The sequence below is a fragment of the Vidua macroura genome, chromosome 3 (genome assembly GCF_024509145.1).
Source record: "Vidua macroura isolate BioBank_ID:100142 chromosome 3, ASM2450914v1, whole genome shotgun sequence".
Taxonomy (NCBI): Eukaryota; Metazoa; Chordata; class Aves; order Passeriformes; family Viduidae; genus Vidua; species Vidua macroura.
The window spans coordinates 48,987,355-49,266,372 of NC_071573.1; the positions used below are offsets into that span (position 1 = coordinate 48,987,355).

The 279,018-nt window shown below is 37.2% G+C and overlaps 2 protein-coding genes across 7 annotated transcripts; both read right to left on the reverse strand.

The window, feature by feature from the left end:
- Positions 1-102,873: 102,873 nt before the first annotated feature.
- SAMD5 (sterile alpha motif domain containing 5) lies at positions 102,874-103,546 on the reverse strand. The gene has a single exon (XM_053973286.1). The coding sequence runs from the start codon at positions 103,513-103,515 to the stop codon at positions 102,874-102,876; it is 642 nt and encodes a 213-aa protein (XP_053829261.1). The 5' UTR covers positions 103,516-103,546.
- Positions 103,547-138,754: 35,208 nt separating this feature from the next.
- Positions 138,755-242,737, reverse strand: STXBP5 (syntaxin binding protein 5). 6 transcript variants are annotated; one of them, XM_053972652.1, is made up of 29 exons: positions 242,448-242,737; positions 240,560-240,657; positions 214,131-214,212; positions 213,239-213,339; positions 201,827-201,961; positions 200,635-200,698; positions 198,165-198,248; positions 188,447-188,570; positions 187,342-187,420; positions 180,979-181,133; positions 179,877-179,949; positions 177,646-177,793; positions 177,333-177,400; positions 176,245-176,285; positions 175,161-175,381; positions 173,465-173,643; positions 172,171-172,296; positions 171,544-171,695; positions 170,081-170,164; positions 164,247-164,312; positions 160,728-160,787; positions 160,580-160,627; positions 153,742-153,792; positions 149,400-149,639; positions 147,661-148,018; positions 145,081-145,246; positions 144,248-144,359; positions 142,471-142,691; positions 138,755-141,799 (listed from the first exon to the last, which is right to left on the reverse strand). In XM_053972652.1, the coding sequence occupies exons 1-29, from the start codon at positions 242,598-242,600 to the stop codon at positions 141,758-141,760; spliced, it is 3,531 nt and encodes a 1,176-aa protein (XP_053828627.1). In that variant the 5' UTR covers positions 242,601-242,737; the 3' UTR covers positions 138,755-141,757. The 6 variants fall into 6 exon arrangements, with proteins under 6 accessions (XP_053828627.1, XP_053828623.1, XP_053828622.1 ...); XM_053972648.1 differs by lacking the exon at positions 170,081-170,164 and having other exon boundaries at positions 164,247-164,309; positions 242,448-242,736; XM_053972647.1 differs by lacking the exon at positions 170,081-170,164 and having other exon boundaries at positions 242,448-242,736.
- Positions 242,738-279,018: the final 36,281 nt, after the last annotated feature.

Sequence of the window (279,018 nt, forward strand, 5' to 3'; positions counted from 1 at the left end):
ATTTTTCCTGTGCCACAGAATGTTCCTGGGTGCTAAGCCTTAGTAGTCTCTATGACTAAATCACTAGAATATGCTTTTGGGCTGTGATGACCAATGTGTTCCCTAACAATTTCCTGCCACAGGTCAGGAGTTAGTACACACTGAAGACTGTTTCTAACAGGCAGTCTGCCTACAGCCATGCTGGCCCTACTTATGAGAACATGAAAAGAGTGTGAAAATGTATTATAGGTGTAGGGATATTCCATAACAGTTCTGGCATGTTTAATTTAGTAATGACAGTGTGTGTCAGTTATAGCAGATCCCAGAGGTTGATCTAAATACATTCAGAGCAAGCTATTAATAGACACTATGTTCAGCAAAAGATGTTGTAATTTTTTGAAGTACATGTTTAATTTTGAACAGCTGGTATGTCTAAATAGCTGCCATAAATGAAGACAAAAGATATGAACCATACTAAAGAAGCAAAATTTACCAAAAATTTGCTTAAAATTTCAAGTAAGTGCATTAGACTCTCTTTCTGGACTCAGTGAAGGTTTATTTCCAAATGTAATTAACACAGTGGGAAAACATCAGTTCAGGGTAAAGATCTTTGTTAATAGAAAGGAGATTCCTACAGCAGTGATCTTTCTATATGGTTGATGCCCAGCCTAAGAAAAAAGTTCATTGCATTTGTGTGGAATAAACTACTGTAACATTGTAATTGGTATGAACCCAAGGTCACTACTTTCTGAGCACTGAGTGAAAATAACTGGTATAAAAACAGAGATTCAAGTAGCGTGCTGCTACCAGATGTATACTGTCTGTGTTATTTTTACTTGTTTAGGATATAAAGGGAGTTTTGTTCTTCAGAAGAAAAGAGAAATGGCAACATTCCACCAAATGTGCTTATGTGCTGCACCTCAGGGGGCCAGTCAGTAACTTTATTTTGCTTTTGTTTTGTCTTTACATAAGGGTCTCCACATGCTTTACCAACATATCCATATGCCTTTTCTTTGTGCCTCCAAATAAAAAAAATGGGGTTTTCTTTTTCTAACTAACACAGATTTATCTGATGTGAAATGAAAAATTTAAAAAAAACCTGATCGGTTTTATTTTAATCTCTGGAAGCCCACAAATGGATAATCTTTTGCTACTGTTCTGAGTTCTCAGAAGTCAGTTCTATTACTTAGAGTGTAGCACATGATGTGTCTTAGAGAATTTGGGACAGAGCCCTCTAAATATTGTCTCCTCAATACATACAGCTAAATTCCTCTTCCAAGAATATTTATATATTTTGGAAAACCATGTTCATCAGAAAAAAAAAAGGTAAACAAGTTTGCTTGAATGTCTGTCTGTATTAATACTGTTTTTCTAAAACTTTTAAAGCAATGGACTTAAAGTTACTGGTAACTACTATATTAGCAGTTTATTACATTCAACTGTACATTTTCCAAACGATGTATCTGCTATGCATTTATTTTTTGCTTCAATTTTACTACTAAATAATAATATGGAACTGAATAATCACAAATTCTTTTCTTGCAAAGTCTCTGTTTACTACAGTGTCTTTCTTAAGTACATACAAATAAAACTAGTTTGGACGCAGAGGAGAAGGTGCCAAGTGTTTATCAAAACATATAAATAATTTTAGATTTTAGAATTTGATATGGAAAATAAAGATGTGATACTTGGGAGATAGACCTTATTGTATGGAATAACTTCTCATTGTATAATTGGGGTAACTGTTTTACACATATCTAAAGTCTGTTTTAATATATCTACTCCTGTTTTCCATCCTTTGTGTTCCTTTTCTTTTTCTTTTACAATCCCTATATAGATATAACTTTAGCTATCTTATTATCCAGTGACATTTTATGAGTTCATATATATATATATATGTATAGCCACTGAAAGATCTACATAATATGCAAAAAAAGGATTTCCTTACTCATAGGTGGTGAATGACTGCAGCTGGTCACACATACACTTAACAGCACTAACTCTTGGAGACAGAGAAGTTAAAACACAAATGGCTTTCCTCCTGCACGATAATAATAGCTTTTCTATTATAGAAGAGCCTTTATGCTACATAGCTCTGTTACAGTCTGCCTGTGTTTTGAATGTTTTCTTTTCCAAGGTTAAAACCCCTGCAAATTACAATTACTTTGCAAAAAAGTTCAAAATATATAAATATACAGAATATGACTTACTGTGACAGATAGATACTTATTTTATTCTGAACATTCAGGCATTCCCTTATGCATTTTCCCTTCCCATGTTGTCTTTTCCAAGATACATGCATGGAAAAAGATCCCACAAAGGCACTGCCACTGCGTAACAAGATCTTGTAAACTGAAATCTGGATTATGCAATCAGGCAGCAACATGGAGATAAGAAAAGAACAAGGGAGTTAATACTCAGAAATTTCACTCTGCAAGTTTTGAAGTAAAGAAATGGCCAACACAAGGGAGCATCTACAAAACTACATTATTTTTGCAATGAAAACACACAATGTATCTGCACAAATGCTTTACGCTCCATTTCCCGTTAAAACATAGTTGATGGATGCTGGCAAAGTATCTGCAACCACATCAAAATAAAAAACCGACCAAACATGTTCATAAGTCAATACAGCTCCGGCCCACCAGTGATTTTTGCAGTAATTGCCACTGGCTCCCAGGAAGGCTGTGATTTCCATCACAGTGATGAAACATAATCTCTCTTTCCTCCCTGTCTTAAAGGACATTTTCTGTTAGTCCTGTCCCATTGTCCACTTACTCCTGTAAAAAAAAAACAAACTAGGACGTTCTGGCCACCATGAGCAAGTGCAATGGGAAATCAACACTTGTGTCATTACAGCATTAACAGGGTTATCTTGCTTCTTACATTACTTTAAGGGTCATGTTTGTGGAATAATGCAAACTTTTCTACTTCTTAGAGCAGCAATCCATAAATATCCAAGACAGCCAGAGAGAACTGCAGCACATTTTACTACAAGAGCTCAGAAACAAGCAGTACTCTGCAGTAATAGGAGGAATTAAAAGCCTGTGTGAAAACCCATAGCAGAAGAGAGTGTATTTTATTCAAGTCTAACATTCGGCAAGCATGTTATTCAGATGGTAACAAAGTGAAGTTAAAATAAACATGGTTCATAAAGCTCAAGGCTAGGACAAGAATCACAAAAAAATACAGGGTGGCAGATCATAATTATTTCTTATGCAGTGACTCTGGTTAAAAGAATTTGAGCTTGGCTTTCCGTCTATTCCTTTATGGGCAACAAAATAATAGTATCTGTAAGTGCTATCTGACTGCTAATTGATTTTTGAAAGATTTTTTATAACCTTTTTTTTAAAATAACCTGCACAATTAGCCTGCAACAGAATATTTTTTGTCACAGACTTCATATCTTGCAAACAAGCAAAAATTTTTACAAATCTAGAGAACACAAACACTTCATAATTTTAAATACTCCTCTGACATTACAAAGAAGAAACAGTCTCTCAGACTTCAGAGAAGCTAAGAATGAGATACATATTGGTGAAAGGGACATCTTTTCCATAGGTGCTGCCTCATAATTAGATGTTTGCCCAAAGACAACCCTTTTGAAGTCATTTGGTTAGAAAACTCTCCTGATAAGAGCAGGCTGTGGCTTTGAATCCCAGTAGTCTATTAGGATGCTTCCAATAAATTCTCCTTAAGCCTTGATTCCTCACACTCAAAACAAAAAATCCCCTAAAAAGTTCATCTACCAGCAACAAGAAAAAACAACGTTTCAAATTACTATGCTGCTGTGATTTGTATCAGTTCTCTGTGCTTGGTTAGATCTTTGCTCCTCAGACAAGGGTGGTTCCGGCTGCATGTGGAAGACAACTGAAATATTTTGAACTTGACATGAGGTACTAAAATTATTTTGCTTGACTTTGAGTCAGACTTTCAGCCAGAGAGGCTACATTTCAGATGAACACAGCTTCTCTGGATCTCACTGACTTCAGAGACCTGAAATGAACTTTTTCCTGTCAGTAAAATTATTGTGACTTTGCTTTGAGCAGTTTTTAACCCAGTTCACAGTGAATTTAATTTTCTTTGTCTAAACTACTCCTGTATTTTTCACAGTAGACACAATTCTGCTCTGCACTGTTGACAGACTTCACACAGTGGAAAATTTATCTTGTGCCTTTGTCCTGTTGCATGGAAAACTGAAGGGAAAGATGTTGAATTTCCAGTTAGATTTTTCAATGTCCACTAACAAAGTGCATGGATATTATACAATACTGCAACAACAGTAGCCACATCTTTCCCTGTAACACCTTGTTTCTGCTTTCCACTTTGTGCAAGATGATAAATCAACTGATTCTCACCATCACGGATACTTACAACCTCAGACTAATTATCACTTCACTCTTTCCTCTATAACACAGCTGAGATGCTCCAATTCTACTGCTACCTCATTCTTAGCATCTCCAATACCCTGCTTGTGCTTCCTACAGACAAGTCTATTACTCAGACCCTTATTAACCCTTAAGAATAGATAAGTCCTGTTCCTTGACTTGTCAAATGACTCCTCTCATTCATGCAAAACACAGCTGCAATAGCCATCTTCCTCACCTGTCAAATTGATCATGTCAAATCACTCCCTCTTTGAAGCTTTCCATTTCTATCACATCAAATTTAAGATTATTGTCATCACAGTCAAAGCTTTAAATTGCCTGTCCCTGCACCCTTGTCTCCTTGGCCAGTTTTCCTTATACTCTGAGTTCCCTAGAGCAAAGAGCATCCTCCTTGAACACTTGTAAAATCATTAGTTGTATGACAGAGGTTATTACCACAAATAAATCACAAACAATAAAAAACCTCAGCAAACCTCATTTTTTATTTCACTGTTAACCTTGCAAGCTAATTCCTACAGCTCAGACACTAGTGAGATAAATTTCACTTTCCATTTGACATCTGAAAAATTTCTAAATTACTGGCCTCAAAACCTCTCTTCCCAGAGCACCAGATACAATTGCAGCATAGAGAAACTGAACAATGTGCAGAATGCACAGAAATGTTTTAAAAAACAAAATTGAGGACTAAAGAACCAACATAAATTCTCTCCAAGGGAGGCTTACACAACAGCAAACAATACTTTTGCTTCTAAATAAAATTCTATGAAGATTTTTATGACTCTATGCACAATATATCACACCATAAACAAACTGCTTTCTGACGTCACTCTGCAGAGTAGCCCTCTTTCTCAGGTGTCTCAGACTTGGAAGAAAATTACACAACTGCTTTCACTCTTTCATAAGATTATTCTGCATAGTAACTTAATGTGCTTTTTCATCTACTTTAATATAAAACTCATATGTAAGTAGTACATTTGTGTGGTGCTTGACTGACTGCAAGGAAAGACTTCAAAACCAGAAAAGCTGTGAACCTTGTTGCTCTATCTTCCCCATTTTTCATTTCCAGATTCTCAACAACTTGCTACAGATAATATGCAAAAAAACTCTTTTATGCATAGGCTTTCTTTTTCTTTTTCTTTTTATGCATAGGCTTTTTCAGATTCTTTCTTTACATCAAATGCATGCTATATTTTTTATCAATTCCTTGCTTGCTCATAGCAGATTTAAACACCCATGACAGCTCAGCACAAAAGGACAACTCAAGCTTTTAAGAATTCCAGGAAGTGCCACTGGAAAACCTCCTTAGGCAACCACACTGCCCTACAGCCTTCACATATTCTCTGTGACAGTAAAAGTACCTGTTGCTCTTACTACTACTCCCTCCTCTTCTTTTATTACTTAACCATTTCAGTCACACACTGAAATAACTCTTCAATATTTATAGTTCATGAAAAAAAAAATTAGCATCTGTTAAGTTCGGGCACAGCAGGTGAATTCAAATAGGAAAACATGCAATAAAAATTATTGTGTTTTTTTTTCTGCAGCAGCTCTATTTCCACAATCCTGCCACAAGTTCACAAAAAACTATAAAAAATGCATGATGACAGAAAATCTGGTAGATGTATCTGATTCCCAGATCTCTGCTACTACTGCCTTCTGTGCACCTTTGTCTCCTGATCTTGACTTTATTTCCTCCTCTGCTTATGATTCTGGGACATTATGAGCAAAGATCTGAAGTATACTGCTACTGTAGGAGGAGATCCCGGTGTTGCCAACTCTACTGCCGTTCCCCTGCTTTGATCCCAGTCATTTCAACTTCCCCTCATCTTCCTTTGCATCACATCAAGTACTTGCCTAATTTTGCACTGGGTAGACTCATTCCTCAGAAACAAAGCCTGAGCAGAGAAGCTAAAGAACTTCTGCTGAATTAGCAACCTAAACCTTTAAATTAAAAGTTAGGAGTCAAAGCTGTGGCAAAGGAGATGGGTAGAAGAACCATGTGGTTTAGGAGCAGACAGGAGGAGCAAGGGAGGACTTGTCTCTGCACCTCTCAATGAGCTCAGCTGTAACACATTAATTGCCTCTCTAGGCTGTGGCTCCACAGCAGGCAAAGCAGAACAGCTACTGTTTTCTTGGACCTGTGCTTCGCTGGCTGAGTGTGGTGAAATGCAGTGAAAACAACAACTGTCAAATGTGAGTAGGATATGCATGGCAAAGAAAGGGGCAGATTGTGACTGTGGAGACAACAGTGAGACCAACCTAAATTGCTGTTATGTGCTTGCAAGAGCTTCAGTTATTTTTCTGAGACAGGAACTTGTCTCATCTGCATTCATATGATACAACTTTAAACTCAGTAAGGCCATTAAGTGCAATCACACTGGAAAAAAAATAAAACAGATAAAATAAGATGTCAAATTGAACATGTCACTTTATGATGTTTGCTGAACTAGCCACATTCCTAGTAAGTGATAGCGTCAGATGCATCACAGATTTGGCTTAGAAAATACATCAGTATATTTAACAGATCTCATACAGATATTCAAAATGACAGAGTCCAGCATAAAATGCTTTCATTTTGGAAGATCAACGAGCATCAGGAAGACAGCTATAAATCCTTTACTTTTTGCTTCCAGTCTATTTTTCCTAAGACAGATAGAAGAAATGCATCAATTTAAATACCCTACACTAATGTAGCAATGCGTGGGACCTTGTTTAGAAAACTGATGCTCTTTCTGCAACAATTTTTAACCCTTTTTAAAGGCTCTTCAAAGCTTAAATAAAATCTGACAAGTTTTTCTTCCTACCATATGTAGAAGTAATGAATCTATCAAGTCTCTTGAGGCAGCCAGCAATTATCGCTGACATTGGATACAACACACTTGCATTTAGCCACACAAACATAATTTTAACTATGGGCCAGAATAATTAAAACTTTCGAAGCTACTATGAAGTAAGGACAGAACAGCTGGCAAAATGAAAACACGCTGCAAATAGATTTCAAAACTGCAATGTGCTGATTTTCTCCTGATTGCAGTTGTAGCACTTAAGGCTATCTATCAAAAGATGTTCAGTGAAGCAGTTTGGCCCATTCCACCACTGAAGAGTTTGTGCACCTGCAGACTCACTCACTAGCTCTTAAACAGGTTCAATTCTCTTTAGGTCTGGGGCACACCTTCTCTGAATATTTTGGTGCTGCTTTGAACTCACTCTTCTTCAGTCCTTACTCTGACTGCAGGTTCCCCTTGTTCCTAGTTTTGCCAATTCTGGCTAAAGAAGGGAATTATTTAATCCCCTCTGTACTCTACAGGGTTTGGAAATTCTAATTCAAACCATAATAATAAAGGTACTGGGATTGCCTACTTTTGTCTAATCTCAGTTTCCAGAATATGAAAATTTCCAGTATTCTAGGGCAGGCAGAACTTCTTGTTTTCTTGTTCTCCAGTCATCTTTGCACAGGGATGGTTAACAAGCTCTTAAATGCGCTGTCTCTCTGCCATGTAGAAAGGCTGAGAAGTGTCAGATATTATTAGTTATTCAATGATGTTTTCTCAGAAAATTCACTGTCCCTGCCAACAGGGCCAACTTTAAGACACAGCCCAAATTCAGGATCACTTTGCAATGGCTCTCGGGGACAAGCTGTCAAATGCTCCTCTCAGCAGGTAATACAACTGCAGTACAGTTTTGGCCAAAAGTTAGATTTGTTCCTGCAGTAATACAAGATGGAGACCCTAAAGTAAGACAGTGACAGTTTGACAGAGATGTATCTTACTGTCATCTTTGAAAACTGGCAGTTTCAGGCCAGTTATGAGTTACAGCTACACAGTGATTTCTGCTATGCAACCCCGTGAGAAGCTTCCTATCTTTTCCTTTTCATCTTCACCTATCAAGTCCTCAAGACTACATCACAGAAGAAACTCAGTCTGCTTTGTCCTCTTTCCTCTCAGAGCAGATGTTTACTACAGATAAGCAGCTATTTGTTTCCAGATGACTGCATAGGCTAGCCAGACCTGCTTTGTGAGTAGCTTACATGCTGTGTGTATAGGTCTGCAATTACCTGTGAGCAAACCAAAAGCTACACAAAACCTGCAGCTGCTGATGTGCCCAGTCATGCTCACATCACCTCCAGTGTGCTTCAGCCCAGGTACAAGCTGAGCACTAGGCCTCTTCCACAGCAGAATCCTTCCTGCAGTGAAGGACTATGCATACAGGACAGTAAATTCCATTTTTACTGTAGTGTTCTCATCTCCATATGGAAACACTGTGCCTTTGAATACACAGGGTCTGCTGTATAGGACTGATAGAGATCAGAAACTCTGTATTGAGACTGGAGGGGGTGGGGGTAGACCAAAAAACAAAAGAACAAAAAAACGCCAAAGACTAAATTCCACAGTGACTATTTGCACGAGACAGCATGTCTACACTACAGCAGAGAAAGAGAGCTCTATTTTAAATTATTTTAATTTCCTTCACCCACTCCCTATAAGTCATGAGCCTGAGACCCCTGAAGTCAAAGTTTCCTGGCACTGAAGATCAGGCCTGCTTGGGCTTTGCTCACTTCAGAAAATCCTTGTTGTCAGCACCATTGGAATTTTTCAGTATTGTTTGAAAAAAAGTTGCTTTTAGTCTCAGCTCTACAAGACAGACACCTTCCCGACCGTTCTACATTTACAATCATAAACCCACTGCATGTTTGAAATAGACACATATAACCTTACTAAGCTTTCAGAGTGGCTATGGTTAAAATTTATTTTGATCACCACTACAGCTTTCTATTGTTAGAGCATGATGAAAATTAACAGATTTTATGTATACTGTGAAGGTACATGTTAACTTTTGAGCCTGACACAGCAACTAGAGGGAGAAGCAGTACAGTAATTAACTATCTGGATGTTGTAGCACTAATAATTAGATACTGCAAAAGCTGATTTAGCTCCACAATAATTTTCACTGAGGTAGTTACTTCAAGCACTTCTTCAAGGGGTCTTTCTGTCATTCATACAAAAATAATCATGTTTTACTTCTTTTTTTTTTTCTCCAAACTGTCATAACATACTTAAAAATCTGGCACACAAAAGAATGAAGATCAAACTATGCTTCCTCTCGTTTTCTCTGCAATCAAAACAAATTCAATACTTGAAACATCAGGCCTATATGACTTGTGCACAATGTGTCCCAGCATAGCCATATTTAGTTAGTGAATGATTTCACATACTAGGACAAAGCAAAAGTTCAGTCACTGCTTCCACTCTTCCTCAAAGGTGATCCAAGTAAAACCCAAAAGTTTTAAAGAAATCTACATGTTTTCCACTGATAGAGAATAGGAAACAGATCTAAGAAAGCAAGACAGTTTCTCCAGAATAAAATTGTCAGGCTTCTAGCTCTTATATACCAAGCATACAAGATGTGTCATGTCCTCAAATTGTTGCGCTCGTAGCTGGCATTTTAGAATTAATCATGTGGGTGGATGGTTAAATGACAAATACTGTATATCTTTAGCCCTCAAGGAAGAGAGTACTTTAGATCTCCTTAATATGTCTTTTTTTCCTCCGTCTTTTAGGTAATAAATTTTTCCAGGAAAAGGTCAGGCCAGAGTGACAGAAAATCTGATTTGAAGGCTTTTAGGAGTCATGAAAGTAACATATCCTGCTATATTCAGCCAGGCTGGATTTGTGCAGAAACCTGCACAATGCAAAAACACAGGAGGATATGTGGTGGAGGGGAAATAAAAAATCCTAAACACCAAAACCAAACAAACAATAAAAAAAGAAAAAAAAAAAAAAAAGGGAAAAAAAAGCAAGAAACAAAGTCTCCACAAAGTAAGTTCTCCCAAAAACAAAACCAACAAGGGAAGGAAAGAGGTAATGATACTTGGTTTTGAATACAAAGCCTCCTATATCTACTCTAGCACAACTTTCTACCATTTCTCCATATAAAAATATCTACTACTTTAGATTATTTTAGAACAAGTTGGGGTAAATGCGTGTTCGAATGGCAGTGAACCTTTCAAAAATCATGAGAGCTCAACTGTGAGGTGACTTGCATCTCTTTTCTTAAAATATGTTGACCAGAAGATGTGAGCTAATGCAGAGGGAAGATGAGCACTAGCAGGTTTAAAGCTCATGATAATGCAGTGATCTAGCTCCAAGACAAGTACAATAAAGTTTCTTCGAAGACTTACTTCATTGCATTCTTTACCAAACAAGGAAATCTCCTCTAATCTGCTAGTAAAGGAAATGACAAGTGTGAACAAAAAAATGAACTGGTTACAGCTATTCAACCTTAGATTATATTATTCTGAACTGTTAATTAAACTCTTTTTATAGCTCTCTCCTGAGTCTGCCTGGGGCTATACCTTTAAATTACCTTTTAATGGGAAATTGATGTGAACAGCATGCAGCCACAAGACCAGGGAAATGTGTCCCCATTCTTAGGATGTCTGCTGTGCACATCAATGGACATGAGGGGTTCATGAAGAACTGCTACCTGTATTCTTGGCAGAGTGAGGAGACAGCCAATTAATTGGCTGTCAGAAAATGCATACAGCACTGTAACAGTTGGCTGGAAAAAAAGAAAGAGCATACAAATCAGAGAAAAGAACACAAGATAAGCAGGTCAACTATCATAAAAAGCATGGAAAGAAAAAATAGCTATTGGAAATAGACAAACACAACAGTGGCTCAAACTTTGAATTCACTGTATTTATACTGATGTAAGCTTGGCCAACTTGTTTATACAATGACATAAACCACACTATGATATATTCTGGACTATTTCCAAAAGCCTTATTTACATTTAGAAGATAACCCCTGGTAGCACATGTCAGATGAATGGTGTAAATGAGATTATTGATATGATAAACTGTTACAAAAGAAAACAGAGAAATAGCAATGGCTTTATGTTATAGTTTTAAGTTAGGAATGCAGGATAACACTAATGGGGTTATTGGGTTGTTTCATTATTATGTCTGTCTTGTTTTGCAGAAAATACAGGTCTGATGCAGCCTGTAGCTTTAGCATCTTAAAGCTCTTGTCAAACACAGGGTTTTCTGCTGGGTCTAGCCTGAGAAAATCCAGGCAAAATCAATGATATAAAATTCAAGGAATGAATTTATACTGGTAAAAAGGCAAACTGTGTCAAATAGGTATAAATAGAATGGAACAAAATCAACATAAATACTGCCCTCATGTTCCATCATAGAAAAATCAGCTTTCACAAATGTATTCAGGGTAAGTCTAACTTGGAATAAGAGGACTGGCAGAAAACATTTAGAATTCTACTATCTAAAGAAAGACAACTGTCACCATTTTCTAAGACTTAAAAGAAAAACTACATGGAAAAAATTACTAAATGACATAGAAATGGTCAAGGTGTTAATCGAACTTCAGCAGTGGTATAAATCAGAATAGCTATGATGGGACCTGAATTCGTAACAGAATTACAGGTCAGGTGTGTGCCCCACTGCTCAGGTATCCCTGAGACTGGGGAAGTGAAACTATAACAGCTCCAAGGAACAATTACTGAAACAGTATTTTTAAAAATATGTATTTAGCAACATTAAATTATTCTATCCTTACCTGATAAACTACTACATAGTATAAAAACCAAAAGCCAATGCATTATTACAGAGTTACAGGACAGACTTTGCGTTTTACTAATAAAACCAAATACATAGACATAAAAATCTTGTTAAAGTTTGAATCACATAGAAGTTGATGTTCAGAAAGAAGTAACTACATCAGTGCAGCACCATGCTGCGCACTTACATTCTTAGATATTTCCAAACAATCATCATAATTTTAACTAAGAAGCAAGAAGCTAATCATATTCCGCAAAGCAGAAACAGGCCTAAGATCACAAGGCTGAGCATTTTGGTTCTACAACAGTAATCCTTATAAAACAACATTAAGGATATATGACAATATCTACTTCATTAAATATTTCTTAAACAGCACCCATGTCTTTGGTTTGAATACACAAGGGCTGATCATGAGATTAGAAAAGCAGGTAATTCAGCATTTCATAACCAAAATCTTATCCTCTTTTCCTCCTTAAGTAGAGTCAGCAGGAGACGAAGTAATGATTTGCCATTCCAAGAGGTTATCAGCTAATTGATAGAGTCTTGTTGGGCAGAAGGAGCAAGGGGGGAATGGTAGGAATAGGTCATATCCTGCTGACTCAACACAGCTCAAAAAAAGCCCTATATTTGAAGGAGGAAGGCAAATACTCATGGTGGATAAATTCCTTCCTCTTTCCTCAAAGAAAAGGAATGTGATATTTGCATGCAAATAGCATCCTCATGAATGATCATTTCGATATATTTCCACTGTATTTCAGGATGTTGACATGTTACCTGATCTTTAAAATTCCTGAATATGACTGTTGAACCGTATTTGTCTCTCCTAACATTATACTGCAATTGCCAAGAAACTGCATTTCTCGAGAGAACCTCAGCAAAGATAATCAAGTAGCACATAATAAAAAGTTAGGGACTCATTTCCCCTCCTAAGAAAGATGTGTTCTTCTTGAGAAGGTCACGGACCACCCAAAAGTTCACAATAAAGTATGGACAATTAGCTAAGGTTTTAGTCTACCTAGTAATTTTGAAGCAGGTAGATGGAACATTTTACCACACAAAATCTACAATGCACAGCTGGAAACAAAAGAGTAGACAGCATTTAGACTGTCAAGTGCTTATAGGCATACAGAGGCATCGAACAGGATATAAACACCCCTTGTTGCAACTTAAATAATTTTAAATGGATCCTTTTCATGGAGGGGTTATTCAGAGTGGAGTCTAACTCTTAAACAACATGATTTTGCTGTTTAACTGCCATGCTCACTACTGCTGATAAAATGCCACCCACAAGGGGAAAAGAAATCTTTACAGCAGACAAAAAGCTTTGCCAGTGGCAACACTGAGAAAGTAACTTTAAATAGTGAGTTGTTGCAATTGAAACAAATTGGTGAATTATATATTTTATTTAAACTCAGTTCTAGTATCAGACTACTTTAAAATGTAATCAAGCACAGTTAATTACTATCAGTTGCTTGTTCTTACACTGTGTATAGGTGGCACATATTGAAAAAAAGATTGCTAAAACATATTCTCACTCCCTCTCTCTGGGAAAGAAAAAAAATACTCAAGGATCCAGAAGGAAAAGAGGCTGCTGCTGGCTACTGTTTCAAATTGTTCTGCATCACTCTTCCATTCAGCTGCATAAATGCAAGATACAGAATGAAAAATATTACTGATATTCCCAGTGCACCAAAGTAGAACACACAATTTACTTGTACACACTTTTCTTGGGTTTGAATGCTGATGTCCGCAGAGCCTTTACAATAATTTTTTCATTTGTTTTCTTTATGGAGAGAAAGACTGAAAGAAGGAAAATAAGGGAGAAGGGATGCACAGGCTACCTACAGAAATAATAGAAAACCCTTCAAACTGAAAGCCCACCACTTCAGACAGCTTTTAGTTAGGAAAAATACAAAGCACTATATTCATTCATCATCACACTCATAAAATATTTCTAAAAAAACCCTACCTATTCTCTTCCCTCAAATCCTCTCCTGTCATATCTACAAGAGCTTGATAATAGTGTAGGCAATGTATTATTGCAGAACTATTCATAACCTTGGATTTCACAGTTTAATATCAAATGTTGTTAGGAATACACCTTAATTCACACATATTTTTCCAGACATACTGTATCATATATATTACTCTACACATACTATTTCTAATAGAATTGATTTTTAAGCATGATTTACAGATAGACACACAACTGTAGAATGCATATTTTTAAAGATAGCATTTAAAAACTTTAGAACCCCCACAGTGCTGAAAGGCTGCCCTCAAAAAGGACTGTGTCAGGATGAAGGCAGTTACAGCCTAAGAAGCAAGGAGTGCATGCATCATTGGGCACCTCACATGGCACACAAATATACTCCATTCTTCCCTCTCCTCCTCCCAGATGCCAGCACAGATGCTCATAGTTGTACTCTCCTACTAAACAATGTGTTTGGATGTCTCAACAGTTCAGGCATTTCTTCTTTTTACACAATGATGTCATAAACTGGTTCACAACACTTACAACTTTAGTCTGATATCTTCAATAGCCATATTAAAAACACCAGCTAACAGAAATATCAAGAAGAGAACAATGACCTGAATTTGCAATTAGTGTCCAGGTACTTTTTAAATCCCTCAAGGTCCAATCAACCCTCATTTGGTTCAAAAATGCTCACAAGTAACAAAGTTTCCCAGGTGGTATTCAATTTAAGTAACAGTTTACTGACTTGATAGGCTACAAAGATCTTTAATTAAAAGAATATATTTAGATTAACTTTCTTTATCCACTTGTATTATCTGACTCTTTCTGCTACACACAAGGGGAAAGATGCGGGAAGCATGCCATACCAAAGGGTTTATCCTCATTTCATATTACCCTTTTTAAGATCGATACCTGAGGGACTTAAGCAACTGCATAATAAAACATGGCAGAAAGCCCAACAAAGCTATTGCCATTACAAGAAAATAGTCTTAGGCACTAGAGGGAGCATCTGCCTTTACAGTCACTGAACAAATGTTTCCATGTCCATATTCTGTATTACACAAAAAAATAATTTTGCACATTGTGTATAAGGTACAAGTCCTACCTTTTCCATGAAAGACAAACAAATAAAAGAAATATCAATGTTATAAAACCATCACTTTAAATAAATATGCCTTCTTGTCTATTTAACTTATTCAACACTAATTTTATTTTTTTTCCTAAATTTCAGACTCTGAAAGCAAACCTTTTCTGCAGAATTATCTAAATTGCCTAACAGCATTACAATACCATGGCTACACTGTTCAGGAAATGAAAGCAGTGATATTTTACTTTAAGGACACAGCTTCAGACTTCTGCAGACATATACATCTTGGCTAACTGCCTAGACTCCCCATGAGAGAAGGGCATTTCTGGGCTGTGATTCACCTGACCAACTTTAGGCAGCTGTCAGAGGATTAACGTGTGAATCATACTCCCGAGCACCACTTCTGTGGACAGCAAAAGTAGCTGAACTCACATGTGGATGTGTACACCCCAGATAATTATATCACAAGGTCCACACCCAAAAACATAGAGAGAATACACTAAGAAAAAACGTGTGGCAACATCAGTGATTGTAAACTTGGGGGGATGGGGTGGTGGGGGTTGGGAAATTGTACAGTGGATCACAGTGGCTGGTTACCTGGACTGTACTGGCAGCATGAACTTATTGTACATTTTCTAGTACTATAAAACTCTTAATTCTTGCTACATGTAACAGATTCAGTTAGGAAAGCAAAAATACAAAGAGCAGAAATCCCTTAATTAAGCCTGTAAAAAAAATAAGATTACATAAAAACACCTACCAAACTTGCATTCAGAACCATTTGAAACACTATTATGCTTTCATCCCCTTAGAGTGACTGGAAACAGAAAATATCTGCCACCCAGGGTTTTCCTTAATGCCTCAACCTTGCTGTGAATTCCCTTGCTTACTGGAAGGTTTACATACTCACTTCAAGATAGCCCTCAGCTCTCTGTCTGGACACTGCTGCTAAGAATCACAGCTTAGTTTACCATGGCAGTTTAGTAGCCATGGTTTTAATATCAGGCATTATGTTCCCAGACTTTGTGCCAAGCCCTGAAGCAGGAAATTCTATTTTCAAATCAGTACTGCTGCAGTCAAGGTTATGAAATTATATAATTTTAGCTTGTTGTGCAATTTCTAACTGTTGTCTACAATGATCAGCCACATAAGACAGGATTTAAGTTTTGGGAAGAAATATTAACTCTGCTTATGTCCTCTAAACAAAATACAGTGACCATGGTTTTCCAGCATTTTTTTTAGAAAGCTAGTTTCTTCTTCCCCTTGGCACAAAGGTCCTTGCTCATTGTGAATGCATCCTAAAAGGCAAAATTTCCACAGTTTCTTCAGTTATTCTTCCAAATTTATAAAGCCAAGTGATCTCCAAATAGGACTTTTACTGAAAAAGGTGAGACAAACAGCCTCCAAAGTTCAAAGGTGGGTTCACAAACCCACTAGTTTTTGACTCTAATAAAGCTGAATATAAATTATTGTACCAAAAGGATCTGAGCTCCTGTAAATTTCAGATCTCTTTGAAATTATTTCTCTTTGCACTTCAAACATTTCTGCAGTACTGTAGCAAAGCCTCCAGAAAACTAACATGAGCATTTATCTTTAAAGCGATAATAAAAATAATATAGAAAAATCACAAAAATAATACTTAGAACATAAATTATTGAAGATTCAGCCACTATAAAGGGTTTCAGAATATAAATATATATATATATATTTGGTACTGCAGTAATAAGGCAGCTGGAAATTCTGATTGGCATTGAGATTTGTTAGTCACAAAGACTGTGCTTGAACTGCAGGATACCTGACCTAAGCATGTATGGATGCAAGGAAAAAAATAAATTTAAAAGGGACAACATGATTAAAAGGAATTACTTGGTCTAGACTTGTCCTAACATGAAGCTGGGACATTACAAGACTAATAATTTAAAGATGAGCAGAGGTGATGAAATAGGCTTTCATCTTTTTCACTTTCTCCATTTACTCAGTGTGAGCTTTCACACAAACAAAATGCTCAGTTCCCTCATGTTAGGTACACAAAATATTCCTCCCTGTGCAAGAGAACAATCTGTTTTCAAATCATTATGTGAACTCAGATTCACTTGCCAGGAGATGTGTATTTTGAGCAACTAAGGGGCACAGAAATTAAAATCTTTGATTCCTGGGTATGTGGGAGACATACTGTTGGCCCCTGTGAGCCTTAAGGCAGAGGTGATACCACTACAAGGATGAAATAACTGTGGAATCAGATAACCCCGTTTTTTCCCCCTTGTGAAACAAAAGTTACTGTGGTCAGTAATACCATACTATGGAGGCAGAACATTTCAAGTCTAGGAAATTACGCCTTCCCAATTGCTATCCAGTTTAAAAAAGCAGGAACAATTCCTTCAGTAACAACTTTTTAAGGACTTGAATATTTTTTTTCTCTAAAATAGCTGAATTTTTAAAGAGCAGCTAAAAAGACATGTATGAAAAGTGATTGGTTCTGACCCACAAGCTTCATTCTGTTTAACTGGGACCACAGACATTAACAGCTGTATCCTGTGCTGGGTGAAGTAAAAAATACAGCAGACCACAATCAGTCTAGGACCATGAAGAAGCAAAAGTCCTGTTTATGTCTCCAAGACATTTTAAACAGTTTAAAGGATGATTAATAACTCACATCAGCTCCTTCCCCCAGTTACCAGGACAGTTTCATCCCCTAAAAGCACCACAGCAGTTTCTTTGGTCCACAGGCTTCCTCCCAAGGACAATGAATCGGTTATCATGTTGTGAGAGAGAAGGCTACAAATTACATACATCACTTCACTCCTCCTCCATTCCTTGTGCTTTGTGGAGTCCGGGGGGGAAAAGCCCCACTTTGGAGAAATTTAATTCCTTCTATGTTTCAAAAACAAAGCTTCAGCTATACAGGAAAGCTCTAATTGTTGCTGGTTTTAGTGGTTGGTTTTTTTTAACTTATCAGTGAAATCTACTAAGGCTGTGTCTCTTTAGAAGAAAGTTACAGATAGTTACATTTTTGTAAGCTCTGAAAATACATAGTAGAGCCCCCTAACCATTTTCAGAAGCAAGCCATAAATATGTATTACTACTTTATAAATATGTATTGTGTTACAGATGAAGAAAACAACTGAGTAGAAGACTTCATAATTGCTATGGTCCTTTTTTAAAAAATGAAAAAATCTCCATGTAATTCCACAGGGAACTACTTTACATATAAGTGTGGAAAGATAGTATAGCAAAATAGTTTCTAGTTCTTTGTATTTGAACATAGCATTTGCAGCATTCAGGCATTTTTGTCAGGTTGGGCTTTTATATATTTATTTATTTGTTTTGGTTTGTGTTCTGGGGTTTTTTTTAAGTTATTTTTAGTTTAAATTGAGGCAAAAGGAGTGCAGAATGAGCTGCTTGGTTTATTGGGAGAAGGACAGTAGATAGAGCAATTTTGTATTCATGCACATGGCAACAGTGCTCCTGCAAGTCCACAGCACCTCAATTATTGTTTTATTTTTTTTTTCTAAGGCTGGCAAATGCAATAGTACTCAGTTGTGATCACTTCCTGAAGCTATTGCTTTGAGTATGCCACCCACATATTCCATCTAACATTTTCTATTAGACTGAAAGAAGAGTAGACACATGACTATAATTTTATGCAAGTTCATCTTATCAAGCAAGCTAATCAGCTATTTGAAGCCTGGCTGTATGTTTTGAAATTCATAAATACAAGAAAATAGTTGGTTGAACTTTCCTTAAAAATATATGCAGGTTTTCAAATTTATTCTTCCCATCTAAAATGTTCCCAATTTAAGAAGATACCTACAGATCAGCCAGGAGCTGCATGTGCCTCAAACACTGGGCAGAGGCACTGCTGAAAGAATCTCCAGCTGTTCACCACTGAGCTGATGTGAGCTATTGGAAGTCACACACAGGTCCATTGGTTTGGGCTATGGAATCCTGGATGTTAAGTGAAAACACCAGCAACCTGAATCAACAGAGAGGAAAAAAAGACCTGAAGGCCAAGACTCGCCATCTAGAAAAATTAGTTTACTAATACTTTGCTTTAGTGGAGAATTAGAAGGCAGAAGAACAGATTGTGTAACTTTTAAAGTAAAATTCAACAGCGATAATATCTGTAAATGGCAATTATTTCTTATTTTAAAAATACAGGAATAAACAAGATTATAATGAAAGAAGGATGCTTATTACTGGGAATATCACCTGTACCTCAGTTCATCAATCAGACATTATCCAACTGTATATTTTTGTACGCAAAATAGTGCCTTATAGACACAGAAGATCTCTAAGCAATTATTACCATGTGTTGCAGGCTGCTTTACCAAAGGTGAGTGTAAAAAAGACTAAGAATCATAATATAAGCAAGGCATAAAGGTGAGGATTTGAACCACCTTCATGCTCAAGAACATGGCCTTCAGACTCTTTACTGTGTGTCTTTGATGTCATTTGTAAAAGTCATTATATCTCCATTCCCAGGGTTAAGCCCGAAGAATTTCCAACCCACAAGGCAATTTTTGAGCAAATGGGGTGCTGCAATTTGGAGAATCCAGCTCAAAGTGAGCTAGTGTACTCTAGAAAGAAAACTAAAAAAAGGCAGTAACTTCATCTGCAGAAGAAACTTGAGTTGTTCTAACATCCTTGTGCATATTCAGTCCACATAACTTTACAAATGAACAGTGAAAGAGGTCTCCAATACTTCATAACATCTATCATTCTTTCATTACTTTTTCCACTCAAAATTACTCCAGACTATGGGGCTCTTTAGAAAAGCATAAAAAACACCCGGTAGGCTACAGAGAAGGGTCACCACTAAGAACATTACAAAAAGTGACATGGTCACATGTAACTGTATCTTCCATGTAAAGCATCACCAGACTGATGCGTTACAGCAGGCAGTCAGGGTTAGAACCCTGTCTTTCTATGGAACCACCTACTCTCTTGTGGCAGAGGAAGGTTTGGGCAGTACATCTTCAATTTTCAGGAGAAAACCAGCACTGCCATCTGAATATAACATAACTCTACTGTTTAATATTCTGCAATTTAAATGAAAACAACAGCAGACTTTGCAATTCAGTAACCTGAGGTTCTAAATTAATGAACATGGGATGATGAGAGTGGAATATAAATTAAAGGGCCCAGCACTAGAATTCCCACAAATAAAGATCCAAGGATTTGAGAAACAATTTACAAAAACACCTGATAGTTTCGCTGCTATTTTCAGTAAGGACTGGATAATAGCACTAACACAGTGCTATTTTCTGGCACTGATGTAGATCTGTATTGAAACTAAGTGTCTTATTAAAAATGAAAAGACAATTTACTGGGAGTTTATGAGTAAGAAATTATTTTACACTTTCTAATCTCCCTCCCATCCAAACACCATAAATGTTTCATTGTTCTCCAGAGAGCATGTCTCTGGTGGAATATAAAGATGGTGCTTACAGCAGCATTTTGAGACAGTTAGTAGTTAATCATATGTAAAACTGTTAAAAACTAAGAGACCAAATAATTTTTAAACCTCCCTCATGCATCCTGTAATTGTGCCGTGGGAGTCTGACAGCCTGACAAATACAGGGTCAAAGTTTCCCAGAACACATAGTGTTTAGGTGACTGAGTAGGTAACAAAGTAATGACAGCATGATAATTACAAGGAAAAAAGGCTTAAGGAAAAGCCTTACAGGAAACACAGACATGTAAATATGTCCCTCAGCCAGGAAACATAACCAAGGGTTCTAAAATTCAAGTGTCAGGGCAGACTCACAGGACACAAGAAGGCAAGCACTGTATGTTGTATTTAACATACCTTCTTAGTATCATATTGAAATTGGATGCAAGATTTGTCTACAACATCTCATGAGATTTTTCCTGTTCATCTATCAGAACTGACTGCCGCTTCATTTCTTAATTCTTTGGACTCTCATTTGATTCTTCTTTTGGGCTGACATCATTGCCACTCAAACAGATGTAACATAGCCTGTAGCTCTTACATATTCAAATCCTAATTAGAAAATCAGAGTTGAAGGCAAGATGTTCTCTCACAGGAGCACATGTGCTATGGTGACCAGAGAACTTCTGTTAATCACCATTAAAGGATGACCTCCATGTTCTGAACAAAGTCTCTGGTTTTTGTCCCATGTGGAGTTCGTTATGAAGGGGTTTTACCTTATCTGTCTTTTAAGCAATGGCTTTAGGGACTTGACCATTCTTGGACTCAAGCCCTATCATCATATCATCAAAGTTTCTGCTCATCATATAATTAGCATTAAAATTGATGATCCTGCATTTCATTAAAAAAAACAAAACAACCCAAACACCCACCCCCAAAACAAACATCTGACAAAAACTGGACCACAAAAAAAAAAACAAAACCAAAACCCAAAGAAAACACAAAAAACCCCCCAAACAACCAAAAAAAAAAAAAAAATCAAAATTATCCCCAAACTCATCTTTGTACAAAAAGGGTAACAATTCCTAAAAGTTTTAGACTCTATGCTTATTTTTGCTGACAGAAGCCCAAGAGGCTGAGGTTTGTTGGTTTGCTTCAAGCACACCAGTTAGCAGTGCAGCTCCATTGGCTCAGTGTGAGCAACCTCTGACTCCTTGGCTGTCTGCTCCCCTCAAACATGAAAAGAATTGTATGACTTCAGCAATCAAAAGAGCCTTTGAAAGCCACACTGATTCTCCTACTACATGAGGCAATAAAACACAATTTTAGTCTCCTCCTGAAATCTCTTATATTTTGTGCACAATTTATTCCTAAGTTGTTTTTCTATGACTAACTTGTTGAAATGAAAATTCCAACATTTCAGTATGAGTTACCTATAAAGACTGTGAACTGCATTCACTGACTTGCCCAAGAAGGAACAAGGGACAAAAAAAAGCCTAAAATCAAAACTAATTCACTTGGGGAGTTGGAAGTCCTGTCAACATTACAATGTGAGGTTTTGCAGTTTAGTAGCATGGCTATATACATAAAGCCATACAAATACATTTTTCCTTCTTTCCATGTTTATAATATTTTTAATATGTCACAAATAAACCTAAAATTATTCTTCCTCGACATCAATATGCCTGATAATCTTTACAGAGTATCTGGCTATTTAGTGTGGAAACTCACTTTTCAACTTTCACAGCACTGAAAAAAACAGTTTACACATTTACTTTTCACATTTTGGGAACAAAAGGAAGGAAATTTTGTAATAATAATATTCAGAATATCACATTCAGAACTTTGGAAATTTAAAAGAGAACAGGTCAAAAATTTGACTGGATCACACAGAAGTGAAAAACATGTCTCTACTTACTGCTCAGCTGGCAAAGCCACTGTTTGTGTGAATGCCAAAGAAAATTAAATAATATTCATTTGGAAGCCATTCAGGGTTTCATTTCACATGATTATAATGAATTAAATGCAGACAAGATTCACAGCATCAAAGTACTCAATCAAAATAAAACAATGAGAAAACAGGCAAGAAAGCTTGATGATTTAAATATGAACAATTCTATCACAAAGCAAATAATTTTCAGTGACACAGCCAGGGGAAAATAGGTAAACATTACACACTTGGCCTTTTAGTTTTCTTGCACCTACTGTAGAATGAACGCCATTTGTTTGAAAATATATAATAGTACATTAAAAAGTGAAACAAACTTGATTGACAGAGAGGGACAGGGATTAAAAGCCCCAAGGTTTACTAGCCTAAAGGCAGCCATGACAAACTGCTACCAGTTGCCCAAAGCCTGCACAGCTACTCAAGCACACAATCCTCAAAATAGTAATATGTGGCTGAGGACAATCCCTGCTGTGCAGAGCTGAATTTCAAACTGGGCTCAAGAGAAGGGAAAACATCAACGCAATCACACACCAGTCACTCACATCTTACATTCATTATCAGGTTTTTCAAAGGAATCCCCAAGGCAGCTATATTTCACAGAATTGAAGGTTTAAAATAAAAGAAAAGGAAAAGAAAACCAAAGCAACCCCCTCTACTCAAAACTGTATTTATTCTATTTTCTAAATGGGCAATAAAACATATGAAATAAAATTACTCAAGTAGACTTCAAGACAAACATGTTTTTTGGAAAATGAAAAATAAATATTAAGAAAATACATAACAAGAATAACAGTGCTACCAGGCAATTGAATGCTATCCAATATATAAATTCTTAGCCAAATACTATATAATTATATCTTACTTTTCAGGAAAGCCTGCAAAGAAATTTTGTTTTGCTGTACAGCAAACATTGTCCTTTCCTCTGTGAAAATTCTATCACTGCATGTAAGTACCAAGTATCAGCAGTAGGATGTGATATGTTAATGTGTTATAATTTTGATTACTTCAGCAGAACTGATGTGTGAAGAAATTAAAGTCTGTGCATTAGACAGATTAATAGTCTAGGATGAATAAAAGACGCAATTAGAAAACTGTTTAAATTAAGAGAATCTGCAGAGAGGAGGGGACATTACATTCATATGAATGGCAATCTACTGATTTTTTGTGTGTTTTCTGGTGTCAGACTGAAATTTGCTTTATTAGGGTACTCTGAAAAGACTTGGAAAAAATTAATAAAGACTTCAGAAGGATTTATGTATATTTTACTGATCTAATGTGCTTCAAGAAAGCCAGCAGTCAAAAGTAAGGCAACGTTTAGTAGTTCATGCAGAGAGTAAGCAATCAAAACACACATGTCTTATTGATACGTTACACGTGCAGATGAGAATGTTAAGTACAGCCTGGGAGTTGTTGGTTGTATTTATGTTCGCTTTACTGCAAGACCTCCACAGTCTTCATCCAGTACTGCCCTAATGGGAACCCTTCTTTCACATTGCCCTTTAACTCTGGTGGGAAGTATTTAATAAAAACCCCCGAGATTAAACAGATCAGAACAGTTAGTGAGACTGACTGCAGCCAGCAATGTCATTGTCATTACACCATTCAATGAATTACGCATCATTCTCACAAAGGAAATGTGGCAACCAGCAAACCCTGTTTGTGTAGGGCACAGATGGGAAAGCTCCCTCCCTCTGCTAATTGTCTGGGAAGGAAAGTCATTAAGTAGTGTTTTTCACCTGTCACAGTCCAAGAGCAAACTCAGCAGCCCTCTCAGCTGCCCACTTGTAGGGGAAGGCATAGCTGATGCTGCACCAGGTTCTCCTCTGCTACTAAACAAATGCCCTGTTCCTCAACACAAAAGAGCAAAGGACCATCCCTCTAACAATTAAGCTCCAGTAGACTCCAGTGTCATATGCACCATTAAGTTCTAGCACCACCCCAAATAAATGTTATAATTCCTGATTTTCATAGGCAGTAAATGATGAATAATCTAGAGGATGAGTTCTGCATTTGTTAGGGCATTTTTTCATTGTGCTGACAGTGCTTTAAACGAGAAGGAATCTTTATAAAAAGACATTTTAATAAAAAAAATAAAGTTAATTATTTTCAAATTACTTTTACTTTTTCATAAACCAGGCCCATTATTATTTGCACTTACTAGAAAAAAAATTAAAATATAATACTGAGAGTTTTTTTTCTGCTTTGTGCTCTATTATACTGCTTAATTTAATAGCAGCATAATTTTGTAAAATTCAAAGAATCAAATATATATACAACATTAGTGTAAATCCATGACAGACCAGAAAATCTTTAACTTCTGTGTTACGCTAGTTTAAAACAGAACAGGATTTGGATTTTGGCATTTGCTAGAATTGTTAAAACAGTTCCTACACACTTGTACTATTTCATTTGGTCATGAAATTTGCCAGTGGACTCAGAGAAAAATTAATTACTACACCTAAAAAATCTTACACAATTGCAATGTTACATCCAAAAAGAGTAGATATTGAAACTCTCTAACAGAAGAATATACCACTGTAATTATGTCTACTCATATAGAGACAACAAAGGGAAAAGAAAAAAAAAAATCCCAGAGTTATACATCTCACAAAAAATAATACATGCAGTTACTTCAGAGTACAATAGCATTCAGCAAGAATGCACAGTTCTTACAGAAACATGAGTAGAGAAGGAATAGCAAAGAGTTTTAGAGAAGGGGTTTGTGCAAGCTCAGAAGCAGACAGCATGCCCCTCCCCAAAATACAGTCTTAAAGGAAGTTCACCAGTTTCCTGTCAAACAGCTCAGCAAAGTGGGAGAGTGGACATAAATCAAATCTATAATCAAAATTTCTCCCACTGCTGCTCTTCCCTGACCTCTCCCACCCCAAAGAAAACCTCACAAATGCTTATCTGTACTTCTATATATCATGGCTGGGCTCTCCTGCACACACACCTGTCCTTGTATTTTAAATGGTTTGCAGGAAGAACAGACTTTACTTCAAAGCAATGCTGCTTTCAAAGAGCTGCTCAGCTACCAGTCTATTTTAATTTATGATTTGCATGCCAACTCTAAACTACAGAAGAATTTTCTCTCACAATGACTGGCGATAAATAATGCAGAGCATAGACACAAACTGAAAAAAGAATTAAGGAGAATAGTCCCAAAATTAATCCTATTGATAGGAAAAGGGCCATGCGGCAGGTTTGTTAAAAGGACTGGTTCCAATACCTCAGCCACTTTTCTAATTTGGCATGTTTTTCAAGTGTTGCTCTCATTATCCTTTCATTGAGTCCTTACATAATACAACAAACTAAGAATTTGAGTAAGATTACTCACTTTCTGCCTTAGCCATAGATCAAGATCCAACTGTTGTAGAAAACAGAATGAAGAACAAATGTATATTTCTTTTTAGTAAAATATTATCCATAGGGAAGGAGAGGCGATGGCTTTGTAAAACCAGTAAAATAAAAAGCAAGAGCAATGCAGGTCAGCCCAACAGCCCTCTTTAAATTCTGTTTTCTATCAGCCTCATTGGCAGTTTAAAGAAGAAACACAATGGGGAGCAGTGAAGTAGCTCTGTAGATCTTCTTGCTGAACTCTAGCCAAGTATGGAAAGCTGCATGTGAGACTGTCACTGGTCAGTCTGATGCAAGGGAAAGATGTCCACAAGAGCAGGTTCACACCAGAACTACCCAGTGCAAAAGCAGGATGGTAACAAATGGTAAAGGATCACAAATGACAAACAAAGACAAGTTTCTGTATAGTAAAGAAGGAGCAAATGCACAGACTCGAAGAGCAGCACAGTCCATGCAATAGGTCATGAAGAGGACATATTATGCAGCAACTCAAAAGGAGGTAAGGCAAGCAAGCTTCCTCTGTAGAGGAAAAAGAATGATCAGTGATGAGAAGTGCCAGAATGAAATTGTCTGTCTTCATTTTTTTCTGCCAGCTCCAAGAGCTGCTGCTGAAGTAACAATTGGAAAACAAGTAAAATATGAAGAGAGACTCCCAAAAATGTAATTTTCAGACTCACAATTTACACTTTATTGTTTGCCTACAGGGTAGGCAAATTCAAGACCATGCTGCTTTTATTTTTCTTTAATTTCTTTCCATAAAACATGATGGTAGACAAATTTGTTGCATAGACTAAATTTGCCTATTTTTCTACTCTGTGTCCTCCTTTCACTGACAATTCTCCACATAAAACTATTGTGTAAGCTCTTTGGTTTCACTGGGTTCTGTAAAGATTGCCACAATGTTATAAAACATCCAAAAGAACACACACAATCCCCCAAATTGTGAAAAGTTACTTAGTCACTTCTATCCTATTTGAAATGTTTTGTTTGTTTCTTGCTTCAGATGGAACATCTCCATTATGTTCTCAGATATCAGACACGTCTCGTGAACACAACGCTGTCAAACTATAATGGACAAAGAATTTTTTTTTCCATAATGTGTTTTGCTTGTATGAAGAACTGAGCCAAGTATCTACTAAGTTATATCATTTCCTTCAGTGAAACTAATTTAAAAGGAAAATGAATCATGGGAAAGACAAAGACGATATCAGCTATTCTATATCCACCCTGTTCCTTCCTGTATCTGTGCCTGGAAAAACCAAGCAACATAATAACAAAAGAGTAAACTCTGACCTCCTACGATGCCATTGAAGTCCACAATGTTACAGCATGAATGAAGCTGGCGCAAGGTCAAAATTTAATTTTTACCAATGCCAAAGTCTACCCCAGCATATAAATGTTTTCCAATTACTTGACAACATGAAGATAACCTTTCTGTTAAAAGCACAGTACGCCATATCCATTTTAACTGGAATTGTGCAGGTAGGCAGGAGGCATACCATAGACTTTAAACTAAGTTAATGCTTCAGTAGAGTAACAGAATAAGTGCTCTAACAAGCTGCATGAAGGATTAGTAGGAACAGCAGCAATGTATTGCCACAACCAAACAAAATCCCATCTTGTTTGCTTCACTGAGAACACAAACTTTAAGATAGGAGGGACAATGAATAAGTAAATTTTTATCATAAGTTCTCGTGTCAGGTATATTCATGTATTCTCTTAGGAAGGTCATCCTTTAGGACAAAATTTCTATGCTTGATTTGTTCCCATGATTTCTGAGGGTAATCTGTCATTCTTGTAAAATTGCATATATATATATATATATATATATAAAAAAAAAAAAAAAAACACAAACCCAAATCCCCCAAAATAACAACAATCAAAAATCCCTCAAACAAAAAAAAACCCACAGCAAACACTGAAGCATAGAAGTACTCTATCAGCAATATAAGGATTAAAGGATTATACAGCTGCTTTTTTTCTCCCCAATTAAGTATCACAAAAGTAAAATTCTTTTTAATCTAAAATTTACCACCTACACCACATAAAGTCTACATTAATGGCTCTATGGCTCTGCAGGTTTTTTCCCTGCACCCTATCTCACTAAGTACATGCTGCCTCCAAAGTCAACGATTCTCCAAAATTCATGAGAATTCATAGATAGAGAGGGTACAAAAACTGTTGCAAAAAAAAAAAAAAAAAAAAAAAAAAAAAAGATAAGTACACATGCCTGAATCACAAGTTGTGCTGATAGACAAATGATGAGAGATGAAATTTATAAAGTTATTTTAGAATTACTGAAAGATTTTTTGAAGGGTGTTCTTGTGATGAGCAGCAATCAGACTACTTTTGGCTTGTTTGTTTCTTCTTACCTCAGTAAAGAGTACATGATTTCCCAGTGCCCCCTCCACTGCTAACACATTCTCTAGTGCAGCATATGGAAATAAAATCTGTTCCCATGTAGATTGAAACTCACCACTTCAATTTGGTTTCAGTAAAATTGCATGACACTTGACCTCAATACTATATAAAACTAAGTGCTCATTTGAAACATCTCTGAAAATCTTTTTCAAGTGCTACCATTATTTACTATATGCTCATAAGGTTGTACCAGGGTGTGCAGCATTACATCACTGAATTGCCTTCCCCAAGCAGTGCCATATGACAAACACCTTTCTCTTGGCTGAGCTGCAGCACCTGTGCCTACCACTGCTATCCACAGCTTAAATTCACACCATACATAGAAATTTCCATCCATTCACTCCATCTTTTAAAATTAGGCTTTTATATCCTTATTGTTGAAAATTGATTTAAGATTAAGATAGTCTAGGGATAAAGACTATTGTGGATGTCTACCAACCTTTGCCAAACTGGAAAAAAGTTTTAAACTAGCAAATAAAAAAAAAAAAAAAAACAGATGGATTAGCTACAATATAAAAACAAAAGACAAACTTGAAGACAATTACTGATTTCCAAAACATAGATGTATATTTCACAGCTTTAAAGAGGAAAAGATCTTTCATAACATAATAGGAGCAAACAGACCATTCACACAGTGCTCTTATGTATCCAAAGAGCACTTGAATCAATCACACTGTCCTTGGCAGCAGATGAGCCAAACAGAAGATGATAGTGTGTTGCACTGCGCACTGATGTCCTGACAATGCCTCACTGACTAGACATGTAAGCTTGTGCCTCAATTTCCCAGTCTTCAAAACGAAGGTCACTGGCAGTAACCTTACTGACGTGCTTATGATTTACTCAGGACAAGCACTGCCAATGCTGGGAGCCCGGTGGTGTAGCAAATAGTGCTATGTCACATGTTTTCAATTACACGAGCTTAACTACAAGGATTAAAATACAGCCTTGTGCAGGGCAGTCCTGCAAATAAACTGCTCTGGACCTTGTTATGTGCCTAAAATGGCATTTTTTTCTAAGTTTACAGTCAATTCAGGTCACAAGCAAATAGGATGCAGTTTCACAGCCTCAGAAACAGGCTAAGAGTGACACTGACTCAGTTTGAATTCTGTTCCTTGTGCCCCAGTAGAGTATAAAATGTACTATATTTGTATTGTTGAAATATACATTCTCTGATGTATTGCACTGAGTGACACAGAGCACAAACTCATGTGAAAATATGTGCTCCATTATCCAATTCCTTAGGTGGAGGACTTTCTTTTGTAGATCCAGTTTCTATTCTTGTTTTCCTACCCACAACTTGTGTGTCAGTCAGCTGTAAAAGGACTTCTCCATCCCCACAAAGCAATTCTTCTTTTCTCCAGGTTGCTTGCACTATCTTAGAAAACAAATCTGAGCCATGCACTGAGTTTGTAACAAGGGCTGTAGCACATCTCTTTGCTTAATATGATACCATAATATTTGGTTATTGTATTCCAAGCAAAGCACTGAATCTAAAGATCTTACATAAAAAGAGCAAGCAAACCTTGTATAAGGAAAACAGAAGAAATGCAAGAAATAAATACAAAACTGAGGCATAAACAGTAGTAGTTATGGTTTCAGATAGTTGTCAGAGACTACAAAATTTAAAAAAAGAATAAAAATGTGTTTTTAAATTTATTTAATAAATCTAATGTGGCAAAGTATACATTACATTGCCAATTAAAAAAGGCAACAGCTCAGACAAAATAACAGTAGAGTTTTTCCCTTCAAGTCTCTGATAAAACAATGTTTGAGCTACACCAGCTCGATTCCAAAGGATAGCTCTATGTGTCCAGAAATTTATCACTGGCAAAGACATAAAGAAATGAAGGCAGGCAGCCAACATCCACTGAAGGGAAATAATTAACAGTACCTAAAATTACTCCAAATATACACAGCAATATAGCCATAATTTTAGAAAAAAAAAAAAATGAGCAACTAATAAAGAAATGCATACAAACAGTTTCAGCTAGAAATCTTGCTCTTTACTTTTTACCCATATAATTTTTGCATACATGCACATGCAAAATAATGAATAGTACTGAAAATTCTTTGCTTTAAACTGTTCAGTAACATGCACTATCATCTTAATCATACCCTAGGTATGTTGGCAGCAGTGCAACAAGTGGGAGTCACAACTGAATTTTCTTCTGTAAAGACCAAATCAGCCTTTAAAGACTTAGAAAGGAAAAATTCCGAAGCAGCTTGTTATGTATGAAACTATTTGTTCTTCAACAGAAAACAGAACAAGTTTCCATTTATTTAGAAGCCACTAAGGAACAAAACTTATTAATTGTTTAGAGGCTTAAATTGAATCTAAAAACCTTCTTAAATATCACTTAATGGTAATTTTTGCTGCATTATGAGCAGTAAGTTCACTTTACTGCAATGAAACATATACATATGCTGAGGTGGTAACAAGAGTACATATATTTTATTGTCCCACACACATTGAAGCAGTTATATATTCTTCACAAGATTTTTTTTTTTCCAGAAGAACACACACAGAGCGTGTGTGAGTTCAGTACCTCTCTGAACTCCCTTCTATATCCTTGAACAACATTCCAGACTGCCAGAATGATGCATTTTTCATATATATTATACTTATATTTGTTAAATTTAGGGAGCCAGCATTATTTAACACTGCACAAAACATTATCATGTAGTATATTAGGCAAAAAAGACAATGTCTACCTCCTTGCAGGTGACTGAAAATCCCTAGCAAAGTTATATTCATTTTAGTCTAAAATAATCATCCAGAGAAATAATTTTGATCCACATGAGTCTTTAACCCTAATCAGCCTTACTGCTAAATTCTTTCTTATTGGACCAAACCACAACATTAAGAAGTATTTTCTACAGTATAATGCCCTGCTATGTAGAATTACTGCAATTAGCTCTAAACCCACAAAAGATCTCATTGACTTCAGTTCAGGCATAAGAATCTGCACTGCTTTGTATTGTTAAATACTCCACACCAACAGATGCAGAACATCACTGTAAGTTGCCATTGATCCAGGAGATACTCCCTCCAGTGTATTTCAGTATCATTATTATGCAAAAAAATCATGCAAAACCCCCAAATCCAATAAAGAATTTCAACAAGATTCTCATTTTGTTTTCAAATGGGGGGGGGGGGGGGGGTGGGAAGTGACAGATTTTGAAAAGGTGCCCTTTACAGACTTGCTTGGCTATTGATGATAGATCAAATAATGTCACTTTTCCTTCTTCTCCCTGCCCCCCAACCCCTAAAAAGGCGAGGAGGTGGTCTCTTAAAATATAGCTACTTATATCAGGCTATTGTTTCCTTTCCCTCCAAGACCACCCAGCTTTTCTAAACTGAATCTCTCAGCATGAGACATATTGGAGCACTACCACTGCTCTCTATGCAAAGACCTGCTATGCTGCACTGTTTACCATCCCTACGTAAACATACTGGCTGAATACAAACACATAAGAGACTGTAAAGGTTGGGGGGAAACAGTGAAATCTTAGGCATTTGAGGAGGGGAGAGCCATGACTAAAGTCCTCTTCAAAGCTCAGGAGATTGCTTAAAAACAGGCTTTTTTTTTTTTTTAGAGAATGTATACAAAGCCTTTACGTTCTTCACGCATATGGAGTTTTGAGGCTATATCTTTAAGATGGGAGTGTAATTAAAATTTTAAAAGAAATTGGAAATTATCACATAATAACTGAATTCCAAGTTCTAGCATTTCTGCATGAGAAAAAGAGAAACCAAGGAAGACTTAAGTTCCAGTTTCCCCTGGAGGTTGGGGCAGTACACTGGGCAATATAAAACACAGGTTCTAATTACGGCTTTCTTGCTATCTACCCCATTTTCAGATTATGATGCTTCAGTTTCCCACCCAGATACTGGCCTCTATTCCTACTGGTCCTTACTGTGCTTCAAACTCTACAAATGAGAGGCAGAAAGTATGAAAGGAACTATGCTATTATGAAAATGAAGCTGGGATACCACACAAGGGATAGACACTGCTTAGGGGCATGGTTTTTCTAGCTGGCTTTGGCCAGCTGGAAACACATTAAAATGAAAGGGACAAGGTATAAGCTTCTTTGAAGAAAGAAAAAAATCACAGCAGGGAGTTGCTCAACACTGGTGCCTGCCCAGACAGCTAGATTTAGGTGCCCTGAAACACATCTTAGGCAACAAAATAAAGCTAAATTATATACACACGACCACGTCAGGCATTTTGTCCTTGGCTCATCAAAGCACAACACTGGCACCAGTGTTGTTCCGTATTTCATCAGATTTAAAATAATCAGTTTTTACTGTCATCAGCTGTATATATTGTTGACCAGTCATGAACTTGCCACCCCACACTATGTAACTGGCACAGAAGGTATCCTATAAATCAGCAGCTGCTCAGCAGTGAAGTGGGGCAGGCAAAGAACCTCCTAAGACCATGATCAAGACAGGGCACTTCTTTCTGCTATGACATGTATCAAGGAACATCTAAAGACAAAGTTATGTTTGAACTAAGACATGTCATTATTAAATCTAATTAACTAGTATCAACACAGAGTTAGACTCCAAATCATATAAAAAGAAGTGTTCACTAGACTACTGTCAGTAATAATATTTTGACCCTATCTTGATGTGGGTTATATTTTAAGATATGCATTTTTTTAAAGCATGAAAAAAAACAGATGCAGAATTACTGCTCTGTTGCTACAGGAATTTAATATTACACTTTAACAAAATGCTTCAATTTAGATGTTGGGTTTGTAGTCTTAATTTTCCTTCTGGTTCCCTTAAATATCATAAGAGTTGGAATGTGCAGTTTGTCTTGGAAACAAGGTTACTGGTTCTTTGTTTCCATTACACACAGCATAAATATGATAATACAGAAAATAAGGTAGCTAGATTGGGGGTGGGGGTGTCAACATGTGGAGTTTTCTCAGAAGCACAGAGGGACAGGATGAGTGACACCAACACAGGCTGTAATACACAAAATTCCAATGAGGTATTAGGAAATAACTTTTCAAAATGAAATAGTCAAGCACTGAAATAAGGGGCTGGTCCAGTGGTTGAATGCTTATATTTGAAGAGATTTAAAACTCAGTTGGATGAGGCTCTGCGCAACCTGCTGTACTTCCTCTAGTTGCACTGGAGGGCTGGACTTAATTCTCCAGAGGTTCCTCCTGCTTGAATTACTCTGATTGTAAAGCACCTTGAAATTCCTTACCTTCCAAATGACCACTACGTGTAAGACATTTTAAATTACTACAGTTAACAACATGGTAGGTAGTATTGTCAGCATTTCCCTGGTAGGTGAATTCCTGCTTCTCAGGTAGGCAAATAGCCCATGCATCAGTGACCTGGGAGGCTGCCTTGAACATCTTAAGCTTGCTTGACAAAAATTAATTTCTTCTTTGCAGTCTTGGCATGCTTCCTTCTCCCTCCATCCCTATCCACAGCTGTGGCCTGTAACTAGTTTTGTGCCTGTAAAATAATCAGTGGCATTAATTCTTTGTGATAACTACATCACACTTTTCCCAAGCCGCCATTTTTATGAGGTTTGATGTTGCCTGCTTCTAACCTGGGCTTTGAAACTCTCCATGTGCAGACAAAAAAAACCCAAAAATTAATTGTGCTTCCATAATTGAAGTTCAGCTACCCAGAAGTCAGCAAATTAGCTACTCATTGGAATAGGGTGTTTGCAAAAAAGATGCTTCCAAATATATTAGTAAATAGCTAAAAAGGAAGGCAGTAGATAGACTTTCTACCCCTCTGATACCTACAGTGGATTATAGTAATACTCCAATAAAACCACATCCAAAATCTATACAAAATTTCAAAACAACAATATAGTTTCTGGGAGAGAAAATTCTCTGCTTTAAAACCAACATATCTTCACAGAAATCACCCCAACAGTAAAAGACTGAATTTCATAAACATTTATAAACATTGACAATTTTTGCATGCAAATGTTCCTGCCATTTTTTGCCAACCCTCTGTTTTCTCCTAACTTGGTAAGAAGGAAAGAAGAGCAATCTCACAGGCATCTGACACTGACAACTGCATTGGATTAGGCTTTGGACAGAGTAATAAATTATCAAGATTGGTATTATGCTGTATTTTCATCAGAAACTGAACTTTTAAAAACTTCAGGAACACAAGTATAACTACAATATCACAAATACCAAAATCCATTTCCATTAATAAGAAAACACAAAAGGAGTAAAACAGATAACAGGGAGACTTTTAAACTGTGAGAAAATGCCCAAGCAGCTGTCACATTTAAAACATTTTAAGGCTTGAGTATATACAAATCTATCCATATATTTATGACACTGACTTTGTCAACTGACAGAAGATTTTCATGTCATTCATAATGATTAATTCTAATGTCTAATAAATAGTCTTACTGTATTTTTCCTCACTTCATAACTTCCAATATGAAAAGCTTACTAAACACAATATTAACACTAGACTGAGACAAAAGGAGAGGGTTTTTGCCATAAAAATGTTATTTTCAAATTATGAATAAAATGACAAAAATCCAAATATGGCCTAAAGTCAAAAGTAACCCCAAAATCAATCAAAATGTTTAATTTAGATGGCTGCCTTTTTTTTTTTTCCACTTTAATGTTAATTATTATAGCTGTTGAAATAAATACTGAAGAGAATGATTTAATTTAATGTTAAATTAGGACATCACAACGATTTCAAAACTCCATCAGAAACATTTCAAACCTGGAAATTCCCAACCACTTCCTATTAAGATTGAAGCCAGTAAAATTCTGGTGTAGCTTGCTGCTTGGGCTGTTCTTTCTGTGCATGACATGAAGTATTTCTATTGTGGAACTGCAGTGAAGAGATAGCATTCCAAAGTCAACCATTTTAGAAATTGGAATGAACTGTGAGTATATTTTTAAACTATATTTACATAAATGAATTGTCTCTGAATCAGAAGACCCTAAATAAGGAATAAAAGAAAAACCAGAAACTGTCTACATGTAACTATGAGAAGTAACATTACAGCAATTTATGCTTTGATTTTTAATTCATTGCTTTTATTGGAACAAAAAGTATTTGAAAAATGAGTGAAAAGCTAATGAGCTTCTGTTTTATGTTCTGGGTAGTGAGTCAATCTCACACTCTAAATCATCCACAGGAATCACGAAATACAAAAAGGGATGCTGTAGATCTGTGTCTCAGCATTGAATTAATTATTTTGTCCCTGGATCAAGCACATTTAATATTCAGATGTGTTACAGCTGTTTTCAAAATATACAAAAAATTCTTTAGATGTACAGGACTTAAGAGTGTTTCTATGTTTTAAAGAAGGCTCTCTGGGAAAAGCAAAATCTTTGCCTTTTCACCTACTATGTTATATGTGAACATGCTTAACACATGTCCTGGTATAAACTTTCTGCAGATTGCAGATGAGGAAATGGCCTGGGTTAATATTAACCTTGAAATTTAAGTGTTTAGGTAGGCTGAAAATACTTATTTACAAAGGAATTTTATGGAATATTTTTGCCTTGAGCACAGAATACAACTTGATCTACATGCTACCTGGTATTTATCAGCTCCTGCACACCTGAACTACCTGCTGCCTAGATATCATTGCCAAATTTTGATTTACAGATCTGAGTACCTCTACACTGCACTCTAAAATCACAGGAAAAGGAGGTGCCTCAGTTTCAGAGATTAGCTACATGCCAGATGTCACACATAACCAAGAGGAACCAAAAATGCCAACAGGAGAGCCTACTGGTGGATCTTCAACCCCCCGTCCCCTGTCAGGGGAGCAGAAACAGCAATATTTCTGTTAAATCTGCTGGGCATGTAATCAAATTTAGATATATAAGCTTTATAAATCTAAAATGTTGCTTAATGTTTTCAAGTAAGTCTCATGTTTTTTGTGTGGAAAAAAAAGCAGTTTCAACTGAGGACTGTCCCTCAGTCCAGATGATTGTAATCTGCAAGGCAGGACCATTTCCTGAGTCTGGACTAACATATTCCCAGATGCAAGAGAAATAATCTTCCATCTTTCACATCCTCACTGAGGCCTTTAAACCAGACGTGGGAAGGCTTCCCCCTTCCTCATGTTTTGGGGTATTTTTTCCCCCCTTATCTTTGACTCCCATTGTAATTCTTCAGTGTGTCAAGTTGATAGAAACAATCATGTGGATGTGGCAGACACTTTAATGCCTAAAATCAGATCTCTCAGCTCGCAGAAAATTTTACTCATCAAAATCTGAGTACTAATTGACTTAAGACATGCTGTTAGACATACTTCGATAGCATTTCTTTCTCTACCAAGTTTTGGGCCCACTAGGGTATGGGTCTCAGTATGTCACTGAAACACATGAAAATGGAAATACAAGGAGTGAGGCAGCAGAAAGCAGTTTGTCAGTGAACACTCTACAAATGCGAATAGAGTGAAAGATGCTCTGCAATGTCCAAGGACAACGGGCATCTTCTGTCACACCATGTTCCAGAGCAGAATCTTTTACATATTTCAAGTGATCACAGTTATGTATGCTTCAGTGGTTCCCCAAACAGAAGTGCTTTCACTTGCAGCCTGACACAGTCCTCAAAGACTGGGAAAAGGAAGTCCAGGAATGCAAAACTTTCAGAAGTATTGCAACAGAACTGGGAGATCATTCACAGCCTAAATCTTTCTTAAAAGCCTCAGGTGATCATTAATATATTAGATGCTTTTACAGAATTCATCATGTCTCAGCTGTTAATTAACTAACAGATTTACTATAACTTGATCAAGCACAAACAACCAGCTTTTAAAGAAAATTCATGTTCTGGAGAAAACAGTGATCTTCATACTTGATTGATCTCTTACACTGGCTTTCACCTCCCTCATTTTCTTAATGAAGTTGTTATTTTGTAAGTATATTTTAGTGCTAATTGGAGTAGTTGAGAAATTAACTTTAGTTGTCTCAAGCTACTAGTAAAGAATTTCAGTCCCATCTAGTTTTATAGGAGAACAGGACCAGCATTGAAGGCTACAGGAATTTATTGCAACAGAAAAAAATTGCTGGGGTATTCACAGAGACTAACAAGTCATGGTCCTACTATTTTCCCAAAAAGTTATTCACTTATTAGAAACAAACCACCTATTTCATATTTCTGGAACTGGCAGTTGTTTTTTCGGTGGGTCATTTTATTTGTTTGTCTTCTCCTCCTAGGCCATGTTTTGGGGAGATCTTTCCCCTCCTTTAACTACAGCAAGGATGAAACAGGTAGCTTAAATTGCTGAATAGCAATTTCAACAGAATTGCTGTTCATGTAAATTACCTACCCCCTGTGGCATGTTTACTAACCAATCAAAATATTTTCATCAGACAAAGCACTGCAATAAGTTTAAATGAAAATAAGGACAACCACAACACAAGACACATAATAAGAGATTTGTGCACAGCATGGAAAGTATCTTATAAGTAAGAAAATTATGTTCATGTTTTAGAGTGCAGAATTTTCAGAACAATGTAGCGTACTTATCATTTGCTGCAGTACAGTTGTTTCCAACAACTTAATGAAAAAATTCCAATAATAAGTTGCTATTGGAATTGCTGGGAATAAAAAAAAATAATCTGCTTTTCAAAGCATTTGAAAAACCACACATATTCTGTGAGAGCAGATCTTTTATCACAGTATTGCTATAAAAAACACTTACTGAAATGTACATTGCAACCCAGCCAAAAAATTCCATCTAACTACTTCTGGGGTCCATTGCAAGTGCAGATGGAGTTTAACACAGCTCTCAAAAATTATGGAACAAGGCACACACACCAAAGCTGAACAGAAAGGAAGTGTAAATACCCTGTAAAATAACTTTACATCCCCTCAACAGACAGATGTTAAAGACCCTAGTTGCTAGCAGGCTCAGAAAGTATCTCTCTTGGTTTTCTTCTGTTTATTAAAGAAAGACCACACCCAGAACAGCACAATAAACTACAAATTTGGAAAATTATGTCTATCCCAAGCCAGGGTAGAGTCCCTCAGTTTGCTTTGTTCTGTGAACTGATAGTCCCAGCAATTTTCCCCTTTGGATTTGTTAATATTTTACATATGTATATGTATGTATATATGTGTGTGTGTACACATACACTTATATACCTATTTGGATATAAAAATGTAAAAAACCAGTACTGACATCTTGAATCAAGATACAATAAAATTTCATCCCTCTTCAAATCCAATTTTCTGATATGCTGGCATTTGGCAGCTCACTGGCTGCCACAGTGTTAACCAGTCTCTGTTCAGACTCGTCGCAATGCAGGATCCTCTAAAAGCATGCAGCTGAAGCTGATGATTGCCTACAGCAGCAAATTGCTGGAGGCAGGAAACAGTCTTGTGTCCCTGCTACCTGCTTCCCCATTCCTGCTTTCGAAGGAGTGAGATGGCTGATGGTGATGCTGAAGAAGAGGAGTGACTCCTCTGTACATCAGCGACTCCTGTCTGGGGCAGAAAAGAGCGAGACCCACCCTCCCTGGTAGCCAGTCTGCCCCAGCTCCCTTGTCTGTCCCTGCCTCTCTCAACAATACACTGACATACTGAGCTACCCAACCCAGGCTCAGCTTAAATCTATCCCCCTGTATCACATCTGTGCTATGGAAACAAGTACACCATGGAAGAGTGCATTGCCACAAGTCCTTGACAGGCAAGAAGCAGAAGACAGCTGGTCCAGCAGTTCCCAGCCACCTCCATTACTCATCCAGCTTGAATGCATGTTCATCCATCCAGAGAAGGCCAAATGTTTGAGATACATTAAGATAAAGAGGATGTCATGGAACTAGTGGGGACAATACAGAGGCAAAATACAGGAACGTGCCACTGTAAATATTGTGAATGGAAAGAGGGAAAGACCTTATACACAGGGAAATGTGCCATGATCTGTCATAGTCCATCAGGCAACCTGATCTGTACATTCTGATTAAAGAAAATGGGAGAAAAATGAAAGCATTAAATTGAAGAGACTACAATTTTAACTCTTTTTGCTTTTTTCAAACAAAAAAACCCCAGCGGGAACAAAAAAAAAAATCAGTAATTGCATAGAGAAGTTAGAATGAGTGTGACTTATCTTGCAATATATAAGGAGTTGTGCAATGAAACTGAAGGCAGAGAAAAAAACTGATCAGTATTGTTTTGAAGAATTAAAAAAAAAAAAAAATCAAAGTAAGAGCAAGGATATACCTAAAGTTTTGACAGCCGTAACTTGCACAGCTGTCAAGGATACTCAGATTTTGTGAAACCAACATAACATCTTGAAAAGTTATTAAAATCTTATGTTTTATGGGTTTAAACCTGCCTTTAAATATCTCTAATTAGAGTGAAAACAGTTGGAAGAAGAACTTATATGCCTACTGTGCCATTTTTACAACTTTAGTTATCGGATGCTGTCAAGTACACTGTCAGAGCCAGGACACCAGCCAAGGCAGCACTGGCAACTGGTATTCCCACAAACAAAGGGCTCATTCCTCATCACTGAGGCTTCCCATAGCCATCATTCTGCAAAGTCAGTGATTCTTAAATCGGGGTTAACAAACCAAAAGAAAAACTGGAAAAAAATACTGTGCTGCTGGAACTGGATTCACACACAACAGAAAGTTGGAAATTGCGAATCTGTATGCTGTACTTCATTAAGTACACTGAATTTTGGTTAAAAGTTTAAACATTAAATTATGGTATACAAAACATAGTAAGGACTTACTTTGGGGGAAAAAAAAAAAGCCCTTATGTTTTAAATTTATCCTCATTTTTTTCTTTTTTCCCAAACCAGGGAACATTTTAAAAAATTGCATATAACAACTTTGTCTTAAGTAACTATTATAGCATTAGGAGAGATGTAGCTATTCAGTTAAAAAAAGAGCTGTATGATCCAAAGTGAAAAATTAAGCCCAGTGTTGAACTGAAAAATTCTCCCTTGAAATGGTAAGAATAAAAAACCCAAAAGTAACTGATTCCTGACAGATCCTGAGATTATTTTTATTAGTATTTTGCATGGATACTAACAGCTACCTCAAGCTTTTTTAAAACACTGCACTCTGTTTTATCTACGATTACAGATGAAAGAAAAAATTTCAGTACAGAAAATTAATGAAAAATAAGCCTTGTCTTTTTGCGTTACCAGTGGTTTAAAATTTTTCCTGAATCTTGGCTGAAACCTCCCTACCTCCACAGAGACAGGTTAATTTGAGTCTGAATATCTTGAATCCTGACTAGCTAGTACAGATGGCAGCATGGCTTAGAGCCCAGGGTCGAGTTTAAACTCAGCTAGTGTTTGCCCATTTTGTAGCAAAACACTCAGAATCCTCCAGTACCCTTCCTGCAACCCATAAGAAATGCTAGCTTTAGAAAGGCTTCCCCATAAGGAAGCCTAGTTTTCCACACCTGGCTGGGATAACCTTAAGGCATCTCAGGCCTTGGGAACATAGTTACAGACACACTGTTCATCAACTAGTACAATAGCTACATTCGAAGAAAGAGATAAATTAAACATTAAGGTTACAAGCACAAACTTACAGTACCTGAAAATGTGTTTCCTTGTCTCTATCACTTTGGATGGTAGGGTCAGGATGTAGAGCTGATCAGATACAACTATTACACCCTAAATTAACATTCTACCCTAGTAAGAAACATTGGGAAGGCCACCAAAGAATCAACTTTCAGACATATTGAGGCCTCAGGTGAGATCAGCCATAGGAGCCCCACATCTCTGAAAACTGCAGTAGGTGGCCAGATTTACCTGCAGCCATAGAAATGGGCTGGCTGCTCATTCTGTAAGTGGGTATCACACACAGCCTTTTCCATCCCACATGGGCAAGATGGGGGAAGTTGAAGCAGTGCTGTGAAAGCAACAACACTTGTATAGAAAATTCATGCCTGCCTAGAGGCTTCAAAAATTGGTACCTACATTTCCATTAATGTCCAGTCTTCATCTGTGGAATTCTGTGAAGTGTCTGTAGTGTACAGCTTTATTAAAAAATAGAAGGTGTATTTAGTCAATATCTTTTCACTGTTTACTTTCTTTTTACTGACACTGCTTGGGACTGTACATGTTTCTATTTCAAGTTTTCCAGTGGCTCTTCTGAAGAGTAAACCCAGAAAAACCTGACCATTTGCAGCACTACACTGATTTTAAGAGAGGAATGACAACATATCAAGTGCAAACAGAAAAAGTAAAATCTAACAAAATCTCAACCACTTGTATTAATATGCTTATTAAAATAAAACACATACAGTAGCTTCTAGTTCTCATACCACTATTTACAAATGACTTTTAACCTTCCATTCCTATACCACATTTTAATCTCCAGTTAAGTACATCTTATAGCCTTCAATAAACTTGCCCTTCCACATGTCTGCTAGGCAGAGAAGTGCTATTCTCCCATGCTTCATAAATATAGTGCCTGGAAAATCATTATTAAAACCATTCCTGTGAATGCTCAGGTCCTAATTCATGACTTCTCTGGAAGGATTTAATCAAACCAAGATGTCCGATAATCAAGAAAGTTCTTCCAATAGGCAAGAGCAACAGATCTTTCACAACCCCTTAGATGATGTGCCAAGACAAGTTCCTTCCCCGTGTAATAGAAGCCACAGGAATCAGAGTTTCTGATCAAAGTCCAACACCTCAGCACTGCCAAAAGCTGACAAGCCTTTTTTCTCCTCTTTCCTGAAAGGAGCTCTGTAATCACACTGGATTTTAATAGGATAACTATCTCTTGGACTCAGACTGAACTCAGTTGTATTAAGCTATGATTAAATGATATGACAGTTGCTACATATAGCATTACTTCATATATTTATTTTTAAAGCATGTTGAGATTCTTATGCAATCTACTACTATAGTCCGGGTCAATGGGATTTTCTTAATACATAGAAATTTCCCTTTTGTCAGGGACATTGTATGAAGCTTGAAACAGAATACTCCAAAAAGAGCAAGTGACAGTTCTGCTCTATTTGCCAGTCCAGAGTATAGATACTGAATTTAACAAAGTTATTCTGTTTTGACCAGCATAACCATGAAGAGGCTTTAACTACCGGAAACAAGTTCTCCTGTACATTCTTTCATACTGTGGGGCACTGCTTTGAACTTTTTCACAGCCAGAGCACTTAGGAAACTCATGACTATGAGTTCCTTCATCAGGATTTAGGGACTGAAATAACAAACTGACCATGCAAAAAACTAGAGCAAGTCTGGCAAAGTATACCTGCTCATGTTTTGCATTGCAGCTTACAGACAGAGTGTTTTCAGCTCACTAGCGAGACACATTCCCATCAGTGGGAACATAACCTAAGGTCATGTGAAATCTTTAAAATTTGAAAGCATCATAAAACTGTTCTTGAGTAACAAAGAACCAGTATTAACAGGGTCTCTTGCAGCCAAAAGAAAGGAAACTTATAGATGATACTCTCTACAACAATTCACACTCAAACCAGAGCAGAGGGTGAGAAGGAGGAACATCAAGATCCATGCATGTGACTTTCCACAGCTGTGCTGATGCTTTGCTTCCTGCAGAGTGGAGGGACAACCACACACACAGACTAAGCAAATCACACCTTAACTGAGGGACTCATGTGGACAAGGGTCACTCCAGCCAGCCAACATCCTACATCAGTCATGTGTTTTGCTAAATAATTTCACACCACTGAGACCCTTCAAAAATCTAAGGATTGTTCTCATAGAAACTTTTAAAACTCCTTACCAGTTTTGGATGTTCAGTTGACTTTTAGATGTTATTCAGTTAGGGATACCAGAGGAAGTAGAAGTTCAGGAATAACATATAACAGTCTGGACTTCTGAGCTTCTTACCTCTTGTATTACTGATTTATAGTATACAGCCACAGCAATACCCCAGAACTGGTTTGTGCTTCATTTACCAGGAGAAAAGGCTAAACACTGACCAAAAAGATCTAATTGTCCTCGAGAGGAAGGACGGTTGCCATAACATGTAGCCTTAAGATGAAAAGTCAGGAGAACCTCAGGACACAGAGAACTGCTCTTTCCTGAGTTCCAGTTCTTCTGTTTGAGCTAAATCACTCAAACATGTGTGCCAATGACCTAATTCTGTTTTCTATAGATGTATTACTTATGCAAGAGAGACTATAACAACCTCTTCACAACAATTCCCAGTCAATTGCAGAGTTACATATTTAAAATATGTACAGTGCATAGTGAAATGTAATAGTGAGAAAACATGCAGAACCCAAATTAGCAGAGGGATTATAATCCAAGTTATACTGCCAGTAACATCTCAAGTCAGTTAAAACAAATCTATCAGATTGCATACTACACATTTATGGAAATTTTAGCATCTACAGAGAAATGAGTTAGCTTCCTGAGGCACCAATATTTTCAAATTTAAGGTGTTATGGAGGCATAAAAATATCATCAATAAATTATAACATAAACCTGTTATTTAGCATAATTTTTCTTTTAAATCTACCAGATGGGGAAAAAACCTATTTTCTCTCACAGTTCTCATCACTCAATAGTCACTTATTTTCCCACAATATTCTTCAACCAAATAGGATCTAACTACTTATAATAGTGGAATAATCACAGTTAATATTTTGAGAGCATTTTTATAGGAAACAATTTTCACTGTATGCTTGGACTTGTATCAAGAACAGTTCTTGTAAATCTAATGTTTTGTGATTATTAAGGTGCAAACTGCTGACATGAGGCCTTACAACTTGTTGTATTAGCTTAACTCTCAGCAAGGACTAAATCACTCAGAGGTGTACAACAGAGGTGTATTAACAGAGGTGTGGGTATAACATGCCATTATTTTGAATTTTAAGGTTGTAGCAGACCTGCTAAAACTATCATTACAAGCTAAACTAAAGAGAACCAGACTTTTTATGCCTGCCTATGCATGAATTGCTTCTTATGAGCAGGAACAATGGGAACATGCAACAGATTCCTCTGTATCTGGTGATATTTAGGTCTGTTTGAAGCAGTTCCAGTCAGCCTAAGGCTACCAGTGTGGTGCTGACCACACACAACCTCTCAGCAACTGTTGTATGAGAAAATGCTGTGGGCTTGTGCACAAGTGGAACCAGCTTTTTCCTACGCATTATTGGCCTGATACTCTTCCCAACCAAGCTTTTGATTTTTGCTGACTGATTTCAGTCAGAGATGAATTTTAATCCCCAAATACTCTCATTATTTTAAAAATCCTTAAGATAAAACACACAGTCATCCAAAGACAGAGAAATGAGTCTCCCTCTCTAAACAGAGAAATCTTATACTAACAGAAAACTTGGGGAAAAGAAAAAAAACAAGTCTCTGTAAATTACCACTTTGCAGTGAAAAAGCTAATGCGTATTGCAAAACTGAATGGATTTTACTTTACATATTATATCTAAAATGTATCTGTTCATATCCTGGCACAATCCAGCCAGACAAGAAACTGTTTACTGTCCTGCCAGCAGTTACTTTATAGTTTGCACTGGTAGCTTCCCTTTAGTTTGAGCACTAATTTAGCCGAAAAAGCCAGCAGACCAAACTCTTCTCCTGGTGAAGTGGTCTTTATTCACCCTCACCACCACCCACACACTCACTTCAAATGTTACTGCTTGGCCAGGGAACAGGAAACAAATTAGTTCCCTTTGCACTGCTTAAATGGAAGCAGATTATCCCGTATTATTGCCAAATGGGTGAAATTGAAGTCACAAGATGCAATCACGTGCTTGATAATGTTTGTACACATGATGATCACACTTTCTAGTAAGCTAATTAGGGTATTTTGGCACATAACACCCATAAATATCTTAGAACATATCTATGGTTAGATATTTCTAAGAGAAATTATGTGCTATGCAAAAAACTATTCAGCTAGAATAAATAGAGGAGATCGGAGGCTGTTCTTCAAGTTATTGCCTCTATGAAACAAAAAAAGTTAAAATGAAGAGCTAAAGTTTAGATTCTCCTTGCAACATACTTGTCTTGCAGCCAGACAAGAATCGTTTACCAACCTAGTGGACAATGTAATCCTGTAATCCCTGCGATGCAACCCAAAAACCCACGTGCCAACCAAAGTATGTGGCTAACTCAGAATGGAGGACTGCTTGTCATTCCACAAGACCAGACAGTATTAATGTCAGTGCTGGATCTTCCTAACTACTACTTTGTTGTAGTTTACTATAATAATGAAAAAGAAATGTGAAAATAAAGGCTTTTTACAATTCTCACATTAAGTGTTAAAACCCCAGAAACATTCATCATGTCTCAGAATTCAAGCTAACATTTTTTTATGGGGCTTCAAACAAGAAAACACACTGAGTACAGTAATGAACAATAAAATGGATAGAAACTGCCGATTTTATGCAAACAAGAAAAATTAAAATATGTACCACAGAATTAATTAAATGGAATTAAGACTGTTTTGCTGCAATTTTCTCCAATTTCATGACACAAACAGCAAAAGAAAGAAATAATTTTTTTCCTCCAATTTTAGAGATCAACATACCCTAAAGTATCTCCACATATTTAGGCAAAATTCTGCAAATGCCAAACCCTAAAACTTTGCTGTTTATCTCCTGCTGGAAGACATACAAATTATGGTGAGCAAGAAATGTTTACTGCTTCTCACATCACATACTTCTGAGATTAGATATGTGCATGTGTGTCTGTGTAGAAATAAATGTTCATGGTTGCAATTTTCTTTAAACCTTACTAAAGCAGCAGCAACACTGCACTCCATCTTTCCTCACACATCCATATGAAAAATTTCCAGAGATAGAGACAGGAGCTCATTAGCAAACTGAAGACAAGTAAGATGAAGCATCCTTAAATTATTATTTTCCCATTAATTGCTTTGACATTGCAAGATAAAAATCTGTGAAGAGACTGTCACAGCAAAGCAGTGTCTATAACACATTATGTAAAGATAATAAGCCTTTAGAGATCAGATTTTAGTCTGGTCCCTCAGGATGCCACCTATTTCAATTTGTCAAATAAAAATAGCTAAATAGCTAAGAAATTAAATCAGCATTAGTGTATGCTTAAATTGTTAAGCACTGAGAATTGTTATAGATGTATTGTCAACCATGTGTTTTGTATCTAGCTGAATTATCATCAGTTTATCTGATGGTAATTAAGAATTCTCATGTACATGTTGAAGAAATCAATTTGCATGTTACATAAGCCATAGTGCATTATGGCTTAATAAAGATAAAATCCACATACACCCATTTTTTCTTCCTAGACTGAATTATGCTTCTTTAAAAAGAAAATACTTTGTATCATGTACAGCTTTCTATCTTACATTAACAACATCATAATATGCCTGATTAAAATATCAAGGAGTGCTTATATTGTGCTCCCTAGGCATTCCAATTTCTTATTTCCTCTATCAAGCACAATCAATAATTCATTGCAAAAATATGTGCTTCGCATTTGTTTTCAGTAGTCATTCCATTGCCCTTTCACTAACATGAAGATGGCCATAATCCAGTCTTGACAAGTACCCATCATATTAATGCCTTTTTAATCAACAAGGATGGAACTCCTGTCAAGTTCTAAATAAATTATGTCTAAAGCACCTTCAATACACAAAAGCATCTTTCTCTCAATACATTTCAGTATAAATGGGTTTATTATGGAAATCTGAAATTAAAAAGCAGTGGGCAACAACATAAGAAAAAGTAAAAGAGAATACATAAGAGCAGGGGTTTTAGTAATATGTTGAAATACCAACATGATATGTTGAAATACCAGGGCTTTTTTTTGCTTTGGGTTAGTGGGGTCTTTTTCAGTTTGCTGGGCCTTTGATTTATATTCCAATCCCTGTCCTCCCCAGTACGATATATCCTCCCCAAAAAGATAGGAACTCTCAGGATTACTAGTTCTTTTTCCTCCCAGCACTGTCCCACTGCCACCAAAATGCTTCAGCCCAGTTCTTTCCCTCTTGCTTTGCACACTCCTGTCTGACAGCTTCTTACACAGCATTGCCTCAGGGCAGCACAGGGTTCACCAGGAGCACAGCAAAACAAGAGCTATGATTTCAGTTTCAATGCTAGTCCTTCACCTGGGAGCAGCAATTGCAGCCAAATGAATCCAGCTTTAATGACGTAGCTCCAGGCTAACGCCTGTTAAGTATTTCGGGGCAGGGGGGCATATGTGCCCAGACTGGTCAGCACTAGAACTAAAATACGCAGAAAAATGCTCACACACAAATTCAGAAAATTCAGAAAATCCTGAAATGAGAATTCACCAGTACTAACTTCAATCAAGTAAGTTTTCTCTCCCTTGACTTCCTCCAGGAGCAATGAATGAAGAGAGCAACTCAGCAGGAACCTAACTTTGATCCTTTGAATCAGTCCAGGAAAAACTTGTCTCCCATTAATTACAGAGAAGATTAACTTCATTCAAAATCTCCCCTTTGTCTCTATTCAGCCCATGCTAACAGACTTGAAAAGTTTGTAATTTGGCAAATGAATTATAGAAGAGATACCCCTGGCAAAAAGGCCACCTGCTTCTAAATTTCAAGGCAGTGCTCCAATTATTGATCTCAGTAGATAAAGCTAATTATTATTATTAGCTGCCGGAATTATTTTCAATGTAAAACATTTTTTTCTCCTCATCTTATTTCCAGAAACTGCACAATAGTTTAGTCCAAAAATTTAAAACCACAAATAATAAAAATTATAACAAAGTTATAATTGAATAAACACACACATGCATAAATCTTATGATCAGGTCCCATCAAAAATATTACACCTTGACTGCCGCAAGTCATTCCAGTGAGGTACAAAATGACCACACAACAGGGAAGAATCATACAGAGCAATCCATTCTCAGGGATCACTGTGAAGTGCTATTAAATGTTATCACCACTAAGCACATAGAATTTTTCTTAACCCAGACCCTTATCATCAAAAATAAAACTAAAATAATGTGAAGGCTGAAAGCTCTGCTAAATGCCCATTCTCAAAACTTCCAAAAAACCACATCTCTCCCCATAAAGACAGTGCCACCACAATGCCCTCAGATCTACCCCTCCTCCCTTCCCTCCTTGCCCCAAGAAAAGGAAACAGCCTTGCAGCAACATACATTAATTTAGCTGCATTTCACCAGATGCTTTTTAGGTATAAATTTATATCTTTGCTATTAGTACAAAATGAGACAATAAACATATTCAGAGCATATAAAATTGCAATTCAGTCCTTCATTTTAGCAGTATTCAAACATTTCATCAATGCATCTCACCTTTTACTGTTTTTCTAAGTGTATTAAATGACCATATTATAAAATTTTTATAACAAAAGTCTCTTAACATCTTAGGATCTTAAAAATACATTTTTAAAAAGCTGCCCGGACTATCAAGGCAAAGCAAGATAACTACTACACAACTGAAGGAAATCTAAAAAATATTTCTGATCCCTTTCCATATGCCACTCATTTCAATAAAGAGAAACAAAGACATTATACTTTTCTAATAATATGTGATGAAAAACTTCTTACTATTATCTGTGGCTGGGTTTTGGAAAAGTTCATGGGGAGCTGATAGTCATGTGGTAGCCTAAATGTTTTCAATTTTTTTTAAACCAATTAAAAGACTATTTATGTTAATACATCCATATTTACTGAAGGCTTCTAGGCATGTCCTTGAAATAAGCTTTTGAAAATCTGCCAGACAAATGAAATTGCATATCTTCACATTGTCTCGTCTGGGTCATGTTGGCTAAGCATCTCCTCACTAAAACTGGACTTCTCCCACTCAGGCTTTCTGATTACCATCCATAATTACCCCTTCCCTCCAAAAAGACTATAATTCTTTCTTACAAACAAGAAATAGAATATGTTTTGATATTTCACAGAGATCAGGAAAAAACCCTCTACAGAGTTCCTGCTTTCCCATATATTGCTTCTTTTTGTAATTGATCCTATTAGGTTCCATCTACCAAACTTAATAGCATTGGATGAACATATCTGAGAAGAGAATTCAGCAAAAAGTTGTTACAAAGTATGGCAGTGGGTCAATATTTAGATTTCTCTGCCAAGGGCAGTAGAGTGTTGAATATATAAACATACTGCTGGGCTTCAGGGTTGTTATATGCCAAGTTATTTTTTTCCCACATATGGGCCATAAACTTACTTCTGAAAGCAGAGGCAGCAATCATAGGCTTTAAAGCAGCTTATGCAAGTTAGCCACTGCATGCCCCATTGACTAGGCATTTCATTCCTCAGCTTTCCTTCACAGTCCCCTTGCATAATGGATGCCATACATATAAATTCACGTCCCCATACATCAGATTTCTATAGTTATTCAGCTGTCTCAGTGCCTAATTGGATTTTTAAAAGCACTGAGTAATTTAACATTTATTGATTTCAATGGAAGCATGCATTCATGTGATTACCTGAGTCTGTAAGTACACTAACATCTATAATTTAACTGGACTTACAATGAGATCACCTAATTGGATAGTCCAATTTTGTCATTGCTAGTGGTGTGACTTCCAAAGATGCTGAGTCTTTGCAAATCCAAGGGACTCAGAATTTTGTAGATGCTCAGCACTTCTGAAAAAGCAGACACTAAGCTTACCTGCCTTAATCAGAAGAAGAAGGCTACCTTTGATCAAGTATGCTTGACACAGCATGTTTATTTGAAGTGCTGAAGTGTCATGCACTGTATACTGAGAGAGTCTGCCTGAATAGGAGACTAAGGGGTCCTTCCACATTCATTCAGCACAGACCTAGCAGCATTCTAGCAGCTGTGTTTAGGTAGTCTGGAAGAACAAAAACTGATTCATATTTCAAAGATCCTTAGCACATACATCAAAAAATAGAAGGTCCAGACTGAATTGACTTCAAAAACCTGTTTTTGCCAAACATACTGTAGCCTCCATGCTGTCCTACACTTCGAAGAAATGGGACCAAAGACACACATCCATTTCTGTGAGACCCATTTTGGAATTTATTTATTTATGCCTGCTTGGAAATTTAGCTGGCATATCCCTGTTGCCCAGCTTGTTATCTGTATAGCTAGAATCTACTATACTGGAGACATCCTGATGGAGTAAAAGTATCTAAACACTACAAACAGCTAATGTCAAAGGAATGAACCAAAGGAAGGAAGTCAAAAATTCAAGCCCATACAGGAGTTTGTCAGGGAGATAAAGACTACTATTTCTTGAAATCATCTCACCTTTAAAACATGCTTTTAACCTATGCCCTTCAGGGAGCTCTCAACCCTAGCCAAAAATGGAGCTCAGTACAACAAATTATCTGTCCATCCAATGAACTATTTGTCCATCCTAGAAGGAAGTTTCTCATTAAGTTGTGGTAATAACAAAACTGTATTTCTTCAGCACTTAATGTGGAAATCTATAATATAGAAAACATTTAAACAAGATAGGGAAAAAGTTCTGTCTCATTCAAGTAGTCTTACTAGTGCTAGTGTAAGGTGCAGACTAACACAGCAGTGATAGTTATGTTGTGCTTTTTAAAAAAAAGATGAAAGAGATAGAAGTAACTATTATAAATGTAGCTTTGGTCAGGACACAAAAAGGGTCAAAATCAAGATATTAATAGAGCCAAGACCACTGCTTCCACTGCCAGAAAACAATTTCAAAAGTACAAAATACAAATAGTCTTGTAGATCAGCAGATCTTAATTCTGTCTCTGAAAAAATTCTAGATGCAGGTTTTGCACTGCACTGGTCCATGGATTTGAATCCATGAACACACCGAGATCTAGTTGGATAGCAGGATTCTCCAAATGCTTTTTATACTACAGACTATGCCTTAACATAGTCTTACATGCATCTTTCATAGGAGCTGACAACTTTTCACAAGTCTTATAACATCTTGTCAAGGTAAGTTACTTACGTACAAGAGCAACATTAACAATGTGATTTTGCCTTCATTTCAACGCAATTTTAAAATTGAAAATGAAGAGAACATGTACAATTAGTTAGCTCTCTAAGGATCAAATACTTGCCATATAATTACCAGATCATTAGTAACTTGTGAACCACAGAGTGAAAATCTTTATGACACAGTTGAAATTCAAGAAAATAAGTAGGTGAACAGTGAGTTTTGCTCATTTCACTGAACTAGTCAAAAAAATCTTAGCTCTGTTGCCTTAAATCTACAGTATATACAAGGGTTAATCTAATAGCAAGGGATATTTAGTAGTATTTTATAAGTAGGTAATGAATAGAGCTCGGAAGGTAGGGCAGCCGATTTAGAGGAAGAAGAGGAAATCAAGGAGGGGAGTGGGGACATGTGAGAAAGAAAAACGGTTTTCGCATTTCTGATTAGCCAGATTCTAAAGATTCTTTAGTCAAAGAAAAAATGTAAGATGCAACTACACAAAGCTCTCCACTCCTAAATCATATGTTAATGTCTATTTTCCAGATAGTCCTGTTTGCTTGGTTAGTCACATGCAGACAGCTATTGATACAGTGCAACTGTAGGTTTCTGCACAACATAGTCCAGACAATGAACACTTAACTGTTATCTTTAGCTCAGTCTTTAGCTAGAAACAGAATTATACCCCAGTCTTCAGTTCCCAGAACTCAGCTGGAAACCAAGCCAATGTAATCTCAAAGCTCCCTAAAATATCTGTGTGAACACTAAATAAAATGGGCAGAAGCTGAAGGATGAAGAATGAGGTGTTTCCTCCATAAAGCCAGTTTTGCTCAGGTCTGAATTCCTATAATGTTTAATTCAAAGCACTTGTTTCTTGTTGCCAGTAGTTTGTGTTGAGTTTGATGCCAGCTGGCAAAACCCAGCCTGTCACCTTAGTAAAACTACCTTCCCAAACAGCCCAAGCCCACAGCAAAATGTCAGTACGGACAAACGCCAATTGAGAACATATGCCCTCGGCTCCTCTGACACTGTCCTTTCACAGTATAGCACCTTCCTCAGCATGGATGCCTGGCACTGGGAAAAGCAGCCAACTCTGAATATGTTCCAATAATACAACAACACTGGCAGCTGGCAAGTTTTCAGAGTGTTGTGCACACCAACACAGAAATAGATGGGGTGTGGTTTGCATTCTAGGATTTAATTAAAATTAATACAATTTTCTTGAGGCTTAAATGCCTCCTCCTTACCTTCTTTTGTACCTGATAAATTAAAAGGGAGGAAATTCTAAGAGGAAGGAGGGAGAAGAAAAATAAAATAGATCCTTGTAGGTGAGGAAGACAATGTGCTTGCAAAAATGCAGCCATGGTAACTTAGCAATTACATCCCAGGCTGTTGTACGATTATTAGAACTGACGAGGTCACGCATACCTTGGCTTCTATAGAACAGAGAGGGAAGCATGAACATCAGTTTCAGTACTTTTAGATTACCACAATTTCATTACTGAATAAACTGATAATTGCTTCAGTCATGAAAGAAAAGATGCCAAATAACAAGTTTTAACACTCATCCTTGAAAAATCCACTTTTCCAAAAGAAGTTACAAACCAAGCAGACCAGCACAGCGCACACAATGAATCCTACATATCGCAGTATGCAGAGAAATGTTTTGGGTGTTTTTTTATTGCTCAAACCTGTGCACATAGTGTGTACACAAAACAGTTCTCATTCCTGTCTGAGAAATGGTCAGATTGAATCAGATAGGCTGACTTTGCCAGACTTGACCCAAATGACAGCACATTTTCAAGCTGCACTGCAAGGCAGCATGCCACAGATAAGTACACTGTGGTAAGATCATGACTTACTGCCACAAGGTAAGTAGGTTTTGAAATTGAAAGCAATTGAGCTATTTGCATGTTTGTACGGTAACATTCATTTCTGCAGGAGCTTTTTCTGGATCATTGGAAAGGAAGCATTTGAATACCATTCCCTTAGATTTTAATGACACTTTATGTCATTACATGTACATCAGGTAAAAAAAACCCAATAAAAATAGCTTTTTACTCAGAGGAAAAGATACAGCTTAAATAAATCAGGCTCTTGCTTCATATACAACTAAACAAACAAAAAATTCTAGTTCTTGGTTTGCAAAAAATCAACAGCTAATATTGCTGCTCAAGGGATAGTATCTCAGTAGACATCTGGAAAACCTACTGATTAATTAATAGATTCATTAATTAGACAGCTGTAGTGTTAGAAGAGAATTTAATTGTTTGGATTAATAACCCCACTAATTAGTCCTAAAGAAAATCATCATCTACCCATAGAGACGAGAAAACACTGACTTCCTAAATGCCCATCTGCATGATTAACTTCACATTTCCAGAATGTGTTAACTAAGTCCTGACAGACTTACAACTGTGCCTTATGAACATCCAGAGCAAATCTAAAGGCTATGAATTTTCTGGTATATAGCATACATACGTACACACACCACTGAAGACCAATGCTACTAACAATCATTTACCTATTTCTTGATTCTGAAGTATGGCCCTGACATGGGAATCTGAGAAAAACAATTATAAACATTAAGCCTGTGTGGGGGTACATAAACACTGAGGCAGCTTATGAATATTACTTAATTTTAAATCATCAAGGCATGCAAGTGACACACAACAGTGAAGAGGAGCCTATGCAAAATGATGACAGGGTTGTAGGTTTGTGAATAATCTTATTTGTCTTATCTCATCAAGATAGACATATCCCTTTCTAGAAAAGAAATGCTGAAATTATATGAGGCATTTCATATGAGCCATAACAATCTAAAATATGTGACAGCCAGCTTAGAGTTCTGTTTAATAATGAGCTAAAGACCTCATTGCAGAATGTTCTTGTCAAAAGAGTTGAATCTGACAGTATGTCTGTTTGATGTTAAATATGCTAAAATTCACATGCTGGTTTTCCTCCTTTGTGTCTGAGTTGCCAAATGTATAATGCAGGTAGTACATCAAGGAGTATCGTCAAAATAAATTAATGAATTTTGTGAAGCACAAAGGTGCTTTACTGTCATTCACCACAAAACCACACAGATAAATGGGTCATTTCTCACGGAATTTCATTTAATTAGCATAAAAACATATAGTAGAGATATAGAGAGGAAAAAACAGTTTGCACATCAAACATCCCACATGATAAAAAAGTTTGCAACCAGTTGGAAAATAATTAACTATGAAATAGTTACACATGAAAGGAGAGGACATAGGGTAAAGTAGTTAAAATTGCAAAGGAAGCCACAACTTGATCTTTTTTTCTCGTTCTGAGTACTTGCTTCTGTAGACATAAAATTCTCTTCCTGCCTTCATGAATTCTTTAGCTTTTTAGGTCTTTGCATGCTGTGGAGTTTTGGAAAATGAAGTTTATTGGCTATGTCAAAGACTGAAAGAAACCACACCACATCAAATTATAAAAGCTACTTAGTTACATAAAAATTCATGGAGTTCCTTATAGAATCTTAATGGGGATGAGATACCAAGCATGTTTTTAAAATTCTACAGCATCATTTTATGCACAGCTTCCTCTCAGTAAAATAAATCTTTTAATGAATGTGTGCCAGATTATTATAATAAACTACATGACATTAGGAAAGAAACCTATAGCTCAAGTGAAACCATGACTTAAATACATAGAAATCTTGTCATTGTTAGCTCTGGCCAGTGCTTATTTTGCCTGCAATGTAATGCTTGAATATTAAAATCAAAATCAATATTTCTTCTCACAAACACTTAGAAATTCTGCAGTTGTATCAGAAGTTTCAATTCTGTATCAGTTAAATCAGAAGTTCCTTAACAGAATATTGATCAAGTAAGTTTAGCCATTAACTTCCATCCTACCAAGTACCTGCACATTTGTGTGTACCATAAGCCCAGTGCTTCCAAAACACACTACTACTCACTCAAAATGCAATCTGCAGAGCAAGAACTGAGTAGAGAGTGGGAGAAGCACTTAGAGAAACCTTCAGAGACTGCTTGGGTAAGGATGGGGTAGAAAGATGATGTGGTTGACCACATCTGGGCACTAGGTACCCAAAGCTGTTCATGAGTCAAGGTAGAGGACAGGGAGAGGTCACTCATCAGTTACTGCCATGAGCAAAACAGACCTGCCTTGGGGAAATTAGTTTAATTTATTATCAATCAAGTCAGAGAATGACAATGAGAAATAAAACTCAATCTTGAAAACCCCTCCCTCCACACCTCTCTTTTCTTCACAGGGTTAGCTTCATTCCTGATTTCTCCACCTCCTTCCCATGAGCAGTGCACTGGGACAGTGAATTGGGATTGTGGTCAGTTCATCACACTCTGTTACTCCTTCCTCCTCACAGGGAGGATTCCTCACACTTTCCCTGCTCCAGCATGAGGTCACTCCCACAGAAGATAGTCCTCCATTAACTTCTCCCCTGTGAGTCCTTCCCACAGGCTGCAGTTCTTCACAAACTGGTCCTGTGTGGGTCCTTTCCATGGGGTGCAGTTCTTCAGGAACAGAAAGCTCCAGTGTGGGACACCACAGGGTTACAAATCTGGCCAGCAAACCAGCTCAAGTCTGGGTTCCACTCTCCACACACATTCATAGTTCCTGCCAGGAGCCTGCTCTACTGCAGACTTGCCACACTGTCACAGCCTCCTTTGGGCATCCCCTTGCTCTCCGCCATCACATCTCCCCAGAGCATATGCTAATAATCAACACACTAGAACATTTCTTGTCCCTTGTTGAACTGTAGCTGCAAAGTTTGTCTCTATAATAATACAATCAGGGCTAAAAATAGAGAAGGGGGAGGGAAAAAGAAAGTAAATAACTCCACAGTCTTAAGACAAAGACATCCATCCACTGTTCTACCAACCAATACATTTTCCCAAAAGAATTATTTGTTTTATGCAATTTTTATTTCTATTTGATACAGGATAAAGACACAGGTAGCAGAATAGAGATCCACAATACTGAGAACTTCCCCATTAAAATTGTCTATTTAATTTAGAAACTTCCACAATTCAAAGCACAACTACAACTAAGTGAAGAAGTCCTCTGAATAATCTGGAAAGAAGATAAATGATCAAAAAAATGAGATGAATCATGCACTGGGATGACGGGGAAAAAGACATTACTTCAGTCTCCTTTTATACCTCGTTTATAAAAAAAGCGTATTTTTTTAACTGACAGAAAAAACAAATGTGAATTTTAAGAAACAAATAGAAAACACAGCAAGACATGTTCAGCGCAATGTTGTGTGTGGGAAACCACCTTCCTGCCTTCTCTAAGTATATCAAAAGTTAACAAAACCACTCTAGAAAAAAAATTAACATTAAAGCCTATGGTAGAAAAATTTTTCAAGTAGATTTATTTCAGGGATAAAATCCACAAATTCCTATTACATGGTGTTAGGGAGAGACAGATATCTATTTAGATTGTGGTGACTGCAGTCAATAGGTGTATTTCATCACTGCTGCTGCCAAAACAGACAGTATAGAAATGTGTCTGACAAGTGTAAAGAGAACCCAAATGATTTATTATTTGCATTACATCAATAACTGAAGTGTCTGAAGGAAGATGAACCAAGTGGGATCAACTGGTTAAAAATAAATCATTGGCATTGCATTTCTAGAAATAACCTTTTTCCATAACTTATCAAGTGACTTTTTCATATTACTTTTTCTTCTGCATTGGAAACCCTTTCCTCTTGATGCCTATTTAAGAAAGTATCACATATAGTCAATGATTCATGTTTACCTGAGAAACATGAAAAGTACCCTAACATAAGAGTTACCAAATCTTACATTTAAATTGCAAACATCAACTAAAAGTAGATTATTTTCTGAACATGGAAGAGACTTACTGAACAGAAAAGTAGGTTAAAAAAAAAATATATTGAACCAAACTACTAAAATTAAGCAAAGAGCACAGGACTGGTCTTGATGGCCTAAGTAGCACCTCTAAGGTCCTTTCCCTTTGTTCTTCTTTGTCGTTCCCTGTCTTTTTTGGCATTTTGACATTTTAAAAAACAAATTACTCAAACTATGTAATTATTTAGGGTGGCATAGATTAAGACAATTAAGACTCTTTTTTCACCTCCTTCAATTGAGTATTAGGAGAGAAGACAACTTCTAGCTATGTTGAAGCGTAACTTCATTAAGCCTTTAGTAACTGGTCACCACCAGCAGATGACAGGTGATATGTCAGTCAGTAGATTAAAGGTAATGCCACAGGCCCTTGCTGCTATTACAAGAGTTTGGTAATGGCCTTAAAAATATACATACAAAATAAAAATGTTACTGCTACAGTTCCAGCTATTGGAATACCTCTTGCAGCTGAACTAATTATTATTAAAACACCCTCTCCTTAAATTGTTTGCATCATTATGCTGTATTGATGGCAGCAAAGTGCAATAAAACCCAATCCACCAATCCAACAAATATGTATTTGAGAGGCTAATTTTTATGGTAGATTAAGCAGAAAAAGGAAAGGAAGTTAACACAGGGGAAAACAATGGTCATATAAAATTAAACAATTAAGACACAAACCCATGTGGAAACACAAAATTGAAGACTGGAACGGGAAGAGAAAAAACTGGGACAATGGGATTTTATACCTGTGCTTGACCATAACAGAAGTCTCATGACACCAGTATATTTGAACGTGATTCTCAATTCTTTGTTTAGATAGTAGCAGTGGAAACAATAGAGTTTGGGGGGTTTTTGGTTGTTGTTTGGGATTTTTTCTTGTTTTGTTTTTAATATGTATGTCAGCCAAATAATTTAGAGTGTCAAAATAGAAATGTGAAAGTCAGCCTGCCTTTCTGTCAAGAACACACAGAATACGAGCATGTTGCCAACTTCTACAACACTGTTGAAAGTATTAACAGCACTTTTTCCCTCAAGGCGTATGGCTCAGAAACAACCCAATGAACTTCCATTTTTTAATAATGTGTTATTTGTGCTTAAAAAGCACAAAAGCAAAAATAACAGACAAAAGTTAACTGATGATAATACAGTGAATACACAGGTGTGGTGGTCTGGAACAGCTAATAATGGGCTATTGCACTCAGTAAAATCTGTGGATGGCGGTGCCCTAAAACTAAGTAGGAAGGAGCTGGAGTAATGAAGAATCACCATCAAGAGGAGAAGTATCACCAACATGAACACAGCCTCAAAGTCTCAAGTCTGTGCCCCTCATGTGATCAAAAAATCATGGCAGCTCCTCACCACATCCAGAAGAAGTGAGATTTACTGCAGAATGAAGGTGATGAGTGCAGTCAGTTTTGTGCAGGCCTCTGCAGCAAATACTCTTCATTATGCAGAACTGGGTTAAATTATGCCCACTGCTGGACCAGCACTCCTATTCCTGAAAATGCAACTGAGATTTTTGTGGAATGAACTTGTAAGAATTTCACAACCATTAAGAGCCATCTTAATGGCTTAAGACACACCTGCAGATGTGATACCTTTTTTCCCTTCCTTTTTATTAAAGGAACACGTCTGTACTCATGGGCTTGAAGAAGTCCCTGGCTCCCAAAGAGAGCAGAGAGAATGGAACTCGAACACCATCAAGAAGTCCTAAGAACAGTATCCTTTCTCCCTCATTCATCTCAGCCTCCTCATGGCATGAATTCTCTGGCTGTGCTCTGGGCAACAAGTGTGGCCCTGATAAAATGTAATACACATTTCCCTCTTTTCACTTCTTTATGGACACTGTATCCAAGATATTTAACATCTACTGCATGATTTTTGATAAATACAGTTTTGGAAAGAATGCTACTGCTCTGCAGCAGATATTATCTCAAAAATCCCATATCTTTACATGGGATCTTCTGTCAAGGTATTTCAATGCAAAACTTCACCACAAGCAAAACTGCACTATAAAAAAAATCCATTTACACCTCCACAGTGGACAGGGCTTATTTAATGTGCACATCAAGTATAATCACACTTTCACCACCCACTTTACATTCATAACACAAATGTTAAAACCTCTGATAAAAAGGAAAAATTATGATTCTTTAATGCTTTAATTTCTCATTTTCAAGGTGCATTGGCACTTATGTGTAAAAGCAGCTTTTTTCATGGTTTTGCAGCGTGGAATGGAGTATCTTATACTGGAGTATAAGTGTAATAAAAATACAATTTGTTTTGGATAAATCTCTACCATGTAAGAGACTACCTTTGTATATTTTCACCATGAATTATTTTAAAAACTCAAGCAAGCTAAAAACCCCAAAAGCACCGAAAAAGCCTGCCACCACAACAGGCTGACTTTCAGGAATTAAGCAGATATTCAAGTAAGAGTCCCAAATATACATTTAATTCTTGATTCTTTTTAATTGTCTCAAGTTACATGACTCTCGATAAATAAGTGTCAATAAAAAAGAAAACCCCTTGAAAGAAAACCCAATTTAAAAAGATCTGAAGAAACTACTGCCTTTAAATTTGATTGCTCTGGATTTATTTCTATTTAGCTGTAGACATTATTAAAGCCACTGGAGTCCTGTACTTCTTATGTGAGTTTCAGTCTCTATATCACATGCACATCAGCTTGCTTACTGCTGAAAGTACAACTAATAGGATTTATTGTACATGTGGAAAATAGCAACAAACATCTCCAAAAGCCTTGAATCAGCAAACCTATTTTTTTTCGGGAGCTACTAAACTATCAACAAGTAATAGAAGATATCTTTCTGAGTGTAATTCCAGCCATCAACATTTTCACAACTATGAATTTGGCAGAACATTTCTTTTCATTCAGGTACCAGATAACACGTGTAGATCTTTCACAATACTTGCACCAAAACATTATATTATTCCAATGTTGTGACACAGTATATTCATATCATAACGGATTAGTGTGTGTTGCCACCCTAGAGTACTCTCTCACCAAATTGCTGGTTTCCATTTGATGTCATCTCTCTGTTGGACATCACACTGTTTTGGGAATGGTAGACCAGGTTGGTCCCAGGTTCTGCTCCACTTCTCTCAGAGCTCTTTACTGTTTTCTAAACTCTTGCTTGTGGTGCTGTTCATGCAGTTCTCTACTGCCCACAGATCCTTCTCAAATTCCACATGCAAATAAACCTAGACCAAAAGAACCCCAACACCTCATACATTCTTACAGCTCCATGTTTCTGGGCTTTTTTTTTTTTTTTTTTGCTCCATTTTTTTCTCTCCCCTTCATTTTGTGCTTCTTAAGATTTTGAAAAGCATGAGGCAAACACAATTTTGTCAGGAATTTTTAAATCCTCTTAAAATCTAAATCTATTTCCTCCTCTTGCCCTGGCATTTCTTTTCCCCTAAAGTAGGGTGATGGCTGTATTTCATATTGGAGCATGCAGCAGGGAAAAGAATGGATTTACAGGAAACCATTCTATTTCAGTACTACAGATTGCCATTATATAACTTATTCTTAGGAGCAGTAACTCACAGATTAATATAGTAGATACGCATTCAATCTCAGGTAGAAGACAAGATGTAAATTTTAGTTCTGAAATACTGAAAAGACAAGGGTACTCTTTATGCCTCTGAGCCAATTTATGAGGACATGACAAAGTAGGTCCAAACCAGGAAGGATGACTGAAATCAAAGCTATGTGCCACTGAGTTAAGTGCTGCCAACAGTGGCTGTGAAAGTGTTCCTCCACCTCAGATTTCTGTGTAAACAACCAAAACCCTCTCTCAACTGAGCTGGCTCAAACATCTGATTGACAGTTTGCCGTCTTTAATGAACTGGAAAAATGTCTTCTGCCTCTGAAGATTTGGGCAAGTTCTGCTCTGAGAAATCATCAGCTGCTCTTTGCTCTCTCCTTTCAACAGTCCACTTTGAATAATTAAAAAGACAAATACTTGTTTTATATTTTGAAAGGTTTTCTTGCCTCTTAAGACATAGCACTTTATCTTCCCTGTTGCTTTGTGTCATTCAGACAGAAGATTCAGATATTTGGAAGCTACTAGGGCCTCATGACAAAAGCTTTTATTCCCAAATGAAACGGAGTCTTGCTTTTTCTTCTTAATGTGCGTTCGTATTAACAAGATGACATTTTTTCCACAAAACTGCATCTACAGAAGTAGATCACATCCACAGCACTAACACCTAACAAAGAATTGTGCAGACTCAGGACTGCTGAAGCAGATATCCACATTCTGTGTAAAAGACATTATGAGTTGCCCATCACCTAATTTTAACTCCAAGTTTTTAGGGTTTTTTCCTTGCTATGGTTACTACAACCAGGAAAGGCATTTTGATTTTAAAAAGAAAGACAGGAGAGTGATAGGAAAGCTGTTTCCTGAGCAAAGAACTGCTAGACAGGATGTGGAGGTTGCTACAATTCTTCCTTGCTGTGAAATTAAATTAGTCACAATGTAGAGCTGATTAACCACTGCAACTGGTACCACTTAAGCATGCAGCAAGAGTCTTAAGTTCATATCCCATTCTACCTTATGTAAAGTTGGTTTTAATTTTTCTTCTTCATCCTTCTTCCACTTCAGCATTTTTCTCCAGTCCAAACATTTCCAGATTAGTCTGCCTCATTTCCTCCTGGCAGCACATCTCTGCAGTAGCCCAAGTAAGGTTTTTCCTCCCAGGGCAGAATAATCTCCTTTTGACACTCCACTTGAAGATGAAGCACTTTACAAAGGAGCTTGCAACGAGCCCCTGAAATCCTTACAGATCATTTCATAGCTGCTAAATGAGAAGAAACTCTGTTTGTGATGAAGGTTTCTGAATCTTTGTCCTGACACTTGAATAATAAATAAAAACTTTCCGCTCTTAACAGCTGCAGCCTCAAAAAATCTATGAGTGGCTGAGCTCAGTGCACCTCAGGCCACACAATTCTAGATTTCCCCCTTCCAATAGTTTTCTTTCCTCTGGTGCATGAAACATCCATTCCCTCCAGAGGCACCCTCTGACATCTGTTGAAACATCTGCTTCATTTTCTATTCTGTATAATATCCATAAGAAAACACTCAAAAAACCCACAAAAAATTACTTGCATTTTTTACACTGAAAATATAATAAAAGCACACATCATTTGGAGAACTTTTAACAACTTGTTCTCATCTTGAGTAACATAGTAACAAGCTTTACAGGGAGAGAAGAGTACACTTAAACACCAGTATTCCCAGTGTATCCCATGACATTTACTTTTCTCTACCAGTTCCAAAGAAAACACGTACATATACGCTGCGCAACAGAAAGTGGAAAAAAACATATCTCATCATGAATCCACATTTGCAACACTGCCAAAGTAAACACAATCAAGGGTAACCTAACACTCATTTCATCATAGCCCAGCTTTCTTCTCTCACGTGTCCTTATCCCTTTAGCATACAAGGATAAGAATCTAAGGCTTTTTCAGCCAAGGTCTTTAGCTTTCTATGCTCTGTTTCTTCCCTAAAAACAAAGTCAAAACAATCAGTATGCTTATTACACATTTATAAATCACTTCAGAAGTGATTTGTCTTCACGATATTTTAGAAGTAATGCACTATTAAAAAATCATATATACAGTTTTAATTCATGAGTCATAAGCAAATTTTCACAATTAAAGGCCCATTGTTCTTGTTGTTTTAAAAACTATTTTGTAACAATTAATTTAGTACTTAGCAAAGATACTGTGTTTGCAGTTCTAAAACAACTATGACCCTATCTACAAATTCTGACGGAGGAAAAAATTCAACTTGCAACCTAGAGGTTAAAAGACTGTCATATTCCTGAAAATCCCTTGCTTCACCTGTGCATGTGAAAGGAAAAGGGGAACAATACAGCATGAAGAAGATTAAATACAGAAACAGCTTCTCAGCAAAACAAAGAAATGTTTTAAACATGGAAATATTAGGAACTACTCTTAAAAAAAAAAACATTGACCAAATGAAGTTTAGCACTGAAGAAAATAATGTCACCTGCACCTACACATATTCTTCAAAGAGAACAAGAGTGTAATTCTCCAAATTACACTCTTACCTTTATAGATCTGACAAATAACTACCAAAGTAAGCACAATCCATTAAAACACCACATACACTGCACTTGCATCACCTGAACACAGCTTCTTTTAGGACCATCACACCAGGAGGCATACTCCAAAGACTTTAGCTATCTGAGGCATTGCCATTCAAACCAATAAGAATTTCTAGGCACTGAACGGAACAACTTTGGTATAGATGTCCTGCCAAGCTTCCCAGAGCACAGCCTGCAGCACAAGCCATAGCCTGATTCTCCTTGAACATGAGTCCATGCAATCCAGAAAGTCTATACCTTTGCACTACCTCATCTAGGTCATGTTACTTCTCTAGACAGCATTTCAAACCCTGCCATAACATTACTGTGAGGAACATATGATTTGAAGCAAGTGGTGCAAGGTAGATTTAATGCTAATCAGTATTGCACTTACATTAAAAAAATAACTAACAAGAAAAGATTGTCTGCTGGGAAAACTCATCCCTTTAAAAACAGCCCAAAATACTTCTAGAATTCAAAAACTTAAGACACTCTTCTCCTGACGTCCTTTCTCCTGATTTTGAAAATAGGATATTTTGAGACAGCCCCAGGAAGAGCAAGTTACAGTCAGCATAAGAAAATTAGTCATAAGCATATAACTACACACTAATATGGCCTTGTAAGTGTACACACATGCTCTTTTTCTCCCCATCAAAATTCCCAATGAGATTCATTTGCAAGTGCCAGCTTTCTCCTCCAAAACAATATTTCCTACTATATCATATAGATTTTCAACTGAGAAGAAAACAAAGCGAGATTCAATTTTGATATTTTTCAAGTTCTGCTAGACAAATTTTGAAGAATAAAACCTGATGAACCATAACTTGTTTCTATTGTATCTACCCTTATATACAGTTTTTACTGTATATAAGGTAAAAACTGTTTTTACTGTATATACCCTTAAATAAATGCAGATATTAACCCTAAGAATGTCATGGCATTATCACACTAAATCATTTAAGACAGCTTTTCATTTTCTAAATCAACACTCTACTAAATCAACACTCTACCACTTAAATAAACTGGGGATTTTTTTCTTCTTCAAGAAAAATTCAGAACTATTACACAGCACAACGTGCAAAGCATCATAATATCATATATTACAAATAGGTTTTTCACCCCAAGGATGGTTGGGTACTGATGGTTGGTACAGGCTCCCCAAGTAAGTGCTTACAGCACCAGCCTGACAGAGTTCAAGAAGCATTTGGACAACACACAGGCACAGGGTGTGACTCTTGGGGATGGTGCCATGCAGGGCCAGGAATTAGACTTGATGAGTCTTGTGGGTCCCATCCAACTCAGGATATGCCATGATAATACACAAAATATTAATTATACTGCAAGCCTCCCTAGTAATTACTGTAAATAAATCTTTAAACCAACTTAGCAAGATTTCTGTAGTCTTTAACAAAGGCAGAGGCCAACTAATTCATTTTGACAAGTGGTAGATTGAAGACGAGCATTTTGAAATACTATGAGAAATAAAAGAACACAGGCTTGTATAAAGAGATGTATTTCAGAATGCTTTATACAGTAAAGGGCTGTCAAATGCACAGTTTCTCTCTTTAAATATCATCTATTTAATAGTTCTGTTAGTTTGATGCATTTGATTTTTTTGCAATCATTTACTTTTTTGCAATCATGTACAGATCTCAAGGGTCTCAGTTCTTGGCTATTTGTACACAACCCAAAAGAATTTTAAATTAAACTTCTGTTTTAAGCATATTGTTTTGATGTAAATGCATCTACGTATGTTACATTTGTTTAGTGCTGCAGAGTGACATGACATTCCATTTGCTTTCCTTTTTTATTGTATAAAAGGCCCTTTTTACCGAAGTTGTTGCCTTGATTTTAATGAAGTGTGCAGTTCAAAAAGCAGTAAAATACAGGGTTTGCAAAGACTTCCAAGTCACTGTACAACTAGATTTTTTCACTTGACATATTTTGTACGTGCACACAAGGGAGAAGCTTGAAGTAGAAAAGACTTTCTTATTCTTATCAGTTTAAGTAGACAAGATTCAGCCACTGCATTTAATATCATTCAGAATGACATTGTAGGCAACCACAGTTGCCATGTTCATATTCTGCTTTTTGAGATGGAATTAAATTCAACCACACAATTGTGTATATGATTTTCTATTAAATCTGCTCTTATTTTTAAAGAACTGCAATGAGTTTATTCAGAAGGTTACAGTGTTAAGAGACACCCACAAGAGTGTTTTTCAATATATTTGAAATATTACAGCCCAGTGGAAACATTGAGCAAAATGGTTGTACCCACTGAAGCAGACACAACTTGGTATCAATATTTATAAACCTAAATAAAATCTCCAGATAGCAAATAAGAAATTCCTTCTGGATGAAATGAGAGAAAAGATGCAATTAACGACATAATAAGTAGAGAAGCTAAAAAGGTAGGGTGAAATTATGGAAAAGGATACAGTATCCATATAAATTGATCAATGAGATACAGGTACAATCTGCAGTAACACAAGACAATCCAATTTAACTCTTCTTAATATACATCAGGAGCCTCAGAAAAAAACTATGTCAATTCTGCTACACAATTGGTTTAGAAGAGCTCCTGTCTTTCATGATAAACATCAAATGTTAGGATGGCTGAACCTCTAACACACAGAAGTTTCCTTTCATAGCAAAAGCACAAATATCTTCAGGAAGAAGAAACACTACAGATTTTTTTTTTTTCCAACTGTGTTTTTAAGTTCAGCATCATGCACTTTTTTTTTTATTTTCTTTTTTCCTACACTTTTAGGTTACTCAGTTTTTCTACCACGCTTCATAAGGGAGATGACAAAACAGAGGATGGTACAAGTGGCAAAGCAAAGCAGCATCTGCAACTCCCATGCAGAGCTATCCCCAAGGGCAGCCTGGGGGGACAGAACCCCCCCAGCCTACTGCCCATAGGTCTGTCTGCTCTGTGGTCAAGTTAATCTCAAAACTGGATAATCTGCCCTGGGTTAATCAAAAACAGACCTTAGCAAATCAAGACCTACAAATACAATTTTATTTTATGCAAAACTCAAGTAGAAAGATACAAGGATTTGGTGGGGGGGGAGGGGGTGGAGGGGAGGAGGAGGAACAAGGACAATAAGACTTTCAAGAACAGTCAATATTCAGTGTTTGAACTTTTCTTTCAGCAAACTAACATCTGAATAAAAGTAGTATTTTCTTCTCTAGACAGCCAAGACCCAGATTCTTAACTCCCCCTGAGATGGTTGTTTAATGAGTGTCATCTTTTACCTAAGATCGACAGACAGCATTACACTGCAAAACCAAAATGTTTTCACTACCATGGAAGTTTGTTTGGTTTTCATTGTTTTTTTTTTTTTGTTTCATTAAAACCACTGAAAATAATGCAGTTATTTGATTTTAATATAACAACTTCATGTATGTAGCCCAGTTCAGAAACAAAATTAGCTTCACAAAGTCAGAATTAAGACATTGATATCTTTTTCCCTAATGTTCGTGCCAGTTAAACATGCACCTTTAATTACAGAAAAGCACATTTCTTCCAAGCAAGGCTGAAAAATGGGCAATATTCATGTTTACAATTTGTTCAAGGCTTCTCCTTTATAATTAACCTTCTTATAGCAAGCAGATTAGATATTAGACACATAACAGCATGCTATTTTCCTTCTTTTTGAGTTGTATGAGGCTAGATCTTTAATTATCCCAGTGACCTAAGATTGTGTAAACCAGTGCAGTCTGAAAAACATTCTTCTTCTTTGAAATATTAACAAATTCTAGGAAGTAACATGACTTGTAAACCTCTTTAAAATTACAAAGATAACTACTAGTTCCAAGAGACTTAAACATTTTAAGAACTCTATTTTATGCTTACAGTTCATAAAACAAATTCTGCTCAACTAATACGATCAAGTGATTAGAAACTGGCATTTATAGAAGTAAGTAGTTTTAGAAACTGAATTTATAAATTTAATTGAAAAACTTGAATTTCATCTAGGCAGTAAAGTACATACCGTATCATTAATACAGAACAAGCAAGATTAATTGAGATTATTTAAAATAAGAGCATCCAGTACAGTAAAAGGATTTTCAGGAGGGAAGCAGAAGGGTGTGAAGATGTAAACTCAAGGTTTCTAACTTAAAAATCAATCACATCCTTACCACATGCATTTCAATAATACTAACTAGATAAACACAGGCACTGAGCATCATTCCTTGTGCTCAGTTTCAGATCATTTTGATTCAAGTCTCATCTCAGTAAGTAACATACACTCTCTACAATTTGTCAGGGAATGCTGCAACTTTCTGCAGATGTACTTTTTCATCTTGTTTGTTCTGTACGCTGGTAATGGGAAAGAGCATGGCATGTGAAACAGGTATTTGAATGAGATAAATGATTTCTAAGTGATTTTAATATTCTACTTCAACAACGAGCAGTTTGACTAGATAGCAAAATAAGTTCATATGTTCTTCAGCACATGGTAAAGTTTATTGAACATAGAGCTGTTTTCTCCCCTTATTTAATATACTCCCCATGGAGAACACTTCATTATTTTGCTTATTGCCTTCCAAAATTCTTATTTTTAGAACTTTCAGATGCAGCTCTGCAAGCTCTTCTCCCTCAATCTCTACCTCTTTCATTTGGAAGGCTGAAAAGTAGGTTTGTCTTCCATTTTCCAGGAGCACAGATTCTTCTGATTACTTAAAGTATTAATTTTTTTTTCTTTAATTTTGGGAGGTTTTTTAGTGTTAGATTTTGGTATTTTCTGGTTTTTGACCTACTGAGTCTTCTGGAACCACACAGAGTGAAGGAACCACAGATGCATATACATTTTACTAGAATATAGTAGGGAGCGATGGAAATAAAAGCCTGGAAATGCATCGTTTCACAATGACTTTTTGAACAAAATCGGAACTACATACATACATAGGACCCTGTCAAAGTAGGTAAAACTGCACCGTGTTGAATAAAATAAAATAAAATTCATAAACCACTACCAAGGCAGGGACTTGCAAAGCAGGATATCTGGCTAATCTCCTCCTTCCTAATTATAAGCATTAGGATGTCTGTAATATTCAAGTGTTATTGAGACTGACTGCAACTATAGCTCAAGTGAGAGAGTTTTATTCATCCTTTATTGAAAATTATCATTTTGGTTGAAAATAATTTGGTTTACTGTCAATTAGAATAATATTTAGTTTATTATAGGCTCAGCCGAATTTGTGGGAAATTGTTTTAGTTGGAAGACTGGGAATTAGTTTTTTACCCTCTTCATATGTCCCAGATGATCCCCTCACTGAACATGCAATCAGTAAGTCTATAAAGAGCAGATGTTAAAATACTCTTTCAGTTCACAATGGACTTAAGAGGCCACAATCAACTGTTTCTGCCTCTAGAACAACAGGCCTCAACTATATGTCTCTGGTTTACCTTTTCCAGTCAATCAAGTAATTTCCAGTCAAGCAGTAATTTAAACATCTGATAAACTGTATCTTTTTATTAATAAATACAAGGCCTCCCACATCCTTGATGGCACAAGGCTGCAGACCACTGCCACCAGCCTACACCTGCTTTGCCCACAAGCACATTTTACTTTCAGTGGTGGTGCAATAAAAATTTCAAAATACTTCAAAGTCAACATGCTATTCAACAGAGATAATGGCATCAAGTACTGTTCTACTACCACAATGGCTTTTAGTAAAAAGAAAGAAAGGAGAAAGTAACATTTATGCTGTCTGAAAAGACTAAACAAAATCCTTCAGAGATACATCTCCCTCAAAAGACCCAAATCAACAGGGAAATATTTTTAGAACATGATTTCAATAAAATAAAAGACCTCACACACTCTTATATAAGCACTCACATTGTTAAGCAAGCCGCACAATGACTTTTTCAGGGACTGGGCAGATTTCCTATTCTTAGAATATTTCACTGAATTATGCCATTAGCTCTAGTTCCTAGAGAATGTTAAACACTTTGAGCCATTAAAATGAATGCACAAATCAGTGACATGTATGACATTCAGTCCCAGAGATGGTTCCTTATTTTACCCTGTACATATTTGAAAGACTGTTTCACTTTTGAAATAATAAATGTTGTCATTTTTATAAAAGTAATGATACAAAATACAACCATAATAGATTTTTCCGGTCTTAAATTATGTTTAAAAGTTTATTTCCTTCCTAATGTTCCAGTGGAATGACTTTTTGGCAGAACTAGCTGGAAAGTAGAAAGCAGATTTAAATGCAGATCTTAACCCATTTATTTCTGATCTGAAATGAGTACTAATATTTGTAAAATTTTGAAGTCTTTTTCAAGCTTTAAGTTACTATAATTATCTTCTTTAAAATAATTACTTGACCTTATTTGCCTTTTGACATTTTTTTTCTCCTGAGAAATTATAGGAAGATTATTTGGGAAACTACTGAAAAGTCCAACTTTCCCTTTTTTTTTTTTTCCAACTGTTTAACTTATTTCTTCATAACTCTCAACAACCCTTTCCATTGGGAGAAATTCCTCCCAGACTACCTCTGCAGTGAACTATTCACTGCAGCCATTTAGTGTTTTGTCTTAACTATTACAGAAACAAGGATTAGAATTAAACACATACATTTATTAAACATCCATGTAGAACACTCTCCGTTCAATAACAAGCTGATAACTAAGGCATGCAGTTTTTGGCCCAAGACCGAAGTGGGGGAAAAAATTAACTAATTACACTCCTCAACAAAAGGGAAGATGCCTAAGCCGTGAATAAAAAAAAAAAAAAAACAAAGAAATATCAGTAAAGAACATGCAGGACATTAAACCAAGAAATACGCACCAGTAAAAAAAAGAAAAAAAAAAACAACTCAACACACAAAAAAATCCCCAAAATCATTGTCAAAACTTCCATTTTCTATAAGTAAGCATTGTCTGTCTTGTGGAATATGCAAAAACTACATAGCTAATATGAATAGCTATTTTATACCAAGTCCCATTCCAGAAAACACTTTCCATGGGACTAACACTTGAAACATTTGAACTTTAGACATGAGTGAATGGTACCTTCTCCTCTAGTGGAACAGCTCACTTGACTAAAAGTAAGTTAACATCATTAGACTTTATAGACACTGATTCTACAAAGCCAGTTAATTGCTCAGTGTATCAGTTTAATTAGTGCATTGCAGCTTTATCTATATCCTCCACTAGCTGGAGTCATTCCCAGTGCTGTGTTTCACTGTTAGTTGCTTACAAATTTCCAGAAGTCAATGCATCTCTTCTCCTAACCAACTGTTCTGTCTACGTTACGAAGGAGTAAATATTATAAATTGCAAAACCCCCTCATTTTATAGGCAATAATAGCTGAAATGAAGGCAAGCTTGTGCAATTTTGCATGGAAGTTCTGCAGCTTTTCTTGGGATCATTCAACACCAGGATCTCCAAGTGTAAGCATATATTTTGGTATTAATTAAAAATTAAGCAACAGCTCTACTGTACAGCTGCATCATACAAAGTTATCACTTGTTGAATTAGATGCTTGGCATTTGTAGAAGTAGAAACAGTATTGAAGAGAAAATAGAAGTAGAGATGATGAGCTTCCACAGAGTGACTATAAGAAAATATCAGGTCATTGTATGGCATGTAACTACGCAGGGTAAAGCAACTATCACCTTCTTTGCCTCAAAAGAATCTGGAGAGAAGGAAGTTCATTTCCCCCTATGTAGATTTAATTTGGACAATCTTGCTATTTCAGGAAGTTCAAAGTCCTTTCTGAATTGCACCTTCAAGGAAATTCATGAAATGGGTTATTGCCTTCATAGCCAGAGTAAATTCTCCACAGCTTAATTTGTTCTTTTTCATATGTTCCCACAACATGACTTACCAAGAGCATTGCAAACTCAGCAAGCGCATTCACACATGCTGCTGCTGAATTTCACTTTGCACTCCACTGTAAAACTCTGTTCTACTGTTTTAACTAATAATATACTTAGTACTCTACTGCTTGAGGATGGACAATACACACACATCTGAAACAAAGGAAAAATTTTGAGGGTAAAAGAGACGTAGTTTATTATGGTAAAATTGATTCTTGTCAGAATCTTATAGGTCTACAAATTAATGTATGTGTATGGATAAGTGTATGGACCAGTTTTCGTAATAAATAATTACTGAACACTTCTAGAGCAGCCATATGATTTGTACAGTAAGAGCTATACATTCTCTCTATAAATCCCTCCAATCATGTAGGGTCACATAACTATAAAGCTTGAGTCACTTAAATTGAAATAGTCAAATAAAAACAATAGTTCATGGCTAATGGCATCTGCATCTTCAAACAACATTTTTTCCCAGCTAGAGACACACAAACCAAAAGAAAAAACCTCCAGTACTCATTAATCTCAGCAATTACTTCACACATTTCATGAACGCTTCCTTAATGAATACTTTATGCTACAGTACTCCATATCCTTTTTCATTTCAAAGGATTTTGAAAGCCAGGCCTCTTCCACAATTTGATTTCCTGCATTTAGTCCTTCTGGAAAAGCCTTTCCAAAGGATCATTCCTACTACTTTCCTCCCTCAAAGAAGAAAAAATACTTAAATACAAGGCCTCTTTTTCTAGAGGAATAAACAAGTATCACAAATACCACTAATGATAATGATATTTGCTTCTACGTTGCACTCAACTAAAAGCAACTAACTTAGTGACGAATACTAAAAAACCTCTGCCATATCATATTTTTTACTAAAAGCCATCACAAAAATAGTGAGCAAGCACTGGAAAATGTATCTAAGTTACGTAAAATTACGTGCTGCATAATCATGGCATATTTATCCATGGCATTGTAATTAATAATCAGCTGTCAATATCCCGGAATGGCTTTCCAAACATGTTAAACATAGGATGCTTAAATATTTTTAACTTCTTTTGTTAACATGCATCTTTGAACAAGCAGAAATATTTTTCCAAAGCACTGCGTTATTATGAACGCCTGAATAGGATTAATAGGCTTTCTTGAAATACAAGAGACCACATGGATTTCATCTGCTATGTGGGAAGCCAGTGCTGCTCATGGGCTTCTCAGGTTTACATTACATTCATTATCCACAAGCACTGTTAGGTGTTGACAGTTCTAACTGCCTTCACTGGAACAACAAGCCCTGCAAAACTGAACACGCGCAGAATTTACGATTCACCGCCCATCTGCCAAGGCTGAGAGTCAGCCCTTCTGAAGCACATGTCACAGCAGGCACATCTCCCCCAACCTTTCTGGGGGAGGTGTGAGAAGGGGTGAGTCAGGGCCAGAACCAGGAGGGGAGCTGGGGAGAAGGCCCTCACCAGACCCTGTAAGCTTCAATTTCACCTAGCATCCTAGTCACCAACAAAAATCTTACTAAGAGGTTTACACATAGTTTAAATGGCACATAAGTCTGTGACTCAACCTGCTATGCCAGAGGAGTCCGCATACGTTGGAGTCAGCACAAGTTTGTAATATGATAAAGATTTCCAGGTCCAGAGGAGGAGCTCAAAGATGAAATAGAGGGCTGAAGCACTTCTCCTCTGAGGAAAAACAGAGTTGGAGTTGTTCAGCCAGAGAAGAGAAAGCTCCAGGGAAACCTTTTTGCAGCCCTTCAGTTCCTAAAGGGGGCCTACAAAAGAGCTGAAGAGGGACTTTTTATAAGGGCATGTAGTGACAAGACAAGGGGGAATGGCTCCAAACAGAGTAGGCTTAGATTGTATGTTAGGAAGAAATTCTTTACTATGAAGCTGGTGAGGCTCTGGAACAGGTTGTGCAGAGAAGCTGTGGATGCCCCATCCCTGAGATGCTCAAGGCCAGGTTATACAGGGCACTGAGGAATCTGGTCTAGTGGAAGGTGGCCATGCCCATGGCAGGGTGGGAGGCGGGGAGGGCGCAACTGGATGATCAAGGTTCCTTCCCACCCAAACCATTCTAGGATGCCACAAAGAGTACAGGAACACAGATGAAATTAGGAGATATTCTTTTGCCAGTGACATGAAGACATTTTGACAATCTCTTATGTTCCAAAACCCAGGATCACTTCTTGGTCTTACTATTAAAAGCAATCAACATTCTGAAGTATTCCTATTCTAGACTTTAACGATCACCTTTCCATAAGGAACATAAGTTTTGTCAATATTTCTAAGTTTTGTCTATATGTCTATGATGTCTATACATCATTTTATTTCAAAGCATACTCAGATACATTAAAAGCATATTTTTATCCAGTATTATTTGCATTATGCTAAAAAAAGAAGTCACACTTCAAATAATTATCTGATGGTGCCAGTATGTTAACCATGAGGCTGTTATTAATTGATTTTGTGTCCAACTAAATTGTGTAGTGCAACCACAAAATGCTAGATAGATTACACAGAGAATTTCACTCACACATCTTTTCAAACTACTGCTTACGCATTTTTTAGAAAAGAAAAATAGGTATTAAAATACTGAACTAAGAAAAATAAAGTAGAATAAGTGGAAAAAATAGATCAGTGTTTTAAATACAAATTTTAAAAAGACATTGTATTTTTCCATACCAAAATACAAACCACTGTGCAACCTTTAGTAGAAAAAATATTTGACAAAGAATAAACATTAAAGTATATACCAAACATCAGTATTCTATATGAAGTTGAAATTGAGAGACAAAAGTCAAATTACAACAAGTAATACTTTTCAACAGATACTGGTTGTTTATAGCACATATTGCATTTTTTGACTTTTAAAAAACCTGTAAGTGAAATATCAAAAAAATAAAGCCCTGATGTTCGCCCTGGAAGATAATGCTATAAAGTAGACTAAAAAAATGTTTTGGGAGGTATGGAACAAGACCTTCTTGGACTCAGTTTTCAATAGCAGAGGATAGAGAACATAAAGGCAGGAGATATGAACAAGAGAGGCCTGAGCTCTTGAACTCATCAAGGCAGAAGCTTATGCTTGGATTTGGAGACCTAGATGAACAGTACTCCATAAACATGAGCAGGAATAAAAGTCATTAGGTCAGTGAGGATTTTTGCACAAAGCAAACAGATAATTTGTTGCAGAGGAAAAATGTTTCAGTAGTTTAGACCACTCAGTTATCTATTCTGTTCCTAGCAGCAGCTGCAATGGGAAAGGGGTTTTAGAACAGGCATGTGAACAGACAGTTTCTGCCATTTTAAAAGTTCCAGATTTGCTGTGTCAGGAACAGTTTCTTTATCCGTTTTACACTCATGACCTACAAGTTTTCAGTCCACTGTAGTTGTCACATCACAAGCTTTGGTGAATAGCAAAACCACTCTGTCATGTTGTGATGTTTCCAAGTTGTATCTGGCACTTTCAAGGTCAGAAACAAGAAGGCCTGGTTTGGATTATTCTTCCACTTAATGTACTACTTAGCTTTAGTGCAGAACAATATATATCTGATGCCTTTTGCCAACTTGGTATTGAGAAGCTCCTCCCCAACATCACCACAGAATTTTAGCACTCAAAAAACCAAAAAGACCCCCATTAACAAACTCCCCCTGACCCCTCCCAAAAAAAAAGAGCTCAGCATCGATTAGGGATTTAATATGAAAAAAAAATAAGCAAGTTTCTGAATGTTACAAAGTATAGAAGGTTCACTAACACACAGGAGGGTCAGTCTCACACAGAATAATTAACTCAAGGATTACTGTATGGAAAACAGGCAAGTACAACACTTGAGAGTGAAAAGTCTGTTTATATCAAAACACTAGAGATCTGTATTGATATCAAACTGTAATTAACCATGAGTATCAGCAGGCCAATCCCACCCACAAGAAAAGCAGATGTAATACAGTAATGGATCAGCAAAGTATATATCATGGAAATATTCTATTTCAGCTATATTGAATCCAATATATGTATATGGGGCATTTATGATAAAGATAGAAAAAGTTTTAATCCCACTTTGGAATTTCTTCCTTTGATCTACACTGGAAACTAAAAATAGTTTATAACCTTAAAAAAAAACCCAAAACAACAAAACCTTATGGAAGAAAGGAAACTCACTTTAGGCAATAAACTAAATCTCCCTTTTTTACCCCTCACTCTTTTAAACCATACAGATTGATGCTGTCTTTGGAGTAAAGACAGGTTTGCCTGATTGAATTAAAAAATTATATTAGGATTGTAGATAATTAATATTAATGATACTTAAAATGTATAATAAAATATAACTTCACAGAGAGTTAGAATAATTGGTGTTTGCAAGGAGCCATGCATAGGCATGCTCTATATATAGCACTACCTACACACATGTATGATACTTGTTACTATTATCAGTAACTGCCATCTATTATTTCTGAGGAAAAATAACCTGTCTGCACAAGGAAGTATTTTTTTACCAAAAACAGGAGAGCAGCACAGGAATATTGTGGTTTATTTCCAGATCTTCAATTGATAATGAGCACATTCAGGTGATTTAATTTGCTATTATACATGAGTTTCATCACCTGTAAAATGGTACTTATTTCCATTGTAAAACACTTGAAATGTACTGATGAAGATCTCTACATAATCAAGTACTTTTATTTTTTAGTTCACTAAATAGGCATCTAGGTCAAGAAATTACAGAAACTAAGATTTAAGGAACAAAAAATCACCACATGCAATATTAAAAAGTATTTCCACAGCCTTGAGAGTATTACTGCTGAGAATACAGATAAAACCCAAAACCCTACTAAAATAATTGTTCCCCATTAGTAGAAAACAATTTTGATTGAAAGTGATTAATTTATTCCAAAAATCAGCTATAGCTTTCTTAGATACTAAAATCTCTCATACTTCAGTTTAAGCACATATTAATTTAGATTTGTACATCTTCTTCTTCTACAGAAATACGATTGCACTAGCTAGAAAATAAAAAAACTTTTTCCTATGAACTGCCCCGTTCTCAACTCCTATTAAAATCAAATTGCTGGCATATTAAACACTAACTTAAAATAATTGACACTGAGCAACAATGCTACTTAAAATAACAAACAGAAAAAGCCAACTAGCACAGAAGAAAGTGGTCAGTAATTACGATTTGCAGAATTACTGTGTTCTTATCTTTGGCGAGATAATACCAAGCCTTTGCTAAATATGACAAAACCATTTTTGTCAATTATATTATTATTTCATTTATGCTCAGGTTACTCTGCCACTGAAAATAATTCATATAACACTCCAAACTTTACATTTCCTTTGTCATTGAGAGTTTACAGGAACTGGGAGCTGCCAGCCAGCTCATCCAGCTGTCCAGCTGTCACTTCTACTCCTTCCTACCCAAAAGGGGAAAACAGGAAAATTCTTGTCTTGCTTCAGCAAGATACTCCAAGCAAAATACAAAATTATGTCACTTGGTACAATGGAAGCACCAGAAGACTAAGTGCAGACTATATTACCCCACTGTATGAAGCCATTAGGCTTCATACATTTGCAATCCGCCAAAAAGAAGATTCTCCCAACAAGACAAGGCTGCTGAACCAAGGACGGGAATTGCTAAGACAAAGGTCTCTGTTTCTCTTTTTCATCAGACCTTTAAAGACAGGCAAACAACCTGGAAAATCCAGTCCCAGTTCAGCTCTACCATTCACAAATTTTTTCTGTTTCATACTTCATCTTGCCCACTCAGATTACTAGCCCAAGAACTCCTCAACTCAGCAGCACAAGATTAACTGGTGTAAGGATAATTCTCACTAACAAATATCACAACACTCAGTACCAAACTAAATACTGTCAGTATCTAGCCTGACACCTCAACAGGTCATCGATCCTGTAGGCTAAGTGGGTGATACCCACTGTATCACCTCTGGGTGGTACAGAGGTATTAGATAATAAATTCAGATCTCCATTAGGTTGCAGATAAGTTTTTTGCCAGTAGTCTCCCAAATCACTTACTGTTGGCTGCACTTGGTATACCTAAATTATAGAGGATACTATAAATATCTAATATTTACTGCAATAAAACATTTGCCTACAATAATTATACATTGACTAATCTTGGAGTTTCAGGATTTTTTAAATTTATTTGGATTTTTTTTAAATGACACTTGGCTCCTTATATTGATCATTTGGTTCAAGGTCAGAACACCATGCATTTCCCCCCTAGCATTCTTTCATGAACAGCTTGGTCCACTTTAACCTCCAAATGCTCCTTCTACCATCCTTCAAAATTTCTTATCATTTGAGACCCCCTGCTTCTAGTTGAAAAGCTGATACATGATGTACAGAACAGTTTTGTGCTATCTGTGAAGTCCTGGAATCGAAGTAGTGTAAAGCTGATTAAAAATACATAAAAACCCACATTACACAAACAAACGCATATGAAGCATCCCATTCAATTGCAGTTGTGTATCTATTTTCTTGACTTCAGCTCCAGGAATTCAAACATAGTCCATCAATTGTTTAAAGATGGAACAGCTCAGTGTCTTTTAACTTACAGGTAAATGAAAATTTAAAACAAACAACCAAATAAACATGCCTACTTCAGTAAACCTTTCTAGTATCAGTTTTTAACACTCATGAAAGAATTTTCACTTTAAAATGTTTTGCTTTTTCACTTACATGGCAATGAGGAGTTCAACTAAGTCTGCTATTGTGAAGTTTTTTTGGTGTTTTTAGTATAGAATTAAACTGCATCTATTTATCTCTGTTACAACCCTTCTGCCATCTGTGACAGATCAAGATTTCTTGAATTCATCATCAGAAGATGACTCGTTTCATGTTACCCCTTTACACTGCTGTACATGCATTCCAATCATTGATATTTTACCTCTAAGAAAGAAATCCTTGGATTTCAAGAAGCAGAGGGAGACTAATGACAGAGCCCTCAGCTGGACTGCAGCTCCTTGACACCAATCAGGGATTACATTTCCTGACTTCCACTGCAGCAGGAAAGCACCAGCTGAGCAGTTCAGAGGAGATCTAAGTAGTTTAGAAAAAACCCTCAGAGCCAATCACAACTGCCTACTGGACACAGCAGTCGCAGAGAACTGGATTAGTATGCAAAGCAGGAGAAAGATGCAAGTTATTTATTAATTCAGTCACCTGGATGCCTTAATAAACTATTAGAGAAGAGGCAAAAGAGACAGAAAATGACAAATTATGTTAGGAAAAAATCTTCCCCTTCTACAACACCAACTAATTTGATAAACACAGCTATTCCAGTATCAGGGCTCTTAGACAATTGATGCAACTCTCTGCTGTCTTATCTCCACATAGACTTCTTTGAAGGCCAAAGAGACCCAGAACATAGCTCCTCTCCCAAGCACACCAACCCACACAGAAAGGGCAAGGGCTGGAAACAAGAGGCCCTGAGACCCCTGGCCAAACAGCCTCCTGAAGAAGAAAAGGCTGTCATCTTTTCTGGACAAATGGAAATCTTGAGAGGCACCATTCCTAGGTTGGGCTGAAACCCTTCCTAGCACATCAACAAGAAGAAGCATCTGCAATGAGGTTTCAAAACAGGTATTATGAAAAGGGAGATTCTCACTCCTGAAATGATCAAAGTAAGCAAGAGCGACATGCAGAGATTTTCTGCACATCACATACAGGAGACTGATGGTACCAAAAAAAAGCACAGTTAGCACTATAACCTGCAATACTGCTAAAAACTACAGTATGTGATCTCAGCATTTCAGTTCACATGCAGCAGTCAAGGTCTGCTCTGAGTTGTAAGAATATAACAAGAACAGTTCTATGTAAACTTTTTGTGATGCATTGTGAACACTACTGCAGTAGAGTCCTAGCTTTGAGCACATGAAGGAAGAAAGACAATGAGGGAAAAGTTTGCTCTTACTCATCACAGATTAAAAAGATATGGAAGCAATCAATTGTAACAAATCCTGATCATTAGGAGATTAGGCTTTCAGCAGAGGGATAACCCCACATGTATAAGCTGTCAGCAGACAGACAACCTGTCATGGAATGCCAAGACCCAAAATAAACTTGGGTCTTGGCATTCCACGATATGGCATTCCATGATATTCCATGAATACTGATATGCAAACCATAAGGGTATAAACAAACATGGAAAATGTAGATGGGCTTTAGAAGATCCCAGATACCTAAAGCAAGTCACTTTCTTATCTACCAGCATTTAGCTACTATTCAAACATTCAACAACAATAACTATCAGTTTAAATGACAGACCACTGCTCTATTTATTCCCCATAATATGAAACCAACTTTCACAAAAAGCCACCATATTTATACACACACGGTTTTGTACTTGGGCATAGGATAGCTATACTAACATATTCTTCCGTCACAGTCTTCTATGTGTTGTCTTTACTCTGCTACATTTCCTTCCTCGTTTCCAAAATGCAAAGAATAAACTTGTAATGACTCTCCTGCATGGCCTCCACCCCATCATATGCCTTACTTCCACCTCTCACATTCCTTATCTTGCAAGTATTACATCAAAACTTACTTTTTTCCCCCCCAAAGTCAAACTATCACTTCAATTTTCCAAAAAAGAGTATTACTATTTCCCTAGGGGGTAGAGACAAAACAAACCCTAAAACACAACACAATTTAAACAAGTCTGTACTTCAAATTACTCTATTTTACATTGATCACTTAAGCTCTTGTTTAAAAAACTATGACTGCTGTTTTTTGTGAAAAACCAAAACATTTTTTAAAAATCAAATCTCACATACTTAATAAAAATACTGCTTTCCTAAAATATTGTCATAACAAACGGAACTAGCTTTACTATCCAAGTAAGTATAACTGGTTTTAAAATTTAGAAAGGGAACACAGAAGATTCTGAAGCTCTGGGATTATAGTCAGAAGCAAAAAAAAAAAAAAAAACACAAAAAGAACATAAGACACAAACTCAAAAGAGCTCGTTTACCTACCAGTGACAACTAACAAAACAAATAAAACATAGCCACTTACAGCAATATACATTTGCCACAACAACAAACCCCAAAACATTTCTCTAGTCCTTGTAAGGCACAGTGTCCTGTTTGTACCACTCTGCTCCTTTATACTTGGAACAAGAGAATAATAAAGTTCTGGCCTGCCTTTCCCTCAGTTAATGTATTGCTTCTATCCACACTCATGAGATGTCCTTGGCAACTAATGATTTACCTCACCTGTTCCAGACACAAGCTGATTGTAATAAATTAATATGGCTTTCAACACTACTTCTCCCATCCATATAGCCCCTACTACACACTCATCATTAATCTACAGTGTTTTCTGAAACAAGAGCTGCTGGTGAAGGAAATGCTCACACAGTAAAACAATATTCCCATTTATTTAAAATGGGCACAATTTAGAATGAATATATTCAGTACAGAAGCTTAGCTTAGTCCTAGGACTGATCAGTCATAAGTGTCTGGATCCAACTAAGCACCCAAATGTACACCTTTTACAATTATATTTAGGCCAATCACTGAAATAAAGTGTCTGCTACATGCTGCTTCACAGACAAGTGATAGCACTATTGCTGTAGGAACCAATACACAAGGCATTAATAATGCAGACAATTACTGCGATCTCAATCACACTTGGAATTATGTAAGTCCATGCCAGCTGCTGCCATTTCACGTGTTCTCTTTAGTGCTCAATTTCCCTAATAATATTTTAGAATTTCTAAGTAATCAAAAGCATAAAACTATGCCTTATCTCCCTTTCACATCTTCACCATATAAGCCTCAGTATTTTGGTTGCTGGTGTAGGACGTTCAAACAGATCATTTGCAATGTATCAAGAGAGAAAACAGGAAAAAATGGCATGAGCTATCCTCTCTCAATCACATCATTACAAAAAATTAATATAAAGGTCTATTACAAAAGTCATTCAAGGACAAAGAAATTAAAATTCTGATTCAATAAGAAACAGAAGAAGGTATGGCTGTAATGCAGTTCTGTTATTATAGCCAAAATAATTATCCCAAAGCAAATAATGAAGTGGCTCACCTTTCTTAGACTCCATAAACCTACTTTGTGACACTATAATTTACCACACATCATGCCTTAAAATTTACAGTATCTACAACATAAATCGCTATTTGTTTTACTCGATATTGTTCATCTGCTACTACTTTTTTAGCATGAAAAAAACACACAAGACAAAACATACCAAATTCAACTCTGCACTGACTCTGCTAAAGTTCTGTGACATTGGTGGCAAACCCTGCCCCTCAAATTTTGTGAGCAGTCAAGCAAAAATCCCAACCCTATACACTGTTGCTATGCAGACAGACAGAATACAGCTACATCCCTACAGAAGCAACCTGACCTCGAAGAAAGCACCAGCCCCTTGGACAGCCCAAGAAAATCAGCGCACACTTCTATATGGTAATAGCAGCACATTGTTTGCCTGTATTGCACACAGATATGCTGTGAAAGGGCCTGGAAGCCTGAGACAGCCTCAGGCTGCAGGTGTAAGCACACTAACAGTGCAGGTGTGCTGCTCTCAGACGGAGAGAAGATGCTGCTTTACCATCAGCCAACTGACACTGCCCAGACATCCAAAACACAGATGAATGTGGCAGCTTCCACTGCTGGCAATCTCCAGTGTCCTGAGCGTCATTTGCAGGCACCTAAAAGTTTCCCATGTAACATATATGGAATTGATAATGTAAAAAGATGATAAAAGTGACTGGACCTTTTTTTGATAAGTTTCATTAAACAATCCTAACAAGTTACACTCCAATCTCATATGCAGTCACTGCAACACAGTTCAAACTCATGTTCTGTATTTGCCACAAGGAAAACTGTTCATATAAGGTTCATTTAAGTATTCATATGAGACAACTCTACATCCTAGAGTTGAGCAGACTCAAGGATCTCCTTTATACATACAGACTAAACCCACCTGTACCTTCAGTAATTTCCATATCATCTTTTACTACTTCCAAGATTAATCTTAAATGTAGTCAGTTCATCCCTGTCTACCCTAGTTTAGTCCAGGTACTTCAAATACTATTTTTGAGTCCAAAGGCTTACCCAGCAGTCTACCTCTACAGAACAATGAAGACTTAGCTAATTATGCTAATTAATTAAGCTAATTAGACAGCTTCAGCTAATGTATGTAAATGCAGCTGGTTTCAGAATATTTCATTTTAAAAGGCTAACATAATTCAGCATGACTTAAGGCTAACAGACACTTTTATAGTAAGTGTTAGAAAACAGCTGTAGTGGGTTGTTTTGCACAGGAAACTATTGCTGTCATACTCCCACAGAGAGAAATGCTCAGGGGACTCAACATTATTTAACAAATCGAAAAGACTAAGCTCAGCTCCAGGACAGTGAAAGTGTAACTTGTACATCTACCTAACATATGTGCCTTGCTGTCCAGAAAATTCCCAGCAGAATTTGAGTCAACACCCAAGTTGGAACTGTAATAATGCTGCTATTATCTAGTTAGCTTTAAGCCGAAACAATCTCACTTTCCCTTTGTACAAGCAGAGATCACGATTGTAAAAAAAGTCATGGGTCTGTTTCTGTCTTGCCTTTATAGACCACAAATTCCTTATTTAAGCTTTACAAGCTAAACCATCAAAACAGAATTAGCAGGATATAATACACTTTTTACATTATATTCTACTCCAAGAGGGATTGACTATGTAAAAGTATTTCAGGGTTAAATATGCATTAACATAATCTTTGATTTTGCTAACATAAAGATTAGCTACAGATTACTACTGCCCCATGAAGGTCTAAAGGCCTCAAATGTAATTTCTATTGCTAGACTGAGCTTCAAGTGATAGATTCATCTGAAATCTGGCTTACTGAAATGTAAAATGGACACTCACTTTTGCAAAGTATACCTCCTTCTCATCTTGCTGCATAAAAACACTAAGACCCTTTTAAAAATAATACTTGGTATAATATTAAAAATAATATTTGGTGGATAAGTATAAGGCTAGAGAAAATAAGCATCAAAAGAAACAGCCAAATTTAAACTCTGACCTACATTCACTTAGGGTAACTAGCAGGCCAACAGCCTGTGAAACTAAAACTAGAAACTGTCTATTTTGGAAGAAAACAAAGGTACTGAGATCTTTGCAAGAAAGAATTTAACATGACCATTGACAATTATGATTAAATAAAACTAAGAGCTGCAGTGTGCATACTATCAGTCTATCCCATTTTTTCTTGCTATTTATCTTATTTCCTTTTCATTAAGGAAATTCCTCTTTTCCCTACACAGAACTGAAGTGACATTTGACAAAGTAATTAAGGGAAGGATGATCATGATCAGCTGCCTTTGCCCTGTTACCAAACACAGTCAATACACAGTTCATGACTCCAGCAGATGTTTGTGCTTTACAGACTTATTGGAAACTTAAGGTCTTCAGTTTTTCTGTCCTTCCTGTATTACATGGAAAAGAGAATCTAAGCAGAGAAACCACTGAATTACTAGCAGCAAGTATTAACCCATCCAACACAATCTACTGTATTAATCATCAAAAAATAAACTGCCCAACATTTTTATCTCCACCAATACAGAGCTATTATGAAACAGGCAAGCTTTAATTCTCTTGACAAATGGCAAAAAAGCTTGTTTGAGCAAAGGACTCTGTTAGGGTCTTTGGCTACTCATCCATCACACACTATGCCTCCCAGTTAATACTTGGCTAAAATAATCCTGCTCACAAAACATGAATGTACAGTGCAGAGGACAGAGGGTCACATGGTATAGTGAGGCAGAGTCAAACTCTGACTGTAAAGAGGCATTTGTGAATTCCCGCATCACTTATGTCCTCGTCTCTGCCTCTACTCCACCTCCATATGCCACCCATCTTCACATGACCATGGACTTGCTCACATCACAGGATTTATCCAAATCAAAGCTAACCCCTTCTCAAAGGACACAAAGAGGAGTTTTCTGTGTGTGTCTGTGCTCAGAGAAGATGAAGGTAGTAAAAATTAAAATTAACTGCCTAATAAAAAGGTTGGGTTTGGGGCTTTATTTGTTTGTTTAAATTGCTTGCAAAATGAGGGCCTTATTCTAATATAGACTACTTCAGCTAATGCAGTGAAAATACGGTAGTTAAAATCTAATTTGGCAAAAGACATTTCTAGTCATGCAAGAATGCAATCTCACTGAGCAGCTATGAGTATGAAGTTACAGGATAAATTGTTACAGGAGTTACTAGGCAAACTCCTCCTCATCCTGACAATTTCTGGGCTTCAAACACTGGAGTTTTGGCTACACCCTAGACACCCATCGGGGCTTCACAAATATATCAGAGATCAGCAGCAGAAACTGGGGACGGATACCAGCTAGGGATTCGCAGATCCTCCAGTGAAGAAGCTGAGGAGGAGAAATGAACAGATGAGGTTTTACAGATCAGAGAGATTCTGCAGGGAGCCTGGCAGAATATAAATGGAACACTTCAGATGCTTAATTTTAACCAAAAAATATCCAACAATCTCTAAACAGAAATAGTCTATGGTGAAAAAAAGATTCAGGTTCAATTTTGCTTGGCATCTCTCCAGCTTGACTTTACAAATACTTAAGTCCTTAAGAAAAGGATAAAGATAAAATCTTGCTATTTTCAATTTCCAATGCACCCTGTCTCACACTATCATAACCACTAAACAAGGCGCCAGGCTGGAGAGAATCTGCCAGAGTGTGCAAAACCCAAAGCAACCAGTACTGAGGTGATCTCTGTTGCACTTCAAAACCCACTTTTTGATGAAGAACCTTAATATGGAAAATTTCTCACGACCATTCTTAAGAACATTTTACATCAGTGGTATAAATACAAATGTTAATTCAACAGTTGTATTAAGTACAATTCCAGAAAAAACACAAGCTAAAATAAAATACTACATTTATTCTTGCAATACTATTGGTCAAAAATAATAAAGGCCCTGCATGAGAGCATATAGAAACAAACCACTGTCATTCAAAATTTCAGAAACCTCTCTAGTTTTGAGTTTTTCATTCACTATTCCAAACTAACAGGTATATAATCAGTAACTACAGCAGTATGTTTTACATCGTGACTTGACTGCTAATGTACCTGATCACTATCTTATCTTAGTTTAAATCCAAGTTTAATAGGATAAGTGCTCTCTATGCTAACGCTCAAGAATAGTCTCAAGAAACATATTATCAAAACAGCTTTAACTCAGAGTTCCCAAAGCCCAACTCAGAATCTTAGAATGGTTTAGGTTGGAAAGAATCTTAAAGACCATCTTGTTCCAACCCCACTGACATGGACACATTTCCAGGTTTCTCCTAAACCAGGTTGCTCAGAGATCCCCATCTAACCTGCCTGGAACACTTCCTGGGATTAGGGATCCACCTATCTGGGCAATGGTTTACAGTGCCTCACCACCCTCACAGTAAAGAATTTATTCTTAATATCTCATCTTAACCTACTCACTTTGAGTTTGAAGCCATTCCCCCTGTCACTACATGCTCTTGTAAATAGTCTCTCTTCATTTTAATTGTAGGGTCCATTCAAATAATACTACTTAAGCGTAGTTGTCTCTTCTTGAGTTTTGATGCATGAAGGTCATCACAAAAAAATATACAGAAAACTGAGAAAATGGACAGAAAGAGGAAGTGTGAGCAAAACTCTATATATTTATTCTATTCAAAAGGCATTCTAAAATAATTTGCAAGTAAATTAGACCTTCCTTTCTGTATTATTTTTAAGTGCTCAGAACTTCAGTATATTAGCTACCTTTCCAATAATTCATATATACCTAGATATGCATTTAAGGTATTATGGGAAGGGGTGAAGAAAACAACCTGCTTTACATGCCAAACAGAAAGGCGGCTGGCAGCTAACCTTAAATTCTTAGACCATAATAAACAAAGAGGAAAAAACTCATATGCATATGTATGTGACTCTGGCTACTGCAGTCCATCTAAGTCATTTTAGCTGTAGTTAATTTCCAGCAACAAAAGGAGATACAAAGGGCTACATGTGTATTCTTTAATATACAAGATTATAACTAATATAAAGTCTTTTTTAAATTTACTGTTATCATCTATTAAAAATAACTAATTTTACAGCTTTCTAATGTGTAGCTCTTAAGCTCTAAATCACTGACCATAACTAATAAGCAGTGTAATAGCATGAGTATCTGAAGTAAAACCACAGAGTGCAATTTTGTTGATTGTAAATCATAATCATTTTAATGCAAAAGCAACAGCAAATCTCTGTAATTACTGGGTGCATTTTGAATCACTTTTATGATTACTGCTCTATACCCATTAAAAATGCAAAACACTGAACTGCACAGGGTATAAAACTAGAATTATGATATATTACAAACAGTAATTGAAATCCATAAATTCCCTTACCAGTATTCAAAATTATTTTGTTGCCAAAAATTGCAGCCCTGCAAAATTGACTTTACAAACATTTACTTTATCTAAGAAAGCAGTAGGGGCAGGGATTTCAGTAGTTGCTTTGAGATATGTAAATAAAAAATTAAGAACATCAAGAACCAGATTTGGCACCCCTGCTTGTTTATGTAATATATGTGGCTACCAAACTTGCTGATTAAAAAAAACCCATCTGTTCTAAGTGCTAGAAGCAAAAACTGAAAAGGTCAGCAATAGTATATATGCAGTTTGGACCTGCAATTAAAAACTTCAAGACACAATTTGTAACACCTGGGATAACTTACCACCTACAACACTGTCCAAGAATATTCCACCAAGTAGTAAAACACTGTATATCATTTTAAAAAGAGAAAACAAGACAAAACCCAGGAAATAAAAAAGAAAATGCTTACACATTACTTGAGCAATTTTCTGCTTTTCCTCAGTAATAAAAAGAAAATTGGCTTCTAGAAATGTATGTTTTTTAAGAAGAGGTTGAAAGGAAATGAGAAAAATTAAATGCCTCATAACAGGAAAAGACTTTAATGTTTCTAGAGATATAAAAGTGTATGCTAGCTAGACATTTCATAAAACACCAGATTACAAATTCTGAAACAAACCCACATTCAAACTTATATGGGGTTAGCAGGAAAGGGATATCACAGTATTTGTGGTTGTGGGCTACTTGAACAAAGAGAAACCCAGGAGAGCTTTCCTTTTTTCAGCTACCAGAATAAAGGCATTGAAGAGATACACCTGCTCTTACTGTGCTGTGAGTCTGAGCTATCCCTCAAATGGGGACTGTTGTTGCAATTAATCTCTTCATACAAGGAGATACACCCATGTTGGAGAATATGCACAGGGCACTGTGTCGGGGTTGTTCTATTGTTACACAATAACCTACTTAAACTTTAAAAGGTCATTCATATTTTTTAAAGTATGAAAACCAAATTCACAATAAATGTAGGCTGAAAATTAGAAGACAGCTTCTATTTAAAAAAACTGAAAAAGCACTTTTGAGGATCTTGCAGAGCTTCTCTTAGGATGACTGATAAGAATAAACCAGTTCCTAAGTCAGAAAGATTCCTCCACACTTACATACTGATGTCATTGTCCGCTTCAACTGAAGTGTCTTTTAGTGCACAATAAAAATTGCTTTTTATTCTGGTGAGGGTTTTCTTCAATTAATGACACCGCAAAAAAAAAACCAAAAGTAAAACAAAACAAAAAAAAAACCAAACAAAAAAAACACAAAAAAAAACCAAACAAACAAAAAAAAAAAACAGTAAGAGACAATTGGCACATCCTTCCTGCAGAACCTCCAGGGATAGAGTTTGAAGAGAACAAGGTAAAAACTACACTTTGCCTTTTCTTTTCCTTTCCTCACCTAACCCTTTCTTTCCCTTCCCACCCAGCCCTACATCCCCCAACTTCAACACAGTAATTTCTACACAATCAGATTGTACATTCTATTCTATAGCATCCTATTATGAGCCACAGTCATGATTGAAAAAGTATTCTTTAATCTAAAAGCCCCTTTACACAGATTTATATCTTTCTCTAAGTCATTTCCTAATTTCTCCAAAGCTCCAGGCTAGGAACAACTGCAAAATGTTTCCCCTAAAAGCAATATATTGAACTGCTTGTTTTCAGGAATTGTGTGGTGAAAGTGGGTAACATCAGTATTATTTAAGAACATTTGCTATTTAAAAATAAACTGTTGAAAACACCAAAGTTCACCTAAGTAGATGAATGTGTGGTTCAGCAATTAAGCACAAAAAAAACCCTCCAATATGCTGCAGCTTGCCCCCTTCTAATTAAGATCAGCATTTGTGTATCAAAACATATTCAGTCCATTAGGATGATAATGCAGACAACATTCAAAGACACTGCATGGGCTCCCACTGCATTAAACAGAAGAGCTGCTGATTATACAAGTAGGGACTAGATATACAGCACTACAGAGATGCACACATGGGGATTTTTCTCATTTTTCCTTTCTATTGCTAAGGCTTGAGGAAACAGAAGAGTGACATTTTTTGCTTTCTTTTCTCTTGCTTGTGCATTTGAACTGTCCAGGGCTTTTCCATGAACTTGATTCCTTTCAGCAGCACATCCCTTCCCCTGGCTAAATTACTGTGCAATGTTTCACAATACTGTGGATAAACCCTTTGCAGACTCTGCTTTTGCACATGCATAGTCCTGTAGCACTTACAGGCTAATCCTGCTCAGGAACAAAGTGTTTAAAGTGGAGCACAAAGTTACCCTCAGTTCCCTCTACCCACCAGAAAACCAGCAGGAGCTGAAACACAGAGGACACACAGGTGTTTCTGTCTGACAGACACTGTCATCCATGTAGGGGTTAACAGCTGTGCAGAGGTGCTCACCTACAAGGCTGGGTTTATGATCACAGCATGGGGAGAAATCAAGACTGCATGCAAGGAGATAGGCTGCTGCTCAGCAAGAAAACACGCTACCCTTGCCCAAAACTGGTGGTGTAAGTGACCAAGAGCTGTGACTTTCTGGGTAAATGAAGATAATAGAAGGTTGAAACAAATGTGTAATTGTTGAAACAAGATTTTTATGCTGTACAGAGAATACTTATTAATCCTCCCACATAAAAATGCTTCTGTGTCATTAATCAAAAAGTGACAAGATGTTAAACAGTCAACCTAGACTTGTCTAGAATTGATTATGTCAACTCAACCTAATTTCTTTGAATACTAGACAAAAAGTTACCACAAGAAAGGAAATAAGCAAATGCCAAAAATTAACTTCTTTGTATCTTTTGATGTTGTTTCACTAGACATTTGGATTAGAAAAGCACAGTATAAATCAAAATAACAAATGAGTACAAAATATGAGGAAAATATATTTTTACAAACAAAAAGAGATATCAAGACAAGTTTTGCAGGGGGCTATCCTCATTGCAGCAATAATCACTGGTTTTAGTACTGACTTGGGTAGAGAAGTAGAATTATTTTTTATATCAGTAGGCCACATTCAACTGGATAGAGCATTAGCGTACAGAACAACAGGCTTAGACTTCCAAATGGCTTATACTGGAGGGAGAGCCTGGTAAATACAGGAATGTTATTCATCAGGGACAACAGTAAGAAAAGCACAACTAACCACAAAGCATTGCATACACCAATGACATAAAATAAACCTCTGGCTCTGCTACCCAAGGTCTCAGGGTCACTTGTGGATCCAAGGCAGTATCACAACATTAGAAAAGGATAACAGCCATGTGGGGGTAAACAAAACAAATTGTCAACTGCAAAGAGTTATGCACAACACCAGCAAGGCCCCAGTGGGATTCAACAGCCAGAGCCCTTCAGTCCAACAAGGGAGGCGACCAACTTCAATGAACAAGAACTGACCTAGCAAGTAAAACCTAAGAGAAGAATTAATGAACCATCTTTATTAGTTAAGCATACACCTTTAGGTAGAACTCAGTAATATCCTTGGGTAGCTAAAGCTTGTCACCAGAAGAGAAGACAAAAACCTTTATTCTCCATGACCATGGCAGACATGGCAAGAAGTAACAAGCTAAAACTATTGCATGGAAGATTCAGGAAAAAGAATATAACAAAGACAGCTTAGTTGTCAAACAATTAATAGCCAAGATTAAGATCACCAGTAATGTAACCTTTGAAAAGTTATACAACTGCTTGTCAATCACCAGTTTCAAAATCCATCTTACAATTCAGGAAAAAAATACTTAGCAGTATGTCACCTCTACTCAAAGGTATTGGACAAGTATTTCAGTCACAAAAACTTTCAAGGATTAGTGCTACCAATTAGCTGAACAGCAGAAGGACATTTAACTCCCTGTGTAGATCTGATGTCACATAAACAGAATTATTTTTACAACTCAGACAACATTCACTTGGTCAAATCTGAGATACATTGAAAGGGAACACATGGAAAACTGCTCCTTTTTCAGGTACTTAGAAATACACAATTCCATGCAGCACTACCACTTATTTGTACAGGGGAAAAGAAGAAGCTTATATAAAACTGCAAGAAACATTCTTCAGCTGCAAGCTGTCTAAACAACATCCAGAGCTGTGACTTAAACATGAGCCTCTGAAAAAAAATATGCTTTTCTCGTCCAATTTTTTCTTGTATTTAAGAGATGCTGACAGTATTTGGAAAGCCAGGGTTTAAATATTCTTTATACATAGTTTTGGGGACATGGAAAGAAAACATCCTTAGGGTGTTACTAGCATACCCTTTCAGGCCTTGTTTTTTTCCAGGCAGATGGTCTACATGAGCACAAGCAATGGGCTAACAGGTCTAAAAAATGTGTGTATTTATCAGAAGAGAGAGCAGAAACCATAGATTCTGAAGAAAAAAGCAAGGGAGCACATGGGCAGACAGCCAACGACTCCCCTGAACACATGACTTGAAATTAAAAAAAGAACAGGAAATTAGTTAAAATATCGGTAAAATTTGCACCTTTAGGAAATTCTCCACCAGACACAAAAGCAAACCAATCTACCCATGTCCAAACAAATCCCACCCCTTCACCAAAGTCAGAGCGATCTCATCCTTGGGGCATACAGTTCCAGAACAGCATGATACAAACTCACAGTGCAAAAACCCTTATTTCCTCAGTCTGGCTTCCTTGCAGGTTCTTTACTATAGCTCATACTGCCTTTCCAGTTTTGCTCCTCCCAGGCAGTTTAAGTCTAGTAAGGCACCAATAATTAAAAATATTCTTCTTCTTAAATCAGTTAAAAATGCTTTTGAAAGAGATATATAGCATCAGTAGATAATTATAACACAATTATCAATTTATTCCACTTCTTCCCAATATTTTTAATGTACCAAAAAAAAAAAAGAAAAAAAAAACAACTCCTTCTTATTGATGACATTTTCTATTCCCTAACTTCTAGCTGAAAAAAATGGAAAACCATCCAGAATTTCACCAGACTGTTTGACAGGTTACAACTTAGGAGTCTCTAAACTGGAAAAAGAAAAGGGGTGGGTGGGCACTGGGGGGAGCAGGGGGGTTTGGTGAGAGTGAGAAAGAACAAGAAAGAAGCAAATAAGCAGGAAAAAATGGGTACAGATTTATTTAACAGCATTTGACTGACAACATTAGGTGTGGGGGGGGAGGGGCACCCACAATCTCAGCAGCTTATTCCAAGGAGAAAGGATTTTACCAGCTCGTGAAAATAGCAGCTAATAAAAATATGTTTTAAAAACCATTTAAATCTAGGCAAGATTTCAACCAGAAACCATAATGGTTACATTTTTTATTTAGTACTTTGAAAGCACAGTTGTAGCTCCTTGGAAAAACCCTCAGTTCGTTCCCAACAAAATCAATAGCAAAATTTCCCATCACATGATAGGAGTAATGGCCATAGCCTACAAACCTGACAGAATCTACTGTAAATATGCTTTTAATTTGAAAACCCTACTATAGAAAAGATAACTGATAACACTTATACTGTAGAAATTTCCTCCTCTATCAAAGAGCTATTTATCCAGCAACATAAAATTACATATTTTATAGGTCTCACCTCCAAGCAGCTAATAAGCAGACCTCAAGAAAGTACAGCAAGACAAAAATTCAATTCTGCAGTTTGTTCAGGTTTTAGTTTTAGGGGGTTTTGTAATGCTTTTAAGTATTCATACATGCCCCTAAACCCATGCAACATTAAAGCCATATATATTTCTCTGTTACCTTATTATTGTCCATAAGACAAACACAATCACTAATAGATCATTACTACTCAGGTAGCTATCTGAAAGAGTCTAGAGAAAATTAGGGCTTTTTTTTTTTTTTTTTTTTTGGTAAATGGAACACTTGGCAAGACAAACACATATTAAAATAAAGGAAAAGAGATCAAAAAGTGAAGGAGAAAAAAAAAGAGCAGCAGAAAAAAAAAACCTACCAAAGAGCACATAAGTTCTGGGAGGGGCTGTATAAAGTAGTAGGGTGCTAGTGAGAACAACAGAGTCATTCTGAAAGTCATTTTTGAGATGCCAACTCTAAAACTTTAGAGCAGAATTTAGGTACCATTATTGATTTGAAGGCAAACCAAAGTTTGCACTTACCTAGAAATAACACATGCACACTTTAAATTAAACATCTATGAAATGAAAAACTATCAAGTACATGAAGCATATATTCATACTGCATAAACTATTAAAAAAAATAACAAAAAAGGAATATTTTAAAGTTAGAATGTACTAAGTAAAAGTATCACATTGTTCCTGTCTAGTTATATGGCAAATTCAAATTAGAGAAAGACATTTTTCCATTGCAAACATGACAAAAGATACAAGGAGAAGAAATGAACAATAAGCTCTTGAAATTCCTTTACTACCTTCACCTTGAATTTAATTCATATTCATTGTAAGTACAAAGCTGCTATTTATTATTGAAAAGAGGACACTAATTTCCTTGTCCCTGTAGGAAGAAATACACTCAGCACAAAGGAATTTCTGCCTTATTTTCCAAAATGAGATCAATAATATTAGCTATTACATCAATTTCAGCCACTGAGAGGTCTATAAAACAAGTTCTATAAAAAACTAGACAAAATCATGCTTCTTCCAAACCCATCACACACATATAGAGGAAGGATATACAGCAATAGCTTATTTCCTGATAGACACCATAGGAATTGTCTTAATGAAGCCAGTGGTTGCATAAGCAGTTCTTTTTAACATACATAAGTTAAGAATATAAATTCTCTTTTAAGTGTGTTTCCAGCTCTATGATGAAATAATTCCTTAGGGAAACAACTCAATCCTTTACAACTTCTCATAGAGGTGAATTTATACTGCTACTGAAATCTCATAGGAAAGCCACCCAATTTCTTAAGTGAGACCATGTTTTATAAAAAGCACAACACCCAAGCCAGTACATACTTGCTACAGTATCAGCATAAAACAACCTTCACAAGAGATTCAGACCACCTCTTATTATGATAATCCCTGTTTCCAATGACATGCATAAAACTTACCTATGACAAGAATCACTGCAGGGAGAACTCCCCTGAAAAAATATCCCCACACGGCTCAAGGTTATGCAGTGCTACTCATATTTATAGAGGTAAATGAGCACTGAGGCCACCAGCCTGGGAGCACTTAGAAGCAAGCCTGGCTCAGCTGATTCTCATTGCTGCCTGATAGCAAAGAAGCTCCCTTCCTTTCCCTTGATGGCACATACGTGCCTTTCTATCAAAGAACAAAAAAAATTTCCTGGGGAACTATTGCATCAGGACCCAAAACACTACTGAAAAGAGAATTTTTCAACATTGCTTCAAACTAGGAGTTTTTAGACCACAAGCCTGAGAAATATTGAAGAATTTTGCCTTAACCTTTGCTAAGGATATAAATGTTACTTCTTGAAGAGATATAAAATGTGCAACTGGGGGGGCTTGTTTGGTTTTGACATTAGTGGCAATGACATATACACATTTTATCACTTCTAATCATTGGCTCTATGAAGTATGTCCCTACTGTGTGTAATTTTTAGAACTGGACAGAAACCAGCTAGTGGTATTCTTGTCAAACTTCCTCTTGCTCCATCCTACTCTACAAACTACAGAGCATTATTTTTAACACTGTGCAAATACTAAGTGCATGTGAAAATGCTCTCTCTGAAACGTCCTCTTGGCAAAATTTTATTTAGAATTATCACAGGGAAGTCCAATAAGTTTTCTTCACATGAAAACAGCAGGTTAAATCAAAATTACTCTTGTTTTAGTCCCTTTTCCTTATTTTGTGTTTTCTCCTCTTTTAAGTGTTAATACCTTAAAAGGAACAAATCTTCTTGGTTAGCAACCTCAATTTCCACCATTAGTTTCCACAGGTTAGTATGTTAAAATGAGATCTGATGTTTGGTATGACATGAGAAAGAATACAGACTCAGAGGCTGAAATAGCCATTTGCCCTTATATTTAGGTTGAAATTTTTACCTTAGGAACTAGCACATGAAGACCTATGATAGTCTTGATGATTCTTTATTCTTGTACTTTTAACTCCCTAACTGCAGAAAAACCTCTGCTAAACTAATAGCTGGATATTTAGAGGAAAGCTTAACTACAGGTAAACAAGAGGTCAGAGATGCATTTGTATAAAAATTCTTAATGCAGTACAATACAAGCAATTATAAGTAGAAAAGGTTTAAATAAAAGCTCAAGAAAAACATTTTGGCAAACAAAAAACAACAGGACAAGAATTCAGAGGTGCTGCAATTAGAAGCAATTATTATGATCATACTATTAGAACTAGAAAACTATGCAAAAAGAAAAGCCTTTCAAAATTTTTGCATTGAAGGCATTTTGTATTGAGGTTACAACTTATTTCTTTAAGAATACATTGAGTCCTGATTCAAAAAGACCAAATCATACAGCAGTTCAAAAGCTATTATACATCCTTCTTTTCCTAGATCAATCCCTTCTTTCTGCCACAAAACTGGGGCTGGAGGGACTTTGGATGACTGCTGTTTGTGGCAGTTTTAAGATTGACTTTTTTAACATCAAAATTTAGACTTTCATTTCATGAGAACAATCAGGGTTCAGCCACCTGTGTAAGTCAGTGGGAAATCAGCTGGGGACACTGAGCACAATGGGCAGAGAAGTGATTACCCCACTCTCCTGAGTGGGAGAGAAAGTTTCTCTTCTCATTAGAACAAAAGGGAAGAGAGAGATGGATCCAAATAACAGTCTGAGACACTGGGCAGCAAGAGAAGGAGATGGAATGAATCTCATACAGAATGTAGATTAGGAGAAAAAAATGTTAGGGAGCCCAAAGGCAAAATATGTATATTCTTGGGTGGGAAAGAGATAGTGTATCGTGAGGCAGACTTTGGGGAGATAATTTAGGAGAAGTCAAGGAATGCATAGCTCCAGGGTACAGAGAAGGCTCTGGAACAGCAGAGCTGGGAAATGTGGGGCCCAAAGGACAGGAGCTTACTAGTGCACAGGTTCCACTTCCAGCATCTCTACCCAGAAACTAAGGGCACTGATGCAAAAATGGCACACACTCCTAGTTTTGTCTGGAGGTTGTTTTGTTTTTTCCTCTATGGAATATACTTACTAAGTTTTTTATTTATACTGGCTTTTGGCCTTCTTCACAGCCTGAATAGCCTAGTTCCAGATCTCAGCCACTGAAGTTCTCAATGCCTTTTTCTCCTAATATAAATATTTCCTTCTGTGCATGTGAAAGCATGGCCAAGTGGCCACTTAACTAATTCTGGGAAAAAAAAAAAAAAAAAACAGTACAAGCTTTCCTTAGCCCCTGACTGAAAGGCAAGGGTTCTTTTCCCAGCCTTTTAGCTCTTTTCTTAACCAGGCTTAGTTTACTGTGTATTTTTGAGGCACAGACAGAACCAGACTTAATTTCCCCAAAAGATTGACATCATATGCAGTGATAACACCACATGCCTGCATCAGGATGTGTTTCCTCAAAACCAATGCAATTATTCTGGGAAAAAACCCAAATGTGTAGAAGACATACATTTGTATCTGCCTATAAGGTTTATTTGCCATATATTATTGCTATTTCTCCCTCATTTTACAGCTGAGATGACAGCTGTAAATTATCTTAGCTCCAACCAATACACATTAGTGGAGATTTCAGAGAATATTTACCAAACATTTATTCTAGCACAGACCCATAAGATTTATGTTCAAAAGTCTGCCTCACTACTATTTGAGCTGTTAATGATGATACTTAAAGCTCTGAAAAGTTGTGATTTTTTTTTTATGCCACTGTTGTATTTACCATTCTAAACTCATGTAATCCTGTTCTTATCCACCACCACAATTAGAGCCTGTAAGGGTATGCTTGTTAGGTGATATAAATTTGAACACCTCACTCAAAAAGCATCATCAAATGAAATCCCTGGCAAAAGCCCCACTGACTTCACTGGGAATGAGACCAACTGGAAGAACAGACCTCCTGTGAGAGGCATGAATCACTGTCATTCCCATGGTGCTGAGTTTGTGAGAATGAAGATGAGATACTGTTTGAAGGCCCTTCTACTTGTGTTTCACGTGACACGCCACTTCTTTTTGTTTTGCAAAATCATAAGAAAAGTTTTTTTACTATATCTGCAAGTAACAAACTGAAGAGGCTGGATGAGTCACTGGAGACAGCTTTGGGCCGACTTGGCTCGCAGACTGCCAGTGTCATGGAAGGTTCACCCGATTCTCCCCTTCCTGCTGCACAGCTATTCCCAAAATAACGTGGCAGTGCTAAACATAGCCATGTTGTCCTCTTTTAATAAAAGACAATTCCTGCAGGGTACACAAGCCACTGCATTTGTCAAGATAAGCACATCAATATGAGATGTCATATTAGCTTAGACAAAGAGATTGAACAGATAGCTTTGTCAAACACCAAGCAGAGGGGCTCATTCAAAGTGACAAAGCAAGAAATTCAAACGTTGAACCTACATTCTAGTATTAACACATTCCATCCTCTTCTGCTGTAGAAGAGTCTCAAACCAGTAAGCGAGTTCCTGCAAGTAATATAATAAATTTATTCCTAATCTAAAATAATAGAATTCTTGTCAATTCAAACCTCTCTGCTGCACTTTTCAAAAACTCTGTAATGGCTGTCAGTATGTTTCAGGCTATGTATGGATCTATACACCATAGTGGATAGGGACCCTCCAGAATGACATATGCACACAGGGTATAACTAACGCGGAAAATTAACAAGCATAACTAATTGCCATGCAGCCAGGCCACCAGTTATTCCTTGATCACTTTTCTGTTACTTACATGTAAGGAAGTTTACTCTTAATCCTAAGGCAATAGACAAAGACACTGCAGCAGTGGGTCCCAGTGCCTCATCTGTCTAAAATCTGTCACGACTTTAAACAAATTATTCAATTCCATGTCCGAAATCAGGGACACAGCTGCCCATATTATGGAATATATGAGATATTCATATTGGTCATATGGAAAACTAGAAACATAGGTCACAAGATTACTTCCTTGGTGAGAAATTACCTTGGGGTTTTTTTTTGTATTCCACATGTGTAGTTGTGTGTATCTACATCCTACGTATGGCAGAGGCAGAAGCTATGGGGGTAGGGTTATCAACATAAATATTTTCCTTAAAATGCATTTACATTTCAGAAAGACATGATCACCAAACTTATTTAAAACAAGACAGGTTATCAGCGTGTGGAAGTGAAACTGGAAGACAGACTTTTGTCACACTGCTGGTGGTGTCCCTCTTGAGGTGCAGTATTTACACAAAACTCCACAGTAGGTGGGAAAAATCAGTTCAGCTTTGCACTACAGAACTCTGACTGAATCAAGTTCTCTGGGGGGAGGAAAAAGCCCTCAAGGAACTGCCAGAGGCTAGGCATTCCTCTTTTGCCAGGAACCTTTAAGTTTAGCTTTTCCTTCAAATTTAGAGCCTCGTGGAGGATGTAGGAAGGATTCCCCTTGCAGGGCAGTTGCTCAGCTCTTCTGCCAGCCCACACCAAGATCAGAGCTCAGAAATTACTCTTAACACAATCGTGGAAAGGGGGCAAGAAAGCTGTGGAGTTGACACTATCTTCTATCAGGATGCCACCTGTAATGTACCTGAATGAGATCTTCCTTCCCTCTTAACTGAAAAATAATTAAATCTATGAAGATTTGCATTCAACATTTCCAGAGGAGATTGAATACACTTTAAAATATTCATGAACAATTCAAATGCAAATACAATATAGTACTGTACTGTTCACATTCTGCAGCATTTTGCTTTAATGGGCTGATTGAAAGATCTTTTCCAGTTTGTTTTTGTGAGTTTAATAAACTGGGACTTTGAAACAGCTGCCAAATATATGAGGTGCTACATTTTCTTTATAAGAAAACAGAGTTGTGAAGTCAGGTAAATTCAGTGGTATCTTATATAAAATCCCTTTTCACTTCCTGAATGTTGCCTGTAGCTTTGCTAATTTATTGCCATGAAAATATTGTTACTACTTAATGCACTAGTACTTCTGTCAATAGGCAGCTTTCCCCAAGGCATATTTGAGAACGCTCTGCTAATCAGAGTTGATGCAGTTATTCTAAAGCAGCCAGGTCTTCAGAAAAAGGTTCATGTTTAATTCCAGTAAAGGTGAGTGTTACCATTTCTTCAAAGCACAATATTTTAAGCACAGTTTTTAATTTGCTGAATTCAGTTCTGTCTATATCTAAAGTACTGATTACATTATCCAGCCCCAGCTTGAACCAGTGTATTTCAAAGCAGTATTGCTGGCTTCTTTACCTCTGACAACTTAACTTATGTGAAATAGACCTCATTTTGTAGTGGCAAGGATTAAACAAAGACTTAATCAGAACCACAAATCTGTGCTATATTATCAGCACATAACTTAAAAAGAATGTGTTTGGGTGTTTAAGCAGATACTCGGATATGACATTTTACTTTTCTACATCTGCTTGAACTCTTGAGATTATGATCTCATGCATCTGAATTTTTAGTGTTTGTTTTCCAAGCATGCTGATAAACACGAAGAGCACAGTGAGTGACAATGAGGTCACACACATGTACATATGTCACACTACAGTTTTATTCTCTCTAATAAATATTGAAATCTCCGTGACTATAACTTTACTGAGGCTAAGCAAGTAATCTTAATTGGTGTGAGAGGTTTAATGCATGTATGTTTTTAATGTACTTGCAATTCTATGCAGATGAAAAATTGAATAAAATTCTTCAAGAAATAGCTCAGGCCATTTATTTCAATTAGAAATAATAATTAAATTACAGTAAACTATTAAGTGTCACTTAATCTATATTCAAGATAAATAGAGTACTAAATTTCTCTTGGCATGTTCCACAACAAGGTACCCTACTTGTCTTTTTATTGACAAAAATTGAATGTTCCTCTGCTGTCTCTTCCACAGTGACATTTACTCCTTCTGCTGTCCCTTCCACAGTGACTTTACTCCTTCTCAAACCCAGCATGGACATTATTCATTTTGGAATAAGCCCACCAAAGAAAGAAGTGTTTTTTTGTGGAGTTAATGGCTATACTTCTCAGATCTCGTTGGTTCAGATCAGTGCTGTGTTTTCTTATATTCATCTTCACTGTAACGCAGGGGGTCTGCTCATTTTGGTTTCCTTCTGCCATCAATTCATTTCCCAAAACTTCTAGGGGCAAAAGACGGTTAAAAGTCTTTCTACATTGCACATAATTCATTTCCTAATTAATGATAGAATTATAACCATCAAAGATAATTTCTTTGAGCAGCTAATTGTTTCAAGGTGACAAGATGATTCACTTGGCCATGGGCTCTCGTTTGAAGGGCTTTAAATCCCATCATCTCCACAAGAATTTGCTTAGACATAAGAGACTCCTAAGGCTACCAGCCAGCAATAGCAAGCTTGGTGAAAAAACTAAAACATAAAGCTTTGAGTGCTATGGAGCATTATCAACATGGACCAAAATCTGACGCCTTTGGAGTTCTCCTCACAGTTATGTTCCTTGGTTCACCTGAAACACACATAAGATACAATATAAGGAGGTGAGGCCTCATTCAAATTCTCCATGGAAATAATCAAGATGGCTTATGATAATTCTCTGTGTCTGAAGTCACCCACACACATGGCTTCAATTCCAAGTCTGCATGTTGTTTAAGGGATTTATATTAAGCTCCACTAAGTAACTGTTAGCCATTTTGCTGACTGCAATCAAAGTTAAACTAAAATGTACCATAGCAATAGATTTCTATTCTGCCCACTCTCTTGTTCCACCTTTCATCTGAAACTACAGCAAAAAGGAATGACAGCAAAAGGATGCTTTTAACATCTCCACAGCCACGTACAATATTAATTTTTGATCTTTTGACACGTTTACAGCTCAGCCAGCTAGCAAAAGACTCTGAAGAAGCCACAGGAGCAACACTTCCAGTTCTCAGGGATGTTTTAAAATAAAACACCAAATCTTGCTTGAGAACTTCTTAATTGAGTCCAAGAAGTACTCCTCAGGAAGCAAGTGAAATGCATATACATATGTACACATACACACACATACACATCAGAAGGCTCCTCCTTTTATAGATACTAATTTCCATGCATAGATATTAAGAAGAAAAGATGGCATCCTCCATGTAAGCCATGGAAATAGAAGACTAGTATGCAGCTCAGCAGAACGAGAAATGCAAATAGATATCAAATAAGTCAGTGGTCTAGTGACTCACTCCAGAATGTCCACATGACAAGGATGAGTGGTAAATGTATACAAAAAAAACCATGACATAAACTTCAAGTTGATTCTTCAATCCTGTGTGCTGCAGAAAATACATTCAATTTCTTTTGACATGCAGAAGCCTGTATATTCTACATGTGCTGTATATTCTATATAGAACTCTAATGCTTAAATTATACCCACAATTTTCTAAAGTTTGGCTTTGTTGGCTTTTTTAGATTTTCTTTTTTTTTTTTTTTTTTTTTAAGAGACACTGCTATAATATGGCTCTTTCCCAGATGCAAAAATACAGTATTTCATCTTTCTTGTTTTAAACAACATCCAATTAATAATGCACAGTGACGTAATCTTTTGCTATTCACTTTAAGCCATTTTGGAGATAGATTGCTACAGTGGGTGGCATTCAGAATAATGCATGTTGAGCAACACATACTCAAATCTTGCCAGATTTATGTTTTCTTACAACATGCTACAATGTGAAGTTAGAAAAGTTTTTTCTGTTACTGTAAAAAATGATGTTATATGCATTTATTATCCAAAATAAATACATTGACACTACAGCCTGAAATAAAACTAGGAAAGTAAACTTTGTTTCTCTTTGTCTTTCAAAATATTACATTTAGATTCTAAAAAATTAAAGCTGAGTGATGCTTTCTGTGTAAGTCAAGCTTGTCCTGACAGTTAATCTGCATTATCAGACCCATCAAATTAAAATAAAGTGAGCAAAAGAAGAAATCAATGCCAAGGATTTGAATTGCCTTGATGTCATATGCTGGCATCTTATAAATTTTACAATTCCCGTGGAAGAGTATCATAGAATCATTTAAGTTGGAAAAGACCTTTAAGACCACTGAGTCCATCCGTTACCCTGCACTGCCAAGTCTGCCACCAAACCAATGTCCCAAAGTGCCACTTCTACACAACTTTAAAATACCACAGAGAGAAGGCAGATGATCCACTTGGAAAGACTGAATTGGTAACTAAGAACACACACAAAGTCGAATGAAAGAAATTAAACATAGCTATGGAGGTGGTAATGTGGTGCAGCTACACTGACAAGCCACAAGTTCCATGGAATTTCTTTTATATCAGACATGTAATGGTAATTTCAATCTAATCATGTGTTACTCCAAACCATGGGGGGAAAAGAATCTCCACAAATTGATACAGTAACTTTTGGAATGTGCTGCACTTAGACTATATGTTCATGAGTGTTAAATTTGACACAATGTCTCTTACCATGTCCTCAGCCAGAAGCTCAGGAAAAGGGAACAAATAAATATCCCAGACCAGATAACTGTGCTGTACTTGAGAAGTGACTATGGGCCTCTGTCACCAAGATGTTAAAAAATTGGAATACTGAAATTTGCAGTTTTATTATCTGCACCTTCACAATGTTATCCAAGTTGAATTTTACCCGTTATCCTCACCGCCATGTCCGTGACAGCAGATAATATGCTCTCATTTTTAATTCCCCAAATTTCTGTAAACCCAGACTTGCAGCCCTCCCCATCACTTTGCTTCCTTACATTCATAAGCATTTCAGAGAGAAAAAGTACTCACAAGTTGAAGGTCAACATCAACTGCTCAGTCTTTCTGAAAAATGAGACTTCAAATCATTGAAGAAAAGATGGGCAACGTGGGTCATCAAACTACTCTGAAGCACTTCATCCTGAACTCTTAAACCCCCATGCATTATAATACCTTAGTTTCTTTCACAAATAATTTTCTTCTCCATGGTATTATTCATTTTATTCTATTGTTTTACTTATTCTGCATATTACATTTTCAGCAGGAATCCTACCAAGAAATTCAGACAAAACAATTTCAAACTTCCAAAACTGATGAATCTTACATTATAACCTTTTCAAAAGATTAGAATTATGTAAACATTGAGGCTTCATCAGACTGGAATGGACTCTACTGAGATGTACCCTTTTCTGGTCTTTCAGCAGACTGTGCATCCTGGAGACTGACTGACCTGTGCTGAAGCCTGATGAATAGTTTTGGCATTCACCAGTCACTACCACATTCCAGCAAATAAATCCAGGCAACAGTTGGATTCAGCTGCTGGAGTTCTTCTTCCAGCCAGATGACCACTTATTTCAGGAGCCATTTCACCAACAGAAACCGACTAAAACATGACCACTAGCAAAAGATGAGAGAAGCCATCCCTCTTGAACACAATGGAAAAGTTTCACAGAAAAGACAAAGAAATGCACAAACCATTAAGACCATCCTGACAATTTCCACTTTCCCACCTTAAACTAAACTGCACTAAAAGAAACAGTGAATGAAAAAATGGGAGGCAAACCCAAAACACAGCACCATGCCATACAACCAGTACCAAAAGTGCTGGTGGATCTGACCTTTGTTGGCCTCACTACTCTTCACACCTTGCTGAAGCTCAATCCCTACCATATTCCCCTCCAAAACGCCATTGGCAAAACTGTAGAAACTTAGCACCGGTACATGGCAGAGGCGGGACCAGGCTGTGCTGGACCCCCCATCTCCAGCCCAGCCGCCCCGCTACTCCTCCACACCCGACAGTCACGGCTCCCCCTGGGGCGGCGGCCGGCGGGGACCCTCTTACCTTGTTGGAGTAGGGCGGTTTACTCAGGTTGATGCCGTCGCGGACGAGCTTGTCCCGGATCATGATCTTCAGCTTCAGCCTGGGGTACGCGACCAGCCCTCCGCCACCGGCCGCCCCCCGCCGCCCGCCGGGCCGGGCCCTGGGGGCCGCCCCCCGCCGCGGCTCCTCCGGCCCCCCCGCCCGGCGGGGGCAGCGCCCGGCGGAGACGGGGGGCGGCGGCGGCGGCTCCAGGGTGAAGTAGAGCCCCGCCGCCCTTTCGTCCGCCTCCTTCAGCCGCCGCACGGCTTCGTGGATTCGGCGCCGGTGGTGGGGCACGGCCACGCCGATGGCATCCAGGTCCGGGTCGCCGATCTGCTTGCAGACCTCCAGGTCGTCGTAGCCATTATCGACGAAGGACTCTGCGTACTGGGGGAGCTGCAGGGTCTTCAGCCACTCGTAGACTATGTTGGTGCACATGCTGGCTCCAAAATAATAACGATCGCAACTTTCAGCACTGAAGCCAGCCTCCCCCTTTCCACTTCTCGCCAAAGGACATAAAGCCACCAAACTGCGATGCAAGTAAGAGGTCTCAAAATCAAGGTCAAAAAAACATCCACCAGGAAAAGTAAAAAAAAAAAAAAAAAAAAAAATCCTTAAAGGAGATCAGTAGGGCACAGCAAGCACTGCTGACCGAACCCCTCCTGCTTATTCCTCCTCTTGTACCAAGTACAGCCGCTTTCTGCCACCGGAGAAGGGAGGCTCGGACTGAAGAGAAGCAAAATATAAGGGTGCATCCCCTAAAATCCCAGGTCGCTGCTGCACAACATCCACCCACTTTCTCTGGAAGTAATTCGCAGTCGATGCTTTTTTATTTTTTTCCTTCTTCCTTTCAGTGTTAGTTTCTGTTTCTGCTTCTGTCTCACCTTCCTGCGCTCTGTCGTATGATGAATCTGTTTATTATAAGTAGCTGCTTTGGTGCACGACGGTGTCGGGGGAGAGCCGAGCGCAGGATCCCGCACCCTCGCCCAGCGTGTGCAGGGGTGCCGGTGTGCAGTGCCCTCCTCTCCCGTGCCTCTCCCAGCGGCGGGCGCACACAGCGGCTTTTGCTTTCCTTTTAAACGGCTCTTTTCGGATTAGGAGCAAAACAGAGGAAAGGAAAAAAAAAAAATCCCACTCACTTTTCCGAGTTACTTTCCCAGTTTCCCTTCATCCCCGTAATGATGGTTAAATGCGCTTCGCTGGCAGTGCGACCAGAAACTGCTTTCTAGCCCCACTTCCTCCGCGCTGATGCCGGTGGTGCCCTCCTGCCCCAGCGGGGCACGCAGCCCTACTCCCGGCCCGCACAACTTTCCCCACGTCCCCCTATCTCTGCTGGCGCTCCCGCCGCTGTCCGCAGCCGCCCTGGGGAGGAGGCGGCGGCGGCGGGGCCGTGCGGGCGGCCAGCGCTTCGTGCATCCTCCGGCGGCGGCGGATGAGCCGATCTGCGGCAGGTCACCGGCGCTGCCCTCGCCTTCCCCGGATGCCGCCGGAGCTCTCCCTTCCCGGCCACCGGTACCCGGAGCGGTGCTCCCCGCCTGGGTCCTCCCTCTCCTCTACCCCGGAGGCGCCTGATGCGCCGCCCGCAGATCTCCTCCGGCTCCTCCCGGTGCGGCTTTTCCCCCCTCCTCCTCCGCGCCCGCCACCCCGCTGCCAGCCCCCTGCCCCGCTCTCCCCCAGGCCTCTCCAACTTTCCCTGCCGGCAGCCCGCGGTCTCTGCCGCCGGCCGCTCGCCTGCCAGCCCGACGCGCCGGGAGCGCGGGGAGGCGGCGTGCAGCCGGCCCGAAGGCCAAGGCAGCCTGGCAGGGCAGTGGCTCGGGGCTGCCACCGCTCCGCGGGCTCTCCGCTGGGCTTGCTGTCCCCGTTTTCCCCGCGCCAAGGAAACGCCGAGGGGGCACGGCCCGGGGAGCTGCTCCCAGCGCCCTTGGGACAGCCGGACCGACGGCGGCGTCGACGGGGGCAGCGAGCCCTTAGCGGTGGAAGGGGGACCCTTCGTGGGTGGCAGGGGCGCAGAGCGGCGCTGCCCCTGCAAGCGGCGCTGCCCGGGAAGCGGCGCGGGCAGGCGGGAGGCGCCGGCCCCGCTCCCCCCGCGCCGCCGGGGCCGCCCGGGGCCGCTGAGGCGCCGCGCGCTGCGCACGAACGCCGGGCTCGCAGCGCCCTCGCCGGGCCGCCACGGGAAGTGCCGCCGGCCCGGCCCCGCCGCCGCCGCCCCCGGCCCCCCTCGCCACCCCCCAGGGGCTGAGGCGGGGACACCCTGCCATTTTCATTTTAAACTGCTTGAAACTTGTTTTCCTGCGAAGATCGCTCCTCATGCCGGCTGGGGGAAGCTGGGGATAGGAGGTGGGGCACCCACCAGCCTCCTGCAGCAGGGGTGCCAGAGGAGGGGCACCCTCCTCCACTTTTGTAATTTGGCGGGGGGCGTTATTCATACAGGGTTTCCTGGAGGGGTTTTTTGAGCAGAGTTAGGCGCACAGTTGTCCTCAGGCTTCATGTAGCTCGCCATAGGATTGCGCAGCACAGCGGCGTTCTCACAGAAAGCATTGCACTGCAAGGTGTTTTGGAAAGGTTAGCTACTTAACAGCGGTTAAAATGCAGCCTCTGGGTATAAAGCCTAGGAATCACCGGTTCATCTGCTAAAGAAGGAGAAAAGGAGGAAGAGCATTTTAATTCTTTTAAAATCTCCTTCTAGCCTCATTTTTTTTTCCTTTTTTTTTCTTTCTTTTCCCCTGAATCTTATTTTCCTTTCAGACCACATAATATGTCAAACTCTCTTCTCAGCCCAGAGACAGATTGATGCAGCAATTATCTTCTCTTCACAGACCTGGGTGAAAGACTGACAGCACCGGCAAAACTAGCAAGGAGGTTCTGTGATCTGGGGCTGCAGCTGATGGTATGAGAGGCAGGAAAAACTGACTGATGCAGGCCCTATGTATGGGTCTTATTGACAATACATACTGAATTATATCATATTTATGTGGGCATTTTGGAAGGGTCTTGAAAGGCTTTTAAGATATTGCATATGTTGTGATTTGGATCTGCTTAGTGAAAGGCCAAGACCCTTCTGATGGGGTGGCAGGAGAAGTGGTGCATTCCCATGGGACTGTGGAGGCTGGCAAGGTTGCAACATTGTGAAACTCTGGTTGTTTCACACTGATTTTGGTTTCACAAAATTAAGTCACCTGTCAGCAAATATAGTAAAGTTTTATGGGACTTTGAAACACAAAAATAAACAACAATTAAAAAAATAGAAAAACAATCAGAAGTCCAGGAAACAAGAGGCTGGTCTACCTCACCTCAACCCCACAGAGAAATCTGGGGCAAGTCTTTGTGAGGACTTACTCGAGGTTTGGGTGGGTAGTTAGAAGGAATGTTCCTCAGGGTTCATCATTGTCACTGATGCTCCCATTGCCAAGGTGGAATACATACTCAGGGAGCTCTCAGAAAACACCAAATATGGGGGAGGGTAGTCAATATGTTGGGAAGGTAATTCAAGAGCAAAGAAAGAAGCAGGTCAAAAAGTGACAGAGCAGAAAATGGAGGCATGTTTTGATTGGTAACAGCAAACTCCGTTTGAAAAACTCCTTTATATGCTTTAAACAACTTAGGGTTGTTTATTTTTTTCTACATTCAAGATTTATTTGATTTTTGACACATTAAGGAAGAAGCACAGCATTTGCTCTGGATACCTGACTACTGTTCAGTGTTTTGAGTCATGCACTCACATATTAGATGATCGGAAAAAAACTAGACAAGAGCACAAACACTTAGAACTGAGTACTCACATATGAATATACATTCATAGGATGAATGAATATCATTCATCTGATATTCACCTGTTCTATCTGAACACCTTCACAAATATCCATCAAGATATTTGTGAAGATGTTCAGGTCGAACAGGTAACTCAGATTCACACACAGAATGAGTACCCCATGATTATGTTGCAAAGAATAACGTGCCATGAACGAGTGGAAGCTAGTATTTCTATGCTTTTTTTAAAATAATAGAACCAGACTCTACAATATTTCTCTAGGGTTTCCACTAGGACACAAGCTGAATAATTCAGTAGAACTCCTCATACACAGTGGCAAATGTTTGCAGAACCAGGCTATTAATTCCAGTAAATAGAGCTATTTATACTTGTGTGTAAAATGTTGCAATTATTTGACTGTACATGGTATACATTGGCAAAGAGTCCAGAAGAAAATAACAATGACTGTGAGAGAAGGTTTGAATGTATCCAATGATCTTACCTAAACTGTTAATCCTAAAAAACAGATAGCAACATAACTCAGCATCTAAAGGAAGATTTGGCCATGTAAACTCTGCAGAGAAATAAACTTAGAACTTCAAAAACTGATATACATCATGTCAATTCCCTCAGCTGTACTAACTCTAATGGAAAGTACTATCTATTAAGTGTTCTGGAGATTGACTTTTCCTCATTAAAAAAATCAGATGGCCATTACTTAAAGTACTCTTTCATAGAGGATTAGGAAAATTTAGTTTGGAAAGGACCCCTGGGAGTCACCTAGTCCCATACCCCACTCAGAGCAGACATAATTGCAAACTCTGATCAGGTTGCAGACAGGTTTGCCCCACTGACTTCTGAAAATCCACAGGCATGGAGGTTCCCAGTATTTCTGGGTGGTCTCTTCCAGCACTGACCTACTCTCACCATTAAGAATTTCTCCCTCTTGTCTGGTCAAAGCAATTGTGACCTTTGTCTCATGTCCTTTTGCTGAGCACTTCTAAGAATGGTTTGGCTCTTTTCTCCATGGCTTTCCTCACAGGCAGTGAAAGACTGCAGTGTGATTCCCTTTGCTTTTTCAGCTGTAAGATAAACAAACCAAGTTCTCCTAGCCTCTTCTCATATTTTGTCAGCAGACAAAAACTTGAAAACATGTTTGTGAGTTATGTAAGTAAAAGTTTTATCACAGAAAAGACAAGCAAAAAAAGAAGACTAATGAGACCATTGCAATCAAGAATGTATATGAAATTTCAATGTAAAAATAGAACTGTTTACAAAACAGATTTATCACTTAGAATTTTATATAAACAAAGCAATGTTTTAATTATAAAGGAAACTTTAAAATATACAAAAACATGACCCCACTCTAAATTTACTCACTATGTTTGTAATAACTTAATGCTCACTGAGACTATACAATGTGAAAGGATCTAGCTGATGAAATATCCATTTTGCTTTGTTGTGAATATAAAATTAATTTGGATTTGAGAGTGCATTTGAAACAGAACAGTTACGTTATTTACTGTGATTCTCCTTTCCTGTAAAAATTTACAGGCATTAATTTCAATTCTCTTTTTAATGAAATAGATTTCATCATAACAAGTTCTGCAACAAGAATTCATTCTAAAAAATATCCTCTTTTTTCTTAGTAACAGAAAGAAAATGTATAACAGCCCAACTTCTTCCACAAACTAGCAAATTCTCCATTAACCAGTCAACTTCAAACACTTTCTTTTTGTTGTCACAGTCCATGAGAAGATAAATGGGCTGGCACAAATTTTACCTTCTTTGCCTTTTATTACAAAGATACTATCCTGAAAGAAAACAAAATTATCCTAAACCAAAACAAAAATTTTGTGACTATTTTACCAGCTGCTGACAAACACCTATTTTCATAAAGCAATGGTTCCCTATAATAATTCAGGGTAGGTTTGTCTTTACAAACATAAACCACTGACCAGCTCTCACTGCTACTAGCTTTGAGCCAGAAGGTAGTGCTGATATGGTTGAATTTTACCTGAACTCAAAACATTTTGCTTCACACTAAATGCTCTTTAAGTGAACTGTTTATTGTAGATAAATATAAGAAGAAATCCTAAATTATTACTAATAGTTGCATTTTACTACTCCATAAGTTGTGGAAATCCCTAGAAATACCAGCTGAATATCAGTAACTAATAAATATTTACACCTTCACAATTTATAATCTAGTGCTTCCATGTGATACTGTCTGGAAATCATAATGAAAAAAAGCTTAAAGCTTTGCTCTCTTGGTCATTTATTTCTGTTTCTTTTTTTCTATTAAGTTCTACTTACTCTTCTTCATCAAGAAGAGCTTCTTCATAAGACACATTCATGAATCATGAAACAACAATCTTTATGAGGTTTTCAAGCTGGATTTTTTTCCCAGTGAGAAAATTAATTTAAAGCATTGGCTACTGCCTAACAAGATTGAACTCACAGTCAGTATAGTCACATGCCTTAAACAAATATGTTGTGAAAATCCACAAACATCAAGCACCTGGTTTCCAGGAAACCAAAGGGAAGAAAAGGATTTAATAAAATGGGCAAAAATGAATCAATCATTTCTAACTAGCCTATGCAACTTGTTCTAATACTTGTGGCACTAGCTGTGATTATCAGCTGTGGAAGAGAGAGCATATGCCAGGGAAGGGGAGAACCCTTCAACCCTCCAGAAATTATCATCTCCCAGAAGGGTCCTCTGGTGTCCTAAGACCTCAAGGTAGTATCCTGGTCCTGGTGGATACCAGGGAAAGACCCCTCCATTCCGTTCAGACCAGCTGAGCCTTCTGTGTGCTCCCAGAGCCGTGTCACCCATTCATCCTACAGAGCTTCATGAAAGCTGCCCTATGACAGACAGCTCCTAGTTTGTCACATGTTTGTTTTTACTCTGGCTCTCTTCAGCAACATATACACAAAGGCCCAAATTTAGAAAGCATTTAGGGGAAGATAGATAGAAAATAATGAGATTTTCAAAATTACTGAAAACCCAGACTCTCTTAAGTAAATATGCATTACAACTGTGCCCTTAAACTTCTTCCTGTTAGGTACATCGCTGATAGTAGAGACTGGCTGTTTCTATTACCCACTGACATGTGTTCAGGTTCCCTTATTCCATGGGCTCTTTCTCCAACTGCTCCATTCTTCCTTCCTTCCTCCATATCTATTATCCACAGCAATTTTCTGCAGTTCTCTCTACCTCATGGACTGTGTTATTTCACCATCTCCTATTTCCACAATTCCCCCCCTTTTCCTTTACAACATCCCTTCTGAATAGCTTTTTTGTTCACACTTCTCACTTTCAGTTATTTTCTCCTTCTCTTGCTGTCTCCAGATCTAATTATTTTCCCCTACACTTCCAGTAAAAATATTTAAGTGGGAAAATTTCCTTGTAATGTTTTCCCTGTTCGTGTACTTATTTTTTACTTAAGCACCTGCTACCTAGACAAAATATCGAGCTAGGGAAGCTTCACATCTGATTCAGCATGGCTATTACTATGTATGGTTTTTATGACAGGTGAAACACTATCCTAGCTTTGCCTTTCTCTCTTAAGCTCAGCTACAGTAGATGTTATAAACACACAGAACTTCCTGAGCAGCGCTTCAAACACAAGGTCTTAAATCAGGAGTGGTGCAAGGTAGAAATCAGCAAGAGCAAAGAAGCAAATACTTATTCTATTTCTTGAAGGTCATTGAACTTAAAGTGCTTCCTCGGAGAAAGAAGGTTAAGATTATTACCCAGTTGGCTATCAGGTAAAAATTACTGGAGTGAAACAGTACTGCAGGTTAGCAGTGAGGATCCATCTTATGGACCTGAATCCATCACATTAGCAGGACCATAAGTCCTGGAGGAAGAGAAGGAGCCAGCTGGCATGAAAACATGAGCTTTGTATGTTAGACCATCTGAAACAGCTAAGGATTTGGCTTCTGGCTTTGAAATAAAGAGTCCTGATACTGTTGAGACTGTGAAGAACCTCCACCAAAAAATCAGAAAGCTTCCTCTGTGCCATTTCAAAACAAAGAATAAAATGTTTGGGTTTGTGAAAAAGCTTTTCTCCAAATAATCAATGTTTGAAAGAATCAAATATTTCCCTAATTCCCTCCAGACATCCCCATTCTGGATGAGTAATGAGAAATTAATCATCCTGTCAAAATAGATGCTGTGAGACCTTTTAGTCATGCTAACCCCTCTCTCCATAATAGATTTTTGTCAGTCATTCAACTAGGTATCCCAAAAGACAACGCTACATCTCAGCTCCTGCCTTTTGTATGTTTTTTTTTTGTTTTGTTTTGTTTTTTTTCCTGTCTGGGACTAATTCCTATATTCCTTAATATATCAGGAGTAGATCACACATCACAGGAGCCCAACCCATCACACCCTCCTTGCCCTCACTGACTGCCACAGCACCACACGGCACCAGCTCTTCATTAAGTCAGTGTTGATTCCAGCCTTCCTGCAGCTGATACCCTGGATCTTCCTGACACAAGCAGACACAGCTGGTGCATCTGTGGGGTTTTAACTTCTTAGATGGATAAACACAAGGTTAGCAGAATATAATAAGGTCAGGGAATTACCAAACAAACGTTCTTACAGTCATATGAGTTCATTTACACCATACATATTTCTGCTAAAGCTGATACCACAGTATAATTAGAAATGTGAGTAAGAAAAAGGAAGAAGTAATTTGAGTTTATTCTTCCTCTGAGTCATGACAACTAAAAGAACCTGGAGTTTTTCTGTAAATACGAAATGGAGATGATGGGTTTTATCTCCAGAGAACACATCCATTTTATATTTTTGATGTCTCCGATTTTAATTCTTTTTTCAACAGCCAGTAGCTCAACAGAAGTTTTTTTAATCTTTGTATTACTGGGTCTTCATTTCACAATAGCATGCATGCAGTTTCCATTAATGTACAAACACTTTCAATAGTGTGAACCATCATCTATCTTTAACTATCAGTTTCTATTTCAAGTGAATCTGGGAAGACTGTGGAGGGGTAGAGACCTTGGCTGCAGAAAGAAAGACAGATCTGAGAGTTAACCTCTGCATCTCTGGTGGCAGAAGACAAGAGAAAAAAGAGTTATAAAGCAAATAACTTTCAAATTTAAAAAATACCATATGTGCAAATCACTGATGCTTTTTAACCCTGGAAGTGTTGGTGGGGGGATGGGGGATGTTTTCTTTCCTTCCAGGCATCTGGAGACTTTCACATCTCACCCACTTCAGTTGAGTATGCAATATACAAGTGTTGTGGAAGTGGAAAGGGGCTGCACACGTGAGATAATCCAAGCTGTGACACCAACTCTGATCTAGACATGGGTCAAACCTAGCCCAGAAATAGCATCATTGTCAACACCTTGGCATTTGTCAACATCCTGATTCTTCTTGTCATTTCAGGTTGTGACATTCAGAAGACACAGTTTTAAGTTTATAGCTCTGGTTTTTAAGTATCCAAGAAAGGCTGTTTCTCAGCTTGGTGGACCAGGGACATTTCTGTGCCCCCAGATTCTGTGCAGGTAAAGTCTCCAGCAGTGTCACAACTTCTTCCAAGAGTAGAATTTGGGGGGTCCACTTAGTTATCTTTGTGGTAACTCTATGGTAAGAACAGCAGCCACACAGCCTGGAAGACAGCTATTGCTGATGTCAACCAAAATCTCAATTCAGATGTTTGAGAGAACAGGAGTCGGAAGTATGTCATGAAATACACCCACCTTTCCATCTAACAAGCCTCTGCAATCCTGCTAGTGATTTGAGACAGATCAAACCATGTCCTCTAAGTTCAAGACTCTGATTTGGAGTTAAGAGTCAAGGTTTGATCTAAAGCTAACATAATGATGAATTAGTGTATTTTGAATTAATCAAATATTAGGGCAATTCCTCTTTCATTCAAGCCCAGCTGAAGACCAGGTAGGAGATTAATGCATCTTTGTCTCTGACCAGTCTTAGCCTTAAAAAACTATCATTGGTTCTGGCTGGTTAGCTGAAGCATCAGAAGTAGCCTGAGGAGATATGCTGTAATGAAGAATTTTTTCCTTTTTCCAGAAGATATAAAAAGCCAACTCTTTCTAGTGATGCCAGTCAATAGGTTTATGAGGCAATCTGTAGTCTACCTTTCCATTAGCAGGCATGTAAGATCCGGTTGTGGACATTCCCTGTCTTTTTACAATAAAAAATCACTTCTCTTACAGCCACAAAAATCAGACCAAAAGAAACTTCATCAGCTCCAGCCCAGGCAAAATACCCTACCATCAGTAAAGGGTTCATGGGTTTTGTGTTACAAGCTTTTAACAAAATCCCATTTCATACAAATGGGCTCTTTTACATTCATAAAAGGACAGTCATCCTCTATGGATGTTTTCAATCAGAGGTTTTAAACTCTAAAGTCCCTATTTCATGGATATTTTCTCCCTTAGTCACTGCTATGCTGATCTACTGACCACCTGTCTACTGTAATTGTCGGAGGGATCATTGGAAGTGGCACATTTTTGCAGTAAGAGCAAGAGAGATGCTAAAGATTCTTGTGAATTAGATAAGGAATATGAAATGAAAGATCCTATCAATGAGATCAAAGAAAACTGTAGAATTGGGACATATATGTCTCTGTGTTCTACCTAGTAATTCAACCTTAACCCTCATGAATATAAATTTTAATACATAATTAATTTAATAAAAAAAAGTTAGGTAAAATTTTAAGGGCACTTTGTACAAAGCATGTAGATAAATGTTTGCTATGCTAGAAGTCTTCACTGAATTTCCAGAGTAAACTAAATCTGAACACTGTCTCACTCCTAAATGAGGTGCATAGCAATGAACAGTGTTTATGGATGCCAGACCAATGATGCTGGGGGCTTTCAGAGCTCCAAAGTAAAGGTAGAACACCATATTATCTTCATTTTACCCCTGCCTGAAGTACAAATAGAAAAATGTGTCTTCTTACACTGCAAACTGAAAATATTCAATGCTGCTCTTTTAATATTTTCTAATCTAGCCTGTGTTCCAACAGTCTCCACAGTGCCCCTGAAACATAACACCCCCAAAACATTGCTGCAGTTGTCAGTCAAAGGTGTGCCTCTAAAGTGATAATTCTGATAGCTGTTAAAAGACATATTACTGCATTAACATGTCACAGCTGCTTGTCACACATGCTGGTTTGTATGCTAAAATAAAGAAAAACAAGGAAATTTTGCTTTATTTACTTACCTTCCCCTCAAAGTGGCAGACATCTTATACTCATGGCATTGTACATCCATTGGAAATCATTATGCAGAGAAATCAGCAGTATATGTGGTCCCTCCCTATTTGCATTTAATGTAATTGTATTAAAGTTTGCTGTAGCAAGATCTTATTACAGAAAAAAAAAATCAAAAGACAAAAAAAAAGAACACATTGAGCAGGAGTATATACTATGTTTTTCAGTGTACAGCTCAACTTAATTTTGAAGGTTTTAATTTCACGAGGAAGAAAGTTAAAGCTTCCTTATTTAATCAGATTTTTACTGCTAGAATAAACAAGAACAAGAGAGGTCTTGCAGCAATCATTCTTGACAGCAGAACACTGTAAAAATTATAATAATGTTTAGAAACTGGTAATGCCAATATAATTTTTATACTTTACAACAGGGGCACCACAAACACATCTGCCTCTTTTAATAGCAATGTTAGTGAACCAAAGCAAGTGACTGAAGTATAGCATTCTGAAGATCACTAAAGTGAGTTAAGCATTATAAATCCAATTCTGTTTTGCTTCTGTTATTTTCTCTATCAAAAATATTTTCTCAAGTTTTTGAAGGGGTAACCTGGCAGTTTAGTTAATTTTATTTTTCCTTTTTAGTTGCAGAACTAGCTCTTATAGATTGCACTGCCTAATCAATGCCATCAGCAAATTATCTCAAGTACATCTTGAGCAGTTCTGCATATTTCAGCACAAGTTTTCTTTGAAAAGATGACTTACGTAGATCCATCTGCAAGAAGACGCTAATTTGGTGAGTTTGACTTCAACTGACACTTAAATATCTTGCAAATAGAGGCAAACTCTGAACCTGAAGTAATTTCCTTTTTGAATGCTGCTAGATGATTGTTATTGAGGAAAGAAGGAAGGAGGAGTAAAGCATGCCTGGAAAACATTGCTGGTCACTAGCCTGTACTGCTTTGAGACAAATTGTTCACTCACTTCAGCAGATATTTTTCTCCAAGCATTACAGAGATCATACAGATTTAAAGCACTTTCAGATCAAGTTTTTGGCTCTGTTTAGCCATCTCCATTTTTTCAATGTAACACTCAGACCACTACAGAGACCACAAATAATTATTCATAATTTTGAGTAGTTGAACAGTAATTACTTGAGATTTAATTCCTTCAGTAAAATGCTTACTATCCTTTGCCTCTGTAACAACCATTGTGTTTTCAACCCAGAATATTCGGAAATCATGAACTATGTCTGACATTTGATGTAATTCATATGATTTTTCATGACAGCTATTTTTTGCAGGGGCAGCTTAGAATGAGGAGGAGATCCTTTTCTTTTCTTTTCTCTTTTCTTTTCTTTCCTTTTCTTTCCTTTTCTTTCCTTTTCTTTCCTTTCTTTTTTTTTTAAGAAAGAAACATAAGATTTTTGCAAAATCACTTGCTTTGGTGATTTGGAATTTTAGTAAATTTTAGTAAACTTTGCACTGCCAGCAGTGCAGGTGGCATCTCAGCAAAGCAGAGTGGAGAGGCAGAATCACCTCTCTCAACCTCTTGAAGTGTCCCAGGATACAGTTTGCATTCTATTTATTGTAGTCACTGCAAACAGTAAGATATGACTATATTAGCCATTGCTTCTGACTTCGTTGCTCCCCATTTGAATGCCAGAATAAATACCCAGAGATCCCAAATAACTGCAGGAGTGAAACTCTGATGGATCCTGCCCATGGTTGTGGCAGGCTGTGCTAAGCCAAGGCCACCATGTGGCTTCACCCCATGGGTGCTCGGCACAGACAAGGGGCTCTGTCTGTGTAGCTATTCCTGGGAAAGGATAGAAACAAACATTACTGCTTCCCCGCCTTCGCTCCACCACAAAGAGCCTGACAGTCATCTGAGTAACAGAGACTTGTCATGCCTGCCTTCATCAATAACAAAATTAAAATCTTGATTGCCATTAAAGAAGCTTTTTTTTTCATTTTTGCTAGGCTGTAACAAGCATTTCAACTGTTCATTTGTGTTAATGTTGCAAGATAGGGTGTAACCTGTAGACTAACTAATTAAATGCTCTTTGATTTTGAGTGAAGTGTTTGGTACAGTCTAGACAACAGAGTCTAATTAGCACTGGATGTTTAATGGAACTAAAGACCCATGAAAAGCAAAAGGTGCTGAAATAAAAAGTCAGTGAGAGAGATGTGAAGATAAATGAGAATGAAATAAGGAAAACAAAATAACCCTTTGCTATACTAGAAATACCATTCCCTCAGAAAAAAACCCCACTATATTAATTATGAAAATCTGAAAAAATTCAATCAACTCCAATGTCCAGCAGTTTAGGGTAATATAATGGAAAGCTATCCAAAACACATTATGTCAGCAAGGAACAAATTAAGGCATTTTGCACTATCTCACTGCATTTCATTTCTTCCAGGCAACAAATTCACCCCAGTATTTTTGCAATAGAATAAAAACTCTCTGTGTATTACTTTGTGAGCTATGATTCACAGCCTCTCGGGAGGAAATTGAATGTTTGCCTTAACAGCACCTTCCTCTGTCTGTAAATGTAGCCAATTTGTGGTTTTCCTCAGCTGAGAAAAATGTGGATGCACCTTTCAATTAGTATGTAGTTAAGTCCATAAAAAAAACCAAACCCACAATACAACAAAAAAACAAAAAGAAACCCCCAAAACCCCTCAATAGATTGGTCAGCTTTAAACCAATAAACTTTTATTCAATGCATTTGTTCTCTCTAAGAAGGGATTAAACTGGATGTGTTAGGAATAACAAGCCCCCCCAGCTCTGCACTAATTCCCTGGTACTATCATCTACTGAAGAGCTGGGAGCAAACTGTACCGAATCAATGCCAAAAGCTATGGCCCATTTAGTTCTTCAGCACCTCTCATGCCCAGGAAACACCTTGTTTTGCAAAGGGAAGTTAGTTTTAGTTTTAGGTTTGATGGCACACTTGGTGTTCCCCTGTTTTCTTTTAGGGCTTTTTAGTGTATTTTCAGTTTATTTATTCTGAAGGAAAGCAAGTGAACAAAGGAGTTGGGAAGCCAATGATACACTGTACAGATACCACTAACACTTGTTCCTGAATAGGATGGTTTAGAAAAAAAACCAAATTAAAAAACCCCACCAAAACACAAACAAACAAACTAAAAGAAAACAAACACCCACAGCAAGTGCAGTACAAAACCAGATCCCTTAATCCTACAGCAGCACATCAGTAGATTGATAATCCAGCCCTTGCTTTCGAAGAAATAACATCTACCTAATGATGTACAGCATCCCTGCCTTGGGGATGCAGTAGGGCAAGGATCCCTCCAAGAGCAAAGCTTTCTGAGGAGGTACGTGTGCCCTGTGCTCTGTGGCAGACTGCTGGGGAGCAGAGCTGTGCGATGGATCAGTGCAATGCAGAAGTGGCACCTGGCCCCTGTCAGACATGAAGAACAGGAACCTGAGCAGCTCAGACTTTGTTTACCTGTAATGGGGCAGGAATAAAAATGGTTCAGTGGTTCTGGAAGCCCCTCCTGCCTCTGAGCTCTTTGGCTCTTCTCACACCTCACTGCCCATATACAGTCTCAGATAATATTTGCCTTCTACATAAAGCCACTGTACCCTCTCCCATCTCTTCAGAACATAGAAACCAGGATAATGTATTCCTGAGCTGGGCTCCTGTGCACCACTGAGACATGCTTTGTGGGAGGGGCCCCAGTAACTCATAGCCAGAATAAATTTTGATAAACTTGGTAGAGATTAGCAAATGCTTGGTGGGCATCACAGTGCAGCCTTGGAGCACGAGTTGTTTTCCTTCTGGTCAAAAATAAACAATATTAAATGAAAATTTTTATAAAAGAAAAGTGTTACAGAAATACATCAATATACTTCATCTGCATGTTGGAGTTCATCCCCGGGGATTAAATCAACCTATTTCAAAGCAGTCTTCCTGACTTGGGTATAGCCTGAAAAGCAGATATTTACCACTGAGTGTTTCTCACTACCAGTATCTATTATCATTTTGCAGCTATTACTGTTATGCAGCTGCAGCCACATTGCTCAGACGATGGGTTAAATGCTTTCACCTTCTCTACTTGTCAGTCCTGAATCTACTGCTATTGCTGAGAAAAGGAAAGAACTGACTCAGCAGTCACAGCAGCAGGGTTTCATATAGATCGGCACGGCACACAAGGTGGCACCATATGTTCCTGCCCTTCAGCATCTAACAAATATCAATTAATTCCAGTAGGCACCAACACAGAAGCAAATACTAATTAGAAATTTGGATAAAGTGGTATTAGCAGTCTAAATATTGGGGGAAATTCATGCTATGCATAGAGCCATTTGAAGAAGGACAAACTGAAGGTCATTTGCATATTTGCATTTAAAAAGTTGTGATAGCAGTCAGCCACTCCCCACTCCTCACAACATGCTAAACCAGAGTTAGCTTGGTCAGAAGAGATTTGGAAAACAGACCTAGAAGTTCATATTGAGTACAAGGAAGAACAGGTTCCTGTGTGAGTGGCTAAGAAGAAGAAAATACTGAGATAAAAGAAAGATACCTTACTCAGGAGTTTCGAGAGTGACACAGAGCACCTTGGTGCTGCTGATCCATAACTAATAAACAGAATAAGAAAAAATCATTTCTTCAAACGTACAAATTTATGTAATTAAAATTATTTTTGGGGATCAACTCCTGGTTATATACAATACATTTTACTCAAACTTACTGCAGTCTCTATAAGGCATTTATTCTCTGGGAAGCTTGCATGGTGACAAGGAAGAGGGGACTTATGAGCTCTTATTCAATAGACAGTGACAAAGCAGAGATAGATCTTACTTTCTTTTTTTATGGGATATTTATTATATCTACTAACAAAACCTGCTGTTTTCTTCAGTCTTTGAAAGACGGAAGTGACTGAAGAAAGTCACAGTACTGTGACTTGATGACAAGAGTCTACTGCCAACAAGGGAGTGGAAGTTGCAGGTAGGGGCTCTGTTTAAGTGAGCCCTAGAAGTGGTTTGAAATACTGTAAGATGAAAATTCAGTCTTTAGACTTTGTACAACCAAGCTCTTTCAAAGATTCCCGTCCAGAGGATTAGAATATCAGCAGCAGTGACATAATCGTCAATCTGTGCAGTCGATATAAACAAAAAAAAAAAAAAAAAACAGCAAAACCCCAACAAAAACAGCAACAAAACCCCACAAAAACAAACAAACAAAAAACAAACAAAAACCCCCACCTGAACAAAAAAAAAAAAAAAAAAAAAAAACCAAAAAAACCAACAAAAAGAATCAAACCCAACACAGATTCACATGCAGGTCTGTATTTTGAAAGGCAGCAAGAGGAAGCAGGGCCAGAGTGCCAAAAGCCATGGAAAAGTAGCTTTCATAACACTGACTACAACTTAACAGAGCCATTGACTCTTGTGAAAGCCCACCCCACCACTTACAACCTGTCAAGACGATTTCTACTGCAATGTATGCTGGCAACCAGAACTATTTGCACAGAAACAAATAGAGTAAGGAATAATTATTGAGTTTCCAGGTGTATTTTTATAGAATTTAGAGGTTTTCTTTTCCTCCAGTGCCAGGGCAAACAAAGTCTCAAGAGATGAATATCCCAAGTATTTCTTTTGGAGCAGAGGAAAATCATACCACTGTTGGCTTGTCTGTGTCCATCAACTATTCTTTGTTTTCCAAGGTAGGTTAGTGCAGTCCTTTGTTTTTCTGCTTTGTTTTGGTTTCAGTTTCTTTCTCTGTAGAAACTTTGTTGATGCTGGAGGTAAAATGACAAAGAGCTAGTTCAAGCTTAGAAGGTGAGAAATGGAAAATTTTACCCCAAGGCTGGTTTTCATGAGTGATTAAGTAGAAACAACTGGAGCAACAAGACTACTGCAAGGTCTGCATGTCATCTGCTATTCACATGGATTAGTGCTAAGAATGAAGAAATTAAATGCATGGAGCTCAGAAAGGTAGAAAGTATCTTGGAACACTGCTCATGGAATTATTTGAAATGAAACTCCTCAAATGTGAATTAATATCTGATGTTGGGTGTTTTCTGAAGTCACAGCTGTTTCTCTATGAGGAGGAAGGCAAGGGGAGCGAGACTTCAGCATTGCTGCTTGTGCTTAACTCACTGCAGCAATACCAGATCTCCAAAATTAAGTCATGGCCCAAAGCATGGCCTTTTCACTGTCATCAGTTCACATTCCTTTGAAGACTGTGAGTGGCACAAGGTCACTCAACTTGAAAAAGCATACAAAAAGCCCATTAAATGCTTACAAGAGAGAAAGCACTGAGATTCGTGAGAGAAACTTTTGCACCAAGGACATTCACAAGAACAAGCCACATTCTAATTCTGAAAAATTGAAAAGCATGTGAGACACAGCTTCAGGACAGTTTAGTGGTTAAACAAAAATGCAGACAAAATATCAAAACAAATTTTCATTATACCCGTAATTGACTATAATTTCCAGTGCAATTTTTTTTCCTCTCTCCTTGCCTTTCTCAGCCAAGTGACGAATTTACGTATCAAATCATCTACCTTAAAGGCAGCTATGGCCTGACTTTTGCCATTGTCACCATCAGTAGTTTTCCTATTCACCCTAACAGCCCCACACTGATTTTATTCTAGATCAGGTCTTTCCTTTAATCCAAGGACTCTAAAACTCCCTGCACTAAGCTTTGCTGGACTTTTAAAAGAGTAGGTAATAGTCAGGTAATTTACTGACCACAGCCTTAAAGTCTGAAAGAAAAGACAATACTCAGAGGATGGCCAGAACCTGCTCTACATTCCTAAGACCATTTTATTCATGACCCAGGAAGGAAAATCTGAATCCCTATTGGAAGGTTAAGTGCATAGACAGAGAGATCTGAGAGGCTCTGTGTGTCATGAAAAAAAAAACAAACTCCGAAACTGAAAAACAGTAATGGATGCTACCCTTGCAGTACAAACCAGTAATTATCCTTGCAGTCTCACATTTTGGTATTCTAAACACCAAAAAAAAAAAAAAAAACCCTCACTGGGTTTTTAAAAAGATCCTAGCCTCTGAGCCTGGTCTTCAGGTATGTTTCATCCCTGGTGGAAGACAATGGAGAAGCATGAACAGTCAAAGGACTTTTAAACAATGAATGAAAAAAAACTATTTCTGTGGTTATCCTGATCTCAGGAATGTGAAATTCAATAGTAGACTGTAAATAGTTTTTGCTTTTTTTCTGAAAAAACTCATAATTTGTGATAGAAACACTAAAATGCTTAACCCTTATAAGATATGACTCTATGATATTTGGTAAATATATGATATGGAAAGAAATTACATTAGTGCTTTACTTGTCCATCAAAATTCTAAAGATACTCTTCAGGCTTTGAAAGAGTCTCATGGGAGAGTTTGGTAGAAAGGAGGATGACACTTTTGTGATCCAACTGACAGCTGGAAAGGCAGCAGCAATTTTCCTGTTGAATTCAGGCTGCTGTATGATAAATGCTGTTTTAAACTGAAACCTTGATGTATGAATGTAAATTGTTTGCAACAAGAAAAGCATTGCTGACCAAAGGACATGTGCTAGGCAGCACAGGTTATCAAAGCACTATCACCCCAGTTCTGTCTTTAGCAATTCTATATTTAACTACAAATCAAAGGAAAGGTTTGATTCATCTTATTTTGTGAACAAGCTCTAATTTGTGTCTGTAGGGTCCAAATTTGGGTTTTGGGATTGGGATCTATAGCTAGATCAGAACAGTGGGGACTCAGCTCTGTGTAGTTGCACTGAGGGACCACCCATATTTTGTTTCCTCTCAGCTGGTCCAGGGGTTTGAGGCTTGTAGCTCACTACAAAATGACACTGAGATGACTAAAACATTTGCCATATTCAGAAATAAATACACAGGCCAATTTTCTGACCTCTTGTCTGAAGAAAGAGCTAAATGAAACTTTTCCACGCACTGTGTAGTTCTGGGAGGTGCTGGGATTTTAGTCACCTGTGTAAGGACCTCAATCAATAAATTGCAAGACAAAGGCAAAACAGGAGGAAAAAACAAACAGCAGAAAACCCTGCTGAGGCTGCACTCAAAGTGCTTTTGCAACATAAATAACAAAAGCAATTTTACAGCTTGGTGACTGAAGTGACATAGCTGCACAGAGCAATTATTAAAGCAGACAAAAAGTAGATTTTCATGGGGCTCAGCCTACACCCATCACTGGGGCTGTGCAAAGTTGTGGGGTGGAGGAGGGAAAAGAGTACTTTATACCTGGCAGCAGGTTCTGGTAAAAGGAGGGCTCCTGATTTCAGAGTGAGCCTTAACCCCTCTTCATGGTATTTAAAGTTAGAGAACACTGAGGGAATTAGTGAAAATCAAATAATTTTCTAAAACTTGTCTATTCAATTCTGCAAATGCTTATCAAGGATTGTTTATCTTCAGGCAGAAAATTATTGATTCAGCAGGATTAGCTGGGGCTGTGAATCAATGCCAGACTATAGAATGAGAGACAAAACCTGAATATAGCAGAATCTGAAGAAAGTCAGATTGGCAGAAACTATAAAAGAGTGACAGGGTAGGAGAGTAGAGAGGGAGCAGATTGTCCAAGAGGAGAGGGCAAAGCCTGGCAAGGATACAGATGGTGGGAAACTGGGGACAATCAGCAAAACAGGAAGGTCCTATCTGGACCTTCTAGGCTTCTCCTAGCAGAGAGAGACGAGTGCATGGCTGAGAGGTATGAGGTGCTGTAGGGCAAAAGGAGCAGCAGGACAGGAGTGATGGGGACAAACTGCTCTGCCTGGGGTCTGCAGTCCCCAGATGCCAGCCCAGGACACTGGGGTGGGCTGGGGAGCAGTGATGGGGATGCACACTGGCTGGAAACCTGGTGTGTGGGAACAGGGGCAAGGAGAAAAGGTCTGCCTTGCAACCAGAGTTGCTTCTACAACACTCATATAAAGCAAAGCTATTTTGCCTTAAGTGGCTTACATTTTCACTTTTCAAGCTAGGAATCCAATCTATTGTGATCTGTTTGCCATGTTTCAAGTTAGCATAAAATATACAAATCTTATATGCATAAAAGATAAAGGACTAGCATAATTTAACACCTAAAATACAGCTTCCTAACATAGCTCTCTGTTCTGTATTTCTGTTCAACATTTGAAAGGAAAAAAAAAATCACTTTGTTTTAAGCTGGTATTTTTACCCTCTAAGGATTTCCTTCAGAATAAGCCATGCTGACCCATCTGCCCACAGATCTCTGTAGCCTGAACTGGATTTTCCACCTGTCGTTATGCCATCAATTACTTAATTTGCTAGAAATTTTTAAAAGCAGAGAAAATGGAAATGGTAAATAGAAAACCTGCAAGCTCTTTTTCTGGATTAACAGATAGTGGGGAAAGTTTGATGGAAAATGGACAGCAGACACTGTTGCTCTATCAACATCGTTTTCCATTCCATGCAAACTCTCTTAAATTTGTTCTGTTTAGAACAAATAAAGTCCCAGCTACAGATGTATACTCCTAAAAGCTGAATGAGTAATTATAAGCAAAATAAATAGTACACAAGCTTGGGAATGGCAACCAGGTCACAGGAACAGAAATTGATCTGCAAACCCTTCAGCCTGGCACAAAAGAGACTTCTCTGATGAGTGTGACAAGAAGGGTCATGGATGAAGTAAATTGGATCCGATCTGCCTGTTCTGTTTTGCAGAAATCTGAAGTAGTTTCATAGATGGAAAGCAAGAGGAAACAGTATGACCACCACATTACTTTGAAGACAACTCTAAGGAAAAAACCCTCTCCTCATACAACCAACACATTCAGCTCTTGGCTTGTGAATACGAAATGCAAAGCAGCTGTATGAGACCCCACATACCACTGTGGGCTGACAAATTTTACTTACACTGGGGGAAACTACATTTTTCAGGGTTGCTCCTACCAGGGGTGTAAGCTCCAGCAGAGTACAGCATTTATAGCACCACACCACAGAGATCTTGTTCTGAAATGCAGGGAAAGCATTTATTAAAATATCAAGTGCCAGTACAGTCATTTTCCCAGGGTCACAAACAATTGCTTTGCTTGACATGAAGACTTAATGTAATGACTTGAATCCAGAGAAACAAAATAACTAGAGGCTACAAAGCATCAGTGTTGGAATTTGTTTATGAAAAAAGTTCTGACTTTGCTTTTGCTTAATTCATTGCAGTTTGATTTTTTTTTTTCTTTGCTTATAATGACAGTAATTTACCACAACAGGAAGGAAATCCAGACAGGAGTGGCATGGGCTGTGTCGTCCTTGACTGGTGGGGGAGGAGCTGGGCTGAGCTGATAGTGGCCCTGTCATTGCCACCTGAGTGGGGTCCAGTCCTTCTTCCCTTCTCCCCTCAGCATCACCAAACCATCTTCATCTACCATTTCAAATAGCAGCTGTGCTGGTGCTGCAGCTTAGGCTTGCAATTAAATTGCAGGCTGAGATCTTTCATGAAAAATACCATGGGATTATAAATGATCCCAAGCAATGAAAACAGGACATCTCTAGCACAAGAGGGTTGCTGCTGCTTCTTGGTGCATCAGGGAGATTGTTCAAGTAGTTATCAGCTGTGATACCATTTATCTGTTATGATTCAATGAGGTCATACCTCCATAGGCAGGAATCTTGGTGATATGTAGATACCCAAGCACATGGATAGGTACCCGTAAGCAATGCTCAACCCCACAGGTTCAAGGCTTTCTCAGGAAAAGAAATGGTGCTTAAGTGCTTCTGGAAATGCCCAAAGAAGCAAAGCTTTAAAGGTAAGCATGACCTGATTCCCACTTATTTCAGAGCTTATTGAGGATCTGCTTCTAACTGCTTTATAACTCCAGATTCCAGCTTTAGATGGAGCCAGACCCTGAGTTTGCACTGCTCTGGGTTTTCTTTAGCATTGGCTAGTTCTTTTACTGGTGTACAGAGGAGTGCTAGCAGGCAAACTCCAGAATGACTCTCATATGCCCAAATGTATCAAAGACCACACTAGGATTGATTGGCACACTGCTCTCATTGTCCTCACAATTTGTTGTTGTAGAACTTGAAGAGTTTGAAATAGTCACACTCTGTCACATCTGCACTTGAAGGGAAACATCTAAAACTTTTTTTAATGTTTGAAATGAATTGAAACTAACAAGTTGCTACTTCACAGCTGGCATTAATGAATCTACACCCTGTACATCTTCTACTGGCCAAGAAGCTCTGCCATAATGGAAATGAGGCTGGGGTTGCATAGCGCCACTGGAATAAAAGCAGAAGCAGCTTTGTGAGAACATGGTCTGTTACTGTGTTAGCAAATGGGATCTGCAACCCAAATAAAATATTTGAGTAGACAGAAGCAAGAATGAAACATGATACAAACTCCACTTTTGTCCCAGGGGACAAAATATGATTTGTAAACTCCCGCAGTAGCTGCTCATGGCAGAAATACGTCAATGAGTATTGCTCATATGGAAAAGCAGCAGAATTCCTGTTTCAGCAAAATCTTTTGAGAACAGGGTTTGTCATAAGCTGCTGATGTTATACAGTATCATATCCAAGGTGCTGAAAGATATCAATTTTTTTTCTTTGGAACAACTGCCAGAGAAATACCTGATGGGTCAATGGCCTCGCTATGTGGGGGGAAAAATTCATGGGCATCTTTCATTGGGAACACATAAGTAATTATTTGCACTTGTTCATTCTGCAAGAGAGAAATTGTTTGCATGTGAGCAATAATAAATTAGGCATTTTATATAGTTGATCCTCTGCTGTCAGAAAAATGTCAATACAAAGGCAGTTTCCAGTAGCTAAGATTTGTAATAGAAATTCAAGCCCTTTGTGCAAAGGGCATTGGATTTAAGGACCTCATCTTTTTCTGTAGTGGAAAAATAAGTAAGAAACTTGTCTATTTAGGTGAATCTATATGCTTGATAAAAACTTTATAGGATTTTCAACTGGCTGTTAGATTTAGAATGAGCCCATTTACACATTGTTATTCTCACCCTTATTCTTAGCTGAAATGCTGGATTTTGCTAATGCATGTGGCTGGTTAGTGGAGTCACTGCAGTAATGAAAGAATAATTGTCGGAAAGAGGGTAAATTGTTTCCTCTGCAGTTTATTGTTACCATTACTATTTTGAGATGTATATCAAAGTTACCTAAATTGCCTCAGAGAACCTCACTGCAAAGTGATAGAGTCCAACAATTTAGCTGAAAGGACAAGTTGCCTCATGCTCTTAACTCACTGCTGCGAGCTGCCCCCTTCCCAGTTCAAAAGGCGTTATGGTTTAGTCTCTGAAAAAAAAGTTACAGTTGTGCTACTTCACCTTCATTACATCACTGTGACTATCATTACTTCAACCAGACTTCCTATATACTTTTTAAAATTTTCCAGGGCAAGAATAATTATGCAGATTATAATCACAGTTTCCACAAAATGCATTATAGCAACCCTTATGAAGAAGGCTCCATGTAAAATGGAATGAAGACATACACAGGACTTGATCAAGTCCTGCAGTAAAAACTTAGAGGATATTTTTTCTGGAATGCAGTTATCTAAAAATTACTTCTGATTTCCGACTGAGTGGCTTCTTACAATATCCAGTCATATCTGCTTAGTTGTTTGACAGAAATTACTTTTATTGCCTCTTCCCCTTGAGATACAGTATGTACCAATGCCCTTTTTAAAGTCTCCTTTCAGTACAGAACCACATCTTGCAGCCAGAAAGAGACAAAGACTCCAGCAAGGCCTTTCAGCTCTCCTCTCCCCCCGCCTGGGCTCACGCACCATAAGGATGGCCTTTCTCTAACATTTTTTTGTTGTTGTTGTCATACAATTTGTAATTTATTGCAAATATCCAGGGAGGTAAATTGACAGGCAGCTGCATGTTACGGTGATATTTCTCTCCTGACAACACTAGATGGACCCAGACATAGGAAACAATGTGGTATCATGAGATATTTTTGCTGAATATGACACTTTCAATTGAGCATCTTCAAGACAGCTTCAGCTTTAAATCTGAATTTGCCTGATATAACAAGGATTTGACATTGACCCTTCACCTGACAGTAATACATTTTTTATCTTTTAATAACATACAGTAATGCTGCTTTGTGATTTCAGGGAGCTCTTTGAGTAAACAAATCATATTCATCGCCTGGAGACTAACATGCCTTTCCAGAGTCTATAAAGATGAGAGATAAGCTCAAAGGCAGGCTTGAAAAAGTTTTCAGCCATCTAAAAGAATATTTTTAGGAGCACACTGCCGAACCAGTTAGAAATTACTACTTACTTTTATTTTTTCTAAGGTACCGTTGTTTATATGATTTCTCGAATTGGTCTCTCAATACTGTTTGATTCACATGTACTGAGGGTTTCAAACTGGGTCTTTATGCCAGTTTCTCAGAAAAACAAATGTTATGTGCATATACTGTCTAGCTGCCTATGCTGAGCAAATTATTTTTTAACTCAAACTTCAATTTACAATTTCTGTTAAATTTCACATTACTCTAGAAGCAATCTCCTCCAAATTCTGATTCACTCTCAGTCATCAACTGTTAGAATGCGAAAAGCAGTCCCACTTGTACCATCACGCCCACACCCCATGGCAGAAATGCTGAGGCCTGGAGAGTGTTTGGTCTGGCAGGAATGAGTCAGCATGGGGAAGATCAGTATTACAGTGAAATAAAGCTTTTAGACACTGATGCTTTAAAACAGAAAATGAAGACCCTACCAATACAATTGAGAATTTTTGTTTAAAAGGCATTCTTGCAATGTCCAGGGGACATCAGCATTGTAGTGTGAAACCAACACAGCATCACGTGCTGCATGCACCCCTGGGTCCTCCCAGCAGAGCACAGCGCAGACTTTCCACCAGACCCAATTTTGCGTGACAGCTGCCACTTACAGGGAACTTCATTTGGCAGCTGCTGGTAGGAATGAAACATGTCCAGAACAGTAGGATGACAAAAAATTAATTAACTGTGGTTTAGCTTGGAAAATTAGCTGCATGAAGAGAAGCAGCAAGATTTGTTTGAATTTTAAGGAATAGCCTCAGCAAAGTATTTAAGAATATAGAGGGGACATGTGAACATACTTGCAAACCAAGAAGAGTTTCCAATTATATGTTTGGAAGGTGAAGGCAGAAAGACACAAACACACACAGAGAGGATGGAATATCACCCACATATATGTTTCAAAGTTCCTAATAAGGCTTTTGAAACTGTGTTCAAACTGGAAGGGAATATTTTTGTGTAGCACAGTGGAGAATAATTACTGACAGATTGAAGTGAATAGCACATGCATTGTACCATTTATCAAATGAATTCTATGATTTTTTCCTTATCCTACAGTCTTGTAATGGCATTAAGTGATAATTCTGTGCTACCATGGGTAATCAGAATGAAAATTAGCCTTTTCCAGTTGAATTAATTGTCTCTATTTATTCTGCTTCCAATTCAGTTTTTAGCCATTATTTGTGGTCTATTTTAAAAAGATTGCATCTTTTCTGCAAAACCACTGTCTTCAGCAAAACCACTGTCAGAAATAAGAGCAGTTTTACAAAAACTGAAATAATGCAATGTTTCTCCTTTCAGTTGGTTGTGCCTTCCATAGTTAGCTTTTGGCTTGAAAAGAAAGCCATTATATTCAGATAATAGTTTTCCCAGCCAAAAGCATGCACTCATATGGAAAAGATTGACTGTTAGACTATAGCAAAATCTGTAATCTACACACAATGACATTTTATAATAGCAGCCTAAGTAAAGGCATTTTGTTTTTATTTAAAAAAAACTCCTGAGAAACCTGATGTCTCTGAATCCAGACCAGCAAACATCCTAGTACCCCACTGTGTTTTTGACAGCTGAAAGCTGATTTGTTCAGTTCCAGAAAAGACTGGGATGGTCGTATCAGTGTTTTTGCAATATGGCAAAGGTTGCTATCTGATACAACTTTGTTTTGCACAGGAACTGGGTCCCATAATTTGTCAAGTGCTATTGATCAACCATAATAATTGTGAAATGACCCAAGGTTCACTTCATTGCCATCAGGCCTATGTAAAAAATCCACACTTTCATTATGCTTTCATTATGTATTTTGGGGTAAATTTTTCCTCTTGCTCTGCCTCTTGGCCCCCTCCAGGCAGGCTGTAATCACAAGTCTGTGTAAAACATCCTCTGAGAGACAAGATTTTCCTGGCAAACACAAATTAGAGATGAGTAGGATTATAAAAGGCACAGCATATGCAAGTGCTTGATTCAGTCAGATTTTGGGTGACCCACAGACAAGTACTGCTCTTCCTGTCCTGGAGAGATTTTCTCAGAACTTAAGAGAGGTGAAAGGCTGTGTGCAGAGCTGGTTCCTCTTGTACTCTGCTGGTTAGAGAACAAATTTAAATTGAAGGGTAATAGCATGAGGTGGAAGAGTCAGAGAAGCCAGACCGCATCTCACAGTATAAAGGGATGCCCAGTGTTTGGTAAACATGACGCTGGATCTCAGCAAGCCATTGGAGCAGAGACTCTCCCTACAAAAACCTTTTTCTTCCTGCCGTCCTTGGCCCATCTCCTCCACCTTTGAACTCACCAGCTGCACACAACACTCCTGTAGTGGCAATCCACAAGCTTTTCTTCTTCCCATGCCTCACTTGTCCAAAATACAGCTGCACCCTGCCTGGGCTCTAGCAGATCTGGCTGGGACCCTGCCCAGCCCCTCCTGCACTGGAAATTCTGTTCCTGAGCCCAGGTCTCTCCAAATACTCCCGTCCTGTGTACCCCAGTCCCTTGTTCCCATATGTGCATCTTACCGAGCCCCAGGGGTCATCTCACCTGGGAGGGGGTAAAGCGCAGGGACAACAGCCCTGCAAAACCCCAAACTCTACACATCCCATCCTGCTGCCTCTCATTTCTCCTCCTCATGGTATAACAGCATCTTCTTCATGCACCTGATGGGAAAATGATAGCTGCTAGTGAAAAGACAAAGTCTTGGAGAAACCTTCCTCTCCCACAACACACTTCCACTCCTCTAGCCCAGTGGCATTTGTTTCCCTGACACAGAAAGCAAGGAAAACCCTCCCCAGTGAGCTGCCATGCTGATACACAAAAAAAGAAAAAAAGGGAAAAAAAAAAAAAAAAAAGTGGAGCACAGGTTTTGGGAAAGTTTTTGCTGTAGCAGGTTTTTGCTGTACCTTACACAGTGGTAGGAAGAGGTAATATAAAAAGTAGCTGAGTGTGTGAATCTTTTAAGTGACTCGATCAAAGTGGAAGTTTCTAGAGAGTCATATTTTAGTTACACAGGAACTTTTAACAGGAAGTTTTACTACAGCATATACGAGTTACTGCATTACTCCCGTGTGCAGAGGAGCAAAGGATAATGCTTGGGAAGATATACAACTTTCCATTTCCTATGCAGTAAATCATCCCATGTAGGAGGAGAGGAATCTGCCATTTCAGTCATTCTTGATGCCCTATAATGTACCAGCACAGCTTTTAATTAAAACTATGGAGCAAGAAGGGCTTTTATTTCACTCCAGAGCAGGATGGGTGGTAATGAAGAGAAGGGGATGATTCTTTGCTTATTAACTTGCAATATTACCAGTACTCCTCCCATGAACAGCCATCTGATGCCTGAGAACAACGGGACTTATTATTACAGGGCACGTTCACTGCTGAGTCTGTGAGGCTGTTGCAGATGCCACTCACAGAGACCTGGCAGTGAAGCTCAGAAACCTGGCATGCCCACGAAAGCCCTGTCTCACGAGTCTTTAGCCAAAATGTGACACTTCACTGAAAACTCTGAGAATGAATCAATGAAAAAAATCTGCTCCTGTGTCATGTTCATTGCTTGCAGGGAGCAAATGTCCCAAGGCACGGCAGACCTGCAGAAGAGCAACTGTGAGGCCAAAAGAAAGTGTGCTCTGCAAATCAATTTCTTTGCACCAGAGGGTGTTTGTATCTGCAGTGCTGTTTGGACAGATGTGGGCACATATCAGTTCACTAAAGCAAGCTGCAGATCTTCTTACATTAAGAAACACTGCCAGTTAATTTGGCCTTGAGCAGTAGGGGTAGGGGTCTTTTCTTAAAGAAAAAGAACTGTAAAAATCAAAGGCTGTATATTCATACTCAGTTCACAGCCACCTCAGAAAATCTCAGGGTTCAGAACCCCAGTGTCAGAGTCAGAGAAGCCAGCAGGACCCCACAGGGGGTACCTGAGTCACCTCCCACCATCTACAAAGAACAAGAACCCCACTGGCATCACTTTGAGGGGGACAGAGATTCTGGTCTGCAGTCAGGCACCAAGGCTGCAGCATCAGACTCTCAGTTTCTCACCACCAACAGAAGAGCCTTGGGGTCAGTGTTCTCATCCTGGCTGCCAGACAAATTTGAGGCCAATCACTCCTGGGCTGTCACAAGCCAAAGGTTGGCTCCAGATATGACTAGAAACACATGACCCATGTCTGATAGTGTCCATATGTGAAGTGATGCCTGGGATAACATGGGTCCTCTGGTCAAGCAGGTGTCTCCTCAGGTACTGTTTCCAGCTGCTCTCTCCAGGTGCTCACAATGGGGCTGCCTGCTGCCTTGTGGGACCTTTTTTGTACCCCTCTTCTAAAGCAAATCCTGTTGTACACATCCCCAGGACAAAGCTTCATGCCAGCGCTCACTTAGATGCTTTCCTCCAGTTCTGACAAACACCATCCTACACAACACAGCCACAGAGGGAAGTTCAGAGCTGGCTGTCAGGCTTGTAGCCTCCCCCTGTGCTGCCTTCCCTCTTCTTGAGAGCAGCAAATGCAAGCAGCTTATCTCCATGTCCATTGCCCTCTCAGCACCCTGTCCCCTCCAGAGCTATCATTGCTCCTTCAGTGCAATGCCAGGTCTCTCATGATCAGTGAATTATGTCAAACATTACCACTTCTGGTTGGATTTTTCAAACAGTCCAACTTCTCTTTTTCCATGCTGTTTATGTTAGGGAGCACCCCCTTGTAAATGCACAAACTGTCACTTTTTCTCATTTAAAACACATTCTTAAAGACTTTGGAACAATAGCTGCAAAAACGTGCCAAGAAGAGAATCGGTGCTGTGCCAACCAGCTCAAGACTCTTACTTTTTTCTGCCTCCTTGCCTCTCTGAGCTATGCTACAAATTCTTTTACCAGGCTGAAGCCTATCGGACCACAGGCTCAGATTCACATATTTCCCATGTTTTTACATTGCCTGGAACAATCAGGTAGTAGACCAATAATAGTAGCTCAATGATAAAGCAAGACATGCAACTCACACTCTCTGATTGAGAGCAAATGACAACCTTATTGCTTATAGTGCAAACATAAAGAAATTCCTTTAATACCTACAGGAAAAAAAATAGGTAATTGCTTCCCATCAGTCCAGTGGGGGATTACAGCAAACCACCATTATTCACACAGGCTTTGCCTTTTCCCCAGGTGAAATCAAAAGGAGTGGGGTTTTCAGGCTTGAAATTTACTCTCCAGGACATGGTATATGGCCAATTCCTGTCACTTTGTACTTTGAAAGACATCTTGATGGTCTGAGTTACAACCCTCGCTAAACTCTGCATCCACTTCAGCCATCCCCACTCCTACTGTTAAAATACACTGAAATAGCAAAATGCCTCAGATGCAATACTCCCCAGGTCCAACATGATGCAAATACCAAGAGTTGCTCTGTTCCCTGCAGAGGGCACATGAAGAGAATTTCTATTGTCCCTTAGGCCACAATCTGCTGAATACTTTGAAGTAGTTGTGACACTGGTGTCAGAGCCTCATAAGCCCAGCCATATTTAGGCATTCTTCAGTTTTCTTTACCTGAAGAAAGTTTGCATTGGTGACTACAATCCACAGGCTACTTGACAAAACTGGTTCATGCAGCAAAACTAGTCTACTGGAGAAAAATAAGCTGCTTACAGAAGAATCCTAAAAAGAACAAGGAGTTGCATGTCAGACACAGAGCCAAACGAACTACTGGCCTTTTAAAAATGAGGGAAAGCTCTAGAAGTCAATGCAACCTCCATGGATCCTATTCTCACTACAAATTATATTTAAAAATGTGTAAAACCAAGTTTTCTAAAAGGATGTAACTAAAACAGTAGAATAAGGAGCTAATTTCCAGAATGTCTCAAAAAAAAAAAAAAAAAAATCTGTGAAGTGGTTGGGAACTCTCAAACCCAACCAGTAACTTCTCTGCTAAAGGCAAAATGGGAGGTAAAGGGCCTCTAAGTTCACAGCTAGAATTGACTTTTGAGCATATTAAAAAGAAACCATGATGCAATGACCTTGATTAGTCCTTTTTCTAACCCTTTCATATTTAAAAAAAGAAAAACACAACAGTTCTTCCTTCTACAAATTAATATTAAGTTCTGATATATATCTTGAACAACAGACATGCATACTCAGTCTGAAGACAGCAACTCCAAGGAAGAGAAGTCTCATGAGACCTTGGACCACTGTGCTGTGTCCTTGGAGATCCGGGAAGAAAAAGCACCACAGGCAGTAGGTGACACTAACACTCAGGAAAAAAGTAGTTAAGTGGTGGCAAGAGAGTTGCAGCTGCACAGGAGAATTAGGGGATACCATCTTGAAATTGTTTTCTGTTCACTCTGTCATGGGAGACTGCATTCCACATTATTCTTTCCAGGAGTGTCTTGCACCACAGAAACCAGAATTATATCAAATTTCTCATTATGTCTGCTTAATTAGGCAGAGGAGTCTGTAAACTTATCAAAACATAAGCACAGTCTGACATTTTGATTACAAACCCCTTCAAACACTCAACTCTCTAACAAGTCCTGCTCACACTGAGATTGCAGCAAGATACAAAAATGCAGTTACCTGCTCCAAAACACCTCAACCTTTCCATTTTTATCTTGACTGTGGCTTTGCTAGAGTCCTCCATCAGCCCTTCTGAGCAATGTTGGAATCAAACAGCTCTAAAGGAGTGTTTGAGGCTAAAGGAATGTTCCCCAGGTCTCAGCAGGGGCAGTGTGGGTGGGTACAGCTTCCTGCTTCTGAGCAGCCTATGCACAAGCCTTAGTCCAGATTGTCTCCTGTGGCTGGCAAATACAGAAAGCTGTTTGCTACAGCAAGTGAGCAGAGCTCTGCTACTATAATGAGCTGCATATGTAAAGCCCCAAGCCCTCACTGAGGGAACATTAATTACACATTGTGAAAAATCAACCAGCAAACTAGGAGGTGAGAAAGTGGTGCTTGCTGCCATCCTGCTCTTGTGGATTTACCTCAGTGAAGGACTGTGGGGAAAAGCATCCCATTTCCTCAGGCCAGGCTGGGATGCCTCCTGCAAGAAGAAGCAGACAGTGCCTCTTGCTTGGCTGACCCGATGTCGCTGTCGAGCAGGACGGGAACAGAGAACTCTAGATCAGAAGGTAAAGAAAATGAGCTCTGATTTATTTCAAATATACTGCTCTATATATGGAGAACATCGAGAAGATTAATTTCATTGGTCTTAGAGTAAAAACATGTCACACCATTGGTGTGCAGTGAATGACGCACAGTGGCAGAGCATATCTATAAACAATGTGATTAACAAGATAGATTAGAGAATTATTTACATTCTTTCTCAACTGTTTCCCAGGCTCTTGCCTGGTTAGAAAACCTTTCTCTTTCTCTCTGACTGAGCTGAGAATATCCACAGACCCAAGGCCAAGGGAGCAGTGCAGGTGCACAAGGCAGGAGGAGAGAGCAGGCAAGATCCTGAGCACCCGCAGGCCTCCTTGTTGTGGGCAACAAGGAGCGGCTGGTTCAGTGACCCTGCCTGGATGAAAATTCCCAATTAAAAAAATCAGGGTAAGAAAAGTGCTGATGGGAATATAATCATATGTCTGTAGGTCTTAAATGCATTTAACTTACAGTATATCGGCACCAAAACTGTTGAAACACACGATGTGCCAAGGAACCACATTTTTAATATGGGTATCATCAAATCCGAGTTTCACTAAATGAAAATGCTTCACTTTGCAACCTCACTCTGGCACTCCCCTCTTGTCAGTCCATTGGTCTGCGCAGTCCTACAGCACCCATAGGAGGGATCTACTTCTACTGCAGCTTTTTTACTTTTATTGGAGACTACCAGACCTGGTAAGTAGCTGGAGGCAGTGTGACAGCTCCAAATATCTTGAATCCAATTAAACTGAAGATAAAACAATTTTTAATTCCAATGCATTATCCTTTTTATAACTCCATGCACTGCAGAGCTTCCAGTTCATTATGTGTAACCATCAGATATTAAAGAAAAAACAACCAAGAAGTCTGGAACTAGCAGACTTTTCCCCACAGATGAATCTGTATTCTCACACACTAAAACAACCAACAGTGAAATATTTTGCTAGTTGACATCAAGAGATTCCAAAAATTTCTCCAAGGTACAGCAATTTCACTTCTCAGATTTGCTGCCCAAGCCGCTCTTCGGATTCATTATTTCCCCACCACTGAGAGTATGTTTACAAAGCTAGGTTTTTTGTATTTCCCTCTCTCCCCAACAGCAAAAGACAGCAAATTTAATAAGACTGCAAGCTAGAAACTGCTCTGTGGCAAAGCTGTACCTCAATCCAAGAAAATAATCCATCTGCAGTACTGTAAACACAGCAAAGAAAGAAATACCAGTTTCATCTCTTCTCCCCTTAAACAGTGGATTCTTCATTTAATAGACAAAATGCAGCTACAGAAAATACTTTGCTTTACTGAGTCTGTACAATGAACTCCCTTAACTTTTCTGGTAACTTAAAAAGATAACAGGACTTCACATTGTCACCATCAGTATACACATTTCAGAACATTTTTAGACATGTTTGGGGACATCACTTCAGATGAACCATTTCACACCTCTCAGGGTCCTTCAGGGCTACTCCTCATCAGCCAGACTGGCTGCTCTGCTTGCTATAAAGCACAAGTCACACCTTCCTGCTGCTCCAGCCAGCAGAAAAACAACTGGTCAGGAAGAAAAGGAGTAAGCTACACTCATTTCAGGAGAGATTTGAATCGTTTATTTTGCCCAATTAAGAGCCCTTCAGCATAATGACACATTCATATACACATATATGAACATTTTTTTCAGAAACATTAATGTATAATACATTTTAAATTTAAAATACCAGCTGCACAGGTATTTTTATTTACAAAAATATTCCATACTTAATTTTTTAACTTCATTATGATGACATAGTTCAGTCCAAGTACATGTAAGTAAAATAACTCTATGCAATCTAACATAGTTGAGTTTTAACAGTACAGTTTGCAGTTCATATGAAACTATATTTGTAGACAGATGGATTTGCAACCCTACCTAAAAACGCATATTCCAGTAATCATCCTCAGAAGAGCTAGTGGGGCTCAGCAAGACTTAACTGAAGAATAAGTTGCAATGAACGTAAGGGAAAAAGAAAACACACATGTACACACTAACATATACAGAAACAAGAACTGCTACACATTAAGCATGCTTACCCAGATGTGGGCAATGTTAGAAAAATTTACGGATGTATTTTTTTTCCCCCATGGTGCTGGTACAATGAAACAGCAGCATAACTAGAAAGCAGCTTGTTTTCCTAGTTCTAACCACTACAGATAGCAGAGCTCAGGTCTAAAATAACACGGTACTGCTTATTTACAATTCTGTTTTAAAAGGGAATATTTAAAATATGTTCCCACCCCTCTCCCTTTCCATCACCTATGACTGAATGGTAGTGGTAATCCACATACAACTTCTTACATGTTTTCAACTGAAACAGTTTAACTTCTAGTTATTTGCCTGGTAATATGGAACTTAGGTACTAACAGAAAGAAATACAAGTGTCAAACTAACCTACAGCTGTAGGTTAGCTTAAACGGTTCTAGGTGCACATGGAACTACTGAAAGAAATACTGATTGACATCTTTCATTTGATTGTTTGCTGTTTCTGCCTCAATTCTGTTTTTCCTTTCTTTCCACTTTTTAAAAATTTATGCCTACATCTTTAAGTCTAAACTTTATAAGGTATAAAAAAACCCAGAAACAGTACACTCATTGGACTTGAAACAGAAATAAGGTAGATATGTAGCACATCTTTATAATGGGCTTAAGGAGAAGAAATTGGCCCAGGTCAGCTTTTCAATGAAAACTGAGGTAAAACTGGTTTAACTGATTTACCTACACTACACCCTTCCCCCCCCGATTCTGTTAACTTCCACCCCTCAAGCATCATTAATTTCTGTCTACAGAGTATTTGAAGATTTTGTGGTAGTAGCAAAGTTATCAACATCCACCCAAAAAGACTCAAATCAATTACCCAGGAAATTGGCTGGCATGAGGGAAGATTCAAGTGACAAGCTGCCCTTCTACCTGGAGAAGGAGGCAAGGCACTGCAGTCCTTCCCCCCACACCAGATTCTGTCTGCAGTCAGGGCCTGCCCAGACATGTTAAACCATAAGCAGAAAGTAGAGGGCACTTCAGCCACAGACTTAAGTTTTCCAACACATGTTTCAGACACATAAAACCCCAACAAAACAAATCCACATAGAAACCAACCCTGATTTACTTGTAAAGAGCTGATGTATAATCAAAATACACAGATTACTCAAAGAAAATGTTTATTGGACAAACCTCACTTCAGTTTTGGAGAATTTTAAAAGTCCAAGAAATAGAGCTGAAAAAAGTCTCTCGTGTGTACCAGAAAAAAACCCAAACCATAGAAAACCAGTCAGCCATGGACTGCAGCTATTGAGAAAACATTAATATTAGGCTAGCTCCCTATTTTCTTGCTCCATACTTGGAGAATTGTTCAAGGATGTTCATAATGGGAGGTAAAAATAATTGATTATTTTCTGCAAAGCAAAATGGGCTATTTGTTTTATTTGCTTAGTAATTGTATCATCTCGATATGAGATATGAATGTATTCATAAGCTTAAAACAACTTCTATGGATAATATACATACTTTAAGTACTTTGACTTAAAACTTGAACGTAAGTCTTTTTAAAATTAAAGGTAGAAGTGTACATATAAAAATTATTTAAAACTAAAAGTATATTCTTAAGCAGTATGTATAAATATAACAGATTTCTTTTGTATTATCTAATAACAAATGCGAAAGTGTTGCAGTAATTTATAAACTGAATGCTGACACAGAATACGTGCCTTTCATTAGATTCTATATTGTATATACATATTTTGCTAAGAAAACACACATTCTAAATAAATCACATAATTAGCAAAGGTGCCTGAAAGTAATCTGTTCTAAAGTCTTTATTGAACATGTGTGTTTATATACAAATAATGAACCTGAACTGCACAAATGCAGAAACAAAATTAAGGAATAACATATCATGATTGAATTAAAGTGCAGGAAAAATTCAAGTTTAAAAGTTCAGGTAAGATCAGTGCCATTAATTAAGAAAAAAAAAAACCAAAAACAAACAAACAAACAAACAAACAAAAAAAAAACCAAAACCAAAAAAACCAAAAAGCAAACAAAAATTCCCACCTCTCAAAAAAAAAAAAAACCAAAACAACCCCGAACGAAAACACCACCAAAACCAAACCAAATTTAAAAAAACAAAAAATACCAAAAACAAAGCATAGAAAGGAAAATAAAAGGAAAACTTAAAGGGAAAAAAAAAAAAAGAAAATGAACTTGCTTCCAAAAATCCTCCTTTGGATATAGCTTTCCAATCACCTGCCATGCAAGTACCACCTCAGGCACAAAAACTTTGCATAAAGACAGACAAGGAACACAGCTATATATTATTCTACTTTATAACTGACTGCTGAAGAACAAATTACTGGAGATTCCTGTGGTATAACACTTTCAGATTGATTTGGAATACACACATATTTACACATACCAGGATTCAAAAGTTACGATTTGGCAGGACTAAGGTGAAGAAAAGCTTCTTCATTTTACAGTTCCTAATGAGACACACTACATATAAACAGATAGGTAGCAGCAGGTAGTTTCTTACTTTCATTAAAAAAAAAGTAATAGCTCAATTGTATTTTATAGTTTTCCAGACACTCTAAAAATGTCACACAACTAAATTGCTAGTGAAAAAAACAGGGGTGCTTCCCTGCAAGGATTTCAATACACTTTGCTGTACAAAAGGTGCACCACCAATAGCACAGTAAGATGCAATGATGTGTGTGTGATAGCCTTCCTTCCACTGAGAAGGAAAAAGTAACATTTTAGACTAAAATTTTACATAGCCCCTTTTATTAACCAAGAACCATTTGTGTATGTATCTCATGAGAAACCATGTCATTAGTCCTCCTATCTAGTAGCATGCCCTGAACATAAGCACCAGAAGAGATTCAACTACGATAGATTCTGTAATACCAAATAAGCCACTAATCTTCTGGTATGGCCAGATGGTCTCTCATTGCCTCTTATTATTTTGCTTGCTGGTGGTTATCAAATGCATCTTGATGACGAAGTATGCTTTCCTTTCAAGCCAAGATCATCTTCCATTGAATGATACCATAATTTGTTGAAGAATACTTTTGCAATCCTCTCCCCCACGAGCCTGACCAGATTAATTCCCCAGGATTCTGTTGCCCTGAAATGTACTTTATCTTCAGCAGGTCAAATAATAATGAGTCAAATGAATTTAGAAATGTGAGACAAGGAAGGGGACAAGTGTCATCTAGGGTGGGTTTTTTTGCATGTGGTATGGGTAGTAGTTTATCTCGTTTTCTTCTACCTGGATGTCTCACAAAAGGGTGTTAAATGGGCACTAAATTTGACACTAAAAAAAAAAAATTAACATTGCATGGCAAACTGAGTTAAGTAACTCAAGTAAACATTGCTATGGGACAGAGTAGCTATGGGACAGAGCTATCAAGAAATCATAATACTGCTTGTTTGAATTGTCATATTCTCATTTTTTAAGTCCTTTGAGCAGTGGGCATAGTAGAGCATGCCCTTTTACTGGCAACACAATTCAACTGTCTTTTTAAAATGTTGTTCTACCTAAAGTGAGAAAATGTATCAGTTGTGCTTCAAAGCCCAGATGTATTTGCCTCTCATTTGAAAAGTGATTTAAGAATCATAAGTAACTTCAATATTTTGCATACTTGAGGTGTTTTGTAAGGTTGCCTTATATGCAACATCACTTCACAATATAAATATAACCAAGGTTTTGCTTCGGGAACATTCAGAAAGTTTGTGAAAAAAGTACACAAAATGCAATGCTTGGAGAAGCAAACCTAAGTGATTAATTTCAGACAATGTAGACCTATCAGCTTCTAAGTACTCCCTTTTATAAAACAAAACCAGTCAATAACTATTCTTAGGCCTAAGGAAAAAGGCCTAAAAGAATTTTTGAAATTAAAGCATTTATTTTAAGGAATCTTCTTTTTTAAATAGAGCCCTGGTCAATCACTCTGATATAGCTTTAGTGCAGTAGCCATTAACAAGTTAGCTTAGCTGTATTATTTACCTCACCCAAATGAAACATTATTTCAGCAATTCCTGAAGTTTTTATGCACACTTTACCACTGCTTACAATGAAAACACTGCTTCAGAGATTAAATCCAAACTTTAGGACAAGTGCCTTTAGTGCTGCATGGGGCTGAGACAGGTACTTGTAAAATAGCACTATCGGCAGAACTTCGCTAAACAACATACTGACAATTATTAAGTATTAGATGCTTGCTTGCCATTATTCATGCATCAGCACCTCCATGGTGTGTAAAAGTTTGAAAACCTGAGTCCAAGGTTATCTGATTTCATAGTAAAGGACTAAAGGGGCATCTAGAACCTAAGTCTTGAGCAAAAGTATCCCAGATATTTTAATTAATGGCTGTAAAGATACATTCTGTTAAACATTTATAAAAACTCACAGCATGAATGGAACCCACAGCCAACTCTAAATGTTACACAACCTGAACCAATAACTGTTTTTGGCAAAAATAATATTTAACTGAACAGAAGTTGAAGAATTCTTACCACAAGGAAGATGTTACCACATTTCACATTGCACGGCCATAACACAAACGAAAACTCCCAGCATGACACATTCCAGTCATATTATTCACTTGACTTTTTAATGCAAAAATTATGTATTCTTTTGTTTTGCACGTCACAGAATATGATGTGAATACAAGAATACTAGATCAGGGGTCCAAGAAAAGACTATGCACAGGTCAACTATGTATACAATTTTCAATAAGAAATCTTCCAAGCTTCCAGCTTTTTAAATGAAAGAAATGACAGGAAACTTCAACTCTTCTTCAACAATAATGGCAAATATAGCAAGTCCTAGAGAGGGTAATTGTAAGTCAGCTACTGTCCAGCAAGACAAACAGCTTGATTCCAGCTCTTGGACCCCTGATTTATTGCCTCTCCTTACAGGAGGGTATAACACTGGCAGCAATTACAATAGCACAAAAACGTTTGGCATATGAAATACCAACACAGGATTGACCCTGCATTGCCCCTGCCCATCTCACCATGATTTCCCTTTACTCTCTTTTTCCCATGTTCCAGTTACCTTCTCTGTTCCAACTTTATGCTAACCAACAGCTAGGAAACACTCAAGTTTCTTTCTTTGTATGTGTGTTTCTTAGATATAAAGCTCCTCAGTTAAAGCCAGGACTGAGGTAAAACAGTGTGTCATTTGTGCTAGGAAACAACAGTATCCAATGGTGAATACTCCTTTAAATTTCAGTGGTCCTGCCAAAATTAATGAAAATACAAGATTTTTTTCATCAGGACAAAATTAAACAGATGTGATTGATGAGTGTCATCAGAATTGGTACCACTTCTTGTCTTTGTACTTCAACATCATCTAAAAAAACAAAAAAAATTCTAATTACTGTTTCTGTAATGTTTCTGTAATGTACAATGACACAAACAAATAATATGCTTAGAAAGCAGCATGAGAAATAAGGATTTTAGCGAGGCTTTTCAAAGTCACAAACATCGCTGAACACTGAGTGTTTAGCATGATGAATTTTCTAATGGTAGCATCATTGCTGGTGATCTAGCCTCAGAAAAAGACATTATTGGGAGAATGGAGAGGTTGCACAGGAGTCAGCATGAAAATGGATGAGAACAGCCATTCTATGCTAGTCACTGAGGAAAAAAACAACGAAGTCACACTCACAGGGTTTGCATACAACTGGATGTTTCTTAAGGACAGCAGGAATCTGACATAAAACATTACTCTTCTTATTAATTCAGTGACAATAAGTAATTTTTTTCAGTAATGGGGATTGAGTTGCACATTTAGAAGCTTACATGTCACTCCAGCAGACTGCATGCTCTAGAGCAATGTGCCATGAGACAAGACTGTTTACAATGAGTACTTAATTGTTAGGAGTGACAAGTGATGGATGAAAGGGAAGCATCCTTTATCAATGATACTGCATGCCCTTTAGATACCTCTAACATGCCTTTGCAGAACTGAGTCACTTGTAGAATTGGCATTTATTTGACAAACAGTTCAGTTTAACATACCTCATGAGCGTGTTTTGAGAAAGAATCAGCACTGTAAAGCATAGCTGCAGTTTTTTCTTCCAGTTCTCCCAGTTTCTGTCCTCTTTCATCCAGTGCTAACCGGGCTCGTGCCAGTTCACCAACTACACCAGATGCTGCTCCTTTGACACCTTCGATACCCCCAGGTCCTGGAATATGCTGGGCAAGACTCCTTGATGCCTTCCCAGATGCTGATTCTCCAACTGGAGGCATTTGCAAAAGCAGCAAATACAGAATAGTAAGTAATTGTATGGTTGTAATGGTTGTAAGAACAAATCAGCACAAATGGTCAGCTGAACAGCTCCAGACTCCAGTGATAGCACTGACTACACTGACTTTGCTCTTAATGGGAGTCACCCAGTTCAATCTTGACACTTGATATGCCAATCTCAAGCAGAATTGGATAGACTACAGAAATCTGAGTATTTGTTTTAAACAGTGAAATATTGTTTGAATATTTTCTTTTTTTTTACCTCTAGGAAAAATAATACTAACTGGTTAAATACATTTTGATGCAGTATTTCAAGACTCTCTGATTTGATTTTATGCTTCTATTAAGAACAATTTACTTTTAAATTAGTATCATAAACATCTTTCTGTGAATTCCCAAAATAAGAGAAATCATTTCACTTATTACAGATTCTGCTGTGACCCTCATGGTAAATATGGCTACTTTAAAGATATTCTCAAATGTCTTTTGAATTGTCATTGAAGTCTCTGTCAGGTTTTTTTTTTTCATTCATTAGGATTTTTTTCTTCAATTCAATACTATTTTCCTTCTAAAGATCCAAGCCCAAACTTAATGGTGGAAACTTGACATGATATAAAGAGATAGCTTCTAAAGCTACACGGTATTTTTCCTCTGTCTTATATATATATATACACCCCAAAAAAGAAACCTTTGACACAAAAAGTGACCTCTAAATATCTGATATTTGCTCAAAATGTATAGGCACAAGTAATAAAGTCTAATTTTTATTCTGTAGAGATCAAAAGAACCAGCATAAAAGAAAGGATTGGCAGGGCACCTTGCCCATTTTGACAGATACATTTCACATTAATAAGAAAAAGGTTCTTAAAAAGAAGCTTGCATAATATGGTGTTGCATCTAGCAAATATCTAAATAAATAAATGGAAGCTATTTTCCTTAAATATATTAAAGTTCTTAATGTCACCACAGTAAAAAAAAGTAATCAAAAAAAAAGAAAAAATTATAAAGCAATGAAAATTTTGCCAAATCTGAATTTTACTGTCCTATAAACAGAGGACTGAATTGAAATATACAGTTCTGCCCTTGCTGTCATTTCTAAGGCATCTCTACACAAGCAAAACATGGAAAATCTGGCAAATAACTCAAGTAGAGTGAAATTTTAATTTTCTCGCTGTCCAGAATAGAATTCTTCAAAAGCAGTGCATTTCAGTTTACCAGCATAAATAGAATCATGGTCGGTACTACATCCTTCATAAAGATGAATAAAAATAAGATTATAAAACAAGAAATGGGACAACTTATCTACTGCTGAATAGATGAGCTAAAAGAACCTGTGGAAAAAAAAAAAAAAAAACAACATAACAAGCTTTTCTGATCTTGTTGGTAAGGTATACAACACAAAATCTATGAAAAAAATATTTGTCACTCCCTATTTTACTCTCCTCTTCACAAAGGTAATGTTCCATGAACACAGGTAATACATTTACCAAGGATCACTAGCTTCCTTGGGAAGAAATACCAGAAAAATAACAATTAATAAAAACTTACAGAGTTCTTCTCTGTCAAGTGACTGTGCCCCACCTCCAAACAGGCCTTTGAAGAAACCCCTGTTTGGTGCTTCTGGTGTTTCTACAAGAGTGAAGAGCTCACCCAACATTTCCTTTGCAATGAAAAAGAGACATAACAAGGCATAAATTACTAAAAAGAATGGAATACTCTTGCACTTTCAGGATTTATTTAATGGATTTAAATTTCAAAATAAATATGCTTTAATGGGCATCTGTCTTGGCAAGGTGATGTAGGAAATAGAAAAATAAAAACATATTAAGAAATTTGTCCAAACCATCTGCTTCTGATGGTTTCACGCTTAGAGCTCATGGAATTCATGAAGCAAATGCTTCATGATTGCTCAGAAGCAAAGAAATGCATTCAAGTAAAGCTTATTTGTCCCTCAGCAACTTGGGCAAGGCTCCTGACTTTGTTCTATTGAAACTGTATCTACAAATACTCATATCCATGTAGCAGCATGAAAGTAGAGCCTGCAACTCTGCTATTTTGTTATTCTATACAACTACCAACCCGAAGCACAACAGAATTTTTCAAGCTGTTAATACCCCTGAAACATAATAGCTTTCTTCAAATATCCTAAATTGGCATTCCCCACTTGTGTCAGCACACACCTCCCCCAGTGTCAACTGATCAAGGGAATTTTAACTGCATATTAAAGGAGGAAATTTCCTGTTGATCAAAATGAAATTAAGAAAGCAACTGATTCAGCTACAATAGAATGGATGAAACAAAAAAATTAAGGTAGAAGTGATTCATTCAGAATCAGACTGTACAGTGAAGGGAAAACTGATATTTTAAAAAGAGTTCATTACCTGAAGATTTTCACATGTTTCTTGGCTGTAGGTGAGCCTCTGTATTTCAGTTGGTGAGACAAGATAGAGTGCTTGTCCATTATCAGTGAAGCAGAACGTTCTGGCTATCCGCATATTGGTGAGTGGCAGGTAATACACATCCAACAATGGCCTTAAACTTGGCAAACTTAAGGAAAAGAATTTAAAAGCCCATTAAATATAGCAGAAATGTCTCTTATTCATCAAATGGCTCATTTTTAAACTGCAATACATAATTTTTTCTCTTCACCATCTGCATGAGTACCACATAAAAAGGTGCCATTTAATGACATTACAGAATCTCAAAACATGAGATTTTTCAAGGCAGCACCTCAAAAGTGAAATTTAAACATCTGCATCACAGATGCATTTAAAAGTATCTTTTAAAATGATAGTCTGAGCATATAAATCACAAATTCAGTATTTAATGAATTAGGCATTACTTAATAATTACCAAGGTATTCTGATAAGTATCTACCAATAGTTTACAATGAAACATCCTGTCTCTTCTCTAAGGTTAATAATTTCTCCTTGACTAAAAATACAAGTCTATAAGATCTCTCCTTGAGAAAATTTAGAAATAGAACATGAATGTTCTGTCAAAGAAAAGCAGAATACAGTAGCCTCAAACAATCTTATGAATTAAGTCCCCTTTTTTCTCCAACTAGATGTTGAAGAGAAAGTCCTCTTAGAGCAAAGTTTGCTTACCTTGTATTTTCTGATTCTGTACATGTAACTGCAGAACTTACTGTATCAATCTACTGAAGAACAGACAGCACATTTGGGCTAGAACAATATTCCCCTATGAACCTTAATGGGACAAAACACCTAATTTCTTGACAAGTAGAACCCAAAATAAACCACTGTCTCAAACACCCCCTATGAAGTTCTTCTAAAATAATCGCAGAAATTGTTAGCTGCCAATGTCCCAATAATACAATAAACAGCTTCTGCTGCAGACACCATCCACATAAGGTTATTAATTCTAGACACTAAAAACCCAACAAAAGGGCAAACTGAAATTAAGACTAAAGAAAGATGTAGTAACCACAACAGTATCAGGCTGCCTTGTTTTGTTTTTCTTTTTCTTTTTTTGTTCTTTTGATGCTTTGATTGCCTTTGGAGGCAAGTTTTAAAGTAAGAAATAAAAAGCAATATTCTCTTGTAAACATATCACCCAGATATGACACCTCTGCTGTGCATGTATCTAAAATAAGAATATTCCTAAGAGTCAGTAACAGGAAAGTGTTTTTCTTCAGATCAATGGGAGCATAAAACATTCTTACAGCTTTAAAACACAAAAACATTAGATTTGCCAGGACAACCATGACATCAATGAGAGCATTTTCATTGTTTCTGTTACAGGTTTGTTTGTTATGAAGTCCTATCTGAATCTATATCAATAGTTAAGTACTGGGCATCTTGGGTATGATACAGTGCTCTGACAACTTTACATGAACTACATGTAAGGTCCATCCCCAACAGCAATTCATGCTTACAAAATGGAGGTCAGCACTGGAGTCCAACTTCTCCACACAAGGTAACAATTCAGCATTTATAATTTAGCCCGTATGTAGAGTTATTAGAGAACAAGTTGAATCCTGAAGAAGACAGGACTTTTTTCAATATATGATATCTGAACATTACTAAGTTTAGTTTTAATTAGGAAAAAAACCCTGCAAGGTGAGCAGCATTTTGTAGAGATGTTTAGAATACATAAAACATGGGATATACACTAATGGAGTTACAGACTTAAATACTACAACTAAATAACAAGTTTCAATTGTATCAGTTTTAGCTTTACACCTAACAACTTCCTAAAGAAATATTTTTTTACAGAATTTTCCAAGCTGAAAGCTTCTTTTGGCAACCTTAAAATAATCTTTTAGGAACTTTACTGGCATAAGGTTACAGGGCCATTCATCTTATCATCAGGCCACAACTAAACTGCAGGTGCAAGTACATACACACTGCTGGTTCAGAATAGAACCAGCACTTAGAAATATTCAGCACTTAGAAATATTTAAGATAAAGGACATGAAAATTACACAGGCGACCTGTAAGTAAATTTAAACACTAATACTACTACTACACATGTTTAAACTCATAACTTAAATCCCTTACTTTAGATGACTTAATTCTATACAACTGCTAGCAGTTAATTTTGCCTTCATAGCCTAAGTTTAAGGCCTTTAAGACACAAGCAAGCTACACAAGAAAATATTGAGGCATAAGTGTGATACAAATAGCTGCACAAAAACAGGCAGAGTTCTCGTCAGGTACAAGCTAAAGGTCTGATTCAATGCAGTTTTCTCCATCAGGAAGTAAGTTCAACTTTTAGACAAACTCAGTGTAGCTTGAGCTAAAGTGGTAAACTCTTTCATGTGTTAAAAACATAACTAATAGGAATGTGCAATCAAAATTATTCAGGCTCAAGTGTTAGAGAATCATCAACCCTGAGTGAATGTAATTTTTTAAAAATTCATCATCCTGTGGAAAAGGAACCTGTGTAGCAGAAGCCTATTTCTTTTTATATTTAAGTTACTATCAAACAGGTCTTACCTAAAAGTCATAATATGTCCATTGGCACAAAAACATGCAAGGCAGATACTGTTACTCAACGACACTATGTCTCCACGAAGAACAAAAGAAGTCTCTGTTATATTTTGCTTATAAATACAGTTCTGGGATGGCAGTGAGATAACTTTTGCTTGCTTTTCTGAACATATCACTGCATATTGGTTTTCACTGATTTCCTGAGAGGAAGAAGGGGACACTGAGACAGGTCGTCGCTTTTTCGCTTTTTCATCTTTATCTTCATAGTGTTCTCTCCAGGTTTCATGTGCTGGTGGGACCAAAGATCCTGTGGTGTCCAAAAAAGCCATTCTCAAGATTGCCCCTTTTAACCTCAGGATGGTTCCTAGGAAAGAGTATTTGAGCACATTTCTAAAACAGTTCTCCTAAATTGCTTTTCAAGCTACAAAATATTCCTTTAAGAAGCTAGGAGAATGGAAAGAAAACAAGAACTTCAGTTTGCCTCCCTATAAAAACAGATGTACAGCAACCTTGGGCATTTATCTAAAAACCAGTGAAGCACAAATGTAATCAGGAAAATGTTAAACCAGTTTTCAAGGGTAAAGTGGGTGCATACTCTTTCATTAACTTCAAGGGAAACGTATTTGTATTTAAGTTCAGTGTCTCAAATGCAACTCATTCTCTCCTGATGAATACACAATATGTTTAATATCAACAATAAATGTTATTAGTCAAAGGTGAGCACCACCTTTTCCTTCAACTGGTTCAGAAACAAACATGCATTTTTTTTATTTCTCCCCTACAGTTCACACTTGAATCCACTTCTTTAGCTTGAAATGAAAAAGTTTTCCTCCTTACTGTTCTAATCACTGTCTCTGTAAGCCAGACCTTAAGCAAATAAATTTCATTTTACTTTAATTCATTCACATGTAAGTAACAATATGAACATTTGCTAAGTACAAAATATAAAACAATATCTTTTAAGGATTATGCTGCAGATCCAAAAGGGAAACACACTGCCTAGCCTGCAGCATTGCCTTTATGACCAAATGTTACCAAATCTGACCACTGCTGCCAATACCTCACCCAATGGGCACAAATCTCATATATGGTCTAGATGTCCACTCCTCATCATTCCTACAATCAAATAGCATTGCAATTTGTATGTTTGATACCATCTGCGTAGCAAAATAGACATGTTCTGCATGAGACAGTGGTAGCAGGAAAGCTGAATCTACAACTAATAGTCTATCCAATAAACCACTAATACATAATTACAACAAAATCAGTTGCTGCATCAGAAAAAACAAGATATATGGCCTTACACAGCAATCCAAATGAATGTATTTATCACTAATATTTCAAGCTAGTTGTTCAATTTACAGCCTTAGTTTTCACTCCCTTTTCTTGCTGCAGGAATACTGATTGATTCTTACCTCATGACTAAAAAACAGTAATAAACGGAGCATTTGATACTATTCATGTCTTCTGCTATCTCTTTTTAACAGCTGCAAACATTGTTTTCTCAGCAAGTAAACACTCAAGTTACATTTTATGAAACTGTACTTTCCATTTTTCCAAGTTGAGAAACTCTGGTAACAAAGTAACCAATCCAGCTTCTTAAACTTACGAGCTAAATCAATGCAATATATATTTTTAATTAATCAATAATTGAAAAGAAAACCCCAAACAGTTTCTTAAAAAATATGAAGAACGACAACAATACTTTATCAAAGCGTACTTTAGCCTGTCTGCTTTGTACATACCACTAGGAGAAACAATTACTGGCTGAAGAAGTCTTTGCTCTCCTCCTGGGGGTAAGTTCAGTACAACGACAAGCACTGTACCCAGCGTGGTGCCAACCCACAGGCAAGGGGAAGGCGATGTGTCAGCCTTTCTTGTGAAAGTCTCACAAAAATGAAGAGCTGAAATTGCCTCGCGGGACTCTTTATCAATGCTAGTTACACTAGAACTCCGGGATCGACTGAAAGAGTTGTCTTTGACATCTGAAAATAAATCAGTATTAATTAAAAAGAATGGCAAATCGGAGGGATTAAGAGAATTTAATTTTTTTTTTTGTTCTTTAGCATCAACTGTATACTAACTATAATGTTACTGATTTTTGTAGTCCTATTCTTCCTTAGACATATTTCCTTATTCCCCAATTTCCAGCTGTTTCTTGAGCAAAGCACCTAATATTTGTTGCAGAGGTTGCCATTAGGTAGTTATCATGAACAATTTTAAGGCATATTTCTGTTTTCTAGAGCCAGAGAATAATAGTCATCAAGTGGTATTCCTTTAAAAGGTTGAATAACAAACCTCTCTGCCAATTAGCTGATTGAGCATATGAAAAAAAACATTGGCTCCCATGGAACACAGTTAACTAATCTCAGGAAAATACAACTATTTTACTTTAGGAAATGCAGTGACATGTGCACAGCATGATAGGATGGAACCTGTAATGACTCACAATGTTGTTCCACTTTAGGAAACTGTGTGCAGGAGATCTAACAGGCAATTTACACACCCCCAAACTTTTAGTAAGAGGAAAACAAATGCTACCAAATGCCACCTGGTACTGCTATGCAAAGCTGAAGATTTCCACTGGGACTGCTGTGCATAGTGCCAGTAACAGCATTAAAGCTGTTCTGGACGTCCTACTCGCTTGTTTAGCAACAAGCGAATTCTAACGTTAACAAAAGTAAATGTGCTGCTCCACTCTTGCTGTATGCTATCTGTAGGTGTGGCAATATCTGATCCATCAGCAGACACTGAATTTATCTATGCATTCACAAATTAATGCTGTACTTTCTTATTTCGTAATTGCAAAGTTTTAGCACAAGACAGCCCTCACCAGCAAAAAGTTGGATGCAACCTATACTGTGCTTTTAAAAAAATGACTCAAAAAATATTTTGAGTAGGGTATAGATGCAATTGACATTTTAAAGCAGGATTAGGAGCTAAAGAACAACATTCAACCATGTACTATTTGGAACTACTACTATGTTAGTTTCATTAAATTATTGAAAAACTTTCTACAAAGAATATCCAACATGCATTTGGAAAGCACACATAATAGATTTCAACTGACTAAACACACACATCCACTTAACACAAACAGTGAATCTTCTCAGGAATTGCCTCATTCCAACAAGGATAGAAAAAAAACACTGTCCTGTTGAATTTTAGCTGTCAAATATGCAACAAGAATTATAGGAACTAAATCAATCAGATGTTGACATACTAAGTTTTCACATTAAAAACAATAAATCCAGTGTAAAACAATGAAAACAATAATTTGTTTTTATAAGTCTTCTAATGACCACCACCTCTTATGATGCTTGATTTTTTCAGGCTTGAGTATTTACTAATTTAATGGTTTTTTTCAACTTTAACATGGATTAATCAGTCTGAATATAATCAATCATATAGTAACTGCAATAAGCATAGCTTTACATGTGTATTTGTGTGTTCTACCTATTTGATTTGAAGCGCATGTGTTCAAATTCCAGAAGCATTGGAATGGACAGGAGAAAACCAATGAAAACTAACTTGTCAGACATATGGACATTTTTGAGAGCGGACAATCCATTCAGAAGAGAGAACAGAGGGTTGAAAGTTTAATTGCTTTAGTGCATCCTATTTATCCTCAAGTTAAGGAAGAAGTTTGTAAATGGATTAGATTTAGATGAAGAGGAAGGAACAGCAGTGTGATGAATCACTACACACCACCAGAAGGATGGAAAGATGAGGCTCTTTTGAGGAAGTAAAGCAAGGAATAGCACCTAGTGGCAATAGCATCTTAATCACTGGATTAGAACATTGAAAAGCAATGATATAATGCAGGCAAGGGTATGATCAAGATAACTTCTGTTTTAGAAAGTGGAGAATAAATACAGAAACACATACTTCAGATTTTTATCTGTTCAGAGAGGAAAAGGAGCTGGTTAAAGATCTAAAGACAGAAAATTAATTTGAAAGAACAAGATCATGAAAGAGTAAGTTTCAAGAAGCCATGGAAAGAAATGAGAGACAATGATAAGGATAATGAATTTAGGAGAAAGGCATTTCAGTTGTCTCCTACAGCCAGTAGATATGGCCACATAAGTGACAAAAATACAAGCAAGCCAACACTGAAGAACACTATGCAAAAGGTATATCACTATGAGAAAAAATAGGAGCAAAATTCAATGTAACTGCTTAAGGAAGTGATTTACAGACCTGAAAACCTACAATAATTTTACACAGAACAAAATGAGGTTTCTAAGCACAGATATTCACATACATGCAAAGTCAAAACCAGTCAAAGGCTATTACAATTCAGAAGGTACAAACTATTTTGAGTTTATCAGAAATGATGTGACAAAAAATCCATTATTTCAGTAGAAGGAACAGCAAATATTAAGTGATGTAGAAAACACTGTAACTCTTTCAAGATTGGAAAATGCTGAAAAAAACTTTCAACATTCACTTTTCACCACTCTTCATTAGGAAAAAGTAACACTTCCAAGTACTTTTGCCATCAAGGAACTGTGAGTAAAACAGCAGAATTACAATTGGTTGATACCTAAGTATAAATGTGTTTCAGTTTGCAAAGTATGAAATTCACCCTACACCAAAAATTATCCCTAAACCATTAGTAAACATAGCATGGAATTCCAGAAACATATTGAAAAGAGTAATCAAATTCTTCAGCTCTTCTGTGCCAACATGGCCACAGTCAAATTGCTCTAGTTCCAGACACTGAGCTTAGAAAGATGAGGAAAAATTCCCAGAAGAGATTAACAGAAGCCACCTCAGGTTTAGATAACATAACCTAAAGAAGAAGGAATTCTGTAAAGAAAAAAAATCTGTAAAAATGAAATTAGAGATATGATGACAGATTTCAACAGCATAAAAAAATTACTAAAAAAGATAGGGAGTGCATGTTATCCCTGTTTATCATGGAAAGGACAAGAAAAAGTTAATATGGAAGCAAGGAAGATGGATTAAATAACAGGAAATCTGTCTAATTAGACTATACAACATTGAAACTTTGGTGTATTTCTAAATAACTTTTTTATTAGAGGCTCATGAATAGATCAGAGGTTAAATTGTCAAAATATCTGTATCCCTAACAAAGGATCCTTGCCAATCCTTGGATAAGGAACCTCTGAGAATTGCTTCCAACTTAACATTTCTCCAAGAGGGGCAAGCTGTAATTGTAAATCAGGGTGGTCCAGCTCAGTTTCAGGATATACCAGTGCCACAGACTTATGCCCTTCTTGACAGCAGCAGCACCTGGCAAACACAGTGCTACAGCTGCCATCTGATCCTGGCTGTCTTCTGCTGGGCTGGTGGTGGCAATTCTGCTGCAGAGAGAGGAGCAAGCTGTGGCGGGCAGATGCCAGCTGCATTTATTACTGTAGGTTTACAGTTGTCCCCCATCATCTTCAGAGAACAAGTCAGAGGAGCTGGATCTGATCTAACAGCTGGCAGTCAAAGTATTTAAAAAACCCCAAGCGACTTGTTTGTACATTGTTTTAGTTAGGCAACACAATGATCTTTAGTACTACAGACCTCACAACTGAACTGATCTTTATTTTAAAAATTACTGTGTGTTTTCAAGAAAAATGAATTCTCAGACTGGTCATCCATCCGAACAGCTGTATATTGCTTTACTTTAGAGAGAGTGGTCACAAGACAATTAATATTTATAAAACTATAGCCAACTATTTGTTGGGAACACCTCAACATATTCTGTTAAGATATTTCATTTTTCAGTTTAAAGCGTATCAGATGGTCCTAAACAGGCAGCAGTTTTCTTAATAAGCTGTGTGCTTATTCACGCTTTTGCTATCACAGTACGATTGATAAAGTGAGTGACAGATACCTAAAAATTATGATGAAAATTTGATAAGCCATATACAGGAACTGCAGGCTTACCTTATGATGACAGCAATGACCTTTTGTGCCTGAGAGTCCCCAAAAAGAGTGGAATTAAAATTTTATTTCTACACTTCAGATAAATGCAACATGAAGTCATGATAACTTACATAATTTAGGCCTCTTACTTTAACATACTCACATTCAGATTTAGTAAGAATAAAATCAACTATATAAACTTACCTAAATCAGGCTTTAACTCAGTAGGCAAACTTAGCTTCCTGGACATCTTTGCTGAAAAGTGAAGTATATCTTTTTTTTAAAAAGAATAAACATAATTTTGCTGGTCCTTATTTGCTTCTTTTGCAATATTTAATATATAATTATTCATTACATTCACTGAGGTACTTTAAAGGATTTCCACTAAAGTAGAGCCTCACTTCCTCAAGTGAGGGGTGCAAACTAGGTCATGGAAGACAGCAAAATCCCTAAATACAGCATCTTATGACTTTTGCTGAGCTTGATTTCTCTTCAGGCAGGACTTAATGGATTGGATGAATTTGGCTTTGGCTCAACCTCAAGTTTTAACTCCTCAGGTAAGAAGTCAGAATTGCAAGGATGTGCACTGATTCTTACAGTTACAAAAAGTTAAGATCCCATCCCCCTTTCTTATACCCTACTTTCTAATCAAACCTGAGACATTTAAAATAGAAAAAAAGAACTTGAAATTCCACTAAAATTAATGCACATGTGTAAAAAGCTAATCACCTGAGAGAAAATCCACAACCTGAGAACAATGAAGACATTACAGAGAATAATCAGAAAATAAGCAGCGTACAAATGCTTGCAACACATTTAAAAAACCAGAAAGATTTTGATAATACTGCTCAAGTGAAAAACAGCACTTCAACTCATACTTGACTTAGAAATTCTTTTTATAGGAATGGAAATCTTGCAGTCCATTTAAACTGCAGTACAATACAAACAAATGCTGCTACAAAAAAACATCACAAGCTAGTAGGCATACATACCACTTCCATCTTACTATAATTACTGGAGAAAGAATTATTTTGATATAGTTCATCTGCTAGATCAGGACTACACTCTAAATTTATTTCCCAGCCACATGCTTCAGCTTTGATGTATCATTAAATTCTTTATGATCTTGCATGGGTAATACTTCTTTTCCTAAAGTAGATACTGAGCTTAGCCTCATAATTCTAGGAGTACCTTGTAATGGATCCCACTCAAAGCAGCCTGAATCCTGCTGCTTTTCTCAGTTAAAATTGGAGTTACCTCATTCTAATTATCACTTTAACAGAAATCATTCCAATTTCTACATATCCTGAAGAACAGCATGTGACTTAAAGTTAGTTCCACTCCTTCCAAAAGTGAAATACTTCACTGTATCATCTATTATGCTCATCAATATTGCAAATTCTAGTCATCTGAATAGTTGAACAGTTTTATTCCTGTCATACATCATAAAAATTTGAGAAAAAGACTCCAGAAATAATCTTCTAATTTCCTTTATGTGTCAATGTTAAAAGTATGCTTGAATTAAACTGAAATTACTTACTCTCAGGCAGAAATGCTAATCACTTATTTTAGTGCAGGCTGAAACTGAAAAAGGCAGCCTGACTAAGTATTTTCTATCCTCATCCTTGCTTCAGAACTGGCAAATACCTAATTTAATGGTGAGGCCAAAACTCATCTAAATGAGGTTTCTGCCAAGGGTTGCACCCAAATAAGATTAACTCATATTTCAGATCAGAGCTCGGAGATAGGAAGAACAGAAAACCAGGGTACACAACAGCACTAATGACAAGGAGCCCATCTTTTTGCTATCAGCTTGAACTTAAATCAGCTTCCAGAGAGATAATGAAATCTCATCTGGAATGGTGAATTACAAGATGGGCATTCCTCAAAACACTTGTTTTTTCTGTTAGACGTTTAAATAGTAAGAGCTGAGATACTGAACAAAACCTCAAGTACATACTCAGAAAATAACTGGAACTATTTTTGGTTTCTAGCAGCTTTCACCATGTGTAAATAAGCTATTCAACTAATTGAAGACCAGTACAGTCACTTTTTGCTTTTCAAATAGAAACATTTGGCACAATCTTAACAACTGGGAGAAAACTGACCAAAAAAAAGAAAAAAATTCCAAAGTTACAGATAATATAACATGTAATAGCAAGTATAGGAAAATTGTATTGGATTCTGAGAGCCAATCCAGTTTTAGCTTTTTGTTCCTTAGTGAAAGGCCAGCTGTGTGAACTAGGCTGGTAAGATAAAACAAATTTGTCAGACAATTTTCAACATACACTGAACTATGTCTCATTAATAGGACAAGAGGATACAAGAATTGTTAAAAAGGATATAATTACTGGAAATCGTGAATTACTATGCTATGCAAAAAAACCCCAACGTTTCAAAACATATGTTAATGTGTCAGAAACCTCAATAATTCAAATGTAAATGAGAAATAAGAATCTATTCCAACAGCAATGGTGCCATCTTGTGTTTAAACAAAAAACTGCCTAAATATGCAGTAAGAAAATAGGAATATTTCACCAGCTAAGCCCTTTTAAACTAACATTAATTACTCAGTATAAAAAAAAAAACCCTGCATGCATTCACATTGGTTTAAGTTTTACAATTTTTGATAAATTCAGTTTTTTATGCCTCAGATGAAAACCAGCAACATGCTAGATACCTTGTACAAAGCAAGAGACATAAATCAGAAAAATGGAAGATACAGGATGGAGATCTACAAAGACAGATCTCAGTGTCAGGCTTTTCACTCCAGCTGTACAACAGGGCAGAGGTGATGCTGACTGCTGCTGCTGCACGTGGCTGACTTCAAGTAGTAGCTGTCATATCAGAGTTCAATAACTCCCTTGGGGGTGGTGGTTGCTGCAGCATTTATAGCCCAGAGAGAGATCTGGGATCTGTTGTGCTCCTCCTGGCACATTGCTGCTCAAGGCAACAGTGACTGTTTTGCCTGGGTTTAGTCCTACATTTAATATTTCTCTATATTAGAAAACCTGGAGTAATACACAGGTGCACACACGTGTTCTGTCAATATATATAATTAGGTATCATATTAGAGAACTGTCCAAACCCAGGTATTCTTGGAGATTTCTCACAGGTCAGGCTTGGGAAGGTAGGTGTTAAAATATGAAAGACTTTCTTTCCATAACATGTTATGTGTCAGTATAGCAGGAACAACCTTCAATTCAATGAAGAAAACCTGAAGCCTGAGAAGGCTTTTCAATAGGAAGCTGTTGCTTAGAAGCAACAGTTACATTTCCTTTGCAGTGAGTTATCCTGAGCTGATACTTTAAAATGTATAGCACATCAGTTTGAAAGCTCTACAGTGACTTCTCCTTCATTCCTTTTATTTTAAAATAAAATTCTAAAGATTATAAAAGACACATGTTTCTTGGAGCTTTGACAACCAAGAGAACAACTCATGAAGCCTATTTCATATAACATCACATGAGAAATAACTAAGCAGCTTAGAATTTTTTAGAGACACCAAATCTCCCTAATTATACTCTATTTGACAACTACACAAAGTGAAATATTTACATTATCAATTAACTAATGTTGAAATCTCTAAAATTCACATGAGAATAATAAAACCATTTCACAAGAAACTGTAAAAAAACATGTACTTGGATACATCAAAATTAGATCAAAGTATTAAAAACACATTGAAAGAAATGGTCTTTGACATTAGGGCAAATAAGAACTTATGAACATCTGAAAATTTGATTCAATGAAAACAGCTGTAATGGTCAATTATTAGAGCAATGTTTGAAAAATTTAGGTATACGCTTAGAATGTAAGAAATGTGCGAAACCTCTGTCAGTACTAACAGCAGGGATCACAAAAGTTTGGAACTAAATCTACTCTGTTTAAGTCTGTTTACTAATACTCTTTGCAATTGTTTTTAAATTTGTAAAGTGCAAGAAATAAGTAAGACAAATTTTCCTGAGAATTATTTGACACATAGGCTACTAGAACAGTTATAAATGTTTTAAAATCTACCATATTTTGCAGGCACCTTTACTAAAGGTTTTTCCAGAAATGGTTGTTACATCTTAACTTGCAACACAGTTTGTAGCTATAATATTTAATTATCTGTATCTACAGCTGAAGATTTTGCTTCCACTGAAGTTGGATCCCAATGTCTTTCTATAAAAATGACACAGCCTTAGAAAATAAGTACTTCCTACCAATTCTTCTTTCTGCAAATTCATTTACATTAAGTATATTCCTTCATATTACTTCACGGCATATTGCTTATACCTTCAAATATGTGACATTTATAAGAGAATGGGCTGGATTCAATAACGGCCACAGTACTTTCTAAAATTTCTAGAAATGCTTATTTACATCAAGTATCTCAATATCTCCAAGGAAACAATTAACTATGATTTTTTCGAGGTTCATCTTTTATGCAAACCAAAGGGAAACATGACCCAGAAGCAACACAATTCACAACAGGTCTTTAACTTGATTTACTATCCATTCCTTAGCACAGAGCATTCACAGTTGTGTATTTAGAAGAAGACAACAAACCAGACCAACTAATCTAAATGTGGGTGCATGAAGCATTTGCATATTGTTTTATAGAAATCTGCAGAATTTTATAGAAATCTGCAGAAATGACAATGCTTTACATCAGTTGCAATAAAGTGATAAATTGACAATAGCTTCATGTTTATAATTGCGTGTGTGATGTTACCACCTTGCAGCCCTACCACTGAAATGAAATTACTTCACACTTTGCTAGCAGCATTCCCTTGCTTCTTGTTCCTATGCTGCAAACACAGGAGTGATACTAACATCAACTGAAATTACCAATGGAAATGAATTTAATTCTATTTTGCACCACATTTAGCAGGTTGTATTTTACACATTGACAAGGATTGGAAAGAACTTGAACTGATTGCTCTGTGTGCCAGTGCAGAGAGCTATAAATACCTCAAATCCATCCCTAATCACACAGTTGATGGCAAATAATTTGTTTCACACAACATGATGATGTTGATGACAGTGACATATTTCACAAAACTCATTGTCCATGCACCCTTGGTTGTCAATTCAGTTTAAAACAATGAAAAGCAAAAACATGCAACTATTAACACAGGAAAGGTGCTTTATTTACATGAAAGAGCTTAAAAGTAAGTTCAGAAAGAGCTAGAATAAGCATGTCAGATAAGCTATAGAAAACATGGTAGCAAAACAACCACATTCAGTGCACAGCAAATCACTCAAAACTAGGAAAATGCAAAATAAATAATTATCTTTAAGCTTCCAATAAACTGTGCAAATTACACAAATCACAGTCTAACTTACACCCTGAAGAATGCATTGCTTATAAATAAATGTTTTGCTTTTTTTAGCTGTGAAAAACATTCCTAATACTTTCAGATGAAAGGCTTCCATCTGAAACAGCTGTAAACGGCTCTATACAATCCTCATTGGCATACTTTATTAATGGTCTAACATAACTCTTTGAAAAGGATTGAAATAAAAAAAGAGGTCACAGTCAGTCAAATTTTCCATGTGTTTTGCACAAGACAGTGTGTTTCATGTTCAAAAGAGACAAAAGGGAAACATTGCCTCAATGGACATTGATATAACATGCACAAGACTAGGTGTTCTTTTTCTCAACCTGAACATTAGGTTCTAGTTACCCTGAAAATCCTTTAGGGGAATTAATGCTCATGTAAAAGACACTAATTTCTTTTTTAATTACAGATGAATTCACATAATGTATTATTGATGGCCATTTGCTTTCTTGTCATATTTAGACTTTAGCTGCCCCAAAATTAATTTTCCCTGCCATTTCTGATGTCATTGAAAGAACGTCTCAACATAGAGCAAAAATATGTACAGTACTTTCTCATTCTGTACTTCAAATTTCAAGGATTACTTGAAATTCTTGAGGATCTGTACCTCAATTTTCAAGGATTTAAAGTATTACATTGTCATACTCCTGTTTGTCTCCCTGAACTTTGAATGATTCTTTGCCTCAAATACTGAATTATGATGAAAGGGATTACTATTTTAGGATAAAATTGAAATTGCCAAATAGAAAAACCAAAGGGAGACTTCAAGAAAAGCAATCTCTTCCTCCCTTGTCTCAAGCTATGCTTCCACGCAACCTGTGATATAGTAGCTTAGCAACCAGTTTTACTATATAATTTCAACCTAAACTGACTGAAGAGATAAAATGAAATTATCCTACAATGATATACTGATTTGCTAAATGAAAACAAAATGAACATTAGCAAAGTGATTCTGCAATCAAAGTAACCATATCCCAGTTAAGGAAGAAGAGTCCCTTTCCCAAAGCTAAATCATACAGCCTCTTGCTTTCATTTATTTAATGAGCCAGTTGTCAGAAGCAGAGTTATTTTCATTTCAGCCATGAAAGGGTTCAATCTAACTGCTTACAACATATCCCAAGGCAATTTTGTTGCCAAATTAAGACACAAGTCTAGAGCTGGTAGGGTATTGTATCACTGTTGGATGCAGGAAAGTAAAGAGAGTTCTGGAACAGCAGTGGGGAATATTTATATATGTACAAGCCAGTCCTCTTCCAAATGAATGAATGCAACCATGATAGTACCTCATTCCTGACCATAGCGAAAATCTGACCATTTGGCTATGAATACAACATATAAAAAAGAAATGGCATCAGCCATATGTTCCCAAAACCAGCGCACGTTCACAAAAGTAGTGGAATCATGTTGTGACTTGCATAGACTGAACTCTTGCTATGTATCAGAATTTTACCCATCCAGAAAAACAGAGAAGTGCAACTGCAAAATCAGAGAATTTAAATCACCAATATCCTTGATTTTTTTCTATTATTGTGCTCAGTGTATTTAGTACAGAAGCAGTCCATAGAATTACCAATTAGCATAAAGAATGAAATAATTAATAACAGAATGCTTTCAAATTTGACTGTTATTTTGCCTATTTTTTTTGCTGCTGGGTTAGTGCTGCATAGAATAAGGCACTGAATTAGAAAGAGTAGATTTTTTCTAGTTCCTACCTATGTCATTGGTTACCATCTTGGAAAACTTTCTGCTTTTGGTCTTCACTGTAAATAATATTATAATAAAAAAAAAAAAAATCAATCTAAGTGTATCAAAAGGTGAACTAAAGAAAAAATAAGACTAAAGAAAAGAAAAATACTGTACCCTTTTCTATAAAATTATTCATTTTTTGTTCATCATCAGAATTGTTAGGTGAACCAGAACCTACAAGTGGAGACAGAATGAAATGGATATACATTTGACATGAATGAAGGGGCTATATCTTTGACACAAAAATCAATGTATACACTTAAAATATACATATATCACACAATATATGTATACATATATTATACAAAATTATATACAGGATCTGAGTTTAACAAAGATACAAAGAAAATATCAAATACTGATATTCGTATTCTCTGTAGCTCTATTAGATATTATAAAGTACAAATTACTTTGGCATGACACAATTCTGGCATACTGGAATTAGCCACAGTGAGTTTACTGCTAGAAATAATGCCCTCATTGAACAAATGTTTACACTGAATAACTAAATGGCTCCACTAATCATTGCTCCAGACACGAGATTAGCCTAAATTATGAACAGAGATTAGCCTAAGTTATGATTCACAAAACACAGCTGTAACAGTAAACACAAGTCTTATAAATCTGTTTGGGTTTTTTTTTTTTTTTTTCCAATGCAGTAAATTATTATTGGGCCACAGTTCTTCAACTACTCTGCAGACAACTCTGAGCCGACAGTGCCACCTGGATTTTTCGGTATCCCAACCCTGAAAAACTGATCTTAGCAACAGACCACAACTTCAGGCTTACCACTGTCATGAAATTAAAACATTGCCAGGAAATTAAAATAATTAATCTAAAAAAATTTTAAAATTTAATTGGATTTTATATTGTGGAAGTGTAAAACCAGAAGAGAACACAAGCATTTTAGCACTTCTGAAGACAAAAACTTGATAGTTTAAATGCTACACAATCTTTTAGGTCAGATAAAGAGTCAGAGTCTAAGCCTATTACTGCTTGGCATCTATAGAAAATGCAGGAGGTAGGACTATTCCTCCTGCATTTTCACAGTATTTCTATAGTTCTATGTTAGTGAAACTATAGGATACTCTCCTAACTTGCATAGGCAAGCAGTCCCTTCCAATCTTCTCATCTATATAACCACCCACTGGAGGAAGTCTAATGGAAGTTACCTTCCACTTTGCTTTACGTGGACATGGAAAGGTGGATTTGAGCAATTGCAGACTTCAGTCCAAACAGTGACTGGTCTCTTTTACAGAACACATTGTAACAATGAACACCAATATGGCATTCAATTGCCAATCCCATCCCTCTAATCTTAGAGCTAGTAACACACAAACATTTTGTGTTTGTGTATTTTCCTCTTAACTAGAAAGCCTCTAGACTGCAAAAAGTTTCCTTAAATTTAGCCTCCATCCTTCTTCTCAAGCTTGCCAATATTCTCCAGCAAATTTCTAAAAAAGGTCCCCTCTTACCTCTGAGAGCTAAATGCCACTTTCAAGCTTGTTTTCAGTCTTGTGCTTTTGCCCAGAAAAGATATAAAACTCAAACCAAACCTAAGGAATTAGTTCTTCTCTCTTCACAAACATCAACAAATTATTTCCATACCAGGGTGGTGCATCCAAGATCTTTTTCAAAGCAAAAGTTGAGAAGTCTACCACAAGCTTGATCTCATTCACTGAGAGCAGAGGGCAGAATCATGGGAAGCAAGGTACAGTCCAGCCTCGCTACTAGAAGTTTCTATTTTACAGGAGAATGCAAGGGTTACATTCCCCCTCTATCTTTTGTCCATTCACTATTTTTGATACTTTAGGCATTATTTTTTTAATCTTCTTCAGCTCACAGTCAACTCAAACAGGCAGGGGGAAGGTAGGGGAAGCCAATTGTTAAATTTAGGAGTTTTCCATAAGCCTTAATTTTCATCTTTGGAGTTGCCTTCATTGCACTGTTGCGGAAGTGGTGAATTGAGTTTTACTCCACTTCAACACCCAGTTATGAAAGAATGCTCTTGTTTAAACTACACAGTGTTTTAAGTGGCATAAGTTAGGAGTTGTTTGGGCTAACACTTGGGTGATTCTGGAGCAGGGGGGAAAAAATTATACACATTAAAGGTTACAATTCATTAGCTGTTAATTGCAGACATTTTATAGCAGTGTTCCAGAACCTACATTTAGTCCAGACGTTTTAAGTGGGTCCAAATCAAATACCATAGTGAATTGATAACTATGCTCAACCTTGACAGACATAGGATTTACTGCAACTGCAGTAATGCATAGCAAACTGTTTACAGGCATTGGTGTCAATATGTAAAAATGAAATAGGAAACATGCACTTTATTCTCAATACCATAAAAAAGCTTTCATTATAAACTATACTGAAGTTGATGACTCCAGCACACCAATACTTAGCAACACGGATTTGTTATGAAATCACATCTTCGGGTAAGACTTTTAATTAAAACTCACAGCTAGGTTTTGCTTTAATTATAAATAAAACAAATTTACTCTAAGAAAGAGCTAGCAAAAATGAAAATGACAATGATTGATCTAGAGGAGTGTTTTGCACAATTTAAAAGGAACATCAAAAGACAATTGTCAAATCAGAAATCAAAATTTGTGTTAAAATTTCTACTAACATAAATTAGTAGAGTTTATGTTAAAAATTCTACTAATTTTTACTTTAGAAAAATTTACATTTTTCTAATGTAAAATTTCTACAAACACAATTCCTACATTGTGTTTGTAGCACAAAACGTGCTACAAACACAAGGTTTTGGTTACTTATGCTTTCAATTTGGCTTTGAAAGATACAGGCTACAGTAGAAAAGGAACCTATCTTTAGACTTCCATCTTAATTAGCATTTTACACTACATACGTGCTTCATTTAAATCTGCAGTTGAGTCCTTTAACCTTGAGTAGTTTTGAATGAAACAAAATGACATCTTTAGAAGTTCTCAGAGCAATAAGTAAAGATAAGTGACAAGTTTTAGCTACTACAAAAACTATTCACTCCTTACATTGACATGCATTATTAAGTATTTACATGGTTATAGCCTCAACTAGCCAATATGAAAATAATAAATCTTGAGAGTTTCATTTAAAATATTCACATACAGGAGTAGCAACTGGAAAACTAAAAAAAAAAAGAAAAAAGGGTGAAAGAGGAGGAATATTAAGTAGGGAACTCCTACTTTCTTAGGATGCTGCTGTCTGAAGACCTCTGATTCCACAGAAAAAATAGTAATTTGCCACTTATAAGGAAGCAGAAGTAAACTTGCTCAGAAATAACCTCTACTACTTTTGAGGATTATGAAATACAATCACATGAACGATTACAGGAATCTGTGCATCTCTTGTCAATGCTTCAAAATTCCATTGTGCAGTATATTCCCTGAGGCATAAATATTTCAGTCTATTCTCTCTTCAATCATCTTTTTGACATATTCCTATTGCATCTCTTAAGTCAGCCTTGTTTTAAAAATGCAGTTGTGCAAGATGGCAAAATTTATGACAGTTCAACCAGTTTGTGAGAGGACAACAGGTTTTATATAATTACTTAATTAGTAAGTTAACCTCATGCATGTCATCTTCTGGGAAAATAAGAAGCTGAAGATCAGGGAAAGTTATGATTACCTGACGTGGGTGACTTGCAGCGGTCTTCTGGCACCACTGTACCTTCATTTATATCACAAAGACCTGCTGAAACACAAAACCAGTGTATTATAAATACAGTTCCCATTTCGTTTTTACTTCTACTGCAGTCAGGAACTTCATTTCTTATTAGAGACAAACAAGGCAGTTGTGATAGAATTTCTGTTACATACTACTTTTTTTGACATTACCTACAGTAACTGTAGAGTCGCTTCATACTACTAAAGCTTTCTTTGCAAAATATACTCAATAAATTTCAGTGAAAACCACTATACTTTCAGCTAGACAAACTTGTCAGAACAGTTAATTATTTACATGCTACAGGTATATATTAAGCCTAGACATAATTTCTTTTGAAAAAATATCAGAGTTAAATTAAAAATGTAATTGCAAAAGAAAAACATATAAAAGAGGATCTTGAAGATTACAAGCACATTACGTGTGAAACTACAGTGCCTTTTTTCAAACTATTTTTGCACTGTTGCAGTGATATGCCTTGTATTTGCCAATTTGTATTGCCAAGTTAATTTTCCAGAAAAACTCCTTATTGGTATCACTTACAGAATTCAGGTCTTAGGATGTTTAGATAGGTGTTCTCCCTTGCATAGAGGAGTTTCACTAAATTTCTTACATCATCAAATCTGATCAATTTGAAAAACTGCAGTACGTTAACATCTGAAAGCTAATTCCTTTCATTCCAGTGAAGGAAATAAAACCTAGTCATGCTCAATCAGATGCAAAAGATGGAAGCTGCCTCAAAATGGTCCTGAATATTATTCCATTACATAAATTAAAAGTATACAAGAAATTTTTCTTTTTGACAAGAAATTGCTGTCAGGACTGCCCACAACTAAGAGAAGCGCATTTTGTGGATATTTTAAGGTTAGTAATGCATCTTCAAGTTTATATCATGAAGCTTTCCTTCAGAAATTTCATTATGTGATACTAATGCAAACAAGCATGTAAAACTGAAGAGTAATAGCTAAGAAATATTTGCTAAAATTACAGAGTTTTGCATGCACACAAATATTTCCAATACTCAAAAAGTTTGAGTGGCAATGGTAATGGCTAAAGCAAGAAAGGTATCACATGGAAAGCCTGTCTATACAACTGCACACTACACATTCACAAGTGCATCTGTACATATCTGTTAACAAACAAAAAATACAACAGCTCTACTCCATCAAAGCTTTAAAATTTCCAAACATTAAACTAGTAGTAGTTTAAAGGGAAAAAGGTTCTCCTGAAATACCATATCAATGTGGAACATATTGAAAGTATGTTACATTAACAGTTCTATTTATCCAAAATAGTCTCTTTTAAGATTACTAAGAGCATGAATAGTTTAAACCCCAAAACTCAATGACTATAATTGTCAAATGACCTTAAGGCTTTGTTAACCTTACATTTAACAGTCCTGGAACCAATTTAAATTTTAAAATGTCAAATGAAATTCCAGGTGGAAGTGAGATTTTTCTACTACACAGGAGAAAGAAAAGAGTAATTTATTTAGTCATCTGTCAGTAAATCAATGAACACTATGGGATAATCAGAGCTTTACATCAGAGTTTTAAACAGGCATGGGAGACTAAATGTTTTGACCTAGACAGGATTGTGTAAAAAGATTTTTGAAAAATCCTAAAGTTGCTTTCACAACAAGCAATACAAGTTTCAGATGATAGCTGTGCTGGAGGATAAACCCATATTGTGCTCTTAGAAGTAGCTGCCCCCTCAGGAGCCAAACTAAAATTCACACATGCAGTTCAGGAACACAATTTCCTCTTTTCCAATAAAAATTAATTCTTTACCTTCAAAGGAAGAGTTTAACTTATTGTACTAGTTCTCCTATGAAAATTCATTAATTGACAGCAATAATCTTTAGCCAAGAATGAAGACACCTGCACACTTGAATTCTTTGTAGGAACTCTCAAGGCTATAATTTGATTAATATACATCTTAATTAATAATATGAATAAGTGTGCATTATGCTAATGATTATGGCATGTAAATCTTGGATATCTGTTCATAGCCATTACTGCTATTACTTAGGAGAGAAAGGAACAGGAATAGATTAAAAGTAATTTTAGCTATGATTGTATTAGTAATTAAACCAAGCAGAGTATAACAAGAATGATCTAAGTTTGTGAACTAGGAGGCTCTGCCCATGACCAAGCTGAAGAAACTTGCTATTAATTTTAAAACCCTAGGTATCCTGATAGAAGCACTGGCAGCAAGACAACTCTTCTGGAAAAAATTATCTAGTTTCAGGTTTATAGCATCCATGCAAATTGCTATGAATTACAAAAGAAAATTGATCCAAGACTTTCTGTTTCAGAAATACAAAAACTATATCCTTCTACAACACCAATATATGTACAAGTGACCTTCTAATAAGCTTTTAGTTTACGTCTGCAAACTCCAGAAGCAAGAAAATTGAAAACTCTCCAAATTACCAAAAATCAAATAATGTCATTAAAGACATCATTACCATGCTGCATTAAAAACTCCACAGAATTACAGCTGCAATTAACTGATATATAAAGTTTCATGAGACTTAGTCAGTTTTTTGCACAAGCTTTAAGCAGACACATCACAGATGTACCTACAACTTGACTGGAAAATAGAAAAAATTATTAAAAATTAAAAACTATAACTAAAACTAACTTGATAAGATCTAAAAGTTAGAATTAAAAACAAGCTGAAAAACAGGGTCAAAAACAAATCCCCAAGCCCAATGATCAAACTTTCTGATACAGTTTCAGCCTTGGCTGATGTCAGTCACAGCTGATGTTGGTCTCATGACATTAAAGTTAAAAATTCAAATAGTGCATGAAAGAGGAAGGGAAAAAAAACATGACCAAGCAACTCCAGAAGAGTTCTGGGCATATATTTTCTTCCAATTTGTCTCAACCCCACTTTTTGAATCACTCATAGATTACTGTCAAAAAGCTTTTTGATGTAAAGTAAAAATTTTTAGAAGTCACATGCCTGTAAGAACTGCTTCAGTTTTGTCAGAAACTTGAACTGTCTCTGGTAGAACAAAGAAATCCTAACTTTTAAAGACTTGTTCTAAATTGCACTAATCAAAAAGTCACATAAAATCTTGTAACTCTCACCAACAGTAATTTGCAAAAAAAAAGAGTTATGATTCATGTTCTGTGTGAACTTATGGAACTGAGAAGGAAAAAATAACAGCTATATAAATCTTAGTGTTTCATCATGAAATTATGACCTGTCTCATTTTTTTTTATCAGTACTGATTTAATGACTCCTGTCTTATTTAGCGAAGAGAATATCAAGCAAAGGTCGCCTAACAGTGTAAGCCTCCCATCATGTGTAGTTGTCATCACACTATAACCTTTCACTTACACATTTCATGTCTTTGGGCACATGGCCAAAGTTGATTTTCTACACCCTCCCCCCTCACTATTAGACTCTGAAGGCAAGCGTTGATTTTGTTTTTAACCTTGACAAGCACCTGATGACACTGTCTGGTAGGCCTTAACAAAACACATGTACTGCATGCTTCACAAACTAAAAATTGCCACCCAAAACATGTGAGTAGTATACCTGGTATGAATCACTGATAAATTCCAAAACACGATCTCAACTGGGAGCTTCTATCTGTAGAGCTAGCCTGAAATGACATTTTACAGTCTAGCTAGTGTAGAGAGCCTTGTCTCTAAATAGATGCTGCTTTAAGACGGGAATCTGAATTTCTTTTCTGAGTAGAAAAAATAAGATGACAGAGAAATACATCATATTCTTGCAACACAAGAGAAGGGAAAAAAGCTCGCGTTTCCATTCATATTTTAGAAGATACGTAACTCTTATTCTATGAAATTTTTTAAAAGATGCTTTTGTAAATTTTTAATTGTTTGATTAAGGACATACCATTTACTAAATCTTAAGTACGTTGGCAGATACTGATAATCTATTGAATTGATACTTTATGCTGAAAAATACAGTACACCCATGTTTTTAACGAAGAAGGACCAATCCTTCCTGCCTTTTCTGGACATGGTTGAATGTACAATAGCAATATGCTGCTCTGTTGCAGGCTGCCTGAATGCATATGTAAGCTAATAAGATTTTTTTCCTTAAATACACTGTTGTTGTCTCAAAGAATAGGTATCTTCTAAACCAATCACATTAGATAGAAAACCACTTTTTCTAGGAAGATTTAAATATTAAGTACTAGTACTCCCTGAAGATTATTAGTTGTATAGCCATTGAAAATATCTTATTCATAGATAAAAATAATTTTGAAGTATTAAAATAGAAATGTTTTCAAGATAGAGATTCAATGAAGGCACATCTTTCAAAGCAAAAACAAGGAAGCATAAGCTCCTTGCATTTTTGTAAACACTAAATGCAGATAGTGAATGCCCAAGAAAGGGAGAATGCAAAATCCAGAAGTGTTCTATCTTATATAGTTCCAATCCTATAAATAAATCAAAGGGTAGTACTTAAATGTAGCAGATTCATTATTTGTGGAAAATTATTGAAGCAGTTATTGAAGTCTGGGCAACACATACACTGAAAGTACTACAAATAATGAGAAACATTAAATGATTAATTAAAGAAATTATTTTCAATTTTTAAAATGACTGTAGCTCCAGTTAATCCAGATACTGTCAGGATGGTAAACAGAAAGAGAATTACATGGTTATGAAATTAACTCGGGTACAAAACTTGTTTAAACTTATTCCTAAATAAAATAGTCCAAGTAAATTCAGCTTTACAATATTTACTAGTTTTGGAATTTCTACCCATCTTTTTCTTTTTTTCAAAACAATCATCAGTCAGCGTCAGATCCTGGTTTTCAGTTCTGTATCATCTTAAGGTGGAGGCATTTCTTTTATGCCTAGCTCCCTTTCTGCCATGGCAGTAGAGGAGGAAATGCTATAGAGAAAGCAGTATTTGGCAATTGAGACTATCCTCTGAGATGTATTTCTTTTTTCTTGTTGGGGGAAAAGAAATAACAGAACTAAGACTTGGACCACAATTTCAAGTTTGTTTTGCAGTTTTGTTCATTTGTTGTTTTCCATTATAAATTCCATTTATACAGTAGCTTAATCTGATCTACTTCATTTAAAAAAAGGCTGAGATTATCTACCTCTGCAGCCTCAGGGCTGCAGAAAATTGGCATCCTAAGAAAAGGAACAATGCTATGCTTTTAAAAAATAAGCCTTACATTCTCCAGATTCTTGGATGCTGTGAATGATGCTGTAAGCCAGACTCTCTCAGGTAATTCATGGTTCTGATGGCTTATCTTCCTCACACAGATACCTGAACTTCAAAACTGCTTGGGAACTGAACAGGACTGTTCACAAACACCTCTTAATCCCTATAAACAACATTTTTTTAAAAGTAACTTTTCACTTTTAGAAGAAGAATCTCTCTGCAATCACAATGTTTATTCTTATCATTGCTCTGAATACTCTATACCTTTTTCTACCAGAAAGGGAACCCAGAAAGGAAAGCTGCTAGTAAAATAAAACTACATTTGCGAGTAAGATCTTAGCTGTATAAACATCAGCAAATTTTGAGATAGGATCTCCTTTTGATTTTGAGATTTATTTATTTAAAAACACAAAATACAGAGACTACTATGGTTGCTTTTTTCCTTTAAATTTCTTTTGAACATATCATGAACAAGAAATACAATGGATGCAGGACAGATTGAAATCAGTTTTTATAAGTAAAACAATTACTTAAATAGAACTAAAGAAAATAATAATGGTGAGTGAAGAAAACAAAAAAAATCAAGTTCAGATGCTCAAACAATATTTGAATGCCATGAGATGACTTACTTATATAAGAGGTGCGAAGCTTTTTCACAGACTCTGAATATAAGTTAGAAAGGCCGCACATGCAAGAAGCCACAGTCAGTATACCTTCATGAAGCAATGAGAAAAGGAAAGACGGAGACACTAACAGTACATTTGAGACAGAAAAGCCAGCCAAGTAACTTGTACAACAAGGTTATTAAAATGCCATTGCCATGCAGATTGTTAGTATCAGAAGATAAGATGAAAAAAATATGACTTCATCTAACAGCTATATTAATGAGCAAAACGGACTTTCATCTTAGAGACACAGTTGAAACACAGAGTTATGTGAATCCAATTTATTGGATAAAAAAAACCAACAGTTAAGAAAACAAAGGCAAGTGATGTTTAAAGCTCCAAAAGGCAGTTTATAATCTATATGCATGAGGCAGAATTTTAAACCCTTTACTCCCAGGACAAATTAACACAGTCAAACAGTAAGGCTATTTCTTTCTCTAACAGTTTATATCACACAAGAAAATATTTTATCTGACAGGGTACCGACTGTGTATGTTCTGCTCTATATGAATGATTTTTAGATCCAATTCTTCAGCTGAAATAAGCTGACTAGTGTTAACTGGATCTTTTTCAAACCATCCATTTACTAAACCACCTCCTAAAACATCCATTTCAATTTGAATAAAATTTTACCTGAAGAACTTACAAGGACTTTACTCTGGATCTCTGAAAGAAATTAACACTCAATCATGAGAAAGGGTTTATTATTATGTCTTTTGCTGTTTTCTGAAATAACTTAGGACTATCCATGATACATCAAGGAGAAGAAAATTTTAAAATACTTAATTTTCCTTCTGGTTACAAAAAGCTTTGCATTTTGAAAAGTCACTTTCATATTAGCTGAAAAAGAACGATCTTCAGCATATTTTAAAATCAAAGTCCTTTTTTTCTATTTCAAAGAGATTTATTTTACCAGTTTGTATGTAGAAGTTTATTTTGTTCATTTCAAAGGTTTCCTCTCAAGCATAACATAACAGTATTAAAAAATAACATGATTTAGCTCATCAGGGACATTTTTAGTCAAATTTTAAAATAGGAAGCCAAAAGATCCCAGCAAACACTCAGGCTATCTGCAAACATTAATGAATTTATACAAATATGTGATATGGGTACTAGTTTTATCAGAAATATCGGGATACTTCCTCATGCTGTGTAAATTCTTGTAAACTGCATAAATCCATTGTAAATTTATATTTTTTCTTAAAATAAACATTACACTGAAAAACAAGTAATGGTATGAAGCATCAGTAGATTCCACTAAGCAATAATTTTTAAGGAAAGATGAATTAACAAAGCTGCAGTAGTGACATTAGCAACAGATCAAGAAAACCACAGAGAAGAAAGTTTATATTCAAAGAATACACACTAAGACTAGATGACCAATCGTGCCTTTCTTCTGAGCTTAAAATATGTTTTGGGTTACTCACCTCCAGATGGTTGCCGAGTTTTTCGGGGAGATCGTGGCTCCCTGCGGTAGGGATCATTGGAGCCATACAGTTCAATAGTGCCTAGATTCAAGAGCACGGTCTTCTGGAGGTAATCAACCATGGCAATACCATTACAGTTTCCAAAAACTACTCTGGAAAAAGAGAAGTTAAAGGAAAGACAATGCTAATTAAATGCTGGTAACATTTCACACAAATATTTTTTGCAGTTTGGTTTTTAATACTTCCTAATTTTTAGGAATTATCCCAGATTGCACTTACTTATAAATTTGTATTTTAGAGCGTAGTATTGATTAATTGTTCTCTTGTAAAAACATGGTATCAAGTAGAACAGACCACTGTCAGTGTCCTTGCCAACCTGACACAGAGCCTTAAGTGACACTTACTCTTGGCTGTACAGTCCAGGTAAGAAAGAATGATGCTGATTTGCCTCTGCTGTTAGCATCATCAGTATCTGCCATGACCCAAAAGGAATTCTCTCAGAAGCACAAGAAACTGATTACCTCTATGTTGCTGTGCAGCTCACGTGAACACACACAGAAGACTCAATTTTAATGGATAGTTTTAAACCACTTTGATGGAATAATGAACTGTGTAGAATATACTTACAGGCCATATGCTGAGTTGATGGCTAAGCTGGTTATCTGTTGAGGAGGTTCTCCACTCACCCACACCAGCTGGATAACAAGCTCAATTTGGTAGCCTGGAGACTGCTTGAGAGGAGAATTTTTAACTCTGCAAAGTAAACAAAACATGGCATCTCCATTGTCTCAATTTTTTCCTAATGGGATCAAAATTCATTAAATTCTACACCATGCTGGATTTTAAAATGTTGGAAAATGGTAAAAACTATAATCAAAAGCAAATAAAAGCAACCAGAAAAAAAAGCCACATTGAAAATGGGAATTCACTTCTTTTGATTCACTACCTAATTGAAAACTAATTGAACAATGATCACAAATGTTTCTTTTTTTCCAACCTCAGAACAAGGCATAACAGTGCTATTATGCTGTATTTCCTTGAATAGATACAGGTGTATAGTCAGTGTCTAAAAAAGGTGTTACCTATTTTTTTTCAGAGTTTCCAAAAGAACTCTGATTTAGAGAACACAAGGGGGTAAGAGCTTTATGTAGAATAAGCACAATGAAAAGGGAAACAGAAGTACAATATATTGAGATAAATGCAAATAAAAAGCTGATGATGTGGCAAAACCAAAATGAAAACAAGTCAATTATTGCAATGGTAGACCAATTGTATGCAATGAACCTAGGACTGGGAGAATTGAAATTGCTGTAAAGACTTTTTTTTCATGCTGACAAATACACTTATACATTTTTTTTACATGAAAAAAGTTACGCAGAACAAGCTCCTGTTTCCTGAATTCCACTTATTTTACCCATTTATTCTCACTAATGGATATTTTGGTTTGACAATATTTTACATAGGATTAGAATTTCTATTTTATATATTAATATTCTATCTTCTTTTCTATTATTCTATTTTCAATTTTTCTACTTAGAAGAGTTTCCTTCAGAAATACACCTCTCCAACTCAGTATAATCAATACATTTTGAAAACTCTTACCCAAATAAAGCAACCCTATCAGAATTATTTTCTGGATGGATACATTCAAAGAATTAAAATCCAAGCTGGGATCTTAAACTTCAGAAAACAAGGTATATTCTTAGCTTTATATCTCTAGATACATATTACATATTTCTTACATTCTGTTAGAAAAAGTAATGGTTCATAAGTCACATAATGAACTCTTGTAGGAGAGTAAAAAAAGATAGACTTTCTTAACTCAAATTTCTCTAAATGGGTAAAAACTCACACAAAGAAGCTCACAGAAAAAAACTCACAATTTAAAAAGATCAAAAAGCTTGTCAAAGAATATACTTACTTTAAACATGGGACATTATCACGAAGTCCATCAGATGAACTGCTACTAGTAGATGGATGAGACTGGGGAACAATGGATTGGGGATTGGAACCTGTGCCTGGAGTTGGTACAGGTGGCACCTGCTCACCATCTGGCGTTTCAACATCATTTATTTCATATAGGAGACGTACTTCCAGCATCTGTTAATTAAAGGAAAGAAAAATATCAGTCAAGTCTGCCTTTCAAAACATTGACTATGAAATCAATGAAATGCAACTGAAGGTAGTAGTGATAAAAGTGACATCCAGAACTCTTCTATCTTTTGAAAGATAACAGTTTAATAAACAGTGTAACAAAAACACATGTAGTTTTCAGAAATAGTCATACTATTACAGACTGAATATCTGAAGCTTGCTAGAACTTGAATGTCTGATGTATTTCCCAGTTTTTAAAAGTTTGCTTCTTAATAGCAAATGAAATTAAATACTGGACCCATTTAATTATCATTCTGCTGACATACATTCTCAGTTATGAAGATGACTTGGTTTATGTACTTCAGGAATGGTAAAACAGAGCTAAAGCCACACAGACAGCTAAACTTCTACTGTTACTGATGTAATACTGTACACATGGTGACTTAGTTCAGTGTTTGATGTTGTGTTGAACTGGATCATACATTTTAAAGACTTGTACGCTCATAATGACTTTAGATTTCCTTCTCCAAGATCTGTAACAACATCATAAGTAACTGCAGTGCAGTGTAAAGGAAGTTTTCAAGTGTTTTATTATCATCTGCAAAATAGAACTTAACTCATTGACTATAGAACATAGAACCATATAGTATTTTTAAAACATTGAAATGTACTGAAGACTACCTTAATTGGGGCTGAGTAAAAAAAATTGGTTAGAAAAAAAACTTATTCCCTAAGAAGGGAATGTACTTGCACATAAAAAACACACATAAAAAAAGCCCCACATCTCAGGTTCTTAAACTACGACTTACAAGCGAGCAGAATAGGGAGGGGATGGTGTGTGTGTGTGTTGGAGGAAGGAGGTGAGAGAAAAAAAAACAACTACATTACAATTAACACTTAGAACAGGCAATACTTTATAATTAAATGTTAGGTTTTAGCTAATACATTCAAATACATAAATTTGCACGTGTGTGTTTCTGATTTAACAAGAAACTTCTCAACTTACTCTTCTTGCAAAAGAATCATTGTATCTTATACAGAATAAAACAGTGACACAGCAAAGTTCTTGACAGATTTCAGGGCATGTTTGGCACATTTTTTCCTCTTCTAGCTCTGCATACTGCAGAAGTTTTGACAGGACAGATGGTAATTATGAGGACTCAAGGGACCAACTCCCTAAATGCTTCAAAATTCTTCCACTCCATAGCTCATTCACTTCTGTTACATTTTACCTTTGATACAGCCAAGTTTTAATCCACTATTTGTTTTGATACACCAAAGAATGATTATTGGCTCCAAAACCGCAAAAAGTCACTGAAAACCAGTATCTCAATGTGCAATATTTACTTTTGTTAAATTTCATAATTAGTTACTTTCTCTCCAAAAACCTAGATTTCTGTTTTGAGTAATTTATTTTTGCCCATTTCACTAATATAATTAAAGACAAAAAAAATAAGAAATTGCTAGAACAGTCTTATTATAGCTAAATCCTGCAAAGTTAAAAAATGGTCATAATTCTTTACCGGAATGACTTCTGTCGTCACTTCCTGCTTGCTGAACCTATAAATAATGACATGTGCAGAAACTCCAGCTATGCACAGCATTCTACTTTCTGGACACCATGAGATGATCTGAATAGCGTATGGATCTTCATCTACTATATCTGTGTTTGGCCTGTCATCTTTATTCCGTGATTTTTCAAATACTTTGGCTGTTTTTAGCTTATAGAGTACTTGCAGCGTTACTAGAACAAAGCAAAAGAGAAAGATTAGTTTTGATCTAACCATATAGCTAATTCTTGAATTGTATCCTTCTCAACTGGAATTTTAATTCTGTGTTAGATTTTCTTTCAACTATCTTCATGCTGATTTCAAACTTCACAGGCATATTATCTGATCAATGGCCCAAAATACTGCTATAAATACTAATCACAACATTAGGAAAACCTAAATTATAGCATCCTTTCTCCTCTTCCATATTTCATTGGTTTTATCTGAATCACATTTCCCTAGTTTATCAGTAAGATTGTCATATTAGAAAGACTCAAAAGTTTTTGAATCAATAAAGAGGATACTTGCAATTTCTTCCTTAATAGGTTTATTTTTCTGTTATAGAAAGAAACTAAGTATCTTTAACAGAATTTCCTTTTGACACATCTGTGCTGAACAGAATTTTTAAGCATACAATCAAGCAGGTTTGGCTTACCCCCCCCTCTTTCCCAGGTTCCACTCCCACTCTGAACCGAAATTAAAGATCTGTAACACTTCAAACAGTCCTCCTCCCAGCTTTTAAACATATACATTGCATCTGTTCCCTCCCACAACCATACACGCCTTTGCCTTTTGGAATCTCACCAGTTTTCCACAAGTTTTGAAAGACAACTGATGATGATTCCAAGACTGCTTTAAACAGCTTCTTAAGTACCAAGAGTAAGGTTAGTTCCAATTACAGCAATTCAAACAACTAACTTTGTGCAATCATTTCTACTTTGAATTCTTGCTGCATTTTACACTGTGTGTTGTGTAGAATATCAGATGTAATTGACCCTTTAACTGAAGAGGAAAAATCTAAAACTGCACAGGAAAAATCTCTACTGAAAACACTTACTTGCTGATGCATCCCAAAACTTGATTGATCCATCAGCATGCCTATGAAATATAAAAGAAATAATGAGATGATTAAATGATTAGTTGGAGTGCTTGACTTCTATGGGAAAGCACACAGTTAACATTCTATTTTTATTAGTCTTTTTAGTGACACTTTATTTTCACAATTTATTAAAAGCTGATATTTTATCAACATGTGTTCCAATTACTTTGGACAGAAGAGACTAGAAAAACATTTAAAAGCTAATGTCTTGATGATCCTACAGTAACATATTCATTTACCATTTTAAATCCTGAGGCATACCTTACCATGCACTGCTTTTTGAAAGATGCCCTACATTAGGAGCGGCACTTATAAAGAAGATGCCTAAATATACAGTATCCCACTGTTAATGAGTCACCTAACTTATTTATTTAGCCTTGAGTTTGAGGATCAGATGACCATATTTTTTCACGACTGTCTGAAAGTCTCTGCAATGTGTAGTACAAGCTAACAGTAATCCTAATTAGGGCTAATGGGCTGTTCTAAAACCACTTTAGTAGTCCTCTCACTTTCAGTGATACACTGCACAGTTATAAATTAAATTTCACTTATGTTCCTTACAGTACTATTAGAAAGATCAGTCTCAAAATTATCAGATTTAAGTATTTGCTTGTCCTTTTTGAGATAAAAAAATGGCTTCTCTTTGAGAACTGAACTCAATAACTACTTAATGGACTACAATGCTTTAAAACGACACTCAGGTATTTTGCAAAAATCAAAGAAAAAAAAGGTGATTTTTGATCCAAGATACTTTGATACTAAGCACATGTAATCACAATACCATATAATAATAATAATAAATTAATAATAATAATAATAATAGTACCTGTGACACACCTGCTATCATTTTGTTACTACCTTCCCTTCCACATTCTGCTTTACTTTCTCAGTAACACGTAAAGGAGATTATGCCAAGGACATGTCTGGTCATCATAATTTAATGAATCACTCAAACCACTCATACAAAACAATGTTTTAAAAGAGAAACAAAAAATTTACACTTCTACTTAATAAGCTAAGAAAGTTAAGACTGTGGTATCACTTACCCTGTAATAATTATCTCAGAATAGCTCTGAGTGATCACACCCCAGTTGCCTCCACTGATAGGCCATTCCTGGAAGATTAACAAATACACTGAGGAAGAAAATATCATACAGTGCAAAGTTAAGGCAAATTACTGCAGATACTGCAGATCCTCCCCAGACATTATCCACATACATCCATCCTCCCCTGCTATTAGCCATTGTCAAAGGCAGGCTGAGTCAGGTGAAGCTTTGGTCTTAGTATGGCCACTCCTGTTATTCAGAGCTTGTGATTAGCAGTATTTTAAAATACTAACGTGTGTAGTAGATGTTGTACCTTCTTACTGTAACCTTGACGTTTCTGTCGAGCACCAACTGAATAGAGTGCAGGTATGAGATCCACTGGACAATCAGCAAAATATTCACAACAGGTAACTGGAGACTCATGTATAGTCAAAGGATAGGGATTCTCAAATATAGGATACCTTTAAAGGAAGAAAGAGGTTAACTGTTAATCTAGGGAAAACTTTTTTTTTTAAGTGCAGAACACAAGTAAAACACTAAGGACTAAGCTGGCATTCTTTTCATACAGAGAAAAATATCAAATTACACTATGAACAAATACACTAGACAACTTTACTGCTCATCCAGTGCTAGTAGTGTAGCACTCTACATGGAACCTAAAGTTTGTACAGCTTTTAGAGTTTTTCTAGAACACTAGTATTCCCTGTCGGTTTATATTTTCAAGCTTATGAATTTAGCAGCCTGTGGAAAAAATTAAGCTGCCAAGTCTCAGTTGTAGTAACATGGAGCTATGAATTTATTTCTAACTCTTCAGTCTATTCTTCTAGGGATAAAGACAGGAAGACTCCCATCTCACTTTGTATTAGCACACTGTACTAAAACAGAAAGTTGTCCAGCATTTTGCATGGATAAATTTTGCTTAATCCACTTGCAACTCCAAGATCACTTTCTGAAAATTACACATGCACTCAGTTACCAACTCGAAGAACATACACAGAGATGCACCCCACCACTACCTCCGTCTGAAAAGTGACAGAGGCTTAATGAGGAAAAAGGTCAACAATACTAACAGAGGTAAATGTATCTGTGTTCAGAGAACATTTATCTCCAGAGAAATGCATGCTATACATTTTAAGTTTTTTTGCTATACGTTTTATCTCCCCTTTTTTGGTGGAGGTGAAAAGACACAGCTTCTCAACCCATCTAAAGGAAAAATTAACAACAACAGATGAAAACATTCTGTACACCAGGAACTTTATACAGTGCTATACAGAAAGCTACAAATATATTTTAAAAATTACATGCAGAAGAGGCTTAACAAAATATGACAAAACCCTGAGAACACAAGGTAAAAGGAAGCCTGTCAATTTTTTTGGTATTAATTTTATTTCTTTTTCAGGTGTCAAACAACTAATAGTTTGCAAGTCAATCATAACAAAGACCAGTGTAAAAACATAAACCGCTTAAGATCTTTCAGTATAAAATAGAATAAGCTTTAACATAACTTCAAATTTCAGGCACTTCAAACTAAATATGAATGTTGACACTTCATGCTATTGATATATCAGAAACAAGTTTTGAATACAGCATACCGCCATGTAACATTTGGAAAACCTAAATGAAATTGTTCAATAGCTGATATTAGGACAAAACTTGATCTTCCAAATTCCATAGAATCTTCATTATCTAAGATGTCACCATTTACAGGTTTTTGTTTTGCCTTAGAAGAATGTTCTTCACAAGGATTTTTCTCCATTGACCATTGGAGATTTTTAATCAGGAACAGTACCAAGGTCTTACCTAATTCCTCTGCTCCTGATCCCTTAACAGCTAGTTTCTACTGCCTATACAAATTTCTATACCCTTCATAAAAACAATTTATAATGTCTAGAATTTTTAATCACCATGGAATATGGACTACTCCATGGACAAAGCAACAGGAGACTCAACATTTTAGGCAGGTATTATTTGTGAATACTGCAATAGCACACTCCTTTTAAGCAATTTCTTACCACAGATGTAAACCATAGAGTAGATGTTATCATTCAAATTTTATATATATGATATTATTGCATCAGTATGGAGTTACTTTAAGCAATACAGGTAGTAATTTATTTGGCAATAAGATCAGCAAATATTTAAGTGATGACAACAGCCAAAATTACTTGGGTTATCTGATCAGTTCTTCTCCCTACTGCCTTCCTCAAAACTGCAAGCTCCCCAAAACTTCAAACTCCCCTCACAACACTAAGGAATCAACTTAAAAATAAACTGTGATACTTAAAAAGCAGAAGTGATCTATGAATAATTTTGGTCAGTCAATCAAGCCTGGAAAAAGTCACCTAGATGATACTCTACTCATCTACTACACATTAACTTGAAAAAAGTTGATATAAGAGGATTGTCAGTTCATTTGCACAAATTTTATATTTAATATTCAAAATTTTATGTTCTGAGGTATTAGGTTAGACTAAAAAGCAATAAAGTAGAACAGTAGGCTGATCACTGCACCCAGCGATTGAAAAGACTACAGAAGATTCTTACCCATTTTGTGCAAGGTCAATCAGTACTAAATCCTTTTCTAGGAGAACAACTACAGCATACGGCTCCTGAAAGTCTGAAAACAACAACAAAACATTACCTATTGGTAAATGGAACCCATGCATGTACAGCCTCAAGAATGGAATCAGTGCTTGCGCTCTGGCAGCTGAGATTAGAGAGCCACTTAGATTACTATAGTTTTTGAAGATATTTTATACACACAGACTCCTGAATCATCCAAGTTAAGTTTGGAAAAATCATGTTATTTTATTCAATATTCCCAACAGCTCAAATAACAGAAAAAGGAGCATGCAGAGTAAATTCTATAAGCAGGTTATATGAGTGAAAGAGCCAATTTCTGAGTAACATCCTCCCTCCCCTAAACTGCATTTCCTCATATTCAGTGGGGTTTAAGTTTTACTTGCTTACAAAATGGCTCAAAAGACAGCTGACTTGACAGTAAAATAAGAAATGTGAAAAAGTTTTCAAAGTTTAAATTGCCCTCTTTCAGCCAGAACTCAAATTCCAAGCTAAACAGTTTAATGTACTCTGATGGAAGCTGACAGCTAAAACCATTGGAATCATCAGCAAAATAATAGTATTGATCTGACATAACTACCTAACCTATGATAAGAAATTCCCTGCTGCAGAAGAGAGATTACAGGTTAGTGATGAAATCTATCTAAGTGTTGGAATGAGTAAAGCCACTAAAAGCTTAAAATAATACAAAAATGCTCCTCATGGTTTAGCACTGACTGGAAAGGCCTTATGCGCCCAAATATCCAGAGATGCACACATCTGCTCCAGTAACTACAGCTTAAAGTTGTAATGCTTTTGGTCTGCACATGCTTTTGAGATTAAAAAGAAAAAAACATGCTATGAGTAATTGGCTTTTTTTCTAGATGCAAAATTGGCTTTATAATGAACTATTCTATTCATGTTTTGGCAAGTAAACCGCACTTCAGACAATAGGGATAACAGATGTTGCTGCTGCAGTCTGATCCCCAGAGATAAAACAGAAAGACAATAGTAACAAATATTCTGATGGGATAAAACTCCAGAGATAAGAAGTCAAGGAACAGAGAAAAATCTTTACAGAGCCTACCATTAGGATATGGTGTTTCACACAGGGTTAGAAAATCAACAATAGAATAATCCATTTCTAGCACAGCAGTACTTTTCCCATGCATGACTGTTAAACAGGGTCTTCTTCCTACAGTGTCATATGACAAGCCTCCTGAGAGAATGATGAAAGGCTCCCTGGAATAAAGCAGAAGCATTTAGGATCAAGTCAGGATAACATGCTAAAAAGAGGCTGGACAGGTTTTGCAACCTTATGATAAAGTTCAATGAAATATCATTAAGCAGAGATCAAGTAAAAATAATGCAAACCAGCTCTCATGAAATATACAGCTTGGGTATGTATGTCAAATCTTATTCTAATTCATGTTTAAGTCAGACATCTCCTCCAAGCATTTTGTTGACTTAACCAACCTTTATAACTCCTTGGCAAGATGAGATAATTTTAGAAAAAAATTTATTACTTTAGAGTTGTTTCTTTTCTACTGAATTGCAGATTCAGATTTGCCAAAAGTCCCATTTTTCCATAACATAAAACACCCCAGCAAAATCAGGAAGAAACAGTCCCATTTACTTGCTTTACAGTAATATGACTGTCTTGGAGATGCAAGCAACTGCTTGATAAGCTTTTAAAACATAACATCTTTTAAGTAACATCACACATTTACTCCAGATGTTTTTTCCATTTTTCCCCCTACCACCATGCACAAAATTCAAGAAACTACTTTGTCATATATTATTCTAACTGTAAAATCAAATAGCTGAGTAGAGCAAAGCAGAGATATTTCTTCTAGTCTTGAGAAGAGATTAGAAACTTCTTTTTTTTTGAAAAAGCCTTTGCAGCAACATACTTTTAAATACATCCATATATTTCCAATATGCACATAATGCACAGTGTACTATTTCATTTATTGAAAAACAAGATTAAGTATATATATTCATTTTACCAGGTATTTTCTTATTTCCTGATTGTCAAGAATCATTCATTTTAATACCGCTTATTTTTGAAATAGGACATAATCCTTTTTAAAGAGTAGACTGACTGTAAGTATGCATCTCAAAAAATAAATGTTACTCATTACTGACTATTGCCTGAAATTTCACATTATATTTCTGAAGGAAAAATAGGCACTTTGCATATCTATCAGTTCCCTCTGATCTACTTTTATGCTCACTTTCAGTAGAAATTCTACCCTTCATTTGCATCTTCCTTGGTAGTAGCTAGTATATCAGTATCTGGAGAAAATTTCTATAGAAAAAACCCTATCCTTATATTGTAAAAAGAGAGGAAACCGGTTTTTTTTTTTTTTTTAATCCTTTCCTATAATACCATATTTTCCATACAGTCTAAATGGCTTTCCATAGCTGGCATTTGAAACACAAAGTGAGACTAGATACATCTGAATTCTTGAAAACTATATAATAAGGGTTTGATTTACGCACGTGCTGCAGTTCATGAGTTTAAGACATGGCTGAAAATGTACTTTGTGTTTGTAGCACTGAAGGCAAAGCAGACTGAGATAAGCCTCCAGCTTCTACAAGTATTTCACAATCTGCTTGATCTTCCAGAAAGACCTATGACCGAAGATTTGATAGGATCAAGGAGCACTGCTGGCCGAAGAAGAGACCTCAAAGGAATGGCCATAAATCAGGCTATGGGTCCATCAAATTCAATATCCTGCCTCCAACAGTAGCCCAGAATGTATCTCTAGAAGAGGATTAAGTTTTCTCTGAGTCTTCATTTAATCTCAGCTCCATATTGAAACTTCACACAATCTTTTATGGTCAGGTCCATGAAGAAATTTCAAGAAAATTATACACTTGAACTTAGTCTGGTATTTTTCAGAATGTCAGTGAAGAGAAAAACACTGGTAAGGTCTCATTGTGTTGGAATGATTTACTGCAGTATTTTTTTGTCCAAAGAAATCATCAGATTTTTTAAACAATAACGCTGCCAGGACAATTCATAGTAGTTATCAGATTTGCACATTCACTGGGATCAACTGACAGTAACAAAGTAACAAATTTCAATTTTTAGTTTTCAAACATCACAGTGATAATTGTATGTCAGCTTCTCCAGGTTTTTATTTCTCAAGGTAATCAAACTACTTTGGGTAGGCTTGCCAGATGCAAGGAATGGAAGAGCTACGAATAGAGAACATTGATCTGTCACACAGATTTTCCACAAATGAATCGAAGATTAAACCTGACTTGAGTCTGCCACAAAGACCACTAAAAGTTTGTGTATGAATTTTTCATATTTTCATGAAACCATGGATTTACCATGAACACAAACTGTGCATTTTCTAATTAAAGTGTTGCCCTTCAGCTGTGATACATATTAAAAGGTTAGTTAGATCAATTAGAATCATCAATTAGAAATACATAATTTAAAATAAAAATTTAGAAGATTTGTACTTTATATAATAGATGAGACTGATTCAACTTTGTGAATTACAGTTTACCTACCTGTTGCCTTCTGCTGAGAAGGCAGGTGACCTGGTTTCAAGACACAGCACGGCAACCTGGCCTCACCCGGGCCACTGACATGCACAGACACCAATGTGGTGGATGGTCAAAATGGCATTTATTACCTTATCTCGTGTGGTTAAATAGTCAAGGGGGCTTTACTACGTCAAAGGGGGACGGCTAGGGTTAGTAAGGAGTGGAGAACTACTGGAGTTAGGAGGGGCTACACATCTCAGGGGTGATTGATTACATATCGCAGGATGAGGGGGGAAGGGTCTTGCTTTCCGTTACATCCCGAAATCTTCCGTTCGCCTGTCCCTATCTACCACACCTACCTGAAACAATGGCAGACATTTAAAAAACCACAGGGTTTAGATCTTAGAGAATTGCTTTATAGCATTTTTAGCAGCTGCTCATACAGAGATTCTTTGAAACAGTTCGGCTTCAGCAGGTTTGCAAGTAATCCCCTTACATTAATTTCTAGTGAAATATGTAGAATTACTTGGAGAATACTATATGAAATTGACTATAAAAAGGGGGCAACAGGTCATTGAAAAAAAATTCAGAAACCACAGGATTAGGTCTTGCAATGTATGAAAACATAATACAATTGAGAGTTGAATGGCTCACAACCCAGGAGGATATTTCTATTCCATTTTAGAAGTAAACTGTCAAGTGTGAGCCAGCTTCTGACAATTCAGATGTGTGAGAGAAAGGTATATAGAGAAATCAGGTCATTGGCACCATCTGGCTTACTTTTCAAACCATGAGTAAATCTGTGGAGAACTTAATCCTAGTATGAAGATGGAAAAGACTTCGAGAGTTAGTTTACCTTAATACCTGAAGTCCTGAAGTAGTAGTGAAGATAAAACTATGAATTTATTTTGGGAAGTGTGGTTTTAAACCAATAAGCTGGCACAAGAAAATAGCACTATTCAAACTAAATGAACAGATTAACAGCTTTTCCTTAGTGGGAGGCATCATCACTAAAGTAACCTCAGGATCCCAAGCACACACAACATCTCACTAAGATGACTCAGTCAGTCAATGACAGCTGCATCAGCTACCAAGACAAAACCCTTCTGAATTATGTTTTACTTGGAGACTTTGGAGCTCTAATTTCTTTTAGATGCAGGCAATTTTACCATAATGCTAATACCAACAATAGTAAATACTGTAGGGCACTGAACCTGCACACAACGTGGAAAGTGGCATCAAAAAGGACTGAATCTGGAGGGGGAGGGAGTGGCACAAGGAAACTTGAGAGTGTCTCTAGATTCACTTTAGACAGAAGAGGTACGCATAAAAAGCAATATGGGAACCAGTTCAGAAAGCTTGGAAGGTAAGCTACCTTTGAAATTCAGTGCTTCTGAAAAGGATGAAGTATTTTCGATGAAGAGTGGCTGCAGTACAGTGACATTATTCTCTGAGATTGCAAAATAATGCTGCTTTGCACAAGGAATATACAAAGAATGTACCTTTTTCACTCCTTATTTATCAATAGTAACCTTTCTCCCAGAAATAAAGCTACAGACATACCCTTGCTGTAGGGTAAGTTACTTTGGCTCTGGACACTTCACCTTTTGCACTATTTGCAGCAAACTTAAAAACCAAGCCAACCAAACAAAAAGTAACAGAAAACCCCACAAAGTTAGCAAATAAATAGGCAGCCCATAAAAGCCAGGAACAGCCTCATGTCCTCCTTTTGTCCTGACCCCAGTTTTACAATATGGAAAACAAAATGCAGGAGAAAAAAAAAAGTGAGAAGGAATTAATAAGGGCTGCAAAAGTAAAAAGAATAGTGTCTGTAACGCTTAATATAGGTTGCCATTGGTTATGGTCCTTCCTTTTGCATGGTTCTGAACCCCTTTTCCCCAAAACTAGCTTACTAAAAGCAGTAAAAAAACCAGTTCAGATCATATCAATGAAATGTTTTCCACTGGAGGAGATACTGAAACAGATGTAGATCTTTGAGCTTTATCTATCTCTAGATAGATAAGGGAGAAACAAAAAAGGGGTGATAGAAAGATGTTCAAAATAGAGCATGGAAAGAGTGAACATTTTTTCCTAATAAAGATTTGAAATATAACTTAAATAAGCATTAAATACTATCTCTTAAATGTAAGCTTTTCTGCTTTGTTTTGCTTTCTTCTGATTTTTTATAATTTGTTTTTTAAGAACAGCTGTAGTGAACTGCTATAGAAAATTTATTTGATGTTTCTTACATTGTTTCTGTAGCCTGAAGAATTTTATCCTGTCCAGAAATGATTCTCCACTGTGCTACAGTCATTAAACCATGAATAAGAAATGACAGCACTTTAGATAAAAGTTAAAATCTTATCTTGCACATACTTAAACAATTCCAAATGATAAATAGAAAATCTACCAAAAATTTAGGTATTGAAAGATAGTTCTGTCTTGCCTTAAAATTCTTGTAAGATTACAAGTGAAACTGAAAATTGAAGTGCAACCTAAAGTACACATAGTAGTAAATGAAAGGAGATTTCCAGTGCTCTGCTTCTCTACCAGAGTGCAGACTGGTGAGGTTTTGCTTGTTGCAGGTTTGTTTTTTTTTTCCCCTCTCTTACTTAAAGTTCAGGAACAGTTATCAATAATTGTAGATTTGATAGTAGACTGAAGATAGAAAACATTAGAGAGAAGAGTAAATCGAAATGTATCAAAACATTCAGTTTGGATAAACACCAGAAAGTGAGAGGTGCAACAGAAAAAGAAAGCCAAATCAGGAAATAGTAGTTTCCCCAAAGCACCAAGAATTATTACAAATTATACTAGAATAAACTCCTTCTTAAACTATGTGAAAAGTCAAGCAGTTTTCATATTGTAATACTATGTCACAGAATAAGCTCCAAACTAATTGTCTCCTTCAGAGTGACTATTCATAATAAATGAAGGCTTTTGATTGCAGAAATTGTAACTTGCTGAAGCTGATATTTCTTGATTATCTCTCTTTAGATCAGCTTTTGATATTTCAATTGAGAAAGGATTACACAGATAGATGTACTTTTGCAAGTAAAATATAGCTCTACAGATGATGATAGATCTTTATAAAACTGGGAACTAGCCAGTTTTAGGTTTCTATTTACCTCATTTTTAGCAGAAAATAAAAATACCTAAAGCCAGTGATGAGTATATAAACACAATACTGTACTGTATAATTTAATTAACCATCTTCTACAGATTTGAATGCCTGAAAAGCAAATAAATATAAAAGAAAACAAACAAAAAAATCAGCTTTTGCAAATAGCTGAACAGATTTCCATGAATATTTTATCTTTATATTGCACTTTTTACTCAAACACTTTAGAACCATAAATGAAAGAAATTGCACACAGTTCAGGAAATCCATCCATCCTAATCACAATCTTGATAACAAAACATGCTGCTCTATAGATCTTGTAATTCCATCTGAGCCTCTTGTTGCAATTACTGCTTTGTTACATTTTTAATATGCATATTTAAGCATATTTCACTGCATAAATTACTTCACTCTACTAGAAAAACTTCTGTTAATAACATTTTAGAGGGGAGGAACATGCATTCAAAATTAAGAATATTCAATTTGGGACACTATTTGTCAAAGTTCAATTTATTATATCTGTGTTTTGATGTCTTCTGTGCTATATCAGCATTTTTTTCTTCAGGACTCTCAAAAAATTGAGGAAAAACACATACAAGTTTTAGTAGCATGAAAGCAGAGTGTAGATAATGCATTAGCAGCATCGTTGTTTTGTATACAGTAATTCATTCACACAAATGTTTGTATTCTATTCATAATATCTGATTCATCAAAGCTAAAACAAAGCTGTACCATTAGAATATGCACCCCAACAACTGGGAAACAAAGTCCATTCCCAGAGTGTTGCACATATGTTCATTTTGCATACAAAACAAGTCTTACCCAGCTCTAGTTGTTTTATATTCCACCTTAAGAATAGGTTTGCAGGGTTCTGGCTTCTTTCCATCCTTCAGCTGCTTTCCTAAAGTAAATGATTTTCCTGTGTTAATCTTGCAGTACCGTAACATTATGGCAAGTAATGAAATTCACTGTGCAGCTTGAGAAGTATAACATTCACACAACATATATTCAACAACTTTGACAGTTATAGAGTATGCCTTGGAATAATATAATTAAAAATTTGTTAAAGCTCTCAACACACCAACTTAGAAAGTTTAGGAAAAGGAAAAACTCTAAACCTGACTGCTGTAGAAAAATTGTTTTCAAACGTATAATCCTCCCCTAAAGTGCTGTTTTAAGTAGCACTAGGCAATTTAAAATTTATGTTGTGTCTACCCTTTTGCAATTAAAATTGGTCAGCTTACAAGTAAAGTGAGGTTTATCCTGAGTATTATCCTTAAAGGCTGAGACTTCAATTGAGCATGAAAAGCCTGCTCTCTCTCAACTGTTCGATTATCCTCACTGATACAGACACATTTAAAAATCTTAAGTAAATAAGTTGCTAAGACATGAAATAGAGACATGCATAGCATGCAAGCCTGGAATTTATGTACAATTTACTTGAAGAGCAGCAGTATATTTCACAGAAGAACAACAACATGTAATGTTAATTTCCTAGATGAACATTAATGAAAGACCTCTCAGAAGTGGGAACATCTTATCAGATGCCATTCTTGTTCTGTTACAAACCCTTCCAAAAATTTATGTGATAATCTACACATTTATACATAAAACAGGTACTTGCTCATATTTATTTTAAACAACATATGGGATTGTAATATAAGCAGAAAGCAAGTCCTGCAAAATATGCATTCGTTAACTCTGAGATCAGTGTCATTGTGTAAAAGACAAGCTCAAAGTTTGGAGAATTAGAGAAAGCTGGACTGGTTTGGATTCTTATTTCACAAAGAATTTTCTTTTTCAAGTGAAATCTATGAGAAACTGGCATGTCTGAGAAAGATTTTTTGCAAAAACACGCTTCTATTAAAAACAAGTTCTCTATGTTTTAAGAGCTGTCAAGTACAGTGGGTAACCATTTTCATCTTACCGTGTGGAGTGATTGTCTGGAATGGTTTGGTAGGAGATTTTACATTCCATATGGTCAAGGTACCATCTGAGTGACTACAAATGAATTGTTTTCCTTCATGATGCCAAGCCACAGAGTGGATAGCCTATGCAAGAAAAAGCAGAACAACACAAGTCATGTATCTTATTATCATTTTATTCTTATACCTTCCTCAATTACATTAAACAGAAAACATCAATTAGAAAAATTACTAATTAAATAACACTTATCCCTATTATGTCCTTATTTACCCATGTCACCTTTTCCTTACATAACTAGCACTTTCAGACACTTTACCCATCAAAAATACTGTCTTCACAGTAGTGACCTGTTTGTGGGGAGCAAGGGGGGAACCCACCCTCTTCAGGATAGTATTGAAGTATTCTTCCATGAAGGCTAGCATGAAGAGAATAACTGCAAGCATTTATTTAAGCTTTGCTAACCAAAATCTTTCATAATTGGGAAAAACGTATTGTCCAGACAAAAAACATGGGATGAGATTATTAAGTTCAAGTATTACATATAGTTTTGAGATGTTTGTGTGGATGTGCACAAGAGGTCAAAATGTGCACATTGGGTCAAAACTTCCATAAAATAAGAATTGAAGTAACAAGACTTTTTTGAAATTACGATGATGAAAGCAAAGTATTAGCTTGGATGCTCTAATATTGCAATGGCAGCTTCAAGGTGCAGGAAAGCACAGGAATCAACTAATTCCATAAAAAACCATCTCTAGACTCCTAAAATTAGGAGTGGAACGATTACACAATGCCACAAAAAAGCTACAGAAAATAGCTAAATAAATAAAATCTAGTTGCTGCCTTCAGGCAAGAGGAAAATAAACAATGATGCAAAGAATATAAATAAGGCAAAAATATTAACTAGCAATAAAAGATTGGTGCCATTTCTGCTTCCAGCATCTCTATTAGTACATGGAGATATTATGAAAGCATTAGATGATATTCAAGGGAATTTTAGTTATATAGCATGAAAGCATCAGTAAATAATGAAACCTGAAAGTATTTCTCTACCACCCAGAAGGTGCAAAAGGTACTATTAACAGCAAGAAACACAGAACTTTGGTATTACTGAAAAGGTAGGTTTTATGATGAAGACATTATTCTAAGTAAAATACATAAGCAGGTGCTGAATAAGTAAAAACTGATGGACTCTACAATACCCTCAGTGGATAGCTTCAGTGGTGAATCTGCCTGTAAAAAGGGCTTACACTCACTCCAGCTCTGCAGGGACCTTGGGATTTCCTCTGTGAGGAAACCTGGGTGTGTGAGCAGTAGCAAACTGTAACCAGCAATGACAGCTTAAGCAGTGATTACTGGGTGAAGAGCACATTTCAAGACAGATCCAAGTGAGCTTTGCTCAAACTGGTTATACACAGATGAGGTCTTCATATTTCATGAAGTTATACAGAGAGACACAGTTTACAGCAAACTGAATGGGAGAATCCAGAGTTTAAATGACAGAGGAAAATGGCTATGTTACATAAGTCTAAAGTCTCCAGTAAAAATTTCCCCAATATAGATTAATATAACATCTAGATATATGTAAACTACAGATTAAGTTTAGCATTTCTTTGTGAAATTTAATATTGTTCCCTATGTATTGTGGAATCACTATAGATTTTGTTAAGACAGATTCTGTGTACCGGTATCACATCTACACATGTAGCTCAGAAACAAACCTACATGCCTTACATGATGTCCCCTACTATCAAAGTTAAATACTCTTGCTCATTCTGCCTGTCAAATTTTTATATAGCAAAAGCTGGTATTATAAAAGAAATCTTGCATAAATATTGGATTTTTATTTACCAACATTATACCAAATAAAGCAAGGGATCAACAATTTTGAGACTTAGTAAAGAGAAGGTCGCATTTAAAAAACCTCATCACTGACAAAATAAATGTCTACAGCAGGCTTAGCAATACAATATAATCAGTACATTTTACATAGTCTCCCATATGAAGTCTAACCCTGACAACAGTAGGCAGCCCATAATGTAAATGAAACAGTTTGATCCACATTTATGTAGAAATAGGTCTTAAGAACTAGTAAGAAAGCAAGCTTCATAAAAGGAAGGAAGAATAAATCTAAGAAATGAGCACTTCTTCCTTTACTTGAAAAAGAATGTCAAGGGAAGGGAAATGCAACAACTTGTAACTGTTGAAACAGCATTAATGCTTAAGAAGATAAAAAGATCTGAGCACAAAGGAGAAGGATGACTGCTCTCACTTTCTGCAAGGAACAAGGAGGTAAAAAAAAAAAAAACTCTGAAAAGAACAATGAGCCTTTTGGCTTTATGGCTATTTACTGCCTAGTTTTAGTCTCTTTAGTTTTAGAGTCACTTGTTATATCTAGTAATGCAGCTAAATATTTTTCAAAATGTAACTGAAATATATTTTTTATGCTTTTTAAAATAATCCAACTAACAACTCTTTGGGCAGGGTATGATAAACTTTTATATAGAGCAATATCCTTTGCTATCACACAATTCATAAATTCTTGTAAGCCTAAAAAATAAAAAAACAACTCCATAAGTAGCTCCGGCACTATCTCAAGGTACACAACAAGCTAGCCTAGTGTCAAGACAGTTATAATGAAAAGACTACAATAGCCTTAAGTAGTACTAGTTAGCTGATAGCACTAGTTGTTGACTACCAAGAGTCTCAATCACCAAAACAAAACTGATATCTGAAAAATCATCTCTATACACAAGAACAAAAAGGTTTTGACATTTTTTCCAGAGTTAATATTAGTGCTGGAATTTGGAGGAATGCATAAAATAGAAAAATGAAGCAGAATTCACTGAGTCTGCAAAACTACAGAGATCTTCTAAGACACTAAAGAGCCACTAGGAGTAATATATTTTTATTCTAATATTTTACACAAAACTTACTGATGCAGAATAAAAGTCTCTGTTTTAATCTTAATTCTCATCATGATTAAAACTACCTGTTTTCTTTTTGGTACCATAATGCAGCAGTATGCTTATATCAGCTGGTGCAGATCTAACTGTGTCTCAAATCTTTTTTTGGTCATATGGGACCAGAAAGTAACCCCTTATAACAAGATCATACCCAAGTATCACAGAGGATTGTTGTTATATTAAGGCATTCGTATCCATAATTGGAGTTGTCTGCACAGGTAAACTGAGTCCCGACCTTACTTTTGTTCTGAGTCCCTCCATTTACAAACATGACCCACATACAGGGAATCTTTACTCAAACAGAAAGAACTCTAATAAAAAAGCAACCAACTTTGTCTAGATAAAACTTTATATTTAATTAATTACCACTGAAGGTTACTTATTAGACATATTCCTACTATCCCCTTCACTTTAATTCAAATTTAAGTTACCTGTTCTGGACTCTAAGGAAGTTTGCTTCAAAACTTCTGAGACAGTTATGTATTTTCTGGGGGAGTGGGGAATTGAATCTTACTGTTTTGACTAACAACACAATTAATCTTGCTGTCCTACATATGCATAAACTTTATTAGAAATTGTAAAAACTATCCCTCAGTTTTATGTAGAGACAGGCTGTACACAAACACAAAATCAATTCACCCTCTGTTCCAGAAAGATGATCCCATGTGGAAAAATTACTGCTATGCTGCCTGCAAAGAAGGTGAGTATACCTGATTTTAAGACAAAAACACTTCTGCAGCAACTGCAGCAGTTAACTGAGGGAGACTTTGCAATCACAAACAAACCAAAAAAGTCTGAGGAGCAAAATTAAAAGCATTTATATGCAAGACTCCTACAGAAATATCTTAAGTAGATCACTAGCTTTTCAAGAGATTATTGCATGCTTAAAAACATTTTCTGAAATTTATTTTTACTTCTGCAATAGCTTGTAAATATCCCTAGAAATAGCTATTATTCTTGGTACTTTTAAGAGGTACGAAAATGAATAATTTAAATGCAGACTTGCAATTTAAGAAACAAGTTCATCAATAAAGACTGAACCTTTTATGGTATTTTTCCATCAGGGGAATTTAGCTGTTTTAATTCATTAAATACTGATACAAATAATCCCATTCTTTTAAATTCATACAGGCTTATTTTAGCCCTACAGCTGATGATTTTGGAACATTTTGAGATCACTTCTCATCTGTCATGGTTTAACCCCAGCCAGTAGCCAGGCACCACACAGCTGCTCCTTCACCAGTAAGATGCGAGGCAGAATCAGAAAAAATGGTACAACTCATGGGTTGAGGTAAGAACAGTATAATAACTGCAATAAAAAAAAGTACTCAGCACAACTAAAACATTAGCATGTTATCAAAGTTGTTCATAGTGAATCTAAACACACAGCTCTTTGTCAGGTACTAGAAAGAAGATTAAACCTATTCCAGCCAAAACCAGAACAGTGCATGGAGGATTTCAATGATATAAACACAAAAGTTATTAATTTAAGCAGTTTACCTTGTTTTCAAGAGAAAATTTTTAATCCAGTTTTCTAACACTGAATTTAGACTACTGAAAATATGGAATGCACTAGAGACATTGATAAGTCTTTTCATTATTCTTTGGATTTCTCAATGATCCTTTACTCTCTTGTGACATTAATTGAGCTTGAAATACACTGTCTTTGCATGACTGGCAAAGTCCATGATTAGTTATTCTGCAAACCAGACTGGTTATTTACCATATCTTATCCAGATTTCACAGCCTTATTATGACAGTCCTTTAATTTCCATGGATATGGGCAGCATTTTTGCTTAAACATGAATGGATGATGATACTGACTCCTTTTCTACCAGTTCACCAAAATATACAAAGAAAGTATTTTAAAGCTTGGGAGTACCTATGCTAACTTTCTTGTCAACAACCTAAGGAAGGGAAAAAAATGCTGTGAAAAGAAGAAAATAAACAAAAAAATGTAGCTACCGAAACTTAAGTGACAATACAACATGAAGACTGTTTCAATGAAATGAAATACATTGCCACACTTTGGTTTCTGGCAAGTCGCATATCAGGGTTGTTTCTCTTTCCCCTGTCCTCTTAATTCCACAAGCTACTTTGACATGGTTTTAATGCTCTAAAATAATCTGTTACACTCAACCATGTACCAGAACACTGAGTCTAAAAATAGTAATCTATAATGCATTCTAGTTAATGCTGTCAAAGCTTACTTGACATCAGAACAAACAAAATATTACTTGAAGAAGGGACTTGATTATAAAACCAGCTTTAGTTTTCAGAAGTTACAGTTGAGGGAATAGGTTTTTTTTTTTTTTTTTAGGAAAAAGCAATACTTGAGAAATTTGTTTCATTTCTTTCATGAACATACAGGTTGGGAAATGACTGCAATATAAACTGTATTTCACATAACAAATGCACAGCTTACTTTCCTTAAATTCCCAATGTCTGCATATAAAAGGCTTAAGAGTGGTGCAAAAGGAAATTAGTTTTACTGTTTCATTGAGCCTGCCCAAGACAAAAGGGATGTTTTGAGTACAGGGTTTCAAAAACATTTTCTAAGCAAAAGTTGATTCAGAGTTGCAGTTCCACTATGTACAAATAATTTCATCCAAAGTCTCTGAAAAAGAATGTTACATTTGTGCATTATTCTAACTAATTCTAAATATTCAAAATATTACTGTTATAGTAAAAAATGTACACTACTTTAAATTAAGGATTTAATTCATAATATGGAAAGGTCAAGTATAAATTATAGCTGAGTTCTCTGAATTTTTGTGTAAGTAGAATGTTCTGGAGGGAAGACTATGCCAGCAATCAGCACTAACACTAATCATGACCTAGAGCTGCATCTCCTAGCCATGGTTAATGTTAACTACCTGCTCCTGTCCTTGGGGTGAGTGTCCTTGTGTTGCAGCTATTAGCCCAGGGTGCTGGGAAGGCACACGTGTTCAGACAGGAATAAAGTGTGCACAGTGTTCCACTAACCCGGCTTTCAGGCAACAACTCAGACTGCCCTACCACAATATAGGAATTTTCTTCAAGAAAGCCTCCTAAAGGTCAGGCCATTTGAAATGAAATCAAGCAGGAAGCTACAAACCCATATAATTGGATTCAACATCTTCCCTCAGGAAATAACAGATATCTTTCCACAGACCTCTGGACACACAGGGATTTTGACCCTCATTATGATGTTCCTCTGCTAAGGAAGAAAGGATGACATTTGGATCCCTGAACACATCCGAAGTTTTGAGTTAAGAAAGTTGCATCAAATGATGGTGAAAGACTACACAGACCTTCAAGTTACACGCTTTAATAATAACATCAACTACAAAGTGATGAGAGAGGAGGAAACCTAACCAACAGCAAAGTTCCTACCAAACATTTTTTATGGTATCAATGTCCTGGCCACCCTGCTCATGATGCCTGAGGAAGCCTAGCCACCCACTAAGATGGCAAGTGTGACAAGATTGGACTAAGTAGCTCTCCTCTTACTGGTTGTCAGCTCCACACTCAGAAGAGCTCTCATCAAGAACAAGTGCAGAACCAAGCGTATAAATCCCGAGGCTTAAAATCCTGCTCCTGCTACCAGGCAGAATGTCACATGCATTACCCTTGGTGAGAGAAGAAATGAAGCATGTTGTGACATTAGATGCTCCCTGTCCCTTGAGGGTAGGTTGGCACACATGTTCATGACAGAACACAGCCCTTACAGTCAGTGCATGAAAGAAGTTCTCTAACAACACCATGAAACCAGGAAATCAACAAGAAACTAGCTAGAAAGATTTTCTGCACAGAAATGTCCAAATTAGCACAGTTTATTAGCAGCAAACAAAATGGCAAAGAACTTTCTTTGCTCTGCGTTGCAGTAACCAGAGACAGAGGAGATCTCTTGAGACAAGGCACTGCTCCACTCTTCCACTCTGAGTCTTCTGTGCAAGCACTCTCGTGAGCAAGGAAACCACTACATTACTAGACCGCCATTTTTTTTCTCTTCCCTTCCTAACTAAGTTATGATAAACACATTTCTTTACCAAGGGTCTGACCTGAGATATTTCATTACCTCTTCTGCAACCAAAAAAACTCATACTAAACACCTAGATGCATTCACTTCTCAATCCTAAAGAAAATCAAAAGATGCAACACCTGAACTATTCACTGATCTCTGCAGCCTCTCAAGTCAGAATTGGTTCCAAAAAGTACTGAGACAGATATTAAGTCAATTTTTAAATAGATGAACCACAAAATAATAATAATAAAAAAAAAAACAACATAATAAGCAGCATGGTGTCTACCTTCAGTAATTTTCTAGAGACTGCAACAAAATTTTAAAAAAGAACAGAAGTAATTGACATATAGATGAGTATAATACATCAGATAGAAGTTGTCAACATGCTTTTTGTGAGAGGTAATTATAGTCAAACAAACCTCCAAGAATGGTAACAGGCATGAGGTTCATGGAAACACCACTTAAGCTGTCTACAACATTTTCAAAGTCTTTGAACAACGTTATCTCAAAGGAAGCTAAAACTAAACAGATTAGATAGCTTTGAACAAAAAAATAACTGGTTAAGGAAGTAAAGTAATCTGAAATAAAGACAGGCTGGCACTAATTGATTAGTTCATGGATGAAGCTAAATGGTAGATACCCTCAGGGATCTCATCTGCTCAGTTTATTCATAAACAACTTAGAAAATTAGAACAGTATTAAGATGGTAAAGTCTGCTGACAGTACCAAACCACACTCAAAGCAGAAATCAGGATTTCAGTGAAAAACTGCAGAAAGACTTTAATTTTTACTGTCCAACTATGTCAATGACAAACAATGCTTAAATGTCAGGACTTCAACCTGACAAGTAACACCTGAAGAACAAGTCTGCTTTAATAGTTGGTTGTTTCAAGGAAGCATCTACTTTATACTTGCAGCATCAAAAGGCTAATCCAATATCAAGATGAAGAGAAAGAGAAAGCAAGGCCAAAGACAATTATTCCACATGATAAATCCAGCATGCCCGCATCTTCATATATACTATGCTGCTGTATTTCTGTTTTACAAAACAAAGACAAAATAGAATGGTTAAAAAAGTTAGAGAACACAACAAGTAAGAGGTCTAGGAAGAAAAAGATGATAAAGACATGAGTAAATTCACAAAAAAAAAAAAAAAAAAAAAGATAAAGGTAATTAATTAGGTTCATGCAATGAAAATGGAAGGGAGAAAAATTGTTCTTTGCATAACACATTCTGTGGCTTATATGGACATTTCTGATGATTTAAGGGTTAGACTACTTCAGAGCCTCCTCCTCCAAGCAAGGATTGGTAGAATACACACAAGTACAAGTACTGAGCCAGAGCTGCCAGCAAAAAACCCCAACAAGCCTGCTCCCCTCCCCCAACAAAAACCCTAAAGCTGATACTGAACAATGACAAAGCCATTTTACAGTCAACAAAATGTAATCAAGACCAATTTTATATTATTTTAAATTAAATACACCTACTTGCATATTATGCTTAAATACATCTACTTGCATATTACGCTGACTCATTTTTGTTAATCTCAGTTGTTCAAAAAGTCTATTCTCTCAAGAATCAAGTTTTAAAGAAATGAACGTCACCTAATTGTTGCATCCCGGAGTTTGGGTTTAGATTAGAGTTTTTAATTTATGTTAAAATAAGTCAAGTTCTGTAATCCCACGGACCCCCCGTGTTGTTCCCCCCCGCGGTTTCTGGCCCCACGCTGCCTGCTGCCGGCTCTTACCCCTGTGCCACTCCTGTAACCACCCTGCCGTCCAGCCCCGGGAAACCCCGTGCTGGCCACCCCAAGCCACACGATCCCACTCAGCCCGCGGCTCGGTGCCCGCCCCTGCGGGGTTCTCTGGTTGGTCGCTGTTGCTGGCGTCATCGCCCGGGCAGCCGCCCCTATTGGGCGGCAGGCCGTGGATCCTCTCGCCCTGCCCCTCCATAAAGCCCTATCCCGCCGGCAGCCAGGTGCCATTTTCTCCCATGCGAGTGCCGGGAGCGGTCACGTCTTTCCATTGATCCGCGCCACGTGACCAATAAACCGTTCCTGCCAAGCACGGAGTAAATGGACAAATTCCTTACCTCTTTACCGGATCCCTAGCGCACGGTAACAGAGGCTGGCCAGCCCACGCGCCCGAGACACGGAGCCGTGTCCGGGAACCCGCGGCAGCAAACCCCGGCAGCACGTGGAAGCTACGCCACAGCCGGGCTCCCAAGAGCCGCGTGCAGCTGGGGAGAGCAAAAACCCACTCCACACCTAATGTCATTGTTTTTTTTAAACCTCATGCAGTTCTATTTCAAAGAGAATTGATCTTGATCTTATTCTACAGAGAAAAGGTGTAGTGAGACTATTTATTTAGTGGTTTCTCCCACAGTTCCCACAATATGTGAGAGATTCCAAATTACAGAAATTGCTAAACCATCTTGTTTCAACTTAAGCCCTTAACAGAGGTGAAAGTCACATGATTAACAGAAAAAATACCTAAAAGCTTAGTGAAGAAATCCAATCCATGCCACCATTCATTACTTTATAAACTTAAACTCAGTGAAGTTATTTGGTCTGAAGTTTATTATCCAAGCCCTACTGCTCTCTTAGAGAAAATTTCCAGTACTTGCAATTTTGAAGAGACCTACTTATTGATCCACTGGTGACAGAAGCAGGAGATTAAAAAATAATAAAAGTCACTATTTGAGTACTGAATTATATCCTCAGAGTAAGTAATGCAGATGAAAAATGTTACCTCATCATGTGTATATCTGTAATCTGCCTTCTTTGACTTCAGGTCCCATAATACCACCGTCCCAGATTCAAAGCCAATCAGAAGCTGCATTAAGAAGATACATTAATTCTTTATAAGGAAAATCAAAATGATATCATTTGCAATGCCTGAGGTTCTCGTCCCAAAAGATATGCAGCATAATAGTACATATAGTAACTGCAAGTAGTTATACAAACAAAAATTAGAGGCAAAGGCTTTAATGTTAGAAAGGTTTACTTTGTAAACCTTTGTTAGAAGGGTACTTTCTACTTTGTTAGAAAGGCACTTATTGTCCTCAAGTTCCAGAAAACATAATGGACATTCATACAAAATTAGAAATAAATGAAAGCATCCTTCTGAAGTTTCCTTGGAAATCACTTTGAATTGTAGAAAGATCTATATTAACCCTTGCTATGTGTATTCCACCCTGAGTGAAAATAAGAGGTGCTGAAAAGAACTTCATTGTGCATTTTCCTCACTGGAATTCATTCTGCTTAAATTTGCTGGAAGAATACAATATTCCCCCTGAAGTTCTCAGTAAGAATTCATTGTCTATAAAGAAACTATGTATTATGAGGTTTCTCCAGAAGTTAATCACAATTGCGATAACTGGCTGAAGGAACCACAGAAATATTATTTGTTCATAGGAAGAAAGCTAGATAAACTAAACTAGACAGTTTCCCAAATAATCTTTTTGCAAGAAGCAAGTTTAAATCTTTACTGCAGGGAGTGAAGACTCAAATTGCTCATAAAAGTTGGTCTAACAAATCATTGAGTATCTAAGTGTTTTGGTCTCTTATCTTAATGGAAAAAAAAAATAAATAAACCATATCCAACATAAGAAAGTAGTAACAATCGAGTGCCAGACCTAGAGGTTTTGCCTGGACAGTCTTTTCAGCATGTTAAGATTTTCAAGGTGCACATTTGTCTCCAGTACAAAAATAACAGATCTCCTACAAGCTTACTAATAAAATATTTCATCTCTTTCAGTGCTATACAGCACTAAAATATAATAAATATTAGACACGTTTGATCTAGTAAAAGCGAATATTCAATTTTTCCCATTAACATTATGCATATTATTATTTTCAATTATCTTGCCTATCATATGCCATATATTATAATTTTTCTATTTTAACTCAAAACAGTAGAAAAACCACCATGATTAGAAAGCTAAAAGCATGAATAAATTTTAAAAGTGCATACATGGGTGACTTTTGCAACTACACAGGGGTTTTTTAGTAATGTTTTTCTTACGAGAAATAAGAAAAGCGTAAGGTCAAGATTTCAAAACACTGATTGACAGCCTGATGAATAAAACCAGTAATTTTTAAACTTTAACTGATAATAATTAGATGAGGGATGGAATACATCAAAAAATAAATTGATCACTTGTATTTCCTGAAATTACAACAGCTTCATTGCATTCATATGCTAGAGTCCATAAGTCTGGAATGTGATCCAAACCTAATTCTACAGAGAAACCCATTAGTTATGCACTTACTGCAGTGAGCTCCATACTAATGAAAAAACCCCTACTCATTAAATTCTCAGCTGGACTGAAACCTCAAGTGTTTAGGATACAAGCTGATAACTAGCTAAAGCTTTCAAACCATTGCTAAGACAATAGGATCATTCCCTCCCTCCAATTTAATCTACTACTGTTGAAAAACAGTAGATAAAAAATATTTCTCCAGCATATGTAGAACGCTAGTAAGCAAAATGGTATGTCACAGGACAAGGACTCCTGTCTTGCAAGGGCTTCAAGAACATGCACTGTGAAACTTCTTGTTAAGATGAACAGATGATTATGTTAATACTATCTCATAAGAATGAAAATACAAGACTAATACATAGATCTTTCTCACATATTTTGCTTTACTTTTCTGAAATAACTTGTTTTTCTGTAGGCCAGTTGCATCAGCAAACAACACCTAGTGATTATAATAAATGGCCCAATATGGTAGTATGAGTTAGATGTCAAATTCCACAAAACCCTGTCTCAGATTAGTTAATCTAAAGTCTAAGTACATGGTATTCTATATAAATATGCTATATAAATAAGCATTTTAAAGTTGTGAAATAACACACAAGAGTATGATAAAGTGTAATTAATTTGCATCATACTTTAAGCACTCTAGTTATGACTGATGGGTTTTTTGGTAACATCTTAATTTTTATCACCATAAGTATAAGTCTTTGCTTTTATTTCCAAAAATTTTGCTGCTAATCATTTTCATCTGTGTGTTTTCAAATGCTTCTGATAACAAGATGATTAATTCCAGTAATGTGTCCTACAGTCACGCCTGTACTTTGCTTTCTGTTACTTTCAGGGCTTAAAACCTTTGTTGTTCTCATATACTTAATCCTTCCTTAAATAGCAGTGCTATCTCTCCTTTAAAAAAGTCTTGCTGTGAAAATAACATATTGAAGAGTCTTTAAAATATCCTACCTTTCCTTCATCCATTGGATTGTCACTAATGTGGACAACAGGTCCTGGGTGAGATTTGGATGACCTAAAAAAGAAATATTTCCATTAAAAAAAAAAAATGTCCCCTACCCTAAATGGTATCTCAAAATGATTTGAAGTAATACAGATTCTGCAGATACAGACCCCAAGGAAGCAAGTTGTGACATTTCAAAATGAAGTTACTTTTACTTTTATCTTCAAGCCCATAAATAGTGTGTCTGTTTGTAGACCCTTAGTTTCTGTCTTAAGGAAAGACTAATTTACTGCCTATCAACAACAACAAAAAATACCATTTGCTTTAAACATTTTATCTTAACATCTGTTGTCACAGAATTGACACTGTAGGATAAAATGTTTACTTTTACACTGGAATAAGGGTTTTGACATTATCCATAAACTGCCCAAGATGGCCATTGTTACAATAATACAGAATCAACACTTTATGTGGACTTCTTGCTGTTGAAGAAGACGGACTAATAAAGAGCTGTATTTGCTTCAACACCCTTTGGCAAATGATGGACTTCATGCATTTTTGAAAGAAGATGTACTGGGAACAAAACATCAGCACAAGAAACAGCAGCATACAACTACATCTTTCCCCCACAAACCACTATACTTGTACATTCAATTTTAATACTGAAAACAGGAGATGCAGTGACAATAGCTATAAAATGTATTTTGGTCTTGGAACAGACTTATTTAAATCTGCATTTCAGAAAGTCACTTCCAACTCATAATACATCAGCCCTCTTAAAAAAATGCATTATCTTTACACTTTGGTCTTTAATCCTTAACTGCAGAAGTGACATGTCTGTCCAAGTACCAGCCACACCATATTTTAATGCATATTATTTTTTCTTCTATTTTATCCCCACACATAGTGATTTTTACATCTATTTCTATACTATTTTGTCTATTTCCATGTCTATCCCAGGAACTATGATAAAATACTGCTAAAAGGCAGAAACATATATTAACGTTAGCACTTGACATGCGTGAAAATAAAAATATCTACATAACTATGTACTTTGATAGTGTATGTAGTGCAGTAAGATGAATATGGAGGCCTCTCTAGATAACAATGATATTCCTGCAACTGATGTTAACATCTGGCACATTGGTGTTGTCACAAATGGACAAATGGACAAAATGGACAAAAATTGGTTAAACTCACAGTTCAATGGCTTTATTCCACATGATGACATAGCCTGAGAGAGTAAATGATTCCACATTGACAATGTGAATGTTTCCTCTTTCAGTGCCCACATATAGCCATTTGCTTTGGAAAGGCAGGTGACAAAATGTTATCCTGGAAGAGAAAGCCACCAAAAAGGAATTAAAGAAATGTCTTTTTGTTATCCTACATTGCAAGGTTTATGCTACCAAAAGGCAGAAATAAGGCAATAGGCAAACAGGAATATATAAGACAAGTTTGAGGTACTTTCAGACAAAGTAGAACCTTAGGCTGAATAAAAAAATAGAAAGCAAGGTATTCTAAAACTCATAAATCATTAAAAGAATTACAGTCACCTTTAAAAATTATTGAATGTATTTGATTGCTGTCATGTCAAACTTAAAATACAATACTCCTATAGTCTATAAATCTCCCTTTGGAATCTATCTACTTTCAAGTTTTAAAGAACAAAGGATTTTAGAAGTTTTCTTATACAGATAAGGCTGATTTCAAGTAAGGAGACAGACAAAAGATATAACTCAAGAAATGTAAGTTCACATGTAATCCAAATTAATGCCTCAAGAGCAAACCTTAGAATAATCCTAAACAATTATAAAAGTAATTTTAAAAGTAGTTTAAATTTCAGGCCGCAGCTTTACTTCAATCATGTTTTAATTTTCTGCCTTTTAGTTTTTTCTTCTGCTAGAAGGGTGTACCTGCACAAGATGTACCAGCAAAGGACTCCTCTTTGACTGTAGCACAAATATTAGCATTTGAAAACCTGATTATTTGTGCACCCTTGGGTCCTGATTACTGTTGACTATTTCTTCAAGATAAGGAAATAATGTCTGTACAAACTGACAGAATGCTAACTTGAAACTGGAGTCTAGAAACTTTCTGGAAACTCTTGGAAACCATTTTAATGGAAACCATTAAAATGGAAACCATTTTAATCTGACAGGGTCTGACATTGAAAGAAATTGCCAAATTACTTAGCTATCAAACTTGGGCTTTCAGAAATGCTTTAGTGATAAGGTAAAACAATTTTTCAACATGAATTTGTTCTGTCAGCTCTAATCCTTAGCTTCACAATTTTTTATGGTCTTGTTTTCTCCCAATTGGGTTGCTTATTGCCAAATCCATGCATCACTTCACAAGCCTGTTAAGTGTTTATGCAAAGAACAGCTTTAGATCCTTTGCATCAGATGCTGCATAGGCACAGCAACTTGAGCTGAAAGGAAAAGCTAACAGCAGCAAGAGAGAAATTTCTGTGGCTAAGAGATGTTAATTTTCAGGTTTCAAAAGTTAAAACTTCTGTAGCGATACTACCTGGATTCAGAAGTGTACCATCTTGGGGTTTTTTCACTTATTTCTTCCTACTTAGAAAATGGACTTTGCTCAAGCAAATACCTCTTCTATCTGGTTTCCAACTCAATTTCTTTTACTTGAATATTTATACCAAAAGGCTGCACTTTTTCATTGATGTTTGACAGAAACAAAATACTACATACATGATTTAAAATGCCCTTCCAACTCAACTTGCAGAGAGTGTAACACATTTAACAAAGCACACTAATCTGCAATCACAGGTTGAAAACTTGTGTTTCCCCAACATTCTTTAAAAAAAAAAAGCATTTTGATGGAAGCTAAATCACATACATTGATACACATTCTTCCTAGGCAGGCAGATAATGTATGCAATGATAAGCATAAACCTTCAGCACTCTGCAATACCACAGCAGCCTTTTGTGCCAGCACTCCACATGCCAGACACAGCTGGCAACCAGATCAGTTGGATCCAAAATCATGGCCTAGCAGCCAGAAAAAATAATCAGTAGCAGGGCTGTAGGCTTGTCTTGATTAGCAAGTTAATATTGTTAATCACAGTTGTCCAACACTTTGTTACAAAAACCAATCTATTTCACATCATTTAAAGTGGGCAAAAATAAAAGTTTGGCCTTCAGCTTTGACTGTTATAGCCCAAGGGTAACATTTAAAGAAGCTTCTCAATATTCTTGATTCTCTTCTTAAATATGCAGGGATATTCAATTTACTGTCACCTTTGTGCAACTGAGATTAATTTTGTCAAGAGTTAGCCAACAACGAACTGATTCCATACTAATAGTAAACAAAGAGAACAAATAGCTTCACAAAATATTTACAAACTCAAAGGCCAGAGGTTGAAAAGATTCTTTCAAAATTGAAAGAAAGGCACATAATAGAGTTCTTAACCTTATTCTTCAAAGCATTTTACCATTCTTTAACAAACAGACTTGTGTGATTTTTCTGTAAACTAAAAAAAAATATTCCTATTCCTGGATGTTTTATTTCACAGAAAAACTAGTTAAATCCAAAAGGAATGGCATGCTGATCCTGATTGAACCAACATTTCTCCCTGAATGTAGTAAATGTTACTCCATTTGCAAATAAAAAAAAATTTACTATTTTATTTTCTTAATAGAAAAACTGCATGTCTTCCAACTTTCAGAAACTCCGCTATAATTTGACTTAATGACTCATTTCAGATAAAAATTTACAGAATAATATTTCCAACATCAAAGTTCATGCACTGAGCTTCCCTCCTCACTAATTAAGGCTTCACCTTAAGCTACGTATACTTTAAACATCCTCAGAAGTGTTACAGCCCTCTTACAAACTAAAAATCAATGAAGCTAGGACCATCTGAATGGCCTGAGCAGCCTTGTTAACTCTGCTGAGAATTGGACTGATGATTGAAGGGATTCAAACTCCTTTTGCAGGATGGAAGCAAAAGGTTAGAGTCTTCTTGGTAGTGATGCAGTACCTGCTTATTTGACACTTGGCCACAGACAGCATTTTTTTGTTCTGAAAAACGCAGATTTTTCTTTCAGAAATCTATATTTTTGCCACAAGATTAGAATATGCTTCATCCATAATGTATTTTAAGATCAACAGAAGCAGAATTGGCCATATAATCCTCTAGCCATTTCTACAACTCGAGCAGTCTTCCCCCTCCCTCCCTGCCATTTGTGAATGGATATATACATAAAAGTGGAAAATGTAATCAATTGTTGAGAACACATCAAAAAGATGACAGACGAAAAAATTTTGTACTTGTCTTTCTTGCACACAAACCCCAACTGCCCAAAAACAATGTAGCAGTCAAAAACAGACTGCCATACTTTTCTCCTGTAGCAAGCCATTCTGCCCAGAAATACTAGTATCTATGATTTAAAATTGTCAAGTTTTGTACATCTAAAGCAACAGCCTGGGATTGTTGGTGGCAGCAGCCACAGAAAGCAGGCTTTTGCAGGCAGTTATTTCATGGCACAACAGATTCCTTATGTTGTCTCCAAGGCAATTTCAGCTCCCTCAGTAAGCATAGTACATTTTGTGAAACAGACCAATCTGTTGGTCCAGAAGACCAATAGACCAAAACAGACCAAAACAGACCAAAGTTTTAGCATAAACCAGTACAGGGCACAGCATGTCATTTCAAATATTTCACTTTCCCATATCTTCACAAAGAGAAAGATCCCTTAAAAAAAAAATAATTCTTTAAGGAGATTTATTTTTTCAACATGAAATCTACAGCAAGATTTTAGTAAAAACTAACATCACCACTAAAATTAAGCACTGTTATAAAACCCCAAAGCAGTCAGGGTAGTTTTAAATTCTCCTGTAGATGTAGTTTACTGTAAGCACAAAATCTTCATCTTCACCACACACATATTTGCAAAGATGCTCCCTCTCCACCCTTCAAAAAAAAAAAAAAATACAAACCCAAGATTCTTCTTTCTTGCAAAATGAATTTGATAAAGTTGAACCAATAGTTCAAGAAAACAAAATTATATACAGAAAAGCAAATGACACACCCAGAGGGAAAAACAATGATAAAATATTTACTGTTCTTATACTAATTTAAATTAATTTAGGATATTGTTTATCCTAAAGTCTTAGAAATGACAGGAGATTATTCAGTAAGTTTTTTGTTAACCTGCTGAAAGCATTCTCTTTCTTAACTGCAGACCATGTATATTTTCTGATAATCTGTCAAAGATATTAAAAAAAATCTTAATTGCTGCTGTTTTACAACATATATCAAAATAATTAATTCAGCAAGTGATAATACTCCCTACAGGAATCTAATTACAGAAATATTAAAGAACACAACCTATTAAATTAATACTTTATTCAAATAATTAGTTTTTTAAGAGGAAATATTAAGGAAAAATGGCAGGCTGTGTTAACTTGACTGTATTATTATGACAGCAGAAATCCTTCCAAATTAATCCTTACCTTTGCCTAGTCTACTCCACTATGAAGCATTATACATTCTTCAGAATTTTTCGCTGCTTTAATGAAGCACAGTGACAAATACTTTGAAATATGACAAACACTGATAACAGGTTTTATTGTTAAGTCACTAAAATATTTCTAGTGCCTCAGGCTATCATTATAGGTCTGCAGTAACTGTAAGTACACAGCTGCTCAGATCATTATCATATAGGCAAAATAAAAGCAAAATATTAAGCTATCAAAGCTGTATTCTGCACACCTTTATCCTCAAACTTTCATGTATGAGATAGCACCACGTAAAATTCAGAAGCTGAGAAGTTTAATTCTGATGTTAGTGTAGACTCCAAATCCACAGACTCTTGTCGAAGTCCTCCATGGGCTTTAAAAGTCAAAAGCCAGTGTCAAAATGGCATTCTGATGGAAGCAAGCAGTAGCTTTGATACTGACTGCTGCAAAAGGGTCTTTTTCCACATCTGATAACTTCAATAAGCTTAGAACATCTGCCTGTACAAAAAAGGCCTCAAAGACCAGAAGGCAGAAGTAGAGGAAGAAATCCTCTTCAATGTATCCCAAAAATGTTCCACCAAAAGAACATGTGGGTAAATGCAGTATATCATAGGAACTGAACCAGGTACTTAATTTCCAGTTCTATCCCTCAACAGTACTCCAAATGGTGCTTCCCCAAATCCATTGACTTGAATTGCTGCCTCTTCAGGCAGCTGAGAAGCACCTGAGTTCAGTATCTGAGTTGTGGTGGACACCAGGGGTGTCAAGGTAAAGCCAAGTGTCAGAGCAAGATACTCAACTATCTTGGGACGGCACAAAAAGTAACCAGACCATTGGAATGTCAGACACACCAAGAGTTCACTAATACATAGTGCAGGGTATTTCATCATCAGTAAGAAAGTTTCAGATTTTTTGAGTGTTTAGTGTAAATTCTTTCAATACTGAAAAATTCCCTTAGTTTTCAAATCAGTTGCCTCAAAAGACATGTAGGGAATCACAAACTCAAACTGCAGAAAAAACATGGCTATATCAGAGATGTAGCCCTACCACACAAGGCAGAAAAATTATTCCTATCACTGATGGAGAAGCCGGTCATTTAAGCAGAACTTAAAGACTACAGGTCACATTCTGCTCAAGAATGTGGCAGATGGCCATTATATGCCTCATATCACTGTGAAAGTCAGTGTAAAAAGTATAGCTAACAGGGCAACTGAGGCAATTTAAAAACCGTTTCTCCTAAATTTTAAATTTCTGAGTGACAGGACTTGGCATTTCGGTTCTGCCTCAGTGCTAAAGGCAGAAGAAGGCAGCTGTTGCAACTGCAGTTCCATGAGCCACACTGAGACGTGGAACTCTGCATGCATGCATGGCCTCAAGGAAACATTTTTCAAAGCAATTTGATCCTTGTGAAAGAAACATTCACATATATAACAAATCCAGACAGCCAATATGTTAATTTTCTTCTGCTAGTTTCTTGAAACAAGATCAAATTCCTTCTGAAATTGCATGCCCTAGTGAATCACCACTGAGTTAAAATTTTAAGCTCACTAGGTAAAAGGCTTTACATGACACAATCAAGGCAAGGAGACCTGGTGATCATTGCCTCTCACTCTGAAGAAAGTCAGGTGGTGTCTATCACCACCTGCTCTCACAGGCAAGACAACCTGTACGTCCTTCTGTTATCCACAAAGTGGCAGAATTGGCCAGTTTATAAATTCAAGGTGAAAGAAAACTCCCAAGTCTGCTAAGGCACAGACTGAGTAGAAAGTTACAGTATCTAACAAGGTAACATATGTGCCAACAGAAGTTTAAAATCTTTTTATTAATAAGTAAATAGAAGCGGGATTTTCCACTCTCCATAGACAGTGTTCCAAACACAATGCTAAAGCTGCTGTTTACAACAGGATAAAAAGCCAAAGGTATTTTAAGTATAATTTTGTAACTCTGAATTATGCAGTTTCATGTTGAGGAAAACTATTTAAATCCCACAGCACAGAAGCTGACATATTAAAAATTAAACTGCTATCAAGGCATTCAGAGATCAATATGCAGAGCACTCGTACAAAACACTCAGTTCTATTTTTATGCCATTCTTGCTTTGTGACTTACCATAAAGACAAACTTTCTTTTGGCATTAGAAGAGGGAATGTCAACTCAGGAAGGATGTAAGTCTTGGCTAACAAAACAAATTTTTCACACTTGTATACAAAGCTGGTTTGCTTTGGCTGGCAAAGGGGCCTCAAATTTGTCATCCCATGCTACTACTTCTTTTTTCAATCAAGTTAGTCTGTCACTCCACCCTCTCAAACAGGATCTGTCAAAGTCCCTGGCTTGGCCCTGACATGTTTGACTTTTCATACCTTAGATCAGCATCACGTTTAACAGTTTCTGCATTGCAGGAAACTAAAGCCAGATTAGTTATATATGTATCTCACGACATGCTTTCAATATTTACTCTAATAAGATGTTTTAACTACACTTATTTCAGAGCTAGCCTAGTGAAACATTCATATTTACTACTGAGTTAAAGCAAGTTTGACATTAATCTTGCATTACTTGTTAACACACAACTATCTTGTGTTTCAGATACTTATACACAGATATATAGATGGCAAAGGAAATAGTGATCAACTTAAGTCATCTTAGAGAAGTGTAAAACCTGAGACATTAAGTTCACACACTGAATTATGCATTCTGAAAAGAGGTAGTATTTAGACACTTTTGCATAACAAGTCAACAAACAACTGTTCCACATCATTATGCATTTTTGTCCTGGCCCCTACACACCACTTCCCACAGACAAAGAACAGTGGCCAAGCATGACATTGGTCTACCATCAATGACATCTGTCAGTAACTTCAGCTAGCTGATTTTTTAGACATCTAAAACCTCACCAATTTCTGCTTCAGAAGACTTGCTTCAAATTACTAACCATCACTGCTACAAAAGGCAGTCAGGAGCTATGAATCCATTAATGCTCAGTTTGTTATCTACAAATTCTTTACTAATTTAAATGATTCAAGAGAAAGCAGCATCTTTCAGGACTCTTGGCCACTGCTTTTAAAGAAATATTTTGCTCAAATCTAAGATTGATGTAAGTTAGCCAAAGACATTTTCAACATATCAGAACAAAGCCTGTAATGGCATAGAATCATATTAAAAACAATCAGCTCTTTCTCACCACTCCCTGTTCTTAAAAGTAATGAGTAGAAAAGCAAGAATTCACATCATTTTCCTGTCATATACTAGAGACTGCATTCTGAAACAATTTACAGATTTAAAATTCAAATTTTCAGATAAGTTTACAAAATATTTACTCACACAACAGAAGCATTTACAAACAACCTAGCTCTGGGCTTTGTATCTTAAGATGCTTAAAACACCTGAAAGTGAGGTAACAAAATTCAATTACCAACAGGATGAACAAATATGAAATCTAGAAATTGTGTTGTTAGACATCAGGCAGTAGTTCTTCCACATGACTAAAAGAAGGGAATTAGGCAGAGCTGTTAAAAGGCTGTGCCAGAAGACTACAGAATTAATTCCTGAAGTCATAGCCTTATCACTTGATTTTCGTAATTCATTTTTTTAAACACAGTTAAAGAATAGTTTTCAAAACTAAGAAAATCCTTTCATCTGGGTAACTGGTAACTGGGTAACTGCCACAGTTAGCTTTCTATGCTAAAGACAACTTTTTAGATCAAATCTAAACCTTACATATAAAATTGTTATTTAGAAAGAAAATCTGAAGTAAAATTTGCCTGTGACAGTTTAAAGTTCAATTCCTGTTAAATAAGACACAAATACTGCTTTTTTGCAATTTCAACACACTTCCAGAGAAACTCAATCAGTTAAATAATTTTAAACTTTCACCTCAACAGAGTCCTAGAGCCAATATTGATGCCACTACAATCATTGCTTTGGTCATATAATGAGTTCCAAGATATTTAATCTCCCTTCACAAACTGACCAAGTATCATTAGAGAAGACAGTTAAAAGGCTGTGTTGTATTGCACAAAACACTTCAAATAAGTTCTGTTTGAGAAGTTAGTTATCCTTATGTCTTAATCCCTAGGTTTATAACAGCTTCATGACTTGAGAACGTAGAAGCTGAGAGGAGCTGACTTTAGTCGTGGTATGGGTTTTGGTGCTGCATGCCTCTGCCACTCAGGACACCGATTTCTCTGATCTGAGAAATGCTCATTAAGCCCCAGCCTCGATGAACTGCACTTGGACTAAACTCCCCTTGAGCTTATCAGAAACACTGTCTGCTCCCAGGAACTAACAGGTGTCTACTCAAATTGACCAAGATGGAAAATTACTACAACTAAAGCCCATTCTCTTGCTACCTTATAAACAGTGGTTCAAAGTGAGACCCTTTTGAACTCCTGATTATAAGGGGCTAATGTGTATTAAAGCCCATTGTTTAACCAGCCTATAAACAGCAGTCCACAGTGAGATCCCTTTGAGCTCTTGATTCCCAGAACATAGGGGCTAATGTGTATGTCTCAAACACAGATAACTGGATGGCTGTGGAGCCAGCCAAGGACTGTTATTACTAACAGACAAGAACTGCTGGTAAATGCAAGGACTATTGGTATTAACACACCATGAGAAAGAAAAAGGTTTGGCTGGAGAAGGGGGGGGTCAAGTGAAGATAAAGAGGCACTTTTCCTTTAGAAAGAACACAACACAGTACACTGCAGGAATGAGTGGCAGGAAGTGGACATGGATTATAGAGTGGGATTAAAACCACCAAAGACCTCCAAAGCCCTCTGACACATTTCCAGAAAGGCCTGACAGAATGGACTGTGCATAACTAATTTACATCATGAACACTCTCCTCAACAAACTTAGTTGTTAATATACAGCATAAAATTGACCTAAGAAAACCCCATTTACTTAGGATTCATATAGCACACTGAAACTATTAGGTATAATGAATTACAAAGAACTGAGTGTTATAAAGGCCTCTATTTAGAATTCTTCAACAGTGAATTTTTTGCAGTTCAAGTTCAAATTAAAATATTCACCTGAAAATGAAATTACATATTTTATAAAGTTGTATTTTATAAATTAGTCAAAAGTAAACAGAATATTTGATAACACTTAACAGTCATCCAGCATGGCCTAAGTGGCTATGACAAGGTACAGATCTGGAAACCTTAAATGTTCTGGCTACTTTTATATATTATTATAATAGATATTTTAAAAATAAAATTGCTGGAAGAATAAGCCCTTGTGTCAAGCTATGCTTACACCACTCATGGCAGCTATGGTGCTCTCATTACCTACCTTGGCAAGACAGGATTAGTAACTAAGTCAGCCACTAAAGCAACATCAGTGATTGAGACTCCTTTCTACCCCCACTCAACTGTCTGTGATGGATTTTGCTACTGACATCATTATATTTACAGAAAAAGGATAGTTTAAAACTTTCACTTTGCTTAACCAAAGATATCCACATATCTAAAACTCTAAGCCAGCCTACAAGAGATTCACACACAATCAGAATCACCTCCTCAGGTCTCTGTTTTAAAGCATTAGTAAGAAACCCATGTTCAAGTGTGGTTTCAGGATACAAACCCTAATTTTACACTGCCACTTAAGTAGACAATGCAAGTAAGAGAAGAGTCACTGGAAAAAAGGAAGGGAGAAGTAGGAAATTCAGTTTGGACACACTATTGTATCTCTTACACTTGGACAATCCTCATTAAATTAGTGGTTATAAATTGCATTTCCCTCCATTTGACGTCTGTGCTGCATAAAGAAACACTGCCACTTCTTTGGGGCAGAAAATTTGCCTCTGTCAACAAAGCTTTCTGTTTCCTGTATAACAGATCAGAATCACAGAATTGTCTGGGCCTGAAGGGGTCATTAAAGATCACCTAGTCCAACTCACCTGCTGTGGGCAGGGACATCTTTCAGTAGATAGTTGAGCAAAGCCCCATCCAACCTGTTCTAGAACACTTCCAGGGATGAGGCACCCACTACTTTTCTGGGCAATCAGTTACAGTGCCTCACCACACTCACAGTGAAGGATTTCTTTCAATATCCAATCTAAATCTACCCTCTTTTACTTTAAAGTCATTACCCTTTGTCCTATTCCTACAGGCCCAGGTCAGATTTTATGCATAGTGATCATAGAAATAATTTCAAAAGGGACTTAGAATCACTTAATCCTCTATAAAAAGAAACCCCAGTAATCTGCATTTATGTTGTTCCTGATGAATTTGTTCATAACCTGCTCTTTAAAACTATAAGGTTAGCATTTCATCCACCCAACAATTTATTTAGCACTTTGCATGACACTACATTAGAAGGTATTACATAGGTATTTAACTTTTTATATTGCTATTTATTATTTAAAATGTATTACTTCCTGCCCTATTCAAAAGAAATACAAGTGACAGATTATTCTGTGTTTTTGCTAGCATCCTCTGAGCTCCCCAAACAGTCCATCTCTAATGCATACTCTTCAAAAGTAAACACAACATCCCACTGAGACTTTACATATAACGGAAAAGAAGGCATATCTCCTAAAAGGGAAGGAATACTTGCTTTTAAAACAAACAACATGTTCTTCAGAAATTTAGTCAACTGACTTTTAGAAATTTAATCTTAAATCTCTCTCTCTAGCTTGCTTACAATTCTATTACTTGAGTATAAAAATTCTTAGTCAAAGTACAAGTGGCTTTCAGCTACTCTGATACAAACAAGAGCTCTAACACTGCAGAATTCTGCTTTGCCATCAAGGGAGAAAAGATTCCAGGTAAAAAAATTGAACCAGATTTCCTGGTTGTCTCGTTGGTGTACACACTTTTTCTTGTTCCAAAATTCCTCAGAAGACATCCATTCAAATTATTCTGTCCCTCCACATTTTAAAGATATGAAAATTGATGTTCAGCAATGCAGCACATAAAGTGATAGAAAAGGCATCTCAGTTTAGGTCACTAGAGTGTTTTATTCACAACTACTTTGGGGCCCAACAGATTGAAACTCAAATCCAGTATAAACCCAGTTTCAAGTATAAACCAAGTTATGACTTTGTCTGCATCAGTAAGATCTGATCTTACAGTAGCATGCAGTGTGGCGCTAAAGGGCGCTGCAATAATAACCAATCCCTACCGTTCCCGGTTAAATTTGAGTGAATGAAGAATAGCCGGCCTCTTCTGGCGCAAGTTCCACAGGTGTAAGGTGTCATCAGCCAAGGCACTCACAAGAGCTCCCTAGAAGAACAAAAATGTTTTAGTCAACCTGTTTTCATAGCCCTAGGAACAGTGTAGCATCACAGTGGAAATACATTATATATTTATTACCAGGATTAAAAAAATGTATAAGCATGTGCATCAGCACCACAGCACAGATAAGTCCTACATAGTAGGAATGAGATAAGTGATGTGGTCATATGTTGTTCAGCTCACTCATGTTTGGTTCAGTGCTATACTGAGAGGTGATGGGGAAGTAGCTTTTTCTAGTGTGTGCTCATTAGCTTCCTCATGTCCATCTCTGCAGAGAAATCAGGCAATGAACTGCTAATATCTGTGTGCTGACAAAGCTAGCAAGATCCATCTAAGAACCTGTCCCTAGCTCAAGAACAGCACTGCTGTCAGATCTCAGCTGCTACATCCCTAGAAACACACATCTGAAACTGAGGCAACATTATTCAGTTCATGTCTAAGTAACTCTATCAAAATAAAATTAACTACCTATTGAAATTTGTAGTATTATTGAAAAAGTACTTCACCACTTACAGGCATAACTTGGAATGTTCAAGGACATAAAAAGATATTCCTAGTTCTTGCTTATAGCAAAAGAGTACTCTAGTGACAAAGATATTTTCATGAGTTAGTCAAGCATTTTCCAAAACTAAAAAAATTAATTTTTTTATAATTGTTACTACAGTTTGCTATTTGTGCTACATCACTTTTATAAACTAACTTTAATGCTTGCTAAATGAAAAATTAAAGAAAATGTGCTCCACATCCTCTCTGAATTACACATAAATCGTATTACTAACCTCATTAATCAGGAACTGAAGTTGGATTACTGCAGCTCCACTGTCATGTTGACAGTAGCATTCAACTCCTGGCCGACCAAAGCTGGAATTAGGTCCATTAAGGAATAATTGTGGCATGTAACAAACAAAACAGACAGCATAACCAACATTTTCACTTTCACTAATACCACATTCACACAGGCTAACATCCTGCTTCTAGCTAGTGTCCTCAACATATCTAACCACACAGAGCTGAATAGTTACCAAAATAGTAATTTATAAATGCCACAAAGTAACACAAAGAAATTAAAAGACCAACCTTGAAATATAAAAATTATGTGTAAGTGCTTAACTTACAGAGATTTAAGGGATTCTTCATCATGAAGAACTTGAAGAATGATGAAGCAGTTATTTTAACAATGTTAAATATCAGGACTAGAATTAAAGGAAGTTAATCTAAATAACCATCATAAACAAATTATTACATTTTTCAAATGCCAAAGGATCTTTCTCTCCATTTAAACATAACTTAAGGATGAAAAGAGCTGGAAAATGCAAGGCACATTAAAAAAAATCTGCTGTGACAGAGAAGATCGGTAGTCAAAATATGGAGGAATCAATGGGAAATTATGCATAATGTAAATTTTCAGGATCTCTGTATCAAAACTTCCTGGATTCACACCAGCTATGAGATAGCAAAAGCTTGCTCCTTTTCACTCTCACACATAAATCAGTCCTATCCTTCCATAATGAATACTGATGGAAGCTGCAGCAAAACAGATTCTTTCACTTCTCCATACTTAATTCATTTTTAGTTGCAAACATTCTGTATTTTAAATGTAGTTATGCCCCTGCTTCTGATAAAAAATTAAGTTCTCCAACATCTAGGAGACTGAGCAGAAATAAGAGAGGAATTAAGCAAACTGATCAGTATTTCACCATCATTGTGTACCCAGGGTTTCTGGACTATAATTTGCCAGAGCTGAACACTTCTTGCTTTAAAGAAGCGCCTTAGCTTTAGGAAGAAATTATTCCAAAGCTTTATGCAAAACAGGGAATATATGTACAATTTTTTCTCTCAGTATATGCTAAAAATTAATAAAACAGTACAATTCCCACCCATTCTGCAATTGTCATTTACTGAGAAATTGCTGAACAAAACCAAAGCAGGTAATACGTGCATCCTCAAAAAACACGCGCATTCAGGCTACAGACAGTTGAAAGGCTGAAAAGACTATTAGGCTACATGCAAATCAAAACTCAAACACACCTCCTGCTCAGCCTCTAAATTGGTAAAATAAGAAAGTACAACAACAGCAGGGAGAAGTCTGCTCCAACACACTGCTATATTTTAACTTTTAAACTTGAATCACATTCCTCTAGACTAATGAATCTGCATAACATCCAGCTAAGTGGTGAGATATACACTAGACAGATGTTGAATAATCCACCAAATTTAATACCAGCTTTCTTCCCCAAACAGAATTAGTAATTTAATTCTGTTCTGCCATGGAAGGACTTTAAGAGTCAGGGAGCCTCACCTGGTTTTTTGCTTTTATTTTACATTTTTATCAATGAGTTTTTTTACAAAGACATTGCCTGTATTCCAGTCACAGTTTATAGCTTAAAAAAGAAAAAGAAGTGTGGAGAGGGTATTGTCCCCATAAACGATACCTTCCTACACAAACTCAGAATACTTTAAATGTGAAGTCATCGCTTTTACATTAACTATGGATTGACTAAACAATTTGCCAGACTGAAAAACCCTGCAAGTAATAAGTTTCAGAGCTGATTGCCTTCGGCCTTGCTCGCACATCTGCATTCGCTTGAATTAATAATTATTTGCACGAGTACACAAAACCTATTTTCAAATGCTTACAGGAATTGAATTTTAAAACTTGTTTATCTTCACTGACACAGGTAGTTTTCTAATAAAAGATTTTCCCAGTCCCTCCCTGGAACAATATTTTCCAACATAATTAAACCTTGTTTGTAAACCCGGAGTTTATTTGGAATAATATACTAAAGCTACCTTGCTTCAAAATAAGAGTAATATGACCCAGAAAAACAAGTCCATAGACTGCTCAAGTTACTTCTTCCTTCAAATTCTATTCCTCAGATGCTTTCTGCAAGCACTTCTGATGCTAATATTTCTGAAAGTACTGTTATAACTAGTCAGTAAAAATTTCATTCTTAAGAATATTTCAGTGATTCCTTAAACAAAAAATTCTTCCACATTTTCCAGGACACCTGAACCATTTTCAAGAAATCAGTAAATATGCAGCACTAGAAGTAAGATTACCCAAGTTTTAAATATTCAGAGCAAATCTCTCTTTGACAAATTAGTGCAAACCTCACATCCAGATGTGAAAATAGCTTGGCCTCTTCTATAGTGCTCGCTGTCATTAAAAATTAAAAAAAAAATAGTCCTTGCAGCTAGTCTTATTTAGTTCCTTTACTCAAGGATTATGTCATCTTCACTTTTTCACCTAGTAGCTAAAATTATTCTTCTCATCTCAAATTAATGTCATCCTCCTAACCAGCATTAATCTTCTTTTCTAAAGCAATGCAAAGCCTCCCAGTTTTGCGGGGTATGCTGAATTGAAAAAGCACGTCACAAAGGCTGACTGTAGAAGGATAATACAAGCCTGCTTCAGTACATGTGAAGCATTTCTCAACCACACAAAACAGGCAGCAGCCCAGGGAATGCAGTTTGCCCAAATCCACTGCATTTGTGTATGTGTGCTTTAGGCAAGAGAGCTCACTGTACTAAGCAGTGATCATCTACTACATCATCGTTCCCAGAACAGGCAAAAATTATAATGAATAATGACAAGATGAGCAAACGATTTTAATTTTGTAGACAGGAAAAACTCTATACCAAAGACCTTGGGTAGCTCTAGAGGAAATACTCTGCTCTGAGCAGTTTTCTAATCAAAGACCCATCCCTGCTCCTTCAATTCCAAGCAGCTTATTCTACTATTCCTGCTTCATCCCCGATTCAAAATATTGACAAATTGGATAAATTAATAGCTTCTAAACTGTACCTTTGAATATTGCTCCCATGTTCCCCACTGCCATTTGGAAATTAACCCTGGAAAACACTAGTATTTCATTGTCTTCACTGCATCTTTCTTGAGAAAACAAGAGACAACAGCTGTGCCTGAGAGAAGAAAAAGAGAACATTCTCATGTCCTAGCATTAATGCTCATTTTCATAACTGCTAGAAGTGCAGGTAATACACAACAAAATCACAGTATGACCTTAATATCACATAAGACTAAATTCACTTTAATTTATGAGAAAAACCAACATTTCCTAAAGGTATTTTTTCAAACAAGCTTCAGACCCAAGCTTCCACTTCAAGCATTTCTCTTAGCAATATGCAAGTTGTCTCCTTAAAAATACTCGTTTTTAAAGTGATTACCATTATTTATAGCTTAGCTACATGGTAGCAACAGTCAGTGCACATCTACCCTTAGAAATCACATTTGATAGAGAAAATTAATTCCATAATGTTAATGAAAGTCAGAGAAAACCAATTTTTTTTTTTTTTAATTCTTTAGTTACTCTAAGTAGAGCTAGGGAGTATCAGGGACAACTTCTTGACATCTGACATACAAGACAGTCCAAAATCCATAGCTATCAATTCAACCCTTAGCATAAGGCAATCATCAAAAAAATCACAGAATCATTTAGATTTAAAAAGACCTCTAAGTTAATAAAATCCAACCTTTGACCAATCACCACCTTACCAACTGGAGTATGGCTCTAAGTCCAGTCTTTTCCTGAACACCTCCAGGGATGACTCCACTGCCTCCCTGGGAAGCCCATTCCAATAGTTTAACAACCATTCCAAAGGTTTAATAACCTTTTCCATTATAGAATTTTTTCTGGTATTGAAACTAAACCTCCCCTGGCATAGCTTGAGGCTATGCTCTCTTGTGTTGTCATGAGTTGCCTGGGAGAAGAGGCTGACCCTCACTTGGCTACAGCCTCCTTCCAGGCAGTTATAGAGAATGGTAGAGTCTCCTAGGACCCTGAGCCTCCTTTTCTCCAGGCTAAACATACACGGCTCCCCCAGCTGCTCATCGTAGCACTTGCGCTACAGACCCTTCACCAGCCTCAATGCCCTTCTCTGGACATGCTCCAACACCTCAATGCCCTTGTAGTGAGGGGCCCAAAACTGAACACAGGATTTGACGTGTGGCCTCACCAGCGCTGAGTACAGGGGGACAGTCACTGCCCTGGCCCTGCTGGCCACACTGCTGCTGATACAGGCCAGGATGCCATTGGCCTTCCTGGCCACACGCTGGCTGATGTTCAGTTGGCTGTCAAAAAACACCCCCAGGTCCTTTCCCATTGCACAGCTTTCCAGCCACTTTTCCCCAAGCCTTCAGCATTGCACGGGGCTGTTGTGATTGAAGTGCAAGCCCTGGCACTCAGCCTTGTTGAACCTCATAGCACTGGCCTCAGTACATCGATTCAGCCTGTCCAGATTCCTCTGCAGAGCTTTCACCAGATCAACATTCCCATCCAACTTAGTGTCAACTCATTGAGGGTGCACTCGATCCCCTCATCCAGATCATGAGTAAAGATATAAAACAGAACTGGCCGCAACACTGAGGCCTGAGCACTTGTGACTGAACACCAACTAAATACAACACCATTTACCACCACCCTCTAGTCTGGTCATCCAGGCAGTTTTTAACCCAGCAAAGAGTCCACCTGTCCAACCCACAGGCAGCCAGTTTCTCCAGAAGAATGCTGCGAGAAACAGAGCCAAAAGCTTTACGAAAGTCCAGCTAGACACCATCCACAGCCTTGCCCCTCATGCATGACACCCAATTTCCTAAACTCAGCACTGGCTGGGCTTGACCCCTTGGCTCCCCTTTGACTGCTATGTGATCACACTCAAGATCACCTGTTCCAGAACCTTCCTGGACAGCAAAGTCAGGCTAACAGGCCTGTAGTTCCACAGATCCTTCTTCCAGCCCTTCTTGTGGACAAGAACACCACATTGGCCAACCTCCAGTTGTCCTTCCTGGATAGCCAGGACTGATGATAAATGATGGAGAGCAGCTGTGCGAGCTCCTCTGCCAGCTCCCTCAGTACACTTAGATGAATCCTATCCAGTCCCATAGACTTATGAGTGCCTAAATGGCTCAGCAGGTCACTAACTACTTCATCCTGGATTACAGGGGGTTTATTCTGCTTCCTGTCCCTGTCTTTCAGCTCAGGAGACTGGTTACCCTGAGGTATACACACACATTTATAATTTAAATTATTTTCCAAACTATCACCACACAGATATTTGCATTTTTTTTTATTACACTGTGATAAAAAGTCTTGATAATACAGCAAAGACAGACCAGGTACCAGATTTGCCACTGTTACAATAGCTCACGAGTATTAAGACAAAACTGAAACTGCAGCAGCTTTTAATATTCATTCCTAGATCCTTCTCAAAACTATAGCCGTAACACCTAACAGTCCTTAAACATTTGACAATTTTGACAAAAAAGATCATTGACTAGAGAAAGACACAAACCACTGATTTGAATTGCATACAAAACACTAAAACTAGTAGATCACTCAATGTATTCTTAGATATAGCACTCCACAGCATACAGCCCTCCAGGACTGCACAATATACCTGCATATTTTACTACAGTCAAGTATGTGTAGCAGTTTTTCACTTAATCAGACCCCGAATAATTAAAAATTATAAAAAAATAATTTTTATAACTGTATCTCACAAAATCTAATGAGTACTATTTCACATACATAACCTACAGCAACCATCTCAAAGAACAATCTGTCAAGACACAGTTATTTAGCAAGAAAGAGTTATTCAAAAAGTCAGAAAGTATTACAGTCAAACACTGTCTAGAAAATACACTTTGACCTTTCACATCCATGTACTACACATAATAATATATAATTTGTTCTTTTGGTGGCGGGGGGAGGATAAGGAGTGAGCAAGGGCAATAACAGGTACAACATTTTAAAAATTGATGTTAGATCCTATTACAAATATCATAGTAGTTTAACAGGATATAGCAAATTACTGCTGCTGTTTGCTATTGCTTTAGAACTTCCAGTGAAGTGATGACTAAACAATTGGCTGCAAGTTGAATTTCTCAGCTTCCAAATCAGCTACCAATAATATTCATTCCTGCATAAGTACAGATCAGCTTCCTGAAATATTCACTTGGCTTATAGAAAAATGCTCAACTCCTTTAAACATTAGAAGCCAAACGATTCCATGTTATCTTGCAAAGAAACCTATCTCAGACTGATAGAGTAAAAAGAAGCTGTTTTGAAAAGTACCAAAGTCTATAGATCTCCGCAAAAGTTGGTTACGTGGTTTTTGTATAAAGTAGTTGTAAAATTTTAAAGTACCAAGCCACCCTCTTTTGCCTCAATTTGCATGAGTTTTGTATTTTAAAATTAAACAATGCCTGAACTAGTCTGCATGTAAACTGATAGGGAACAGGTAGGGAGCAGTAACTAAAGTACACTTTTTAACAACAACAGACAGGGGTCAAAGCACTTTCTTAAACTTCAAAATTGCTTACATAAATATGTACAAATACAGCATTTCCCAAGCAGCTATGAAAAGTGCCAGCAAATTTTCTGTAAAGGCTGTATTTCATAGAATTTTCTCAGAGCTGCCAGTGAGAGGCAATCGTTCATTGGAACAAGATGTAATTGAGCAGTACAAATGCAAACAGGATTAAAAAAAAAAAAAACCCAAAAAAAAGATTTAAAATTAAACAAGAAACAAGATTGGTTTTAATGAAAAGTTTCTATATGTACAACTCACAGATAGCAAAGCATGCTATTAAACAAAGAGGTAAAAACATCAATTTAGACCAAACAAGAAAAAAACTAAAAAGACTACAAGCTTTCCTTGATTTTACTTACTTTACAGCTTTCTGATACAGGTTGTACTCCTTTAGTCTAAGACCTCTATTTCAGCACTAACAATGCAAAGAAGGTGACTAATCCAGTACTTTTTCTGGGTGGGATGGAAGAGAGCAGCAGAACACAAGGGTAAGCAACTTACAAATACTGGTTTCTACAACTACACAAGATGCAGTGAAATAGGTGGTAACTGCTAATTCAGTAAAGTTTTTCCAAAGGCTGCATTGTAAGAGTAAATCCAGGAAATAATTACCTATTTTTAAGAACTTCATCAAAATTCACAGGTAAAACCTTTGTATTCTGTTGCATGCTTCCAAGACCTGCTCACCTGTCACCCATTTAATCCAGTTTAGTTTCAAGTCAAATTTCAACATGTTATTACATACTATATCAGAATATTAATAATTAATCAGGCTTTTCCTCTTTACATGCATAGCTTCTTGGCCAAGAATAAAGACGGGCATTCTATGCTCCTAGAACTGAGGTGTACTTGGAATAAGAATGAAGTCTCTTCTCAGAGTCCAGATATTTTGTACAAACATTGCCAAAAGCAGCATTAACAAGTGTAATGTTCTAGAACTAGATGCTAAGTGAATTATATACTTATTTAATTTAGCTTATGAAAACATAAATAACCTTGGATATTATCTAATAAAAGGACAATTTAACATTTTCAAAGAACATAGCCAATCCTTACCCAATCAATTATTGTCTGTCATCACCTATTTCTGACTGTAAAGCATTTTGCTAGGTCCAAAAATCTCTCTTCATTCACACAGCACGACCTAAAATAGCTCCCTTAACTCTTGTCTGACAAGCAAAGTCTCTTCAGTTATTTCCACATCACCAACCATTAGATAGAAGTGACAGAAGACCAACTGTAATCACCAGTCATTCTATCTCAACTTTGTTCACATACAAGCCCATTCTCTAATCCTCCCCCCACAAACTTCATAGCAGTGAGTGTAGTCTCCTGAGCAGTTTTACTTGTACCTCATCAGCCCTTTACACCATTAGGGGTTATTTAAAATAAGACCACAGGTACTGTTACCACTCTTCATGCAGCCACTTTTACTCACTTGCTTTGATTAAGGCAGCAGAAAAAGCAGGTGACCTAGGCATAGGAAGAGGTCTTCTAGAAAATCTCAAATTAAAATGAAAGTTGGTCACATCTATGAATTTCTCCCCCAGACTTTGCTGTAGTTTCTCTCTCAGTACTGATATCAGCTCCTTCCTTTGGACACAGTTCTTTAACACTTGACTTTTGGATGAGGTTTAATCCACCCTTCTACTTCTCACACCATTTTGCATTGTAGTAATGATGGAAATTGTAGGAGGGGGGGTTGGGGAAGGCAGTCTAGGGTTGCCATGGGAAATAGCAGTTGTATGAGTTCTCCACCCCCTTTTGTAAGAGAATTGTACCCTCCCCTTGTCCTGTCAGTTATTGTTCAAGTCTGCCCCTTAGCCTAGAATCTTCTCTGTTCCACGTTTTCCCTTTGGTTCTTCCACCAAGAACACTCCTTTCCCTTTTCCCCACTGGTTAATGTTATATTTCCCCTCCCTTTAGCCTTTTCCCGATTGCTCCCTCGTATGCTAAACCCTCCTACCCTTACGCAGTTAAAAGAATCCTCACCCCGCCCCTCAGGGCTCTCGGAATCTGCCTCCCTTCTGCTCGTTGTCTCCCTGTCTGCCCCTTCTGCGACCCTTCAATAAACAAGCAGGATTTCAGCGGCCCGAGTGTCCCTCCCGTTCTTCTGGTGGACCCTCAGATGTACCAGCTATCCGAGCTTCGTGCCAAGTGGCTACAAGCCCCCACGGCTCGGCAGAAATAACTTCCTCTTCCCAACATGCTTCTGAAGAAAGTTTAATCACTGGAAGTTTTATCAATAGTGTAACACAGGTATACCATGTTTCTGCTTACATAGCTTTTTGAAGTAGTTACCAGCAAAGTCACTTGTTGAAGCACTAAGCAGGTCAAGGCTTACAAGTACCAACACTTCCATGGCCTGGGCAAGATGGAGAAATTTAGACCCCAAATCCAGGTGGCAGGTGCAAGTTTACCTCTTCTGTCTGTACCAAATTGATAGGACAATCTGTCCCCAGACTCATAGCAGTCTTTCAGCTATGAGCCTGGGGACAGACAAGCTGAAAGACCTTCCAAATATCCCATGTAATGTTCACAGGCACAGCATCACAAAAAGCTGCTATTGCTTTTTAAGTATTTCAGCTAGCAGTCTCTAAACTCTAGTAATTCAAACATAATGGAATAAATGGGTCTTGGGATAAAATTTCCCTCATCTGCTCAAAGCAGAAGCAGACACTTCTTAAATAGTATCATTCAAAATGACACTAAAAAATTGCTAAAATTAGCCTCAAGTGTGAGCAATCACAGCTATCCTTTAATTGCTACTTTAAGTATTTTGTAACTCTAAGACTGCTTTTCACTTCATCTTACCTTAAACCTCCTCCACTTCAGGTTCCACTTCAGCATAATTTTTAGTTTTGTGTATCACCAAAAAACTGAGAAACTTATTATTTCACTGTTATCAAAATAATGGCGACCATTTTATAGGTTTGTGCAAAATTACCACCACAAATGAAAACCAAGGTACAATTCCAAAAATTCAGTAGATGGCACTATTCCACAAAAATCAAGAGAGGAAACTATGTCCTCACATAAACAAGGGGTACCATGGAGCTAGAACTCTTATTTTAAATATTCAAAAACGAATGTCCACTCATTAGAGTACATTGCATTTTTTCATGCTTTTCATAGAACACGGAAAAATACATGCCAAAACATTAAAAGAAATTACTGTTTTGTGGAAATAAGTGTAATTTTACATAGCTATTTTACTTGATGAGGCATTTCTGCTATTATACAGAGCTGCACTTCACACCACAAAAATAGCTGCATACCAGTGTTGCAAAAAGTAATATTTTTATGGTTTGTATTTACCAGAAATCCAATTTGACACATAATATTAAGAGGTTGACATTGTCCCTAGAAGTTGCTTACACAACCTTAATTCACATCTCCTCAAATCCACGATGGTAATTTATTTTTAAAATTTAATGCACTAGCTCAGCATCAATTGTAAATGTTTTGCATTATTCAGCTTAATTTTTTTAAGTGTCAAAAAGATAAGTGGCCACTATCAGGATGATAGTGAAATTACCAGATATTAAAAAATGGCATTAAAACATGCATCTTCACTATTATTAAGTTGTAAAGCATAGCCCTAAAAATAACTCTACCCATTCCATCTTAACTGTTCTCTTAAAATTTGTTGCAGGTGCCACATTAAATCCTGTAGTTTGCTTCTTTCTCAGAGTACTTGAGGACTTCAGATGGGTCCTTTCCTTAACCCCAAGAAATGCACCACTGGACAGTGCCCAGAAGTTCCCACAGGAGTACAAATACAGAGCTACTGTTTTGCACAAGCTGTGAGTTTTAGAAACCCAAGGGTTTTTCTAAGTGCTGGGAAGAGGAAAATTCAAACAGTGTTATGGGATTTCCAAGAATCCAAGGCCCAATTTAAGACAACAACAAGATGGAATACAGATCATCAACAGAAAAAGCACAGTCCAAGGTACTTCTTCTGTACATCTTTCCTACAGTTTTTCCTAGTAGGTACTTTAACTACAAGATGGAGGGAAGGTATTACCTTGCAACTGTAGCCTTAGTGATTTTTTTCCCTGATACTTTAGAGGCTCTCCCCATCTCTTATTCACTTTACTTCCAGTGCTTGTCAGATTCCAAGTGATGTCTGATACTTCAGGCAGTGCTTATCTGCCCTGCTATTACAAGAATGTTTGGTTTACTAGCAGAACAAACAAATAATCTGAGTCTGAAGAGTTATTTCAATCAACTTTGACTAAAGAGAAAGAAATCTTCAGATAATACTTTTTCATAAATTTCATGAAAATATGAAACAAAAAAGAGTGGAGAAAGGAAGATGGAAAGAAGGGGAAAAAGCCAGATTAGACTCATATCCCATCCAAAGCATTACCTCAGTGTCCTAAAATACAGGCTCTTTGTAGTCACAGGAAGCACTTCAAGAGTTACAACACACATGTAATAGCACTACAAGATTGAGTCATACAGTAGCAAGTTTGACAGTGAAAATGTCTGTGTTTCCTCTAGATAAATTTATCCAAAATTATCCAAAATGTACTTCACATAGCTGAAACCATTCCAGTTCCAAAGGAACTTAAAAAGGTGCCATATACAGCAAATTGTTGCTTCGAGCCTCTCAAAGATACAGAGGGGCTACTGATGCTGTACAGAACTTTCTAGTTTCTTCCACAATCCTTCACCTTAACAGAAATATCTACCAATATTTCTGCATCATAAGACAGTCTTAATAAAAAATACAAGCACTGAAGGTTTATAGTAAGATCTCTGACTGATTGGGAGCAAGGAAAGGTTCAAGGCTTTGGGTTCGTAAAAAAACTTGAGCATTTATGTGCACTTCCTGCATAGTAAAGGAAAAGCTGCAGAAACAGTAGAGGTTTTCCTTTCCATAAAGCACTTCCATCTCCTTTACTACCACCCTGCTCCCCAGATACCAGAACACATTCACATTTCCAATGTTCCTCTCACCATTTTTACCATGGCAAAGAGAAGGCAATGTAAAGAGCAAGTCCGCACAAAGATATGCTAGAAGAAAAGTACAGCCAGATTCCTCAAAATTATTACCTACAAAGTGACTGTTGTTAAAGTACAAAACTAAGGAAGTTTCAACTCTTTTTCAAGCAACTTGGTTCCCACTGGAACATTCAGCAACACAGTTACACAAGAACTGCTTAGAAGAAAGTGAAATGGCTGCTGTTCAGTTAAAAGATAAAACCTACCAATTATGGATATTCCAAGAAAGTAACCTCGATCATCACCACTAGTCACAGTACTACCGCATATAGAAAATTTAAAAAGGAAAAAAATCACTTGCTGTTTGACGCAGACGATAACCACAGCCCAGAGCTTTACTGAGGTTTTAATGTTAAAGCCTGTAGTTACAGATGTCAAATACACAAGGTTTCCTACCTTCTCTATGGAAGTTTCCAGCTGTGAAAAAGGGCACTTCAGAAATGCCATTACATGAAAATATCCAAGGGCTCACACAAAAGAAAAGCATTGTCTGGAGCAGGACTCTTCATCTAACCTCAAGATAATTTCTAAGCACCAAATCCAGATAAATTCAGACACGCTTTGAGTCAGAACTTCCATTTATGCAGTGCACTTCAATGTTTAATGTTTTTTGATTAAATACTTGGTTTAATGTTTTGAGTGTCAGAAGCTTTTTCTACTCATCAATAGATAAAATGAAATTAATTAATTTTAGAAGTTCACTTCTATAATGCCTTCCATCAAAAATCTGAGAGGAAAACAGATTTAATTGTCAGCCAGCTACAACTCACTAGAAGCTGTAAAATGTGTAAGTTTTATGTATGCTCTGCATGGTGAGGAATAAAAACCACATGAGGCTCAAATATAAGATGGAACATCTGAGCTGATATGTGTCAGACAAGTCACCTGAGGTGCTCCTCGAACATTTACTAGAGGAAAAAAAAAAAACCCAAACACGGGGGAAAACTACTGTTTCCAACATTTCACTAGAAAAGTTTGATGAATATATACTGCCTTTATAAGGTACTGTTTAAAGTTTATTTCTTCTTTCAAATGTCAGCAGCATAGCAGAATGGCAATGAAACAGGAACAAATAATCCCATTGTATATTTACAGTGTCCAATAACTCTGTGTGAATTTAAAAAAATTAAAAAAAAAACAAACAAAAAACAAACAAACAAACAAACAAACAAAAAAGAAGAACATTAGACTTCCTGATGGTAATGAACTCCACCAGAACAAAATTCAAGCCACATATGTATTAAGAGAAAAAGCTAAGAAACCTTTTCCAGTTAACTGCATGGAGATTCACTTCAGTTCTTTGAAATGTAATAAATCTGAAAGTGTTTCACCTGCAAAGCATCCCTACTTCTTTTGTAACAAAGGACTATAAAAGTTCCCAATTGATACATTAAGCACTGCAACCTGAAGTTTCAATACTACTCATTTTTCCCTCACACATGCAGTCTGCTCAACTCCCTAAACTTCACAAGTCTTCAGAGAACTAGTGGTCTTCAAATTCACTGTCAGGACAAAGACATTTCAACACAATCAAGCCTTACCTCTCTTCATAAACCACATCCATGCACAAACTTGATCCTCTTGAAGCACAGACGAGTTAAATCATTCACCCCAGATCACCAGAGACGTAGAATAATTACATTCCTGAAAACTATTAATGGACAAAGGCTACAGTTAATTCTACTAGAAAAAGCACTATACTATAAAGCACACCTGAAAAACTAAGATAAGTATTTTTTAAGGATTATTTTCTGAAAAAAAAGAAACCAGAAAAGATGCTGAAAAATTTAAAGATTATATTTTAAAGGAAAAGTAGGAATTATTTCTATTATCCAACAATTTGTAATAAGAAAAAACAGCAACTATAAAAGAAACAATATAATCTCCTTGAATAAAAATGAAGGAATAAATATTTATTAGTGGCCTGTTGCAAAAATCCAGGATGAAACCTATTTTACTGAAAACCACCGTGATAAACTGATACATGTATTCCAGTCTAACATCAAGAAAATTAGTACACTGAATGGCATTTATTAGTAGTCATTAAAAAAAAAAGACAGCCAGAGATCTAATATACCAAATAATAGCTGTGAGCAGCACTGAGCTACTAAGATACTTTAGATTGCTAAATATGTTTAAAAGTTGCTGTTAGGAGCTGAAAATTATATTTTTATAGCAGTTCACTATCATTCATACAGAATGTACTTACACTGATCATCTTTACATATTGTCCATTAAAACACTAAGACAACGCTAACAAGTATGCAGAACTGAGTTTAATTTCATCATAAGTGAACTTCCCCCAAATTAACTACAGTTGTATAATTTACAGTTATTGTCTGTACTACAGCAAATAAACACAGGTAGAGAATCCTCTGGTATTCTGAAACTTTTAGGGTGGTATTTTTGTAGAATGAACTATAAGAAAAAAGCTTTCAAACTATGCTTTTTAATATTTTACCTGTATTGTAATCAAAGACTGCATAATTCAAGTTTGACATGAAATACAATTTCAGAAATATTTTGCAAGAATGGTCTCTTTGTATGAGTCTTTCTACAGCAAGTGAGATTACACTCCTAGAAATGCCAGTCCATTACTCAGTATATGAAAATAGCAAGCATTAGCAGTATCTTCTTTGTCAAATTGGTTACAATTACTCTGGTAGCACACTGTGACCATTGGGTAATGGCACAGAGTAGCATTTCTCGTTTAAAACTTACTCAAGGGCATTGTTTTCTGAACTTGCCCAGCACTGTGTTCTCATTGCAACAGTAACTTCCCCTGCAAACAAAAAATTGAAGGCAGAGAACATCATCAGATCCCAGCGTGATCATCACACTCCCATCTGCACAACAGCTTCCTTGATACACTTACCATTACACCACTTCAGCAGTCTTGGCATTTTACTTTTTATCATTCCATTAATACATTTTCATCAACTGTTCAGGCATCTCAATTTTCAGCTTTAGTAGCAAAGAGGTTTCCTTACTGACAAGGAAAGAGAAGAGCTAAGAAAATTATAAGTTGTGTCCAGAAAATGATAACAATATTTAGTACTGAGTTGAAATGAAGACGTGCTTCTGGTCATATGCTATGATATAAAATTGCAGTTTCTAACTATTTTGAAACCAAACTTCATTGTCAGCATTATCCAATGTGCTGCTTCCTTCACTGGGAATTGCCGAGAGAAAGAACAGATCATCAAAAGTCAATAAAGTTAATTTGGAAAATGCCACTTCCTCCCTACTTTTTTTTCCTTAAATCCAGAACACCATTTATTTGATCTGGAAATTATTGCAGAGAATACACCGGGGGAAAAAAAAGTTCCTTTAAACTGCCAGAGTTCAAATGTAGTTTTTGTCCTTTGCTACTCAGGTAAGGAACAGGATTGTATAAGTTAACTCCTGCTGCCTCTCCTCTAAAATATGTATAAATCAATTTTTTTCCTTTTTTTTTTTTTTTTTTTTAACTAACCCTTTGATTATTAACATAACTGAGACTATATTCACAATACTTTCATGGACCAGGTCTGTAAGAAAACAGGTATAACATCCTAGGCGGCCATATGTACTGAGGGCAATTGAAAAAAAATGTGGACCTATACCTTTGTTTAGTTTTTTTTTTTTTAAACTAAAGATAGAGAAGCACAAAAGTTTAAGAAAATGGTAGTATTCTTTGTCAGTGGCTGTTACTTGAGCTCTATTTCCTTTGACCAAAAGCCCTTATGAAAACATGGGGACATGACTAACAAAGCAATTACTAACTGCTTTCGACATGTAGGCTACCTGATAGCTCTCCTTCCTGGTGAGTGTTAGTAACTCACCAGGATGTTCTAAAAGGCTGTATTTCCCATTATTATTTTAAAGAATGAGGGGATATTAACCATGCTAGCTTTTTTTTTTTTTTTTTTTTTTTTTTTTTTTTTTTTTTGTGATTTTCCTTTGTATCTGACATTCAGGGGTGGCTGTGGAGGTAATCTTACTGCATCAGTTTACTACACAGATTTGGAACACATATAAAAGGGAATGCCAGGCAAGTTATTGTTTTGCAGTCCATTCTCCATATTAATAAGCATCACTAAAGCTTAGGAACTGTAACTCTAACAGTTGAACCTACATTACAAAGTCCAGTTAAGAATGTTTTTCAATTGTGAGGATGAACATCTGCTCTGTTTAACAAGGTAGTATGACTGGATAGAGCATATGCTAAAAAAAATTAAGGCACGCTAATACTATCAACTGAACATTAAGTGCTCACAAAAAAATTAGTATTCCATCTTTTTCCCTAATGACCAAGTTGGAAAATGCAAATAGGTCCATCTGCTGCTACTGACAAGGAATCATTGTTACTAGTTGGGAAAGAGGGAGGGCCTATAGTAGAAATTTATTAAAAACATTGGACACCAGATGGATTACCTCTTTAGTTGGCTACTCTTGAAGTGTTACATTTATCATTATTATGTGAACCAAAAATCTAATAAGGTTACTTGTACACATACAGAGTACAAGCCAGACACCAGCTTCAAGAGGCTAAAAAAACCCTGCTTAAATAATATGAATCACACAAAATAAAATAATAGCTCATTAAGCAGAAGTACAAACATATGGCTTCATTTGGATCCGCACCCTCTCTTTAGTTCCCTGGCTTACAAAGTTCCAAAGTTAAATTCCTGTGGAGTTTATATGACAATATAAAGCAGGAGATGACAACTAATTCTTGGAGAATCTGTGAGAGATACCTCAGAAAAGGGCGAGTTTGATCTACAGCTTTCTTGGTGGAGAACCTAGCCTCCATTCTCCAGCAGCACTCCTTGAAAAAGCACTGTGCGGTTTGAGGGGGATGGGCTAAAGACATACTGTGAACCATTATTATATCAATCCTAGAAGAAAATTAAACTTCAGGTTTTCTAAACCTAAATCAGGTTTTGTTACTACCTTTTTTAAGGTGTTCATGAAACTAAATTAATTTAGTAAAACCGGCAAATAAAGTAGCCTTGACTTATTTCTATCAAGCTGTAAACTCTTCTCTGTACAACAGCAATCAAATAATTGATTTGGCAAACTGCAACACTTCAGACTGCCCTTTTTCACATATTACAAGATCTGCATCATTATTATTACAAAAACTTCTGGTTTTATGTTTTGAAGAAGCCATCTGGACACAAACCTGAGTCATGTGCTCTAGCAGGGTCTGTTTGAGTGGGGGAGATGCACTAGATGACCTCCTGTGGTAACATCCAACTTTACCCATTCTGTGATTCTGTGAACCTGGCATTCCTGAAAAGCACTTTATTTTCTATACTTGCAGACACACATTTCTAGTTCCACCTACTTTCACTATTCTTGGCACTTGAAATAGAATTCATTTAGAATATAATATTTATTTTTTATAATACTTAGAATACCTCTAAGTAACTGGAAAAAAAAAATCTCAAAACTTTCAAGTAAAAATCCGTAAGTTTAAAACTATTTAATCTTAGCATTAAGCATACTAAGACTATGGATGGAAGACTGTGCAGGACCTACTCCTGATATTGATAAAAAATTTACTAATACAGTATTAAAATCAAACTTAATTCAGCAATTGATATAGTTGCCTCAATACAAGCACTATCAATAACTAGATTTTTTGTTTAAGCAAAGCTTAGGGATTCAAAATACACTGAATCATTGCATAAAGTGAACAAGTTAAAATAAGTAGTACATAGACCAAGGATGTCCTCCAGTTGTGAAGATCTTGACACAAAGCTAGTTTTAGAATTTCTTAAAAGGAGAGATTTTAAAGTGGAAGACAAAATGGTTCTCATTTGTGTCAGTCTTAAACTGAACATCATTGTTCCAGAACTAAACAACAGCCACAGAAAAAGTAATTTCATAAATACATTGTAAAAATCACAAGGAATCAGGATTCAGTATGAGTCCCCAGATCCTGACAGAACTGCTACATATTTTAGAAATTTACTAAATAAGGCATTATACCACTCTACCACTCCTCCTTCCAAAATATTTCTGTTTCAACTGTTTCCAAGACCTTAATTATTTTAATGTGTCTAAATCCAGTGATACAAATACCACTGACAGAGATACAAATTATGTCATTAGACAATCACCTGTATTTGCACTGAAAGTCAACAGCCGTGGTAACTTAGTGCTTCCTTTGATAAACACACAAGCTATACAATTACCCAGTAGCTTATGATAGAAACGTTGACATGAATGGGGCCATTAAGTTATCAGGAATTCTAGGAGGCTGCACTTGACTGGCATTCAACTACCAATTACAATAGCACAACTGAAACTTATGGGTCAGCAAAACAAGGGAACTCCCAAAGTTGCTGGCAGACAGCACACAGGCAGTGGGTATGCAATGCGGTTTTGCCTCAGAAGTAACACAAACCTATTCCCCAGGCTGGCAAACAAATTACTACATGTCAAAGAACTACATCTCTGGGAAAGCAGAGTCTTGTCTACTTAATGAGATGAACTTAGCAGGATCAAGAACCACAATTTTTCAAAAAAACTATGATCAGTTTGATGGTACACTTTAAGATAGGCACATTGAGAGCAGGAACAGGAAGAAGGAAGACCCAACAGATTAAAGACCTACCACAGTATTAACTCTTTCAAAACTATTAGGTACTCCAATATTTTTCAAAATGTAAAACCATTACCAGATAGCTAAGATCAAGGGCAAAGTGAACTATTCCCAAAATCCATGTCCTGCAGTTCTGTTTATCTTCATATTGAATGTAACAATTTGCAAGTTTTGTTCTGTTTCTCACTGAGGTTCTACATAGATAAACCAACTTCTAGTCACCTTAAATTTACTGTGTAAGAATACTTACCTTTGCCTTTTGAAACCTTTGTACAACAAAGGGACCTAGACACTTAGAAGTCTAATGCAGTTACAAAATTTCTGTCAAACAAAGTTTCGTAAGAAAGGGTTTGCAACCTTGATTTGTGCCTTCATGCTTTCTTTATCACATCTCAAATCTTAAGCTGCTTCTACTCTTCCAGATGTGACTTGACTAAAACTGTTCATGTCATCTCCTGCAGCAATAATGCTACTTCAGTTCTAAAAGCCATTCCACAGTGATCAAGAAAAAACAAATCTAGTAAAATGCCAAATTAAGATCTTAGTGAATTGAGCAGCATACCACAAGTCTGAAAGCCTAAGCTGGGCTCCAGCCATCCAATGTCCTCTTACAGTTTAGCCTAACCTCATCAGGTCACACGATCCATGTATCACCTCCGTGTTTCACAAATAGCAAAGTGGTACAAGGAAGCAAACTATGCTAGTGCTACAGTAACCTGCAGCCTTACAAACTTTGCTTCCAAATACTTCCTTCCCCAGGTTCACCATGACCCAGCAAGTTTGAAGCTGTAAGACTATATCCATTAAGTTTCTGCTCTGTCAGTAAAATACCTAGAGGGAAGTTTTCTTCGTACATTTTTGTAGATTATAGTATGAGTTTCAATACAGTTATACTTCAGGTATTCTTGAACAAAAGGAATTACTAACAGAAGTTGCATTAGTAAAATCAAAGTATATGCAATAACACTCCCAAATGAAAGACCTGCTGCTTCCCCACAGCCACAGTTGCCACAGCGTGGCCCTACCTGGAGTCCCTTCAGAGATAAACCTGCTTTAACATGGCTTTACCCATGTCTGCAGTCCTTCCAGGGGAATACCTGCCCACATGTGGGATTATCCATGGCCACACACTTTCAGGTGCTCCAGCATGGATTTATCCACAGGCACTGATGCGTCAGTATCTGCCTGCTGCAGCACAGACATATCCCTGGGCCTCCATCCCTTCAGAGGTATTCCTGCTGCTGTACTGTCACAACCACAGCCACTTCCAGATTGTCCTGATTGACACAGATCCACCTGCTCCCACGTGGACTCATCCATGGGTCAGGTCCCTTTGACTGAAGCTCACAGCACAGTCCCAGCCAGCCGGGCCAGCAGCACAGACACACAGCGAGTCCCTGGCCACCTGCCAGCCTGGCACATCCCACTGCTGTTATCACAGTGTTCCCAGGCACAGCACAGTGAGGTGATAAAGCAGCACAGCAGCAGCGACAGCAAAAGCCAGCCACTAATGAGCACTGGACCCTAATGTACAGTCAGGCAAGCAAGGCTCCTGACAAGCACCTGCCAATTAATAGCTAATCAGCAATTACAGCTATACATTCAATCTAGCACATTCCCGTCAAACCTGTCATTATCTCAAATCCTTTGAGCTGCACATTGGTGTCATAAAGGATTGTTGCAGTTTAACCCCATCTGGCAACTAGGCTCCACACAGACACTTGCTCACTGCCTCCAGTGAGATGGGGAAATAAAATTGGAAAAGAGAGAAAATTCACAGTTTGAGATAAAGAATGTTTAATGGACAAAGCAAAAACCACCCAGCAGCACACAAGCAAGGCAAAACAAGGAATTAATTCACTGTTTCCCGTGGGTGGGCTGGAGCCACCTCCAGGAAAGAAGGGCTCCATCATGTGTAACAGTGACTTGAGAAGGCTAATGTCATCACTTCAAACACCCTTTCCTCCTTTTTTTTTCCAGTTTTATATCCTGAAAATGACACCATATGGTATAGAATATCCTTTGGGTCAGCTGTCCTGGGCTATGTCCCCTCCCAACTACTTGTGCACACCCAGGCTGCTCATTGGTAGGGTGGGGTGAGAGGCAGAAAAGTCCTTGGCTCTGTATAAACTCTGCTCAGCAATAAGAAAAACATCCCCGCATTATCACAACTGTTTCCAGCACAAATCCAAAACACAGCCTCATACAGCTACTGTGAAGAAAACTAACTTTACTCCAGCCAAAACCAGCACACTAAGTTTCCCAACAAGTAAAACCACAGATTTAAAAAGAACACCATCCTATTTATTATAAAGAATTCAGTCAAAGCTTTCTCTGTGTAGGAGTCAGTTGTTTTAATTCCATGCACTTTTAGAAGATACATGCCTCACCATGCCATTTTGGCCCTATTTCATTTCAGAACACCCAAAAGTAGCTGATTTTCTTCATTTAGAGGATGGGAATTTTTCGCTAAGATAACAATAGCCATGTGAACAAAGTGCTGGATGATATGACAAGAAATGCAGTGTTACAAGAAACGGAAATGTGACAAGATTAACATATGCTTTAAGCAAAGTAGTTTTCCTGTTTGAACTACTTTGTGTGAACTGAGTGGCAAGGTAGACAACAAACATTTTAGTAATAATAAATAATCAGTGTGTCTCTAAATGACACTACTGCAATATTTTTAATAGCTTTACAAAGAACTCTTCCCAAAACAGGCATATTTTTTTTTTCAAAGTCCGGAACACCAGTGACAAGGGTTGAGACCATTTTCTTCAGTGTACAAATGCCAAAAGACCCTGACCATCCACGAAAGAGTAATTCAGTTCAAATTTGGTGTGTTCACAGAATCAACAGAATTACAGAGTAATTTAGGTCAGAAAGGGTCACCCAGCTTCATCTGGTTCAGCATCCCACTTGAAGATGTGCCAACATCAGTTGGATGCTCAGTTGTTTACAAAACTGATATCTTTGCATACTCTAAACAACTCCAGCCACTGTCCTACTGCCAGTGTAGAGCTACTATAGAGAAGAAAGAACAAGTATAGAATTACTTCAATAAAAAAATACCCAAAAAGCAAAAACCCCAACACACAAATATCTCAAGCTGATATTTCCATAAGGAGCAAAATCAGTCAGACTGCCTTGCAAAGTCTGAATGATCCAAAGGAGAAATAATTTTAATGGCTATAATCACATCACAACTTGGAAATACTATTTTGTTAGAGCTTCAGAGAATTCACCAAATTGCTTGAATTTTGTAGCATACATCTACAGCAAAGCTATCCAGATGCTGCAACAAGCACTTCATCAGAAACTGACTGCATGGAACCACATACCCAGGCTTTTGAGGTATTTTGTTTTAAAAGAAAAAAAAAAAAAAAAAAAGTGAGTTCTCAAAAAGGCTGGAGAATGGAAATCACAGACAACAAGCCTTATATATACCCCAAACACATAAAAACTTCAGCCATTTGCTTGCATAAGTCATATTTTAGTGCTGAAAAGACTGGGGAAATTAACATACTGACATTCAGGATGATTGGAATATTCAGATTTTTAATGACGGAATGATGAACAATCTAATTTTTCTCCTTCCTGTGAACTTGGTTTGTAAGAGGGCAAAAAAAGCGCCAAACATTAATTAAATAACCTATTCTTCTTGGGAATAAAGAATAGGAGGCACAATTTTGTCTGTGTGGAAGGTACAACACTTACTCTTATTCCCTTCATTCTCAATTATTTCTAGTGAAAATGGTCTTCCTTTCTAGAACTCCCTCTAGCAAGAGAGAGGCTGAACTTCATGCTGAAAATGCATATTTTTAAGGCACAAAGCACCAGTAGATATTGTATTTATGTTGGGAAACTAACACAAAATATCTAATTTGATATATTGTCTTAGTTTTGCTATAGAAAAATTAAAGTGCAGAAAAATTAAGAAACTTATTCAAACAGCAGGGACCAGGAGAATTAATGTTACAGTATTATATTTCTGCTTTAGTTTCAAAGATTTCTGCTTTAGCTTCAAAGATTATTCTACCTTATAAAAGCAAATAAAAAAACTCGCCTATTATTATTAATTGTACAGGGCCCTGGACTTAAAACTTCTGAGGAAACACCATCCTAAAGGCAAAAGAAATCCTGAAAAAGCTCATTATATCTTTCTCTAGCCTCTTCAGAGTTTACACATCCCCCTGTTCAGATCACATTAGGCTTCCAGAGGGCCTTCTAAGTAGAAGAGCAAAAGCAATGAAGAGCACAGAAGCAGGGCTATTACTTATGACACTGAGCACTGTCAGGACATCATGGGGCAAAGTCTAACCGATTACACCAAGTTAAACCTTGAGTAGATAAACTGAACTCTAACTCATTAGAAGGTTTTGATATCTGCTGGGAAAACAAAGCACAGCCAACTATGCACAAAGCTTTCTTAAGACCAAGGACTATATGTCCTACTGCAATAGTTCAGTTATGCACCGAGAAGAAGCACAGTATAGATGAATTTTTAACTACTTGATATCTCACACATTTCGACAGTACATCAAGAGGTGAAAGCCACCCTGGTAACAGCAGCTAAATCCCTTCAAGTATGGAGAAAACCAAAGATACTGACTTGCAGTGACAAAAGAGGCCACCAGCAGCTTGCACTGACCATAGCAGTTTGAAATCAATAGTGAGCACAATTGCTCCCTGTGGGGAGCACATCTACAAAAATCCAGCACAGAGGAGAGGGAGCCTGAGGCAGAGTTGCCACAAAAGAGCCAAGCAGGCCACCAGCCAAGACACACACACCTCAAACAGCTGCAAAAAGTATCCTCCAACCACACCACAAACTCAGAAGAACAACTGGACCAAATCATTTGAGATTTTATGTCACTCAGCACAGTGCTTCTGGCCTTGTGTCTGCATCATCCCTCAATTTCCCTTGCAACAGAGAAAACAGAATCCAACAGCTTAACTGCTTTTAACAGATCTTAATGTCAGGAAGAGGGTCACATCAAGTGGCTCAAGGTTTCTAATCTACTAAGCTACTCACTTTTTAACTTTTCCTTATATACCATAAAGTAACTAAGCTGTTGTTCATAGCTGAGAACAGAACTTTTGTTATTAATTGCTAAAAATGTTCTTTTTGGGGTGGGGAAATGCTTCTCTAATTAAGGATCTGTCTGCCTCGAAAAATCTTGGTTTTAAATCTCCTAGATAAATAAGAATTAGAAGTGTTTCTTAGTAACTCATCAAGCTTTTTAAAATGAATAAAAAGGAGGGATATACTGCTCAAGTTAAACCAGTGAATAATCTCAAACAAACTTTCATGACTCATAAGGTTAAACTTTTACACTAAAAGCAGTCTCTTCCTAGTATTTTTACGGACATCTCTCCCTCTTAAAACTGCTGCTTATAGGCACAGAATGGCAAAGCTGCCACCCCCTCCCCCCCAGCATACTATGTTACCAACTACACCCATCAAGCCTAGAGGCAAAAAATATTAAGAGAGTAGTAATTCTACTTCTAATCCCATCAGTGCAACGTGACGCCTATAATTTAGGTACTTTCATTTTTACAATTACTTTGTGGATTTAGGGAATTTGATACAATGTTGATGTTTAGTATATTTATCCATTAAGATAAAGAAAGACAAGATCATTGAACTGGCAGTGTATTTGTAACCACAGGTTTTGGTTCTTCAGAAAAAGCTTCAGTTCTGTTTTTACAAATCATTTTAACTGTACTGCAAACATTTAGTAGTTGCGTATAAGAAGTCACTCTGTTCTTCCAGTAGCGGTTACAGAGGCCTCATAAAGAAGAGTAAGATAAGAGTGTGATTTAGAAAACTCCTCACATTAACCTGTTCTGAACAACACTGGTTCAGAACTTCAAATACCCAATTTGAAGACTGATCAAACACAGAGAATCTCTGTAAAGAGTCTGATAAATAGTCCAAAGACAAATCAGGACTGTAACATTGATTTCCTCACATATTAATGAAATCTCGAACAGGTTCTCACTCCTTGATTTAAGACTATTTTGCCCTTAATACCCTTTCCAAGAAAACATCAAACTTGTTTCCCCGTCCTTCAGATTACTTGCAACAGAGAGCATAAAAAGATGTACCTATACTTGAAGACACAAGGAAAACACTAATATCCACCTCCCATTTGCTGGTAGGCAATGAAAGAAACACTATCATTCCTTTACTTCTAATCTCACAACATGAACACAGAAAAAAAATAGGACTGACTTCCATTGCACTTTCATGATTTTTCAATGAATAACACTTTACTGACACTCAGTCTTTCTAGTCTATAGCTTATTTCAATTGAAAACATTTTTGCAGCTTTAAAGAGTAAGGGGATCCCACTTTAATGAACCCTTGCACGTAATTTATTATTCATAAAAACCTTAGTGGGCAAAGCATCCTGAGGGTTGGCTCTATCTTTGAGCAGCAGAATGAAATAAGCACTTCTTGCAAGCTTCACTCTTACCCACTCTTCTCAAACCAGCAGAAAGTAAGAGGCTGCTTTTACATTGGGAATAGTCTGAGTCTATTCCTTCTGCCTGCATTTCTCCATCACAATGAGGAGGTAATCACAGGAGATGCAAATTCTGCAGTATTGTCTGGTTACAGGGCTACTCTATCAGCAGAGGGCTTTTAACCCTGTCTTCCAAGAAGCAAGAGCTGTATCAAAGTACTAAGAAGCATATTCATCTTCATCAAGTTAGAAGAGCACTAACATTTCAGCCTCTGCATGAAACTTCTTTCCTTCCTTCAGAAAACACATTTTCTGTCATTTTCTCACAGTAATGCTTTCTTCCCAAACAATCTTGCAATATCTCTCTCAATTATTTAGAGAGCAATTCACACTCCATGAATTCACAGGTGTGCGTAGCCATGGATGAGTGCCCAGAAATAGGTTTTGTTGAGTCATCATTATCCAAACTGCAACATCATGTTCCCCAAAATTACAGGTGAGTAAGCTCTAAACAAGTACATTTTGATCTCTTCTGTTCCTCCAAACCAAGTTCTTATTTCTGTGTCTCTTTTTGCTTTCTCACCTATTCTACCAATACAAGAGTAATTAACACCACCCATACACATTTCACTCTTCATTTAAGTCAACTCTATAACCTCTTAAAAAAGAAAATTTATTAAATTAAGTGTAGTTTCAAATATGGCATTAAGAACATTGCATTATTACCTCTATTCCTCATGCTCTGAGTTAAGAAATCTGGAGCATTCATAACAGAAATATAGTTTTCTAGTTGTAGTTTTTCAACTTTTAAAAGTCAATCTTCTTATGGCAATTAACCTAGTGATATACCAGAAAGAAACAAAAAAAGGTCTACTTGGAGACTAATATAAACACCAAAGGAAATTGTTAGATTTACCTACGTTTAAAGAGGATTAAGTCAATTTCTCTAGCAAGATGGCCCTAAGCCTTCCCCATAATGTTTAGAATTCCGTCAATTTCAGGACAACAAAGAAGTCAATTCATTCTCTTATGCTGACAAGTAAAGGTTCTGACAACGGCAGTGTGGATTAAAGAATCTACAGGACACCTTCTTTTAAAAATAAAAGTTTAAACGCATATGTTGTTACATGGCTTGGATAGTAGCATATGGCTGTGGTACCATATGGCTGTAAACATATGGGTAGTTCACTTTTTAGTGAACAAGAAGAAGCAGGGTTACTAGTGCTTTACTTCACAAATGCATTCTGCTTCTCTCTGTCACTTGGAAGCTTTTAGCAAGATACAATCCCTGTACCTTTTACTGTCCCCACTTGAAACCCTCATTTGGCAACACGGTAGTAGAAGGTCACTAGAGCATTACAAAGTTTATCTTAAGAACAAGACCACCACCCAACAAAAGCCCAACCAAAAGCCCTACAAAAAATAAACAAACAAACAAACAAACAACCAAACACCACCTCACCAAGCAGCACAGACAGAATGCTTCAACCCCAGAGGATAGAGCAGAACAACAAAACAGAGCTCAGCCCACGTCTCTCTTTAGATTTGCAGTCAGCTGCTGTAAATTGTCAGCACACTAGTAACCCTGTACAAAACTTATCTATTACCTTGAGATAATGGCAACTGAGCAGCCGTACCATCGCACAGAACAGCTGAGCCACCCACCAACAGCAAAGAGAGTTTGCTGTTTTTCTTCCCTCCTGCATACCTGGTTCCCACCAGACTTCTGAATGGTTCCAGCAGCTGAATCAAGACATCACCTGTGTGAGGTGCACTGAATCCACTTCAGAATACAAAAGGATACAGCCTTAGTGCTCCAGTCTGAGTCCCAATGGCCAGTATTTTCTGAACCGGATCAAATGCCAAGGCTGAAGGTTGATAGGGGAAACCGTGGCGTACAGTCTAACAAGTCAGAGCAGTGCAGTAACAATGGGTCAAGCAGGACACCAAAAATAAAAACAATCAAGACTGTATGTTAGAGAACAGGATTCAGTGTTAATCACAATTTAAAAATGAACTACAAAGCAATTTAATCATAAACTGAGAAAATCACCTGCTTTACACAAACCAGTTACAAAAGATTTTTAAAGTCATAATTACTCATTCATCTTCGAGCATCAAGTGACAGACTTTCTGAAACTTAATTTGAGTCTTAACATTTCTTCTGTGTAAAGACTGTATCAACTCAGCATTTCATTTTTTCATCTACCTCATTCCCTGAGTAATCTTATTTTCAGCTCTAACAAAGACGCTAAACTATTAAAATCTGAGATGTTCCTAGCAAGTTTGGCAACAAAGCCAGACTAATCATCAGAACTACTATAAACTTGCTTTTCTGAGAATCACTTCAATTTCAATCCAACAGACCCAACATGACAGTGCATCTCAGCTCAGTAAAGAAAAAAATAGCAACTTGAGCTTGACAGAACCAATCTCTCAGCCTCTACTTCCCTCAAAGAGAACAGACAGCCCCAGAATTGACCAAACCAAAAAATACCTCGTTGAAAAAAATCAAACCCCCTCAACCATGGGATTCTTTCTTAATATGGACCTATTGGCACATTTAGCTTTCTTGGTTAGCCAAGACTAATTTGGTAATTGACCAAGCAATGACTCCATTAAACTTCTCAGGCTGCAATTAATCAGAACTGAGAACATAATACAATTGTCACCTACTCTTACTTCCATTCTAAATGCATGCATCCCAAGGCATATAAATGGCAGCTTTTCCATTTCTAAGGCTTTCGTTTAAAGCAGAGGTATTTCAGGACCTCATAAACACATATCAAACTTCTGATATACTCCTTGTAGTTCACTGAAGTTGCAGGCATACCCCACAACTCCCTGTATTCCACAACTGAATAAAGTCTAACTGGCAACAGCTCTGCTCTTTTCCATATCCTTCATGACCAACTCCTGAAAGCAGCAGAAATGCCTGCAATACACAAAAAAACAAAGGAGAGTCCACAAACAAGCTCATCCATGTCAAGCTAGGCCATGAGTGCACTGCAAATATAAAAATAAGTATTGATATTCCAATCAGTTTTTATTCCTCGATACAGCTAGTGGTTAATTCGCTGCATCATTTTCTGAAGCGTGCAGACACAAACTGCAGTTATCGTATCACACACAAGCAAATAAATAAACGGGAACTTCATCTCTAGATAGGATTTGCAATAGTAGCATCACCAACTTGGCAACACACTGCAATGAAACTACCACAAACATCGAAAGCCTTTTTCAGGCGTAAAGGAACAGGCTAAATGATTTCCAAATAATGCAGAGGGACAGCTTCCCTGTCCTTCGGGCCCATTAGCAGAGGCTTCTACTCAAACGCCACGATAATCAGATCTGCACTACAGCTAAGCATCACTCCTTCCCCCATCCATCCAACTCTTTCTACGAAGCCTTAGTGAACACTGTCAGGATTACTCGCATGAAAGAGTCTAGACGACGACAAACCCCGAAACTCTCCAAGAAAGACGACTAAAGAAATCCAGCAAGACCTGTACAGCTACACCCACCGCTTTCTTCCCGTCTTCGCCCCCGAAATAATCAATCCAAACACGTAAACACTAGCGGCGGGTAGGCTCAGCGAGGTCGGTACGGAGAAGCAAAGCCCGCAGCGCCCATCGCGGCGGCGCGCCCCCTTCCCCGGCCGCCCGTCGGCTCGGGCTGCAGCATTCATTCACCTTGCAGAGCTGGAAGTGCTCGGACTGGAGCGTCTCCTGGATTTCGGTCTCCCGGTTCCCCGCCTGCTGCTGCTGCGCGGCGGACGACGCCGAGGCGACGGCAGAGACCGCCGTCAGGCCGTCCAGCACCTTCCTGATGTTAAATTTCCTCATGGTCCTCGGCGGCGGCGCTCCCGCTCCCCCCGGCCTCGCCGCCGCCGCGCTGTCACCGCCGCGCCGCCCGCCCCGCAGGCGGCAGACGAACCCCCGCCAGGGAGGGCGGTGCAGGGGCGGCCCGCGGTCGGGGGCGCCGCGCTCCTCCTCGTCCGCGGGGAGAGCGGCGAGGCGTCAGTCCGGCAGCGCAGGGGCGCTTCTCATCGAGGCCCGCGGGCTCGGAGACGGAGACTGGAGCCAAGCAAACAGGAGTCGGTCAGCCCACCGAGCGCCGCCACCGCCGGTCCCACGCTCGCCGCCCGCGGCCGCCCCGCGCCCTGCCCGCCGGGGAAGGCGGCTCGCCCCGGGCCCAGCCGGCCCCGCCCCGGCCACCCCTCCCGCCGCCGGGGCTGTGCGGGCTGCCTCGCCTCTCCTCTCCTCCCCGCGGAGACCCCGCGCCGCCCGCACAGCCCCCTCACATCGTGGCGGCCGCCGCTGTCACCCGTCCGCGTGCGCGCGCGCGTGTGTGTGTGTGTGTGCGTGTGCCGGTCCCCTCCTGCCGCCGCAGTCTCTCCCCCCGCGGCGGCAGCAGCCGCCCGCCCCGCGGCTCGGCTGGGCTCAGCACCCTCCGCCTCCTCCTCAGAGCTGCGTGTGCCGCCAGCCAGTCACCAGCGGGGCTTCTCCCGGCTGCTGCCAGCGCCTGCCGCTGCCCGCCCCCACAACCATCCTCCTCCTCCTCCTCCTCCTCCTGCCGCGGAGGGAGCCTCCCCCGCCTCTCGGTCGCTCCCCCTTGCCTGACAACGCGGAGCGCAGCGCCCCGGGGAGGAGGAGCGGCGGCGGCGATACCGCGGCGCCCGGCCCGGTAGCGGCGGGGCGACCGCTCATGCGCGCTGAGAGCGGCGGCGCCCGGATGTGGCGGAGCCGCTCCCCCCGCCCCGCCGCGCCGTGCGGGGCGCGGCGGGGCGGCCGGGCCCGAACGCTGTGCTCCGGCAGGGCGGAGGCTGCGGCAGGTAACAGGTGGTGGCGGCCAGAGGCTGCCGCGGGCAGCGCCGTCCCTGCCGTCGGCGTGGCGCTGGAGGCGCTCGACGGCTGCGGCGCAGCCGGGCTCCGGCGTGGCTTCCCGCGGGAGATCCCTCGCGGCTGCGGCTCGTCCCGGGCGGCGGGGCTGGTGCGGACCGCGGCCGGAGCAGCGCCGGCGGATCTCACGGCGGGGCCGGGCTGGGCGGCGGCAGCCGCCGGAGCCGGGATGGCACGGAGCGGCGGCGGAGCCGCGGGCGAGCCCAGAGGAGGGGTGCGATCCCCCCGTGCCACTCACCCCGAGCGCCCTGCTGGTTCTGCGGCCCCGGCCCGGGAGCGCTCGCTGTGCGGCTGAACAGAGGGCTGCGGCCGAGCTGCCCAACACCGCCCGGCAGAGTCACGGCCAGCCCTGGCGTCGCAAGGCGAGCGCCGGGGTTACGAAGGTGCTTCCATTCATTTTTACGGCTGCAAAACCAATTTAAACAGGTGGCACAGAGCCAAACGTTTCCTTCTGATAGCCTCTGTTGTACAGTATTCTGTGTTTGCTTTTATTTTTCTTTTACTGCTAGGTTGTAGTTTGGGATTATCTAGTCACTGGTCAAGCAGTAGATATTATTCGTCTCAGTCATGTTTCTTTGTTCATGAAGGTCATAATTATTTGTGACTCATTACTGAACTTCTTTTCAGCTAAAATTAACTGATCAATCTCTTTTGGAGGGAAAACTTGTAGAGACGTGAATCAATCAAGACGATGGCTCACATTTCCTATCCTCAGCATGAATGCCTTTGCAGTAGAAGGCTCTGCACACTGGAAAGTGGTCCTTTCAGGTGGTGTTTCCAGCCTGATGGCCAGACACGCTGTGTTAGCCCAGTGTCTGGTGTCGTAGTGCACTGAGGGATGAATGTAATCAGAATGCAGCGGAATCGCTACAGTGCAGCCAGAAGTAAAAAATCTCAGAAGTAAAAATCCCACAAACTCTTCTTAGACCTGTAAGTTCTTGTTAATTTATAGTTTAATTTAGCTGTATTACCAACAAGTATATGATGTACAAGCATTTGAAAGAAACCAAGACAGTCCACATACTCTTGCAAAGTGAACTTAGAGAGCTGTTCCTTCTGTTACTAGGACAGAAATGTTGGACATTTCCTGAAATCATCTTGGTAAAATGTGAAAGAATGCTTCCAAAGATGACAAAAGTCCTAGGAAAAAGAAAGAAGTAAACTTAAATGAGGTTCAGTAAATACCTGATGTGAAAATTAACTTAATTTTAAGAGATAAATATGTGCAGTTTCAGCATGTCTTTAATTATCTGTAACATATTTTAGCTAACTCTGTATAAGTTACAGAAGTAATGCCTATTTTCCCATCTATTCCTACATGCTTATTATAACACACTGAACTGGGAAGAAAACTGGTAGAACTTGGCCAAGTTTGAATGGTAAACATTCAAGTTGTTATGTTACAGGTAAAAGACAGGTACACATATAACTTTAAGAATGTCCTTCTGTTCATTATGTTTTAGGCCAGGCTCTGCAAACACCCCAAGATACAACTTGGATAGTACAACTAACTTTTTAAAATTTTTATAGGAATATTAATCACAGCAATAGCCTCCTCAAAACTGGGTGATGAATTAAAGGACATTAAAAGCTCTCTTTTTTGCATACTACAGTCTCTTTCTTTTTCTTACTTTCTATATACTTGGTCTGTGAATGCATTATTTATTTGATCTGTACATTTTTAGAGGAAAGACTGGATTTGTTTTTCAGTTTACATTAGCACCTAAGAGGAGCACCTCATTCATTATTGCAACCTTGTATTGATACGTGGAAACATTGAGGCAAGTGATACAATATACACTAGGTTGGACCAACACTAGTTCCTCTCCCTCATGCCTTCAGGTTAATGCCATTAAAGGAATCAGTGTTCTCTGGGACTTCAGCTTTTCCTGTAAAAATGTTTAAAAATTTTTTCTCCATCAAATTAGTGAAAAAATTTGTTGACTTCACTGGGACATCAGCTGGAACAGTAAAAGGCCTTTTAATATTATAGTTCAGAAAATATCCTCTTCATTTCTCAGGATATAGCTGCTGTATTTGAGAGCTTCTTTGGGCCCTCTAGCACTTTCACAATAACCACATCCTGCTTTACAAACAAGACCATTCTGCTTAACCTCCTTCATGCTGCCCACTCAGACGTTCCAGCCTCCAATGTCAGAAATCACTTTATACCTCAGTCCAAAGTTTTATACCTCAGTCCAAAGTCCAGTATCTTACAAAGCTACACAAGAAGCAGTCAGACCCAACTAGTGTGCAATGTTGTTGTACTCAATTATGACAGAGTCCAGCTGGGACAGAGCCAGTGTTAAATGTTCACAAGTTTCTTAGGCCCCAGCAGTGCTGTGGAAATCCCTGCCATCAAATGAATCCACATGGCTTACGTTTTCTTTGCCTGTCATTTCTTACTGATCTTGTTATCTAAGGCTGCTAGAAAATGAGAGAGGGGATCACTTGCTCATTTCTTGATTGGTATTCTACAGATACCACATAAACAGCCACTGTTTCTAATAGGTATCTGAGACAATGGGGCATTAAGTGTTCTACGTATCAGTGCCCACAGGCCATTAGTTAGTATAGGTCAGACTTGTTGGGTCTTTTGCCTCAAGATATTCACAATAACTTTACAGGTGACTGTAGGGTGCATTTATCACTGTGCTTATGAGCCTTCTTGGTTGGTTTTTGGGAAGGTTGGTTGGTTGTTTTTGTGGACTGATGTATCACCAGTGTTACCTTGAAGAAGAAAGGAATGATTGTAGTCCCACATGAGCCACAATGAGTAAAAGCCCACCCAATTATAGTGTATTCTAAAATTTGTTGGAATAATCAAGAGCAGTGGGTAGGTAATGAAGTGAAAGGTCCACATATGGTGTTTGTCATTAGTTTGTACATGAGCCCCAAAAGTGTTACTGATTGTGTCCAGAGAAGGCTGCAGGGGATTTGCACACCTTGCAAATTTTTTGGTAATTATTGCAATACTCAGTGTATATGAGAAATGGATCATCAGAAGTTACCTCAAGATCCCTGCTTGGCCTTTAACAGCACTAAAGCTTTTGAAAGTCAGTCAATCCAGACTTTGAAGTCTAAGAAGCACATTTAGCTTTCCTGAGACCTTCTTAAGGTGCTTAGTCACTGCAGTCAGGATCGACTGAGCCCTAGCCAAACATTTCCTCGCCTTAAATAGAAAGAAACTTGGAAACATTTCTGGACTAATCTTATTCAGATTGTTCTACTCAAATGTATCGGACAGGGCAGTGTAACCACAGCTCCCAGTAAGTTTTGGAATCTTTCCTGCCTGCTGGGAAACTGCTCAAGCTTTCTAGACTTAGAGCTGTTGCCAAACAAACATCTGTGATTTTTTACCCCACAATAATCTGCACTGGTGGTGAATCCTAAGGAGGACTTCCAGCTGCAGGTGAGTTTTTTGATTTTTCTGCAGCTTGGTTTGAATAAGCCATAAACAAGACAGAAACTAAGAGCATGTGTCAGTTGGCTGGTCAGGAAAAAAAAAGCTATGCTAGTGCTCACCAGAACCACAGCTGGAGGTGAACTGTTTACTGTTTGTAAATTCACCCATTTCAGAAACATCCTGATGGACCATGACACTGATATAATGAGTTTCTGCACTTGGAAGCCTATGTGGTCCTTGGCAGGCACAGAGGTCATGGGGGATCCATAATAAAGGAGCTATGGAACAGCATGACTAGCACTCATATAAGGATGCCATCAGGCTGTATGCACATATATGACAGAGAGAGATCTGCAGCTGCAGAGTCTGCACCAACATTCCTGCACATTCAGCTTGGGTCAGCAAATAGAATGACAGGTGCATACATTGGTTGTTGAAATCTGAATTGGCAGGGCTCTGCAGTGCTGATCTATGCAACCAGCACAGCAAATAATATACTAGTGCCCATTTAGCTGTTGTGCAAAGCTATAGTATGGCAGCAGAAAGGCATGGATGTCTTGGAACAGTTTGAAGAATTGTTGCCAGTTGTGCACTGTGGGTCTCTGACTGCTGGCCACTAGCAGTGACAAGAGGGAAGCAGCTGCGATGCACGAGCAAGGGAGAGTACATAAGGCAAAAGGGAGGAATGACAGCAGCACTGCACGATGGAAACGTGAGAAGGAGGTTGTGCAGTGTTCTTCTCAGTATCTCTTAGCACCTTTGTCCCACCACTGTCATGCTGCACCAGACTAAGGCAGTGTCAGCTATTAAACTGTGCACTAAAATTTACTGCATCTAATGAAAATACCCGTGTTACTTATTGAAGTGCAGTGTTGTACTTAGGCTCATAAAATTCACATCTGTTATACTTTGGATCTGACCCTTTGTCAATTTATTCCATTCCTTACTAATTATAGTTTTTATGGATTTTTTTCTGTATGAGTTGATTTCATAATATTTATCTCAAACTGAAGGGGTTTCAGTCTCTATGTTTTTAGGAAAATCATTACTCAGGTAGTGTTAGTGGATGATCAAGATTTACAGAAGGAGCAGTTAATACATATATTCAACATTTAGGTTTGCTTAATGCATTGTAGGCCTTTAGATGCCAAAGTAAAATTACAAATAATTATACTAAGGAACTTCTAATTTTATCATGATCTATGCAACACTACAAATAATGATACTGAGGAATTTATAATTTTTACATGACTTATGCAATCACTTCAACATGTAATTAACCTGATGTTTCCTTCAATTCAATCTGGGCACCTTCTTAACAGTATGTATAAGATTAAGCTACATCACGAGAAGACGTGGTTTACTCCACTGACAGAACGACATGCTCAATACCAGTATCATTATTTGCCTTCTATTGTATGGCTTCTGTAATTCCATCTATTCTGATGGATATTTGAGACATATTAATGCAGAGTCATATTAGCACAGAATAACTGAGGCGAGAAGGGATCTCTGTGATCATCTGGTCCACTGGTCTACTCAAGTCATAAATTCGATGCAGCTTCAAAGTCAGAGCATGTTGCTTACAGTCATGTCTAATTTTTGCATGCCTCCCAAGATGGAGATTCTGTAATCTCTGGGTTGTTTTTTCTTTTTTTTTGTTTTGGTTTGGTTTGGTTTGGGTTTTTTGCTTTATTACAAAATAAAATTACAATTTCACATTCCATGTACTGCATTTCGATTTTCTAGGTTTTACATTAATAGCAGCCCTAAGTCAGTATTAAAGCCTCAGACATACAATACTAGTCAAAACATGTTTTTAATAACTTGAGGCTATTATCCATCTGGAAAAATATGGGCCAATACTTTACTGAATAATGAATATTGTTTCATATGGATTTATCATACACATTTTATAGTTTTCAGTCAAGTATATTACAAATGCTTCTTATTACAGTGCTACTTTATGTCCTGTGTGAAGTAAATATGAATTACAATCTGTCTCCATTAAAAGACAGCAAAGTATTAGAAGTGAAATCAACAAAAGCTTTATAAAGTAGCCAAATTAAGATGAAGTATGAGTGTCTGCCAAGTGAGGAAGGTTCATTTTGTACTAAATGAATTAAAGCTAAAATATGATGGACAAAACAAATTTAGCCATTCTGAAAACAGAATTATAGTGGTGCAATGTCTTTCAAATACCGTGATCTGTTTATATGGAGTACTTTGTGTGAAGTATAGCATTTCAGGCAGGATCTTTCATCAGATGATTGTCAAACACAAGAAAAAAATTCCTTTTTTTAACTGTCATTCTAATTACAATGCATTAGTTGGAAGGTCTGTTGTACAGTAGTTTAACAAATTAGACAAGTACTAAGACTACAGAAACATTAGGCCTTTGTTAAAAATAGCTAGTATTTTACTGGTATTTCTCTTCTTGCTTTAAGTTAAAAGTGGTGAATTAAATAAACCGCAAAGCTAAGCATGCAAGCGAGTGGCCAATCCCTTTAAAGATGCTGAAGCTAGAAGATCCAAAATGCATCAATGCTTCATTTAATTTTAGGCTTTCATTTTTTAATACAGTTATTTTTATCCATGTTACCATTTTTCTGTGACTGTAATCCCTTCTTCAGTATAATAACACCAGATACATATTTAAATTTTATTATTAGCTCCATCCTGTGAGAAGATTTCAGATATCAAGACAATTAAAACATTCACCATAAAAGTATGAGCATTCTAACATGCATTCTAGCATGCTCTTAACTTCATATGCCTCTTCCTGCATCTTCCCCCTTCCCTCCCAACTGGTGAGATAGGAGGTGAAATGCAACGACAGCTGAGACATTTCAAAGAAAACACTGGTGTGCTCCGATTTATGAATAACATAATAATCTGAAATTAACAAGGTAAATAGTTGTTTCAGAGAAAGTAAACAGGTAAGAAGGCAAATGGGTAGGAGAAGCCTAGAGTATGCAGAACAGAATCCAATTTATTAAAGTCAGTGATCCTGACAATTCTCATTTCTCCCATTCTTTAATTTTTCTTAGGGTCTGCTCCAGGACACTACTAATCAGTGAGCTTCTTGAGTTGGTTTTAGATCCAACTGGTGACTTAGTCTAAGACTTTTTGAAGTCCTAATTGAGGCAATTGAACTTTGACATGAGGTAGGTGATTGAGTTAAAGTCTAGAGGAAATTGTAAGCTTTAACTAGATCAGCTCAGCAAGCTCCATAGTGCATGACATTGTTGTGACCAAAATTCAGACCTATTGCTGAGATTGGGTTCAGCAACTTGATGTATTATCACAGTTTTCAGCTTTACTTCAGGCAAGGTGTGTAAGAAGTCATTAATATCTGCTCCTTCAAATCTCCCTGTGAGTCAGCATCCCTTCTGCTGCAGCACTCCAGTCAGACTGGTTCCAGCGTCAGTTAGGAATAGCCAACATTTATGAATTATACCTGTATTCTATAGCCCATTACCATGTAGATGCTCAGTTTGAGAGGATGTTTCCTGAGTAACACTGGGAGAAAAACTTGGCACAGGCCCCCGCACTCCTCAGGCACAACTGACAGGTTAATGGGAAAAAAAAGATTGCCTTAATTTTAGCAACTGGAAATTGAGATACACACACAAGGCGAGCGGTGCTGGTTTAGCTGTGCAAGTCTGTGGTACAGCCTGTACTGCTGTGTGCAGCTGTGCCTAAATTACAATCTGCAGTAGGAGCCATTTAATTTGCATTGATCTGCATCTCTCTCCTTACAAGAGCAAGTAGCTTCCCTGGAACAATGTTGAGGTGTGTCTGGAGGAATCACAGAGGCTGCTGGCACAGCCTGAGGTTACCCACAGCTCTGTCTCCCAGCTAGGAAATGGAGATCCTCTCCACAGCCAGCCCCACTCCCTCAGTCCTTCTGCTCAGGACACCTTCTCCTGGTGGAGTCTGAGTGGCCCTTATTTACATTCTGAAGATTTTAAGGCAAAAATGGCAGCTAAGCTTTTGAAAAACAATCCAGCCTAACTAATATCCCTCTCTATTCCCCATCCCCGTAAGTATCCAAGGCCAAGATGGTAAAGGCTTTGAGCAACCTGGTCTAGTGGAAGATGTCTGTCCATGACAGAGTGGTTGAAACTATATGATCTTTGAATTCCCTTCCAACCCAATGTTTTTCTGTGATAATACTGAACTGCACTAATTCTGGGCCATGAAGGTTTCTTTGTAAAGATGGTTTAACACGTAGTCAGGGCACTGTGCGAGGGCTGGTGGCTCTGTGGGTCATCGGTAGCTGCTTATGGGAGTCCATTGGCACAGCCTGGAAACCAGGATGTGAGACATCCACCAGCCAGGAGAAGACAGTCATGAGGCCCTGGGGCAGCCCCAAACTAGGGCACCATGGGGAACCTCCATGGGGATGTGTCAAGGCTGGGCTGGGACACGGGGCCATGGCTGGGCAGGACCATGGCGAGCTGCAGAATGGCCTCGCTGCAACATTTCTGGGACAGGAGCCAATGACTCCAGGTGGTGACATGGGTCCTGTGTCATGGGAAGCCCTGGGGACTGGCAGGGACAGTCAGGGCCAGGAGTGCCCCCAGGGCTCAGGCATTTTTATGCATACATCTAGAGCAGCAATTCATATCTGAAGAGCAGTCTTATGTCTTATTTTTCTAGGTCATGAATATTTTTGTCTAGAAGTCCAGCAAAAGCAGATTTTTTTGAAGATAAAGGTACACCTTTTATATTTATCCCATAAATAACCATTATATCAAGTGTCAGTGAGTTATTTTCTTGCTCTGTATCTATATTTTGCTGATATATTCTCCATATATCGGCGGATATATTTGTGCCTTCTGTCTTGCTCCTGGATATGGCATTCAGGTTTGGAGACACTCCTGGACACACTGAATTTCAGGAATCCCTTAGAGCTACCACACGGAAGATCCATGAGGCTACTTTATCTTTCAGTAAGTACTTTGAAATACTTTTGTCTGTCTTGCTGATCCCACAGTAAACACAGTTCTTTAGAATCAAGAACTTAGGCCACTGAATAGTATTTTCAAAGAATTATTCCTGTTTAAGCATAAATTTATTGAAGTATATATCTAACAAATGGATTCTTAATGCCTGTGACTTTGGAGCTTTCAGGTGTTGATGGATGTATTGAAAAGGTGTCCTTCCAGAAAAAAAAAAAAAAGCATATTAGGGTTTTATCATAAAGTAACTGCTGAAATGAAACATACAAGCATTAACAAACATTGCCTTAAACCCCCCTGTAAATGAAACTGTTCACATAATGCTGAGGAATAATACTTTGTTCCTCACACCTTTTGAAAGCATGGTATCTTTGAGCTAAGTAAACGATTAAGTGGAATAAGAAGTTTATCTCCCTATTATGATCTGCGTAGGTTCTTATTACTGTGACTGAGATCTGCATTCAGCACTGTAACTCTCATATGCAGCTTGTTTTTGCTCAGTCTCTACAGAGAATTATGTGAGCAGTATAATTTTTCCCTTTGGTAGTTTTCTTTGAGTTGGAGAGTCGGTTGCACATATCCGCTGCTGTATTTTTGTACAAGAGAAGGTATGCTCAAAGAAATATGCCTTGCACTTCAGCAGAAAATGATAATATTTGTGACAATACCTATTTCATGAAAATTGTAAATTTAATTTAGTGAAGAAATAGGACTTTGTGTAAACAATAAAGAAAAAGCTTTCATTAAGCTGAAAGCAGAGAGAAATTTTTCTTCTGTGAATGTACATAGAGTAAGTAAATACATAAATAGCAGTGTTGTTTAAACAGATTTTCCCCATAGAACTCTTGCTGCCCAAAACCCATAGGAGAGTTCAAGCAGTGAAATTTATGTCCAGTAGAAGTAAAACATTCTAAAATTTAATAGTAACATATTATGTTCATGTATTTTCATGCTGAAAAATATCAAAATTAAACTAATTAAAAGAAGAGCATAAATAGATGAAAGCAAGTTTGTGCTTTGCATACGTTTTTGAAAATGATCTTAATCTACCACAACCTAATATTTCGTTTCTGAAGTAATTATGAGGATTCTGTAGTGTCTGTGTAATAAAGATACAACTTCAAACAGGGTTTACATACCCCACTCTCTCCAGTCAGAACAAGACGGATATTTCTCTTGCATCATACAAAGTATGCAAGTGGGTAAAAAATAGTGTGATCTGGAGGTCAATGACTTCCAGTTCCAGTGGATTAACAGAGAAACACATCCCAAACCTGAAGATCCTTTGGTCGAGGTCTCTTCTTCCAGCTCCTTCCTGTTTGCATGTGGAATTGTGAGCACTTCAGCTGACTTCAGCTGCACAGTATTCCATGAGCGAGAACTATGCAAAGGACTGTGTAACCCTCCACAGCCCGATATTTTAATGTTTTTTTTTCAGTTAGTCTTCTTTTATTCAACACAGACCCCTCAAATCTTCGCTTTATTACTCTAGTTTAGAAGTCCTTGACCTCAGCTAGGCTTTAAAATGGAGAAAAAATGGGGGAGTTGTGTATTGTATTACATATAATTATCACTTTTCTCATAGTGTATTAATTTCTTTACCTTCCCAACACAGAGCACATGCTGTAGCAAAAGAACCTACACAAACAAACAAAACCTCACGACAACTACAAAACCCAAGAAAACCAACCAAAACAAAAAAAACGTAACAGAAATTAAAATAATGGATCTGAAATGATATACCTTATACATAGAAAACTTAAATGTCACAGGTGATTGTTTTGAAAGAAAAGAAGAACACTCTTTCTTTCTGAAATATCTTTGTACACATAAGAACTATTTCACATGTCTGAGGTTACTCTTAAGAATATTTGCTTTCTTGACCTTACACTGAGAGCAGCCTCAGGGTGAAGAATTTATCTTTAACAGAGAAAAACCCCTCTACAAATAAAGTGAATAACCCTCCCCTGCTTTACGGTCTGGAACAATTTAGTGAAATGTAGATTGTCAAAGATAAAGGAAAACTTGGTGTGTTCTATTTAGTCTCTAGCGATGTCCATCCGATCATCTATTACGTAAAAAAAAGTAATTGAGTAGACCTGTGTAAAAGGCAAAAAATGAAAATAAAAAAACCCCTCAGATATAAGTAGCAACTTCAAAACAATAATAATGTTAACAAAATAGTTCAACACAAGATTAATATGTACATTTACATATATTTATTTATGATCTTGAAAAGACATTTAATGGCATCTAGGCAAGATAGCTAGTCAGAAGACTTCACAAAACTAAAAAGAGCCATATGAATAGTAAAATAAAATGCTTGTAAATTAATATATACAGTGGGAAAATTTCAAATAAAAATATGAATATTTATTTTCATGTTTTAGATTACCAGCATCATGCCTGTAGAAAGCTCAGGGAGAAGCTATGCTTGGTAATAGCAAATCAATTAATCTATTTCTAAATTTCTAGAAAATACTAGTGCGTATTGGACTGAGAGTGAACTTTATCATTCTAAACACTATTGTGAAATGAAAATAGGTAAGGAGACTGGCTTGTTTAGGAGAATTTTAAGATACTGGAGAGTAAGTCTACATCACTGAGGAAAGAGACAAATCAAGGAGGCATTAGTTATATACAAATAATAGTGATAAAGGGATGGTTACAAGGGGTTATGACAAGGGGATGTGTTTATACTTGGTATAAAAAATGGAAAAATAAAAAACTGGAAAATACTGAATTAAGAGCTAACAAATTAAAAATTGACAACAGGCTATATCTCTTATACTATACCAAATGAAGCGGTGTAATTTAATGGAAAAAAAATTGATCAGCCAAGAGCTGTGAAAGATTTTTGAAGATATTTGGATGAGTAATAAGCACATCTGCTGATAATTATGCAACAACTTTGAAAAATATTGCATATAGACACTCATGACCAAATTAATCAGAATTTTGCTGGAGTAGGGTAGGAATTGCTTCTACTGAGTTGCATTTCTTCATTTTGGAGGCATTTTCCTAACTTCCTGTCCCCAATATTGTCTGCTGCCAGATACAGGATTATATGGACCACTGATTTAATTCCATTGGTAAACTGCTGTTCTACTCCCAAGTAAAGCAACATTTATTTATTTTGTCATAGCTTTTTTACTTATGGCAGAGTTTCTTTTTGTTTACAATGCTTATAAGTATCCAGATCTCTTTATTGTTAGGAATTCCCTGATTTATGGTACTTCCCTTCATATTTTGGAATAAGCATTTCCCATCCTCTAAACAATATGAATGGGACAATTCATCACCTTTTAAGTAACATAAATTAGAAAAAATCCCTGTATTGTTTATGTGTGTTTGAGAAATCATGTTAAAATTATATATATTGCGCAAACACTGTATCTGACCTTTAAAAACTTAGGAATATTTGGACAAGAATCCTGGAAGACACTTGAAATTCAAGCAGCACTTATGCCTGGATATCTTTAGGAGAAATTTTCAGCATGTACAAAGAAATGTCTGTTTCTCTGAAATATTTGCACTGTTTCTGGATTGAAGAGAGTTATGAAGGACGTGCACTTTTAAATCTAAAAGCTGTTTACAGACCACTGAACATATATATGGTTCTTTAAATATCCTTTACTGAATTATAGGCTTAGCATGACCATTCAGATCCATAATTTTAACAGCATATCTGAGTTTTTCCACTGTGTTGAGATTTGAGAGTAAGCACTGTAGTGGTTATTTCACTCACAAGTTTTCAAATTATCACAATGCTTTTTTCACACCAAAACATTGCAAAGAAATTTACCCTTGAACTATTTGTGTCAAAGCAAGTAAATACTTTGCTTTATATATATATGCATATATAAATATGTATGTATGTATGTAGCATTTTATATATACATTTATTTTGGGTGAATGTTTTTATTGTGGGGATTAGTAATCAAAATAAGAAGGAAAGGAGTGAATCAAATGCTAATCTGAAAATTCAGGGCATCATGCCCTGGAGGTGGGAGATTCAGGCCTTGAAGGGCTGCACTTCCCAATGGTAGGATAACTCACATAAGAAATTCCTGCCACTGGGTATGACTGAATTCCACACAGATATAAAACAGGAGTTACTCCATCATTTTTCATATACTAGAGTGGCACAAACTATAAAATCCCTAATCAGAGACAGAAAACTTGGTTTTTGATAGATGCGTTTACTGAAGTCTACAACTGTCACTAATCAATTGCCTTGGAGTTTTTCTAGGTTGCTCAGGGCTTTACTCATACTCAGAATCAACATTTTAAAAGCAACTCACCCTGCAAGTAAAACTCAGTGTTTAGGTTATAGTGCTGTCAAAGGACAGGGCCAAAAAAATATTTACTTCCCCAAATTCCTTTCTACCACAAACTTCTCTTTTGGACTGGACTGTCCCTTGCTCTCAGAATGAAAAAGTGAGAATTTGTGTTCAAAGAAAAAGCACTGAAGAGCTTAAACTCACTATGAAAGTAGGAATCCTCTTGAGTTTTTTGTGTAACACATCAAATGAGAAGGGTCAAAAGAGAGTACAGGCAGTTCTCCTGGGGAGAGTTCAAAGAACAAATAAATTCTCTAGACATCTGGAATCCCCTATCAAAGTGAAATCTGTGAAATATACCTGTATAAGCCAGACATGCATTACAGTCAATGGTGTGAAAACACAAAAAATCAGGACAATTACTTCTGATGCTTACTGTGAGAAGACCTTCCACTAAGCCTAATATTCTCTTAGTCTATACAGTCTGATTAAGATAAAATAAAATGAAGTCTCAATAGGTGTCTATACTTAGCCTTCTAACATCATTTGAGACACCTCTCTGCAGGGAACAGGTACCAGGCAGGACAATGATTTGTGAGCCTGTGTGTACTCAAAGAGAGCTGAGAGGAAGATAAAACTATCGCATGCTTGAGCGTGGTCTGTATGAAAGGAGGCATTAACAATTCTCAGCAGTAATACCTCTATGATTATTAGTGTGTCTTTGCTAACTTTAGTCAGCCATGAAGAACATACCTAATGATGGTGAGATGGTGCATAATGATGTAGGTCTGAAATTTTTAATAGAAACTCTCTGTGTGACAAATGATGTATTAACTTTAACTTGGACTGAGTCTTTAATATCCTGCCCAGTGAAAGAATCTCAGAAGTCTTATGGCTAGTACCAAATTTACAGAAAATTTTCTTGTTAGTCTTTAGAGGTTCCTCGGTTTGATCTTGCAGCTGGTAAGGAAATGAGTAAATTTTGACGGGTGGACAATCTGGGTTTTACTCCCAAATCTGGGTTTTACTTTCCCAAATATACCAAGAGACTGGTGTGGTAGTTGTTGCAGTCTCTGCACTGGAAATTGTACTTCACTTATCTGCAGTTGAGAATAATATAAAAAAGAAACATTTTTGCCTAAGAAAACTTCCTTTCCTTACATAAAATATTAGGAATACGCGCTTTTTAAAAAGATAATGTGAATTTTAGAAATCTGGTGCCTCTTGATATTCATGTAACAAATTACCTTTTTAAAAAATATTGCATTTGCAAGGCTTGTGTTCAACTTTGTTGATTCTGTTCTGAAAATTAGAATTCCGTGTCTATTGACCATCTGTGCTTTTTTGTTTTAACTAAAATTTGCCAGATTTATAGATGAAAAAGACTTTCCTAATTGGCAACAAAGCAAATACTGCTTTAGAGAAATGAAAACCAAGACTGGTGTTTTACTGTCTCACATACCATGATGATGGACCGCCCCCTTGGCACCCTAAGCATAACAGAAATAGTTTGCCTCTAATTACACTGTTTTAATCACACAGTGCATAAGGAAAATGGAATAAGTGTTTTGATTATTGACAGTGTAAAACCCATTTCATTTTCTTCTTGTCTTATTGGAGCTGTGACAAAGCTAAGAAATAAAATGTATATTGTACAAAAGTTCATGTGATGTAACTGACTAAAAGCAGAGAACACAGCTGAAGTAGTGCCCCACAATAAATAATAGAATAGAGATACCAAAATCTGAACCTAGCAAGTAAGTGTTAATATTAGGCTGTTGAAAAACAAGAAGTTTCAGTGTGTGTTCCACTTAGGAGAATGAATGCAAACATGCTTATATTTACCTCTAAAGCAGCAAAAGCCAATCTTTGACAATAATTATTTTTTAATGCTAGTGCAGAGCAAATATTTTTTTAACTTATGCAACATAATAGTCAAGATGATCTCAGTAAATATAGACACAATCTTACCACAGGCCACTGCCAAGCCTAATAAAATTGCCTAAGACATCATTTGGCATTATATGCTTTTGATAGACACATTTTAGACACCAAACCCATTATCACTATAAAACTAATAAGTTGTTTGTCTTGAGCAAATTTTAAAAGGTCATAATAATTTTTTTTGCATACTTGTCTGCAAGGAAAATAGTCAAAATACTAATGGATGGAGTGTTGGCTTTCATCAGGGATTTAGCCTAAAACAAGAGCTGTAATATGTGCTATGAGCTCCATTTCTCAAAACTATGTCTTGTTTGCAAATACCATTACTTCAGAATACCCACATTTTATTAGTAACCTCCTATTCTTATCCTAAGTGGTTGGTTACCAAGGAAGTTACATACTGGTAGCCAACAGATTAAAGGTATTTGGCTGCACAATTCTGTGTTTTTCCTCTCTTAATTTTACTTAGCAGGTGCCTCACCATTCTCATAGGAGACGCTGAAGCAGAAAAAGTGGGGACAATAGGCACAGGGTACATCTTCTGTGTCCTGGACAGGCTGAGCCATTTTTTGACTTTTTCCTGCTGTTTTAATGCATTTTTGAGCTTGCTAATATTACACTTCTGAGAGAATGATGACTTTTGTTTCCAGCTGCCAGAAAAAAGAAGTGCCCTTTGCTTGCAGCCTGTCCATTGAATGACCTTTCCCTCCTGCCAATTTATGCTCAAGAAATACACGTGATTGTTTTCCCTTCACTGCTTGTTTTAAGATCTTCCAAATTTGTTTGATCAATAGTTCAGAAGCTTTCAAACTGACATGAGAAAATACGCATTTTTGCAGACTCATTTTCAGTTGGATCTGAAGCAGATGAAGCTAGAGATCAGTGAGAATTAATCTGTTCTTAATGAAGGAAACTTGCTGAATTTCTATAAATGCTTGCCTATGACACATATCCACAGTTATATAAGCAGTCTGCCATTTATGCAATCCGCTTTGGCAATATTTATATTTGTATTCAAATCTTCCTTGTGAAAATAAATCAAAACATTATAATTGCCGATCAGTCAATAACCTGTCGTTTGGAATGCTACCTCAAAGACAGCAACAGCCTTCAAAAGCTGCTATTAGGTTTTCAGAGTTGGCATAGCCAGCAATACTTTCTTTCTGCTAAGTTCAAAGCAGATGTTGTCTTTGTCTTTAATGAAACCATGCAGATGCACCAAAATATATCTGCAAGAAAAATTTATAAAGTAACTTTAGATGCATTCTTGCCTGTTTGGCTACATGGCAGTTATAAATGTACTTGAATGACTTTTGCCTGTACTCCAAGTTCTCTGGCAAACACATGGCCATATGAGCATGGCATTGTATCCAAGCTACAAATCTCTGCTAAGAAGCAGCATATGTTATCCTGAGCACATGTCACATGTTAGCATTGTGATGCTGCTTCATCTGAGCACTGTGATGTAGCTCCTAACAATTTCTTTTCTTTCTCTAAGGATCAATACAAAATTGATATTAGGCCCTCTGAAATGAGGGCACATTTCCCATCAGCAGTATCTGCTATCTCCTGTTGCAATGTGTAATGGCCAAGAACATCTACAGTGGAAGCTCAGGCATGTAGAGCTCTTGCCTACGTGCAACCAGTTATGCCAGCTATGGGTATCTTAAGTGCTTCTAAATAACACACCTTAGAAACCACTGCCTGCACTATCACTCGTCTTCTTTGAGTGACAGGAAACAGGGATCAGATTTTTAGGTGATTTTATACAGGATTGCTTTTTTGGGTGGCACAACACCTTTCCACTAAGATGACAGATTTTTGATAGATTTTAGCAAGTAGCATGCTCCATGCTGTGCACAGGATGGATTACTTGCTTAATTTGCCAAGTCAGGAGCCATGGCTGCATACATGTATTACATATTAATTGATCTGCACTTCCCTATTGATCTCAAATCTAAAAAAAATCTACATTATGTAAATTCCCTGAAAGCTAGGACACACACAGAACTCATAAATGTCATTTTCTAACAGAGGGTAGGTTATACATCAAAGACAGAGCAGTGACAAACAAAGGTGAAGTCCCTTAGCCCCAAAGAAAAAAGTTGAAGAAAATTTTAACCAAATAGTACATGCATGAAGATAAATGCAGGAACAGTTATAGAAGTATAAGTTGTTGTGCTGGGGTAAGTTTGGGTGGTGTCTCTGAGCCCTTAGTAGCCTGTGACCAACAGCTGAATTCCTTTTGCTTTCCATGGGGTATCTCACAGAGATGTGCTGTTCTAGCTGTGCCTCTCAGACATGTTTTGATGGGAGCCATGCTGTCCTTCTACCATCTGGCAGCTGCACCAGGACTACTTCTAAAAGCATCTTAAAATATTATCAGCTCACTCGGTAATTTAGAGGTCATGGCAGTGTTGTTTGCAGCCAAACATGTATTTAGCACAGGCTAAATGAACCTTTGCTTTCAGGCAATTACAGCTTTGATGCAGTAGCACCCTAAACTAACTCTCCATTATTTTCACTGAGTCAATGGTCTGCTGCTGCTGCTTCTGGCCAGAGTGTTCTGGTAGCCTCAGCTGCATAAACCCTTGCCTAAATTTACTTCCTGATGGCAAGCACTTAATCACGTGGCTCCTCAACATTTGCTCTAGAAGATGGCAGTAAACACTCCCAAAGGTGGGAAAAGACCTTTCCTGGAAGTTGCAGGTACCACCCTTCAGGTTTTTACTGCAGCCTCTCAAGGGAGAGTGCTGCCTGAATTGAGAATGCTTCTCCCTCACTGTGTTTCAGTGCTAAGTGCCAGTGATTTAAGGCCAATGTTTGAGGCCATAGCTCTCAAAAAAACATGGTCTGTCGCATTAGGATGCAATTCAGAAAGCTGCTCAACTGTTAGTTACTAGTTCTTGGGTAAGAAGTGATGAAACACAATGCAAGTATTTCTAGTCCCTGAAGCTGACTTTGCCTTAAACAGACCTGTTTACTTGGGCAGCTACATGGAGAGGTACAGTCAGCAAAGAGGCAATAAACATCATAATCTTAAACTTCCCAGCAGCACTTATCAAGATTACAGTCTTCCTTCCTTCAGCCCACCCTTCAGCATCCATCTATCCAGACATGCATTCTTGGAGCAAGTGCTGGTACATCTGCTTATTAATGGAATTTTCCATATTCCTACTCAGAGCTACATGGCACTGGAAAGCTGCCATGCGTGTGCCTAGTGTAAGGCTTCAAAATGAGTTTTTGTGCCAAAATACAAGGGTATATGTGACTTACCACAGGTACCAGGTATGCCCTGAAAAATGTGTTGAGATGCCCTCTCTACTAACTTAAAATCCTTTAGCACCTTCAGAGCTGTGCCTTGAATTCAGGTCTGAGCAGCTGGAATGTTAGGTAGAAACATATGCCAGTGGATGGAAAAAAATTATCCATAGTGCAAAAGGGAGCATGGTCTACACTGTAGTCATATCAGCACAGTGTCATCCCAAACTCATTGGGCTTGCTGAGATGTAAAGCTCATTAGTTCATGCACATTGGCTTCCTTTCACAGGCAGGCTGCTTCCTGAGGCTAAACTAGCATGCTGGCACATGTGCTACACCATATTGTCATACCAGCTCATTTGGCAGAGCTCAGACTTGTGCACTCCCCTCCTTCTGTGCTGTAGCTCCCCTCCAGGTATCTGGGAGGGTAACTGATGACTGAGCAGTGGCTCTTTACACCAGTACATGCATGGTGCTGGTAAGCATCTACAGTCCTGCCCTTACTGCCTTTGAAAATCTAGTCCTTGATGAATGTAGGATTCCAGAATTGACAGATATCTGAGAATAGTCAGGTGACTGCAGGAGTAGGACAAGACACATTTTTGTGGACCGCTGATAGGTTGAGTCCTTTACAAGATGTGATTTATGCTTTCCCACCTTACACTGATGTTCTCAATAGAAAGGTGGAAGTGCATACATCCAGACAAAATGGTCTTCCATCAACACATCACTTAATGAAAGACCCACATTACTGCTAGTCTTATGACAGCACCCACTTTTAGAATAATTTCTGGACTTTCACTCTCCTTTTCTTTATAACCTCATTTATGTTTGTTCTTAATTATGCTTGGGCTTCTTCATTATCTCCCATATCCCAACAGCCATGATTTTAGCAGCCAATTGCTTGATTATTTTCTTCTTAGGAGCTAGATAGAACACCTTCCTGTTCAATAATAGGAGAATCCATGCCTACTATAGTAAGTAGGCTAGGAGTGCACTATCCTTCAAAGACCACTAACCAGGTAAACAAAACATATCCAAATTAGATGCTCTTCCACGTTTCTCAAATCCTCTTCCAGTCTCCACTGCACCCCTGAAGACCCTTTAACCCTGAATTGCACTCCCACTGCCTATTTCCCTCACTTTTCTCAACCCAAATCTAGTAGCTCCATGCCAAGATGGCATTTTGCCACCCCAGAACTGAGCATTACTGTTTCAAAATTTTACTTCTTACTGTTACTGAAAATCCAGTTTTGGACCAGAAATAGGGTTAAGCATGTGTAATCTTAGTGTTTGGATCCTGACAAGAACACTGGATCGTGTAAAGGCTTTTTATTTATTTTGTTACTGTTTGTTTTCCTCTTTTCTTCTCATTACTTGGTCTTTTTTAGCTTTCCTCCTCACGTGTAAAATTAAAATAGATATCACTTCAGAACTTTTAGAAAAACTCTCCCTCCACAAAAAAAAAAAAAAAAAAAAGTCCAAAAAATCCTAAAAATCCTTCCATACTGTTAATTTCACACCTGCAAAAGCAGACACAAAAAACCCCTACCACCCACTTTTGGTCAATAAATATCATTACTGCAAACAAGCATGAGTTGTTAGAGCTGAAGAAATCAAGATGCGCTTTTGACAGGTTCATTTGGCAGTGTAGGAGGTATTCTACAATTCTAAAAATGTGCTCTATTTTCACAGACATTTTGAGATGTCTCTGTAAGTTCTCTTACAGAAGATGGCCTAGGGCCCATATGGTACAAGTCAATCTGACAGATGTTATATAATAATCTTTCTTGATTAAACTAGTACAAGACATGCTCTTCTCACCAACCAAGTAACAAGAAAGAAAGAACCCATCCATTCTGAAATCAAACACCACCAACTACATAGACATGATAGGGCTAGAGACCTTGCTGTAAAAATGTTCTGGTCATGTTTGGGAAATCTTCGTCCCTCTATGTCCCCTCTATAGGAGGGGTCCATTACCAGAGGAGGTAAAGTATCAAACAGGACTTGTTAGTTCGAAAGCTTACATCCTTGCCATAAATTTGAAAGCCAGATTAAGAAATAGTAATATATACCAAAATAATTCATTAAAAAGAAAGCAGTAGGAAGAGAGGGATTCACTACAGAACTGATAATAATTTAATTACTTTGCACAGAGAAACTGAAAGTAACTAATTTAATTTATAATATATGTAAAAATACATATATATAATATATATTATATACCTTATATATATGTAATAATAATAAAACATATATATTTAGAGAAAAATCTATATTATATTTTTTGAGGGTAGAAAAGGTCATCAAATATTTTGTATCAGACATTGCAGAAATAGGAATCAGGTATATTTTGAAATACATATCTCATATATTTTGAAGATGTTATCTATACATACAAAGAATATTTTCCCAAGGGAATTTGCTGAAGAGGCCTTGGGCATGCAGCATCTTCTAGGAGCTCATTATGACTATCACAAAATAAAAAAAACTTCATGCTTTTCTTCAAGTTTCTCAAAATTGCATCTGAATCTCTAAAGCTGTTGATGAGAGAGAGAAGGATGTAATGAGACCATGCCTATATTGCCAACAAAAAAAGACAATTTAGCTCTGAAACATCTGTGCTGATCATCTAAATTAAACATTAAAAAAAACCCCAAAACTGTAACTGTCTTTAATGCCTATGGCAGAAAAAGCTTCAAGCTCTTCCACATAGACATTTTATTTTCTTATACCAAATATGATCACGAAGACTGAAGTTTCTGGTTTTCACTCAGTTCTGAGTTGTTAAAATTGCTTTAAATATTTAAATGCAATTTATGTGTGCAGAGCCTCACCACATTGTGTTGTGATTTTGAACTAATTTTGCAAGCCTGCTTTTCTTGGTATTTTGTGTATATTAGCAGTCATGTGGGGATGACTGTAATTCATTATGTCATGAATAAATTTTTACAAAACTGGATCTTTAGTCTATATCCAGTAAGACTGAGTCAAAGGACATTTTATACCATAATGTTTTTCTTGATCTAAAACTTTCTTATGTTTTAGGACTTCTTTCTTTGCTTCTCTCAGAACAGTTAATCATCCTGTCTTGCTTAGCTGGTAAAAAATGTAGGCTTATGTGAACACAGCAACCTCAGATACTGAGGACAGGACCAAAAAATACTCTGGTCTGGTGATACAGCTCTATATCTGTGTCAGGCTTGTCAGTCACTCTCAATTTCACGCTATTTATTCTGATGTGAAGCCATTCAAACACGTAGGAAAACTCCCATTCATTTTATTGGTCTTGGCATGCTTGTCCACGTCTCAGCTGAAGCAACAATCTTCTGTTCATCTTGTATGAAATTAGACTTCATCTTATTGTACCAGAACCCCCGGGAACTAATTACAAGTCTATTTTTATGGTAAAACAAGCGTATTAAAGGTTTACAAATTGGGTGGATGTTTGCTTTCCTTAGCTCACATACTGTGCTCTGGAGTATTATTCCCACATGTAAACAACACTGCAAATATAAATTGCCTAAGTGGCTTCCCTGTTGTCAGAAACAGCTGTTCAGTGTGCTAGTTACTCCAGCTTTTTTCAAACACAGAAACTAACCCCCTGAACTAGTTCTTTTACAAGTGAATAGCAAAGTGGGATACTGTAGGAATTTATTGCTTCACTAATTTTCTTTGTATTTTAGAGTAAGCGTCCATTCACAAAATGAATACAGTAATGTTGATTAATCAATCAAAAATCATGGGCCTAAACTGAAGCACTCAAGCATGTGTGTTGCTTAATGCTAAATCTTGCTAAATGCTAATGTGCCTAATGCTAAATCATGTGCTTTACTGTTCTGATAAACAGAGTTCTAACACATCAGCTTTCCCTACATCCTTGAAAGTGGTTGAGGATAAATTTGATTCCTTATATTCGAAGTCCATGTTTTGAACCTTGAAGTATGCTTTTGAAATTCTTAGAGAAGTGGTTGGTTGGTTAGGTTTTTGGTTTTGTTGTTTGTTTGGTTGGTTTTTTTTCAAATACAAGGATCAGGTATACCATTGTTTTTTAAAATAAGAAGAGTTGCACATATTATTTGGTAACACAAAGTGACTAAATTTCAGAGAAACACTAGACACCATGAGAATCATGATAAAACAGTAGCTTTCCAGAAGGGGGAGAGAAAGTCACTGCTAGATTGCAGATAAGGGAACAAAGCATTTGTGTGGATGCTCATATCTATGTGCAACAGCATATGCACAATATACCAGATACACAAATGCTACAGCTTCCCTGATATCTTTGTATCTCTTTGGCACTGTCCAAATAATAACAACTATTTTCACCTTCTTTAACATTTGAGACTATAAAGATCACAGACAGTGCACAAGAACCATCAGTAAGCACCACCGGTAGAAGATTTAAGCACTCTAACACTGCATTAGTAATATCAAAAATCAGCTATGGCTTTCTACAAATTAATTTTGTGGTAATAATGATTGTCTATCCATTTTTGGCACACTTATTTTAACAGAAGTCTCAGCAGCTACAGGAAGAGTTTTTATCTAGGTGGGAATTTCAGAGATGAGACAAATGACAATTAAATGTGACACAAAGAGAAGTTTAAATTGATATTAATGAGGGCCTAGATGATGATGGCATAGTCCAGTGCATATTTCAGCTACTGTGACACCAATACATTGTTTTAAGTAAAACAGAAAGTCTAAGCACTTTGAAACAAAGAACATTATCATTGAAATATTAGAAGGATTAACCCCAAAGGAGCTGGGCTTTACCATTGAGATGGAAGGCGTGGTAGACTTGTTTAAACAGGCACTCCTTATTATTGTGCCAGTTGTACCTGTGGTGAACAAACAGGCTTGACTCAACATATTTGTCAAACCTTAAAAAACTGTGTCAATAGCAGCATGGATGGTGCACAGGACTTTGTCAGAAGAAGAAAGATTTAATACCAGACAATGTTCATTTTGTTAGCTATTGCTTCCATAGGCTTATAAAGATCACAAAGTCTGGTAAGAAAACTCAGTTTTGAGTAGCATTTGCATGGTTCCAATCACTGAAAGAAAAATAAAAACTCTCATTTTATCAAGTAGTCCTTTCCTACTATTAAGGTTTACTGAAGTCACATGGAACTGCTATAGGCACTTTCTGGATGACGCTTTCACAACTATTCTGGCTTACCTGCATTAGTAGGGATTGGCCCAGAATACCTGAACTCTAACAAATAGCAGCTGATGTTGAAATTAGATACATAATATAGAAACTACTCCCCAAACTGTTAGTGGTAAACCAAACAAGCAACTAAAAATAAAAAAAAAAAAATTCCTTTAAAAGACAATCCTAAAAAGGACTTCAGCTTTGACCCTTCCGCCTTTATCAACTAAGAATGTCGCCACAATTCAGACAAAAAGAAGCAACCAGAATTTCAAAACTATTGAAATGAGGGTAGTTTGCAAAAGTGTCTTTTTGAGTAATTTTTTAAAATCTGTAGTTATCCCTGGTGACTCTCTGTACACAGAAGATCCTAAATAGCTGTGCTAATATGAGTCTAAAGAACCAGTTTGCCTAAAAAACAATAGAAATATTCAGGCAACTGTGATTAAAATTTCATTACTGCTTACTTTATTTCTCGTTTTCATTCAAAATTCATGTGAGCTACCTATTCTGGGCAGAATATATGTGACCAGGTGCTTTTACAAAGTATCGCTTCATATTCAGACATCAGGTAGCACCAATAAGAAGCAGTAATAATACAGAATAGTGTATGAAAGACAGGAATTGGCTGCCTTATCAAAGGACACTAAATGTTTTTCTCATTAGGCAGCAGATAATATCAAAAGTAATTCAGCAAAAACTAAGTAGTATCTTTATCATTTTTAAAAGTCACCCATAGTGTTTATCCATCATGTTTCATTTCATATTCTTAGCCTAATAATTCCTCAGTTACTACTTATGCTCATTTAAACTTTGTTCTGCTATATCACCTGTTAAATGAATGCAGAACATTTACTCCAAGCTGGTAGTCTGAAATATAGAATTAGAAATAGATCTTATGTGTTCTTCCATTAAAAAAAAACAAACAAAAAAAACCAAACCTAAAAAAATTGTTGTCAGTTGGACAGCTCGGAACTACAAATTTGAAGCATAAATAAAATTTGAACACCCCCATCTCCTCTTTATTTCAAAATCTCACACATTCACAATTTTGACAATTTTGACCTTACTAACTTAATGAAATACTCAGTGTTGAGCCAGGCTTACAGTGTGGGGATTCTATAGTGTGAAATTAATGAGCTGGATGGGATTCCTTATATTTGGGAGGCAGAAGGAAGTTTTGTGGGGAGGTGTGAAGTCTACTCACGCCAGTGGAAATGTGTTGTGTGGGCACTGAGGTGCCTTTAAGAGGAGTTCCATAATCTGACATTTTCTTGCTTTCAAGAGTTTTCTCTGCATGGATGTCATACTTACTCAGCCTTAACTGATTCAAACAAAGTTCTTCTACACATGAATCTGCATGATCAGCGGGGAAATACTCAAAGTAAGGTTGTTGAAGCCACTCATAGGTTCTGACGCCACAAAAAGCTAAATTCAGCAAGCTCACAATGTACCAACCCTAACCTAGTCTGAATTTGTACCAGAAATACTCCATTAGTCACCATTCGGGCATGATACAGTCTCTGCTACCTGGCAGTGTAGTATGAGTGGGACTAGAAATGTTCAGAACCGTTTACCATTATCTGAAAGCAGGAAAGACTTATCTGCTAAGACTGGGGGGGAGTTGGGTCTGGGATATTTAGTGTTGTTTTCTTTCTGTGTCTAACACTGGAGTCTCTTTCCTTAAAATCTTGAACACCAGCTTTACTTTGCCATGCAATTCATAACACTTCAGTGTAAGAGTGGGTCTGCTAAGTGCATCTGTGTACATATGTACAACCTACATGTTGAGAAGTACCTTTGTGCTCTCTGGGTGGAAGTTCATGTAAAATTCTTCAACTTTGAATTCTTTATAAAACAGTTAGTCTTTGTTTCAGGTGATTTATGAATTTGCCAAAAGATAAACCAGCACGAAAGTTACTAATTAGCACTGCTATAGTCAGTACATTTTTCAGCTATCACCTCTCAACTTTCACCTCCTCTTTTACCCCTAAAAGAGAATTTCAAACACAAATATGTGTTTGAAAATAAAATACTTCTGGGTACTTATCAAGTTGATTTTGCCTTGCTAAACTTTTCACAAGAACTAAAGGAGAATTATTGTGCTTTTATGAATTTCACAGTGTTTGCAGATAAGTGTTGAACAGGCAGGTAGTACATTTGGAATGTTTTGTGCAGATGTCTGCAGGATGGGTAATACTCCCTGACAAGAGATTTAGCAACTTCTAACACTGTATTACAATTATACTTTGATAATACCTTACATTTAATTCTACCTCTTTTTAGTGAGCACATAGCTTGGCTAATCTCACTTTATCACACTAGTCTGTTATTTGATCATACTACCAAGTAAATCTTTGATTGAGGGAACAGAAGGATATTCCTTTTTATTCAATTATTCTCAAACTCAGAAAAACAAAAAATCAACTTTTGGCTGGAATATTACTTGCTTAATTTCCACACAAAAGGAATTTTTAGCATGTTTGATCAGAAATTTACTTCAGAATGTGAGCATGGGAAAACGGACAGATATTTCTCATTAAAAAAAAAGGCATTGGTGTTATTCTGAACATCTGTAATGGAGAGATGTTAGAAGCTGAAATTGAGTGAAAAGTGGCTTCAATTTGCTTGAGTTACAGACTGTTAGAAAAAGAACCGTGTACTTGGGCAAAGCAAATTTTTCTTCACTAACATGGCATGCTGTGATGGTTCATGGTTAATAAGCCTAAGAGCCAGGGGCTTGAGAAGCATTTTTATGCATTTTCAGATACAGCTGACAAAAAAAAAACCCCAAAAAACCCCAAACTTTGCAAAATGGAAAATAACTCTCAACAAAAATTATTTGCCCTTTGCTGAAAATGTTCATTGAAATAAACCAAATCCAGGTGTGCAATAATTCTGAAACCTAAAAAAAAGTGATTTGATTTTAGTTTTAGGTTTTTTACAGGAGTTGAGAAAGTAATATTGTTACCTACAATCAATTCTTTCTTTTTGCCAAAGGTGTACAGAGTGGAATTGCTCAGTAATGCTGAATACTGTTTAGGAACCCAGTGAGACGGGAGCAGATTCGAGGTGTGTTACACACAGGCTTCCCTCTGACAACCAAGGTGTAAAAGCCACCAGAGTAGGCAATTATGCATCATCCCAGTACATCTACTCCAGACTCAGGTAACTACAAGTTATGACCAAGGATGTGCTTCTGAAATCAGATGAAAATCAGATGTAGATTGTATCATACTTATTTCTATGATATTTTTTTGATGTTTGCCTTGCAACAAAGTACACAGGGAAAAACCTGGTATAACATGCAGCTCCACATAAGTAAAAAAAAATTATTCAAAAGAAGGTGGAGTTGGTTGGGAAAACAGAGAAAAAGCTATGAATTTTTTGACCAAGCTATATGAACTGGGTAACAGAATTGTTTTGCTACCTGAAATTTTAATGAGTCACCTCCAAAGTAAAGTTGATATGAAAACAACGTTTCAAGCATGTTCAGTTGATGTAACTTGAAGTCACTAGTTCGTATAACCAAGGTTTAGACATTGTTTGCAGTATGCAAAATAGCTTAGATGTATATAGGACATAAATGTGGGAAACAGATGGAACACCCAAAAAAAAAGCATATTTAAGAGAAATAATAATTTTTGGAGGAGTTAACTTTCTGCAGTATGATGTGTATTGAAGTTGGGCTGTACTCAGATGAAATAAATGAACAAATTTTTGCATGAAGAAAAATATAACAAAATGCCAACAGATTGCTATGGAGAGTTTGGCAGGAGATAAGTAATGTTATTCACAATAAAAGAACATTAAACTTAGTAATAGCTCCCTGAAATAAAGCTTAAAACTTGCAACTGTTTGAAAAATACTCAGAGACTGATTAACAGGAAAAAAATTGGATTCCCACAAATTTCAGTGTGACATAGTGTTCAATCATGGAATAGTCCGGGTTGGAAGGAACCTTTACAGGACTTCTAGTCTAATGATCAGGAACATATTCAGCTAGATTAGGCTGCTCAGAGGCCTCACCCTGAAAAACTTTAAAATTTTGTTTCATTACGTTCATTACGCATTAAATTACTTTTTTTTCCCCTTAGCTTCTGCCCTCTGTAAAACTATGGAAAGTAACTCCTTTTCCTGCATTTTGTGGAGAAAACAAACAAACAAACAAAAAGTCCTACAGCTGGAATGGGTCTAATTACAGAATGTTGTTAGTATATCTTTTATATAGTTTTCTATTTGATTTTGAGTATGTTTTACCACTTGTTTTGGTTTAAATGCATGAAGATTTCCATTGATTAATAATGTTTTGTTAGAAATACACGTGAGGAAAAGAACTTCAGAAATTTTATGATGAAACTTATGATTGAACTTCAGAAATTTTCAGTTTTTTTACAGATATATTTTCTTACTTTCATGATATTTCTTTCCATAATAATGTATTCACATAATTGCCATCTTTGCAGACACAAGTATGTTATGTACTGTCACTGCTATTTATATCCTATTTACTTTTAAATATAAATGGCTGTCTAATAATAATGGAGTTATTTTGCCTCTCTGAATCATGGTACCTCTTACTTCAGTAAAGGATTTTTTTTGTGACAGATGTGAGATGACTTTCTTCATTTTAACCAAAATAGACTATTAATAATTTGTCTGAAAGACCTTTACTTCTTCAACACTATTTTTAGAAACTTAATGTTCAGCACTGTAGCTCTCACACAAGAACACCTTCCAACTCTCATCTACAAGTGCAAGAGAAGACACAAAAGAGAAGAAAATCAAGGTCATAATTTTTTATCTAAATGTCACATATGAGAGGATAAAACATAATGGCTCCACTTGTGTGTTGGGTCATCTCAGGACAATCTGTAAAGTATTGCATTCTCATTTCAATGTTTTGGGCTGCTTATTCCAGTTTCCTAATGTTCATAATTACACCAGCTTTGAAAATTACCCTTTCACATCTATTGTAACCAACTTAGCCTTAAGAGGTACATACCATTCCTCACCATTCATTCTTAAGAAAATCGAAAGGTTATAGATTCAGCAATTTCACAGCACGTAGATACAATAAACAGCTATGATTTTTTTGAGCTTGGCGTTTCAGATGGCAGTTCTGTGTAACCATAAAAAGCCCTTATATCAGAGGATTGTGAGTATTGTTCTTTTATATACCCCATATTGCATATAAACTCCTTGAAGATTAATATTCCCAATCACATACAGAATGTGGCCATCAATTAAAGAACTATGGCTGGAGAGTCACTAACATCTTTAGATTTACAGTTATGAAATGAAATCAGGTCCCAAATCACAACTGGATGCAAGCATTCATTGAAATTCCAAGATTCTACCCTCTACTTTAGAAAAACACAGCTGCTTTATGAATTTTTAATTTGCTCCTTTTTATATTTCAGGCTTTATTACTCTCTGACATTAGCCAAAATACTATACAAACAGGAACAGATTATTGCAATATATTCAGCTTATCTTTAATTGGTTCATTCTGGAAATGGGAGAGTCTCCAGGTAAACCTGTGTCATTACAACATGATGCAGTTCATGCTTATGGCAATGACTTACAGGAGAGGAAACTACAAAGTTCCCTACACAACTCAAACAAACAAACAACAATAACAAGCTCCAAACCCTTATAGATATTGAGCCACTACTAGGTCTAAGTCCCTCTTTAAAAATATATACTTCTGTATGCCCCTGATTCTCATGGGAACCTTTATGCTTTATGTCTGCATCTCTGTGGGATTCTCACTGTGAATAAAGGCTTGGGTGCATTATTGCTGGATAGCTACAAGCATGGAGGTAACTGAGGGACCTGTATGCCAAGGTGACCTGCAAGTTACTGGGCAAGATCAGGAGGGAGGGGTTTGTCAGTTACCAAATGCAGAGCCCAAAAATAATGGAGATCAGAGAGTTCCACAAGCCTCTCTAGGCTTTACTGGGATTGTCTGGTTTTAAGCAGAAACAACAGAAATTGATCTTTCCCCTGAAAACAAACACAAAAAGCATTATTATTCTGAATCTATATACTAGCTGGCACAAGTGGCATACCCTCGTTTGAACATGCCATGCCAGGAACTGAGATCAGACATGGTGAGCCAGCCATTTCTGCAACCTTCCTACTCATCCATCTCCACATACAGTCAGTTGAAACGGTAATTAAAATGAGGTGTAATGCAAACCTGCTAGTCCCATCAAAATTTGGGATCAGATAATTGGCAGATTACCAGTGATGTGATTACTCCTGCTTATGTGATCTGATGATACCTAACCACAAGGTCTGGAATATGATTTAGAAGCTATATATAACAGGACACTATTTACAATCTCCAAGATTTTGCTAAGGCATCAGCAGCTTCATATAAAAACTTTTCTGATTAAAGAACACCTAAATCCAAGTAGTTGTTCTTACTACATTACTATGGCTGGATAGTGCCACTGCTTGCTCTTTTAAAATGGATCTGACACTGCTGAAGAGAGGCTTTGCAATGAGTTTACAAATTATGATTAATTGTTTGTGCTTTTCAGTCAAATGTGGCAAGGATTCAAGTTTGCATGTATATAACACACCACACACAGATAAACAGATGTCATTGAGCAGAGTTCTAGATCTTTTGGCATGGATCCTCATCATTGGTATGCATTGTTTGCTTTACGTTATTACATATTTACTGTCTCTCAATTATTTTCTTCCTTTTTTTTTTTTCGTTTTAGAGAAGAGATATACTCCAATTTAAAGTTTGGCATTTTTTAAACAAGTTAAAACAGTCATCTGTAAGGACTGACTTGTTTTTGATTAGGGGATTTTGTGTTTCTTTGAGGTTGGCTTTTTTTGGTTGCCTGGAAAAAAAGCACTTAAAAATTTGAAGAGTGAAAATAATTTTTCCTACTCTGAGCTCACTCAAGAAAGACCAAGTGGAATTTTATCAAATTTTATAAAGCATTCACTTTTGAGCTGAGCAAAGTCAGAGGAAAAAATTTCCCCTAAAATGATGGGACCTAATGACAGATTTTAATGAATACAACTCATCAACCATAATATCTTTTAATTGACTAATTGCTCCATGAACTCAGAAGCCACAGAACAGAGAAGGAGCATTGCACTTAGGAAGGGTCACTAATGATTACAGTATCCTGCAAACCCCAGGTGAAGTTATGACTTTGGTAGAGATGACCTTTGACACTCGTAAAAAGGGTTCTCGAAAGGCAGTTTGGATAATTTGCCTCTGGGAAGAGTGATAAAGATGCTGATTAAAAAAAGATTTGGTCTCAAAGCAGACTACAGAGAAGTTTACAAAGCTTCCTTCCTCTAGGAGCACACTTGTTCCGTTCACATGTTCCAGACGGTCACAGCAGAAAATGTGGCCAATCAGAAATAAATTGTTTTCCCCATAAAGTATTAGATTGGACTGGTAAGCTAATAATGAAAGGAATAAAACTGGGACTTGCAAGTAATCAGCTTATATTTGATTAAATATGATACAAATAATCATAACCAATAGATCAAACCAATTGATTAATTAGATGTGTCTAGGAATAGTAGTTATTCTTTGGCAGAATAAAAGCCTCACCTCCATTTGTACATACACAGTGTACTAACACCAAGAAAAGGAAGAAGGTAGTATAGTTCTCTAGGAATATATATATTTATAGATCAATGAAAGGTAAAAGGAGCCACAGAGAGATCCCTTTAGAAATAAAAAATCTAGGTATGGTAAAGAGAAGAACAAAAATAATGAGAAAAGTGAGGCTGAGGAGAACACTAACACCTTCTAAGAAGGTTTATGACCTTTGAAAGTCATTCATTGATTGCAGATGAATGGTGAAAATATTTGTACTTCCTGAATGGCATTATTTCCAGAACAGATTCCCTTGCTCCTACATAAAACAAAACCTGCTCCATCGGTTTTATGCATGCTTTACTTAATGTGCCATGAAACATTGCATTAATTTAATGTTGACCAACCTAGCCCAACAACTGGCAATTTTTGCAGGCTTTCCAGCAATCCTTTAAGCTGGTGCTTGAAACATGGTAATTAAATACTTATTCAAAATGCATTAAAATTAAATGTATGGCTCAGGACATTCAGATTTTGAAAACAGTTGGCTGGCTAGGATAAACTGGTACATTCTGAAAGCTTGCATGTTATAGCCATTTGCAAAAGCTAAAGATTTGGCCTTTAGAAAGGAATAAACTTGTCCCATTTATTGTGGATTGATTTATGTTGTTTTAGAAGTGATTTGGTGAGGTTTTTAATTTTTTTTAATATAATTGTGTGTTCTATGAGAACAACACGGATTCTCCAGAGTAGGACTTGTAAAATTTAATTCCCAAACAAGTTGGAGAGTTAACACCACAGAACAGATACCATTTCTGAGTACCTTGAGAAAGCCCTTGTCCTTATTACTTAAGAGTGAAATTTTAAGAGTTGTAAGTTAGACATGTTTGATGAAAACAAGGAGAGACTTACATGCTGAGCGGGAAAACTGCTGAATTTGGAGAGCTTGAGAATCATATCCCACTGCAGGCACTTATGCGGATGTAATACACCTCACAGTATTAAACAGGTGCATGAAGCAGTGCTGTACAAACAATAAGGTCAGGAAGAGCTAAACTCTATCAAGATCTCTCTTCCAATATGATCCTCTGATGGTTTCATAGTTCATGATTAACACAGGCCATGACTTAGCAAACCCTGAAATACATTCTTAATTATTTAAGCACTACTACTTATAGTAGACAGTCCTGTAGTTAAAAGTCAAGATTATACTTGCAGTATCACTGCTGTTAGCAAGATTTCCTATTTTGCTTGTTGGAGAGTGGGAAAAAAACCAAAACAAATTCTCCTATTTACTCTTCCTTTGAGAAGAAAATTCTATTCTTCTCCCATATTCTCTTAGCATTTGCATTCTTCTCCATACCCACAATATTAGAAACCACTCACCTGAACAGCCAGCCTGTGTTTCTTAGCTTTCCTTAGAATTAATGGAGAGAAAAGCTCATTCATGGAGCAGCTTGCAGCAAGAGCTGTATCCCTGTGAGATGTCTTCTAGAACAGGGCTTTCTGCCCTCTTGTTTACCCAGGTGTATGGGATCAACAGCTAATAAAAATGGCTACACTTGAGTAGCTTAATTGTGCTCTCAACACAGCTTGAAAAGTCAAGGAAAATTTAAACTCCAAAAAAATAAAAAGGTTAACATTCAGAAATGAGGGATTTTTTTTTTTTTATTTTGTGTGTGTGTGCCTGTACTGCCAGGTTGATTAATATGGGGTTTTGTACATTTGTGTAATATCTGCAGAGATCCAGAAAGCATTCTTGTAGTTTGCAGTGCCTGACACTGTGGATATGTCATATTCCCAAAAAGGGGGACAGACTGTGATTCTTGGATAAGTTACACTTTGGTTATTGCATTAATCTTCTGCCTTTGCAATGCTAAGGGTTTGAAAGCTGCCTTTTTTCCCTGCTGAGATGTTCAGCCAGGATGTGTTGCTGCATTTAGCAGTCCTCTCGACCCTTCTGCTTGCCCTCACACTGACACCAACTTTTGCTTTAGTCTGCAGGCTGATGTACAGCCTCCAGTAGACAAAGTTGTAGAATTTTTAAGTGGCAAATGACTTGGGTCTCCAAGACCAAACTTACCTTAAGTATTTGGCTCAGTTTTCCATTTATCTGCTGATAACATGTAAAGGGTGTTTTTAGCCACCAATAAATGTGAAAAAATATCGGACTGGTTTTGCAAATATCGTCAATGCCAAAACAAATCTCAACGTAATTCGTTCATGAGTCAGCAAATACAATCTGCCCCGACCTCCTTACCCTCTGTGAGCTAACCATGGCCAAAATGGTGTGAATGACACAATGCTCGCAGCATATCCTTGTAGCTTGATTTGCTTTCTCTTGCAAAAGAAAAAACAAGGGCAAAGGCCCCACTTGCTGAGTTGGCTTGCATGGCCATTCATTACCTCCACTTCACCATGTAAATATTATTGGAGGGACTATTTTTTCCAACATTAAATAGGATGTGTTGCTAAAAATGAGAGAGGTACCTATTGTCTGAAATTCTTTGAAATGCTAGAAAATTCATTTCCATATAGAAAGTTTTCAAATTATACCATGAAATATGGATGGACATGACCGTTTCTATTAAAAGCTCACATTTCTTGCATGAAAATGGGGCATTCATATTTAGAACGGCTTTCACAAAGTCTGTTACCAGGCCATGGTGCTACTGAGAATCATACCAGAATGCCAAAAAAACCATTGTTTTGTTTCCATTCTGTAAGGTTATTTATGACGAAGTTAGGAAAGTGAAATGGAATTAAAACTGGCCAGGGATGTGAAAGGCAACAAGAAGGGCTTCTATAAACAGGTGACAAAAGAAAGACTAGAGAAAATGTGGGCCTATTACTCAATGAGATGGGGGACCTGATTATGCAGTGTAGGACAAGGCTGAAATACTGAATGCTTTCCTTGCTTTAGTCATTACTAACAAGACTGGCCTTCAGGAATTTCAGGTCCCACAGACCAGGGAGAAAGGCTGGTAGAAGAAAGTTGTGCCCTTGTTGGAAAAAGATGGTTCAGGGAATATTTAAGCAAGCTGTATATGCATAAATCCATGGGCCCTGATAGGATGCACACAACAGTGAGGAGGCTGCTAGAGTTTATTGCATGGCAATAACCTATAATGAGATATGGTGACCAGGAGAAGTTTCTGAAGACTGGAGGAAAGAAAATGTCATCCCTATCTTCAAAAAAGGAGAGAAGGAGAAACCAAAGAACTACAGGACAGTCAACCCCACCTCAGTCCCTTGGCAGAGAATGGAGCAGCTAATTTTGGGATGCATTTCTGGGCATATTAAGGCTAGAAAAATCAGCCGCAGTCAGCATGGCTCCACCAAGGGTAAGTGCTTGACCAAATTGATAAGCTTCTATGAAGAAGTGGCTGGCCTGGTGGATGAGGGAAAAGCAGTGGATATTGTATACCTGGATGTCAATAAGGTATTTAACCCTGTTTCCTATATGATCCTTGTAGACAAGCTTCTGGATGAACAACAGTGAGTTGAAAACTGACTGAATGACCAGGCTTAGAGGGAAGTGCAAATTCTAACTGGAGGCCAGTAACTATTGATGTGTCCCAGGGGTCAATACTAAGTTTAATCATGTTAAATATCTTCATCAGTGACCTAGATGGTGGGACAGCTTGCCCTCAGAAAGTTTGTCGATGACACAAAACTGGGCATAGTGGCTGATACGCCAGCAGGTTGTCCCACCATCCAGAGGAACCTTGATGGGCTAGAGAAGTGAGCCAACAGAAACCTTATTAAGTTCAACAGGGAAAAATGCAAAGTCCTGCACCTAGGGAGGACCCACCCCATGCTGGAAGACAACCAGCTGGAAAGCAGCTTAGAAGAAAATGGCCTAGGGGTTCTGAATGTGAGCAAGCAATTGCACCCTTGTGGGACAGAAGTCTAAGAGTATCCTCAATTAGAGAAATTATTGCCAGCAAGTGGCAATAATAAACTTCCCATCTACTCAGCACTGGTGAGGACACACCTGGAGCACTCTTTCCAGTTCTGGGCTCTTCAGTACAAGACAGACATGGACATACTGGAGAAAGTCCAATGTACAGCCATGTACATTGGAAGAGACTCAACAATCTCACATATGAGGAAAAGCTGAGAACTCTGGGTCTGTTTAGCCCAAAGAAGAGAAGGATTGGAAAGTTAGTTCCAGAGGACATAAACAGCTGAAGGAAAGATGCAAAGAGGAGCCATGGGCTTTTCATCAGTGACAGTACTAGGGACAGTGGACAGGGACTGATATACAAGAAGTTCTGTCAGGAAACACTTTTTCACTGTGAGGGTGCCTAGGCGCTGCCACAGTCAGCAATGAGGTTGTGAAGTCTCTATTGCTAGAGACACCAAAAAGCCATCTGGACATGATCCTGGGCAGCTGGCTTTAAGTGACATTGTTTGAGCAGGAGGCAGTTGGACCAAATGAAAAGTTCAGAAGTCCAGTCTCAACCATTCTGTGATTCTGCAAAGTTAAGAGATTAGAGAATTGTATTTGAAGCAAAGAATCAGCGTACTGCTCTCAGACATCCTAACAGAAGCAGCCCTGGGCAGATTTAAGCTGGGAACTTACTGCAGGTTCCTGTGTGCTTTGGGTTCCTGCCAGCTTAGAAGGGTGGAAAGCTCTTAGCAGCTTCTGAAAATATGACTAATCCCAGAGGGCACAGATCTGAGTACCACATTTGATCTTTGTTTCTGGAAAAGCTTGCTGTATTTGTATTTTGTAAAGGAGAAGGAAGAGAT

Coding starts and splice junctions, on each gene's coding strand:
- SAMD5 (XM_053973286.1), bottom strand. CDS start 103,515: ATGTGCACCAACATAGTCTACGAGTGGCTGAAGACCCTGCAGCTCCCC.
- STXBP5 (XM_053972652.1), bottom strand. CDS start 242,600: ATGAGGAAATTTAACATCAGGAAGGTGCTGGACGGCCTGACGGCGGTC. Junction 177,401..177,645: donor GTCAAGGTTACAGTAAGAAG/GTACAACATCTA, acceptor TTAATCTTCCAG/GAATGGCCTATCAGTGGAGG. Junction 149,640..153,741: donor TGAGTTAAAGCCTGATTTAG/GTAAGTTTATAT, acceptor ATTTATTTTCAG/ATGTCAAAGACAACTCTTTC.